The sequence below is a fragment of the Carica papaya genome, chromosome 4 (genome assembly GCF_054855325.1).
Source record: "Carica papaya isolate Zhongbai chromosome 4, ASM5485532v1, whole genome shotgun sequence".
Lineage (NCBI taxonomy): Eukaryota > Viridiplantae > Streptophyta > Magnoliopsida > Brassicales > Caricaceae > Carica > Carica papaya.
In genome coordinates, this window is record NC_142312.1 from 30,016,940 (window position 1) to 30,244,329 (window position 227,390).

The 227,390-nt window shown below is 33.8% G+C and overlaps 23 protein-coding genes, 2 non-coding genes and 2 pseudogenes across 44 annotated transcripts; 15 read left to right on the forward strand and 12 right to left on the reverse strand.

Moving 5' to 3' along the window:
• Nucleotides 1-3,984: 3,984 nt before the first annotated feature.
• Nucleotides 3,985-7,478, reverse strand: LOC110812307 (organic cation/carnitine transporter 4-like). Of its 2 annotated transcripts, XM_088218875.1 has the most exons (3): nucleotides 6,945-7,478; nucleotides 4,760-5,334; nucleotides 4,419-4,667 (listed from the first exon to the last, which is right to left on the reverse strand). In XM_088218875.1, exons 1-3 carry the CDS (start codon nucleotides 7,369-7,371, stop codon nucleotides 4,566-4,568), a joined length of 1,104 nt encoding a protein of 367 aa, XP_088075001.1. In that variant the 5' UTR covers nucleotides 7,372-7,478; the 3' UTR covers nucleotides 4,419-4,565. The 2 variants fall into 2 exon arrangements, with proteins under 2 accessions (XP_021894740.1, XP_088075001.1); XM_022039048.2 differs by having other exon boundaries at nucleotides 3,985-5,334; nucleotides 6,945-7,476.
• Nucleotides 7,479-12,256: 4,778 nt separating this feature from the next.
• On the reverse strand, nucleotides 12,257-15,179 carry LOC110812284 (uncharacterized). 2 transcript variants are annotated; one of them, XM_088218876.1, is made up of 5 exons: nucleotides 14,847-15,179; nucleotides 14,282-14,433; nucleotides 14,153-14,182; nucleotides 13,145-14,063; nucleotides 12,257-12,728 (listed from the first exon to the last, which is right to left on the reverse strand). In XM_088218876.1, the coding sequence occupies exons 2-5, from the start codon at nucleotides 14,350-14,352 to the stop codon at nucleotides 12,474-12,476; spliced, it is 1,275 nt and encodes a 424-aa protein (XP_088075002.1). In that variant the 5' UTR covers nucleotides 14,353-14,433; nucleotides 14,847-15,179; the 3' UTR covers nucleotides 12,257-12,473. The 2 variants fall into 2 exon arrangements, with proteins under 2 accessions (XP_088075002.1, XP_021894711.1); XM_022039019.2 differs by having other exon boundaries at nucleotides 14,282-14,346; nucleotides 14,847-15,178.
• Nucleotides 15,180-16,141: 962 nt separating this feature from the next.
• TRNAF-GAA (transfer RNA phenylalanine (anticodon GAA)) lies at nucleotides 16,142-16,214 on the forward strand. Its single transcript has one exon. It is a non-coding gene; the product is annotated as a tRNA-Phe (tRNA).
• A 314-nt stretch (nucleotides 16,215-16,528) lies between these two features.
• Nucleotides 16,529-17,874, forward strand: LHCB3 (light-harvesting chlorophyll B-binding protein 3). The gene is made up of 3 exons (XM_022039098.2): nucleotides 16,529-16,773; nucleotides 16,903-17,064; nucleotides 17,243-17,874. Exons 1-3 carry the CDS (start codon nucleotides 16,642-16,644, stop codon nucleotides 17,750-17,752), a joined length of 804 nt encoding a protein of 267 aa, XP_021894790.1. The 5' UTR covers nucleotides 16,529-16,641; the 3' UTR covers nucleotides 17,753-17,874.
• A 665-nt stretch (nucleotides 17,875-18,539) lies between these two features.
• ATM2 (myosin 2) lies at nucleotides 18,540-31,194 on the reverse strand. Of its 2 annotated transcripts, none has more exons than XM_088218879.1 (25): nucleotides 31,061-31,194; nucleotides 29,992-30,759; nucleotides 29,539-29,640; nucleotides 29,309-29,452; nucleotides 29,061-29,211; nucleotides 28,913-28,940; nucleotides 28,651-28,819; nucleotides 28,391-28,454; nucleotides 28,238-28,251; nucleotides 28,066-28,150; nucleotides 27,210-27,313; nucleotides 26,960-27,098; nucleotides 26,278-26,396; nucleotides 26,028-26,180; nucleotides 25,853-25,942; nucleotides 25,124-25,201; nucleotides 24,668-24,826; nucleotides 23,943-24,128; nucleotides 23,312-23,517; nucleotides 23,087-23,222; nucleotides 21,356-21,485; nucleotides 20,862-20,975; nucleotides 20,664-20,779; nucleotides 19,732-19,944; nucleotides 18,540-19,254 (listed from the first exon to the last, which is right to left on the reverse strand). In XM_088218879.1, exons 2-25 carry the CDS (start codon nucleotides 30,493-30,495, stop codon nucleotides 18,790-18,792), a joined length of 3,669 nt encoding a protein of 1,222 aa, XP_088075005.1. In that variant the 5' UTR covers nucleotides 30,496-30,759; nucleotides 31,061-31,194; the 3' UTR covers nucleotides 18,540-18,789. The 2 variants fall into 2 exon arrangements, with proteins under 2 accessions (XP_088075005.1, XP_088075004.1); XM_088218878.1 differs by having other exon boundaries at nucleotides 19,732-19,947.
• Nucleotides 31,195-39,390: 8,196 nt separating this feature from the next.
• LOC110824252 (uncharacterized) lies at nucleotides 39,391-42,342 on the reverse strand. The gene is made up of 3 exons (XM_022054833.2): nucleotides 42,185-42,342; nucleotides 41,952-42,006; nucleotides 39,391-39,567 (listed from the first exon to the last, which is right to left on the reverse strand). Exons 1-3 carry the CDS (start codon nucleotides 42,264-42,266, stop codon nucleotides 39,408-39,410), a joined length of 297 nt encoding a protein of 98 aa, XP_021910525.1. The 5' UTR covers nucleotides 42,267-42,342; the 3' UTR covers nucleotides 39,391-39,407.
• Nucleotides 42,343-44,363: 2,021 nt separating this feature from the next.
• On the forward strand, nucleotides 44,364-97,625 carry LOC110824262 (B3 domain-containing transcription repressor VAL2-like). 4 transcript variants are annotated; one of them, XM_088218880.1, is made up of 10 exons: nucleotides 45,612-46,092; nucleotides 51,254-51,706; nucleotides 52,389-52,470; nucleotides 52,579-52,677; nucleotides 72,997-73,087; nucleotides 92,729-92,972; nucleotides 93,192-93,291; nucleotides 95,726-95,900; nucleotides 96,231-96,309; nucleotides 97,315-97,625. In XM_088218880.1, the coding sequence occupies exons 2-9, from the start codon at nucleotides 51,681-51,683 to the stop codon at nucleotides 96,299-96,301; spliced, it is 888 nt and encodes a 295-aa protein (XP_088075006.1). In that variant the 5' UTR covers nucleotides 45,612-46,092; nucleotides 51,254-51,680; the 3' UTR covers nucleotides 96,302-96,309; nucleotides 97,315-97,625. The 4 variants fall into 4 exon arrangements, with proteins under 4 accessions (XP_088075009.1, XP_088075006.1, XP_088075008.1 ...); XM_088218882.1 differs by having other exon boundaries at nucleotides 51,254-51,684; XM_088218881.1 differs by lacking the exon at nucleotides 45,612-46,092 and adding an exon at nucleotides 49,700-49,715.
• Nucleotides 63,420-69,647, reverse strand: LOC148266542 (uncharacterized). Its single transcript, XM_088218877.1, has one exon. It carries the CDS (start codon nucleotides 64,885-64,887, stop codon nucleotides 63,817-63,819), a length of 1,071 nt encoding a protein of 356 aa, XP_088075003.1. The 5' UTR covers nucleotides 64,888-69,647; the 3' UTR covers nucleotides 63,420-63,816.
• Nucleotides 97,626-100,066: 2,441 nt separating the features above from the next.
• On the forward strand, nucleotides 100,067-106,288 carry CCDA (cytochrome c biogenesis protein family). 2 transcript variants are annotated; one of them, XM_022039036.2, is made up of 12 exons: nucleotides 100,067-100,279; nucleotides 100,504-100,641; nucleotides 101,356-101,411; nucleotides 101,681-101,832; nucleotides 101,930-102,015; nucleotides 102,129-102,160; nucleotides 102,736-102,897; nucleotides 102,997-103,069; nucleotides 103,171-103,271; nucleotides 105,343-105,435; nucleotides 105,643-105,689; nucleotides 105,903-106,288. In XM_022039036.2, exons 1-12 carry the CDS (start codon nucleotides 100,192-100,194, stop codon nucleotides 105,973-105,975), a joined length of 1,101 nt encoding a protein of 366 aa, XP_021894728.2. In that variant the 5' UTR covers nucleotides 100,067-100,191; the 3' UTR covers nucleotides 105,976-106,288. The 2 variants fall into 2 exon arrangements, with proteins under 2 accessions (XP_021894728.2, XP_021894729.2); XM_022039037.2 differs by having other exon boundaries at nucleotides 101,702-101,832.
• A 5,190-nt stretch (nucleotides 106,289-111,478) lies between these two features.
• On the reverse strand, nucleotides 111,479-113,062 carry LOC110812301 (cotton fiber-like protein (DUF761)). Its single transcript, XM_022039040.2, has 2 exons — nucleotides 112,483-113,062; nucleotides 111,479-112,405 (listed from the first exon to the last, which is right to left on the reverse strand). The coding sequence occupies exons 1-2, from the start codon at nucleotides 113,024-113,026 to the stop codon at nucleotides 111,996-111,998; spliced, it is 954 nt and encodes a 317-aa protein (XP_021894732.2). The 5' UTR covers nucleotides 113,027-113,062; the 3' UTR covers nucleotides 111,479-111,995.
• A 3,329-nt stretch (nucleotides 113,063-116,391) lies between these two features.
• On the reverse strand, nucleotides 116,392-123,919 carry AGD5 (ARF-GAP domain 5). The gene is made up of 11 exons (XM_022038994.2): nucleotides 123,681-123,919; nucleotides 122,654-122,712; nucleotides 122,393-122,483; nucleotides 120,530-120,584; nucleotides 120,333-120,423; nucleotides 119,961-120,195; nucleotides 119,354-119,570; nucleotides 117,833-118,011; nucleotides 117,298-117,543; nucleotides 117,142-117,200; nucleotides 116,392-116,825 (listed from the first exon to the last, which is right to left on the reverse strand). Exons 1-11 carry the CDS (start codon nucleotides 123,729-123,731, stop codon nucleotides 116,660-116,662), a joined length of 1,449 nt encoding a protein of 482 aa, XP_021894686.1. The 5' UTR covers nucleotides 123,732-123,919; the 3' UTR covers nucleotides 116,392-116,659.
• Nucleotides 123,920-124,815: 896 nt separating this feature from the next.
• Nucleotides 124,816-127,213, forward strand: LOC110812232 (uncharacterized). 2 transcript variants are annotated; one of them, XM_088218886.1, is made up of 4 exons: nucleotides 124,816-124,931; nucleotides 125,527-125,772; nucleotides 125,967-126,038; nucleotides 126,904-127,213. In XM_088218886.1, the coding sequence occupies exons 2-3, from the start codon at nucleotides 125,596-125,598 to the stop codon at nucleotides 126,021-126,023; spliced, it is 234 nt and encodes a 77-aa protein (XP_088075012.1). In that variant the 5' UTR covers nucleotides 124,816-124,931; nucleotides 125,527-125,595; the 3' UTR covers nucleotides 126,024-126,038; nucleotides 126,904-127,213. The 2 variants fall into 2 exon arrangements, with proteins under 2 accessions (XP_088075012.1, XP_021894649.1); XM_022038957.2 differs by having other exon boundaries at nucleotides 125,530-125,772.
• A 140-nt stretch (nucleotides 127,214-127,353) lies between these two features.
• LOC110812231 (uncharacterized) lies at nucleotides 127,354-133,140 on the forward strand. Of its 2 annotated transcripts, XM_022038955.2 has the most exons (3): nucleotides 127,354-128,744; nucleotides 128,864-131,307; nucleotides 132,496-133,140. In XM_022038955.2, exons 2-3 carry the CDS (start codon nucleotides 131,070-131,072, stop codon nucleotides 132,921-132,923), a joined length of 666 nt encoding a protein of 221 aa, XP_021894647.2. In that variant the 5' UTR covers nucleotides 127,354-128,744; nucleotides 128,864-131,069; the 3' UTR covers nucleotides 132,924-133,140. The 2 variants fall into 2 exon arrangements, with proteins under 2 accessions (XP_021894647.2, XP_088075011.1); XM_088218885.1 differs by lacking the exon at nucleotides 132,496-133,140 and having other exon boundaries at nucleotides 128,864-129,472.
• Nucleotides 133,141-133,930: 790 nt separating this feature from the next.
• LOC110812230 (uncharacterized) lies at nucleotides 133,931-136,083 on the forward strand. Its single transcript, XM_022038954.2, has 2 exons — nucleotides 133,931-134,232; nucleotides 135,613-136,083. Exons 1-2 carry the CDS (start codon nucleotides 134,082-134,084, stop codon nucleotides 135,900-135,902), a joined length of 441 nt encoding a protein of 146 aa, XP_021894646.2. The 5' UTR covers nucleotides 133,931-134,081; the 3' UTR covers nucleotides 135,903-136,083.
• A 360-nt stretch (nucleotides 136,084-136,443) lies between these two features.
• LOC110812316 (uncharacterized) lies at nucleotides 136,444-141,390 on the reverse strand. Of its 5 annotated transcripts, none has more exons than XR_015818722.1 (9): nucleotides 140,851-141,390; nucleotides 140,624-140,701; nucleotides 139,545-139,579; nucleotides 139,403-139,458; nucleotides 138,914-139,012; nucleotides 138,614-138,679; nucleotides 137,580-137,651; nucleotides 136,934-137,020; nucleotides 136,444-136,858 (listed from the first exon to the last, which is right to left on the reverse strand). XR_015818722.1 is itself a non-coding variant. In XM_022039068.2 (7 exons), the coding sequence occupies exons 1-6, from the start codon at nucleotides 141,256-141,258 to the stop codon at nucleotides 138,621-138,623; spliced, it is 735 nt and encodes a 244-aa protein (XP_021894760.1). In that variant the 5' UTR covers nucleotides 141,259-141,390; the 3' UTR covers nucleotides 137,982-138,308; nucleotides 138,614-138,620. The 5 variants fall into 5 exon arrangements, 1 of the variants encoding a protein (XP_021894760.1); XR_015818721.1 differs by having other exon boundaries at nucleotides 137,556-137,651; XR_015818720.1 differs by having other exon boundaries at nucleotides 136,444-137,020; nucleotides 137,556-137,651.
• On the forward strand, nucleotides 136,701-137,814 carry LOC110812318 (uncharacterized). Of its 2 annotated transcripts, XM_022039069.2 has the most exons (4): nucleotides 136,701-136,835; nucleotides 136,970-137,040; nucleotides 137,175-137,264; nucleotides 137,600-137,814. In XM_022039069.2, exons 1-4 carry the CDS (start codon nucleotides 136,706-136,708, stop codon nucleotides 137,615-137,617), a joined length of 309 nt encoding a protein of 102 aa, XP_021894761.1. In that variant the 5' UTR covers nucleotides 136,701-136,705; the 3' UTR covers nucleotides 137,618-137,814. The 2 variants fall into 2 exon arrangements, with proteins under 2 accessions (XP_021894761.1, XP_088075014.1); XM_088218888.1 differs by having other exon boundaries at nucleotides 137,175-137,814.
• A 123-nt stretch (nucleotides 141,391-141,513) lies between the features above and the next one.
• Nucleotides 141,514-141,586, forward strand: TRNAF-GAA (transfer RNA phenylalanine (anticodon GAA)). The gene has a single exon. It is a non-coding gene; the product is annotated as a tRNA-Phe (tRNA).
• Nucleotides 141,587-142,679: 1,093 nt separating this feature from the next.
• Nucleotides 142,680-148,409, reverse strand: LOC110812226 (uncharacterized). Of its 3 annotated transcripts, XM_022038947.2 has the most exons (13): nucleotides 148,196-148,408; nucleotides 146,349-146,462; nucleotides 146,014-146,124; nucleotides 145,866-145,928; nucleotides 145,630-145,743; nucleotides 145,408-145,557; nucleotides 144,920-144,997; nucleotides 144,634-144,855; nucleotides 144,464-144,550; nucleotides 144,156-144,275; nucleotides 143,564-143,656; nucleotides 143,046-143,193; nucleotides 142,680-142,876 (listed from the first exon to the last, which is right to left on the reverse strand). In XM_022038947.2, the coding sequence occupies exons 1-12, from the start codon at nucleotides 148,322-148,324 to the stop codon at nucleotides 143,134-143,136; spliced, it is 1,341 nt and encodes a 446-aa protein (XP_021894639.2). In that variant the 5' UTR covers nucleotides 148,325-148,408; the 3' UTR covers nucleotides 142,680-142,876; nucleotides 143,046-143,133. The 3 variants fall into 3 exon arrangements, with proteins under 3 accessions (XP_021894639.2, XP_021894641.2, XP_021894640.2); XM_022038949.2 differs by lacking the exon at nucleotides 142,680-142,876 and having other exon boundaries at nucleotides 143,047-143,193; nucleotides 144,182-144,275; nucleotides 148,196-148,409; XM_022038948.2 differs by lacking the exon at nucleotides 142,680-142,876 and having other exon boundaries at nucleotides 143,138-143,193; nucleotides 143,564-143,908; nucleotides 148,196-148,409.
• A 4,022-nt stretch (nucleotides 148,410-152,431) lies between these two features.
• LOC110812258 (protein ULTRAPETALA 2 pseudogene) lies at nucleotides 152,432-153,403 on the forward strand (annotated as a pseudogene).
• Nucleotides 153,404-170,813: 17,410 nt separating this feature from the next.
• Nucleotides 170,814-171,854, forward strand: LOC110812257 (protein ULTRAPETALA 2 pseudogene; annotated as a pseudogene).
• Nucleotides 171,855-172,381: 527 nt separating this feature from the next.
• LDL2 (LSD1-like2) lies at nucleotides 172,382-176,092 on the reverse strand. The gene is made up of 2 exons (XM_022039042.2): nucleotides 173,637-176,092; nucleotides 172,382-173,512 (listed from the first exon to the last, which is right to left on the reverse strand). The coding sequence occupies exons 1-2, from the start codon at nucleotides 175,168-175,170 to the stop codon at nucleotides 172,812-172,814; spliced, it is 2,235 nt and encodes a 744-aa protein (XP_021894734.1). The 5' UTR covers nucleotides 175,171-176,092; the 3' UTR covers nucleotides 172,382-172,811.
• A 2,280-nt stretch (nucleotides 176,093-178,372) lies between these two features.
• LOC110824793 (uncharacterized) lies at nucleotides 178,373-180,350 on the forward strand. The gene is made up of 2 exons (XM_088217030.1): nucleotides 178,373-178,728; nucleotides 179,423-180,350. Exons 1-2 carry the CDS (start codon nucleotides 178,491-178,493, stop codon nucleotides 180,214-180,216), a joined length of 1,032 nt encoding a protein of 343 aa, XP_088073156.1. The 5' UTR covers nucleotides 178,373-178,490; the 3' UTR covers nucleotides 180,217-180,350.
• A 1,791-nt stretch (nucleotides 180,351-182,141) lies between these two features.
• Nucleotides 182,142-184,115, forward strand: LOC148266543 (uncharacterized). Its single transcript, XM_088217031.1, has 2 exons — nucleotides 182,142-182,493; nucleotides 183,144-184,115. The coding sequence occupies exons 1-2, from the start codon at nucleotides 182,256-182,258 to the stop codon at nucleotides 183,935-183,937; spliced, it is 1,032 nt and encodes a 343-aa protein (XP_088073157.1). The 5' UTR covers nucleotides 182,142-182,255; the 3' UTR covers nucleotides 183,938-184,115.
• Nucleotides 184,116-184,983: 868 nt separating this feature from the next.
• THE1 (protein kinase family protein) lies at nucleotides 184,984-190,373 on the reverse strand. Of its 3 annotated transcripts, XM_088218890.1 has the most exons (3): nucleotides 187,037-190,373; nucleotides 186,013-186,403; nucleotides 184,984-185,888 (listed from the first exon to the last, which is right to left on the reverse strand). In XM_088218890.1, exon 1 carries the CDS (start codon nucleotides 189,677-189,679, stop codon nucleotides 187,148-187,150), a length of 2,532 nt encoding a protein of 843 aa, XP_088075016.1. In that variant the 5' UTR covers nucleotides 189,680-190,373; the 3' UTR covers nucleotides 184,984-185,888; nucleotides 186,013-186,403; nucleotides 187,037-187,147. The 3 variants fall into 3 exon arrangements, with proteins under 3 accessions (XP_088075016.1, XP_088075017.1, XP_088075015.1); XM_088218891.1 differs by having other exon boundaries at nucleotides 184,984-186,392; XM_088218889.1 differs by having other exon boundaries at nucleotides 184,984-186,403.
• LOC148266544 (uncharacterized) lies at nucleotides 185,211-186,323 on the forward strand. Its single transcript, XM_088218892.1, has 2 exons — nucleotides 185,211-185,436; nucleotides 185,533-186,323. Exons 1-2 carry the CDS (start codon nucleotides 185,211-185,213, stop codon nucleotides 186,321-186,323), a joined length of 1,017 nt encoding a protein of 338 aa, XP_088075018.1.
• A 21,798-nt stretch (nucleotides 190,374-212,171) lies between the features above and the next one.
• Nucleotides 212,172-212,745, reverse strand: LOC148266545 (uncharacterized). The gene has a single exon (XM_088218893.1). The coding sequence runs from the start codon at nucleotides 212,682-212,684 to the stop codon at nucleotides 212,478-212,480; it is 207 nt and encodes a 68-aa protein (XP_088075019.1). The 5' UTR covers nucleotides 212,685-212,745; the 3' UTR covers nucleotides 212,172-212,477.
• A 2,613-nt stretch (nucleotides 212,746-215,358) lies between these two features.
• HL (HAL2-like protein) lies at nucleotides 215,359-219,431 on the forward strand. 2 transcript variants are annotated; one of them, XR_002538395.2, is made up of 4 exons: nucleotides 215,360-215,838; nucleotides 216,774-217,458; nucleotides 218,094-218,455; nucleotides 219,191-219,431. XR_002538395.2 is itself a non-coding variant. In XM_022032078.2 (3 exons), exons 1-3 carry the CDS (start codon nucleotides 215,682-215,684, stop codon nucleotides 218,395-218,397), a joined length of 1,146 nt encoding a protein of 381 aa, XP_021887770.1. In that variant the 5' UTR covers nucleotides 215,359-215,681; the 3' UTR covers nucleotides 218,398-218,456. The 2 variants fall into 2 exon arrangements, 1 of the variants encoding a protein (XP_021887770.1); XM_022032078.2 differs by lacking the exon at nucleotides 219,191-219,431 and having other exon boundaries at nucleotides 215,359-215,838; nucleotides 218,094-218,456.
• Nucleotides 219,432-227,390: the final 7,959 nt, after the last annotated feature.

Below are 227,390 nucleotides of genomic sequence, written 5' to 3' on the forward strand. Positions count from 1 at the left end.
TGATCAAAATGTAGATCTTGATCCTCTTGATCTGAAATGGTTAATAAAAGAGTGAACTACACTAGCCCAATAAGAATATCACACTAATCACAGATACAGAAAACTGAATATTGATAAAAATCAGAAAAAAAAAAAAACTAATGGAGCCTTTATTTTATTTAAATACCTTTAAATTTAAAGATATTTGTTTGATACTTACCGTAACGAGTTTTTCAAAAATAACCTATGAAGGTCCATATCTATACCACTTTTTACTTTCACGTATAAGAGAACAAGAGATAATAACTTTTCTTCCTTATATATTTACTGGTACCACTGGGTGTCTATAGGAATGTTTTTCATACTCGTGAACTTAATATTTAATTTTACAATTAACCGATCATCCCCATACCTCATCTGATAATGAGCGTCAAATATTTCATCGTCTCGATACCTCATCCGATATGAGGGTGAACCATACCTCTCAAACCTTTTTGGTAAGGAACTTTTCAGCCTCGTTCGACTGAAATAACATTCACAGTAGGTCCCCTATGTACCGGACCCGTCTGCCATTTTCCTGGTAACCAGCAAGTCTTACATATACAAATTTTCATCAATAAACAACTAGCAATGCATACTGATATCTCATATCACATTCACATATCAATTAAATTACATTCATACTGACAGTATATAATCAAAATAACCAGATAAGTCGATAAAACCATTGAAATTATGAATTAAGAACATGTATTATACGAAAATCAAGCAAGTAGGACAGTACAAGAAAATAAACAAAAAATCAAGACAATTGTGAACTAACCGGTTCTGCCTCTACTAGTGACCTGTAATTATTTTCAAAATTTTTTAAATTTTTATAAAAATATAAAATTATATATCGTTAAATCTCAATTTACTATAACGGAGAATAGGGTGAGGGATCCTTATCTGAATCGGTATTTCGAGACGTCGAGCTGTCTACTACGCCTTCTAACGAGTACCGAATTTTTTGAATTTTTTCTGTGGAATCCAAAACACTCGTTACATACATAAAAATACCCCAAAAATCTAAAATCGGTGTCCAAAACTCATTCCGGCCAATTTTGGGGTTCCAGCACGGCAGCGGCATCGTGCTTCGGTGCTGGCTCCGCCGCCCACAACGGTAGTTCACCTCGGTCTAACTAGTTTTTGCCAATTTTGACCGGTTTTGCACGTATTCATGTAGAAAAACACATTAAAATGGCTCAATTGACCAAAAATCATAAAAATCGAACCTACCGGGGGAAACCTCCGGGTACGGCGATTCTACCAGTCGTCCTTTGCGGCTGAGATTCTTTATTCGGCTAACATGTACATAAAAGGACGCTGAACACAATGACCAAAAAATTGTGTAAAACGGGAAGTGGGAAGGGGTTAATCAGAGGTATTTTGTGGTTTTGGCTGCGGCGGCTCTACCAGGCTTTGCCCACAGTTTTCGGCTCACTTGTCGTCCCTCTTGCTCCGATTTGGCCACAGTAGTATTTGTAATCGAATTCTGAGTGGGTAGGGAAAATTTGTACATTTTTTGGCAGTCGGCGGTGGCTCTGGTGCCGAGGTGGTTGGCGGTCGACCTTCTTCTCTAGTATCCAGTTCTTCTTCTCCAGCGGGGCTGATGGTTAGGGTTTGGGTTCCCGTATGATATGAAGTATTTATACCCATCTCGCGTTGATATAGATCATCCATCGCGATCGATCTCGTCTGTCTGATTGCGTCTAAGGAGAAAACAAATCTGGATTTTTCATCGCGATTGATCTCAGCCGTCCAATCGCGCTTAAGGAGGAAACGAATCCAGACCGTCCACACGCGCAGGATTGATCCTGGGTCATTCGATCACGGGGCATGAGGATCGCTCTCATGGCCTCTCACGTGGCACCAACGTCAGGATGCTTTGCCATGCGGCATGCTCCAATTCGTCGAGGCTGCTGGTTGGACGGTCTTACATAGCCGAACTTTTTTTTTTCACTTTGATCCCCTGTTTTCAATTTTTCTTTCAAAAATACTCTCCGAACTCAAATTTTCACCTATTTTTTCTAAAATTATTTTCAATATCGTCCCTAATTTATTTTTTCTCAAAATTTTAATTAAATAAAAATAAACTAAATTAAATAATTTTTTTAATAAAATAATTTAATAATAAAAAATATCTCAAGCTATTTTTCGGGTCCAAGTACTACATCCTTCATGTCATCATTACAAACAAGTATAATTGGTCATCTGTTAAGTATGTAACCTAACAATCTGGTTGGAAGATAATGAACTCTACTAGAGTCAACCTCTCTAATGGTCTAAATGGGAATTTTGCCATCGTAGGTGATGATGAGGAAAATGAGCAAGAGATGGCAGGGACAACTATGAGCAATGAGTGAGAATAAGAAGTTTGGAGATGATAAAGATTAGTTTTGATTGGATGCATAGAAAGAGAAATCTAGATGAATTATTGAGAAGAAAGATGAGGTGAAATAAAAAAAAAGGTAAGAGGAGAATGGATAAGATAAGATGAGATTGTATAGTCATGGTTGTGGACATCTTTGGTTATGGTGACTTTGATGTGAAGTGTGTGTGCGTCCTCTCCCTCGAGGGGTTATGGGAAGGAAAGATGTGAAAAAGAATAAATAATGGATGGAATCGAAGAATTATTGACTTGAAAAAAAGGAGTTGAGTAGCCAATTGTACTTGTTTGTAATGGTGATGTGGAGGATGATGTTGAGGATTACGTGAAATTTCCACATCATCAACAGCTAACCAGCTAATGCCATCGGGTTTGTACATGTGGGGTTGACTAATAGTGAGTCAGTTTTTAAAACTATAAAGATTCACACGTAGTACAAATATTAATAGTACAAAGTTCTATTATTCAAACATTCAATTTGGTCATTTAAACATATATATTCTATTAAAGTATAGTAATCGTGCATTGTATTAATCAAATTCATAACTAAAATCAGAAAAAGAGTACCATACTCGATCTATTTTTTTTATTAAATTAAAATATTTTGTACATATTTGGAGTATCCATATGTTACATGTAAATTTATATAGATTCAATCTTATTTTATTACTTGTATTATTTATGTTCTACCCTTCCATCTAAACTAATTCATGAAATATATTGAAATATTTATTTATTTTAATAAATCTTGATAAGTTTTAAAATCAGTTATATAAATCTAAAAGATAAAAGTAATTAAATAATATATAAACACACCAACCATGATAGTATGCAATAAATTTTAAGAACAAAAGTTAATTGTTTGTTTGAAGTCGTGACTTTGGTCAGTAAGAATAAGAAATCTCAACTGAATATACATATATATATATATATATATTATACACACAGAGATATTTAAATATTAATTAAAAGTTTTAAAATAGATTATGAATAAATGTAGGATACAAAAATAATTAAATAATATATCGAATATCTGATTAAGACATTTTAATACGTAATAAATTCTAGGAACAAGTGTTAACACATAACTAAATCAATGAAACAGTTATAAATATATATATATATATATAACGTAAATTAATTGTGAAAAATAATTAAAAAATAAAGTATTAATTTTTTATTCTGTTTATATTATATTTTAGTTCTTATTTTATGAACCAGAATTTGAATAAACTTTAACGCCATAATTTATTTTTTTTTAAAAAGGACAAGTAATACATCAAAACGACATGCTTTATGCCCGTTTTCAATTGGGGGGCATTAATAATTTGCAAATCCTATATATAGGAGTTCTCCTATGGGCTCACACAACAAATCTAAATTCCAAAGTGGGTGTGTATATATATATATGTATATGTTATATCGCCCATAACCCATTTAAAGAATCACCAAAAGACCAAAACCCAAAATTTAAATGAAACCAAATTATTCTCTGAGTAAGCTAATAATTAGTGGGTAGATACAAAGATTGTATATATTAAAATGTCAAGAAATATTGGAATGAACTTGAACAATCGTTGACACAAATTCCATGGATAAGAAAGATATGATATTAGAACATGAAAAATGAGATTATTCCTTTTCTGTCTCCCTCTTGAACTCTCCATGACAAGTTTATTTAGAAGAGTGGAAGTGATGGTGGTAAAGACTGAAAACCCTAAATAACTCTCTTACATTCCTTCACACATTAACTCTCCAGTCACCTTCACCATACTCCATTCCACCCATGGTATCATACAACGGCCGGTTCAGTGTCTCTGGCAAGTAGTACGCCAGAAACCCTCCCAAAACCCCACAAACTCCGAACACGATAAACGGGAATCCGCCGCCCAAAACCACCACAAACGGTGCCAGTATCGCCCCCATTTGTGCTGCCTGCGTCGCGCAACCTAGCGCTGCGTTTCTCACCACCGTGGGAAACAACTCCGTTGTGTATATAAAAAGTAAGTTGTAAGTCCCTGCCATGCCGAATATCCCAAGAATTCCACACCCCATTCGTAATATCTTCCATATCCCGGAGCTCCCCAAGAAGCTTCCGACGAAACAGAATAGCCCGCTAAAGAGTTGAGTCCCGATCGCCATCGGTTTCCTTCCGAACTTATCTAACAAAATTGCGGTTATAGTGAATGCTGGCATCTCTGCTACGGCGTTGAGTAGCACGTTGAGGTAAAGGTTGGTTTCGAGGTTGACGACGTTTAAGCTGAGACCATAATATACAACCGAACACGTGAAGTTAATCCCTACAGTAAGAAATAAACGAAAACGAGTAATGGGTGATTGAATAACATCAACCAGAGAGCCCGTTATGGCTTCGTGCTTCATTGATTCTCCTTTAAAGGACTGTGTGAGATGTTCATCTGGAGTGTCGTTGGCCTCTTCGTCAAGTGCAAGGACAACTCCATCAGGAAGATTCAATCCGTTGTACTGGGCGATTTTTCGCATTATCTTCATGGCTTCATTGATCCGGCCACGAACAAGGTACCAGCGTGGAGACTCCGAGATGAAAGGGAGGACGATGAGGAGGAAGAGCAAGGAGGGGATGGAGGAGGCGATGTAAAGGGATCTCCATGAACGGAAAATGTAAGCGATGCCGGATAGAATTGCTATACCAGTAGAGAAGAAGTAGAAAGTGGACATGCCAGCAACACCGCGTTTGGTTGGGCCGACTGGTTCGGTGGCTAGAACGAAGGCGCAGAGGCCAACTCCGCCGGTACTAAAGCCAGTTAGGAAGCGAAGGAGGAGATAGATGAAGTAATCTGGGGAAAATGCAGTTAAGCAGCCAAAGATGGCGTTTAAGATGCAAACAACTGTTAGTGACCCTTTTCTTCCTAACCTGGAATCTGAGAGATGACCGAACGTCCCTGCACCTGCGAATCCAAAAATTATACCTTTGAATAAATGATAAAATTTGTTTGTTACTGGTTTAAACTCTAATATCATTTGAAATAAGTATATATTGATTAATTATTTCAAAAGTTCCAAACTTGTAAATTAATTGTTCATAATATGTCATTTAGACTTTTACATCAAGTTTAATAATTACATATATTTGATGTCTTAATATTCAAAAGTTCGATATTGTAGTTTTCCATGTCATGAATAGCGCAGAATCACATGAAAGAGTTGCAGAGGAGGAAGAAGACAGAAAGCAACCAGTAAAATTATGAGAAGACGAAACGACAAACATGGGAACAAAAAACGACACCCTTGTGATCCGCCAGGTGAAGACAAAAAGGCAGACGGATTTTTCTCTTCAATCACGCCAATTACACGTTTTGATTTGCTTTATAGTTTTCGTATTTGGACCTTTTCTTTTTCATTTTCTATCTTATCATGATTGAAACAGACTTCCTTGACCTAAAAAAGTAGAAAAAGAAACACAGTCCCATCAAACCCAGGTAAAAAGAAGAACTTGAATAGGAATCAGATTCCTTGTTGGAATTGCAGCATGACATATATCTATATATATATATATAAATATATATAAAAAGAACATACAGGGTAAGAGGTTCACATAAACAAGTTCATAAACTAGATACCCAACAACACATACGAGTACACCATTAAATTAACTAGAGAAAACCAAAGTGCGGTTGCTACTCAAGTTTGAAGATGCAATAATTACACATGCAAACACTTAATATCCGGTCGCTATGACAGACGTATGTTTATATGTATATGGCCCGTGAAGCTTTACTCCTACCTACCACTAAACTGGCCTTCACTCTTCATAATATTTGGCAGCTTATGCAGAAAGCAACAATCTCTTCCTAGCTGTGACACGAATCTACATAACTCTCACTCTATATATATATGTGTGTGTGTGTATGTAAATACAAACAAGTGTGCCTAACATTATCTTATATTTTAATTATATTATAAAATAATTAGTCACTTAAGATTATCACAGTAATCATAATACCATTAAATAATTAAGATTTAAACGTGACACATCTCGAACCAGTTGTCGGACCATGCAAAAAAGAATATTTCTTAAAAAAATATTCATATCATTCTATTCACAATTATCATTATTATTATTATTATAATTAATTCATTAACTAATTTTTCGTAATTATTATTACCATTTGAGTTAACCCATCAACTAAATATGGTAATATTATTTTAAATATAAAATTTTTCGAACGATAATTAAAATTTTAAATATCGAATAAATTTAATAGTTTAATTTAAATTATTTTGAATGTTATTATTACGTACACCCTAATTAATAATAATATCTTTTGACTAAAAAACTAATAAGTCCACCGTGCCTAATTTTACTTCCTACATTCCCGAGAAGTATATAGATTTTAATGTTATAAAAATAAATAAATTTAAATTCCATAACCATAACAAAATAAAAAATTAAAAAATTAAAATAGCGGAGGCAGGCTTTTTTTGTGCACCATAATTAATACCTAATATGACGTGAACGGCCGAGACACCGCTTAGAAAAGCAAAGAAAGAGACTGACCTATCATGCAGCCGGCGAAGAAAATAGCTTGAACCAGTCCGACCTTGAATTTCTCGCCGCAAACCAGGCCCCACTCCTCAACCGTCGAGCCGCCGGGACCGCCGACCCACTCCCACGATCCGGGTCTAAGCCCGCAAACGCTCTTCGCCGCCTCGTCGCAACCCGACCCCACGCAGCGCCAACCAGGTTCTCGGTCGGCGAAGATCATCACCATGGTGTGGAATGCCTCCAGGGCCCACGCTAAACTCGTCAACACAAAGTGGCGTAATTGCCACCACCCGAATTCCCCGCAGTACTTCTGGAGCATGTCGTCAATGCGGAGCCTCTCGGGTTTCGAAATCTGACCCGGGTCGGGCTTCGCCGCGGCGAGAAGCGGCGATCGGACCCCGGAGACCAGATCACTGACGTCCGTCGAGGGGGCAGACATGGCTTCGGATATTATAGTCGAGTGGATTTTATCGGCGGTTTGGTCACCGTCGGGGCTCCCGCATACCTCCCATAAGGTTGTAGAAGTAAGTATTTTTTTGTAATACGGAAAGCTCTGTCATTTATATAGGAGAAGTCTCGACCTTGGAAATTCTACTGCGAGGAAACTAGCTCATCTGAGTTGACGTGGACGAAATTTCCTGATGACGACACGTGGAGAAATATCAGCCGTTAAAAGTAGAGCGTCAGTGCCACGTGACTCACAAACTAGCCGTCGGATCTCTGAGTCAGGTGGATGAGAACGCCTACCTGGCAAGCTGTAAGCTGGTGTTTATCAAGGTGGGGTTTATTTTGGGAAAATTGAAAAATTAGTGGGCTGAATTTTTAATTCTTAAATAATTAATGTCCTTATTTGCAAAACATAAAAATAGGTGTAAAATAATCAAATAGAGTTGGAATTTGAGTCAAATTAGGGTAGCTTTGTATTTTATGAAATGGGTCAAAAATTGTATTGAAACTAATATATAATTAATATATATATATATTAAATGCTTTATATATGTAAATAAATTGAAAGACCTCGTTAAATATTTGTCAATTAATTATGTTTTTAGAATTATTATAATTATTTATTTATTTATTCCAAATATATCATAATTTGACAACTAATGAATATGTGTATATATATCCCTTTATTAGCAACTTTCTGAAAAGGGTCAAATAAGATGTGGGCTTATTATTATTAAGTAGTAGACTGAAGTGTATGTGGCAGATGAGGAGGATTACAGTCTTAAAGTCTTTTCTCTTTTCTAATAAAACAATTATCTTTTTTTAGAAGATAACTTTGTTGACTACACTTTTCCTATCATAGAAAAAGTGTAGTCACAATTACTAATTCCAAAAGAATAAAATTAATAATTATTTCTTATTAATTTATTATTAATTAACTTATTTAAACTTTCAATACAAAATACAAATAGGTAAAACGACAGAGATCTCTTTATATGATTACTCTTTATAATTTGTCTTTCTCAATCTACAATTGCCGTAAAACTTTTTTTTACCCCTCTTACCCTTTATCGTGTGAATTGTTTAGCGTACGATAATAATATTATCTATTATTTGTCGTCCCGGCACAAAACTTACTTGATTAATCTCAATGAATTTCTTATAATTTGTTTCAACATATCGTAATCAATAAAGAAATCTAAAAAGGGTTTTTTTTTTTGGTTAAAGTTACCACCTTTATCATTTACTATTCTAATATTTGTGGTTTCTTTAAAAACTTCTATCACAAATTTACTTTATACTCCATTCTTGATACACTTGTTCCTCCGAGCAATAACTTCACGAGATATGTCTGGTGATCCAAAATTCTTATTTATCAGTAAAAGTAACACTTGTCAAGAATGTTTAATACTTTTTTTTTTCCTTCATTTTATATTTGCTTTTTATGTTTTGAATTTTTTTCTTTTTTTAGGACCGATAGTGTTGGGGATTTGAACTACAAAAAATATATATATTCTGAAAGAAAGTTTATCTATTCGAATTTATTAAAAAAATAGATCATTTGAATTCTAATATACTTCAACGAGAATCTACAAAAAAAAAATTTAATAAATAACATTCTTCCAATTTTATAAATAAAATCCACATGTTAGAAACATTTTTAAAACTTTTTTTTTTAAGTTAATAACCTTAATATAAAGCTTTTTGCTAAATAATAGTTTTTTTTATTCTTCATTTTTTAAACCATAACTTAATTATTTATCCTTTTAATTGTCATTCTTAAACCCCGTAAAATAGATTTTGTTTTAGTTAACAATTCAACCAAGGTAAATTCACTAGACAAATAAATATTTTTTTAACGACAATACCACCTCTTGACGATGAGATATGAAAATACACAATTCAACTTGAATTCAGAATCTTTTATAGAAAGATAGTAAAGTACCGATTATACAATCAAGTAATGATTAGTAAACTAGGTTAGACGAACAATCCACTATAACAAACCTTCATAAAGTAATGAAAAAAAAAATCCCTATTAGATCAACACGCAATAGAAATCATAGTAAGACACTTTCTTATGATCCATCCAACTTGTAAATGTATATTAATTATATCAATATCTTAATATATATATATATATTATAATTATCTATGGAAAAAATCATATAGTATTTATGAATATACTTAATTTAATCTATATATTATTTTTATTTTTCTTCAATTATATCAATTTTGATTTCAGCATAATTTCTTATTTAACATTGAATATAATTTTAATTAAAATTTAATTTAAATTTTCTATTAGACAGTTAATAAAATTTTACTACGTGTAAATTTATTTAAATAATTAAAATAACTAAACTTTTAGCCTGCAAAATACATATGATTTTATAATAATTTTTTGTAGTTATATACAAATAACATAAATTTGAAAAATGCCCAAACACATACTTGAAGAGCTAAGAAGAAAACTTAAACCAAGAGAAATGCTGTTCTGCAACAACTCTGGTTTTAGTCCAGAGGATAATGTGTTTTGTAATGCTTATATCAGTTGACAAACCTTTGTTAGTATGCTTATGTTCATTGAAGTTTACTTAGTTCATGAAACAACTTTTCTTTTTTCTAGAATGTAAAAGTTGTCATGGACATTCAAGTTTCACATTTTTTCTTCTTCTTCTACACTTTCTGCTGCTCTCTGTCCTTTGTTTTTCTGCATTTCTCGGACCTCCATTCTCTGCAGATTTTCTATTTTCTGCTCCTCTAAACAAAAAACGCAGCCAACACCAAAACAATACATGAAGCCAACACATGTAACACTCACTCTGCTCTTGATTCACACACCACACTCTTAATTAACTCATGAGGAGATGTATAATAGGAACCAAATGCCAACACTAAATGGCAAAAGAATCTTTAGTGAAGGAACAAATTTTGTCTTGAATGTGAGACAAGTAATCATATATCTAGAGCATAAGCAAAGCATTTGTATGGGACAGGAACCAATCCTACATGACATAATCATAACAAGCTCCACTGTAACGAGAATCATAAAAACAGTAAGTGAAATTGGAACTTCTTTGTCACGCATCAACCTTATAACGCCTTCAAAAACTGACCAAACGTAAGCACATTGCCTGAACGTGACCCTAGCAATACATCCACAGAGTTCTCATCAATTTATAATTCCCCTATGCATCTCCACTGCATACAATTTCTTGAACAAAATGATTATGGACCTAAATGTGCTACTTTCATGGTACATGGTATTTTTTGACAGATGAATTGCACTTTGGCTATCTAGTTATACATCCTCAGCAATTCATCCACAGCGTTCCCCTATGCATATCCACTGCATACAATTTCTTGAACAAAATGATTAGGGACCAAAATGTGCTACTTTCATGGTACATCGTATTTCTTGACAGATGAATAGCACTTTGACTACCTAGTTATACATTCTCAGCAATACATCCACAGTGTTCTCAATTTATAATTCCTCTATGCATCTCCACACTGCATACAATTTCTTGAACAAAATGATTACGGACCTAAATGTGCTACTTTCATGGCACATGGTATTTTTGATAGCACTTTGGCTATCTAGTTATCACAAGTCACCACTTTCTATCTTGCTGTATCGTAAGACCATTAAGCTGAGAATCATAAGGTTTCTTATCACCTTCGTGATAAACAAGATAAACATAGATTGCACAATCATTCTCAATTAATGGAACACCTTAAAGATAATCTAACAACAATCTCCACTTTAATGAGTATGTAGAAAACAAAACTGAGATTAAGACTTCTTTGTCATGCATAAATTTGGCAGGGTTTTCAAACACCTCAAATACAAGCTTCCATGAACTTGACCCTAGTAATAATCAAGTTTTATCAGAAGCCAATCCAATATCTATTGTGCCACATAAATAATGGAGGATCCCCTTTACAGTCTACTGGTGTTTTTGGCAGGGTTTTCAAACACCTCAAATACAAGCTTCCATGAACTTGACCCTAGTAATAATCAAGTTTTATCAGAAGCCAATCCAATATCTATTGTGCCACATAAATAATGGAGGATCCCCTTTACAGTCTACTGGTGTTTTTGGCTTAGATTAGCCATATACCAACTAACCACTCTGATTATATGTGATGTGTCTCGCTAGGTAAAAATCATTGCGTTTATTAAACTCCCAACTAGATTTATATACGGGACACAGTAATATGGACACAATCCTTACACATCTCTTCCTTACTCTTGTCGTGATAACATAACTAAAAGCTCAAAATGTGCATTTAATTGAGGAGTCACAACTTTGGCTTTCTAAAACCAAAATACTTGAGCAATTTTTAATATAGTGCTTTTGAGACAACAATGATCCCTTGACCTCCCGATTTCGATAAATTTATTCCAAGAATTTTCTTGCAAAACCAAAGTCTTTCATCTCAAATGCACCATTAAGCTGCTTCTTCTAATCATTAACAATATGTGCTTTTAGTAGCAATGAGCATGTTGTCAATAAAGTAAAAAGTAAATCAAAAAGTCATCTGAAGGCTTTCTTTGGTATACACAACTATCATGACTCCTATGAGTGAACCCAACTTGTTTTAAGTAATTAAAACAACCATTCTATGTCACTGTTGAGGAGATTGGTTTAACTATATTTTCCTAGAGACAAGCATGATATTTTCTCTCCAGACAAATAGATCCTCCTTACCCGAACATACATACTTTTTCACGGTGCAAGAAATCCATATTCACATTGAGTTGTTCAAACTCATGATCATGTAAAGCAACTACAGTTAAGTAGAACACAGATACAACTAAGTTTTACCACAGAATTCAATACTTCCTAAAAAACCTTTAACAACCACCATAGAAAATCTTGCTTTCTCTGCCTTCCATTTGCATATGTGTAGATAAGTTCTACAAAGTGCTGCAAAGAATGTTCTTTAAATGCTCTTTATATTCAACGTACTAGAGGGAGAACAAATGCTAGGACTTAGCCGATAAGTTGATACACAGTTTCTAGCTTTTGTGGAGAAGGAAGAAAAACCGGAAAGAATGCAAAATCAGTCATACCTTCGGACCAATCAGCTTCCTCTGCCACCTTCTGGTAGCATGTTTTCTTTAGTCGTTTTCTGACCCCTGAACATGCCTTTAAAGACATCATCTCTACCATTGCCTTTCTTAGTAGTAGACGTTTTCCCTGTTTCATTTTCCTTTCCAGTCCCAACTAATGGATAGAACCTATTTCCTTGAACCTTCTCCCCGGCTTTCATAGCTCCAGTAGATAAGTTTTGTTCATTAACTCTGGGTTTTAGAAAAGGTCTTGCACGAATTCGAGCCTGAAAATTTTATGGAACATAAGATCTCTCATCTGTTCATAATAGTTTTATGATTATAAGGTTGAAAAGTAAAAACTCATTCATCCCAAATTGAATTTATGATGTGAGAATTAGTTACAAAAAAATAGAACAATGAAAGAAAATCATGAACAAATTTGTGTTAAGCCATGTATCTCCTTTTCCTCTCATTACTTTCATGATATCTTTTTCAGGACCGCAGGAGTGTCATGCAGCCATCAAAAAGTTACCTAATAGTTAAAATTTCATCAGGACGTCCAATATATTTTAAGATCTTTTACTACATGCAGGCAGCATGTATGTATGCGTGTTTAAGACCTTTAACTGCAGATATGCATGTTTTTAAGTCATACAAGTTGTTGTGCCACATTGATGTTTCACATTTTAAATCCTCTCACCTTCGGTTTTGCTGCTTGGAGATGGGCTGACTTCTCAAATTTTGATAAATCTGCACTTCTAAAATTATGAGTTCCTTCTTTTACTGGAGCAACAGAAGCCTTTGACCGGTTAGGAACCTTTACTTTATTCTTGGCAGCTTCAGTCAACCTTGCCAAATTTCTGCTTTCAAGATTTGGCTCTTTGCTTTGCATAAACATGAAGGTTGAGCTCTTAGTATTGTAACCAGAGTTTAAGGATGACCCAGTGCTAGATTTACTAGAACAAGAAGATTTACGATCTTTCGATTTCTTTCTATCATTACTAATATCCTCCACTGAACAGCTCCTATCACTACTAATTTCGACCCTCAATGCCTGTCTTGTGAGATAACTTTTCCTAAGACTAATCTTGATTGCTGGCAAGAGCCCAGTTGTGTGACTCAATGCTTGACTTGATACTTCCAGGGGCTTCTCCTGTTGTTGCTGATTACTCTCAAATGTAACAGTACTCAGCGTCTTTGAGACACCTGCCTGATCTGATGAACTCGAGCCATTTTCATAACCTGGAGAAGTAGATATGGTTTTGACATGGTTAGCTGCAAGATTTCTATCTAAGTTCCTTTCAGTAACTGAAACTTTCTTCGACAAAGTTCCTTTGGGATGTATAAAGCTCAGTTTGTGCTTTATTTCTTCACGAGATCCTAAACGCACCCATGAAGGCTTCCCTCTTAGAACCTTGGCAGGAAGCTGCTTATTTAATGAAGCATCACGAGTGACCCCCTCCCAATCTTTGCTCCTAAAGTCCTTGCCTCTTGATCTGGAAACTGAAGATGGAAGTTTTGGAGAAGCCACTCCAGGCAATTCTAACTCTGCAGTCTTTGTTTCCTCACCAGTACAAGAAAACATAGACTTTAACTGGCATGAAGAACATTGGTGAAACCTGAAAATAGTAAGAATATATAAAAAAATTAGCCAGGACACTTGGGCGAATTGTTAAAGCAGCACATTATATGATGGCAAGATACTTACTGGTGGCTTGTGTAGAACCAATCATCATTCCTGCCACATTACAAGAACATTCTTATCCAAATGACAGCAAATTTTTATTTGAAGTGCTTCAAATGAAGTTCTAACAAAAAAATTCTCATAGAGACTCACTTGTCTTGACTGTGGCAATTAGCCTCAAGAGTAAGATCTATCCACATGGGTGCTTCAATTTCTTCCTGCATTTCAATCAGGAAAGTGGAAAGCTAAGCAAAATGAGGGACCATATCAACTGTTCGTGGCACTCCAGGAGATGAAAAAAATACCTTGTAATTAATGTAAAATCAAATATCAGAACGTTTAATATCTTTCAGTGCTCACATTTTCTCTAACCAAATCTTTCGAAAATCAATCGGAAAAAATAAAGCAAACATACATTTCACTAATGTAGAAATGAAGACCACGGTTTCAATTTAGCAAAGATGAAAAATAATCAGAACTCGGAAATCAGTAAATCCCTGAAACTTAATTACAAATAACATCTATCTTCCAGATTATGAAGAAACAATCCATGGTCTCAAACCTCCGCTCCTCTCCTCTTCCCTCCCCCACCCCCGGTAAAAAGAAAAATAACAAATCAATAATACGAAAGAATAATCAAAAGGAACGAAAGAACCATCAAGACAGACCAAACAAACAGGAGGAAAATTAATCATAGAATCTGACTGTAATAATTTACCAGAAACGCCCAGTGATCTTTGTGTTTCTTGAGAACCATCATCTCTCCCTCTGAACTTCCCATATCGCGAAGAACAAGACGCCTTGAACCGAATCACATGGATTAAGAAAACTACTATCCTGTTCAAGGATGATTATGCCAAGAAAAGCCTTCCATTCTTGCTATTGTTAGCTTCTTCTCCATGAAAAAAGGGTATGTTCCTGTCGAGCGACGAGGTCAGTCCGGTTTTCGTGATGATGAATTAATAGCCGTTGATCTACTGACCTCTCAGCAATGAGAAGTCAAACCTGCAAAGCCCTCCAATTGGACGGCTGAGATTGAGGGAGAGCCGAAGACTATAAACAGAATTTTAAGCTGTTGTTTTACGTGAGCTGTGAATTAGTGGGCATAGGATGAATCGACCGTTGGGAAAATTCAAAAGGAATAATTATAAAATAAAACAGGAGATGAGATACTGTCACCGGTGGGTCACTTTGAGTTATGAACGCCAACAAGGCACGCAAGTGCTGGTCTAGTGAAAATTACAAAAAATTCTAATTAACTTAATTACGCTAATAAAAAAGTAAATTTGGTGTTAGTTTAATATATTTTAATTAACTTAATTACGTTCTTATTTTTAAAAAAAATTTATTTTCTCAGGTAATTTTTTTTTTTCATAAGATAAAATCTTAAATTTTTATCTAATTAAAACTTTTATTAATTACTTAATCATATAATAATTATCATAATCTATTATTAGTTATACAATAACTTGTGAGGATGCATGTAACCAATAAAAATTTATATTGCAAACTAATCGTAATAAAAAATAGGTTGTAAATATATAATAATTAAAATTTTATTTGATTTAATCTTTTAAATAGACATAATAAAGATTAATTGGCATTTTTAATAAAATTTTAATAAATACTAATTTTAGTATGCTTTTATTATAATTATAATTATAATGATTTTATCTACTTATTATAATTTTATTTATTATAGCTTATGTATGAGATAAATTTAATTAATATTTGAATATTTTTTTAAGAATGATTATGACTCTACTTCATCATATCTAAATATAAGATAGATTTTCTATTGTTTATAATTTATCAAAATTAACTAAATTTAATCATTGTATATTTAGAAATTATTTACTAATTATTTAAATTAAAAAATATATTTATATTTAATTCAAAATTTTACTAAATCTAAAATATTATCTTAAAGTTAAGATGTTGAAAAAGATTTAAACTATAGAACTATTCAAAAACTAGATATATACAAAATCGGTCTGATAGTTGAAGCATGTTGCGGGGATAGCTCAGTTGGGAGAGCGTCAGACTGAAGATCTGAAGGTCGCGTGTTCGATCCACGCTCACCGCATTTTATACTTTTTACCAGTTATCATTTTTTTCTCCGTCACATTCAAAACTCTCTGACATTATCACAACCGTTGGATGAGATGAATCACCACGCTTGCGGCATCACAACTCTTCGACTCTAGACATGCACCGCAGCGAATCTTTTCTCAAACAGACACAAACTATCTTCAACTCGGACAGTTTCTTGTGGATAGAAGGATATGAGTTGGAGATATCAAATCCCTTGCAGCAATGTGATTGGCTGCTTCAAACCTCAGGATCCCCACAAGAATTTTTCCCTCTTCTGCAATCTTAGCCACACAATGAATCTGTTCACTTCTTCATTTCAGCAAATTTATATACACTCCTCATTTCTTCTTCACACAATTCCAGGCCGTTCAAGAAGAAAGAATACCCAGTTTCCCAATTAACTAAGATCTGAGAAGAAAATGGCATCAATGGCGGCAACTGCAAGTTCGAGAACTGTTTTAAGCCCAACCCCTTTTCTTGGCCAGACTAAAGGGTCAAGCTCTAACCCTTTAAGAGATGCTGTCTCTTTGGGAACTGGGAAATTCACCATGGTAGCACCGCCTCTCTCTCTCTCTCTCTCTCTCTCTTTACTTAATGACCAGAAAGCGTAGAGCTTTTCTCTTCTCTTGGGGTTTGGTTAAGTGGGTGATTTTTCTTCTCTTGGGGAAATTTTGTTGCAGGGAAATGAGCTGTGGTATGGACCGGACAGAGTAAAGTACTTGGGACCCTTTTCGGCTCAGACTCCATCTTACCTGACTGGAGAGTTTCCAGGGGATTACGGATGGGATACTGCTGGTTTATCAGCTGACCCTGAGGCTTTTGCTAGGAACAGGGCTCTTGAGGTGATTTTTTCTTTTTCAACTACTAAATGTTCTTAAATTCTTCTTTTTGTGATTCGAGTCAGAAGATTTATTCATCAGGAACTTAAAACTATAGAAAATTTTATCTCGTAAAATCAAGAAATATTGGACAAATTCAAATGGTGATAATATTTTGATCATTATTATATAAAACATACAGGTGATTCATGGTAGGTGGGCAATGCTTGGAGCATTAGGCTGCATCACCCCGGAAGTCTTAGAGAAATGGGTAAAAGTAGACTTCAAGGAACCAGTGTGGTTCAAGGCTGGCGCACAGATTTTCTCAGAAGGTGGTTTGGACTACTTGGGCAATCCCAACCTTGTCCATGCCCAAAGCATCCTGGCGGTCTTGGGCTTCCAAGTCATTCTCATGGGTCTCGTCGAAGGTTTCCGCATCAATGGCCTGCCAGGAGTCGGAGAGGGCAATGACCTTTACCCCGGTGGCCAATACTTCGACCCTCTTGGCCTTGCAGATGATCCAGTTACATTTGCCGAGCTCAAGGTAAAGGAAATTAAGAATGGCAGGCTGGCAATGTTCTCCATGTTCGGATTCTTTGTTCAAGCCATTGTTACCGGCAAAGGACCACTTGAGAACCTCCTGGATCACCTTGACAACCCTGTTGCCAACAATGCTTGGGTCTATGCCACCAAGTTTGTTCCTGGATCATAGACTGATTTCTCAAAATCTTGTTTCATGTGTGCAGATTGAAATTGTTGTATGCTGTAGATTTTAGTAAAACAAGCACCCTGATTAAGATCTAATGTAACTTGTGACTTGGTGTTTTATGGTCATTGAGATGAAAGTGAACGTCATGATAGACAACATCTTGGAATCCACCTGATAACGGGTTTCAATCACTTGCATCAACAAGAAAACACTCGAGATATTTTGTTTACGAAAATTTTAGGGCCTTCCATGAGTTGCATTATAATCATTAGCACAAAAAATAACATAATCTTTTAAGTATGCGGTACTAGAGAGATATTACAATACATTGACAATGAGAGGATAGTATCACAAAAGATGTTCGTGCACTAAGAACAAAACAAATTAGAGACCTGTTTTAGTTAATTAATTAATCCACAAATGTATATCATGAATGTCATTGAGATTCCTGACAAATCCTGCTTATAGGCTAACTTGAGTCCTAGAACAACTTCAGAGTCTCATGAAAACACCTAGGTTCCAGGACCTGGATCATGCTGAGATCCTAAAGACGATGTTCAGTCTCGAGATTACTCACGAGTCCGGTGACAATACCAAAATCACCAAATGCTCCAGTCAATTTGGGATCCCAAGATTACACTGGATTGGAGCAGTATGCCATTACCAGGATTCAAGAGCACGTCTAGTTACAGGAAATTATGTTTTCTTTTTTTCCTCATGATCAACATAACAGGAAGGAAAATATAGGGAAAAAAAATAATATAACGAGGAAACCTAAAGGAGAAAAAGATTTTAGCAATATGAACATCTTTCATTCATATTTGGTGTCCTGACATTACATTTGATAGCAGAATATACACAACCTAGAGGACCTGGAATCTCTAACTAAGAATATCCCTATTTAGCTATGCACATGAGTCCACCCACCAAAAAGTGAAAAATGGTAGATACACAAGATAGATTTTCACCCACTTGACATTTCTCACATGATAGAAGCCCCATCTTTGTCTAACACAGAAATTATCAGCTATATGGAAACACTATGCTCTTGAGCTTATCTTCTCCCACCACTTCCTACGGCTTCTATCACCTTCTTGATGCCCGAGTTTATGGATTCTTGCCTTTGTCTCCCTCAATCTTGTCTTGTAATCTTTCTTCCATACCTCAAATCTCAGTTTCAACTTCCTAAGTTCTTCATCAGGGTTCATGATGGGCCCTGAATGTGCTGTTTTTACCCCACCTAGGGACTTTGCATCATCATCAAATATTTGTCTCCGCATATCAAATTCCTTTGCCAGATGGTTAACCGCATTCATACTACCATTACTCTCCCTCACTGCTCTAGCATCAAGAATGGCATTACAGAAGTTCTGTGGTGTGCTTCCCCCAGGAGTTGCCCCAAGATCTTCAGAATCGTAACAGTAAGGAGATGAGGTCTCTAGTTTTCCGGGTTGACCTGCAGTGTTGTCCGCAGCAAGACTCTTTCTGGCAGCAGCTAGACTCATCTGAATGAGAGTTTCAATTTAAGATATTAGATATCTGATGAGTATTAACTAATCAACTCAAGTCACTAAAGTCAAATTGATTGGTTAGAATATGGTCCTAAGAATCACTCTTAAGTTAGGTTTGCTCCAAATAGATACATTAAACTGACCAATAGAGCATTATAGAATGATATATTATGCCACTTATGAAGAATCAAAGGAAAGATAAGAATCCATTAACTCTATACAAGCTGTTCCACAAGGCATTAAGTTCCCCATAAAAATTATGTTGTAGTTCTCCATATTAACAATAATCTAAAATCTAAGAGGAATTAAGAAATTAATAGGAATTAAACGTACAACAAAGTCGACTGATCAACTTTACCCACAATCATATAATATATACTAAAACTAGAGTACTTTTTTATTAATCAACAACAATCATAAGTACGTAAATATATCATCAGTTATATTTGCATGTTGATACAAAAAACTCACTTGCAAAGATGACATCTGCTTTTGCCACATCTCCTCCATTGATTTCATCTTTGCCTCATATTCTGACCATCTTGTCTCAAATTGTTGCAGTTGCTCTCGCAACGCACAGTTTTCCTCTTCCTTTTCTCCCAAAGTTGCTTCCGCTTTAAGCACCCGCATTTGAAGCTCAGCTACAATTGAAGATGGAACCTTGTCCCGCTCTTGGGGTATGTCCTGCTTGAAAAGAGAAGGCAATATTAATTCTTTCTGCTTGCTCAAAATAAGGGCAAAAATACATCATTTGTTCATTCACAAATTCTAGCACAATCATACTTACATATAATGGCTGCTCCAAAGTTCAAAAGATTGTTTATATCTTATTATTATCATAATCACACTCATCCAGAAATTCATGCAAATATTTCTTACATCTGATGGCTGCTTCAAAGTCCAAAAGATTGTGTATAATCTTATTCTTGGACAGAAGGATCTATTTCATGTAGGTCTAATAGCCAGGGTTTCAGTTTCAACGTGAGTATTGACCAATTATTTCATTAAGAACCATGATCTTTACATTACCAAAACTGCCACTTTCTCTCGAGTGCCTAGAAGCTTCCCTACTATTGTAGAAGGAAAAAGTCTGGTAGGTTCCTCAATCCAATTTTAACACTATGACAAAGTATATATATCCTACCCAAGAATAACATTTATCAGAATAAACTGGGGCAGCGCAGGATTAAGCTGTTTAAGAAAGTGCAGCAATGAGGAAGAGAAAGCTGCAATGCCAATCAACTCACGTTGCCATGGGTGCAGGAGTAGCTCTATTTATAAAACTAGTGACTACAGTAAAATATGGAGCAACTGAGAACTAAGACTTTATAAAACTGCTGCTTAGCCTCTGTTAAGGTTCCACATTTTTTAGGCAAATGGCAACATGCCATTATAAGTAATACCTTGACATCTGATATCCTCCTGCCTGGCTTAGACTTTGGTTTTACATTCTCACTGATTAACTGCTTCGAATGATGCATCTTAGTTATATTTCTCCGAACCAACCAGCCACGAATAACTGCAAAAGGAAAACAAGCATACATAAAATGAATCCAATTTAGGAAGGCACAAGTGTACCGCGAGCAAGATCAGACTTTTACCAGACTGCAAAAATATGATTGCTGTCAGCTGTTCATCAAGCATTTGAGGGGAAGCAGCTGGAAGCATCTTGGCGTCAATTTTCCATTTTCTTCGGGCATTTTCACCTCGGATAACTGCATTATGGAATAATTTATCAAACAAGCGAATCATAAGTTTGAAATTTGCCAACTTAAATATCTCTCAAGAAATTGTTAAATCATTTAAGATAGGTTACAGAAAAATCAAAATATATAAAGAAATACTTGAAGGCATTAAGTTCTGTAAGGACTATAATCTTTCCAGTTTTCCTTTTTTTCTTTTTGGTGTGTGAAAAAAAAGAATCAGCCAGAAAAGACCTAAAGAACCTCTCAGAAGATGGGCCAAATTATAAGGAATAACACAAACAATGATCATAAAAAGAGGCAACAATAAGATTGAGCCAGAGAAGTATACTTTCTTTTTTGGAAAAGAAAAACAAGGTAATAAATATCTGGGGAGAAAAAGCATTCATTACATGATTGTAGTGTTGTTGCTCCTTTCTTGAGTTCATAGAAATAATTACGGGCATGGTGACCACGGAAGCATTTTTGAATCCCAACTATGCCATCCAGACCTTGTTTCCTCCTATACTCCAACGCACCAATCTACAAAGTCCAAGACATGACAGAGTCGCACATGAATTAAATGACAATGTTCTTTCATATAACAAACTAACTGCAAAAAGACATGATGCAAGGATATGAAATTATATTTCTTCCAGTCCAATTGATAAACTATGCTTTCATTTCCGAACATAAAATAAGTAGGACTACTCCAGTGACTTTGTGGTCAGCTAGTGCTTTGGTTCCAAAATGGCAACCACCTACTTCCTATAGAAGTATGGACCTAAATACAAAAACCTACCATTCAAACATATATAGAAATTACAGGCAAAAAATTAAATAGGATAACAACCGAAATGGTTGTTCTATCAATTTCTTTAAAATCTCTACTTTTTTCTTCATTTGCTTCGTGTTTTCTAAAACTCCTAGACCACACTCTTGGTAGCCCAAAAGCAACTATTTAGAAGAGCAAAGAACCATGAAGAGGAAAAGAATTAAGTTACCTGACCAAAAACTTAAAAGGGTCACCTTTGATGGGAGTTGATTCGGGCAAAGCACAATACCAAAGGCAAGTTTTTGGAGGGCACATGGACCTTTTTAGAGAAGATTGCTCGTCTGGTCCATTATCAAAGTAGTAGTTCAAGATAAAATTTTATACATCAATCTGCTCTCTCAAGATGGTAGACTTCGAAATTTTTGGAAATAGACTTGAACAAGGAAAGCACCTATCCATAGTGTTTTCTTCAATTGGGAAGCATCTTGGGAAGAATTCTCACTATATTCACAATCTTAGAAAGGGATAGGAGGCAAACTTATTGTAACTGGTTGCCCTTTGTGCCTCAAAGAGTATGAATCCCCCAATTATCTCCTTCTTGGGTACTTGGAGGCTAGAAGGTTTTGGGAAGTCTCCTAAATCTCGGGTTGTTTCTGGATTTGTGATGGATGAACTTTGCGCTTGCGACCAGGGGGGGGGTTAAAATTTTGAAATCCAGGAGAAAAGCTTGTAAGCTTATCCCTTCAACTATTCTCTGGGCTATCTGGAAAGAGAGGAACAAAAGGAGCTCTTAAAGGCGTTAGCTCTTATTTTGACAGAAGTAGATATATTTGGTTCCATTCTTTGAGCTTATTGTGAAGGAGCCCAATTTTATGATAAGGACTTGGGAATGTTTATTGATTTTTTGACATCTGACCTTTGTGAATATATTTGGGTGACACTCTCCTGGTGCCTTTCCTGTCATTCTCTTTTTATATCAGAGAAAGTCACTTATCAACAAACGCAGTGGTGTAGAGGCAAAGTTATTAGGTTCAGCTCTCAAAACCAGATATTCAGCTCCTTTTAGAATTTCTGGATTGTCACATATTTCTTGTTTTACATCTCTGCCATTTTAAATGAAAATATGATTAATGAGAATAACTTATTCCAAAATCAAAGGCATATTTCAGAGCGGGAGTGATCTCAATTGTTTACTGGCCTTCAATGAAGATCCTTTTGTGATTTCAGGAGACTTACTATTGGCAAATTTGCCATAAAACTTTAAGCAGCAGTTTTTACTTATAATAGAATGCAAAAGATCACATATAACAAGCATCAGTACATTACTACCATGCTGCTACAACTTCTAATGCTAATTGAAGAAACTTACCTGCCCTGTTCGGAGATACAACTTTGTATAACCAACTTGGTACATTTCAGGGGGGACATTAAATTCTTGCAGAATGGCAACTGACATACTTAAAGGATCCTGAGATACACTATTCTCCCCAAGTAGGAATCCGTACCTAATATGCAAGCAAGTACACATAAAGAATTAGATAAGAATTCCTAACGAATAAATAATAAGAATCAATACTGGGATTGCAATTGCTACCTTCCTGCAAACTCTTGGTGTGTCATTCTAGTAGGGTATCCTGATCTTGAGATTCTGACAACCTCCAGTATGCCGCAACATCTAAGCTGTTGTAAGACGAGGTCCTCTTCATACGTGTCAGGAAGCTGCTTGGTGTTTGGCTTTATACAGCGAATGAAGTGAGGAGTAGTGGTCTCCAACTGGTTCATTAACTTGAAGAGTTGGCCCTAAAAGCAAGCAGCAAATTAAAGTTTAGCAAAACATATTTTTCAAAGGTTTCTATCAGAAGAACATGTGATCATAAAGCACCATAGCAAGCTGCAGAATAAAGAGAAAACAGTAAACTTCCTATAAACAAACCAATCAGCAAGGCCTCAAAGAATTCACTCTAATCTTTGATGAGATAATAGTTTCAAGAAGAAAGGAAATATTGTATATATTTTATCAAATTATTAGACATTTGTCTGCCACAAGCAACATAAGGACTTCATCAAACAAAAGAAAATGCTACTAACATTGACCCAACAAGTAACTATTCAAACCCTTAATTAACTTTAGTGACATTCTAATCATCAATAAATCATATAACGTTAGTACATAATAAAACAAAATAGAAGCAAAACATGCAAATGAAAAGAATAACAGATGCTACCTTAAACTTTGTACCAACACTTCGATTTGGAGAGTCTGACATATTTGCTGGTTTCTGGGATTGCTTAAGCATTTTGCTGGCAAACAGTTGTGATAACTGGCAATTGCATGACGTTAGGAGACGGATGACGCCAGAGTTCAGTGGATCTCGGTTCTTCTCCAGAAAGCCATTTGTATCATACAGAACCTGTTAATAAATTGAGATATATAGAGTCAAAAGAAGTTCAAAACCCTACATGGTTAGAAGTCTTGAATATTGCAGATAATATACCATAATAACTCTACTAATACAGAAACGCAACATAACAGAACCATCTACTCAAGTCAATTTTTCAATCTTTCAGAAAATAAATCCCAGTGTTATGATCTAAAACTCGCCATTGCTTTTGATATGACAAAAATGCTGCAGATCTGACTTTGTTTCTAGAATTGTTTGGAAGTGAACCAGTTATCAGCATATAATTAAGAACTGATTCTTTTTTATAGAAGACAAACTTTTGATATTTGGTTAAACAAATTTCTATAAGGAAAGAATGTGAAAAATGATATATAAGTAGGTTACATATGATTTGTATTATCTCTGGCTCTTTCCACACATGTTTGGTTACTGGTGAAAATTGATCGCAAGAACTAAGGGTGGGGGAAACCAAATAAAAGACCGGGACATATTCTATGACACTGCATATTACGCCATCTAAAATGTCTGCTATTGCCTCAAAAACTAACCTCTCCAGCATAATGATGAATCCTGAAGGCCCTGCCTCTCTCTCCTTGAAAGCAAGGATTAGCGTTCAGGTGCTGCTTAAGTTTGTTGGCAAAAGTCAAATCAGTTGCCCTGGGGAAATTCGATTCTTCATCCAACAAGGAGAGTAGGCCTAAAGGTTTCTGCACAAACAACATGTGGTAAAGTACATGGCTGCATCAACCATAATAGAAACTGTGAAAGTTCTAGTTTCAATGATGATAGAAATTTAAAGAAAATGAGCATTGCATCTCCCCTTATCCCCTGTCCCACATTATATAAAAAAATATAATAGACTGAAACACCCTTGGTTGTCTTCAAAATCAACTTTGGTCCAATCAATTCCATCCAAGCACATAATTTTAAGGAACATATAACCTGTCAAAACAAATACAGAAAAGTATTGAGGAAGGCAGAGAAGAGTTAAACCACTGAATTACCTTCTCAAATAGATCCAAACACTCTTGATTGTCTTCAAAATCAACTTTGGTCCAATCAATTCCATCCAATTCATAATCCTGGAAAAAATGTGTAAATTGTGAAAATACCATAAAAGAAACAAAAATAATAACAATAAGTTCCACAAGCAGTCCAAGAAAAAACACATCCAGAGACCATGACGTTGATATCAATAAAAAAAATGGAGATCAACTCAGACTAGGATATCAGGGTCTCCCCTTTTATTTCCTTTTTAATAGGGAAACATGTCTCCAGCAAACTGATAAAAGAAAGAGTCAGCATAATAAATATTGTATAATGGATAAGAATACTATTTGGATCTTATATAAGAAGGTTCTCACCTCATAATAAATATTATAGAGTGGATAAGAATACTATTCGGATCTTATATAAGAGGGTCAGATATCCTAATTGGAGACATTCTAATTGGCGATGTATTCTTCATATTTGCAATTCTGCAGTTCAGGTTTTGCTAAATCGTTGGCATATTAATTCCACTAATATATGAGAAGAAGAATGGAAAGTTGCGTGACAGTGTAGAAGACACTAACTAAACGAACATTTAATTTTGATATAGTAAATGTGTCTGCATGTGCGTGTGCGTGTCCATGTGCATAAATTTCTTCAAGGCTCTTTTACATTGGAAAAGAAAAAAGTGGGGCCTGACTAAAGAACCAGAATATAATGCTACAAGAGACTTAATTGCTCACCTCCTGTTCAAGTTTAAATAAATGTCGATTGAAGTGCTGCTGCAGTCTCTCATTTGCATAATTTATACAAAACTGTTCGAAGCTATTTTTCTGCCAATGGAAGAAAATGTATAATCAAGGAATAAAATTAAACAGCTATGAAGAGTGTCTAAAGATATAAACAGAAATTGCATACCTTGAATGATTCAAACCCATAAATATCAAGGATGCTTATGGATCTCCCTGTACACTGTTTGCCCACTTCAAGTGACTTATTGATCTGTTCCACGAGCCAATCAAACAAGCTTGCATATATAAATTTAGCCAATGCATCCCTTGTGTCAACTGCCTGCAAAACACTCAGTAGTTTGAAAATCACAATGACTAAGTTAATATGAGTCACCTAAGATATTTGGGAAGAATAAGTTCTCAAGTATGAGGAAAACCTGCCGCAATGTCAAGGTCTTGGCAATACTATCTTTGCCAGCTTGGATGTAATGGGTAGATAAAGCTAGCATTAGCTCCTGAACACTGCAGCCCATCAACGTGGCAGAATTGGTTACAGCTGCCAAAAGAAACAATCAACAATCAGCAGTCATATAAGAATTTCTCTAATTTCATAATTTTTTAACAAGTTAACCTTGATACAAGTACACAGAGGACTTGAACAATTTAGCATGCTACACAGAAACAAATGATGACAATAGAGAAAAAAGATGGTCTTAATTTTTCTATATTTATTGCAAGAAATTGACACGAATCTACTGTTTTAGTATCTATGGCAAGAAGTTGACATAAATAGAATTGACGAAAACATATTGAACATAAAATCATTATTGTAACCTTATACCAAGTATTCCTTTTTATTTCCTTTTTTTCTTTTTTTTCTATTGATCGTCTATTTTTGAAGTGCAAACCCAGCCTCGTCCTACCAATGTTTTTTTTTTCATGAAATATTTGTCCTACCAAGCAGATCCACAAAAGTTACCAAAAGGTTGATTCCAAGTAACCACACTGATCTTGAGAATAAAAAGAAACAACTGGAATAAATAACATATCCCACTCTGATTAGGAACTTTCATGCTAATAGGTTGATTGACGCTTAAATTAGCTTATTATTGGTCTCACCTTCATCAGCTAACACCTCCACATGATTTTCATTGTCAATCACATTAAATGATATATTTCCGAGCCACAACACCGCAGCAAGCATCTCAAAAGCATGCTCTTGATCTTCTTTGCAAATTTGCACAATGTCAAAGGCTTCCTGTGAAATATAAAAAAAAAAATAAGTGAAAACCGATGAAACTTATACTTGAAGGCAGAAAACAAGTCAAGAGGGGAAAAGATGAAAATGCAATCTACTCCTTTGAATTACCATAAGCTTGTGAAATTTTTGAGCATCATCAACACCATCAATTGCCAAGCAATCACCCTGGTTAAGATAGTTGTACTCACTAGCCTTTTTAAGCTTCAATCTCTCTGCATTTTAAAGAAGCGAATTGATTTCCACTGTAGGAGAAATATTCTTCATAATTTTAGGGAAAAATGCCTACAACTATGTCATGTAGCTTGAATAAAAAAAATAATAGATCATTAATAAGGTATTACCATAACATATCAAGATTATCAGGAGAAACAATTAGAAAATCATTAAGAAGATATTACCATATCAAGATAATCGAAGAAACAATTAGAAATCCTAGAGAACTATGATCCCTGGTTCATCAGAAAGTGTGCCCTATTTCAACACATTAATATATCTTAACTTGTGGATTAGCAAGATAAATGGTTCCAGGTGTCGCGCAAATTTCATCAGTCATCTAATTTAACCTTACACCATGTCACCATATGAAACATATGACAGGTCAGTTCAGGGTTTAACATCAAACTGGCAGGTCGAATTATCTAATTTTGTGCACCAGTAGGCATGTAGTTGACTAGCTTTCAATAGCTTAGAGACTTTCAATGCTATGGAATGACAGAAGACTAAAAGTCCATATTTTGACGAGACTTGCTCGAGTGCATCCACACACACACCTTCACAGGCCAGAACCCTTGCCCCTCTCTACATTGTTGCTAATGGGATACCTTATGCTACTCCTCAGTAAGTTATCCTATTAGTTGTCACTACCATCCACGTTGAACATGGATCAGCATGCAGTCATCTTACATCATCCAAAACATTAAGAAACTTCAATGTTTTTTATTAATATTGTAAAGAAAAATTATACCTTTAAGAATTGATGAAGCACCAGCGCAAAGTTGATAGAAGATATGATATGATCTTTCACCATTTGACAGCTGAACCACTCTCGACTACTCAAAATCAGATATGACTAGTTTAGCAGCAGCAGTTGATATAACTGAGGTCTCAAACTAAAGTTTAGATGGGAAGAAAGTTACCTTCTCTAGCAGAACTATCCACAATCATATGGAGAATTGAGGTTGGACATAACCATGAATTCGTGAAAGAGAATCAAGTCAATTACTACAGTTAGAAAGACACCATGTAATAAAAGAGTTTAGCATAACTTGAATTAAAAGAAACAGCCTTACAGGTTTGGATTTGAGCACCACAAATCTTTCCCGATGTGCTAAAATGAATTTCAATCAATTTCCCCTGCACATATTTTAATAAATTTGTAAAGAATCACACAACTCAATAAAAAAACTTATTATATATTGGTAGGAAAGAAATGGAATCACTCGTCACTAAGAAAATTATGATGAACCCAAAAATATTGCTGGAGCTAGGAAATAAAGCAAACCTGGAACTAGCTTCCATTGGCAAGAGAAGGGTAAAATGAGAAACTTACAAATCGACTAGAGTTGTCATTTCTCGATGTCTTTGCATTTCCAAATGCTTCAAGTATACAATTTGTCATAAGAATTTCATATTCTATCCCACAACTACCACCACCCAGAGCAGCTAAATACTGCATAGCAAATTTAGCTGTCTCAGTTTTCCCTGCTCCACTTTCCCCACTGTAAACAGCAATTAAAAAATAGAGTGAAATTAGAAAAAAAGCTTAAACAATAATAAAAGAGAAATTTCTTAAAATTATAAGCGCAACAGACCTGATGATTATGGACTGATTCACTCCATCTGTAAAGTGATAATGACAGTAAAAAGAAAGAGTGTCAGGGAAGATAGTTAGGCACCAGGTAACCTAAGTATTTTATAAGTTCATGAAGTAGAATCGAAAGATAACAGGTTTCCATTCACCTCTCATCATTTCATTGTAAGCCGTGTCTGCTATAGCATAAACATGAGGGCTGTCAATGGCTTTCTGCCTATAAGCTGTAATAAAATCATTTCCATATATATGGACATTTTTGAACGGATTGACTGCAACCAAAACTGGGCCTGCTTTACTCTATACAGATAGACATAAGAACCAGTCAAGAAATAGCATAACAGAGGGATGCACCTGGCTAACAAATATAAGGGAAAAGTCTTTATGTAATACTTACATAAATCATATCCTGAGAATATCTTCTCTGAAGATTATGAAGAACAGATGGTTCATTCAGATAACTAAGCTGTATAAGATCTTCAACACCTTCAAGAATTTCTGGGTTTGCAGGTAAAAGCTCCCCGGCAGACACCTTCACAACCTATGGTAACAACACATCATAACTACTGGTACAACCAACAGCTTACCCACGACAAAATAACCAAGGCCCGAGTTTGTTGAACTTACAGTTCCATCGGACAGTGAAACAAAAGCTTCCTCCCCAGAAGTTGATTGTATTATTCCTGATTCCCACTGTCGGTTAGGAACCCGACACCAAACACGGAGTTTCTGGGAGCAGATACTACTAAAATCAGAGCTATTTCAGAAATAAAACACCCAGGTAGACCATGGTCAATGATGATAGAAATAAGGAAAGATAGTAAGTAGTCGTCTGTGTGAAATCAATTCCCCATTCCTAATTTCAATCAATACTAAGATCCAATTGTCCAGGCTACACAAGCTTAGAGAAGCATAAAGTCGTTAAATTAAAACCCTTAACCTCTCCGTAAAAATCAAATTAAGAAAATTTTCTTGTTCGCCACTTGAGAAATAAAAGAGACAATGGCGCTAAAACATTTCCCAGTCACTCAGAATACTACAATAAAGGAAAATAATAAGTAGTCGATTCCGCGTTATTACCTTCTTGATGAAATATCCAATGTTATCATTCCACTCTGATTCTCCAATTTTATCCGCCGTTGCCTTTGCTGAATTAACCACCGCAGCAGTTGCCAGACCCTCACTCTTCCTCTCCTCTACTGCCTCCGATGCTGCTGCATCCGCAACATACGGGCACTCCCCACTCTGCCCCGTCCTCATTTTCTTGCTTCCGAAGCTATTCCTCTTCCCTCCCAAAACCCTCTCTTTTCTTTTCCCCTCCTCCTTCAATTTCATTTCGGTCTCGACAGCAACGATATTGTTGCTGCCGTTTACCCCGGCGTTGTTGTCTATGTTATCTCCGAGCCCGAAGCCCGCCGGGAGCGAGCGGCGTGCCGAAGGAAGCCGCGCCTTCGACGTCGGCCGAGCTGGAAGCGCCGGCGGCAAGTCTTTCGGCTTCTCGCACTCATCTCGCCTCCGCAGCGAGTCCAGCATCTCCTCCAGCGAGCTCCTCGCCAGCGTTGTTGGTGATGCCGATAACATCATCGTTTAAAATCTAAGGGGAAAAAAAAAATGAAAACCAAAAACACCAGTACTTTTCACAATTACAACCGAAACCTGTTCAATCAAACTCAATTCCCTCTACCTTTTCAACGATAGCATTTCACAAAAACGGAGCTTCAAAGATACCCTAATTCAAACAAAAAGTTCCAAAACTCCAAAAAGAAAAATCTCCTCTTGAACTCAACTTCCTCTTCCCCCAAACTGAAACCCCCCCTCACCCTTGCCAACGCTTCATCTCATCGAACCCTGCGCATGAAGAAAACCCCTATGTAGATCAAAATTCCATAACTGAGCATCAGATTTTGAGGTCGAAATTCTTCGAATATCATAAAACGCATTCTGTTTTTTCCGTATTAAAAACAACTTCAATATCGAAAAAATTAAACCACGAACATTTAAACTGCATTTTCAACAAAAAGGACATTCGCCCGAGAATTCCCACCTACTGAAGCAAAAAACAGAACCAAAAAAACGAGCCCAAACAAAAAAAAATTAAAGCAGAAGTTACGAGGTTAATAAGTTTGTTGAGAAACAAACCATTACTTACAGGTAACAGAGAGAAAAGTGAAGGAAAAAAGCTGTCAAGGTTTCTCTTTTTAAAAACCTGTAAAACCTTACTATTTTCTCTTCTTCCAAAAACCAAAACTCATCAATTTATCTTCTGTAAAGGAAGAAGCTTACTTCGATAATATTGCTGTTGGCTGCCTTCTTTCCTTCTTTCTTTCCTTTTTTTTTTTTTTTTTTTTTTTTTTTTTTTTTTTTTTTTTTTTGCTTGCTGTTGCTTTAAGCTTTTATCAGAAATTCAAATTTAAATTTTAAAAAATAATTATTATTATTATTATTATTATTATCTGGTAGGGTTCTTCTGAGTTTTGTCTGTGCAGAGAAAGAAACGGTTTAAGATTTGTATCCGGTAAAAAGATACTTAAAGATTTTCGAAAAATAGAAATAATTTCTTTGCTGTCTGGTCTGATTATACAGGTAATGTTTGGACTCCCAACGTGTTTTAGCCCGGTGTTTTTGGGTTAAATTTACGCTTTTACCCCTTGACCCTGACGTCATTATAAATCCTTAATCATTAAATTTTCTAAATTTATACATTTTAATTAATTAATTAATTAATTAACTCTGATTTCCTCTTTTATTTTCTGTTGATTTTATTGAAAATTAATTTTGAAATTTACATCTGACAAATTAAGGTATATTATTTACTTCACATGATTGCTTTTTTCTTTTATTAGATTATAATTATAACTTCAAGATTTTCATAAAATCTATATTAGATTTTCATAAATTTTAGAATAAGTGTATGTTTATATATAAATTTTATATTTATTGGGTCATGGTTTTATGTCACCTTATAAAACGGTCCCTCTTAATAATGACGTCATATTAATTATTCAAATGTTTTTTTTTAATTATTATAGAAGAAAATTCGTAACATATATATATATATATATATGCTTGTGAATGACTTGAAAACTAAGGGTATATAATTGTCATTTTATTTTCATCATCAAAATATTGGTGGCTCTTGTAGCTTGATGCAACGTGTCGACGATGATTGATGAAATTTTTCTTGAATTAAATTTGACATTTGAAGCATATTTAAATTTGATATTGAAATTTAAATTTAGGTACATATTTTTTTATAAAAAAATATATATATATTAATAGTATGTTGTAAAATAAAATATTCTAAAGTCAAAAAATTTGTTGAATGTGACGTATGGGAGGGAAGTATAAGTAGAATAAAACTCACCCTTACCCACCAAATACCCTTTTAAAAAATTAATGTAACGATTCTGAAAATTTTTAAAAAAAATGATAATTTAAGTACAAAAACGAAATAAATGGTTATAATTTACATTTTTTACGTAATAACTTAAAGTATCAAATAATACTACGGGAATTACTTTTTTTAAAAAAAAAACAAAAAAAAAAGTAGAAAATAAATAAAATTAGCATCTTACTCGCATCCCTCTTGTGGATCGAGTTCTGGATCCTAATTCTCTTGATATGAAATTATTAAATAAGAAATAAGTTACATTACTTCATAAGAATATCACGTCAACTCACCGATACAAGAAAAAAAGTTAGTAGAAAATCAAAACAACTAATATAGAGCACTTAATTAAGCAAATTCATTTATCAATAATAAAACTATTTACCATCCACTTACCGCAGTGAGATTTATAAACAACATATGAAAATAATAACATTATACATATCATAATTTCATATATAATCGGCAACATAGCACGTATTATACTTTTATATTTAAATCATCAAAACAACAATTGCCTTTTTTTTATCAGCTTGCTGGTATCCATGGGGGTTCATAAGGATGTCTTAGCTACGCGTGAATCATTTCTTTTAACATTCTCAATTGCGGGTCGTCCCCATACCCCGTATGGTATGAGAGTCAAATTACCAAGTTTCGATACTCCGTCCGGTATGAGACAACGTTCACGGTAGAGTTCTCTATTATACCCGATCTGTCAACCATCTCTCAGGATATCCATTAAGGCTATTGTTTCATCCATTCACTTAATGACACAATTTTTCGTTTTTCTTTAGTCTCTATTTTTCAAATTCAATGGCAATCACATAAATCAAACAATATATGTATTTAAATCTATAAAATTAATCAATAAGATACTATCATGCATTTAAACTGTAAAAATAATTAACAAAATAACAGTAGATAATTTTCGATTCTGACTCCATTAGTAATTTTATAACAGAGAATATGGTAAGAGATTTCTACTCAATTTGATGCCAAAAAAGCTAAACTATTGACTGGACCACCAGTAGTTCCCTGAATTTTTTTTCGGAAATTAAAACGCATTATAAGTACCTACAAATGTCTCAAACAAACCCAAAATCATTCTCATTGCCCATTTTGGCCAATTTTAAAATTTCGGTACGACAGTGGTCTGCCTTGGATCGGTTGTTCTCAGTCGTTTTCAGCCGAATTCGGCTGATTTTGCATCAATCCTTGCGAGAAAATACGTTAAGGGTCGTCGGTTAGCAAAAAAAATACAAAAAATTGAAACTCACTAGCGGCAGGGCTCTCCGGTGCGACGGCTCATCCGGTTCACGTTGCGATTAGGTGTTTTACTCCGGTCAACCTGCAGAGAAAGAAACGGTGATCAAAATGGTGGAAAAATTTTGCCGAACGGAAATCCAGAAGGGTCTCATCGGAAGTGTTTTGTGAAATTCTCTGTGGCGGCACCACCGGGCTTTGTCCACAATTTTCAGCTAATCGGCTGGTCATTTTGCTCTGATTTGACCATGGGAGTGTTTAAAATTGAATTCCGAGCAAAACATTTTTTTTTTACCTCTTTTGGCAATCAGAAGTAGCTCCGGCGCGACGGCGGGTGGTGGCGGCTCTCTGTCCCGGCGACTGAGTCTTCTTTTCCGACGAGGGCGACTGGCAGGTAGGGTTAGAGTTTGGTGTGAAAAGAATTATTTATACTCATTCTCTTTTAATCTGGGCTGTCCATTGCGTTTGATATGGACAATCCGATCGCAATTAAATAGGAAGTGGATCTGAACTGTTTATTGCGATCTAATTTAGACCGTTCATCGCGATCTAATATGGGTCATCCGATCGTATTTAAATATGACTGTCCAATCGCATTTGAGGAGGGAGCGCATTCGGACTGTTCATGCACGCGGGAACGGATCTGAGCCGTTCGATTGCGGGCATGCGGATCGCCTGCATGGCTTCCTCCGCGTGGCACTGCATCAGCGTCCGCTGCCACACGGCGCGTCTGGTTCGTGGGGGCTGCTGACCGGGTATCCTATGTGGCAAGATTTTTTAAAATTATATTTTGACCCCTCCGATTTCTAATTTTTTCTTTCAAAAATATTCGCATAACCCGAATTTTCACTTTTTTTTTCAAAATTATTTTCAGTTTCATCATCTATCAAATTTCTTTCATTTTTACACTAAATTAAAATTAAAAAATTAAAAAATTATGTTTATAGGCATTACGATTAATTTTCTGTATAGTCTAAAGTTATATTTATGTATTAAAATTAAATTAATTTTTAAATTAATAATTCTTAATATTTATATTGTATAAAATTAGAAACACTTACAAAATCTCTTATAAAAAGATAGTCTTTTTTTGAATTTATAAAAAATAAACTCTTATTATAAAAAGATATAACTATTAGTATTTTAATTAAAAAAAGAATATAACATTCAGAAAAAAATATATATTATTATTATTTTTTCTCTTACGTTAAATTAAATTATAAATAAATTTAAATTTTAAAATATAAAAATTATCAAAAAATTTAATAGCATTTGAAAGAAAACATTTAAAAACGTCAATAATTAAGAATTGTTATCGGTTGGTAGAAAAATAAGTATATTTTACTATTATTTTTATATTAAGATTATTTCTAATTTTCTGATAATTTATAAAAAAATCATATATTATATATCTATATTTTTTTCGTCAATCTATTTATTTATTTTTTATTAAAATTTGTTAATTAAGATATGGGGGTTAACGAAATATTTTATTTAAATTACATTTATTTCCATTTAGCGTTATAAGGAAGGGCAAAAGAGTAATTTAAGTTTAATCCAATCATAATCCGGAGACTTATAAAATAAGTGGAGGGAGATTAATCATAACGGTAACGTGGCCCCCGCTTATTAAGGGGAAAAGCAAACGGGGCAGAATTGGAAAAGTCAACAAATAAAGTTGCAATTTTGAAATTTGTAAAAGTTGGAACAAATCTCATTACCTACCAAATCCTATTAGTTATTTAAGTTGTTAATTTTACAATAAAAACTTTATATTATTTGAATTAAATAATTTCGATACATTAACTTTTTTAATTATTTAAATTAATATATTTAGTTTTAAATTTAAAATATAAATTTATATTATAAATTATTGTGTATTAAATACTATCATATTAATTATGTACAGTTATAACAGATCCGATACGGTTAATGGTATACTAAATCTCAATATATTAAATTAATATATGAGTTTTATTTTATATTTAGAGATAAAATCTGTAATTTTTAATTTTGTGATTGGTCAAATTAAAAATATAATAAATTTACAAGTAAAATTTATTTATAAATAAATTATTATAGTCTTCAAATTATAGTATAATTTTTTTATTATGATATTTTATTACCGTAAATATAGAGAATGTAAGAAATTGAAAGGATAAGTATTAATTTAAAAAATTTATTACAGGACGTGTAGATTTATTACATTATAAATTTAAGTACGTTTATTAAATGTGATATTTATTTACGGTTTTATTTTCATATATAATTTAATTTAATTCTAACAATAAAATCTAAATCTAATGTTATGTGAAGAAAATAATGATGTAGATTAAATGTAAAGTTAGGGTAAAAGCATGCCTTTAAAATGAAGGTGAATGAAATTGATGGGTATCAAATATTTGCAGTCCTTTCACGTAAGGAAATGTATATAATTAACCTGAAATTATAATATGTATGTGTGTGTATATATACATATATATATATATGTGTGTGTGTGTGTGTGTATAGATGAATGGTTGACCAATTGACTATTTTATACTTCACGTATGTATGAAATTATTCATTTTCAAATGTCAATGTGATGTGCACTTCGTGCATTGATGTAACAACACCTTTTTTTTTAATTAAAAATATATAAAAAATTATTTTATTAAAATTAAAAATTATTTATATTTTATTACAATTAATATATATAAAAAATTAGTTATACTTTATTACAATTAATATATATTATTTAATTAATAAATATATGTATTTTTTACTAAAAAAATATTATATTATAATCCAATTCACTAAAAATTGAATAACAAATAATAAAAATAATAATTTAAAAAAATTACAAAGCTTTATACTCAATATCAATTATTTATAAATTTAAATATTAAATATTTTATATTAATCAAAATAATTTTATTTTTAATAAGATAACGTCTGTCTATTTAAATTAATAAAAATAAAATTATTTATAAAAATTTATTTAATAAATATTAATCTTTATAATAATTTTATCTATATTTAACACATAATATTAAGCTTACTATTAGATTAATAATATGTCATAAATGTTATAATTTTTTTCACTATATAAATTAAATTGCATAAATATTAACACATAAATAATCTCGAACTATATGATTTTCACCCACGACGATATGAATTTTTTTTTTTTAATTTACATTGTCTTTTGAAAAAATTAATCGAATACAATAATTTGGATGGATAAATATTTTTAGAAAGAAGGAAACTAAGTTTTCTCTCTCATGATCCCTTTTAATCTTTTTATGTAATTATATTTTTTATAATCTTTTACTTCACTCATTATATTAAACAATATTTTATATTTTTTTTATCAAAGTATGTGATTAAGATAATTGAATAATAAAAATTTAACGCATATTTAATAATTATTAAACATAATTATTATAACAAGTTAGCTTAAAACTTAAATTTAGCAACATTAAGTAACTAATAATTTTTACCGTTTATGAAATTGTTATAGTAATCATTAGTACTATAATAGTTTCTTATTGTTAGTGACACAAATTTTTTATAATTAAATATTTTTTTTATATTTTATTATTTAAATATATATATAATATTTTTATATATAGTAATAATATATTTATAGATTTTTTAATATTTAAAAATTAAATATCTATAAAAAAATTCTAAAATTTAATCTCATGTGATTGAAAAGCTTTTGAGATTGGCAAATTTACTTTCTTTTTAGTTTTTTAATCTGTCAATCACATTAACCCAAATAATTTTGTAACAAAAAGTGTATTATCCAATCAATGGAATTCCAAGTTTCAAAGAATTTTTTAAAATTATGGATTAGGAACAAATTAAAGCAACTTAGTAAACCATAATCAAGGTGTCTCCCAAATTGGAAACCCTTACATAACATGCACCCAAAGGGTTTGTCTTTGAATTACATAATTACTTCACCAGTTTTCATGAACGTAAGCAACACATACATATAATCTACATATATATATATACATATATATATTTATATATAGTTGAAGAATTAAGGATTTTTACAGTCAAATGATCATTGCATGTTGTGTTTCAAATTATTTTTAACATTCTCACATCATTAGCTTTGTGGGTGTCACATCATTATAATATGTATGTGTGTGTGTGTGTGTATATATATATATATATATATGCGTATAAGAGTTTTGTAAAGCTTTTTATAGGATATATTAAAAAATAATAATTATTTACCTGTCACTGTAAGTAACACTATTAATTAAACCTTAAGTGCTCTTTATTAGGATAATACAAAAATGTGGTTTGATAGTGAAAATGTGAAAAATGAATGCAAAGTCATGTGCTTAGGGACAACCTTTAATCATTGAACATCATGGAAACTGAGAAGAGTTTCTGACAAACTCCCTGGTATATGTCTCAAAAAAGATAATATATATATATATATATATATATATCTATGTGTGTGTGTGTGGGTGTATCTATTGGTTCTAAAGTGGCTAGAATACCAAGTTCACATCTCTAAATGTTTTAGCTTTGAGTATTTACCAAGTTAGAGAATCTTGGGCTTAAATTATTCTTAATTTTCTCATCCTTGTCTATTTGTTTATATTTGATTTTATTATAATTTAGAATTTTTATAATAACTTAAAAGCTATTTTTTAGTGTTTTATATAAAATTACTTGGTGGGCCAAAATCCTTAATTTTAGCTTAGAATTATAGTTAAAGAAATACCATAATTGAAATATATATATATATATATGTATATGTATATGTATAACTCAAAACCAGCCGTAATAGTTTTCCTTGTGACCCAATTTACTATACCTCAAATAGAAGAGAAAGAAAGTGATGATATGCACATAAACATATACATATACATATATATATATATATATAAAAGTATATATAGACACATTACACCTAACGGAGTGATTGAGGCCAATCTATAAGAAATGTAGTAGTTAATTGCCAAAAAGAAAGAACCCAACTTAGGTGTGTGGATTAATAATGTTGGGGAAAGCTGCTTTGGGTAAACAATAATTTGGGTAAGCTAATCCACTTTCTTGTTTGGCATTTACTTGATGCCTTACACGTCGAAAACTTATCAACATATTTCTTGGGTGTTAAAAACTTTGAAGCTTAATGATTTGGGTTCCAAGACCCCACCTTCCCCTCACCAGGACCTATTGGCTTTTTCAATTTGGTTCATGTAAACAGACAATTACATCCCTTTAAACACAACCAGCCGAAACTTTGGGTTTGATTTCTAGCTTTCCCACTTTCTAGATTGGCATATAATTGAACAAAAGTTTATTTGAGTCATAATTTAGATTTGTTTGTTTCAAATATGACCTACCTTAAATTCTTATAATCAAGGAGATCAAAGTGGGTTAGTATGAAACACAAGTAGAGCTTCACTGTGAGTTGAATGAGACTCGAACACAAACCCATCTTAAGAGTGTGTTTAATAATGTGGCAGTGATGAAGAGATGGAGAAGTTACGGCGGAGAAGAAAATATAGGGATCGCCAAGAATTACATCGACCCTACATTTGACTTGTCAAGAATTTGGCTCTGGGGAGCAAAGGTGTAACTCAGAAAGAAAAAGACTACAACTCTAACACAAAAGATTGCCAAGGTTGTGTTTGGAACACAAAAATTATGAGAAATTCATTAAAACTTGTATAAATCTTATGCGAAATTAAGATATATAGCAATCTAAATTCTACCAATTTTATCACATTTTAATGGAATTTGTATAATAATTTTAGTTAAACTGAATATAAATTTACAAATGAATTTTACTTGAATTCTAAATTTGTTTCAAACAAAGTCTCCTTGCCCTTCAGTCATACAGTAGCTTGGCAGCTTGAGTTCTCTCCCCTTTCTGAACAGTCTTTGAAAGTTTCTGAACAATCTTTTCATTCTGAGATATGGCTTTGGCTACGGCTTTCAACTTCCTAACATTCTTTGCTCTCTTCATCAGCCTTCCTTTCTTCTGAGTTCTGTTCCATAAATGTATTCAACATCCAAAATAAGTTGATGGCAGGAAAAAAAAAAAAAAAAAAAGGAATGCATGTACTTACAGAAAATAATGCAAGTGAATCCAGAAAGGAAAACACAACTAAGAATGAGTTTTGATTTAAATTTCAAATCTCATGAAATACGAGTCAAGATAAGAATACAAATAGAATATAAATGAAATAAAGATAACATTCTAATTCCAAGCCAATTCCATCAATTCAGGTATTATAAGTTTGTGATGTCTTACCTGACAGGTGAGAATATTTGTTCACCATTGTAGAATCGAATATTAGAACTAAGTTAACTAATTAGGTAGCAAATATGTAAACTATGATTGATGTGACATAATTACGATACAGAATTGAATAGAAATAGCAAAGTTTTGAATAAATGATACGAGATATGGATATACAAAAGCAGCTAGCTAAGCTTTAAGTTGGATGATCCTACGTAGGATGTTTTCATTGTCTACCGATTAAAATATAAGATTCTAAAATAAACAGATAAAAGAAGAAATTTCCGATTAATCAACAAAACTTTGACAATTTACTAGCATAAATATTGATTCAGCACATAAAACAGTAAGAAGAGACACAAATCATACTCAGAACAGGTTGAAGCAGTTCCAAGGATCAGTTAGTTACCCACTAAATCTAAAACGATGTTATGTCCTCTTAACTTGTTCAGGCACAACTAATTCACTGGACTTAAGTTTCCACTAAGTCTATAATTAGGGAAGGCTGCGAGCCAAGCCAGGTACCAATCAGTTTAGGTTCAGCTTGATCAAAGATTTCGAGTACAGTCAAAGTTATACTCAAGCTGAAGTTTTAAAAAAGTTTGTTTAAACATTGTGAGATATGGGTAGATAAGAACCTAACTTTAAGGTGAACAATCTAAAGTAAGATTTCTTTATTGTCTACTTTTTAAATCACAATGATATGTTTCCACAATAAACAGCTATAAGAAGAAATTTCCAATCAAAGGACAAATACTCAATCTATTTAATTGACAACAAAAAATGATTCAGCACACAAAACAGTGACGACAAGAGATGCAAGTAATACCCAGAAAGGGTTGAAGCAGTCGCAAAGAAATCTTTCATAACCACTTTTTTTAGTGAAAGGAAAAGAATTTGGACTATGTTCTGGAGAATGGATATTAAGACCTTCTAAAAAAAAATTTTTGAGATAAAAATATAGAAAATGTATTAATGTGTAGGCGCCGAGGAGGCATCACTCATGTACAAAAGATTTACAAAGAATTTACAGGTCAGATTTTCTTACAAAATTAAGAATTATGTTTCTAGCTAACCTACAAATCATTGTAATAGCAAGGCTAGATTACAACTTTATTATTATCGTAGTTTCATCTTATTAGGAATTTAATTGTGTGGGATTTAATTTATGATTTCCTTACTAGAACTAGTTCCTAAAAATATTACTAGCAATATTTCTTGATTTAATCCTATTTGGGAAAGGTTATTTAGACATTGCTATAAATATATTAGTTAACTTACTTTTGAAAGGAAAGTTCAGTTTATTCAATAAAGAGTTCTTGAGATTGAGAAATATTGGTAGTAGTAGTAAACCCTACGATACTTAGAATTTTTAGGTATAATGGAGGGACTAAGATCCTTCACTAGTGCTAGTTAAAAATAGTCAATGTAGGTCATTTGGGAATCAAATTTGTGATCAATTTCTTTTTTCTTACTTTACTTTTTTATCATTTAATTTTGCTTTTCCACTAATGTTCTTTGTGAACAAAATTTAAAAGTTCATTTTATATTTGATTTTTACTTGAGGGGCTAATCATTGTGCTAACACTTTTAATACAACATATGAAGTTTAAGGAAGAAAGTATAGTAGGAGTTACAAAGTTTAGATAGGTACAGTAGTAAAATATGGCTAGTAATCCAGCCCTTACCTGGGAGTCCAAATAATAAAGAAGATAAGGAAGAGCTTTTACCCCTATATTGTTTGGTTGAAAAGACTGAAGTCAGATTTTGCTAAATATGACAATATATCCCTTCATATGAGCCCTGTTATCAGACACTATACTTTATTATACCTTCACCTACTCAAAAATTTGGCTCCCAAACACAAGGGTTGGGAACAATAAGACATGGATATTCACCAATAATAATGACCAAAGAACAAAGGAGCAGAAATTATTCAAATTTGAATTATGATATAATTCTATTAAGATTGATACGATAAGTAAAAGAATAAATAATAAAATTGAACTGAACAAAATGAGACCTGATAGACCTTTTGCTAGCCACAAAAAGAGAGGCATTTGCGGTAATAAGTAAGAACAGAAAATAAAGATGAATAAATAAGAGTTACTCAGCTTTTTCGACACTGACCTGTTGAGAGCACTGGAATCTAACTTCGAAGCTCCAGACTCCGACGTGTCCATAGCTGCATACAGAACATATATGGTTAAACATAAGCTGCAACAAATCAATGAAAATAAGGGGATAATCAAAACTTCTTTTATTTTCTTCAATCTGCTTTCAACTCCCCGGCCAAACAGAGTCAGAACCGCAGAAGATAAAACAATTTCGACATGAATGAACACCAAAAGAGCTACGTGTACCTTGCTGAACATCCGAAACGGTGGGCTCGGTGAAATCCATGCGAACGGCACCATTGCTCTTCTTGTTTCGTTTCTTCGCCATGGCTGGAAGACACTCAGAACAGGGGGAGGAAAGAAGAATCCAATACTAAAACCCTAGTATTGGATTTTATACGAAGTGGGAGATCCGCTTTCGGCCTTTGGAATCTTAGTTTCAGCTTCAGAGCCCATATCAACCCAACTTCGATCAGCACCCCCTTTGGGCCTCTCTGTTGATTTGAGCATTGCTAAAAACGGTGTCGTTCTTACGATATAATCATATTTTTTTAATACTTTAATTAAATTCACAAATAATATTCTTAAACAAAACTCGAAACAAATCTTCACCCGACTATTGCACCATTTATAATCAGTAATTTCTCCAATACTACTTTGCTCTTTTATGTTGTTGTATTTTTAAGTATTGTTAAATTAAGCGATAGCATTTAAACGAATGTGGAAAAAATTAGATCGACATTGGCATGAATTTTTTTTTTAGAATTTTACATATTTTTTGTTAATTTTTTATAAATTTATAACTTTTTATAGATAACAAAAATAAATAGGAAAAAAAAAAGTTGTTGCTTGGCGACTTGATATTCGCATGGCTGCCGCACTATAATCAATTTTAAAACCTAATGTTTACATAAACATATTTTATATATGAGTGTTTGTTTAACGATGTTAGACATATCATTACTCGTAATGACTTATTCAAATAAAATATAAAAATTCGAGTTGTATTTGAATTGAAAAAATGTGCATGGATAAATTTGAATATTTTCTAATAATACATATATTTTTTATATATTATTTTTGTGATAATTTTATCGTTTGTTTTTCATAAATTATGATATAAACCATTCATTTAATTATTATAAATACTTTTTTTAAATACAGAAGAAACCTGAAATTGCTTTTGATAGATTGATAGTAGAGATTAAACAATAATAATAATGATTGATGCATTTGTTTAAAAAACAAAGTGGAATAATTTGTCAATATCTCTTGTATAGTCGAATTTTATATTACAACTTTGTGATCGTATGAGAATATTCCAAGTTTATATCGAGTTTAATATATTATACATAATGTAAAACATTATAGAAGTTTCTATTAAATGTCAGAAATTAATAACCCCTCACCATAAGTAACTAGTGATAATCAATAGTTGTCGATTTATAAATAATATATAACTCTTGTATTCACATATAGTCACGATATGATTTTATTATTTGTATGAAAATGTAGATTTATTTCTATAAAATTTTTTGCGATTATGATGTTTTAGGGTTTCATTTTCTCTCAAAACCTTATAAGGTTAAACTCATATAGTAATATACTCTAACACTTTATAGTATTAATTTAATCGTCATTGTAATATTTTTTAAAAATTTTAAATAATTTATTTACTTTTACATAAATACGAATAAAAACACAATCTAAATTTAACTTGAAAATTAAAAGAAGGTAACTTCCATACACACACACACGCACACTTATCACGTAGTTAATTACTATTACGTCATTCGCATGATTTAAGAATATAATTTAAATTTTTTTTTTTGGTTATAATTTTGTAATAATAAAATTAAAAATTTTGCTTAATTAATAATTAAATAGTCAGAGTAATTAATAGTTACATTAATATTTTTTAAAAATATTGAGTTCATATAATTACTATTGATTGAAGAGATTAATACTTCGATAAATAATAATTACGTATTAAATTTTTTTTTTATTACTACTAACTCGTACAATTTTTATGATATTCAATTCAAATTAATAAAATTATAAAAATACATGTAATAATGACCAGCTCAAATTCATTTAATCTATACTAACCATATAAACCTAATCACATAAGGAATGATAGCTCACAAATCTCTTAATGGCTAACCCTCCTTTTTCTTCTTGTCATTTTGAGATAAGATAGTGTTTATGAGTATGCAGAATAGCCACAGCCGTCGGATCGTATAGCCTCGTAATCTCAACCATTGGAATAATAGGGAAGTAATCTGTAGAACATCAAAAGTAATATGTGAGCAACAACATGTTATAATTCCTCGTATCTTCTTCATTCCGTGTGGCCGTACAAGCCTTTCACTATAAATTCTCGTATGATTGCCAAACGGACCTTCTTCTCACTTCGTCAAAAGCTGTTTTCTTCCTGCGCTCTCTCCCTTTCGATCGGCTTCTCGTTCTCTCTGTTCTCTCGCCAGTCTTCTTCTTCTTCCTCTTCGGGTCAATCACCAAAGGTTTTTTCCAATGGCCGATCGTTCAGATGTTTCATCCTCCGAAACCAAGCTTTCATCCGCCATGTCGTCCTCGGAGACAAAGTTCTGCGACTACTGCAAGTCTCTCGCTCCTCGCTTGTACCTGGGTTGGGAAATCCGGGATGGGAGCTTCTGTATGCTGTGCGCTGAATGCGCGTAAGCCTTCCTTTCGATCTCTCATTTTTTAACGTCGATCAATCATTTCTTTTAATCTGATCGCTCTTCGTGTTTTTTTTTTTTTTAATTTAAAGATCCATACGTTTTTCGTCATACACACACACACACACACACACATATATATATATATCTGCGTGCGTATATCAGATTCTTCATGATCAATACTGTTTGGTTGAAGGCTTTGTCATCAATGGATTTGATATCATAGTGTTTCAGTGTTTGTTTTTCGTCATGAACTCATGATACACACACACACACAGAGATACGTAGATATATACATATTCCTGATCTCTTTACGTGAGAAGAGGTGCTAAAATTCTGCTAGTGAGATACAGTAGACATGTCTGGTTTTTTAATGTGTGAAACGTTTCGATATTGGTAGATCTGTTTTTGTATACGTCCCCATTGTCTGAGACTTGCATGTCTTAATTTTTGGTCGTCTGATTAACAGGACTTGAACTTGAGATTTTCACTTTCAGTACTGCATCAGTTGGAAAGTTGAAGATGATTAGTTCTGTAGACTGATAATAATATTATTTTAACATAATTTATTAATAATTTAAAATAATATTTATGATTTTTGAAATATTAATAGTATTATAATAAAATAGTTTCTAGATAGTGATAGTATTATGTAAAAATAATATAATTATCCTAAACCTAGTACTAATAATATTATTAAAATTTTAATAGAATTAGTACATAACAAAATTATAAAATACTTATGAAAATAATAATAATATAGAATGATAAAACTAATATATTACTAATTTATTAATGTGAATTAAATTAACATAATTATCCTAAAGTAGTACTAATGTATTATAAATATATTAATATACTTATAAAATCAATTAATTAATAAGATAAAAAATACAATTATATAACATTATTTTATATATATATATATATTCATAATAGGAATATAAATAAAATAAAAATTTGACAATGCTTTATGTGGTCCCCGTCCCACTTCCTTCTGCTTTTGCAGATTCGGAGCTTCACTGCTCTCTTTCCCTCCTAATTCAAAGCCTGTCTTCTCTCGCACGTCCTTCTTCTTCCATCTACACCGTAATATTCCGGATTCGAGTTGAGTTAACTCAGCCTTATGCTTTACTTACACGAAAAGAAGAATGAAATTCAGCTTTCTTCTGGTGCAAAGTTTGCAGATGTTTTTTTTTTTTTTTTTCTTTTTTCGAAATTTGAAATATCACCTTTGGCTGGGTTGCGCAATTGCGGCATCATCCAGCCACGATGAGCGTGTCATTTCACCGCTGAGTTCTGCGGCGTTGAATAGCTGCATATCTTGCCGAGGTTTTAACGCTTAGTAGAGCTACTTCCCCTTTTAAAACCTATGACATCTCGCTTTTGCAATCCTAGTCGTTCGTGTTTCAGCTCTTGACGGTTTGAAGATGAACTCGTCGACTTAGCTTCAGGGTATGCCTTTCACTTATATGGATTAGGTTCTTAAATTTGGCTTTGATTTACGATTTCATAATTTAGAGAGAAAGAGGAGACGGAATTACTAATTTTCTCTGGAGGAAAGACTAGTTTACGGAAGAAGAAGGGTAGAATTTGGAGTCTATCTTTTCAATATGCTTAGAATTATAGGATGTCAATTTGTTCCAATTTTCTCTATAAATGAACTGATTTTCGTCCAAACATAAGCTTAAACTAGGAACAACATGGACTAATGAGTTTCATGAAGCCATTGTAAGTAACAAGAAGAAAAAGAATCATTAAGGAGCGTAATTAATTAATTTCACGAACTAATGACTTTCATAGACCATTGTAAGTAACAGAAAGAGAAAGACTCATTGATGTGATGCTCTTTCTTCTGTCTGCCAACGTATAGTTGGGGTCTTCCTCGATGGGTATACATATTGGTGCCTTCTTTATAATGTCTTAGTTTTTTTTTTTTCCTGAAAATATGAACTCATCATTTCTTTTAGCAAAAAAATTTTAAAATATAAAAAAATGAATACTCTTAATATAGAGAACATTAGATAACATAAGATATGCGAAGGATTGTTTAGCACTCAAAGAAACTAAATACTTTGAAATACCAGTTTCCTTTGGAAGCCACATTGAGGGGCAGAAAAGAAAAAATGTCAGTAAGCATATCTCTGATTCTATTGGCAATATGACAACTATGTGAATGGTCTCAAAATTTTAAATCGTACTATTGACAATGTTATAGTTTCATCCCCAAACATTACCCTTAAATATTTTTCTATATATAGTTTGCATTGAGATGATCTTGTTGCTTCTTAAAATAACAAAATGGGATCATTTTCATTCTAACTCTAGCAAACTGTATTATTTTAACTATCAAAATAATATTATTTCTTTGGGCTAAGACTCTTGTCTTCTATAAGGATATTTTTTTTATCTTTTCTGTCAAGATTGACCGGCTATTCTTTATTGAGTTGTTTGTTTCCCAGGTCTTTCTTTTTCCTTATTCTTTTAGTTTTTTTCTTCTTTTTGGGAGGACAACAATTCCTCAGCCGTTGTACATTTTTTCCACCCTAATGCTATTATATTTTTCTATATAAAAAAGTTACCACTTAAGACTTTTTAGCTTATTAGCTTTAAATTTTAGTAAGGCATACATGTGATTGAATGCTTTAGTATGGCTTATCTAGGTGTTAATGCATCTAGTTTAGATCTGCTAGGCTGATATGGACTATTTGTATTTTTATCAGTAGAAAACGTGATCTTGTTGTCCATTTATTGTTTTCCATTTATCGTTTTCCATTTATAGTTCTTTTTTTTTTTTGTGAGATGATCTATTGTCTCTTGCCATGTTAAAACAACATTTTCACTGCACTTGTAAATGAAACACAGTATTCTGCCATTTATAGTTTGCAGTGTGGTGATCTTTGTTGTGTCTGCATGTTAAAACGATTTCTACTTCTAGTGACAGTCTGTCTACTGTCTCAATCTGGGCCTCAATTTCAGTCTTGCATCACTAACTTCTTTGTGTCCCTAAAAATTCTTGCCTTCATGAAAAAGTTGGCAAAATCTTTTTTTTGAAAACCATATTCTGGTAAAATGTGGTTTTGCTGTTTATACTTTGTGGCAAGATGATCTTATTTTTTTCTGTTCCAATATCAAAACAGTATTGTTTTCATTCCACTCCTAATAATGCTTTATCAGTAATTAATGTTGGTTCCAGATTTGAGTACTAAATGAATGATTCTCCTAAACTTTCATGTATAGAATCTCTTCCTCTACAGTTTACACTCCCTTCAATAATTCGTTAAAGATAATAAACAGAATTTAGCAGAGTAGTAAAGAATACATAGTGAGGGGGTTTGGACAGTCTGGCTAATCATTTTTCCTCCTCTGGAATGCATGGGTTTGCTCATTGGATTCGGAGATCTTCATTTCCATTTATCTCTATGATTTCAGGAGCTGATTTAATATTTAGAGGTCATTTAGGTTGACTTTTTCTTTTAGTGATTTAAGCTCATATAGCTTTTAGTACTAATGAATTTAAGCTTATAGTGATTTAATCTTGAATTGTATTTAGGTCACCTTACTTATTCTCTTACCTTTTAGACTTAAGGAACTGTTAAATGATTGTTCTATAACGAGCTTTAAGCTGAAAGTCTAGTTAGATGACTAAAAAGGAAAAATAGTTATTCTTTTAGTTAAAACATTATTTAATGCTACCTGCCAAAAGCTCCAAAAGATAGCTGGTCTTAAGAGCTTCTTTTTTCAGCTGAAATCTCTAGAGCTTTTAGCGGTTTTTGGACATTCACTTTGTGGCTTCTTTTGTAGCTAAAATGTTCTAGCGGTAGTTAATGTCATGTTTAGTTCAATTCTATTCTTAGTTTTCCTTCTCTTGTTTGTCGATATTCCTGTAAATGAATATTCTAACAAGAAGAACAATCTTTATTCTTCTAGCATAGTGAAAGGATACCACGTAGATAGATATCAATAATTAATGAGAGGTGTGGACTACTGTCATCTGTATTACTTGATAAAATTGAAATTTATTGGTGGTCAGATGTGTTTAAGTTGTCCTATTTATGAATTCTGTATCACTTCTTGGATTGCAAAAAGAAAAAAGGCTGGACAATTAAGAATGGTTGAGTATGTGTTTTATTGAATATTACAGCCGTATTATATAGATTTTATAGAGTAGAAAAAAATAATCAATTAATTATATGAGGTGTATTTTACTTTAATGGCTTTTAACCTAATGTATATATAATACATTCTTTTTAACACTCTTCAAATTGGGAATAGATATTGTCTATCCCTAACTTACTAGTGATAGTCTGGAATGCTGAACTGTTTAAGCTTTTGACTAACACATCTGCTAGTTGTGAACTGGTAGACACGTATAGAGTGTATATTGGGGCTTTTTCGAGTTTCTCTTTAATGATAATATATGTTGACTTTGATATGTTTGGTCTAGGCATATTGTACTGGATTGTATTCAATGCATATTACTGATTTGCTGTCACAGTATAGACACATACGGCTCTCCCACTTGATTCTTAGATCTTCTAAACTTTTTTTTGTTGACGATAGTAATTCAGATACCCTTGGACCATTGTTTGAAACTCTGATTCTGTATTTGATCTTGCAATTATATTTGCTTCTTACTTCTCTAGATAATCAGGTTATCCCCAAAGAATATGTAATAATTTGTGGTAGATTTTCTGTCCACCACTAACCTGTCAGGCTCTTGGATCATTAGGATTTAGCCATGGGCCGAACGAAAGCTAAAGGGGAGAGAAGGGAGGTTGGGAGAAGAGACAAAAGGGGAAGAATGAGAGAATATGAGGAATGACTAGATTTTTCATTGATTCTTCCTGAATTCCTACGTACATATCTATAGTGCCAATTGTTGGCACAAGGACAGACCACCATAAGTGAGAGCATTACACTGCCAGCTGTCCTATGAGCTGGCTTGGATATTCCCAGCATAATTCTTACAGCAATATTCCTAAGTTACCCTACCTTTTTCTCTTTATTCTTGAAATTCCCACTCCTCAAGGTGGATGAGAGGGAATTGCCCCTTGAGGAAGTTCTAGTCTTCCCAGGTATGAGCCATTTTACTAGCACTTGCTTGACTTCTCTTCCCTTGTGGATAATGACCTGTTTCTGCAGAATTTATTCAGGCTCGACCTTAACTCCATGATTGGCAGGAAGCTACCTTCAGGATTGCTGTCTTCTTCATATTTCTTTAACTGGGACACATAGCATACATAGTGGATCCTGGCTTTTTGAGGCAGCTTCAGCTTGTAGTCTACTGTATTGATTTTCGGTATCACCTGAAAAGGCGCATAGAATTTAAGTGCCAGCTTGAAACACTTTTGAACTGAGATACTGGACTGACAATAGGGTTGCGAATTTAATAGCTTGCACTCCCCTTTCTTAAATTATCTCTCGATCCTCTTGTTATCCACAATAAACTTCATGCATTTCTACGAGTCCATGAGTTGTTCCCTAAGCATTCGATTCATTACTTGCCTGTCTTCCAGCCATTCCTCAAGCTTAGCCATCCTGGCGTCTCTGCTTTTGCTCTCGATGACTAGTGGAGGAGGGTATCTGTATGAGGCCATGAAAGGTGGCATTTTTAAGCTTGCTGGTAGGATTTATTATACTATCACTCAACAAGCCCTACTCATTTTGACCATGCCTTAGGCTTATTAGAAGCCATGCACCATAGATAGCCTTCAATACATTGGTTGATCCTCTCTGTCTACTCATCAGTTTGTGGGTGGTGGGCTTAGCTGTACTAGAGTCTAGTTCCCGTCATCTTCATCAATTCTTGCCAAAATTGACACATAAAGACCTTTTCTCTGTCGGTGACAGTGGACCTTGGTACTTTGTGGAGCTTATAGACATGATCTAGAAAAATCAGAGTGATGTTTTGAGTGGTGAAAAGGTGTGAAAAAGCTAGGAAGTGACCGTACTTGGTAAACCGATATACCACAATTAGAATGGTATTCTTGCTTTCTGACTTGGATAAGTGCTGTTTAAAATTATTATTATTTGAGTCCAAGCCTTATTGGGAATATTGAGAGGTTGAAGCAATCATGGGTAAGCTATATTCTCCTTTTTGTACCTTTAAAATACTCCAAACTTTCTTATTCGTTCTTTTACCTGTTGCTTCATTTTAGGCCAGTAGGATCCTTGCTTTAACTTGTTGTAGGTGCCTTTACTTCCGAATGCATTCTTAAGGGAGAGCATAATGGTGTCTAAGTAGCTGCTCTCTCAGTCGTTTTTTCTCCCCTATGAGTAGGTGACCCTTATACCTCAGTGCTCCTTGCTGGCATTTGAAAGGACCTTAGAAAGAAAGAGCCATTATCAGGTCGCATAGGAGGGTCTGAACCATTTGTCCCCTTGGTAGGATTGTTGAATTTCCTGCATCCAAACAGGGACAACTGCCGAGACAACCATGCACAGTTTCCCTCCTTCACTTGCATTTCTTCTGGATAGGGCATCTGCGGCTTTGTCTTTTGTTCCCTTTTTGTACACAATCTTGTACTTGAACCCCATCAATTTCACAATGCTGTTGACCTGCATAAAGGTTTGGACTCATTGCTCTAAGAGATGTTTGATACTTTGTTGGTAGGTCTTGATGATGAACTCACTCCCTTGAAGATAATGCCCCCACTTTGTGACTGCCATGAGGATTGCAAGCAATTCTTCTCATACATGGATAATACATGGTTTTTGGGGCTCAATGACTTGCTCGAAAAGGCTATTGGTTTCACTCGCTTTTGCAACAGGATTGCTCATATTATTGTCTTGCAAGCATCTGCCTCCACCACAAAGGTCTCTATGAAATGTGGTAGGGCGAGAAGAGGGGCACTGGTCATCGCTGTCTTGAGGTTTTGGAAGGCTTCCTTGCCTTGCTCATTCCATTAGAAGGCATCTTTCTTGAGCAACTCTGTCAGGATTGGCTGGTAGTTCCATAGTAATAGCGAGTAAATCCCAGAAAACCCTTAGTTCTTTAACTGTGGTTGGCCTCAGCCAGGAGGGAATGACTTCAATTTTTGATGGGTCTGTCTTCATACCTTCCCCGGTAATGATAGTTATTTGGTGGTTTTTAATGTTATGTGGTGTAATAATGTTTTTTCTCTTTCTTATTGGTTCCATTATTGCCCCACTAGAAAATAAGTTGGCAAGCCAATATGTCCGAAAAAAGTTTAAATGTAGATTATAACCACTATTTATGTCTTTTTGCTTTCTCTGATGTTTTCATCGTCAGTGCAAGAGGCTTGGGGCTGTTGATAATGCCTGACAATTTTTGTTATTAAAGACTTGTGATTCTGGTGCTTCTTGCTTGACATAGGGATTCAAGTATTAACTCTGTAGTTTTAGGTTACTTTCTTCTATTTTTCCCTTGAGTTGGGGGGTGTTAATGGTCTACTGTGTACTTCCTGCAGATTGTTGATAGGTTTTCTTATAAGAAATCTTCAAGGCATCTCATGAATTGTGGTTGAAATAGTCTTAGTTTAATTCAATAAAAGCTTATTTTATTTCTGGAGTGATCCTAACATCAAAAACATATATGAATAAGTTAAAATATTTTAGGTTTTCTTTTTGGAGGAGTTGCTGGGATTAAGAGCTAAAAGTACTCCTTTTTTTTTTAACTTATGCATATTGTGTTGCCTTCATAGTATATTGCATTTTAAGAAAGATTAAACCTTCATTCTTCTTTGGAGGTTTTATGATTAATTTACATGACTTTTTTGGGTGTCCAGTTGTGCTTATGATACGGGAAATTTCTGCAAAACTTTTCACAAAGATGCCAGTGGCTGGAGAGAATGTGCTTTTTGCAAGACGGTAAATGAACTTTTCTCTTATTGCACAGAACAAAAATTTCACAACTGTAGTAGTAGCTTCTAGCTCCTATTTATAGTTTATACACTGATGTTTCATTTTCCTCCCCAGCCGATTCACTGTGGATGTATTATGTCGGCATATATGTGTAATGTACTGGATTTTGGTGGTGTAGCTTGCATGAGTTGTGCACCACCTGAACCTGAGAAGGTAAGAGTGAATTATCTGGGACTTTTCTCTTAGTTGTCTGTTACTTGTATTATGTTAGTTGAATCACATGGTTGTTTTATATCCTTTTACATGGAATAGCTGCTTAAAGTGCCTATTATGTTTCCATATACGCGTGTGTATCTTTGCGACATCTATCCTTTGTAGTCACAGAGGATCTAGTTATGGGATAGATTAGTAGTAGGAGTTTGTTAAAAGAGAAACTCGACGATCTTTTAGAGTTTAAAGCACTTAAGAACCTTTTTGACAAATTTTTTCTAGTATATTTTTTTCAGATTAACTATTCTGTTATAAGAACAACAGCTTTCCTAGTTGGAAGTAATTTCCCCTACATTCTAGAAATTGGCTTCACATTTATCTCCCACAACCTAGAAACTATTTTTTGTTTTGAAATAAGAAGTGTAAAGTATATATTAATAAGGTACCAAAAAACGGGTACCGCCCATGTATAAATTTACAGTGTAGTTAGAGTTCCAATGCTATTATCAAAATCCTCATCATTAATAATATCATGACTTAACATATTAGTTTCAAAATAATGAATCCATCTTTCTCTTAATTTATACAAGTCTAAGGTTTTGCCTTCAAAGGCTCTAACATTTCTCTCTTTCCAAATAACCCAAAAAATGGTCAAAGGTATCAAATTAGCAACTTTCCTTTTGACACCTATCCCTTCCCAAGTCCATAATTCCCCACAAACAGTCCCTGAGATCACCCAATTAATTCCCAATAGTCCATAGATCGTGTTCCGAAGTTCGTATGTCATGGGACACCAAAGAAGTAAGTGATTACAAGACTCTTCCGCACTCAAACAGAGATAACAACAATTAACAATGATCTAGCCATTTTTCCTAAGCTTATCAATAGTGAGTATACTTTCTCTACAAGCTTTCCAAGCGAAAAAAACAATTCTCGAAGTCACTGTTGTTTTCCAAATATGTTTAGCAGGGAAATTATGTAAAACCTTCTCATTTTCACCAGCTAGCTGCCTGTAATACTATACTACCCCACAGAAAAATTGCGGCTCTTTTCCAGCTTCCATACCACCTTGTCCTCACAAGCTTTTATTTCATGAGTCTCAAAAAGTGCTAATAATTCAGCATACTCACTCACTTCCCAATCATTTAGGTTTCTTGAAACATTAACTGACCACTCAATACTGTTATTGTACCTTCGATAGGCTTCTTTAACAAGCATTTGTTTTGACTGGGAATCTCAAATATCCTTGGGAATCGCATCGTAAGAGGGTCCGTTTTAATCCATACCTCAAGCCAAAAACTAATTTTACATCCATTACCAAGTTGCCATTTTATGCATTGTCTGAATTTTTGGCCACTGCAGCAGGATTTTCTTCCAAGGACCTTTACCATGACAATCTGCTGATATGAATTCTGCCTCTGCCAGAAGGCAAATCTGCAGTTGACAAATCTCCCCATCTTGCTGCAACTATGCTCCTCCACAATCTGTTACCATCCACCAAAAATTTCCATAACCATTTCCCTTGTAGGGCAATATTCATGCTAGCAATGGGCCTTAATCCCAGTGTCACCTCTATCCATAGGTTTTTTAATTTCCTCCAATTTCACCAAATGGTACTTCTGATTATCTATCTCATTGCCTCATAGGAATCTACATTGAATTGCTTTCAGCTTCTTTGCAATGTTAATTGGAATTGTAAGAGTGGAGAGATAGTAGATAGGAAGATTGACCAATGTACTTTTAATTAGAGTAAGCCTTCTACCTTTTGACAAGAGATTACGTTTCCATCCTACAAGTCTTTTCTCAAATAGTTCAACAACCGGATCCCAAGTGAATTTTTCTTTATATTTAGCACCAAAAGGGACCCTTGGATATTTCAAAGGGAAATTAACAGCTTTACATCCCTCGGCTAGGGCATAAGGGGTATGATGACTTGATGTCATCCTCACATTCCTTCGGCTTATCACCGGCAGTCTGCTCAGAGTTCCAAACTCAATAGTGGTAGCTAAACACGAGTGTTGCGCTCGTTGCGGGATTTAACACAACACCTTACAGCACAAGCTGACGACAGTCATGCACTACTTGTGCTGGCGTTCCCGAAGGCACCCCTCTTTTTCAAGAGGATTCGCGGCATGTCAAGCCCTGGTAAGGTTCTTCGTTTTACATCAAATTAAACCACATGCTCCACCGCTTGTGCGGGCCCCCGTCAATTCTTTTAAGTTTCATTCTTGTGAACGTACTCCCCAAGCAGGATACTTAATGCATTAGCTATAGCACTGCACGGGTTGATACACACAATGCCTAGTATCCATCGTTTACGGCTATGACTACTAGGGTATCTAATCCCATTCGCCCTCCTAACTTTCGTCTCTCAGTGTCAGTATTAGCCCAACAGAATGCTTTCGCCGTTGGTGTTCTTTCCGATCTTTACGTATTTCGCCGCTCCATTTGAAATTCCTTTACCCCTACTGTACTCCAGCTTGGTAGTTTCCACTGTTTGTCCAGGATTGAGCTATGAGATGTGACGACGGAATTAAAAAGCCACCTACAGATGCTTTACATCCAATCATTCCGAATAACGTTTGTATCCTCTGTATTATCGCGGCTGCTGGCACAGAGTTAGCTGATGGTTATTCCCCGGATACCATCATTGCTTCTTCTTTGGGAAAAGAAGTTCATGACTGGTGGGCCTTCTACCTCCACACATCATTGCTCCGTCAAGCTTTTGCCCATTGCCGAAAATTCCCCACTGCGGCCTTCTGTAGGAGTCTGGGCCGTGTCTCAGTCCCAATGTGGCTGATCATCCTCTCAGACCAGTTACTGATCATCGTCTTGATAAGGTATTACCTCACCAACTAGCTAATCAGACGCGAGTCCCTCCTCGGACGGATTCCTCCTTTTGCTCCTCAGTCTACGGGGCATTTGCAGCCATTTCCAGCTTTGTGTTATTCATCTGTTCGCCACTGGAAACATCACTTCCCGTTCGATTTGCATGTGTTAAACATGCCGCCAACGTTCATCCTGAGCCAGGATCAAACTCTCTATGAGATTCATAGTTGCATTACTTATAGCTTTCTTGTTCGTAAAAACGGATTCGAAATTATTTTTCATTCCAATGCATAACTTATATCCATGCGTTTCATATTCACCTGACCTAGAAATATAGCCATCTCTACCCCTTCACGTTAATCCCATGAGACTCTTATCCATTATTATTCGATCACGGCGGGAGAGCAAGTCAAAATAAAAAAAATTCACATGCATTGGGTTTAGGGATAATCAGGCTCGAATTGATGACTTCCATCATGTTAAGGTGACACTTTACCGCTGAGTTATATCCCTTCCTTCGTCAAGAAATAGAACTGACTAATCCTAAGGTAAAAAGTCGAGAAACTCAAGGCTACTTTTCTTGAACAACTTGGAGCCGGACTTTTCTTTTACACTATTACGGATATGAAATGAAAATAATGAGAAAAGTTAGATTCAATTGTCAACTACTTCTAGTGGAAATATGATTGGCTACGAATTTGAGGAATAGCACATGGTTACCTCTGCAAACATACTGCTGTCTCCATCATCATCGATCCTGGCCGGCTTAGATTTTGCTATATTTCTCTTTAACCCCGACACAGCCTGAAAGCAGAGTAGTATACATCTCAAATCTAATAAATTTATGATGTCAGGTTGACAAAAAATCAGTTTGTCATCAGCTAAAAACAAATGAGAGACATCAATGGAATTATTTTTTTTGCCCACCGAAACACTCTTCAACAACCGTAACTCCTTAGTCTTACAAATTAGACCATTTAAAGCTTCCATGATAAAGATAAATAATAGAGAGGATAATGGGTCACCTTGTCTAAGTCCCCTGGAGGCAGTAAAAAATTCATAAGGTCTACCATTAACAAGAACCTGCAAATGTAGTGGACATACAATATTTCATTTCGAGCCAAAACCCATTCTGTTCAGTATGTGATCGACGAAATGCCAGTAGGCCTTTTCCATATCGAGTCTACAGAATAAACCATTTTTTTTTCCCTGAAATCAAGTCATCTGCCACCTCATTTGCAGCCATCACAATCTCCAAAATTTGATGCCCTTCTACAAATGCATGCTGACAATCCCCAATTACCTCTCCAAGAATCCTAGAGAGTTTTTTGGCCAAAACTTTAATAATGAGTTTGTAAATACTACCCACTAGACTTATTGGCCTCAAGTCATTAAACTCTTTAGCACCTTTCTTTCTCGGTATAAGAGACAGGAAAGTGGCGTTTAGAGATTTAACAAAATTTCCAGAATTGTGAGATTCGCTAAACAACTCGATTACATCATCTTTTATCAAATATCAAAATTCTTGCAAGAATTTCATTGTGAAACCATTCGAACCCGGTGCTTTATTGCCATCTCAGATTTTCAGGCAATCACTAACTTCCTCCTTTGTAAAAACAGCTTCTAATGACTGAGTGCTTGCTTTGAAAATTCTGTTAAACTGTAGACCCACAAGTTTAGACCTCAAATTAAATTCGTTTTGAGTGCAACTTGGAGAAGAAGCATTTGGCAGCCTTTCTCATTTTATCATTACCAGAATTTCAATTAACTTCCACCCAAATCTCATCCAAATAATTGCACCATCTTCTATGTGTAGCTAAGGCATGGAAATATTTTGTATTCCGATCCCCATCCTCAAGCCGTAACTCCGTCTTCTATCCTAGAAACTACCTTTATACTTATCTCGATTACATCATTAATATAGATAACTTTCTTTCAAGGAAAAAAAGAACTAGATAACTAATTAAAATGATAACAATTTTGTTATAGCAGCCACATGTCAATTTTTTTCAGTATAGATATGTGGCTCATAACAGTTCACACTCCCTCAAAAAGGTGCTTATCCTCAATCACCCAAGCTGTATAAGCAGCCACATAGTTGCAGTGAGGTATGGCGCGATCCAGTGAAGAGACAAGTTGGTGCAAATATCAAGAATTACTTATCTTGATAATTAATTACATCATTAATAAAACTAGATAACCAAAAAACTAGATAACCAAAAAACTAGATAACTAATGAAAATAATAACAATTTTCTTATAGCAGCCATGTGTCAGTTGTCTTCTGTAGCTATGTGGCTCATAACAATACATCGTCCCTAAAAGAGGTGCTTATCCTCAAGCACTGAAAGTGTATGTGCAGCCACGTAGTTGGAGCGAGGAACAGAGGCATCTAGTGAAGAGCGAAGTTGGTGCAAATAGCAAATCTTTTCTTTTAATCAATAAGTATTTTCCTCCAAATTTGGATCATTTTAATATAAAAGCAAATTGGTATTAACTACATAAGTTATATGCAGTTGTAAAGCCAATGTAAAGAAGTCATGGATACTTCTTGACTCAATGAAAACCAGAAGCATATTATTGGTAATCGGTCCTTTTGATTGCATTGTTCTATAAGTCTTTAGATTTGCGTAACATGCAACCAATTTTAAAATTCAAGTCTTCCAATGCATATCAAATTGAAAGACTCACCTGTCCATACAGCAAATATATGTATAACATAATTTAGAAGAAGGAATCAATTAAAAAGGTTAACAGAAGAGGGATCCAAAAGCCTAAAGCTGTTGCAGTAGTTTGCATTTTTCCTAGCACCACTAAATGAAAATTTGTAATTAAATTTTTTATTTGTTAAATTTTTATTTATAATATTTAATTTACAACATCTAAATATATAAGAGAAGATTAGCGAGAATTTTAATAGAAAACTATAAGATTTTAAAAAAATTCTAAAATTAGGACCTTAAAATAGTTTTATTTGGTTCTGATATCATGTTAATTTTTGAAAAAAAAAATAATTTTTGAAGAAATTAATGAGAAGAATTCTGATTTCTTAGTATGATTTAGAAAATAATTTACATCCTAATATATATACTGGAGTGGCTGGCATACCAGTCCACCAAAAAAGGAGAAAGAATCCCTGCAAATCAGGAATTCCAACAAAAGAGGAAAACCAGAAACCATAATATTTAATTAAGGAAAAACTGAAACTAGAAGAAAGAAATCAAAAACAGAAAGTAAATAACATCTTAACTAATTGCACAAGTGTCGCTAATTTCTATACTCCCCCTCAAGCTGGGTTGTATATGTTATACAAACCAAGCTTAGAGTTCAATTTATCGAAGCTGACCCTTGGTAATGCTTTGGTGAGAATGTCAGCAATTTGAAGTCTTGTTGACACATAGCTTAGCTGCACAATTCCATTGTTAACCTTCTCTGAAATGAAGTGTCAATCAATCTCGATGTGTTTTGTTTTGTCATGATGCACAAAATTTTTGGTTATGTTAATAGCTGTCTGACTGTCACTAAACATCTTGCCGGTGTCCTTCATCTCAACCTTAAGTTCCTTAATGGCCTTTGAAGCCACATTCCTTCACATATTCCTAGTGCAAGAATACGATATTCTGATTCTCCACTACTCCGAGAGACAACAACTTGCTTTTTTGCTTCTCCAAATGACGAGATTTCCCCAGATGTATGAACAGTAACCAGTGGTTGACCTCCTATCAGTTAATTCTCCTACCCAGCTAGCATCTGTGTATATCTCAACCTTACGTTTTTTTGATATTTTGAAGAGCAAATCATGTCCAGAAATCATCTTCAAATATCTTAAAATTCTATTCACTGCTTCCAAATGGTCCTTATTTGGATTATTCATGTGCTGGCTCGCTACACTGACTGAGTAGGCAATATCAGGTATTGTGTGTGATAGATAGATTAGTTTACCCATAAGTCTATGATATCTTCCCTTGTCAACTGGATTACTTTCTTCATGTCTGTTTGGCTTTTTGTTGGGATCCATGGGTGTATCAGCAGGTTTGCATCCAAGAAAGCCAGTTTTGCTTAACAAGTCCAAGATGTACTTTCTTTGGGAAATTAGAATTCCCTCCTTAGACCGAGCCACCTCCATTCCCAGAAAGTATCTTAGAGTCCCGAGATCCTTGATCTTAAATTCTGTTGCAAGCATCTTTTTGAGTCTAATAATTTGTTCTGAATCATCACTTGTTACGATGATATTGTCTACATATACTATAAGAATAGCTATCTTACCTTCATAATTAGATTTAACAAACAGTGTATGATCAGCTTAACACTGATGGTATCCATTTGTAATCACAGTTCTGGCAAACCTGTCAAACCAAGCATGAAGAGATTGTTTCAAGCCATATAAGGATTTTTCAACTTACAAACTAACCTGCAGTTTGAACTATTTTCCAAGCTCGGATGTATAGTTATGTAGACTTCTTCTTCAAGGTCCCCATTTAAAAAGACATTTTTAACATCAAGTTGATAGAGGCCAATCTTGATTCACTGCAAGAGAGAGTAGAACTCGAACAATATTGAGGTTGGCAATGGGTACAAAAGTTTCCTGATAGTCTATCCTATATGATTGCGTGAAGTCCTTTGCTACAAGTCTGGCTTTGAATCTTTTGATACTTCCATCTGCTTTGTATTTGACCGTGAATATCCACTTGCAGCCTATATGATTTTTTCCATGAGGCAATTTTGTTAGGGTCTATGTGCCTGAAGAAAATTGAGAGAAAATATTCTTCCTACTTTTGATGAATGATTTCCAGACATATATATACAAGTCTACTATCGTAACAACCTAATAAATTCTGGAGAGAAACCTAACAAAATTTTGTTTCTAAAGATAAATTTGTTGTAACAAATTTGTTGGTGATTCCCTCCATTTACAGCACATAATAGTTGTAAATGGTTCCTCCATTTACAGCACATAACAGTTGTAAATAATCATTTTTAATCCTAATTTATTCTTCTAATTATTATATTTTCTACACTCTCTCTCAATCTAGTTTACGTATATGTTGAGTAAACCTAGATTGGATATTATGTCATCAAAGGTTCTCTTAGGAAGAGCTTTAGTTTGAATATCTGCGTTCTGTTGATTGGTTGAAATATGCATCAGAGTTATAGTCCCATCTTCTAATTTTTCTCTAATGAAATGACGATCAATTTTCACATGTTTAGTTTTATCGTGATGTACTGGATTTTTGGCCATACTAATTGTTGATTGGTTGTCGCACCATACTTTCATAGGTATATTTTTGAGAACTTTTAATTTTTCAAGTATTCTCTTCAACCATACACCTTCACAAATACTATGAGCGAGCGTTCTAAATTCAGATTCTGCACTGCTGCGAGACACAACAGACTGTTTCTTGCTTCTCCAAGTAACCAGGTTACCCCAAACATAGGTACAATATCCTGATGTCGATCTCCTGTCGTTTGTAGAACCTGCCCAATCCGCATCCGTGTAAATTTTAACACCCCTTCTGTCTGTTTTTTGAAAGAATAAATCTTATCCTGGAGTTTTCTTGAGATACCTCAGAATCCGATACACAGCACTCATGTGATCTTCTGTTGACTGATGCATGAACTGACTTACTGTACTTACTGCAAAATTGATGTCTGGTCTTGTGTGAGCCAAGTAAATAAGTTTCCCAACAAGTTTTTGGTATCTCCATTTGTCAACCATTTTATTACTGATTCTGGATCCAAGTTTGATGACTGAGTCCATAGGGGTGTCAGCAAACTTGCTTCCTAGCATTCCAGTCTCCTTTAGGAGATCCAGAATGTACTTTCGTTGAGAAACTGAAATATCCTTTTTTGATCTAGCTATTTCCATACCGAGGAAGTACTTTAGTGCTCCAAGATATTTTATTTCAAATTCTTTGGATATGAATTCTTTAAGTTTCTAAATCTCTTCAAGATGATCTCCTGTAAAAATGATATCATCAACATATACAATCAAAATAGCCTTTTTACCTGATATGCAATGTTTGACGAACAATGTATGGTCGGATTGACATTGTTCATATACTTTATGTTTTACAGCTCTTGTGAATCTGTCAAACCATACTCTTGGAGATTGTTTTAGACCATAGAGTGATTTCTTCAATTTATACACTTTCTGAGAGTTGTCAATTAATTCGAACCCTGGTGGTATAGTCATATACACTTCTTCTTCCAAATCGCCATTAAGGAATGCATTCTTTACATCTAATTGATACAGTGGCCAGTCAAGGTTAGATGCAAGTGAGAGCAGTACCCGAATAGTATTGTGCTTGGCAACTGGTGCAAACGTCTCTTGATAATCTATACCATATGATTGTGTTTAGCCTTTGGCTATCAGGCGGGCCTTAAGCCTGTTCATACTCCCATCTAGATTATATTTAGTTGTAAAAACCCATTTGCATCCCACTTGACGCTTTCTTGGAGGAAGATCAGTTAGTTCCCATGTCTCATTCTTTTCAAGTGCCTTGATCTCATCTAGGACAACTAACTTCCATTCTAGAATTTCCAAGGCTTCATGTATTGTTTTGGGTTCAGGTGAACTGCTGTCTATCCTGCTCACAAAAGCATGATGTTCCGAGGATAATTTGTCCAATGAAACATAGTCCTGTATAGGATGTTTGGTGCATGTTCGAATGCCCTTCCTCAAAGCAATAGGAATATCAGAATCAACGGAATCAAAAGTTAGTACAGAGATTACGTTACCTGGATCAGTGGGGAATTCATGGCAGTGCTTGGATGATTCGGGTGCTTTTCCTTTATTTCTTCTTGTATAAACACGTAACTCACTCGTTGCAGGTAATGTGCTTTCTATAACAGGTTTTGGTTCTGATTTCTTTTGTGCGGTTTCGGGTTCAATCTCCAAGGAAGGTTTGTTTGGTGATGGATTTTGTGGGTAGAGAGGTGGTACACACACATCCCACAACTGATATTCCTGAGTGAATGTCTCCCCCTGAATATCAGTGGTGGGATAAAATAGTTGATTCTCAAAAAAGGCGACGTCCATGTTATTATAAAATCGGCGGGTTTCCGGAACTAGACATTTGTATCATTTTTGATTTGCTAAGTACCCAACAAAAATACACTTTATTGCTCTTGGGTCTAATTTTCCACGAATATGTTTATGAATGTGGACATATGCTAAACACCCAAATACTTTAAGTGGCAAAATGTTTAAAATGTGAGAATCAGGAAATATTTTTGAGAGGATAGTGTATGATGATTGAAACTGTAGAATACGGGAGGGCATCCGATTAATCAAATAGGTAGCTATAAGGACAGTCTCTCCTCAAAGATATTTTGGTACATGTGTGGTGAACATGAGAGATCTAGCAACCTCAAGAATATGTTTATTTTTTCTTTCGGTTATGCCGTTTTGCTGTGGAGTATGAACGCAGGAGGTTTGATGAATAATGCCATGTTCAGTAAAGTATTTTTCAAGAGCATTTTCAAAATATTCACAAGTATTGTCGGATTTCAATACTTGGATGGTAGCATGAAATTGGGTTCGAATCATTGTATGAAATTTTTTAAATAGGGATCCCACTTCAGATTTTTCCTTCATGAGAAATACCCAAGTAATTCTTGTATGGTCATTAATAAAATATACAAACCACCTAGTTCCATAAACGTTGGAAACCCTGGAAGGCTCTAAACATCACTGTGAATTAATGCAAATGGTTTAGATGGTAGACTATGGAATGAACTTCGAGTATGTTTAGAAAATTGGCAAACTTCACACTGTAATGAAACTGCATCTTTTCTTTTAAATAGTAGTGGAAACATCTTTTTTTAAGTACATGAAGTTTGGATGTCCTAGTTTATAGTGCCACAACATAATATCATGATCATTATTTTTGGAAATAGGAACAGAGTTTTCACATACTGCATTGTGAGCTTGTCTTTTAGAGGTGTTGACTTGAAGCAAATATAATCCCGAGCTCTTCCAAGCACTGCCAATCGTTCTTCCCGAGTCTAAATCCTAGAAATTACACATATTATAAACAAATTTCGCAGCACATTTCAAATCTTCACATAGCTTGCTGACAGACAACAAATTACAATCCAAATTCGGAACATGGAGAACTGAACAGAGAGTCAAATTTGGAGACAAATTTACAGAGCCCATTCCTGCCACTTTTGAGAGAGAACCATATGCAATTCTGATTGAAATATTTTTTTCACATCTTCTGTAATTTTGGAACATTGAGAAATCACCACTCATGTGATCAGATGCTCCAGAGTCTACCACCCACACATATCCTTTTTCTAAAAGAGAAGATCAACCACGAATATTACCTTTGTGTGCCACAGAGGCACTGATCGGGTGAGATTTCTTAGACAAGATTTGTTGGAGGGCTTCCAACTGTTCAGGGGTAAATGGATCTTTTCCCATCTCATCAAAAATTACTTCCTCAGCCGTCACGTGATTTCTTCGAACCTTGTTGGAGGTCTCTGCTTTCGACATTTTCCACTCACCTGAAGGTGGTTTCCAGTCACTTTGCTTGCCGTGAAGCTTCCAGCAACGTTCCCGAGTGTGCCCTAGCTTCCGACAGTGGTCGCACCAGGACCTTGTCTTCTTCGTTCGACTGTCAATCGCTCGGGTTGTGAGAGCTGAAGAATTTTCAGTCTGGTGAGGTTGGTCATTCTCTTCCATCATGATTTTCCGATGACTCTCCTCGCGTCGAACCTCAGAAAAAACTTCTTGAAGACTCGGCAAGGGTTTGGTGCTCAGAACACGTCCCCAAATCGCGTCGAAATTTTTGTTTAGCCCTAGCAGGAATTTGAAGACTCGCTTTTCTTCCACAAAGACTTTGAAGTTTTTCGTGTTCTCGAGGCAGTTCCAGTGACGCTCTTCGAAAACGTCCATCTGCTGCCAATTTCGACTAAGGATACCGTAATACTGGGTGACACTGAGTTCTCCTTGTCGAAAGTCATGAAGAGTTGACTTAATTTCGAATATTGCAGAGGTATTTTGCTTATTGGAGTAGAGTTCCTGTGCTGCCTTCCAGATTTCATGAGCAGTTTCGTAGAGAAGGAAATTCTCTCCGATTTCAGGAGTCATTGAGGTAATGGGCCAAGACATGACCATACTGTCTTCGATTTCCCAGATTTGTGCATTTGCATCGGACGTTGGAGGAGGCATGAGCTCGCCAGTGAGGTGCCCATAACGCCCCCTTCCGCGGATGAAGAGACGGACAGATGACGACCATTGAAGGAAGTTGCTGCCATCGAGTTTATGTCCTGTGATACAGGATGATGGTAGTTCACTCACAGCTCTGGTTGTTGCTGTGTGATGATAAGAACTAGAGGAAACTTCTGGTGGAGAGGATAGAAGCTCACCCGATGCCATTTTTGATTACGGCTCAGCATGGTTTGATATCAATTTCTTTTTGGATCAGGTATTGCTCTGATACCATGAAGAAAATTGAGAGAAAATATTCTTCCTACTTTTGATGAATGATTTCCACACATATATATACAAGTCTACTACCCTAACAACCTAACAAATTGTGGAGAGAAACCTAACAAAATTCTGTTTCTAAGGACAAATTTATTGTAACAAATTTGTTGGTGATTCCCTCCATTTACAGCACATAATAGCTGTAAATGGTTCCTCTATTTACAGCACATAACAGCTGTAAATGGTTCCTCCATTTACAGCACATAACAGTTGTAAATAACCATTTTTAATCCTAATTTATTCTTCTAATTATTATATTTTCTACAGTGCCACTATTTTCTAGAACTTGAATTTCTTCCTCAACTGTTTGTTTCCATGCTGGAACCTTTAGAGCCTCGTGGATAGAGTTAGGAACCTGCACACTATCGAGGTTGGACACAAAGGCTCTGTAAGATGGTATTAACTTCCCATAAGCTACATATCTTTCGATTGGATGACTAGTGCACCCTCGGACACCTTTCTTGTGAGTAACTGGCTGATTAGAGTCATCAACCAATGGCTCAAGGGTGTCGTGAGACAAGAGATCCATACCATTGTGATTATCGGATGGAGGAGGACTTGGTTTCGGTTCTTGGCAGTCATGAGTAGTCTGCATAGTGTCCTCTATATGCTCAGTTGGTCTTCTCCTTCTGGTATGGACACGAAGTTCATGATTATTAGTGTCTGGTTGAGGTGGAGTAGAGACAGTTTCAATGGCTGAGTTTGATTCTTCCAGTGGGGTCGGTTGAGTGGAAGTGTTTGGGGTGTTTGGAGCTGTTGAAGGAAAAATGGCCTGAGTGTCTTTGAGAAGATCCCAAATATGATATTCCTTCGAGTTTTCCCCCTGAATGTTGGATTTGGGAAAGTAAGATTGGTTCTAAAAAAAAGTGACATCCATGGAGTTGTATACTTTCTTAGTGATTGAAAAGTAACACTTTTATCCTTTTTAGTTAGAGGAGTAACCAAGGAAGATGTACTTGAGAGACTTGGGAACAAGTTTGGTGCGGTGTTGTTGGTGGATGTGAACAAAGGAAGAATAACCAAAAACCTTTAGTGGTATGTCGGAAAAAGAAGAGCGGATATGTGGATAGGTTTTCATGAGAGTATTACGGGGGAGTTTGGAATTTTAATACTAGATTAGGCATCCTATTGATGAGATATGTGGCTGTGAGTATGGCTTCCCTCCAAAAGTGTTTAGGCACATGATTAAAGAACATACTGGCACGGACCACCTCAAGCAAATGTCTATTTTTCTCTCAGTGGCGCTATTTTGTTGAAGAGTATTAACACAAGAGCTTATATGAATGATACCATGCTTGGCAAGATAAAGACCAAGAATGGAATTAAAATACTTCTTAGCATTATCTGTTTTAAGTACTTGAATGTTGCTTCGAAATTGAGTAGAGATCATGGAATGAAAGGATTGAAATATGGTGGCTGTTTCGCGGATTTTTCTTTAATAAGGAATGTCCAAGTTGTTCTCGTATGATCATCTATGAAAGACACAAACCATCGAGCCCCATTTATATTTTTTATTCGTGAAGGTCCCCAAATGTCATTGTAAATTGTAGAAAATGGATGTGGATGCGAAGGCATCGCATTGTAAACTAGAATAAACATGTCTAGTATATTTTGCAAGCTAGCAAATTTCACATTGGTAAAAATTAGATTTTTTATTGATAAAGAAATGTGGAAACAACTTTTCAATGTATGCAAAATTTGGATGACCAAGACAATAATGCCATAACATGACTTGACTCTCAACTAAACCAGAATTTGAAAGAGACAGAATTGGAAACAAGATTGACAAAGTTGGAACTAGATTGAAAAACATAACTTGACGAGTAAACTTATCTATCAAGAAGATTATTTTCTTTGAACAAATATAGACCACCATGCATCTCAGCACTGCCAATCACCTTTCCCGAATCCATTGCCTGAAATTCACAGAAATTGGAATAGAATTTAGTCACACATTTTTAGTCACAGTTAAGTTTGCTGATTGATAGTAGGTTATAGTCTAATTTAGGAACATAAAGGACAGAGTTAATGTGACAGTTCGAACTCCCATGCAGAGTCCTGACCGTACGCACATCATATCATGATAAAATAATCTATAAGAATATTTCGCACAACAAATTTTAAAACAATAATAAGTATATCTCTTGCATATTTAACTCAAAATATTCAGTATCTGTAAGATATGTCTGAACTTTAAAATAAATACTCATTAAAAAGGAAATGATTGACATTAAATATTGTTCAAATTAAAATAAAAATTGAACGATCTCTTTGCAAGTTTTTCACTATTCAAGAGCGGGATTCTGAATATCTTGATTTGGAAGAGATGAATAATAAATATGGTGAGCTTAATATGCTCAGTAAGCATGTAGTAACCAACAAATAATAAGATAATCTGTTTAAGTTGGTAGAAAACATAAAACTGCCAGCGGAGATGGTTCAAAATATTTTTCTCTTTACTTTAGAAAACACGTAATATCTATACCATAATTCCTTACAAATCAGTTTATTCAGTAAACATTCAGAATCCATCATCTCAGTATCATAGTTTAGTACATAAACAATTCAATAAATAGTATAATTCAGTATTCAATATCACGATTTAGACAATAAGCAGTTCAGTAGATATTAATTCAGTGTTTTAATATCATAAACGTTATACATGACTTCCTATTCATTCATATTAATTTATATTCTATTAAAATAGTTTTACCGTGCGATGCCATTTCCGCTGATATCAACGAGAGCAGTAAGAATCTCCTCTACCACGTGAATACGTTACAGTTCAGTTCATAGTTTACAGTTTGTAGTATACAGTATTTAGTTCACACTTCTTATTGCTTCACCTCGTCTGGCTAAAACCGTATCTACGGGTAGGGTTCACCATAATCATATGCCAAAAGACTACACACACACCCACCCATCGGTGAGACCGGTTAAATGAGTTTTTCAAATCTTTTATTGTTTATCTATTTATTTCATCTCACTAATAAATTTTTTAATTTTAATTATTTAATATATTTTATACCTACAACACGCATACTGTAACAATTCATTGCCCTACACTTTTTTACATATTCTTAATATACTCTCAATTACATAGCAATCAGTATATACACAAATTCAGTTATCAAAACATAGCAAAACAATTTATCAACATTTCAGTAGTGGACATAAATAAGAACACAACAATCAGTAGAAAAATTCTGTCGAAATCATGTGCCTAATTATCAATTATTAAACATTACGGTTTTAATATTTTAAAAAGATTAAACTACATTTGTAAGTATTTATGCACTTACCTAATTTTTGTTTAAATATCGTTCGTGAAATTATCTCCGATGTACGAGATCAACCTGTTACAGTGGTATCTGTATCGGGTTAGTAACGGGTTGGTTATTCTCTAATTTCAAATGCCATATCTGGATTTGTTACTAATTACAAACCAGATACGTAATTTATTGTATTAGAATTAAATATGATTAATAAATCCTAAATCTAAAACAGTAAATCATAAGGATTTTTGAACTCACCTACCCGAACTGGATCCTTAGAACTCACCGAGCACAGCCACCGGAAGTTCGTGCGCCTCCACACGCGCTACCACTAGACCACCATGCGCCATCGCTGCTCACTGTTGGTTACTGCCGCTCGACGTCAATCACCACTTCGGAATGGCCAAAATTCACTGCAGAATGCCCCGCACCCTCGGATCCAGCACAGCCTGATGGAATCACACTGGAGGCAGCCGCAGAACGGCCGAACACGCCTGGAATCGCTGCACAGACCGCCTCCTTCTCCCATGCACCACCGCACGGAACACCCCCGTTTCTTCTTCCTTTTTGCTCTTCTCCTTCCTCCTCTCCTCTCTCGATTGTTGACTGATGGTAGTTGCAACCTTCTCCCCCTGTTTTTTTCTCTCTCTCCCTCTTTCTCTTTCTTTCTAGTACCGATTGGCTCCCTTCATTTCGTTTTTATAAGGAGGGGCGGGAGGAGCCCTGCACGACTCTTCTTTCTCATCGTGCAGGTCTCCTTTCCGCGTTTCCCGGCTACACGCCTCTGCCTCTCCCCCTTCCTCGACTAGAGGTGAATGCCTCTATATTTTTTAATACCTAAAACGATGTTGTTTTGGGTCTGTTACAGTTAAGGTGAAGATCATTTGTTAATTGGATTGATCCGGTTCCTGCCACTGGAGAGAATGAACCATCAGCTATTCGGATTGCAATGTGACTAGTACATGGACTATAGTTTCTAAAAATGTTGATGGCTCCAGTCATTTGATCCGAAGCTCCCGAGTCAACTATCCAAGGTTTTGGTCTCCTGTTTTGTACAATATGAGCATAGGATAAAGTAACTTGGTGTGCTAGAAGACTGGTAGGCTGCTCAGCAGAGGATTGTGGTGCTTGTCCAGAACTGGAAACGTGACCAAACATTTTCTGCAGTGCCTCAATTTGCTCTTTGGTGAATGGACTGAATTTTGCATTGTTGTCTGTTGTGGCAACAACATTTGCACAGTTCTATCTGCCATATCTTCCACTGGATGGCTTCCAATATGAAAGTTTTTCATATATTTTCCAGCATGTCTCGTTCAGATGACCAAGTTTCTTACAATGGTCGCACCATGGTCATCCTTTCCTAGGCTTATTATTCTGAGAGGAACTGTGAGTGTACAAGACTGACCCTTCGACAGCGGGTGTATTGTGATTGTCTGTCATCATCAGTTTCTTTCTGCTCTCCTTTCTACGAACTTCTGCAAAGGCCTCCTGAATAGTTGGAAGAAGTTTAATCTCCATGATTCTCCCCCTGACTTCGTCTAGGTCTTTATTGAGGCCAAGAAGAAATCTAATGATCCAATTTTCCTATACAAGGCAGAATCATCAGGGCATTTCCAAGCAGCCAACTATGTGTGAGAGTGTTGAAATATTGAGTAACACTCAATTCTCCTTGTCGTAGATCATGTGATCTTGTCTCAATCTCAAATAATTTTGAGGAATTCTCAGTGCTAGAATACGTTTCACGAGCAACCTCTCATATCTCATTGGCTGTCTTAAAGAGCAGAAAGTTTTCTCCAACCTCTTTGGTCATGGAATTTATTAGCAAAGACATAACCAAGTGATCATCAGTTTTCCAGGCCCGGTATTTAGTATTTGTTGTTTCCGGAGCAGAAATTTCGTTTGTGAGATGTCCATCATTTCCTCTATCGTAAATGTACATGAAAACGTACTATGACCACTAAAGAAAATTGTAGCCATGAAGTTTGTGATTTGTGACAATATGAGAGGAAGAATCAAGAACGATAGTGGCTGAAGAATTAGATTCGGATCTAGAAGTGATTTATGAGAAAGAAGATTGTGAGGCCATGCAATATTTTGTTATGAGGAGAGTGCTGCGGAGAAATTTTTTTTTGGAACGGATTAGGATTTAGAGACCTGCTTTGATATCATGAAGAAATTAATGAGAAGAATTCTGATTTCTTATTATGATTCAAAAATAATTTACATCATAATATATATACTAGAGTGGCTGGCATACCAGTTCACCGAAAAAGGAGAAAAAATTCCAGCAAATTAGGAATTCCAACAAAATAGGAAAATCGGAAACTACAAAATCTAATTAAGAAAAACTTGAAACTAGAAGAAAGAAATCAAAAGCTATTCTAAGAAAATAAATAACATCCTAACTAATTGCACAAGTATCAACTATTTTTTACAATTTTATTTTTCATTCTTTATGTTATTATACTTAAGATAATTAAAGAATTTTTAATATACTGATAGAAAAATTTTTATTCTACTAAATTTTTAATTATATGAAATTATTATTCTCATAAAATTTTAATTACATAATACCAACTAATAAAATAAAATAATTAAATAATAAGTTACTGGCGCATTAAGATCATCCGCTAATGTCACCAGCATGTGAAGGTCATGCACCACTTGCTATCATCTCTGGCTTTCGTTTCCAGCATGTTCTAATTTGGCATGAAGCGGTCTTTCTTGTTTTCTGGTGCTTATGTGGTTTTTGTTAATTACTTGGGGAAATCTTGAAATGTTTTTTTGGAGATGATAGTGGTGTTTTATGTTCCTATAAGACTACGATTCACTAAGTTACAGTTAATGTGGTTCTTATATTACAGAAACAAAGGTTAATATTATTCTCAATATTGATGTTATGAATAATTTGATTGATAGGTTGTTTGGGTGAAAATATGCAAGGTATGGTATCTATTGAAAAAAGTTACGTGAATCCTAGAATTTTTGCTGGGGTGTGTAAGAACAAGTTCTCTGTCAAGAATGAGTTGCACAAGTAAGAAAATAAGTTGGGAAGTGGAAAATCACGAAGGGTGCACAAAGAAGATGGTGAAATTGACTGCATGGAATAAAAAACGGGGACAGAGTGCGAAAGATGCAACTGACCACAGGGAAGCAAAACCCATAAAGGTTTTAAGTGTCTGCCACGCAATTTTCCCGCCCAAAGGTAATTGAGGCACACGTGGCAGCATCTGTGGAAATCTGGAGGGATGTGTGTCACGATCGTGGACCGAGTAATTAGAACCTCGAATCATTCTGAACCGCTGGATCGTTTCTTCGTCCATTGGTGAACAGGGGACGACTTTTCGTCTTCCTTCTCCACGCAGCGAACCCGATAGGATGCATCCCTTCTGACCAATGGCTTCCACAGCGTTCCATGGCGACAATTGACAGTTCAGAAGGAAGATTCATGTAACATTTCTTGTATTTAAATAATGTCTTGTAAGCTCAAATAAGTCAAGGAATTTCAGACTAATTTTATACAACTTCAGTTCTTCCATCTCCAGTCTTTCTCTCTCTCTCTCTGTGTTACGTTCTCTCTCTCTCTCTGTTACTTTCTCTCCCGATCTCTCTCTCACTATTACTTTCTCTCTCATACTCTTCTCCCTCACTCAGTCTCCCTCTCTCTAGTATCTTTCTTCTCTCTCTATTATTTTCTTTTTTTTTCTTTCCAGATTTTACTCATATGTTCAATTTAATTTTAATTGTTTTATGGTTCCAGTAAAGTACATGTCAAGGCCGGTTGTCCCACAAAAAAAAAAATTATTGAAACCTTGTAGCTTTGCTCGAAGGAGTGTGGATGAGTTGTGGCCTCAGAGCATTACTCGAAAAGTGAGGATAAGTGTCCCACAAAAAGTTTATGAACCATTTGTAGCTGTAGTTTAGTGGAAATCGAGGATTGTTTCCCTACCTAAAGAAAACTAAAAAAATTGTTATTTTTTTTAATTATAGTTGTTGAAGATGCAGAAAAGTTGTTGCTAAGGCTTGAGGTTGTTGTTCATGGTAGTTGTTGGTGAAAACTATAAACTTGATACTTGGTTAAGCATGTCATTACACGATTGAGATGTTGTTCAAGCCTGTTCTTTGAGAAGCAAGTTGTTGGTTCAGCTTGTTCAGAAGATGGTTTATTAAAGTCATCAATTCTGATGCAAGATAGTTTGTAGCATTTGTCAAGCTACAATTTTTTGTAGTTTAGTTTAAAAGTTTTCTTTATGTTAGTTTATTTGTGACAAACTCGAACTTACGTTGGAAGGTCAATGTTGAGAATAGGAATGGAGAATAGTAAATCATTTCCCATATGGTCTTTTCCTATCTAGTTAAGTAGTTTCTGTTTGAGTTAATGTTCTATTTAGTTAAATTCTGTTCTTTGTTTTCTTTTTTGTTATTTATTTGTGGTAATCCCTATAATACATGTATGGTTGTGTTAAACTTAATCACAAGAACACTCATCGGTTTATTCTTTTTTAGCAGTAACAATCTTTTTGTTGCTAATGTGTTAAATTTTATTTCTATTGCTAAAACTTCAAACTTCTTGTGGTGATATTTATTAGTGAATTACCACCAGTACCATAATATAAATTACTGGTTATCTTAGTATCTCAATTCTGGTTTACCATTCTTCCTCAATCTTCAGAAGTTAGAATCATATTAATTTTAAATTTTTTTTGTATTTTCATAAATGCAGTATCATGACTTCATCAAGAATGTCCCAGAGACTCGGCAGCACTTGCAGAACCCCTCCCAAATTCCTCCCATCGTGGAGACAAGAACTAGTGGTTTGAAACCCATCCTAACCTTGAAAGAACAGGGAATTGGTGATTTAATTGTTTGACTGACAGCTTTAAGCTCTCTGAGTTAAGATTATATGCAAGTGAAATTACTAGTTTCCTGCTTGACTGGAAATGTCATGTATAAGGGTAGAAGAATAGTTAGACAGTTTTATTTCTTGGGCATAAATGAAGATTTGAAATTCTAATTCTATTTTTATATGCAATCAAGTGGAGGGATATTTGAAAGCATAGAGTTTCTGAGAGGAGTAAGGAAACTGTATCATATTCTTAGGTTTATAATTTCTACCTAAGTTGTCTTGAAATTCAGATTGTGAATGGAGACCCTTGGTGTGCAGAGTCTTACTTCTGACAGACCAAATAAGTTATAGATCTTTATATTTTTTCCTAATGTTCTCTCTAATAAAACGTATCGATTTTTTTTTTTATAGAAAAAGAAATATTATTAAAAGAAGAGAAGAATGATTGAAAATAACGGAGTATTACATTTCCTAACTAGAAGGAGGAAAAAAAAACAAAAACAGCTAGACATGGAAAAAGGGATTTTTCCAGCAAGCAACGCTTGAAGAACCAGCCAAGTGGCAGGAAAAAGTAGACGAAATGGTAGTTTTCTGTTAGTGTTTCTGTTAAGCATTTTGATTCTGTACTACTGTACTAGAAAGGACAAGGGATGCTGGTGATAATTGTTACTGTAACTGGGAATATTATTTTACTGCCAACCAATATCAGTTGCAGTAACCACATAAGTGTATAACCTAAATATGGTGATACTAGTGAAGAATTATTAGAAAGTTTCTATTTTTCCCTCTCTCATTCCGTCTGTTATTCTCTCTACTTTTCCCCCTATTCTTTCTATTCTTTCTTTTCTCTTTTCTTTTCCCTGTCTTTTTTTCTTTCTGTTTCCCCTCATGCTACCCTCATACTTGGCCTAATGTGCCAGTATCCTGACAAGCTGCTACTGGAGCTGATTAAAGCTGCAGAGATTGCTTCCTCCATTGTCAAACTGTCAAAGGAAAAGTGAAAGTCGACCATCTATTGATGTGAAATCGGAATCCAAACTAGAGGCTAAGCTGGCGGGAATAATGAAACTCCAAGCCATATTAGCTGACACCATGGTCCAATGCTTACCGCCCAACAATCCACCAGCCAAACTTAACTTCATCTCAAGCACTTGGATCCCCCTAATCTCAGAACTTCCCTTGGCCTTAGATGTCAAGAGAGTTACTGCCCACACCTCTCACGAAAGAACCCGGAGGAAGCAGCCATTCTCAAGCTTCCTTGTCAAACAAATTGGGCCCTAACAGCCCAATGATTGATATTCTCCTTTCTGAAGGGGTAAATCCTAGACCATGGGTGAGTAGGTGCAACAAATACTTCTCACTTTATGGGGTCCCAAATAATCAAAAGGTGGAGATAGCCACCCTATTTTTGGGTGTGAAGTCAGATTTCTCTTGACCTTTTTGTTATAGAGGCTAGTGTACGCCACAGCAGCACAGGTATTGTATTTGATGCAACAAGACAAGCCATATTTGAGTAAATCCTTGAGTACCAAGCACCGACTATTGTCTATCTATAAAAGGTAATTATTGCCTATCATCATGGCTGTCTCAAGATGGTGACGTCACCTAAAAGATCCTTCCTTGACCATTTAGAAGGACCAATGAAATATCAAACACATTTTGGAGCAAAGAATCCATAACTTCATCCAAATAAAGGGCATAATATGGACACTTTGTGGTTAAGCTATAAAATTTAGTATAAGAAAGATAAGAAGAAGAAAGTTGTAATGCATTATCAAAGAGTTGTCAAGAGGTAAATGGGGAGCTCACTTGAATGACAACACTGGTTTCAACATGGAGGCAAGAAGTTTATAGATCCTACCAAGGTGATGAAGAAGCCAACTTGTCACCATCCTGTCCATCACCCAAATGCCAGACCACTATATTCCAGTGACAAAGGGCTCTTGAGATACAAGGGAAGTGTCTTCATAAACCAAGGCACACGACTGAGACCAAATTGATCCAAATAAGATTCAGCAGTAGGAGGACATTTTGGAATCAAGGTGCATACAATCGCCTCAAGCAAGGTTTTCTCTTGCAAAGATGAAGCAGGAAGTCAGAGCACTGATCAAGAATTGTTATGTATGTTAGAGATGCAAGGCTGAGCATGTGAAGTATCTAGGGTTGCTGCAACCACTACTTGTTTCTAGGGAAACATGGTTTCATATCTCAATGGATTTGTTGAGCAACTCTAAAATCAAAAGGAAAAGACACTATCCTGGTTGTGGTTGATAGATATACCAAGTATGAAAATTTTCTGCACAAAATGTAGGTTAGCTCTTCCTGTACCAAGTTGACAAGCTATATGACATGTTGAGCTTCATTGTCTTGGGCAAGGACAAGATTTTCACTAGTAAGTAATTCCAGGAATTCATGAGGTCATGAAAGTTGATTTAAGACTAAATATGGGTAGTCAATTAATGCATTGAGATTTTACCTACTATGCATGGCATTCCCAAGACCAAACTCATGGGCAAAATGGCGCATGCTTGCAGAGTGGTAGTGCAAGACCACTTATTATTCCAACATTAAGGTGACTCTATTTGCAACCTTTTGCAGTCATCCTCCTCCCGCAATGATGGAGCAAAAAGAGTGGAGCCCGCCTTTTGCAGATCTAGAGGAATGGATGGAAATAAGGCAAGAGATGAACTGGGTGCTAAAGGATCAAATTCTGGAATCTCAAAACCGGATTAAACAAATTGCAGACACTAAAAAAACAGAGGAAGCGTTTCAAGAAGGTTATATGCTCTTGGTAAAGTTTCTGTACAAGAATCCCATGGTAGCAGTTCAGAGGTGTCTTCAGCTGACTCCTAATTCTATAGGCCATAAGGTGGAGAAGAGAGTCGAAAGGGTGGCATAAAGTAGCCCTTCCATCTAACTCTACAATTAACCCTATTTTCCTTGTTTTCTGAAGACAAATCAGCAAAATTCGCTGCTGTCCTAAACACTAAGCTATTTTTCTTCCTTCCAACTCTGTAAGAGCAAATGAGCGAAACCCTTAAGATTGGGGAAAAGAAATTCCAAAGTTTTTCCCTAGTCCAAGTTGGGGAAGAAGAAGAGGAAAAATGTTAGTATGAAAAGGGGATTGTTTAGTTGGCATCAGGGGATTCTTTGGCAGAAGAGGCCTATGATTTTGGCATTGAAAATTGAAATGAGGTGATAATAGGAGAAGCCGAAGAGGCTAGGTATATGAGTGAGAAGTTAGAAATCTCTTTCAATTATTGTAAGGAAGAGGCAGTTGAGAGACTCATAAAAACCTAGTTAAGGGACCTAGCGGATTTGAGCAGGCTGACCATTGAGGTACGCGGTCCTTTTATGTTATTTTTGTGATCCTGCAAATTTTTTCATTGTAAATTGTCACTTGCAACATTAGGGGGTTTGGTAGGAAGGAGAATATTAAAGTTGTCCAAATGCAACTCAATAGACTGAAACTTTCAGTTGTCATGCTCCAAGAAACCAAATTGGGTGACTATTGTAGTTATGGGCATAAACATATTCGGCACCGCAGAGATGTTGATCTGTGTTTTGTTGAGGTTGTTGGGTCGGCTAGCAGGCTCCTTTGTCTTTAGGACGAGAATTTTTAGGGTGAAATCTAAGGACTTGCACAGGCATTTTATTGTTCTTAAAGGAAATCTATTGCATTTTAATCTTCTATCAAGATCCTTAGATCCTGAATTTGGTCAGAGAAGAAATTTGGGGTTTACATTTAGGGTAGAGAAAGAAGAAGAGAAAGGTAGAAGAAGAGAAGAAGAAAAAGAGAAGGGAGTAGAGAAAAGATAGAGAATGGTTGCTGATTCTATTCTGAATTTAGGTAAATGGTTCTTGTTTTCTCATTTTGTCTTCCATTGCCTTTTCTACCATTCCTTACTCATATAAGACAAAACAGAATAAAAAACTATGACAGACAAGTAAAGCAAATCTGCAGAAAAGTAAATAAAAAAAAAAACAAATCTGCTAGAGGCAATACAACCCTAGGACCACATTCGTAACTAATCTAGGATTAACAAATTAACCATTAACTAAATTAATTGTGATTGGTTACTGTTGGGTTGTTGGTCCTGACAATCCCTTCCCCTTCAAAATCTTCTTTGTCTTTAAGGATGTATATTAGCCTCAACTGAAGAGCGACTGAAGATATGTTGAGTCATCCATATGAGAGATGCTGAGCAAACCACTACCATCCTGATCTACACACTTCATTATACCCCAATTAACAAGTTTGAGCAATAATAATTTATATATGTGATATTTAGCATATAACCAAACATTATTTGAAGAGTTCCATTGTTGTTGAAACTGGAACTTAATTGACTTTTTGAAAGACAATCACCATCCACAAATAGAGTCCGGATTCTAAATGAATTTTCAAAAGAGCTCAATGTCGGCAGGTTCATAAGATACTCTAGTGATGCTATCCCTTGATCTTGTTGCTGCTAATACATAGCTTTAGATGACATTGGAAAATATTGTGATTGAATTTTAACAAACAGTTGATGCTCATTCTTCAAATGCCCTTCTTTCGTAGCCAGTTTTCATGCTTGGTCCTTTCCTTAATTTCTGTTTAATCAAGCTTCTCAACAATCAAAGATTCTACAATCTCAACTCTTATCTCATCGTCAACTATAGGAGATATAGAATCCTTACTGTTTCCAACAAGAGAAAAATTTTCAGTATGATAGACGAATCTTCTATGTGGTAGGAGAGAAAATATTGCCGCACAACCTTTTCGTGCTTCATGGACTCTCTGTTCACACCGACAGAAACACGCCTGTAGAGCAGCATTGTGCTTTTGCCAGCGAAGTTCATTGTTTTCTTTGATTTTGTATAGATACATGCTGAACTCTTGGAGTATCTGTTCTAATTTGAGCATGTGGTGGTAATCGATCATGATGAACTTTAAAGTAGATTGCAGAGACAAGGAAGAATGGAGAAAGAGGGTTTTACTATTTGAAACTTAGAGGGAGGTACAAACAGGGAAAAAGGAGAGGAGAAAAAGAAAGTTACAGTAGAGAGAAGGAGAAAAGCAGAAAAGATTAGAGGAAGGAGCAGTAGCCACCAAAGATTGTTGGCTTTGATACCATTTATCAGGATCTTTAGATCTTGAATTTGGTCAAAAAAGAAGTTTACATTTTCGTTTAGGGTAGAGAAAGAAGAGGAGAAGAGTAGAAGAAGAGAAGAAGAAAAAAGGAGAAGAGATTAGAAAAAGTTAGAGAATGGTTGCTGATTCTATTATGAAATTTAGGTAAATGTTTTTTGTTTTCTCATTTTGTCTTCCATTGTGTTTTCTACCTCCCTTATTCATATAAGACAAAACACAACCAAAAGCTATAACCGAAAAGTAAAGCAAATGTGCAGAAAAATAGAGAAAAGAAAGAAAATTTCAGAGGCAGTATAACCCTAGGACCGCATTTGTAACTAATCTAGGATTAATTATTAACTACTAATTAAACTAATTGTGGATGGTTACTGCTAGGTTGCTGGTACTGACATTTTCTTTGCATCTTTATCAATGTATGACCCTTGTGACTAACAGGAGAAGGTGAGGGTTTAGGGCGATTTGATTGAGGCGTTGGGATTTGCTGGTGAGCCTGTCTGCATTGGGGGTGATTTTAATGTTATCCTGGCAGACTCTTGGCATAAACAACAACTTAGGCAAGGATGATGACTTTGCTGATATGGTTGACGTCTTGGACCTTATTGTGCAACTTGGGATTGACAATATCATCTCCTGGTCACTATCTTGTTGTCTTGAATTTGGTGAACGTGAATTGGGGTCCGAAACTCTTTCACATACTCATTGCTTTGTTGATGCTCCGGACTTTAGAAATTTTTTGTGATGAACAAATGAGCTGCTTATGAGGTTGATGGCCATGCTAGCTTTAAACTTGCTAGCAAGATGAAGTTGCTTAAGATGATGACGAGAGTTGGTGAAATGATAGATTTGGTTTCACCAATGAGAAGATTGTTTTCCTTTTCAGGGACATTAGTCATTTAAAGATGCGGAGGTCATGCTCCAATGATAGGAGAGGCATTTGAGGATATCAAGAGGAAAATGAATGAACTTTAGGACTTAGAATTTAGAAGACCAAGTGGAGACAAAGGTCTTGGATTACTCGGCTCAATAAAGGAGATAGAAATACACGTTTCTACCACCAAACAGTTCTTGGTAGGAAAAACTTAAAGGAGATGGCTTTGGTTAAGTGTGAGGACTCCCTATTCTCCAACCCAAGTAAAATCAAGGAGGAGATTTTATCCTTTTTCAATCTACATTTCTGAGAGAAAACCTCTTCTACAATGTGATCTAGATGACTTAAACGTGAAAAACCTCTCTTTAGCTCAAATGTCCATGCTTAAGGCTCATTTCAGGGAGGATGAAGGGTGGGAAGTTGTGTGCAATATTGATGGTAACAAAGCGCTTGGACTGGATGGTTTCAACATCAACTTTGTGAAGACTTGTTAGGCCTCCACCAAAGAGGATGTAGTGGAAGTCACGAACGAATCCACTTCACTAGTAAATTTGGTGAAGCACTTGAATGTTTCTTTTTTTATTCTGATTCCCAAAAAAGAACATTATGAAGTCTCCCACCAAATGCCTATTTAAGGTCATAAATGAGATCAACTCTGAAACCCAATTTGCTTTCATTGATGGGAGACAATTTTTTGATTGCATTCTTATTGCTGGTGAAATTGTGAACAACATAAAGAGAAATAATGCTTGACCTTTGTGTTCAAAGTTAATTATGAAAGGTTTTTGGTTTGATTAATTGACGGTACCTAGACAAGATGCTCCATAAAAGGGGGTTTGGGGAACGATGGAGAATCTAGATGAAATATTGTATCTCTACTGTTTCTCCCTTCGTTTTTGAAGAGGGGTCTTAGATAATGTGATCCTTTGTCTCCCCCTCTTTTTAATGTGGTTGTGAAGGGGTTCGCTGCTACGTTTAAAAAAAGAAGTTGCTGGGGGTATCTTGAAGGGTATTTAGATTGGTCAAGAGGGGTTAATGGCGAATCTTCTCTAATTAGCTGATGACATCCTGATTTTCTGTAAACTGGTCCTCGATGAAATCAAAACTGTCAAACGAGTTTTTAGATATTTCTAAGCAATTTTTGAGTTTTGAATTGAGTTCTGGAGGAGCTCCCTCATCTCGACCTTTGATAATGAGACTGAGTTGGTTGGTTGGGTTAGAGTTATTTGCTGTCGAGCTGGCACTTTACACCATTAGATTCCCTCTCGGTACTTGAAACCTATCCTTGATGAAGTGGAGTCCAGACTTGCAAGCTGGAAGAATATATTTGTTATGGTTCCGAGAATAAGATCGAATCACCGGACGATTGACAGGGAAATTACTAACAAATAGTGGGTCTTTGCCCTTGTTTCTAGTATGTGATTTACCTATGGTTTTTGGAGAATGCATTCTGTTGGAAGGAATTGCAATCTTTGGAATTCATTGAGCGAGAGAATTCCAAATCTCTATTGTTTGGGAAAATAAGACTTGATTTTATTTTATTCAATATGTCTCTTTAAAAAGAGATCTCTATTACAATAATAAGAAAGTTGTAATAGTAAAATCATACTTAAAATAGACTTTCCAAAATCTAAGAAACTATAAAAACAATAAAAATCACAATAGCTGACCAGAATTAAAGGCAATAAAAATAAAAAATAGTTGGCCACATTTAAAGGCAATCACAATCAAAATAGCTGGCCAAGAATTGCACACTAATTAGCTAATTAGCTGGCTGACACCTAGTATATTTCTTGCTTACAAAGGCATCTGTAACATTTATCCCGATCTGAAGAAAGAGTTTGTCCTCAAGCTCAAAGTTAGGATAAGCAAGACGAAAATGTTCCACCGCTTCCTAGGTGGCATCAGCTGGATCGAAACCCGCTCCAATGCACCAAAACTTCCCAAGAACCACAATTCAGTCCAGCATAGATTACTGCAATAGGTGGTAGAGTGGGTGGAATAGCTGGAGGAGCACCCTTAAGAGCCTTAAGGAGAGAGACGTGGAAGACATTGTGAATTTTAATATCAGATGGAAGCTGTAACTAATATGTGGCATTTCCAATTCGATATAACACTATGAAAGGACCATAAAACCGAGGAGAAAGCTTATGATGAAGCTGACCTGTAAGAGATTTTTGACATAAGGGTATAATCGAAGCCAGGCTAAGGAACTTGGTGCAAATTCCACATCTTGTTGATCCTTATCATAATGAGTTTTCATTCGGTGTTGTGCTTGCTGAAGTTTAGACCAAATTTTTTGCAAAGCTAAATCTCAGTGAATTAAAGCCTGATCAACTACATCCACGCGAGTCGAACCAACCTCATAGGACAATAAACAAGGTGGATCTCGACCATATACAACCTTGAAGGGAGTTGTTTGCAAAGCTGTATGAAAAGAAGTATTATAGCAGTACTTTGCCCATGGTAATTGCTCCACCCAATCTTTTGGATGATCACCCACAAACAGTAGAGATACATCTCAATGGTTCGGTTGACAATCTCTGTTTGGCCATCAGTTTGCGGGTGATAGACAAAGGAAAATGCTAACTTGGTACCACTTAAGCGAAACAATTCTTTCTAAAAATGATGGGTAAAAACAACATCGTGGTCACATGCTATAGTTTCTGGAAGTCTATGCAATCGCACAATGTTATGGAAAAAAATTTGAGCAACACTAGGAGTCGTGTATGGGTGTGCCATGGGGATGAAGTGAGCATATTTAGAAAAGTTGTCAACCACAATCAACAATATAGATTTGCTCCAGGCCTTGGGTAACCCATCAATGAAATCCATGTATACATCAGCCCAAACCTGCGTTGGAAGAGCAAGAGGCTGAAGCAAACCTGCTTGGGCTAAGATGTTGAGCCTTGTTCTGTTGACAAATAGGACAACTAGCCACATATTCTACAACAGCTGACTTCATCCCTTTTCAATAAAATCAGCACGTACACGCTGCAATATTTTTTGGTTCCCCTCATGAGCACTATCATCGTATAAGGATAACGCCATAGCAATTAAAGAAGAGGAGGGTAGTGAAAAAATTCGGTCATTGTAGAGAATAAGACCATCTCGTACAGACCAAAATGCATCCAGCTTGTTCTTTTTCATTGTCACATAGATCTTGAAGTTCTTTAGAATCTGCATTTTCCTTTCGTACCATATCAAATAAGGAACCAGAGGTTGACTAATTGCAAAGAATTGTTCCTCGGTAAATGACTGCCTTGATAACGTATCAGCCGCTCGGTTTAAAATGACCGACCTTGTATTCAACTTGGAAATCAAACCTCATTAATTTGCTCAACCAATTTTGCTAGGGAGATGTACTTAACCTTTGCTCCAGCAAATGTGTGTGAATTAAAAATGGCTTGCCCACAAATATGGTCTCCAATGCTGTACTGCTTTGACAACCCCAATCAGTTTTCGCTCGTATACTGCCAGCTTATGATGTCGAACAGCTAATTGGCGACTAAAAAAGGCAATAAGATGACTATTTTGCTGAAGAACAGCCCCAATACCCCCTCTAGATGCATCACATTCGATGATAAATTCTTCAACAAAGTTGGGCAGCTGTAACACTGTAGCTGAAGTAAGGGCTTGTTTAAGAGTTTGGAAGGAAGCCATTGTTGCATCAGTCCATCGAAAAGAATTGCGCTTCAGCATACTGGTTAATGGGATAGCCAACTGACCATATGCTTGAATAGATTTACAGTAGTAACCCGTCAATCCCAAGAATCCTTGCAAGGTAGTAATGAAATTTGGTTGCGGTAAGTCCATAATCGCCTTAAGTTTTCTCTTATTTACTTTCACACTTGTACCAGAAACCACATGGCCCAAATATGCCACTTGGATTTTCCCAAATGAGCACTTTGATTTCTTGAGATACATACGATGAGCATGCAATAATTCAAACACTATACGCATGTGCATTAAATGGTCTTCCCAAGTTTACTATAAATTCAAATATCATAAAAGAAGACTAGCACAAATTGACACAAGTATTGATGAAATACCCCATTCATAAGTGTTTGGAAGGTAAAGGCCGCATTGGGAAGGCCAAAGGGCATCACCAAAAACACAAAGTGACCATGATGTGTGCAAAATGTTGTTTTCTCAACATCCATAGGATTTATCCGCACTTGATGATAACCTGATTTTAAGTCCAATTTGGTGAAGTACTTGGACCCTTGTAGCTCATCTGGCAACTCATCCACCACTGGTATGAGAAATTTGTCTTTTACTATTTTAGCATTCAATTCTCGATAATCAACAGAAAACCTCCAAAACCCGTCTTGCTTACGAACTAAGAGCACCAGAGATGAAAATGGAGATGCTCTGTTGGATGATACCTTGTTTCAACATACCTGCACATTGTCGTTCTATTTCATCATTTTGCAAATGAGGGTATCGATATGGTCTAACAACCACCGGATTTGTCCCCGACAGCAAGTAAATACAATGGTCACAATATCTGATCGGCGACAACCCACAGGTTCTTGGAACAAATCTTTAAATTCTTCCAAAAGTGGCTTTCAGGTTTTGTTTGAATCTGTTGTCTCTTGCGAGGAATGAAAATGATCCTTGAGACCAGATTGCTGTCCGTGAAAAGTAATTTTCATTCCATCTGATTCAAAACTCATAGTTAGTGCGTCAGAGTCCCATAATATCGGTTCTAACCGATGTAACCATTTTACTCCTAAAACCATATTGAAACCATCTAAAGGAATGACAAGAAAATTAGCCAAGAGAGTATGTTGATCAACAATGAAGGAAAGTCTAGGACAATTCCCTTGCCTAAGAATCTTTTCTGCATTGGCCATAGAAACTCAAACATCTGATTGTGGATGAATTGCCAACCCAAGGCGACGAGCTATTGTCTAACTAATAAAGTTGTACATACTTCTCGAATCAACCAAACCCAGCAACCAGCAAAGGTTGACCTTGCATTATTGCTTTTACTTGTGTGGTGCGAGCATTTTGTTTGCCTGCAATTGCATGCAAGGAGATTTCTAGTTCGCCTTTCTCTTCAACATCTATGGTAATCTCCTCTGAATTGGTGACTTCCAGCAAGCATAATGTCTTGCATTGATATCCAGCTATATACAACTCGTTAGAATTGTAACACAATCATTTGGCCGTCTTTTTTGCCATTTCTACACAAGTCAGTCTTTTAACAAAAGGGGTTGCTTTTTTGCTGGAAGTTGATCTTGTACTGCCATTTTGCATCCTGACACACTTAGAAGTGTGCGTACCCATAGTTGTAGTAGAAGAGGGACTGTTTCGAGTGCTTGTCCAAGATCCCTTATGTACACGTGATTCTCATGATTTGCTGTTTCCACTTAAAACTTCTTTTAAGTTCATAGCTTGAACTAATGTAAGAGGTTGCTGCATCTCTACCTTAATTCAAATTGATTCATTCAGCCTTGCCATAAACATATCAACTTGTTAATTTGTCCTTACTGTTGTGGCACGTGTCAGCAATATTTGAAACTATCGTTGATATTCTTCTACTATGCCTGTTTGCTTCAGATTGATCAATTCTCCCAAAAGATTGCTTTGCATGAGTGGTCCAAACCGGAGGTTACAATAATCTTTAAACACAACCCATGGCAAATTTGGGTTTTCCTACTCTATTTAATGAAACCAGAATTGAGCCTTAGCTATCATATGGAAACCAGCCAGCCCAACTTTGTGTCCTTCATCTGTTTGCTGATTAGAGAAGAACTTCTCCCAGCGATGCACCCAAATCAAATAGTTTCATCAAAGGTTGGAAAATCTAATTTTGTAACGTGGTACCACGACATTCCCAATGGCCATATTATGGCGATTGTCCTGTTGAAGTGGTGGATTCCTTACTATTACTGCTGCAAGTTCCTGTATCAGCTTCTCTCCCTGGGGATGCGAGTAGGATCATGTAGAAGCTCCTGAATTTGCAGCGTGAACAGCTGGAACTGGGCCATCATACAAGACTCTGCTGCCATTGTTGCCTCTTCGATCGAGGCCTTCACTTCATCAACTATGTCCACTGCACTCATGGTGACATGCTTTGATACCAAATTGTGATGGTTTCGAGAATAAGATCGAGTCATTGGGTGATTGATTGGGAAATCACTAACAAATAACAGGTATTTGCCCTTGTTTCTGTTACGTGATTTTCCTGTGGTTGTTGGAGAATGCAATATGTTGGAAGGAATTGCAATCTCTGGAATTTGTTGAGTGAGAGAATTCCAAATCTCTATTGTTTGGGAAAATAAGACTTAATTTTATTTTATTCAATCTGTCTCTTTAAAAAGAGACCTCTATTACGATAATAGGAAAATTATAATGGTAGAATCATAGTAAAAATAGACTTCCCAAAATTTAGGAAACTATAAAGGCAATAAAAATTTAAAATAGCTGACTAGAATTAAAGACTATAAAAATAAAAAATAGCTGGCTAGACTTAAAGACAATCACAATCAAAATAGCGGGTCAGAATTACACACTAATTGGCTAATTAGTTGGCTGATGCCTAGCATATTTCTTGTCTATAAAGGCATCTGTGACAATATTCTTGTCGAGTGCTGATAGAATCACTATGATTATGTGGATAGCTATGACTGTTAAAAGTTGATTGTGGAGGATTTTTATGTGGGACTATTGAGGCGAGTTAGTTGAATGGTATGGCTGCCGCCAAAAGAGGAGGTGGGCTTGGTCTCCATAATCTTCATATATAAATTCTACCATTCTCATGAAAGGGATGTGGAAGTTGACAAAGGTAATGATCTTGTGGAAGAAGATTATTAAAGCTCTCTACTGTATCCCATGAAACTCTTGCCCTTCATGACCATTCCCATTCATGCTTCCAGCATTTGGAAGGGTATTTTGGAGACTGCCTTCCAACCTCAGAGGCAACTTGGTGGCCCTATGGATGGTTTCATTCGGGCAATTGATAATGGTAAAAGAGTGAAACTTTACTTTGATATTTGAGCTGGTGATGACACCATGTAGAACATGTTTCTTGGGTTGTTTGTTTCGACTCGCAAGAAAGACATGTGGTGGCCAAGGGAGGTGCTTCGCACAAGACTGTTTGGATATGGAATATTCCCCTTTGTAGAAGAACTTTTGACTGGAAACTTAGGAATGACATGACAAACCTTCTAAATGGTGATGTTTGATCTAGATATAAAAATAATCATCTCATTTGGAAATCAAATGAAATGGAAAATCTTCTGTCTAGTCTTTTAGGGAAGCTATCTCTTCTGCTAGAGATCATGATAATTTGTAGAAGCTCAGGTTTGCAAAGCACAAATTCCTCCAAAGGTTTAGGTCTTTGTTTGAGAGCTGGTGAGTGGTAGGCTACTTGTTCTGGAGTATTTTATCATTGTCGATGTCGTTTGCAAACCCCCATTGTTTGTATTTTATGCATAAGGAGGAAAATTTTTCACACATTGCAGAGTTGCATTGCTTGTATGGAGTATTTGTCTGTCTTGGTGGGACATTCATGGTAAACCTTCTTTGGCATCATTTTAACGACCCTCCTATATAGTTTGAAGATAATTGAGATTCTATTATTTGTTTTGAGCTAGTCTTTGTGCTCTAACTTCTTGCAGAAGTTTAATTTCTATGCAAATTAATATCTTTAGGAAAATTTTCCTATAAAGAAGAATTATAGTTGACTTTTATAACCAAGAGATCTTTTCCTTTTATGAGATTAATTTTTATTTTAGTTTCCTACTAAAATACTCTTTAATTTTTCTTTTATATGCATATAGATTTTGTAAATTAAGTATCATTAATAAAATTCAATAAATAAAAAATTTGGTTACAAATTTTCATGGTGTAGGGCATGATATCTGAATTTTAAAAATTGAAAATCTTTTTTTTCCTCTCTTGTCGATGACTAAGTACGGGATGACCATGCAAGAACCAGTAATCTCTATGAAATCACATCTTATTCAGATAGAATTATTTTTGTCAAAGTAGATTCGGAAACTACTCAAATTTTGATCACAAAACCACAAAATAAACATAAACAATTACATTCAATGGTCTCAATCGATCAAGATGTTTATCTGCAGAAGTGGGAGAGAAGAATATGTCATCGGATAAGTCATCCAACTGAGCATCGAAAACTTGAATTCCAAACTTGGAAGATTGAGAATAATCTGTTCGTGCCATGACTAATTAACTCTATTGTAAATGGTGTTAGTGAGAACTTTTTGTTTCACAAGATGACACATGAAATTTGGGAAGCCAAGAAGTGCTACTCGAGCAAAGAAAATACAAGTGAAATTTTTACCGTTGAATCTAGTCTTTATGACCTGCGATAAGGAGATCTATCTCTAACCCAATATTACGATATGTTTACTTGTCACTAACAAAAACTCAATGTTTTTTGGGAAATTTGTGTTGAGTTATCCAGATGACGCAAAACCGTAAAGAGAAATTTTGAAAAAAAAAATAATTTTCAAATTATTGAATAAAAATCTGATTAAGGTCCAAGGAATAATACTTAGAATGAAACCATTATTTAGTATTTGTAAGCTATTTTCCGAATTAAAGAGAGAAGAAAGAAGAAAAACAATAATGCTTGGAGATGTATTCAAAAGTCCTACTATTGAGCAAAACTCTGCCTTGGTTGTCTGGGTCCCTCATCCCAACTTAGATAACTGACAAAGAAAGGGAAGGTCTTGGTTTGATCGTCGCAGAAAACCAGTTGATTTGAAAACCACAAAAAAAAAAAAAGTAAGAGAAATCATGCCTCTATTGATAAAGGTGTCTCCAATAGGATATCTTGTCCATTCAAAAAAGAATAGGTAGAAGCCCTTTAAAAAATGTTCCTATATAAAAACCTAGAATTTGGGACAACATGCAAATAAGATACTTCCTTTAGTGCTCTTAATGCTGTTTAAGGAAGTAAAGATACTTGAATAATTGATTTAGGAGCATCTGACTACATAACAGAAAATAAAATATTATTGTAAGAATATAATATATGTCAAGAGAATTTCATCGTAAAAATAACAGATCAATCTCATTCAAAAGTGACCGGAATAGCTGATACCCTCATCTCAAAGAAGTTAAGCTTAAATTTCATCGTAAAAGTTTAGATTGCATCTTGTTATTAGTAAGCAAAATTATCCAAGATTATAACTCTATTGATAAACTTTCCTCAAACTAATGTGAATTTCATAATTTGGATTCGATGAGGACAATTGACAATGTTGAGGTGTACTTCAGACTATTTTTCTTTAAGGATAATAGATCTTTTAGGAGACAATCTTATAATGCAGTACGTGAATTTGTTAATACTATTTAAGGAAGTAAAGATACTTGAATCATTGATTTAGGGGCATTTGACCACATAACAGAAAATAAAATATTAGTGTAAGAATATAATCCATGTAAAGAGAATTTTGTCGTAAAAATAATAGATGAATCTCACTCAAAAGTGACCGGGATAGCTGATACCCTCATCTCAAAGAAATTAACCTTATAAGGAGTAATTCATGTATTTAATTTAGATTGCATCTTGTTATTAGTAAGCAAACTTATCCAAGATTATAACTCCATTGATAAATTTTTCTCAAACTAATGTGAATTTCATAATTTGGATTCGATGAGGACGATTGACAATGTTGAGGTGTACTTCAGACTATTTTTCTTTAAGAATAATAGATCTTTTAGGAGACAATCTTATTATGCAGTATGTGTTGAGATAAAACAATTCAATTTACTTAAATAATCGTAATACAATTATGTTATGACATTACCAATTGGGATACTCAAACTTTGTATACCTTTAAAATGTGTTCTCTTCTCTATTTAGAAACAAAAATTTAAAATTTTCATTGTGTAAATATATTTAGAAAATTAGACAATGCAAAAGAATACTTTAAAAAAGAGTTAGCTGTAGATCTCAAAAAAGAAGGGATTATTAATCAAAGTTCATATGTTGATACCCCTCAATAAAATGAGATAGCTGAAAGGAAAAATTGATATTTCTTGGAAGTTGTCCATTCCCTCATGTTCACAACTCAAATTCTAAATTTTTTTTGGTGAGAATCTATTCTAACTGCAACTTACTTTATCAATAGAATGCCTTCTCGAACTCTTGAGTTTCAAACACCCTACTAAGTTATATTCCAATCTTTTCCTACCACTCGACTTCTATCTATCCTACTTATCAAAGTCTTTGATTGTTCAGTTTTTATTTATTTTTTTCACATACACAACTATTACTGAAGTAAACTAGACCCGAAATTAATAAAATGCATGTTTGTTGAGTATTTATCAAAGTAAAGGGGATATAAGTGTTATTCACTAGTTATCTGAAAGTTTTATAACTCAATGAATGTCACATTTCATGAAAATTAACCATATTGCAAAATTGGTATTTAGGGAGAGAAGAATACACAAGAATCCCAATTCTGGAATTCTGCCATTGAATATCTTCATTCTCATCCAATTAAATCCGTTCGGTCTCCAAAATGCATAGATCGAGATGAGATACTTATACCTGAGCTTACTCACCACACTACAAAATTTGAATTTTAGGTGTATAATAGAAGGAACAAGGAAAAAAAAAAAAGTCACAACCTTTTTATTAGAGTCATGAATCCAACCTAGATCTAACTTTAGCATCACTGAATATTTCAGGTAATTCAAGTTCAGATATCTCCATTGATAATATGTATGATGATAGACCGATTGCGTTAAGAAAACAAAAAAAAAGTATGTACTGATAATTCAATTCTCAATTTTGTTTCATACAAAGGCCTTTCATCAATTAACATGGTATTTATTAGCAATATTGATAAAATATAGATACCAAGAGCGATACATGAAACAGTAAAAGTACTCCAATGGAAAATTGCAATCATGGAAGAAATTCATGTCTTTGAAAGGAATAAGATTTGAAAAATAATAGAAATTATCACTTGGAAAATACCCAATCGATAGTAAATGAGTGTTCACAGTTAAGTATAATTCTAATGGTACTATCAACAGGTATAAAGGATGGTTAGTAATTAAAAATTTTACTCAATCCTAGGAAATCGATTATCATGAGATATTTGCATTAGTAGCAAAGCTTAATATAGTCTGGATACTAATGTTTTTAGCTGCCAATCCTGATTGACTGCTATTCCAACTAAATGTGAAAATGTTTTTCTTAATGGAGAACTAGAGGAAAAAGCCTATATAGAGATACCACCAGGTTTTGAAAGTCAAATCTCTAACAGAGAGATCTGAGACTCAAAAAGTCCCTATACAGACTCAAACAATCTCCAAGAGCATAGTTCAAAAAATTCATTAAAGCAATAAAGATGTATGAATATAATTAATGCCAAATAGGTCATACTATGTTTATCAAGTATGATCCTTCAAGAAAGAGGGCAAACCTCATTGTATATACAAATGATATAATAATAAAAAAAATGACACATAAGAGATATTCAGATTAAAAAAAGTTTTAATTAAAGAATTTGAAATTAAAGATTTAGGAAATCTCAAATATTTTTTGGGAATGGAAATTGCTACATTAAAGAAAGAAATCTTAATTTCTCACCAAAAATATGTGTTAAATCTTTTAAAAGAAACTAAAATGTTTAGATGCAAACTCGCAGACACATCTATGAATCCCAATATTAAACTAGAAAGTAAAATTAATAATGCTCTAGTTGACAAAGAAAGATATCAACGTATAGTAGATAAATTGATTTATCTCTTACATATTAGACATGATATCAATTTTGCATTAATATGGTAAATCAATTCATGAACAACCCAATTGAAAAACTTATTGATGCAGTATTTTGAATTCTCAAGTACCTAAAAATGATAGTCGGATAAGGACTATTTTTTCAAAAGAAAAATAGAAGTAAAAAAATTTAAATATATACTAATGCAGACTAGGATGGTTCTATAATTGATATAAGATTCACCATTGGATATTGTACATATGTGTAGAGAAATCTAGTTATACAGAAAAGTAAAAAGCAATAAGTAATATCAAGTAGTACTGATGATGAGTTTGGAGATTTAACACATGGTATCTTTGAAGGAATGTGGCTACAAAGAGGTTTTTTGTGAATTGATAATTTCCTCTTCAAAGCTTATGAAAATGTTGTGACAATCAATCCACAATAAGTATAGCAAAAAATTCAGTTCATTATGATCAAACTAAGTATGTAGAGATTGATAGATACTTTATTAAGGATAAAATAGAGTTGGGTGCCCTCTTCTTGTGGCTCATTTAATCTTGCCAACGAACTGCGGATATTTTCGCCAAGGCATTACTTAGGAGGACTTTTAAAGAACTGAGTTCCAGACTTGGTTTGCTCAACATCTTCAATCCAGCTTGAGGGGAAATGTAGGAGTCCGACTTCTTGTAGAAGTCCAATTCCTATACGAATTAGTATCTTAAGAGAAATCTCTCTATTAATAAGAATCATAGTTAACTTCTATAACTAAGATATTTTTTTTTTATTTGACTAATTATATTTAGTTTTTTATTAAAACTCTCAAATTTTTTCCTATATATTCAGATATTGTAAATTAAGTATTAGAAATAAAAAGTTAATAAATAAAAAATTTAATTACAAATGTTTACTGTGCTTTGCTAGAAATTTATGAGATCTTCAACAATAAAACTCTTAGCACTATTGAAATCTCTGATCTGGTGAAAGTCAGGCTTGTTTGGTAAGTTAGGGCCTTTCAAAGAGTTTGGCAACATTTCCATTGATCAACTCTTGCCCTCTCTTGATGTGGGGCACGGCGAGAGTATGCACACCATTGGATACAAATCTAATGTTTGGCTTGCTCCATCTTTTGGTGAAATCAAGTTTAATATTGATGCCTCTGCTTTGGGGAAGCTGGGACTGACCATGGTTGGTGGTGTCTTAAGGAATGCCCAAGGTTTCATGAAATGTATGTTCTCCACGATTGTGGGGGTTATGGATCTTAATCAAGCCGAGCTGCTTGCGATCAATGAGCCATCACTATCTTGGCTGTTGACAACTGGGTTAGGGACCATATTATTACTGTGGAAAGTGACTCCTTTGTGGTTAGGTTGGATCAAGAATAATTCCATCCTGTGGAGACTCAACTCAGTTGCCAATTCGATTGTCAATGGATGTGGCCAAGTAGAATCAGGTCCATTTCATCCACACCAACCGTGAGAGGAATTTCTCGCTGACTCGTTGGCCAGACAAACAGAGCAAAAAGGACGCTCCTTTCCTTGATTGGCTCTGATATGCTCTTCTCCCTGCCTTCTCTGTTTCCGGGTGGTTTGCTGCTGGTTCTGCTGGCTTTCTGCTGCTTTATCTGTTTTGTGTTCTTGTTCTGTTGTTTTGCTTTTTTCCTGTGCTTCCTGTGCCTTTGGTTGTTCTGTGTCTTTGTGGTGTCTGGGTTTATCGCCCCCTTTTGTGTGGCCTCACTTTACTGGCTTTTCTATGTTGCTTGGTTTTCTGGTGTTTCTTGCAGATCTGTTTGGCTCCCTTGGGTCTTTGTTCTTCTGTTACTTCCCTTGTATCTAAAAAAAAAAGTACGAGATACATGCAATTTTATATTTGTTTCTGCAGATTCATATTCTATACTCAATGAGACAAACATTGGGATGATGGGTCCTGGAGCCCCAGCACATGCAGTAGGTCCTACACCTGAAATTGGAGAACAATTCCATGGGGCATCACTTTATGGAGCAGACTTATTTCATGAAGACGATATGTATTCACAAATTGAAGAGGAGACCTCTGGATGGAATCTTTTGTACCCTCATAACTTACCAGAGATAACCAGTGGACGATTACCAGAGATAAACATCAAGTATCCACCAACTTTTTGTTTTGTGATTATGGTCTATGTTAATCTTATAGTCTTGGTTATGTTTGTTCGAGTTTCTCTACTCTATTAAACCTTAATTTTAGTATTTTTCTTCTCAATTTATTATGATGATAATAAGCTTGGTAGTTTTTATGTGCAATTGCTTCCCGTATGCTAATATTCACTCTCAGAATCTAAACATCATCCTTGACAATGTCTAAGCTCGAAACCTGCCCTCATCCCTCTATTTGAGAAGGTCCTGGTTCCTAGCGATGCTGATCCTTGCAGAGGAATGTTGTTCCTACCCAAGCTATATTCGGAGGTGAGTTTTGTATGCTATTATATTCTGTGTCAAATGTGTAGTGTAACATAGGATTCCTTGACTGGAGGAGAAATTCTAGGCAGGTATTATGGTAAGGTTGTGTGCCTACATAGAGTATGTGTCTGGAGAGAACGTGCATGCAGGTTGAGCTTTTTCATGGTTTTTTGCTATGGCTAGCCCTGGCTGGCTGAAGCAACCATGCATATTTCTAGTGGTGGGAAATAAATTGTTTGGTAGAGCCTTAGAAGGAGGTTTTTGACATACTGTGCATCATGGAAAATGGTATCTGGAATAGGATCTCTGTCTACCTTTTCGATAAGGAGATTAGATGGTTTTGAAAGCTTTGAATTTTACTAGGTTACAGGTCATAATACATGGAGCAGAAAACTTGTTGGAGATGATCGAATCATTAGTCTTCATTTGAGAAATGTACTACTACTTCAACATAATCACAAGAGCAATATCTTTTAGTTTATTCCTTTAAGTGTCTTCTCTGTAGATAAGAAGGGTTAAATTCTCAGGAAGGTGTGAATGGAATAAAAGGAGGTAACTGGAGGAGGTTTTTTCTAGATTGATGGGTGGTGGAACTTGTTCGTAATTGTGAGTGTTGTCTATGTGCTGAGTATGACAGAGGCAAGAAAGGAGGCGGTAGATCAGCCAGCTTGATAAGATAACAGTAATCCCTAGAAACCCTTGCAGTCTGGAAAGATGTGCACTCAGCCACAGGTTATTTATTTGTGCTCCTGCCCAGCATGCTAGACGAGAATCATGGTCATAGTGCCCTTGGCTGTCCATCCACCCTTGTATACTAAGGTGCAACCCTATACTTTTGGTGAGGTTCCTACAAAACTTAGCCATAACCATTCAGAGGTGAGTCTTAATATCAGCTTGAGGTTTCAACTTCAAAGACTTGTTTGATTGGTCAAATCGTCCATAGGCAGCAAACACCATAAAATTTTGAGATCTGTTTCCAAATCCAAGTCAATGTCCAAGTTCTCTGAAGAGGAAAAATAGAAATGAGTTAATGGCTCCAATCCAAGTATGCATGAACAGGTCCTTCTCTGCCCAAAGGAGTATGAATAATGGAAATATCCTAAAAGAGAATGCTTCTTCCTCATACTCCTGATCTTCCCTCTCTTTCAACTCTGCATTTGCTGGTGCAAAGAGTTGTTTTGCTTTTGGAGAAATTGGTCGAAAAGGGTCCTGTGCATCTAAAGGTGAAGAACTACTTGCTTGCTTAGAGCCAAGGTCTAGAAAAGGTATATTCATGCTCCGGGCACCTCTTTTTCTCTTTTGCTGACTGTGCAGAGCTGCTGGGCCTTAGATGAACTGTAGTCATGTTTAAGCCACTGTTGAGCTCTTGGTGCCAGATAAAGGGATCTCTCAGTGGACACTGATAGTTGGTGGGGTGGACCACCAAAATAGGCACTATCCTTAGGAAGTGAGATCCAACTGGTGTTACTTGGTGTTAATCAATAGTTAGCAGATACTGATGTGTGCAAAGGAGAAAGAAACAGAGAGAATATAGGAGCAGAGATAGAAGAGTTAGCAGAGGGGGATCTCTGTTTGATTTCATTCATCAACACACACTTGCAATCACGCTGCTTAGGGACATGGCGGTCAATGTCCAGGACTAACAGCCTTCTCCTTGTGTTACTTTTTTTTGGCCTTGAAGGCTGCTTAGGAAGAATCCTCCTTTGTACAACTTAACGAGTAAGGTTGAACTCTGATGAAGTCCTGTATTTTTTTCCATAGAGTTGGAATGACACAACCATCTTTTTCTCCGGTGCCCTGAGACTGAAAGGTTTTTTGATATGGCTTTGCTATGCCTTAATTTCAAAGGATGGACTGTGGACGTTTTGCCAAGAAAGAGCTTTGAGCTTGGAGTCACAATGTCACCCCTAACAAGAGATCATTTCCCTATCCTTCTCTCTATCTTTCTGTTCACGTGGAAACAGAGGAATGCTTTTGGGAGTTTTGCTCTTCGTTAGCTGCTATATTTTGCTTAAGATCACCCTATAGTTGATGGGATTACTATTTTGAACCTATTTGGTAGTTTGTCCTTGAAATGTGTAATTCTTTACATGCTTTCTTCAGGAAGCACCACCTTGGTGCCTTTTTAATGAATTTTTTTTTTCTCTCAAAAAAAGAAAGATATCTTTTCACTTGTCATTAGATACAAATCATCTATTTCTAAAAATCATTTCCTGTTAGCTAATTCTATACGAAATGATGACTGTTACGATAAACCAAGAGTTACACCTATAAAGCAGGAATAAGGAAATAATTTCATTCTACAAGTTTCTGTTTTGTTTTATTGCTCTATATGGCTGTCAGCCAAGTTAATGGGCGATACATGATTTACAGTCTTGTTTTAGGGCCTAGTAGAAATTCAGTAAGTCGTTTGTGATAATATATTCTAAAAATTATGCAGATTTACTTTCCAGAGCTTCCTTTGGGCCAAAAGATGCCGCTTCTCGTGCAGGACATTACAGGAGTTAATTGGCAGTTCGTGTATGGGGTCTGGTGGATGAATGGCCGAAAGATATACGTGTTGGAAGGTTTTGATGGGTACATGACCTTAATGGGATTGAAACCAGGTGATAAAGGTAAGTGCATAATTCCAGATGCAGTAACGCTTAGATAAGCTTTCTTTTTGGTCATTCTTCATTTGAATAATTGCCATTTTTTGCATTTTTCTACACTTGCAATTAAGTGATTTTAGCCCTATTTGCAGCTGATGAGATTTTGTAAAAACATGTAGGGTTCACCACGTTGAGGAAAATAGTTTTCCTTTTCCAATTACTGTCTTCTTTAAACATTTTTATTTTGACTTTTCCTTGGGAAAAAAGAGTGTATGGTTGAAACCTTTTGACGTTTGGGACTTAGTACTTACTAATATATGAAGAGACATTGACTAAGAGTGGTGGAATGTTCAGTTACGTTTTATCGGACTGAACCGGAGAAAAAGCTGAAAATTCGATTGCAGAAGGCTCCAGATAATAAATGAAGTAGAAGGTATGCATCCTTAACATTAATCTCTTAGGTAACTCAAGCAAAATATTAGATTGAGCATACATCTTTTCCTGAAAAAGGAGTCACTAATTTCTTGGGGATGGATAAGTGTAATGGTGATGCATAATTCTGCCATGTGATTGCTATTGTGTTCAAGTCCCTGCTCGAAGAAGTCGCACCATTATCTACATGGGCTTCCAAATTCATCCTAGCATGGATTTTCTTGTTGTCTAGTGTTCATTGCGTTAATGAGTTCAGCTGTTTTGTTAAATCAAAAATGTTATAGGTACAAAAGAATATGACACCAGCTGGTAGAACTTGAGTATTCAAATTAACTGTACCAAATCAATTTCATTGCTTAATCGAAACAATAGAAGATAGGGATTTTTATGGCTCCTTGTTTTAAAGAGGATTTCTGTGCTATATTAGCACCAATCCCTTTATGGTATACAGCTTACCACTGCATCTTGTGTTTGTATTACTCACAAATAAGTTGCAATCCATTTTTTCATGGGTATCTTGGCAATCAAAATGCAATCAGAGTGGAAAAAGGAAAGGAAAATCGATTGGATCTATTAATGCTTGCATTTGTTCTATAAGTAAATTCGGTTGTTTCTTTAGATCATGTACTGTTTTCGCAATTCTTATCTAGGTTGTGCAATTTAGTGCTAGTAAATAAATTATATATTAGATGTAATTCTAATGTATGATATATCTTCTCTGTTCCGCTTTTTTAAGTATTTCAATGCCATAACCTTGTCTTTGATGCTATCCTGATTCTTTCAAAAGGAGTCTCGATACAGTAGAACAGACTATATAGGTCCTTTGATAGGGCAAGCATGCTATACAGAAGCCAATCCTGAGAAAAGTTTGTGCAGAAAGCATATTTTTAGCATATGCTTGTATTATAATATAATTATATGACTTTATTCTGTGAATCTATACTTGTACATATGAAAGTGCTTTATGCTAGTAAAGTTATTATGCTTTTTTTTTCCCCTTTCCCAGAGGGTGATGTGGTGCTGAGAATGTTGCCGTGGATGCTGCTGGAGCTCTTTGTGGATATTCTGTTCTTATCAGTTTGTGTTATTGAAGCCTGCTGCTCTGTGCCTCAGAATTTCTTTTTAATTTTCGGTTTTCTCTCATTTATTGGTCAAACTATAACGGTTAATTAATCTCTGAGTCCTGAAGTTCCCTGGGATTTCATGGATAATAATCAGTTGCGTTTTCCTTAAGGATAACCTTTGAGAAACAAAGGGATGATACTTGATTCCAATGTTGTTGCTGGATTCTTTCCATAAATCTTTCATTTTTAATAATTCTGCCCCAATTGGAAATAACTCCAGTCCTCAAGGACTTCGAGCGCATCTGCACGCACACCTCTATTTTGTGTGGTGGGCAGTTGGCAAATTTCGAGAGATCATCTTGTTAGGTGGAACTTCTGCTGTCTTCCAAGGAAGAATTGGGCCTTGATCTTGGGAATCTAGTGTCTAAATTCTGTCTTTGGTCAATCGGCTTGACTTTTTTTTTTTTGTAGAATTAACCTCTTTATAACCCATGGTAATAAAGATCAAATTTAGGTCTCTATATTGGGATCTTACAACGGACAGTTTGAAGGGAGATGAAGACCAAATAAGAGAGAACTATTCAATCTTTGCGAGAATTTATTAAGAGATTTAATATATCTGAATTCAGTGAGAAATTCATACTTTTTACAGACAAATTCTCATTATATTTTCTTCATCAAAATTGCTCATCTGTGCACTGTCCTGATAAGATCAGTTTATAAAGCTACTCTCCTAAGTAATTGGCAACCTCCAATATCTTTGTAGGTCTTTGGATTCTTTAGAGAGAGTTCTCTTATTGTACTTCGTAAAGATTGGATTATCATATATTCTTGGTTCTTAAATTTTCTTTGCTCTTTGTATGATATCTTTTTTGTATCTTTTGGGAGACTGACTTATCTCCTATAAGTTTCTTTCATCCAACCCTTTTAGACATTAGGATATATGTCATGTCTAATTGTTAACTAAGATCCAAATTAAAGTGAAGTTAGAGATAACTCTTTTCAAATGAATTAAAATATAAGGAAGAGTCATTTTTGAGAGAAATTTAGGTTATGTTTAGAATAAAGATGTCGAATACATCTAGAAATTTATGGTTAATTTAACTACGAAAATAAATTTTATTGGATGATGAAAATTGATGTCTTAGAGAACTTAATTTGAAGTTCTTTTTAGAGTTTAATTTTTATTTTTTAATAAAATTTTTATAATTTTTTAATTAAATAAGTGTAGTTTAGAAAAAAAAAAAAATTATTTGTATAAGCATAATCTTTGTGTCACAAGAACAAGAAATGAAAAGGTAAAGGTTCTAAAATACAGTCCTTGAAACATTTGAACTAAAGGTATATCTTACACCAAGCATGTGAGCCACTAATAAATTGGATGTTAAATAATTTTTCATAGATAATATATATTGACTACTAGTGTGAAGAATTTATCCTAGTCAATTATTTCAAAATTTTAGGTTAGTAGAGAAAATGCCGATTTATTATTTATATATAATAAATTCTTTTGTGTAAATATTTATATCTAAAATTATGAATTAAATATAAAACTCTAATATATTTTAGAAATTTACCGTTAATTTAACTACGAAAAAAATTATTGGAGGATGAAAATTTATCTCTTAGAGAATTTTATTCAAGACTTTAATTTCTTTCTTTTCAATGAGATTTTTATTACTTTTTAATTAAATAAGTATATATATTTTAAAAAATAAAAGTTACAAAAAGAGTTTATTTGTATAAACATAGCCTTATTTTTGTGTCACAAAAACAAGAAATGGAAAAGGAAAGGTTCTAAAGTATAATCCTCCAAATTTTTTAACTAAAGGTAAATCTTAGACCAATAATATGAATCACTAATAAATTGTGGATGTCAAATAGTTTTCTAAAGATAATATGTATTGAGCATTAGTGTGAAGAATTGATCTTAACCAACTTATCTAAAAATTTTAGGTTGGTGGAGAAAATGTCAATTTGTTATTTATATTTAATAAATCTTTTTATATCTAAAGTTATAAAGTTAAAATTACAAATTTAATATATTTTATACTAAATTTTAACGAATAAAACATGAGTAACAACTAAAAAAAATATTGAAATACTAGCATGTGTGGAGCTCACAAGGGATAGATGGTCCTTAGGTTATTCAAATATTATTTTATGTTGCATTTTATGCCTCCCCATTTATTAAAATCTTTTGAAGAGTATTAACAAATGCTATCATATCAAATGCATTAAAATATCAAATTTAGCTAAATATATAAACATATATATATATATATATTGATAAGATTTTTTTTACAATGCAGTAAAAAGGAAATTTTTAATTTAGACTGTTGAAGAAATTAATACATTTAAGATTTTAATTTTAAAGTATTATTTACAAAAACTTAATAATTATAATGCAATAACAGTACAAAATTATTTAGTTTAAAAATTAATTTAAGATTTTCCTTGCTTTAATTTGATAGTAAATATTTAAATACGATGCTTAATTCATTTTTTTTAATCAACATTTAAATTCGTCATTTTTTTAATAATAATAATAAAAAAATCCGTGGGTTTGAGCCGAATGGCTTCAGCAAGCTGATAATCGGGTGGCCCAAAATTCCACGTCACAATTTGGAAAAAATTTAAAAATAAAAAAAAAATCTGCCACTAACCGTTTAAACCATAAATAGTTTAGTTACTTCAAAACGCCACTCTTACCTCCATCATCACAATCTCTCTCTCCCTCTCTCTCTCTCTTACTTACTGTTCCTTCTCCTGTTTGGTTCCGGAGAAAATCGTGCGAAATTGACGAGGAAATTCTACAAATGAGTTTGCCAGCAAATCACTGCGGAAGCGCTTTCACTGATTTCTGCAGAATTTCGAGGTACAGAGTTAACGGGAGAAGCTGTCATGGTGAGTCCGTTTTTATATTTTAGTTTGCGTATTTCTATTTCTCTAGAAAACATGTTGAGATCTTATGAAGCCGGAAATGATTTCGCAACTGTTTGTTTTGTTACTATTGAACTATAACTAGTGCTCCTTGTATTCAATATCATAAATGCACGAGAATCGTTACTAATTCGGTCTTTCGGATGGTGAACTCTTACTACTTTTGAACTTAAACTCTCTGTAATTAGGCAAATACAGGGCGCCTATCGCCATGTGGTATGGACCTTCAGAAAATGAGGATGGTCTCCAGCAAGATTTTATTCTTTCGGGGAAGAATAACGGAAGCAAAAACCTAAAGTTAAAAACCATTGTAAATGCTGTGGCAGGTAATGTTTGTTTGGCATCTACTGCTCTATTTCCTTTTCCGTTTTGCTTTTTACAAAATGTAATGATTGGATATTACCATATTTCGCATGTTGTGAATGGATGATTTAGTAACGTACAGTCTACTTCCTGTATTGTTGATGGAAATTGTTCGGTAAAGCATGATGTTTGTGTAACACCCAAGTATTTTTTTAATTTTATTCTTATTATTTTTATTTTTCTTTTTTTGTATTTGAATTTTTTAGATTTTTATTTAATTTAATTTAATAAAAATAAAAATAATAATAATGATAAAATTGGGTAAAAATATTATTTGGATTTAATTAAAATTAATTTTGAGAAAAATGGGTGAAAATTTGGATCCTGAGAGTGTTTTTGAAAAGAAAATCGAAAACCGGAAGTAAAAATGTAATTTTGAAAAATTGTGCCACGTCAACAGCCCAGTCAGTAAATTCCTTATCTACAAGGATGTGAGCTTCCATAATACTGTGTATTTGCAATGTTATAGGATCAATTTGGCAAGAGCCAAGATCTGCTAGACTGTTGGAAACTATATCTAGGTTTGATTGAATTTGTATATTTTGATTTTCTTCTTTTCATGGTTTTGGATCTGTTCACGTTAACATTTTTCTTCTTTTTACAGTTTCAATGGTCTGTAGGTTGTGAATATTTTGTTGACTTTTTGTAACCATGAAAATCTTTTCAATCTTTTCCAGTGGCTAATTTGGCTGCAATTGACTCAGCAAAGGCTTTAAGTATGAAGAGTGCCTTGGTAAGTATTTGTCTTGTTTCTTGCATAGCCTCCTCTACTGCCAACTGCTTCATGTGGTTATACCCTTAGGATTTACAATGTGAAATTGATCAAACACTTTTTCAGTAATCTCCAACTGTTTTTGTAGGCTTGCTCTCAAATTTCATTGGCAGACACTCTATTTGGAAGCCTCTTTCTCTTTAAAATTTAATTTTCAAAATATTTTGAGTTCCTTATTTCCATGTGCTTTTTAATATCACCTAGCACTTGCATATAATCTCAGGAACTAGAATTATTTTCCTTCGAGTCAGGAAGGAGCTGCTTCTGTTTATACCTTGGCTGATGGAAGCCTGGGAGACCTGTTAGGAGGCTTCTTATTTTCAGCTGGGCAGCAAGCTAATGAAGCAGTTCAGGACCAGTTATCTGCTCTCAGTTTCACCAGGTTCTGTGCTTATCAGTCCAATATAGCAGTAGTTTAGAGGATTTGATTGGAGTGTTGCATCTATGCTCTGTGTTTAACTACCTATTTCTCTTTACAGTTTGGCAGTTATTTTTGGGGCAGGCTTGGTTACCAGCCTTTCTCCATGCACACTAAGTGTTTTACCATTGACCCTTGGTTACATTGGTAAGACTTTTTTCTAAGTTTAGTTTTGTGGAATTTGTGAAGTAACACTTAAGTCTTGTTTGGTATTTATTGAATGTTTAATGCTGATTCAAATCATGGTTGGAATCGTCCAGGTGCTTTTGGATCTGGTAAAGGCAGAGCTGAGGTTGTCATTACCTAATCAGATATTTCTTCCCTTACACCCACAACTACTACTTTTCATGTCACAAGATTTTCTGAGAAATATGTAGACTGTAATTAAAAACGGAATTAACCTGAAGATATAAGGATGATTTAACTCTATGTTGGATTTGTATAAATGGAAGAAGATAGTACAATAATTCTCAGAAAATGAAAAATTGATAATTTGATGGATTCAAATGGATGTAGAAACTGAAAGAAAGATGTAGAACCACCTTGTATAGAATCTAAAGATGTAGAACCACCTTGTATAGAATCTCAAGATGCTGTGCCCTCAAAAGATTTATAAAAGTAAGAAACCAAAATGTCTATTTTCTTCCACAAATTCACAACACCAAGAATGGGATGCCCTGTCAACAAAATAATTAGGTCTTGGAAACAGTGATCTGTCATGCTATTTTTGTAGTCATGTCATCATTGCACAGGCTTCCTAATGTTAACTACGTATCTGAGAAGCACACAATTCTCTTTATTCTCGAGCTCCATCGATCTCTTCCTGCTTATTCAGCATTCAAATTAGAATGATTTTGTGATGGACAGGTTATAGGTGATTCCATCGCATTTGCATTAGGACTGGCTACTACACTAGCACTCCTAGGCGTAGCGGCCTCCTTTGCTGGGAAAGCATATGGACAGATAGGACAGGGATTGCCTTTGGCCGCATCGGGTTTGGCTATTGTAATGGGTCTGAATCTCCTTGAGGTATTTATCCATTTAGGCATTTGTTTTGGGTTAGCATTTAGTAGCTTTTGTGCTTGTGCATTTTTTATCTAATTTTTCCTCTTCTTTTTATGGATTCAGATAATTGAATTACAACTTCCTTCCTTCTTTGACAACTTTGATGCTCGCGCTGCTGCTGCTAACTTTCCATCAAGTAATTGACCTATTTATTTCACTGTACTTAAAAAAGTCATGATTTAGGTGGACCTATTGTCAAAGCTTATAGATTCTAACTTTAAAAACTCGATGTGTTAGGTGTGCAAGCGTACCTAGCTGGACTTACATTTGCATTAGCTGCTTCACCTTGCAGTACCCCAGTGCTGGCCACCCTGCTGGGATATGTGGCTACTTCCAGGGTATTTTAATATCTGAAATCTGTTTTTCGTTTGAACAAATATAACTTGTACTTCTGTTAGTAATAAGATGACTCAATGGAGGGACTGCTCTCTCTCTCTCTCTCTCTCTCTCTCTCTCTCTCTCTCTCTCCCTCCCTCCCTCCCTCTGCATACGCACTGCAGACAGATAGAGAAGGAGCTACTTTGACTTCATATAGTGGTTTGCCTACTAATCAATTTTAATAATGCTATGTAGTTGGCAGATTTTTGTTTTCTTTTTCTTGTAAATATGTAACTAGTGGATTTAGATTGGAAGGATTCTACACATGGATTCGCTATCTCAAAGTCTTGGGTCTGTTAAAGGGTTGACAATTTTTGTTGTCAACCAAACCAGTGTTTTGTCCACAACTCTGGTTTTGATATAGAGAATGGAAGGATTCTACACATGGATCCGCTATCTCAAAGTCTTGGGTCTGTTAAAGGGTTGGCAATTTTTGCTGTCAACCAAAACAGTGTTGTGTCCACAACTCTGGTTTTGGTATAGAGAATAATGTGTTGTGTGATGCTTGTATCAGTGTACGAGCTCTTTTTTTGGTCTGTTTAACTAAAGGTTACTTAAGCTTGTTTACAGAACATCTTTTCTTTTTCTAGAATATAGAAGCTATCATGAATAGCATGGAAATAATTAAGTTTATTTTTCATTGAAAAATAAGAAAATTCAAACTTCCCATACATTTTATTCTTCTTCAACACTTTCTGCTGCTTTCTCTCCTTTGTTTTTCTACATTTCCAGACTTCTGTTCTCTCCAAATTTTTTATTTTCTACTCTTCAAAGGACACACAAAGCCAAGACCAAAAGGTACACAAATTTCAACAAGTGGTACAAGAGTTTATATACTCTTTGAGGGACCAAAAACTATAAACGTTTCTGCTGCAAAATCATCAAAACCAACCACCAGAGATCAAAACTTTCTGAACATGGCCTTGGGTAGTTCGGAAGCATTTCTCCTCCAGTTTTCAATGGAGAAAACTATCAGCTTTGAGCTGTTAGAATGAAAGCTGTTTTGAAGGGGATGGATCTATGGGAGACTGTTGAACTTGAAGAAGATCCTCCTTCCTTAAGAGAAAAACTCAACCATTAATCAAATGAAGAATCATGCAGAGAAAGTAGCAAAGAAGACAAAGGCATTTCTTTTTTCACTCAGTTGTATTTGAAGCAGAATTTGTGAGGATTATATCACGAAATGGGCAAAGAAGATTGGGATGGAATCAAAGAGGAGTTCCAAGGAAGTGAGAAGACAGAGCAAATGCAAATACTCAACCTAAGAAGAGAGTTTGAAGTCCTTAGGATGAATGATTCAGGATCTATGAATGATTTCATGGATAGGGTGATGAAGGTTGTAAACCGAGTGAGGTTGCTTGGAGAAGAGCTGACGGATAAAAGGGTGGTGGAGAAGTTGCTTATAAGTCTTCCGGAGAGGTTTAAAGCCAAACTTTCCTCTCTTGAAGACTTCTAGAGACTTCTCCAAGATCACTTTGGTGGAAATTGGTGAATGTATTGCAAGCAACCAAGTAAAAGAGATCATTAAGGATGAATGCGACTGTGGAAGGAGCTTTTGTGGTGAAAAACAAAGGAAATTTCAAGGAAGTATGGCTTGGGACAGAATTGGAGGAAAGAGAGAGATGCAACAAGGCAGCAAGGGAAAGGAAACTATTCTTAGCGATGAAAGTTCTTTTTGATCTTTTGAGGATAATGTATGTTGAATTATGGAAGGAAATGACGATTGCAGCTAGATTCCTCGACGCAAGAATTAAGCAACTTGTTAGATTGTAGCTCAAACAGAAGCTCTTACTGTTATCTTGCTTGGTTTAGTATAACAGTTTTTATGAAAAGTTATGGGTGAACCACATTGTAAAGAAGCAAAAAATAAGAGAAACCAGTGTGCATGCATGCATGCACATGCCAGTTGGAGAGGCAAATACTTCTGGTAAAAAAGATCGCCACTATTCAAAATAACAGGCAATACACCAAAAATCAATGGGAATATACTGTCATTCCACTACTAAATGACTTTTTTCTGTTTCTCATCAGGATCCAATCATAGGAGGCAGCTTGCTTTTGACATACACAACTGGCTATGTCGCCCCTCTACTTCTTGCTGCTTCTTTTGCTGGTGCACTGCAGGTACTTCTGTTTTTTTTTTTTCTTTTCTTTTTCCTGATAACTAGATAACTCATTTTTCTTGGAACAGAAGGAAAGTTGTGCAGATGATAACCAAATCACATTTTGATTAATTGCTGCTTTTCTGGTTTCTTTTGGATTACTGAAGAAATGGCTGCCCTCTTTAGATTTCTCTTACCATGTTCAGTTTTATATTTTAAAAAATTTCAGAGCTTGCTTTCATTCCGGAAGTTCTCAGCATGGATCAACCCAGCCAGGTATTCTTAATTAGTTGCTAGTTGAGCTTTTATCACAGGCTTTCTCATGAATGGGCTCTCTGTCCTTTTCATATTCATGATTGTTGATGTGTTGATAGGTCTATTAGTAATTAGAACCCTCATCCTATTTGTCACATAAGAATGCTTGTGTAACAATCATGAGTACACAAGGCAGTTGGTGTATCTCATTGTTTAATTTAATTGGTTTGACAGTGGTGCACTTCTTCTGGGAGGGGGAATCTATACGTTATTAGACAGGCTTTTCCCTGCTACAATGGCAATGTAGAAATATATTGTCTCTGAAAAGCCATTACCATACGATAGATAGAAAAAGAAACTGCGAAAGGTGACTAGAAGGGGACAAAGCGGAGCGCTATGACTCGATTTCTCTCTATATCCTATCATCTGGACGATCATGATACTGAAATTGCATTTGGTAGTCAGTAAACCATTCTGTTGTTGCCTTCTCATAACTTTGCTAAAAATTAAGCTTACTGTTGTAAAGTATTTTCTTAACATTATATAATCACAGAAATATTTTCTCTGGAAAAACAGTGATAGAATATATATTGCACTTCAAAAGAAAGTGGTTCTGGTTTTTTTTTTTGGCCTGCTGACGGTATATACCAGGCTTGATGATAGAATTGAACATCAGACCACTATCCTGTATCCAAGTTTCCAGATCCTTCTGGCAGTGAAACTGATGAAAAAGACGTGGCCAAAAGACTGGACAGCAGCTCAATTGCATGCTCTGGCCTATCCAGAGACTGCCACGTCGAGAACCAAGGTACTTACTTATTCAACTCATCCAGATCCTATAAAGTTTCTTGATCTACTCGGTTGCTTCACTGAGTTCATTGTATCCTCCTGACAAACATAACAACTCCCTTTTCTAAAAGGCCCTGACAGGCACACGCACACAGATCCAAGTGTAACTCGTTTGGCTGACGAGGGAAGCCCGTTATTTATTATCCATAGCTTTTTAAGAGCTTATCCCAAAAAAAACCGCTTTCGCAGCATTTGTTACCGGCAGTCATTGGACATGGAATCAGGTTAGGAAGGTCCTTTCCGGTGCATGAAAGTTATATTTTTATTTTAAAAAATATATTTATCATATTAATTTTATTTTAAAATATATATTTAAAAACTAATGATAAATTTAAAATTTTATATTTTAAGAATCAAACTAGGAATTTTAAACTTTTTTTTTTTTTTTTTTTTTTTTTTTGGAATGCAACATATTTCCGCAGTTGTGCTTGAACTTACAATTTTCTCATTGTACATAAAAATTTAAAGTAGTTGTTGCACACACACGCTTGAATTACTTTAAATTTTAGGTACGATGTGAACATTTACTCATTACATTATAGAATTTCCGAAGTTTAACCAAAAAAAACTTACCAACTGTTAAAAATTTAGTTCGATCCAAAACTTGGTTATTGTTCTCGATAAAAATTGAATTCAAACTATCAAAAAGATATCTAGCTAAATAAACTGAGTTTAGAGTTTAAGATACACTTAAATGTTTGAATACTTATTTCTTTTTAACTAGTAATAAATTTTAATATATACCATGTAGTTTATTAAAATAAATATATAATTTGTTCTTTGGAATATATCATGTAACAGCTCAGAAATTAGATTCTGAATTTTATTTGTGAAATTCGGGAAGAAATTAAAAATATATATATGTATAATTAATTGAATTTAAAAACAATTTATTTGGAAATTAGAATGTTACTTTGAAAATTAAAATAAAATGAAAAAATATCTTTAAATATGTATATTAAAATTCATAATGAGTAGAATAAATTAAAATTTAAAAATAATTAAAATTTATAATTTAATTAAATTAAAAATAAAAAATTACAATAATAAAAATGACCAATCCAAATAAGAGTAAGCGCATCCGAGGTTGAAACATGGAAAAGTTATAGAAATGGGATAGGCGTGGCCACATGGATGGAAAGATTCCCTCCCACCCCATTCTATTTATCCCTTCCTCCATTATCTAAATACCAAACAAAATATTTTTTTTCAATAAGAGAATTTAAAGAAGAATGGGGAGGAGAAGGAGAGAAGTGAGGAAGCATTGGGACGATCGGCATGGCGGAGGGAAGAAGAAGATTGAGAGAGGACGCCACAGGTGGCTTAACTACCGTGTAACCACCCCTCTCACGTAGGTTCTTCTGCCGAACGATTCAAACGTGAGTGTTTTTTTTTTTTACTTTTTTTATTACTGTCTTCCTAAATAATTTAAAATAAATACATTTTAGGATTGATTGATTTTAAATGAAAATTTTGAACTTAAATAGAGAGATGGTGAGAGTAATTTGGTATGGTAAAAGAATAATAAAAATTAAGTTATACCTATATATATATATATATATATATGTTTATCTAGGATCTAGGTAGTTTATAAATACGTATATATTTATGCATATGAGATATACATATATAAACTATTATGAATATGTGAAATATATTTATTTTCATGAATTTTGATGTAAATGTATGAAGGGAAACAAAAAAAAAAAAAAAATATATATATATATATATATATATATATAAATGTATATATATAGGTTATTGTGTATGTACATTTTTAATGTGTGTATATATAAATATATATATATATATATTCATATAACTATGTATGAATAAATGCATGTATGGGTATATATGATTAAAATAATATTTTGTATGCATGTGTAATCTTTATGTTATAATAAGTATTTATATATATAATAATAAAAAAAAATAATATTTTGATGACAATAATAAACTTTATAATTATAATCATAAATTTCTAATATAGTGTAAGTTAAGAGTAGAAAAATATGATAAGTGAATAAATTTAGAAAAAAAAAATGTGTACTATAAATATATATATATATATATAAGTATGAATGGTGTATTTGTGTTCAATATAACAATATATATATAGGTATAGTTTATATATATAGAAATGAGTTTTAATAAAGATAAGTATGATTAACACAATATATAAACATTATGTTATAAAAATAAATAGTAATGGAGGGAGATTTTACATATATATATATATTAAGTAATGTTTTAAGTTTTATAATTATAATTACATAATTGTATCTTATAATATAAATAAATAATAATAATAATAAGAGATATGTATATATATATATATATGTACATAATAAATGAGTGTGTGTATAAAAGTACAAGCATATGTGTGTGTGTGTGTGTGTGTGTATATATATATGGGAGAAGAATAAATAGATTAAATTCAATTAAGAATTAGGTAAATTATGATAGTTAGGAGAGTTGAATTTAATTGAATACAAATTTAAGGAGAATTGAATTTAATTAAATAAATAATTCATAAGAATTAAATTTGATTGGATAAGTAATTGATAAGTAAATTCATTTAGCCATAATCTATATAAAGGTAATTTAAAATACTAAAAGAAATAAATTTTGAAAATCATTTGATTTAATAAAAATGTAAAGAAAATAATAAATTTTATTTTGAATATAATAAATGATGTAAGAAAATAAATTTAAAAAATAGAAAAAAATTATTTGTAATGATTTCTTTTAAAATTGAATGAATAATAGAAAAAATAAATTAAAAAATTATTAATTAATTAAAGCAGGATTAATATAAAATGATAAATATTTATTAAATTATGTAATTAATCAAATAGACAAAATAAAAAAAAAAGTTAAATTGAATGATCGCTTTAGTAATTAGAATAGTTGTAGAAACAAGATAGACATGCAATATGATTACATGAAACTCTTGGGTTTATCGCTGATCCGAGAAAACTTAATTGTTGTGCATGTTTTTGTTAATATTCGAATGGTATTTAGAACTCAAATCTCTTTTAGCTCTCAAGTCTGTAAGTATATCTAGAAACTATCTCGAAACCATATTTGCATGTTTTCAAAAATATTTTTAAGCAAAAAACTAATTAAGTTTTGAGTAAGGTTTAGAAAATTAAGGAATCACGATTTGATAATCAAGTAAGTGCGAGAAATTAGAAAATGGTGATACGGAATGTTTTAATTTGTCATTTATTTGTTGTTTGATTGTTAAATGAAGGTTGTATATTTTAAATATTATATGATAATTGATGGTTGATTGTATGATGAGTTAAATAGTCTTACTAGAATATTAATAATAGTACATATTCACTAATAAGATCGTGAATATATAAAATAACTCTTATAAATAAAATAAGATCAACAAAAAGAAATATACATTTTTAAATAAAATTAGAGATTCTAAATAAAATTTAAAATTTAAAATAATACAAGCATTAAAATATAAATAATAAATAAAATAATAACTAAATAAATTACAATAAACAGGAAAGCGTAGGATTATGAGTTCTATAAAAATAGAAAAGAGACAAATTGAGATATTTAGAATAGTGTGAGATATAGGGCAAGTTTAACTAAAAAAGTGTATAAAGTTTATAGGGAATATAATTAATTTGTTATGAAAAATAAAAATATCAATCTTAATTAGAATATGAGAAAAAAAAAACAAAACAAAAACTTAGAAAAAATGAAAATTTAGAGTTAATCCGTTTAAAATTGGTATGACTGAAATTTAGCGATGTAGTGAATCCCATCCTTGAATGGAAACCTTTTCATATGTGGTTGGGATGTGTGTTATGTTTTGGGTCACTTGACGCGGACTATTGTGACCATTGTGTGTGTTTTGGCTGTATGTGTGTTATGTTGTGATAGTGAGAATCTTGATCACACAATAGTACCAATTGGATAACGGATTTATTCGTTCAATTTCAAAGAAAATATTAAAACTTTAATAACTTTAAACTGATGATTGTGTTAGGGTAAATTGAAAATCGAGGATACCTACTGAAGGGTTACAGATGTCTCAATTTAGTCGAAAATTTGTAAAAAATTCTAATATATAGATTTGTGGGATAAATATGGATTAGAGAGAAACTAACGAATGAGTACGGTTTTAGAACTATATGTGATGTGATAATAGTGTACGATATGAGTGGTTACAATTAAGAAATTGAGAAAGAATAAAATTAGAGGAATAGTGAGAAAATAATAAAAAAGAAAAATTTTAAAAGATAACTAGTAAAAAGGAATAATGAGTAGAAAGTTTAGATAGAAGGAAGTTAGGGGAGAACAATGAAAAATGAGATATAGAAGATGAAATATTTTTGTATTTTATGATTTTGAAAGATAAAGTGAAAGAAAAATTTAATATTTTTAATTGACTGTATGTTAGTATGTTACATGTTTAAAGTGTAATCTATTTAAAATACTTAATAAGTCTGTTTTACTTATTTTATTTAAATTCTAATTATTTTTTAGATCAGACCAAAAAAAATAATTTATAAAACCAAATCAAAAATTTTATATTTTAATTTTTTTCTTACAAAATTTTAATCCAATTGTCTCTACAAAATTTTGTAACTTCTTAATATAAATATATTACATGTTGGACGAATAATTTTTATTATAATTTAATTTAAATTTATATTATATTTTCTAATTCAATCATGTTTGACAATGTAGTTTCTCGTTAGAAAAATGCAGGCCCGTTACGATATAATACATTTATATTATAAATTAAATATGTATAAGATATTAGTTCAATTTACGCCAGCTAAATTCAATAAAAATTCAAGCTTTATATTTATTTAAGCAAGTCAAATTCTAGAATTTCAAATTAAACTTGAAGTTGATAATTATTCAATATAAAAAGAAAATTCAGACTCAAAACTTGCATTCCTCCATAGTGTTAGGCTATTGCGCAATGAAAAATGTTCAATCAATTCAACTTCTTGTTCCCTTGAGTAAAATTACACAGAGAAAAACAGGCCCTTGAACCTGGTTTAAAGTACAAAAACCAGAAAACTTTCCCTCGAAGCAAAAAGATAATGTTGCTTGGGAGAAGGGCGTAGAAAAATTTAGGAAGATATCGTCTTCAAAATCATCGAAAAAAGAAAAAATTCTTTCAGGGAAACCAAGAAACAAAAAAAAAGAGACAAGCAAACAAATATCGGACAGCCATGCCCTGAGCGCGAAGGCGATTTTTCCTTACCGCTTCTTAGCTCCGTTGGAAGAGAAGGAACGGAAATATTAATGCCGAGACTGACAATAAGAGAACCCCGACTTGCACCGAGATCATCAAGGTCGCTCTTGAGTTCTAGAAAGCTCGTCTCAGACTCTCGCTTGCCAAAGAACTCGGACAGTAGCAACAGATACGTTGAGGAACTATTGAGTTTTGAGCCCCATGAAGCAAATCTAAAATTTCTAACAACTTCCTCCTTCCTAATAAATCCGTCCATGAACCACCTGTCGGTATTTATCCAAAGACTTCTTCCTCTCCAACCTCATTTCCTCGTTAAACTTCTTTATAAACGCCTCAACTCGCTTATTCAACTCGTCCTGACTCGGAGACGGCTCCCTCCTGATCCGCCCAGTTGCCGGACTACGCCTCGGCGAAGATTTCACGGTAGCGGAAGTGGCGTCAATAAACGTGTCGGATTTCATCATCCTCCGCGGTGGAGGAGGAGGAGGAGAGTCTTTGCCCGTCGAGGGGTGCACGTGCGAGTCCCACGTGTCGGACTTCCTTAGATGCCTCGTTAACGGCATCGAACGTCCTTCCGTTATCGCCTTCCATGTGCTCTCCAACGTGTCCTGCCGTTTCTGCTTCGCCGTCACTCGTAACGCCTTCCCGCCTGAACAAAACACGAAAAACAAATAACGAATTTGGAACTGTCAAAACACTTCTACATGTTCCAATTCGTATACGTACCTTCGAGATTAGCTTTGACAGGTTTCCGTTGACCGAACCTCGAAGAAATCAGCGGTTTCTCTTCTCCGATAATCAGAGCAGAAAACTCCATGGAATCGCTCCTCAGTGGGGCCGCCACAGAGAATCTTCCTCCATCACCGTCTTCCTCCTCCTCCTCCTCCACCTCCTTCTGATAAAAAACTTTAGCTCCGAGCTCTTCCTCAATCCTCCCAGTCCGATCATCCAGCGCCTTCGAAACGCCCACATCAAAGTAATTCGTCCTCGCTGGAGTATTTCCCGGAGACGGCGAGCTGTAAGGATCGTTAACGAAAGATCTGGAGTGGAGCTTGGAGGAAGCGGCAATGGTGATAATGATACAGTTGATTACGATATAAAGATAAGGAGGCCTCAGCAAACAGGCCACGGTGCTATAAATGAGAGGAATATCAGAGACGACGAAGTCCAATATCACTGGAGCAGCGATATTTAGCAGCACAGCCACTGACAACACTCCAGTAAATATCAGCGCCGCTTTTATAGTGTAAGCAGACAGAGGAATCGCCATTTTCGGAAGTTCAGCTCTGTGTACGTGTTGTGTTTGTTACAGCTCTTCCGGAGAGTACAGCAAGGGAGGAGATGAGATAAATAAAATAAAATGGAAATGCTCATTGCAGAGAATGTGGCGGGTCCGTTGCTCGTGATGGTGACTGTTCAGGAAAAAGTTAGAGTGGGGCCCAGCAGGTCTGCCACGTAGGTGAAGGATGGTTCAGATGTTGACACGTGGACGGGTGTGGTGCTCTGGGTTTTTCCACGTAGCGGAGGCAGATGCAACTGACTGCGTCACATAAGGTGAGATTTACCATTTTAATTTCTCGCACGAATTTAGACAGTATAAATTAAATAATTAAATAAAATTTATTCATTATAAATTATTAAAAAATTACTGCAACGTATAACGGTAAAATTATATAATATGAGAGTTCTGTATAACAACATAATAATTACGTATGCATGTATCTCGGGTGTGCGTTTATGGAAAGTCGGCATGGGAATAATGACAATCAATACTACTCCATTACAAACCAAAATAACGTGGTACGTACGACGTAGCGTGTATTAATAAATATATACAACCTCACTAGCTGTCTTCATTGCCTCAAGCACAAAGATAAATATGTAGATATAATATATATATATATATATATGTATATACAAACATATATTGAGCTTACCAAATGTAGTAGATGTTTCAAGAAGAAGTTACTTAATTTATTGTCGATTCTAATTGCTGTTTTAGGTTTAATTTACATAACTAAAACATATTTTGTATTTAAATCATCAGTAATTTGAATCATTTGATTGCAAAATTTAATTTCTAGTGTTTAATATATTAATGATATAATATATATATATATATATATCGTAATGTATATACACACATATTCAATGTATAATTAGTTATATATTCTAATCAAAACAAGATTTTATTAAAATACATAATTTGGCTATAGGACTTTTAATAATTTTTCTACCAAAATTTGGCAACGATGAGGAGCTGATCAACTTTTTCTAAAGAGATGACATATTTACAGTTGTAATTTACGTCTAGTTGTGTATAATTGAGTCTCTAATCCGGTGTTGCTTATCCATATATGAACTTATTATGGATATACCCATATATATATATGTATTTATATGTATGAATATATATATATATATATATATAGTCCATTTTGATTTCAAGTTTTGCAAAATTGCGGCTTACATAGACTAAAACTAATTAAGTCATAAAACTCATTTAGCGAAAATTCCAAGTAATTTGGTAAGAGATGGATGGAGACGGCGTAGAAAAGTTGGAAGCTCGCACTTCAATGTAGTTTTTGATATATACAAGATAAATACATATATATGTTTTTGTGTGTGTGTGTGTGTGTGTATATATACACACACACACATATGTAAAGGAGGAGAACAAGATCAAAATATAAGGGAGTCAACGTGAAGATGAAGATGTAAACTAAAAGACGAGCTTCCTTACTTGTACTCATGCAGTGAAAGTCGAGAACCAATTTAAAGGTACCGCCCGATTCATATACGCCTGACACGTGTGAGCACCGCCTAGCACCAAGTTTCCCTTTCATATAATCTTTTACCCACATGCAACAAATGATTATAATTATATATATATATATATATATATAGATATAAAAGAAAGCTGCATGCATGGAAGATAGCAGGAGGACAATTGGGTTGGATTTCCTCTGTTCTTCAAAGTCCAACATTGTAGCTGCCTAAACCTAATTTCGGTATGGAAAAATCCAATGACCTCCTAAATGGTTGGTGGGGAAGCAGGAAACGTGGGGTAAGGACTGAACCTGTGATTACATGAAGAAGAAGATGATCATGACACCAATGAATTACCACATAGAAAATTTAATTTTGTATACAAAAACTGGCCTCTATATATATATATATATATGCAACTTATTTTAGATAAGGATCATTAAATTACAATAGAATATTACTAAATTTTCATTTGGAAAAGGACAGATTGTATGACAAATAGAGATGATAACCAGTTGCTTTTGGGATATATTTCACAAAATTCCAATCTTAGCCTGATTTTAAAATTTCATTATACAAATTCATATTTAAGTTGAGTGGATTTTTTTTTTTTTTAAATATTGTTTTTAGCTTGACTAATTTTTCACTGAAACTCAATTTAACTTGACCCAAATATATATATATATATATATTATATGTATGTAAGTTAGATTAAAACATATATTATATATATTAAAATATATATGATATAACGAATTTTTCAATACCAAACTCCAACAGAACTGCAGCGAATTTTTTTAAGAATTAATCAGGAGATCAGTTCCAATTTTGCCATTCATGTGGAACAATGAGCAGTGGCCTTTGCATATGCTGAGTCTACAGTCAATTTTATGCTTAAAAATAAACATCGTAAAAATAATTAATTCATACATTTCAATGAGTTTTGTTTAATTTTTGTGTTTTTATTTTTCTATAAAAATATACATCTTTTTTTTTTTTGTTGTCATAATCTTTTGATGTGTGTTCGACTTGATGAAATGATTAAATAATTTAATCTCGAATCGAAATGTATTCTTAGTTCAAGGGATGTACATGCTTGATCCCCATTAGAATTGAATTTCTACTTGTGTTTTTAGCCCTAAAGAATTAAATTTCAATTTGTGTTCTTGGCTTTTAAAGGCATACTCAATTGTCTAATCTCGAACAAAACTAAATTTTTTGTAGACAACAATGAGAAAACTGTCACAAAACCTGCTGTTTCTCGATCTTTGAGCTATCTTCCGATGGTTTTGGAATGAAAATCTTGATCTGCAGAGAATTTGAACTTTTAATGTCTCTTCAAAGGCTGCAGAGGTTGTTTGATTTCTTGAAAAATTTACTGTAAATTTTTTATTTGGATTATTTGGAGACTTGAGAGCAAGCTCATTAAATTATTATGTGATTAATTAATAAAAAAATCATAATTAAACACTAAATAATAAATAAATCTATTAATTAATTAGACTTTAGTACACATTTACAAGCTGTTAATATGTAATATTGCCAAATCACAGAGCAATGTTAAAAAATATATATATATACATATCCCTATAGCAATGGGGTTAAGTATGGTGTACTTGGACCACCACACTTCATATGGGGTACTCCTGTTTCTTAATTTTTGTCAGCAATAGGTTAAGAATGTCTTTGAGCCGGTAAGGGTTCAAGGTCAGGATTTTGACTCATTTAGTGGCAGTTCCATTTTTATATACATACATATCCCCTACGGATGTAAGTAGGGATCAACACTCACAACCACCAAGTAAAAAACAAGAATAGCAAAATGTTCACAATGGTATAAGAAAAAGTTTGATTAAAGAAATCAAATGCAATCAAGCTAAACTCATCTTTATTACTCTCGAATACATCTACTAAAACAAATGAAGGCATCACCGAAATAATATCAGGGAAAAAAAACTGGAAACTGCATCTACAAATGGTTTACATTTTTTCAGCACACGAGACAGCACGGCCAGAAGCAGAGAGAGAGAGAGACAGAGGAAAACAAAAACTCCCGAAGTGATAAGTTTTCCTGTAAACTTTAACATTTGGTGTTGTATGATGAACAGAAACATGATGAAACATGGGTCACTCACTATTTTGAGAACAGCCCTTTGGTTAATGAGGAGAAATCGTAATCCTTCCCCGACTGTGATGGAGTAGACTGGCTACTTGAAGAAACTGGGGAAGCTGACTGAGGTTTGTTGGTTGTGGGGGTTGCCACGCCATTAACTGGGGTAACTTGCTCCATTGTATAAAAGCTGAAAATAAGAGAAAAACGGAACTATTATTACATTATTATCAAAGGTTGTGTTTTAATGTTCACAGGAAAGAACTAATGGCAAGACCAGAAACATGACACTATAAACAGTAAAGGATTCGACTAACAGTTAAATTACTTGTTTCACAAGGGAAGAAATTCATATAGGGAGCAAACGAGGGTGATTCATGAACCTTACACACACATTGTTTAAAACAGAAAAAATTATTTGCTGTGCATTTACATTTCTTCCCCGAAAAAATCATATCCAGGAATATCATTATGAGAAATATGGAAAAAGTTGCATTTTTATTTACCTGGGTGCTGGGTATGGTACAGAGTTCCCTGCTTGATGTGTCAGTCCCATGTTCATATTCTGATCAAAAGGAAAATACAGCAACAATGAGAATCTCGCCAGATACGCAGTTATCAAACAGCTACGAAAACTATATTCAACTAATGTTATATCTTACCTGCATTAGTTTCTGCAAATCAGCAGGTCCACCCATCGGCATCATCATTCCAGGAACTTGGAGACCAACATTTGGCCAATTTGGTGTAGGAAAGTTGGCACCATTGGATGCTTGTTGGGGATTACTGGCAGAAAATTTTGGGTCTCCACCACCAGATTTTGCTGCAGCAGCCATGAGAAGGGACTGATGCTGTGCCAGCATCGCAAGTTGCTGCTGATGCACAAAAAATGGCGACACGATATTCGACTGTAATGCATCCGAAAAGTGACATTATAAACTCTATATAGCCCCTCCAGAAAAAATAAAATTTCCATATATTTCTGAACACGAAACCTACAATAGGACCTCATGGTATATCTTGACAAGATATGGAAACTGGGAAAAAAAGAGATATTCCCAAATGCAACACATCGATGATCAAATGCTTGTATTTGTAAGGAAAAAGATAGTAAAGGAGGTGTTGATAAACTAAGAAATAATCAATCTACTAGATTTTTGAATGAAGATCCCAAGACAAACAAGCTTCAACAAGTACCTTCTCAAAGAGGCTCATAATATCATTTTTTACGTCCTTTTGGGGCTTTTGTGGGGCTTGGGAATTTGCTAATGAAGGGGAATCTTTAAATAAATCTTCAATCCCAGTAGCAGCTAGAGTAATGGTCTCAGTTGATTTTGCTGAACCTGCTTTCTCAGTTGATGATGCTTCTCCAGCGGCTGCCAATATACTGAGTGTCAAAATCAACAGCAACAAAGATAAAAAGACCATAATCGCTAATCCTAAGTGATTCAAAAGACTGAGAAAATTACATCAAACTTAATCCAACCCGAAATATGCGAATTTGAGTTAACAAGGAAAATTATAAACATAACAATACTGTTTATATGCCCAAGTTTGCAGATTGAAAATGCAGAAAGATAAAGGTCAACAGATCTACTGATCATTCGAGAACCATATTAGATACTTTATTTAAAGAACTCTCGAGAAATAGAAGTTAATTTATGGCTTAAAAATGTTTTCTCCTTAACTCAGCATTATATAATTTTAGAATTCACCTTTCATAGTTCTACAGAACAAATAAATTCCGTCATTTTCGCCACTTACCTGTGCCCTTTACTTTAGATTAGGACAATTTATGATAGTTATTAATCATGATTAATATATATTCGATTAATACTCACAATTAAATATAGTAATAATCCCTTGTAATAAAGAGTAATTTAAAACCAAAAGATGAAAGCCTTTTTTCATATGGAGCTTTTGAAACCAAACAATTGAGGAATGGATTTTTATTTATACAAGAAAAAATAAGATCTGGAAATGTATCTGATACCTGCTGATCTTACATGCTACATGTCGTACATAGAAATATGTGTATTTACAAATATATCAATATATGGAAATATGCATGTATTTATGTGTATATGTCTTATATAGAAATATATATGTATTTACAAATATATGCATATATGCAAATATTTGCTAATGTATCTATGTATGCATTTATCCATTTAGATATATTTATGTGTATAGATGTGTATATATGGATGTGCATGACATGTATGTATATATACATAAAAGTATCTTACATGGAATACTATGCAATATTACCGTAAGAAAAAGCCGTAGGAAAAAAAGTCAGAGAACATTGGCTACTTGGTCAATGTAAAACTTATGGCCACATAAATTGATTTTGTAAGCTCATAATTAGCATATCTGATTCTTCTCTTTTAACTGGTGATAGGATCAGTTTCAGCACATGTTTAAAAAAGGATCGACACAAGTAACTGCCTCCAAAGAAAATATTGGCACATGTGGATAATGCTGTACAGAGTTAGATGATATTTCTGCATTTTCCGTTAAAAATTTGTCAGATGTTCCTTTCAAAAACAAAATTTGAACAGATTTTAACGGTTGGACCTTCTTGCAATGTTTAAAAAGGAAAACTACGGTTGGAGTATGAATGTTGGGACCAGGGTCAAAATCTGAACTAAAGCACAAGGGCTTTGATGTAGAAAACAGAAAATAATTGAGATCGAATTAAAAATTATGACGTACATTGGAAACCTGCCCAAGCATCATCATTTGAAGATGCCTCTGAGCCATTTTCACTAGGACTATCTACAGACAGCATGTTGAAAAGATCAGTGGCAAAATCAACTTTTGGAGGAGAGACAGCTGAAGCAACATCTGCAGCCTGTTTAGTTGTCTCAGCAGGCATTTCTTGTGATTCTGCTTTCTGAACAACCTGTTGTGGTTGCGGAAGAGGTGTCACCTGTATCAAAAAATTAAGCCTCAAACCTGTTTCTTAATATTTGAAAGAAAAAGGAAGAAAGAAGAAGGCCTAATAACAGTTCACTCTGAATATATTAATAGCTATTAGATTTTTGTTAGTTCTGTTTATCACATCACATTTCTTTTCTACTCCATGTACTACTATCCTCAACTTCTATTATCTTCAAATCATTCATATCTTCAAACCATTCACAATGAATACCAATAACAACACTAATGTCACATGGTACTTTCAAGAAATTCTTCACAAAAGTTCCTATAACGGATTTCCTAAGTCAAAATCCCTGCAGCTTATGCAAGAGATACTAAAGTTTAAGATAAGTTTCAGAAATAGAACTCAGATAAGTATCAAAAACGTCACTGGGAGTACCTGCTCAGGTCCTTTGGGAGGAACAGGAATACTGATTCTTGTAGCTGGTAAACTATTTTTTGTAGTCACTGCCTGAATGTGATTCCTTTCCTCAAATAAATTTTCAGAACTGCTGCTCAGTCTATGCCCACTTCTTTCTCCAGACCTCTGCCAGTGCGCGGATGGCTTTTCATCATGAACTCTAGAAGGTGATTGAGATTTTCCATCTTTGGGAGTCCATCGCTTCTCCTCGTACCTGAAAGAGTGGTAACAATTAGCCTAAAAGAAAATATGCAATGTTAAAGCTAAAATGTGATGCAAAGTAAATGATGCACTGGAATCGGATGAACAAAAGTTAGCACAAGTAAATCTCGGGAATTGTAAGGAACATACTTCGCACGAATAAAATTTTCGATCCCAACCCTGTCATAGTTAGGGGGCAGCTCTGCTTCCCAGAAACTATTTGCCTTCTCATTTCCCATTGCTGCATGAAATAAGAGCCATTGTTATAAATATCATTGTGACTTTCAATCTTAAACAAGTGTGTCAAATATGACAACTGCTAAATCATGACTCAAATGCACACTTACATTGAATAAATGCAACCTGCTCTGGAAGCCATGTATCAAGAGTTGCAGATCGAACCTGCAGCAAAACCAAATTTAAATCAGATATCATCCTGCATAACAACAGATGTTTGATTTAACATTATCATTGCATGTTAATGTGGACTAACTAACATCCAATAAGACACATGAAATCTTACAGCAGTGGAATTGAGATGACAACACTAATACTATCATGCAAATAAGATCCAGAAAACAAAAAGGAACCACAACAAGTGAAAGAAACACTTCACTTCTTAATGAAATAAATACTACACTAATGCTCAATTAAGCATTGGGAACTAGCAAGAGCAAGAGTAGGCATTACAAAATACATGTAACTCAACAAAGTGATAAAAACAAAAGCATGTCTAATGTAACAAAATAACATCAAAGAGAAAAAATGAAGTAATGATGCACCAATCCGTGAGCAATCAACCCTTAAAGAAACTATTTACTTGAGGTGTACTAAATACATGTATGAGCTACCTTGATCTGCAAGTAAAAATGCCAATGCCCTAAGGAAGTCTCTAAAGGACATTATATTTTTCAGTAATAAATTGATCAATCAAAAACTGATCTTTATAAAATATACATATTCCTCTCTATAAAGAATTATAAATGTCTCAGCACATAATCAAGAAGACTATTAATATGAAATAATGATGCAACTAATGCAACAAATAACTAATCCTCAAGAAAACCAATTTAGCTTGAGTGTATTAAATACACATACAAGCTACTTTAATTCGTAATTTAGAATGTAAATGCTATAAAGCCATTTCTAGCTACAAGACAAGAATAACACTCTCATCTTCCCAACAGGCAAATTTGTTGGAGTGTACTATAGCAAGAAGCCTAAGCTACAAATGTGCTCCCAATTCAGGCTACTTCTTTGTGAGGATGGAGAGCCCATTCAAAGACCTTGTTAGCTCACTCTTTAAGAGTTTAGAGGCAAGAGTGTTAGGTAATGATGCCTTGGCCTATGTGTACAAAATCCTTATGAGTCCTCTATGTGGTAGATTTAGCATTCCCCCAAAAACACAAGGAATACTCAAAAAGAACATCTTATGCAAATGGAACGGGAGGTTGCTCTGTCCTGATTTTTCTAAAGAAAGTAAAATATTAAAAAGACACCAAGGGCTACCCACGTTGAAAAAGAGGGACCTTTACAAATCAATCAAATATTAATAAGGTTCTCTAAATCTTCAGTAGAAGAAAGAGGAAATCTAGTGTCTCAAACCAATACCCTTAGCTCTACGAAAAGAACGAACCACATCCCCAAAAGCCATTCTATCCGTTTCCTTCCAAACAATCCACACAGTAGCCAAGAGGCAAGAGAGATAAGGTCCTGTACCTATTTTCTTTCCATTTCTTATTTCTTTTTCCTTTTGTCTTTTCCTATTCTTTTTTAGGAGGAGCTCCTATGAATTTTTCAACATCTATCCCTAACTATACTTTTCTCAGTTATAACATTACCAGTCAAATGATCCTTAAATACACATATCTTCCCCTACTAAAAAGTTATAAATATGTCCATGCTCAATCATGCAGGTTGCTCGAAATGAACTTGATGGAAGCCCCTGTTTACCCTTGACATGAATAACCAAAGCTGTCAATAAATTCATGAGAAAATCTGGCATGATTGATTTGGGTTCCTAAAAATTCTGCAGTTTATCACCTTTCAAATTGCATGATTTAAATTTGATATGCCTAAGCACTAGTGGCTTGTGTGAATAATCTATGCAATAAGAGATGCATGGAAATAAATGCAGCCAAGCCAAATTCATGAACCAATAAAAATAGCGCATAAAGAAAAAAAGCTGCATTGAGATGTCAAGAAATCACCTTTGATATGTGTACTCCAAGACTTCTGTGAATCCCAGAACATTGCATGCATATAAAGATGCCTAGATTTACACTAGCCCATCTTGGACCTCTGCACAATATTTGGATGATTATCACCAATCAAAATGAATAAAAACAACAATGAAACAACATTTCCTGATATTAGGCACAATATGTTAGTAAATGAATTTCCTTATTGCATAATAAATTTTTTATAAGAATGGTATGTATTTGGCTGTATTGATTCTTTTGGATGCATACTTGGATTTGCAGTCGGCGCATTCCCTATTTTCTGGAAGTTTAAGAAGTCCTTCAAGAATCTGCACATATAGAGGGAAAGAACCGTAAGAACTTGAAGAGGAAAAGAGAGTGGAATGGCCAAACTAAGGCAAATAGGCTTGAAACATAAATTATTTAAAGAGAGGGTGATGATTAACAGTGTGGACCAAGTACCAGCAGCAAGCAAACCAACCGACTGAAACAAAGCAACTAAAGTGAACCAAGTCAGTGAAATTACCAGTGAACTTAATGTGTCAAATCCTAATAGATCTCATAAAATTTTCACATCCAATGGACATCCAAGCAGGAGTTCAAAAATTAAGCAGACACCTCATTAAAACAATTAACCAGAACCAATAGACTTTCAAGCAGATATAAGTCAAATTGCCAGTCCCACTCAATAATCCCCTCACTCCACCTCACCTCCTTTTCCAAAGACAAAAAAGAAACAAAAAGTTAATGCTACTTCGTTGATCATACCAACTGTGAGCTTCATATGGAGATACAATAAAAAACAAGTGATGAAAATCAAGTGAATTTCAATATGATAGATGAAATCCCACACCCAATTTTAGGTATGTTTATGAAAACCATCATTTCAATAATTTTTTTTTTTAAAAAAAGAAAGATGCCATATCATCAAATTTCCCAGCACATGAAGAACTTACAAATAATTCCGACAAAGAAATTGGAGAATTGCGGCATAAATTTTATAAAGGGTAGCTAAGCTATATGCGAACAAGTAGCAGAACACCACATGAATCAACAAACCGCAGATCAAATCAATAGAAATATCAAAAAGAGTCGAGCATCCATAATCCGCTAATAATACGGTCCCGAGAACCCCGATTACGAAAAGATCATCAACTATTTGCCCCATCTCCCTCCCATTCCCAAGCAACCAAACACAACGTCAACTAACAAGATTGACATCGACGAGCAAGCTAGACATAAAATCGAAGAACAAAATTGAAATTTATGTCGAGGATCAACGAGACAGAGTGAAGACCTTTCTGTGCTTGGCATTTAGCTCCTTGGAAACGTTGGCCTTCTCGTTCATGGTGAGCGGACGGGTAATGAATCGGAATCTGAGAGAAGAGGAAATTGGATGAAACAAAAGGACAATTTGGTCTTTTAACGCCCTTTTCCCCCCCTCCTCTCTCTTCCTCTGTCGCTCCTCTTCCTCTTTATCTCTGTCTCTATTCTTTTACAACAATATACAGTCTCTGATTATCATGCGACCCGAAAGAGAAAGAGGAACAAAGAAAGAGAGACGAGACGAGTCTTGCATCTTGACTTTTAAAATTATCGAGGGCGTTTTTGTTTAGCACGTGTGGGGGACCTGTTTGTGTGGTTTTGCTCCTTAGCACGTGCGAAGAGATTTATAATTTTCCCATTAAAGATCGTATTAATTGTGTTCATGTAGAATGGGTGTGGGTAGCAGAGATCGGAAGAACTTATTGTCTGTCAAAGATCACCCACGAATTAGTTAAAGGTGAACATTGACGATGTTTATCGTGCTACAACCAATTTTGTCCGCCGGCAAATTTATTAGAAATAAAAATAATATTTATCTTAAAAGTTTCAGTAAAAAAATTGGTAGATGTTATATTTTTCGTCGCGAATTTTGGAATACTTTCGATAGTTTTTAATTCACTTGAAATGCCGAATTTTGTAGTATTATTCTACAAATGAATATCGTTCTGACAGTGCAGTTATTCACTAAGAAAGATTACGGTATTAATGCGTATGTCGTTATCGTTCGTACGATCAAACACTTACTGTTACAGAATTGATAAGTTCAGATTCAACATATCTATTACGAATGAAATAAATGAACTGACTAATTGATGAATGTTAATTTCTCTCTATCGGTAAGTCTTCATTCTCATATTTAAATGTCGAATGATCTTTAACAACTGTTTACTGATAATATTATAAATATCTTTTAATTCAAAACGTGCAGTACGATATCTTAATTTTCTTTTAATTTTTATCTCTCCGCGTAGCAAAAAAGAATGGGTGCGGGTGAATTCATGCAGTTTGTTTCTACTACTTAAAAAATTATAATTATTTTTTTTAAAGAAAGTATAATAATTTAAATTATTTTTATTTAATTAAAAATAAAAAAGAAATGAGACGGGTCAGCGGGCGGGTTTGGATACACCGGTTAGACTCGGAGAAAAACGCGGTGTTAAACCAGAGAAAAATCATTGATGCTTCCTCCTTTTATGCGTTCCAGGGAAAGACAGGGCAACTTGTGAGTCTCCCTCTTTCACTAACTTTCTTTTCAAAGTTGTTCATGATTAATCATTGTTATTCTTTGTGTTTTCGTTCGCGTCCTCTGATTGCTTGTTCCGAGAAAGTGCTCTAGAAGATTAAATGAAAATTAATGATGAATTTTGACATGTACCTGGCTGTTATAGCCCTGGGAAAGGAAGGACAAACAGTGTTTTACCAGGAAAACCCTAATTTGATTATTCCTTCAAGTTGGTAAATTCGGGTTTCTGCAATTGTTTTTCACTGGTGACTCGTTAATTTAGGGGGGGAATGCATTGCGAATCCCGAATCCCGACTATATGTTTCCGAATTAGCTTGAAGGATTCAGATACAGTTCCAGTTTAATTGTCTTTATCATTTGGATGAATTTGCAGTGAAATCATAAGTATATTAGCGGCTTTATTGATTTTTCCTTTTCCGTTAAAGAGGAAAGAAGGGTTTTCAATGGAATTACAAGTCCGAAAGACTCTTTTAGGAGTTGTACTGATTTTAATTTTGTTTTGGTCTGTTCAAGTTTTTTACGTAAATCTATGTGATTTTCATTTTAGTGGTGATTAATGTCTTAAAACTTCTAGTAGTTTGCTGTTTTGGAGGAGAAGCAGATTATTCAATTATCTGAAACAGTTGCCGCATCCTTTGAAACCATGGAGAGTAAAACTAGTGTTCAGTCCAAAGGTAGATGGAGGCAAATGGGATCTGAAGAGAGGAAGGCTGCAGTTCATGAAGAAATTATGAGAATGAACCAACTTCCTGCTAGTAGCAGTTATGCAGTTCATCGTCGGCGTGTTCTCAATAAAGTTCTCCAGCTATTATCCATTCAGGTACCCAAAAGATTCGCAAATTTAATTTCCCATTTGACAAAGAATATTGTAAATATCCGATCTCATGTATTCTGCTGAAATACAAGTTTGGTCTTGCACATGGAGTTGACTTATTTTTCACAAGATCCAGTGCTATACTGGTATCTTGTATGAATTTTGGGTTTGTTTAATTTGTCTTTTTTCTTTTATGCTAGAGAACTGTGTCGCAGGAAGAGGAGTTGGAGTTGCTTTTTGCTGGGCTATCTCTATGAACTGTACTGGCCATGGTGAGTTGAATTCAATAGCTCTTTTCGTATTTGCTTGAAGAGCAACTTTTAATTTATGCTTGAACAACTACTTTTGTAGACTTCCAAATTAACTTATTTGCAATAAACTTGAATAAAAAGATTCTGATGGATAAACTATACCTTAGTTGATCACTCTCCATGTCTTGGACTTAGTTCACAAGGTAAGAACATGAGGTGGACTACGATCCTGATAGGTTCATAGTGTCAACTTGAAGAAAAACTTAATTTTCTGTTGTTTACACTTTATTTTGCTTGTACTATTTCAACGATATCATATCTATTTGCTGTTGTTGCAACTCAACTTTGAAAAGGTTTTCCGTGACCCTTCATATAGAATAGATAAATATATTTCAACTTCTGAAGGAATAAAAATTTCCCGTAACTACAATGTAATTTTATTAATTGTAATTCCATAAGTTTTTTAAACGTATTGTTGCAAATCTAAATATTTTAAAGAACATCTCAACATTATTTTATCAAAAATTATTTATCAAAAACTATGATTACTTTTGATAACAACAAGCTTTTAATTACAACTAAAAGAAAACTTTTTAAAAAAGAACTCAGAGCAATCCAACGAAGCTTATGTAGAGCTGATAAGTACTTTGTATTGATGCGTAGTTGAATTTATTCTCTTAATTCTTTACAATACGATTTATAATTCTTAGCTAAATAGAATATTATCCTCATTCCTGCCTTACCTCATTTCTATAACATCTTGATTTCATTTTATAGGCAATTAACGTTTTTGGTTTGGAAGTGTCTTGAAGGTTCCCTATTTGATTGTTTGAATGTAAATCCAGTTGAAAACACTTTGTAATTTGTGATAAAACTCTTTTTGTAGGTCAACGGGTATCACAGCAACTGTGGAGTATGAGATCACAAATTTCTGTAACACTGGAGAAACATGGTTCAAACTTTTGTAGTTAATGTATAGAACAAAACGTCTCTCTCCCTAATGCTTGAAATGCCTGTGAATATTTTTGTCAGCTGTCCTTTTGACAGGTCTTCCTTCTCAGGTTTGATATGGGTGTTTCTTGGTTACTTTTGTTTAGACTAACCATCTTTAGAAACTAAAGACTTAAGGCTGAGGTTTGTGGTACTTTTTTGTCATATTTTAAACTGTGAATATCATTGTTAGTTTGTTCTGGAAATGCTTCGAGGATAAATGTTGTTGATTCATGTTTATGGCTGGTAGTGAGAGGAGTGAGCTGTGGTCGTGGGCGGGTTTGTGTAAAAAGAGAGGTCATCTATTTCTTATTTCCCTTCCTATTTTTTGGGTGGTTTGGAAGAAGAAGAATGTGAGAGCATTCGAGAGTATAGAGACTAATTTTACAAAAATTAGAGATAGATGAATTCATACTTTTAGTTCTATTTTGTTGGGTCGTGACATCGAAAATTTGAAAGATTTTAGTATGATCATGTACCTCTTTATAACTATTTTGTATACAGGTGATATTCTTTAGTATCCTATACATAATAATATATATTTTTTTAAAAAAGAGGGAAATAATAGATAGTAAGTATCATTAACTAGTTTAGCTGGTAAATTCAATGTCTGTGTTATGCGAAAATCTGAAACATAATCTCCTTTAAACCCTAAGTTATATAAAAAGGAAAATCTCAAATTGACTTATGCAATTTAGAGGTCCATGATCTAGAAATTAGGACTGCGGGACAATAGGAGAATTAAGAAAAATTGGAGGCAAAAGTTGTCTGGTTAAGAAATGGAGAGAAGGCAATCTTTACTTGTGCTTCTCTGTCATTCTTTCTCCATTTGAGTACCATAGTTAGTCATATCACAGAAGTTGATAGGCGACTAAGTCAAGTTTAGGTCGAGTTAAAGTAAAGACCGACTACCTCCCTCCCTCGTTGTACACTTTCTTTATATCTCCTTACAATTATGGGTTACATGCTAGCCATAAAACTGAATGGAATCTGTGCTTGGGAAGATTTTTTAAGGTCTCTTTCAAATTCAAAATTAGAGTTAATAATTAATTATTAGGGACACGGTATCGAATGTAACAGACGTACGTAGTTTCACGACTATTTTTTTTTTATAAGTAAAATATTTTTTTAATTTTATTTGACCGAATTTAGATAATTTTATTTGATTTTCTTTTTGTTAATGAAAAAAATATTTTTTTTAAATAATTTTTATGTTGTATATTCAATTTAATTGTTAAATAAAAAAAGAAATAAAATACTACCCAAAGAATGAAAATATAAATTTGAAAAATGAAAATTATAAAAATAAATGAGAAGCGTACTCTGGACAGTACCTAGTAGCTTCTTCAATGCCGATTTTCCAAGTTGTTTCCTTTGACCACTTTTTTGTACAGTTGCCCTTCAACACCAAGTATGCTCTTCTGGGGTAGACAGACAGATTGTGAGAGAGAGTCCTCTGTTCGAGGTAGACTCCGAGCAGGAGATCTGGAGGAGAGATGGGGGTTTGGGACTTCGTTTCTTCTGCTACTGATTATCTTAAAGACTGCGCACCCGATCCCACATCCGTCACCCGCGCCACTTCGATGATCGGCACCGCCGTCGGTGTTAACTGCTTCCAGAAGCTCACTGGGTACTTGACCGACGAAGAAACCCGGTCCAACATGACTGAGCTCGCCACCAAAGTAGCCAAAGGCGCCGTCACTTACGCCTGTCTTGAAGCCGTCAAGATCCTTCCTGGTTTTCTGTTTTTTTCCCCTTTTCATTTTAACTTTCTAATCAGTGCTTTGTTTAAACTAAAGTCGGTGCTCTAGATTACCGGCTTATGACATTCTCTGATCAGCTGTATGTATTTGCAGGTGGATTACCGGTTCACGATATTATTGCAAAGTCCCTTCACCATGACAGGAAACCTAAGGAAAATGAAGAGATGAAGCTATTGCTGGCTAAGGTAGATAAAATGGAGAAGGCATTGCTGGCTAAGGTAGACGGATCGGAGATGGCATTGCAAGCTAAGGTAGACAGATTGGAGAGGGCGTTGCAGGCCCGAGAAGAAGACAGAGTGGAGAAGGATCTCGGTGGTAGTAGCAGTTGTCCCGAGCAAGTTCAGGTACATAACTTCGGTGGAGAGTTAATAAAAGATCAGTATGTGTCATGTATGGAACAAAAACCTGAAGATGTGATTAAGGATTTCATGGCGAAGGAGTTCATGAACAGATATTTTATAAATGATCTTGTAGTTCCTGGGACTAGATTTAGGTCGAAATCTGGGCCATGATCATTGAGGTTTATAGGGTCATGGCTGTCACCGGTGCTGAATTTTCCTTGGGGTTCCTTTAATCTGTGGTTTGTTTATGTCCTTATCAGGGGCTTCTTGTTAGTCTATCAGTATGTATATTGGGGAAGATCTTTTTGCATGTATATCTTATTCATGTATAATGAAGTAATGCTTTGTTTCCCTTTGAAAATTCTCGTTCTATGATCTGTTTGGCTGTGTACGAGGAGGATATAGAAACACAGAACATAAGCATATAGAAAAATGGAGCTCGATTTCAATCAAAGGATTGTCTTGTTCATGGTGTAACAATATATATGTTCTTTACTCACAATGTGGTCGTTTCTTGAAGGAAAGATTGATGCTTTGGTGACTTTCAACCAATGAAGCCGCCCAAACTCTTTTGTCATCCTTGACTGTTTATTTTCTTCCAAATGGACTATTCCGGAGCATGCATATGGATTCTATCCTATATGATTACCATGAGAGAAATCTCCATGCTTAATTATATGGTTTACATGGTGGAGATGATGCATTTCTAACCTGCATCAGGTTATGTTTGACAGAGGCAGGATATGGAAATTTATGATGACTCTTTTCCTTATGGGGAATTGGTCATGGCGCTAAGAAAAGAAATTTCTATCCTGCAGGTCAGAATTCATAAGAGCTAATTATTTCAACATTCTATTCTGTCTTGTGACTTTTCTGTTGTGTGCGGTGGAACTGTGTGGGTAACCTCCCCAGCTTGAACTGAGTCATAGTATCAATTTGATGGTTTCACACTGAATGACAGCGCTTTCAAAAGAACCTTACCTTATGAGAAGTGAGACACTGAAGAGAGTTGGAAGAAAGATTTTGAGTAGCAGATAATCGATTATTGTGACAAACTTGTTCAAGCAATTGAGAGCAAGGAGAAACGGAACTCGATGTTTCAAATAAATTGTTTTCCGTGATTGTTCATGACTCGGCTTTTTACCCGAGAGATTGTTGCTTTCCATGAGCCTTATAATGCAAACAAAGGGATCAAACTAATGAAGGAAACATTGGCAATTTGGGTTTAGTACTCAATGCAAATAGAATGGTAGAGCAGCAAGCAGCAGTCGAGGATGATAGGGTTCGAGAAGTTGATATTTTTCGTTCTTACAACATTATTCAATACTGACCGGTCCTCGGCATTGTTTGTGTGTAGGCTGTTGCTGATACATGGCTACTTTGCATTGAAATTATATAAGGAAATGAGAGGAGATGAACATGTTGACTAGTAGAAGAATATGACTATCTGCCATTCTTCCATTCTTGTTCTTTTGATCTCTCCTAGCTGTTCTTTGGAGATACCAATCCAGAAAAATTAGTATGAATAAATTTAATTACAGAAGTACTAATTATAATAATTGATATTAAATTATCAGGAATAAAGAACATTTTTGTCAACTGAACTTGAAAGGTATACTCGTTTATACTTAACAAACACATATTGTACCGTACTGGCAGCCATTAAAATAAGTTTTTGCCGGGGTGTTTGATGGCAACCTCGTTCCATCTTCACCAATAAATAGTCATGGGTAGAAAATAAATCATATATTTAAATATTTCACGGGTTACCTATCAGGATCTGTACATGCCCCCATTGCCCATTTTCCTTCGGGTTTCACTATCGATTATATACGATTATAATATTTTCTAATGCCGAGAATATTTGTATATATATTAGTTGACTTCAACAGAATACACTACCGAGTCTTCGGTGTGCGATTAGGAACTCCGAGAAGAGGTGGAGAGCTGGATGAGAGATGGGGCTCTGGGACACCATTTCCGATTCCTTCAAAGACAAAACACGCGATGGACCTTCCTTCACGGACGCCGCTTCAAGGATCGGCACCGCCGTCGCTGTTCACTGCTTCGAGAAGCTGGTAACCTCGTATTTCTCCAGCGAAGAACTCCGATCAAACAAGACCGAGCTAGCCGCCAGTGTAGCCAAAGACGCTGCGTTTTACGCCTGCAAGGAGGCTATCAAGAACGTCTCAAGTGGTATTCTCTGTTTCTCCGTCGTCTTTTAAATTTACGCGTTAATTTAAACCCAATGATCTGGTTTTCTTTTCTTCGATTGGTCGACGGTGATTGCTTTGCTTCAGATTGAAACTGAATCGACGTCGTTTAATAGTTAGGAGTCCTGATGCCGTAGTATGGAATATGAATTAAATTCAAGTATAATATATAGTTTTGTTGATTTGTAAATGGTAGTTCATGTTTCATATATGATTATGAAAAATATGAGGAATTTTTATTTTTATTTTTATTTTTGTAAAATTTGGATTTTAAAGTAAAATTTATAGGGTTATTCAAAGTAAAAAGTTATTATATTGTTTAAATTTAAATTTTGAATTATCAATATTTACAAAATAAATTGCACAATTTTACTTTAAAATGAAACAATTACAATATATAAAACTGTAATTTCTTTTTTAGCCTCTATAAAACATTATCCCATAAGTCATCCATAAAATTATCTCAAATGATTTTTTTTTTTTAAATATTAAATAGAACTCTTTTAAAATTGTTTATTTGATATTCATGAGTAGTAATCGAGAGAAATTCGGAACGAAAGTTTTGTATTATGTGAAAATTTTAATTTGCACGATGAGGTATTAAAATAGAGTCCGAGTTTTTTTTTTTTTTCGGTTTAAATCCAACACTAAAGATACAAAATCTTTGACCATCGTCTAAATCTTCAACTTTTGACTTACGGAGATAAAAAAAAGTACCACCCGATTGGTGAAATGTTAAGAGTGTCGAACTTATATATGATATAAATGCGTTTCATTGTCGGTTTGAGTAGGAACATTATCAATACCCTCACTTTCCAAACTAATATAATCACAGAGGAAGGTTTTGGTGGTCTTTGAGCATCAATATCACTTCCCTCATGACACTCTTCTATGGTACCATTCTCTTCTTCTTCAATCTCTGGTTCTAAGTGATCATTGAATTTCTCTTCTTCAAGATGAGATGAGGGAGAGATTGAACATAAAACTCTTTCTGACCATCTGTCAAGATTAACCAAAGATTAGAGACTGTAGTGGGTGAGAATGAAATCTGAAAGTAAACCAATCTCATGCTTTAGTCTCCACTAAACATCAATTTATGATTCTATTTTAGCTTACTCTTCATGGTTACAATGAAGCAAAACTCCAGTTCTTTTGCTGTATATATTTGCAGGTGGATTACCATTTCATGGCATTCTTCCAAAATCCCTCCACCATGACAGTAAGCCTGATGAAAAAAATGAAGAGATGAAGGCATTGCTGGCTAAGCTAGAAACAATGGAGAAGGCGTTAATGCAAGTTAAGGCAAATGAAAAAGAGAAGGAATTGCAAGCTCAAGTAGACAGATTGGAGAAGGCATTGCAAGCCAGATCCAGTAAAAGAACTCTGGAGAAGAATCTTAGCTTCAACCGCAGGAGCATGCTTAATCAACTGCAGGTGCATAATTTGAGTGCAGGGTTAATAAAGGGTCAATATGCAGCACCACAGCTTGACCAAAAACCTGGAGATGTGATTAAGGATTTTGTGGAGAAGGATTTCATGAAGAATTATTTATCGAGTAATTTGAAATTTCCCGGAGCCAGGTTTAGATCAAAATCGTAGTAGAAGGGAGCCGAGTATTATGATGATCATTAAGGTTGGTGGAGTTATATATGGGTGTTATAAGTTTTTGAAGTTTACTTTGTGATCATTGTTCTCTGCCTTCTGTTAGGGTAATTACTAAGGCTCTTGTTGGGAGATTAGTATCGATGTTGGTAATGATCTAAGTTGCAGTTACTGTTAATTTATCTTATTTATGGATGACGACGAAATCTCTTAATTTGTTTTTCATAAAATATCATCAAGACTTTTATTCTTGTTTGTAATTTATGTGCGAATATGTAAAAAATGAATATCATCTTGTGTCTAATATAATCGCACGATGAGAGATTTTATTATTTAACGTACGTCAAACATTACTACGTAGTCGTCACATTACTCTACTTTATAATCATTGAGATAAACAGTCCAGTGTTAAACTTTTATGATTTATACTAAAAATCACTCTAATAGAATCATGCAAATTCAACATAAATGAGTTGACTGAAAAAGATCTAGAGAACGTAAGAGTCGATAAGTTTATTTGAAATAATTAGAGAAAACTTAAAGAGAAATAACTTATAAAAATATAAACTTACGATTCAGAAAGAGATACGGTAGATTTTTTAAATTATTATCGATATAATATACTGGATAAATTGATTCGAACCCATAATCTCTTAATAAAAAAAGATAAATATTAATAATTCACTCGAAAATTTTGCTGGTTATGTTTCTAATATTTAAATGTATTATATTATATAATTTCTTTTATTAATAAAATTTATGCAATATAGATGTAACAATATTAAATTTTTTTTTAACATGAAATAAATAAATTTTATATGCTTTAGACAGTTTTAAATTTATATTTATTTAATTTTATAAAAAATATGTGGTGTGTATACATTATGCAAACATATTTTAAAATTTATAATTCCTATCAATTTATATTTTTATAACAAAAATACATACATAAATGAAATATAACTTTTTCAGAAAAACATAATCACATATAAATTTAAAAACTAAAACATATCCATTTTCTGAAGGTCATCAACTAGGCTAGCAACCTGCCAAAAGAAGCTCACCTAGAAAAGATCAGCGTTCCTGTCACGAAAGCCCGGAGACATACTCTTCTGTAGGTTACGGGTGCTTGTTGTAGTCCGCACCGCTACCGGAATGGGCACCTCCGTTAGGACCGACGGAGTCCGTCGTCTTAAAGAACGCTCTCTCAGTCTTGACCTACGGGACAGGGTCGGACGGTTCCTTGGAACTGTGGGGAAATTTACCGTAGATTCTGCTGTGAATGAGTCCCGTAAGTTTGTCACAGGTCGGTGAATATGTACCTACGCAAAAATGTATTATGGATGTTACATATACGAATTGTTTGACCGTAATGCTTTATTCAATTGCTCTGTGTTTCTATCTCGTGATTTTAGATTTGTCTTCTGATTGGATTTTCTATTGCTGGGTATAGAGATTATTAATAAATGCACAATTCATTTTGTTTCTTTTACCCTTTCGACTCTGCATATGGACTTTGCTTATGTTCTGTTGTTCACAAATGATTTAAGATGCTTGAGTCTGTGAATTTTAATTGGTAGAAAGTTTAGATTGCAACCAGATATTGTTGATAATTATGGATTGTTCATGAAGCCAAATTGGCATCTTGGGAGTAAATACCATACAAGAAGGATTGAAGCTGCGTTTGGTTCCATTCAATTTTTAATCAATATGTATAATTAGAATATTAGTGTTTGAATACTTAATCCTTTGATTGTGAGAAATGGAATTCTAGTTCTTTGTGGAATTCAAGATGAAGTGTAATATAAAGACACGAAAGCATATTAACACGAAGGTAAAAGTAAATTGACTGGGCATTAAATGAGAATTAAACCAAAGACAACCTTGTAACTCTGACAGAAGCAATAAGTTTCAACCATATATTACCAGTTTACCACCCATCCATTGGTGTCATGGTTTGTTCCCAGTTATTCTATAAAGTGGATGGTTGGAAGGTCTCAGGCTCAGCTATGGTTGCAGTAGGCCTTTCTTCTAGTTTTTTGATTATATGTCTCTTGTAATGAGTCTTGAAGGAAAAACAAAACATGATCAGTGGGATACTAGGATTCAATTAAGCTTTTTGCGTAGAGGATTTGATTAGCAAGATAATCTAGCGATAAAAAACATTACAAGTGCCAATTTAATATAAACCTAACTTACTGTATATTTTTGCTAATATTTCTAGTATTGAGTAAAGAGATGAATGACTTAAGAAAAAAATCTTGGCTTTGCTTTGTCTAGGTACTTTTTGATCTGTAAAACTACTTTTCACAGTGCTCTTTTTTGGCAACAAAACCTATTCTTATGCGGATTGGACTGCTGGGTTCTCAGATTATTGAGTTACTGTGTCTTAGATATTGTTCTATATTTTATCATGGTAAATTACATGGGAGTTTGAGAATACTTATGATGTGGATATATTATATTTTAAGAATAATAACTTAGCCTTGCAACAAACCATTAAGACTTCATCTAACGGTAAGTTCCATACCATTTTGGTAAGAGGGTAGAGGTTCAAATGTTATAGCTCTGCAAGGGGAGAAACCTAGGATTGTAGGTACTCTAGTTGAATCAGACTTTATTTCCTCTCCTATATTGCTTTTAATTCATCTTAGGTAACTGCATATCTGGACCATGCGTATTTCAGGTGGGAAGAAAGTATATCAGATTGTGCAGGAAGGCTTAAAAGAGCGACCTCTTTTACACTCTTTGAGCAGGAAAAGAAAACAAAATGATATTAAATTGGTAGAAAAGATGCAAGCAAAGACAGATATAACAAATGAAGGAGACATGAATGAAGTGAAGCAGCAGATTAAGGCATCAGCCGAGGCTGCAGGCCAGGCTGATCCTCCGAAGAAGGTGCCAGAGGATGGCATTGAAGAAGCAGATCTTCCAATAGCTAAACAAAAGAGAATTTTTATTCGTTCCCGTCTGTAAGTTGCGACAACCACTTTGAAGCACAGAAAACCATGACGTTTTATACTCATCGGAAGACGCTAATCTTCAAATTTATGAATGTTAATATGGATATATTATACTGTCATGTAGTATCCTTGTACGAAATAGGAAGAATTCCTTCCTTCATGTATCTCAATGTTGATCTTCCTCTCTTTTTGCATCTTTTTTTTTCTGTGTTAGCTTTTAATCCTTTACAGCGAACATCTAGCAGCTTACTCGCTGTTAGAAATATCCAGGTTAGAGAGAGAGATATTGTCAATTAGTAACATCTTTTGCAGGGCCATAATACCTTTTTTAGATTGACAGTTAAATTGTGCGTAATCAGAACTTTCTGATAAGTAGGAAGGTCTTAAAAGTTAATATTTAGTGCTTGTAATTTTTAGATTAAATAAAAGATATATATATATATATTTTTTATTTTTATCAAAATTTTATAATTATATAAAAATTAAAATAATTTTATAAATTTAAAAATAAAATTACAATAAAAATTTTAAACACCTAATTATAACACAATATATAATAATGAAAAGCGTAGTATTCAGGCTACCAAATATAACTAACCGACCAGAACGAATAGTCCAAACGATGCCGTTTACGCAGAGAATAAAGAAAATGATGCAGTGACACGTTTAAACTAGTGATGATAGTTGTTAATTCCTCCATTTTGCTTCCGGTACCTTCTTCCAACTTCCGAACAGAAGCTCTGTTTTTCTCGGCCTCCCGCTTCTTCCAAACTACTTCTTAACTCCTGCTACTCAATAGAATAGAGAACTGGAATCATGGCAGCTTGGACGGCAGTGGCTCGTCAAGCCCCGAAGGATCATCTTCATCGACTCTGTTTCCCTAAATCACCTTCAACTACTCAAGCCGCTTCCCTTTTTCAACGGCGCGGTCTCGCTGGCGGTGCCGGTACTCTTCTCCTTCTTCGATGTCTATGTACTTGTTGTAATTATTTTTCGATACGCGTATATACAATAAGAAACAATTGTAGTGACACTGAGATTAACCTTTTTTGTGGTTATTTACTGTCTGTGATGTTTCAGATCACCATGGATCTCTGAAGGTGAACTTCTGGGAGGATCCTCTCCATCCATCTAAATGGAAACAGGAACAAGTGAGCTTCTTCTAATCATTCAGTAAACTTGGATGATAGTTATGAGGATACTTTCTTTTTGACTTCTGACTTATTTTATAGAAATGATTAAGTGTATAATGCTTATTGACTGTTACGAGTATTTTGCTTGTCAGTTTGTAACGGTGTCTTTAGCTGGATGGGGCTTGCTGGCTTATGGAGGTTACAAGTATTTCACTAAAAACACAAAGGATGAGGAAAAGGAGGTACTCTATTCTCCACATAAGCCTTTAATTTGGTCATTTCAATAACAAATATGCTTGGGAGGTATCATGTCCCACAGTAGTTTTATAACATTCATAGCAATCCAGAAACTCCCTTTGCATTAATTCACATTATATAACTATATAATGTTATGTAATTACTTCATATGGTTACTAAATTAACATGAAATGCTATAAAATTAATAAAGAGGTATAGTGCCTACCAGACATCAGAAAATTTTTCCCGTGCCTGGTTTTGAATAATCTTATTTAGTTAGGATATATCTTACTCACCTACTACTTGTTCAAATGACTCACTTGCATATTCCAATGTGCAGAAGGTTGGAGGGGGATAATTCCAGTAGCTTTTGTTAAGGTCTGTAGATGTATCTGAAGTAAATCAGCATAATAAGAATATTTTAATGTTCTGAAAAGCTCTGAATTTATCTACTGATATTGGCAGTTGTAACTTAGTGTTTTGTGTCTTGTCATGTCCAGAAACATAAATAAATCCACTAGTACAGTCAATTTTGATAATCCCAGATTTCTGTAATCTCGAAAGACTTACACATGTTATGTACAGTATTTGACCAAGGCTGCAAGAAACTTTTCTTTTGTAACTTTAATTTTGACAACATAGGAATTATTCGAGTGAAATGACTTTCATAAAAAACCAAACTCCAAGACTAAACAACCTAAATTATCAATAGTCAGAGAAGGTTCAACAATATTGGGCTCACAATTTCATAAAACAATCATCAAATTTTGACGCAATAGTACATATACAGCATAGTTAGTGTGGTCACATGCAAGAGATCAATATACTACTGAAGGAAGCCAATAATCATATCTGGATTTCACATGTTTCTTCCGAGAACATTTCAGATATACAAAGACCAAGGGACCATGTGAATAGACTGTATACAAAATATAATACTAATTCACATGGCTATCAAAATTTAGACATTTCTATAACTTGCTTTTCTTCACCCCGCGTGGTAAGTCCTCTTCTCCAAGTGTATCCCCACATTTTGGAATGAAAAGTTTCTGCACCAGCTCATTAGCAAATCAAGTGAATTCCATAAAAGACTGTAGGGTTCATTTAAACATTACATTTTTATTCACATTCTAAACACAAAAATACACATTTACAAATGAATTCCACCTTTTTCTTTGGCTAAATTCATTTGTTGCAAACATGGTGCAAGTGTAAGGCATCTGACAAGCATATCACTTCAAGATGGTAAAAAGCAGGTCCTCGAACAAGACAGACATCACATTTCAAAAATTTTGTTATCGTGTCTTAGCATGCAACTCAAGATTATCTTAAGTGACGTATATAAACCAAGTACCAGTGTCTCATTCTGCATCTTTAACTTCCGCTTCAACATCAACAACTGCAGTTGAATACTTCTTCTCTGCACAGATAATAATGATCAAGGATTAGTAATAACTCAACACTGGAAAACTAGAGGTTTAAATTTATGAACTATTAGTCCTTGGCTTTTTCAGGAAAAAAGGGGAAATGTGATTAGTGAAACCCAATTTCAAGACTTTGACCGTCAAATTCAAAATTTAATATTTGATATGAGAATTTACATAACAAATAATCAAGAATAGAGAAGCCATATCGAAAAGGGTGTTGAAAGAACCTTTCTTGGAACTGGGAGAGAAGTCACTAAATGCTTGCCCAAATGTTGTTGCTTGGTTGGAGAACTTTACAGAATCCCTAACAAACTTGTCATCTACCACTGCAGTTCAAGCAAATATCATCAACCATGGAAAGCACACGAAAGTAACATTCCATTTTTAATTTGTCAGATGTACTCAATTGCAATAGAGGCAAAAAAATCTAACTTCAACATATCAAGGAAACAGCTGTAAGATGACAATAGAAAGTAGATGAGAGCGAAGTGCTATTTGGGATTTCAGGCAAGACGCCAGTGGATATGACATTTTACAATGTTGGAGTGAAATTGGAAACTAAAAGGATTACATTTAAGAGAGGAGTGCAATGACAGAAGAGACCTAAAGACCACTACAGTGAGTTAAACCCTCATTAAAACTGGTAAGGGAGCCTAGGTCTTGATAGGATGATACTGTAGAATCCTAAAATACACAACTTTATACCAAGTCTTCACCTGAAAATGGCTGACTGCAGAAGGGACAAAGTTGCAATTCATCGTTCAAAGAAGATCTGCAATAGATCACATTCGCAACTCAAACTCTTTGGCAAGTGATGCAGAGGTTTTCATTAAAAGGTAATAGGTTAGTGTCTCTTACTTGAAAACTTGAAAATCATTTCCACAGTTCGGACACTGCACATACACCAGATAGTTTGAAGGAAAATTAATCAACAAAGACATCCATCGAGATATATAATACATAGATAGATCTAACGACAGACATAACATTTAAAGGAAACAATCAAAATAAAATAACGATATTTCTCTATTGTCCAAAGAAAGCAACTTGGGAATTTCCTAACTAAATCTGCACAAAACTCCGACAATCCTATGCATTTCACATTGGTTTTCTTAATACACAGTAAATCTACTGGATATTTAACCTCTTGCTTTCTAACAATGTCTTGGAGTGAAATCTCAACTAAAAGAAAAATATCCTCTAAATGTGAAGCTAGATTATGCAAGTTTTTCGTACTTTGTAAACAATATTTAGGGTCTGTTTAAGTGGACTGGAGCGAATAATAAAAGAAACAATATAAAAAATAAATCGGCATCTTCCGACTAATTTACCTTTTTGAGAAAATTAGCAACAACTTATTGACTTATGGTATCAAAACTTGAGATACCAATTTCGAGCCTCTCTTCGGCTAAAATGTTAGGTATTTTGATTATCTGCATGTGCAATTCTTCTTGAGCTTGATTCTGCTTGTGTTCGAAGGTAAGTCTTAAAATGTAACATGTTTAATAAATTGAGCTTCTAATACTAGTTTAAGCTTTTGGGCAGAAATGGTTATAACTTCTTATTTTAAGGGGCAAAGGAGAGAAGGGGTGGGGACAGGAGGAGGATAATTTAGTTTTTACAGGGACTTATTGATTTTTGCTGTTGAGTCTTTTGACTCACTTTAACAAGATATTCCTTCAATCCTCTTCCACCTCCCAAACTGACCTTATTACACCACACTAACTCACCCATTCACTCGGCTATCAGCAGCTACTGCATAAAAATGACTGCTTCTAGATCCATTATCCTATCTATATTTTTTCTTTTTTCTCAAGATTAGAATATCCATATGTGCATTCTCTAACTTCAAACTACCTATAACACTATAGACAGCCACCAAAGAAAATTTTTCAAAAGTGAAAGTTGAAAGCAAAAACTAGAGAAGCCTATCTTACACTGCTTTGAATAATATCTCTTCCTGCCCACCATAGAAAAGCTCCCAAACCCACAACAGGTACAATCAACAGGATGAGCTGAAACAATCAATCAGTGAGAACCCAGCATAAATCAATCAATCAGATAGATATTCAGTAGTATAAAATAGTGAAATACAGATTAGTTTAGCGAGCGTAAGTTAACTTCTACAGTAGTCTAAGGGGCCAGCAGAGAGTGAAAGAGATACCCAGATGGAAACGATAGCATCCAAAACCCAGCCAAGCTGACCAGTCATTGAAAGATAAGTCAAGCCAACAGCCAAAGCAAGATTACCCAGAATCCTCGCATTGTTACTATTATCTCTGCCACCCCCACCTCCGCCGCCGCCATTAAACCCAAAACCCTGGTTAAATCTCGCCAAAACCACCCTCTTCTTCTTCCTCATCATACGCCCTTCATCTTTCAGTAAGATTCCATCTTCGATTCTACCCATCATACACCATATCTGATGCTCCCCATGAGCCCTCACTCTGTACCTGTTTACCCATAAAGAACCAAGATTTACCCTTGACAGGGATGAAGAGTTGATAAATTCCTTGTCAAAACCATGGCGTAGTATGACGCTGCTAATGGAAATTTGTAAGATTGTTGTCATGGCGAAGATTAGACGAAAGGGTCGCTTGATTTTGGTTTCATTTCGCGGATTAAATAGGAACCAGAAATGGATTTTTCAAGCCAGTCTCACCCTATGTAGTTTGTAGTAATTAAACTCTCACTCTCCGGCTCCCCATCTCTGTTTTGCTCGAGATATTAATCCGTACTAGCCTGTGGAAAAACGCCACGCGTCTCCTGGATATCCATTCAGCGACGTTAAATCTTTCAAGTAATTGTTGGCAGGGTGATCACAAATGCGGGGATAGCTCAGTTGGGAGAGCGTCAGACTGAAGATCTGAAGGTCGCGTGTTCGATCCACGCTCACCGCATCTTTTTACTTTTTCTATTTCTGCACTGCAATGCGGACTAAACGCCGTCGTATCTTCACTTCTGCTGAATTTTTTAACTAAACGACATCGTTTTTTCCGTTTGGAAGCAACTTTACAAAGAAAATCAAGGGGTTGTTCTGTACCATAAAATTTAAATGAAAGGAAGTCACATTTACAAATTAAATGAACGATTTTAAAATTAAAAAAAAAAAATTACTTTGTTTCTTCATATTGAAGTACCATAAAATCAATAAAAAATTTATTTATACTTATATTTAAATACCATAAAATTAATAAAAATTTTATATACCATAAACAGAATACTAATATACATACCATAATAAAATATGAAGTCAAAAAATGTCCTTATTTTTTTTTTATTTAGAATGGTTTTCACTATTTTAAATTTCTTTTATATTCTTGCTTCATTTATATTTTTAAGAAGAAAGAGTAATTTTAAAATTTCTTAAATATAAATATATTACAATTTTTATCTTGTAATAATTTAATTACTATTTTGTGTAATAATTGAACTTTTATAATTTAATTTTCTATTATTTTATATAAAATATTTGCATATATCAAATATATACACTATTTTTCAATTCAACAAATTTACGCTTACAATATTAAAAATAAATAAATAAATAAAAAGTAAAATAATAAGATAGTTATCTTGAAAGTTACTCCTTTTATATATAAAAACATAAAACATTAATTATTCTTTTTTAAAATTTCAATATGTTATGATATTGTTTAGTATTTTAAAATTTTTATTTAATTGAATGATTTATTTGTTAACTGAATACTAAAATATTATAAAATAATTTCGTTGGTTAAAATATTTTATTGCAATTTTATAATTTTATGAAATCAAATAATGTGAATAAAAATTTCACTGTTATATACATAATTTTATTAATTAAAATAATTGTTTGAAATTGAACAATTTATTATTAATAATATAACAATTTAAATTTGTTAATATATATTTAATGTATTTTTAAAAAAAAATCTAATAAATAGAGCTATTATAATTATTTATAACTTTATTATTAGTTTTAATCTTTTAATATTTTCGAATCAAACTTCATTTTATCTCTAATGAATATCTATTTTTATTTTATTATATTTTATCAAGTACATCAAAAAATGCCTTTAATTTAAAAAATTAAAAAGGAAAATTAACGGATCAATTATCTTCTCTTCTGCAGCATCCAAAATTCTTCCAGTCTCTGCAACTTTTCAACAAGGAGCAACACCCTTCTTCAGCTCAGCTGAACAGTAAACCTAACAGAAATAGAATGACCATTTTCACCTTGCAGTCAGATGGAGGTGTACCATAAGTTCTTTGTAGTAAAATTTCCACTCTCTAACTAGGAAAACCCCGCAAACATAATCATGCATGCCGGTAGACAGTATAACAGACGAAAAGATTACTGTAAAACTGAGTTAATACCTCGAGTTCAAATTGTCGATAATCATTCTGTGCAGTTTCTGAATTAACTAGTTGGATCTCTGCTATTCTATCTTCACTGAAATGAATCTTATACTGATTTCAGGACTTCACCAAGAACTAATCCCCACTGAGTCCAGTGGGTGCCACCCTGCATTTAATGAGTTTTTAGCATACAAAAATCAGCCATCTCATCCAACACCACATTCCTTCATATGAGGCTGAAGATATTTCTAAGACTTGTCATTATGCATCATTGCCTAGTTCGCGAGGTATAATATCATAAATGACAAGAAGTTTTTTTAGAAGTTTAAGCTTGCATGAAAGATACTAACTTATTATTTTTTATATTCCATTTTTTACACTTATACTTGTCCGCAAGCAGAATTATGAAGATAATAAGTTACAATAAGTTTTCAAAAAGTTCAAACTAAATTACTATTTATAGTGCATTTTAGACAAGAAGCAATCAGTCACAAGCTTGGGTCAATGAATACAATAATACAGGATAAAGAACACACCTGACAGAACACGGCAAAAGGTTCTCTTAGAGGTCCATCACATGAGAGCTCACTTGTACTCCCATCAATGAAGGTTCCATCCGCAAAGATCACCTGTAGAGAAATACAACAGAAAGGAACCGCGTGCTCATAAAAGAAAAGAGTAAATTCCCCATTTTGAGAATTACTATAACTCCAACACAGTCCAACATAAACTTTTCGATGCTGCCACCATCTTAATCAATGCTTTGACCAAAAGATCAGGAAAAGTTCTTGGAACAGGAAACAAATCTGGATTTTTTATATTCAAGGATCATTCTTCTTTCTTTTATGAGGGAGAGATTCATGGATCTTTATATATGCCATCTTGAAAGTAGAAAAAACAAAAGTAAAAAGGTTATTGATAGTGAAAACTTCCATGAAATGCATAGGTATTCACTGCATGCATTTGTGTGCCACACAAAATAATGAAAACTTGTCTTTTACTTCCAAGGTATTTCTTGTATTTATTCCAAACTGCTAACAACATTTTGCAATATAAAATGATGGAAAAATTTAAAGACCAATGCTGAAAAGCCATAAGATTGAATCTGAAAGTTTAAGTATGGCCAACCTCTGACGCATATCCAGCAGTCGCACCTGCAACTGGTTTAGTGAATGAACCAACAGGGGAGCTCCTCTGTACAGCCTCACAGAAAGCAAGGAGAAGCTCACGGCTTCCCAGTTGTACAGCCTGAAAACCAATGCAAAGTAATTAAACTTTTTCCTTCTATTCTCCCCAAAGGATTGGTAATGAAAATCACCTGGTCATTAACCAGGGAAAAAGACCAAAAGGAGGAACCTATGCAGTCCAAACTAATGATTTATTGACTCCCAAGGTTTAACTGAAAATGGCATAGAATAATCTTGGAAAGAACAAACCTGTACTGTATCATGACGAGGGACACGAGGAAGTGGCTGCACCTTGTATCCTCTAGATGCCATGACTTCAGCTATGAGTAGGGTTCCCTTATATAACAAAAATGCAAATTTATGTAAATACCATATGAAGCAACACAAGAAGGTAAACTCAGAGCACGCAGAACCAATACCTTTATTGCCTCACCAACCATTTGAGATGAAAGGAATAATCCTTGAAAAAGAGCTCGCATAATGTCACCTGGGGTTGAACCACAATCAAGCCCAAGTCCTGGTGCAGAGAGACGGGCTGCAGCTGCTTCCACCCACTTTTTCCTTCCTGCAACATATCCCCCACAAGGTGCAATTGTTCCGCCAGGGTTTTTTATCAAACTGCCTGCAATCAAATCTGCACCCTGCCCCATCATTAACTAAAGCATGTCACCTGCCTTTTGAAACAATAAGAAATTTGTCACTTACCACCATTGGAGGTTCAATGTTTTCCACAAATTCACCATAGCAATTATCCACCATGACCAAGCAATTTGGATTTTGCTTCTGTACAAAAAATGTGGAGGGCATCAATTGGGGGAAGATAAAGAACACAAGAGTCTTGACATTGATTAACTCCAACTGTAATTAAATTGCAACAATATTTTGGGGAAAAAAAAACACTCGACATCCCGGGAACGTAAGAAGTTTTGTTGTGCTAATATCATTGTATTCAAGTTAGTTAAATTTAATCGAAACAATTGAAACTAAAAAGAAAAGTTAACTTAATACAACATTCCAATTGTCAGAGCATCCGATCAGGGTTTTAGTGCCGATGCAAAATGTAATAATTCAAGCCAAAAGAGAAGTGCTCAACCGAAAGGTTTCAAATCCTTTGTCTCAATGAAAGAACTTGAATTGCTAATAGGAACTGGATGAACTTAAAATAATAAACACTTCCACTGGGTATGCCTTACCTTGATCATCATTATTGCCCTTCCTATCTCATTTACACTTAAACTTTGCCGCCATGAATAACCACATGACCTCTGTATGAGAGCACATTTTGTATGAGGTTTCAAAGCACTACTAAGTGAATTCCAGTCAAGTCGTCCATCTTCAGCCAGCTGCAATAACATTAATCTTAGAAAATTAACTCCAAAAAGTCAAAGTTCCTTCATGAGTTATAAGTAACATACAGGAATTTCTCTGTACTCCACTCCAAAATCTTTCAGTGAACCTTGACCGTTAGAGTCTCTCTTTCCAATAACTTCTTCTAAAGTGTCATAGGGAGCACCAGCAACTGCCAAAAGCTGACAAACAAGTTAATTTTAAGCCATATTCTTACTGCTGAGTAGACAATGGAAGTCTAATGCTACTAAAGTGAAACCTGAAAAGAAACCATAGCACAGAAAGATGCAAATTCATAGCTCACCTCATCACCTGGTCTTAGGAGCGCAAACAACGCACAAGTGATAGCATGGGTACCTGAGAAAAACTGATGGGAGGAACAGACAATCAACAGATATTCCAAATGGTTTAAAATCTGAGAAATAAATATACAATCAACAACATATGTTAACCTGAGAGCGGACAATTGCAGATTCAGCTCCAAAGATTTCTGCAAAGGCTCGGTCAAGTGCTTCCCGTCCTCCAGCTTCATCATGACCATAGCCAGTGCACCCAGCAAAATGCTGATTATAAATGTAAAAATGATAAGAATTATTAAGACTACCATACAAAATTTTGAAATAAGATTCCTTCATATTAGAGTAAAAACATAATCAAGAAATTTATCAGTTTTTTCAGGATGCATTGAATATTACCAAAACCATGTGTTATTTAATGTTTGTTTTCACATGTGTGTGTGTGTGTGCATATTAACTGCAAAGTCCATAAGAGAAAAAAGATTACTCACATGAGATCCAACCCTTGCATTCTGAAAAGCTTTAAGAACACGGGAGTTATTGGCTGCTACCAAGTTATCCACTGTTCTGAATTCTGAATACAGGGAGTCCACTGCTTTCACCACCTCCATTAGAGAAAAAAGAATAAACTCACTCCATTAGCAGTAAGCATCAAAGTTTCAGCACCTAACAGCTGGGACAAACACTAGACTCTATATTTATAACAGCCAAGGGAGCATGGTATGCAAAAAACTGTTGTATGTGTGTCTGGCAATAGGGAAATGGACATAAATAAACTCATCATGCTATGTCCTAAGTTATTTTGGTTCACAAGATAACTATAAAATTACCCCAACTGAAAAATGCTGTTTTAGTTGATATATTTGATAGAAATTTTTTCTTTTTTATTCTAATCCAAAACTATTTCTTCAGAGTCCCGTCATTTCACATTTCCTCGAAATCCAAGAAAGCTTATGTATCACTACTGATTTTTAAGTTCAGCCAAAGGAGATAGAGGAAAACATAGTACAATTACCGATTTTCAATCATGCTTCAATCTGGATGTTCACCATAAGTTACATAGCCCTTATAGTTATTAAATACTTGAGAAAGATTTGTTCATTTGCTCTAGGCCTAACTTCTCATACTAATGGAAAGTGTTGTGAAGGTATACTGCTGAACATTGACAACATATATCTTCCAAGTTAATAATGGAGTAAGTTCGAAGAATGCATCATTCTAATGGCAAAGAACTAACTCTGAAATCACGTGGTTCAGAATACAGACAGCAGACCTAAGTGCCTCATTCACAAGAACTAATTTGTAGATTACCCTACGTCAATGTGGATACATCATATCTAGCAAAGTACAATTCCATTTTTCTGCAGCACGGTTCCATAAATATTCTTGGACCAATCAATGCAGAGAAAACCAAGTTCCCATTATTTAATTCTCAATCCTAGTAGAAAGTAAGAGATATCAAGGCCATTTTCAGTTCCCAATCCATTTACTAACAAAATACCACTTAGTTTTGGTAACAATCTTAATGTATAGAATTACAGCATGTTCTTTTTTTTAATATTAAGACAATTTTTTATATAAATCTAAAACTTTTGTTGAATGGACTTGTAAATCTATATTTATTTCAGCTAGAAAAATAATGAAAGTTCTCCCTAAAATAAGAAATAAATACTAAAAATTAAATTCATATAAAATTTATGTAGAACCGGGATGATGCATTTTAAATTTCATCGAACTTTGATGAAATTTGAAATGCCTCATTCTAATACCACCTAAAATTGTTTTCATGTGAACTCTATATTTATCATTTCCGAATAGGATTTATACTTCTCCCCCTAAAATAAAAATGAATTTATAAAGGAATACCATATAACTTTGGGTACTCTCACTCTTCTTTGAATTAAAATCCAAGATTGCTATCCAAGATTCATACCATCAAGCAATTCAAGGAGCTATAAGAAGTGAGATAAAATTAGAGAACTAGTCGATCAAAGGTTGCTCGACATAAAAAAAGTGAATCTATTTTGACATATAAAAGTCTCTATGAGTTACAGAGAACGAAATCATTTGGAATCAAACAGGGCATACATAATCAGTGAAAGCAAAGAAATATGAGGCGCCATGCCGCACCAAACATAATAGTGTTCAGACAACTGAGCTGGGTATTATAAAAAAAAACTAGAAGGAATGGGGATCTTAGCTTTCAGCTAAGAAGACAAAAAGCAAAAATGCAATTGTCTAGCTGCAGTTTTGAACTTCCCTACCAGGTCTTTTGCAGTTTCTCTGTAACCAAACATAGCGCTAGGCCAAGTTTCAAGTTTTCATTTTTGAGTTTTACCTCTGGGACAAAAATATGTTCATGGTGGTGAACCGAAACTCCAGAGCTTGAACGGACCCTGAATTTCGACATTGAAGCTGTACGAGAGTATGCAGGAAAAGAAGGGATGGCGCCGGATAAAACCCACATCTTCCTCTGAACTCTTGCGGTAGCTTACTCGCGTAGGCGCTTTTGCCAATGCTTTGTATTCTTTTCTCTGATCTTTGAGGTCCATGTTAATAAATAACAGAGCAATTTTTATTTTTTTTAAAAAGGCTTTTTTATGAGGTGAAGTTTTATAATTTTACTTTTTTTTTTTTTTCCAAACTCAATTTATAAATCATTTAAGAATATTTTAAATTATTGAATATATAATTTTTACTATACAAAAAACTTTTTTTAAAAAAATTGATAGATGCATAAAATATATTTTTCACCCACATGGATAAATTATCTTTGACAAAACATAACTAATCTTGTTATAAAAAAAAATTAGTCCAAAAATATATTTATCTTTAAAAAAGAGTTGCGTGTTAAATAGTTAGTGTTTAAATAAATATTTCTTAATACATAAATCTCGTATAGTTATGAAAGTATGAGACTTTTTAAAAATAATATATCATCTAATTGTAATTAGATTGTAAATTGATCTAAATGATCTAACCAAAAATTATTTTTTAATTGATCACATATATTTAGCTAAAAATTTCATGTATCAAATACTTTAGTCACATGAAATAAAGTTTCACTTGAGAACAAAAACTATGTACGTCCGTACCATGAATTAGTAGTTTAAAGTAATATTAAATATTTAAAATGTAATTATTAATATCTTAAGTTTAACAGTTTAAAAACTGGTCAACAACAATATCGTAATGAATCTCTTTACTTAACAAACTACTAAATTTTCGTACAGTTAGAGATTTATATGGACTACTTGAATGAACTTATTCCCTAATCAATATTTGTATATTTACTATTGTGTGAACTATACACAATCATAGAGTTATATTTGGCATGCTTTCGTGCTTAATAAGAAGAACATTATAATTATCCAAACTATTAATCATAAATCCTCAAAGTCTTTTGGGTCAAAAGGTTACATTTTTACCTTGAAATCACAACATATTATATAGATGTATAAAAGTAGTCTTGGTTTACTTTTCTTATTTCATAATAAAAATATCAAACAAGAAGTTGTTATAATTAATTTTTAAAAAAGCCTAAATTATTGAGAAAAAATATGTTTACTTCATCAATTAAATATGATAATATGAAATATGACTCTTTAAATATATTGTAAGACTAATTGTTTGTTACAATATAACACGTGGCTACACATTCAATATCATTATATTCATGATTTTCAAGTGGTGATCAAATGGTATAACAAGTTGATCTTTAATTTTAATTCGTTGAACAACGGTGATAGGATTGCTAATTGGGCAGTCTAGTGTTTGAAAAACTCTAATATAAGCTAGTAATGTTTTAGCTGCACAAGACAAACTTTACGAATAATCGACATTAAACGTTAGAATGATACGAGATTTTTATTTAATTATCATTGACAGGTGAAAAAACTTCAAGACTCAACGTAACTAACTTTTATAGAGGGACTTTTTAAAGTTTTAAATAATGATACCATGTCATAATAAAAGCAAAAAAAATAAGAGAACAACTTTTTGTATCATTATTAGATTTTTGAAATATACAAGAAATTGTGGAAGGTTTAGTCACGATCAACATGTTATACATAGATCTTGCATGATAAGTTTATATCGTTCTATGAAGCATGCTAATAAAAGTTCCTAAAATCATATTTGATGTTGCACATGATTTTGAAAAAAAAAACTATTGTGATTTTCGATTTTGTTATTCATTTTATACTCTTTTAATCAGTTAAAAAAATACCTAATTACCTTACTAGTTACTTTTACTTTTAGTGCTATTTGTGTCTTTTAGCAAATAGGTTTTTTAGTATGAAACAAGTATTGATTTATAGAAAAATTTCAAACTTGAGATAAAACTCATACTTAACTTCTTTTTTCTTTTTTCCATTAATACTTATATTAGTTGTAAAAATATTTGTAGGCACAAAAACAACTTTAATTAATATGTTGTGTGTAACAAAATAAATTTGAAAAAAAAAAAAGATAATCTCAAAATTCTATCATTAACGATAAAGAATTTTTTTCTCATGTGACTATTGACTCTTGTACATAATTTGTTAGTCATTATTGTTGTCAACTATTAATATTTTTTTTAGTTATATCTTAAAGAGTAATTCTCATCTACCTGTTATATACGCTCTAACAAATCACTTGCAAGAATTAGTTCCTAAATTAAGTTTTACTCAACAACGTAATTTAGAATTTGAATGGAATATCAACATGATTTCGAGCTAATATGGTTTTAGAAATTCACTAGCATGCTTTTATAGTATGGCATAACATGTAAGATTACGTATAGCATACTAATCTTGATAAAATCTTCAACCATTTTATTATAGACAGAATTTTGTGTGTATAGATAATAGTATAACATAATATTTTCTTATATCTTATCTTTTTGTTCTATGTTAAGTCGACAGAGAATGACGAAACTTATTTTTTATGTTGTAATTTCATATTCTTTCTCAATACACAAAAAATTGCATGTTGATTATGGCTAATTATGAGCCACATAATGCAAATAGTGAAATGGATATAGATAAACAAAATAATTAGTCTAAAAAGTTAAAGGGTAATGAAGCTCAAATTTCAAAACCTCAAGCTTTAATATCATATTAAATAATAAATTAGATGAGCTTTTAGAAGTTTAAGACAATAGAAAGTATTATTAGAAGTTATCATTTTTATTATATTTTAGTACAATGTATATACACGTCAGTTTAATTATTATTTTATTTCTCTTCTCATTACTGAGAGACAGGTCACTTTTAATTTTAGATAACGTATAGCTGTTTTTTTTTTCTTGGATGAAAGTTGTCAAAAGGGGCATATACATATAAAGAGAAGCAAATTTGTAATTTTCGATGTCCTTCACGTGTTTTGTCTGATAGAGTATTAGGTGACCCATTAATTTAGCAAATATAAATCGGTCACGTGTCAAACATTCGTATTTTCTTCAATTTTTTATTTAGAATTTAATGTTATATTCGGTAGTATAATTAATGCTGCTATATCTGGCCAGTGTTAAGAGGATACTATACTCAGACATGTGAAGATTCATTCATAAATAAGATTGAATTCTAGTTCTCTTTAAAAGGCTCAGTTCTTTTTAATTTACAAAGTTGAAACTGAGATTTGTGATAAGCCAATTTCAAAACTCTAGCATTGAGAGAAAGAAAAGAAAATGAAGCGCAATAAGAATCAAGTATGCAAGAAAAACGCTGACAAAATGGTTGCTAAAACAAAGCACAATTCTCTGAAAATTGCACGAGGTATGTTTTACTTCTAAGTAATCCCTTTTCATCTTTTTGTCGTGCTATGGAGGAGATCTTTTTCGTCAATTTGCTTGAAGATCAAACAATAATTGATTGGTTGAATGATGTTCTTGAAGCGCATGTCCTAAATTGATGACTATATTTGACTTCATAATATTAATGAAAGATTTCAGGAGATTTCTTTTTAAAATTAGAGAAAATAAAAATCTGACATTTGATTTTCTAACTTTAGTTAGATGTATACTTTGTTATGTCTGGATAATAATCTCTGTTCTTTCATCTTTTTATAACAGTATCTAATTTTCTGGTATTGGCGAGATTCGACATAAACAGATTTAGGTTAATTTAAAATAATATACTTATAATCTTTAATTTATCTTTCTTCTACTGAATTTTGTATTCTATGGCTTTTATAAATGTCAATTTCAATGACCAAACTAGGGAAACTATAAGTTTTATGTTTGTATAGAGTTTTCTGTTAGTTTATTTTATTTGCATATAACAATGTATTGTACAAAAGCTATACATCACTATTCATTAGTTCCTAGCATTCATTTTTCATTTCATATTATTTATTTTATTTATTATTATAAAATTAGTAATCAATCAGATGAATAAACATTGCATACTTATAAGATTTTCACTGGATATTACAAGAAAATAAAAACTGATTTTGAAAAAGTTGAAGCAATTGATATGTAAAAGGGTTTTTCTAAGAAGTCAAATTCCGCCATATCTCATCAAAATCAAAATTTTCTTTTTGTTACTTCTCTTCTTTTGCATCAAACACACAGAAACACACATATATGTATATGACTGCAAATGTGTTGTTAGTAACATCAGGAAAAAGTAGAGAGAAAAAAGGTTCATCATCAAGTGCAAGTGCTTCTGAAAAGATGTTTAGCGAAGAAAATTTGAAGAAGATGGAAGGATACCAAACAGGGCCTGACTACATTGAGGTTTTATGTGGGTGCACAAGCAAATCTTCGGACACTATGGGCAGACTAAGAATTGATTCTGCAGGCAACTTCAAAGTCTCCTGTGAATGCTCTGCCTGTTTACCAGAAAGAAGCAAGTCTCTCTATCTATCTTGTTAATTGCCACGTTTTTTTCTTTCAGAATTTTTCTTCATGCATGTTTTCTCTATGTATATACAGTGAGTATTACACCAAATCAGTTTGAGAAACATGGGAATAAAGGAGCTGGTAGAAAGTGGAAGAAGAGCATCTGGGTTAAAATCAATGAAAAGAAAGTTGCGCTATGGAGGAGTGGTTTACTCAAGTACCACAAATATGGAAGAAAAAAGGTAGAGAAAAGGTCCAATATGGTGAAACATGATGAAAACAACCACCAGTTCCATCGTGATGAGTTCATTACTTGTACAAGATGCAAGAAAGAACGCCGCTTTCGTCTCAGAAACATACGTGATTTCAAGGCCTACCATGATGCCTTGGCTTCTAAAAGATGGAAGTGCCCTAAATGGCCTTATGAGAAGTGAGTTTACTTAAAACCCTCCATTGTTTTTTCATGAATGTATAATCATATATACACTTCTTGGGTACATATATATAGAGCTAAATTGCCTTATAGTTAACTTTTGTGGTTTTAGAATAAACTGTGATGCCGAAGAAGAGCGAACAAGTCGCAGATTGTGCAGAGGGTGTCCAATGTATCCGAAATGCGAGGGCTGCACCACATGTGTCTGCTTTGGGTGCAACCAGTGCCGCTTCAAGGACTGCGTATGTCGGACTTGCACTGATTTCATCCAGAATGCAGGGACTTAGATGGTATTATCTGATTTACCCTACAAACCCAAGAAGAAGAAGAAGAAGAAGATTTGAAGTGGGTTATGATCATTAAGTTCGTAGTAGTTTCTTTTTCTGCACCGAACTAGTGCTTCTATTTTAGTTGCTTTGTGAAGTTAAGAAAACTGTCTTCGCCCTTTGGAACCTAACCATTGCCAAACTTATATTCCATGGGTTAATCCTACTCTATATGGATAACTTGTGCGAGATCTAGTTTATCTGGTACTATGGTTCAATCTTATGTTTCCTGTTTGTGCTCAAGGTTTTGGAGTTGAAATATCAGACTGTGTTACTATCTTGCCTATGTTTATGAGAAATTTAAATTAGCCTTATAATTATGAGATATATGAAGTACATCAATAGTTTATTTGGGTTGCTAACTGTCATGTGAAGTTGCCCTAGATCTAGCAGTTGGCAACTTGTGATATTGAATTGGAACTTATTTGGTTGTTGATAATGTAAAGAAGTTTTGCAAACTCTATTTTTCTATTGAGTTCAAAAGTTTATATTTGTGCATGCCCGCCCTAGTTGGCTATTCTTCTATTCAAGTGGGTTAATAGAGTTCTCTTACTGCTCATTCTATAGTTGCATGGTAATTGCGATCTCTATCTCGGCTTCGTTTCTTGAAGGAACACTAAGGCTGGTTCATATTTGATTAATCCGTTTGCATATTACTCTCTTCGTCTTAACTCTATCGAGACATCTTACGTTCCGAAAACTAATTAACATGGTTGAAAGAAATGGAAACACACAATACTTGAAGGGAATCCACGGCACCTATATACCACACTAGTTAGGGTTCATTCTTGTCCAATCTCTTGATTCAAGTTCCTTTAATCCTCTGATGATTTCTTTCCTTGGACCATAAAAAACTACTTCTATCTTATATGCTACTTCCAAAACCTTCTCTGTCTCATTCTCTTCCTTGTCCTTACTGCAAAATTCATCCTTGTCTAGAAAGCCTGAAAAAGGCCCAGCCCGGATGCCTAAACATGAAGTTTTAACCATTTCAATGGGAGCCAAGATCAAATGAAGACCGAAAAACAACGTCATTTACCTGAATCCCCATTTATCTCAAAGCGACGCCGTTTGGGATGAGCTTTAAAGGCAGCTCCTAAGGTTTCATTTTCGGGCTCCTTCTTCTGCCACCATGTCGTAGATGATGGCTAAGGGGAGAAGCGCAGCATGCTTCACGTTTCCTGGAGCCCAAAACCAGCGGAGGAGAGGGGAATCCTTCCTCAATAGAGAGAGGAGATTTGGCCGGAGATTTTTTTTTCTCTGTAGTGAACAAATTATCATTTGGTGTTCATTGTACTTCGACTTGGGAATTTGATTTAAGTTTATAATTAGTATACAATAAGAATGTTACTTATTTTCATCTTACCATTAGGGTGTAATTATTCATAGTAAATATAGCCAAATATGATAAAGATGAATTGATTGAGAAATTGGTAATTAGGTTTTTAGTTTTTAGTTTTTTTTTTTAAATTGTAATGTATTTCAAAGCTTCATTTTCTTTTGATTTATAAATACTATAACAAAATCAAATATAGATGTATAGATTACAATCACACACATCTCTATGGTAAGTATATCAGTAATGAATAATAAATAAATAATAATAATAATAGTAATTGTTATAACAGTAATAAAAAAATAAGACATATTAATTACAACTTATTAAATTATATCGAGAGAAGGGTATCTAACAAATTTTCAACTTGTAAAACTTTTCGTATTAGAATCTATAAGAAAATTTAATTAGTGAACTATTCTTTATGCAGCACCTGGTCGTGCTTTTAATAGAATAGGTGATGATTTCAAGCTTTTAATTTTATAATTTTTGTGAAGCTTAGACTCCAATGGTTTTAAGAATAGTGTAGTGTTCTCTTATATAGCTTCACATTAGAAGCCATAGGACTGAAACACTAGTTAACAACTACCCACTTTTATTTGGTCAATAAGTTAAGAAAATATTGGTATCGATACATAACGAAGCTATGGCTATGACATGCTTGGATTGTTACAAGAGAGACCCATGTCTTGTTGACACTATTGATATTTCTCTTCAAGTATTTTGGCAACATTTGGATTATATTATTTGCCATATAGGCCTTTAACTTTCAATCTATTGTTTTGTTAATAGTTTTTTTGAAAAAATCTTAAAGAAACATGATGAAAACTCAAAAGAATTAATTCCAACAAATCCCCATCTCAAAATTATGAATCTCAAGGACAAAATAAACCTTAATATCTTAGAATATATACTATATAAGATAATTTAGCATTTTTCCACATTGGTTTTTAGATTGTGTTATTATATATGTTACATAATGTTGGAAAAAATTAATATCTAAAGCATGCACAATCATACCAAAGTAAAAGCATAAAGAAAAGAACACAAATATTTTATATGGTTCGGTAGTGTGCATACATCTACAGGCAAGACCGACAATAAAGAATTTCACTATGTAAGCTGAAAGTATATGACCAATAGGTTAACAAACCTATTTATAGAGAAACTAACAGAGTTCTTCACAATTAAAAATTTTATAGGATATACATCAAATATTTTCTAAAATAAATACAAAGAAAATCCAAATAAATTATCTCCATAATATAGATAAATATCGCTAAAATTCAAGACACATCAACAAATCTTCTTCTTGGCTTGAATTTCCTCTATCATCAAAGCAGCTAATCATCTTGTTGCACCGTCTTTCCAACATGCCCCCACTAGGGCACTATTGAGTATCACATACTCCAATCAAGTTTAGGCCGCACCTAAACTTGTTATCTGATATCTAAACATAGTGACATCTGACATCAAGTTCTTCACACACAACACCAATCATCTTATCAGCATCTGAACTACCTAGTTCCTGCAAATCAACTGATCCCACAACTAACAAGTTATATGTAACCAGATTCTCATACCTCTGTAGTTGTCTGATCTGTCATCTCTCCTTGTCTGTTGCTATGCTATATGGTTGTTATTGATCAGGTGGACTATCACATTCTTGATTAAGATCATGTACTTCATTCTCTAGATCATTGGACTAAACTTTTTATTTTGCTTGTTCTCTGACACCATGATTTTATTCTACTATTGTCTTTCCCTTCTGACTGTTTAATGAAGCAAATTCATTAAATGTCGTATCTCTGCTGATAATCAACCCAAGGGACTTGGGTTCACTACACCAAACCTTTAGCCTTTCACTCCATATGCATACCCCAAAAATATGCATTTCTTTGCCCTTGACTCAAGTTTATCATTCCTAACATGAGCATAAGCAGGACAACCAAATACTCTCAACTGAGAGTAATCAGCATGTGACCTAGACCATATCTTAAAAGGAGTCTTACTCTCAATAGTTGTGGATGGAGATCTACTAACTAATAAACTAATAATATTCATAGCTTCAGCCCAAAATTCCTGTCTCACACCTAAATGAGACATGCTTCGTGCCTTATTACAAAGCGTCTTATTCATGTGTTCTACAATACCATTCTGTTGTAGTGTTCCAACACAAGTGTGGTGTCTCACTATACCTTCAGTACTGCAGAAGTCATCAAACTCATGATTGTAAAATTCTAACTCATTGTCAGTCCTAAGGTACTTGATCATCCTCTCTGTCTGCTTCTCAATCATGGTCTTCCATTTGACAAATGTTAAAAATACCTCTTCCTTGGATTTCAGAAAAATACACTAATACATTTCTAGAGTAATCATCAATCGATGTTATAAAGTTCCTGGCACCACCCTTAGAGGAAACTCTATGTGGACCCCATAAGTCAGAATGAACATAATTTAACTTATTTCTTGTCTTGTGCACTGTCTTTTTGTTGAACTTCACTCTAGTCTACCTGCAAAACACATAATATTCACAAAAACCCAAAGCTCCTTCTTTATACCCATTCAACAAACTTTATCTGCTCAAAACACATAACCCTTTGTCACTCATATGATCCAAACGTAAATTCCACAATTGATTTTGATTACTTCTCCCTAATACTACAATAGCTTCCCCTGAAACTATATTTCCCTGAAGAATATACAATCTAGATTTTAAATTGCTTCTCATAAGTACTTCAAAGCTTTTACACACTTAAAGAGTATCATTTTCTGTATGATATTTGTAACCCTGAGTCACCAATGTAGAAAGAGAAATCACATTTCTCTTTGTCTGAGGAACATGCCAACATGCAATAGTTCTAATGATACCATCAAACATTTTTAATATGATATTACTAATCTCAGCTACAGATAACGAACTGTCATCTCCCATATACACGGTACCACTCATTTGCTTGTAAGTAGTAAACCAATACCTATGTGGACCATGTGCAATATAGCACTAGAATCAAGAATCTAGGAGTTCTTTCTATGATCCGAATTCAATAGAACTACCCCAACACTGTTGTTATTACTATCATCATAATTATCTCTGTCGACTATATTAGTTGAACTCTCCTACTCCTTTTTTCTTTTCAACATAAGATAATTTCTCATAAAGTGACCTTTCTCCCCCCACTCAAAACAGTTTTCCTTTTTACCTCCATATTTTGATTTGCCCTTTCTCTGTGTCCTTCCCCTACTTACCAAACCTTCCCCTTCTATTCTATACTCAGTAAAAAAAATTTATAACTCTTTGGATTTTAGTGCATTACTAACATCATCTAGTAAAATACTAGTTTTTTCATACAGTAGAGTATCAACAAAAGTCTCATAAGAAAATGGTAATGAACACAAAACAATCAATGCCTAATCTTCATTTTTAATCTTAATATCTATGTTATTCAGGTCCATAATTAAAAAATTAAACTCATCAAGGTATTGTTTAATGGGCGTACCTTCACTCATTCTGAAATTATACAGCCTTTTCTTCATATAGAGGCGGTTCGTTAGTGATTTTACAGAGTACAAATTTTTTAATTTCTTCTACGCAGCTGAAACTAAAATTTTTTCAGCAACCTCTCGTATAACATTGTCATTGACACTCATAAAAATCGCACATAAGGCTCTATCTTGCATATTTACCTTTTCTGACTCTCTCATACCCTCAATATATCTTTCTTTAATTACCCCCCACAAACTTTGTAGTACCAGGGACAATCTCATTCGAATCTTCCACATATTGAAACTTGTACCATCATTAAACTTTTCTATATTATATTTTGTAAATATCATTTCGAATTCTTAGACTGTGCACTAAAAAAATTAAATAGAGAAAAAAAAACACTGAAAAATGAAAAAACACTCATAGGGACTCACCACTTCACAAAAAATCATTGAACGCAACCATCGAAACATAGAGCGCCTTCACGCGCCTCCACGATCTGTCAGGCACCGCCACGGGCTCCTCCACACACTATCACACACGCGGCCACTAGAGATGTCATGCGTGGCCACCGTCGAAAGACACCAAAAAACACACAGAAATGTGCGACTCCATGGATCCGGCACAAATCTGGTGAAAATGCACCGAAAACACACCGGCAACACCGTAAATTGGGCCTCATATGAACCGGGGGCCGTCGCACTGGTCATCTTCTCTGACACACATTCTATTTCTCCAGCTCTGGTACCGTGCACAAACAGCGCCCGACGTCGCGAATCTGCCTTCGGTTTCTCTTATTTGGCCCTCCTCTTCGAGCAGTTAGTTTTCTTCATGTAAGCCGCCGCACATCCGAGCTTCTCCATTTCATGTCTGATTTCGCTGGTCGCCACTCGCACAACCCAGGTTTCTCCCTCATCGATCTGGTCGAACAGATCTGAGCATGGACCATTTCATCCGTTTAAGCTGCATCATTCGTCGTTTCGGCCTCTCTGTATGGTTCACCTTTTTCAGGTAACAAGAAAAAGACTAGATTTAATTTAATTTTTTTTCTCTCTAATGCAGCTGAAACCAGAGCTCTGATACCACTTGTTGAAAAAAATTAATCCCTAAAGCATTCACAATCACACCATAGTAAAAGCATAAAGAAAATAACACAAGTATTTCATGTGGTTCAACAGTGTATCTACTTCCTAAAGCAAGACTGGCAAGAAAGAATTCCACTATGTAATTTGAGAGTACATCACCAATAGGTTAGCAAATCTATTTATATATAAACTAGCAGAATTTTTCACGAATAAAAACTTTATACGATATTACATCAAATATTTTTCAGGATAAATACAAAGAAAATTCAAATAAATTATCCCCAAAATATAGATAAATATCACTAAAATTCAAAACACATCAACACATAATTTAAATGGCATCATAATTGTGTTCAAAAAGATTTATGTGGTAATATGTGCTAAAAAGACACCATTACTTATAAAACTAAATGAAGAGTTTTCACTCGTGTATCTATATAAATTGAAACCTCTTCCATCCTACTAAATTATACTCAATGCTTCTAGTAGCCACACTCGAACAGAGGCTCTTATTTCATTATCCTCTCACAAGAATGGATCCCTTATTTCTAATATTTGTAAACCATTCCCAACACCAAGGTTACTTTAACAATTTTCTTTTAAGTATGTGGTAAACAAAGTCATACTGCATAGTTGATGCACATGACTCCCCTTAACTAGTGAACTTTATTGTTTCCCATCATCTAATTACTAATGTTGGCAACCTTATAGTCTATATCAAATACGTTGGCCATACTGATAAGATATTTCTTACAGATAAACATGGCTTGTACATCACTTCTATTAAAGGATAAATAAATGATTGTATTGTTTCATGTTAGCTTAAACTTTTGATATAATTGGATTAATATATTATTTAAATGGTACTAAAATTAGAGGTATAGTATTTAAATCATGACGCCTCATTTTTAGTAAATATAAATCTAACACAAGAGTAAGGGGTTTGTCTTTAATTTACGTTTATGCATCAAACTTATGCATCAAATAATAGGTGAACTTATGCATCAAACTTATGCTTGAGAATGTCTATTAAATTATAAATAATTGATTGAGTTTTTTCTATTAGCTTAAGTTTTTGGGTAATTGATCCAATCTATTATTTGAAAAAAATATATATATATGTATTTTCATCTTTCAACTATGTCTTTTATAAAGTTTTTCTTGAATATTTTCTTTTTTATTATGTTGTAAAGGACACAGCTACCAAAATGATTTTGCTGCAATGAATAAACAAGTGAGACCTTTATGAATGGTAAAAGAATTGTGCATGTTTTGGTTGTTTCAATAGGGTGGAACTTAAGCTACCATTATGAATTTTGTGTTACGTCAAATGCAAGCAAAATTTTACGTGGAATGTAACTAATTATGAACTACAATTGTAAGCGACAAAAGTACAAAGATACATATAAATTGAAGAACTATTCAAGAAAAAAGGAAGATGAAGTTCAAACCCAAAATTTGAAACTCTTATGCCATGTTAAATACTAAGTTACAATTTCGTACTTTTTATAAGTTAAATTTAAAATTATCGGCAGATGAAAATGTCACTCATAGCTTTTGTAAATGCTTTTATTAGCGACAATAGTGTATTGGTTTAATATTTATCGAAAATATTTTTACAGTAAAAAACGCTGCTACAAGCCAATTTTTTTACTACTAAAATGAGTTTATAAGTTTAACTAAATTAGTAGAAAATTATAAAAAATTGTTACCTATATTGTATGTTTTAACATTATATATGTGTGTATATGATAATTTAATTACTCTTTTCCTTTTAACTAGTGACAAAAAAACCACTTTTGGTCTTTGATAATGTATTCATAGTTGGATTATTTTCATGAACCTATCCATGGATAGATGCAAACTTTACATTTAAAGAAAAGCAAATCCTTATCTTCCTTGTATTGACGTGTTTTATTCAGTAAAATGTTAGGCGGTCAATTATTTCAGCGAATAACATTCAGCCGCGTATAACACATTTATCTTTTATAATTTCTGATTTAGACTTAGTTTTTATATTAAGCAAGTAAATAAATGTTACTCTATCTCTACTTTGAGAAAATATACCTACTCAGACCAATAAAGATTTACTCATAAATGTGAATCAAGCTACAATCCTCCTTAAAAGCTTTCAATTATTTTTTAATCTATAAAGTGAGATTTGTGAAAAACTAAATTTCATAAATCTAGCATTGGAAGAAAGAAAAGATGAAATGCAATAAGAATCAAGTGAGCAAGAGCTTCAAGAATAATCAAATAAACAAGAGCTTCAAGAATAATTAAATGAGCAAGAGCTTCAACAAGAATCAAGTGAGCAAGAGCTTCAATAAGAATCAAACGAGCAAGAAAACAACTTAATGAAAGATCTCCAATACCAATCTTGACCAGTCGAAAATGGCACAAGGTAAAGTTTTTTTCCCTTGTAATTTTTTTTTCTTCTCTACATTGTGTTGTGCGATGATATTTTGTCTATATCATGTTAAGATTATAGACCATTAGATTAGTTTCGCCTCTTTATAACAGTTATATGAATACCTAATTTTTGCTTCTTTTAAAAGATTATTTCAAATTGGGCATAATTGGATCTAGATTGCCTGTGGGAGAAAACACTTTTAATTTTAATTTTTCATTTTGAATTTAGATTCTATTGGATCTATAGATATTGATTGTATTTGTCACGCTAGGCAAACATTTAGATTTGTATGTTTTTATATATAGTTATAACTTATTTATAGACCAACAAATTACTTATGACTCTTTATAATAATCATATGAATATCAAATTTTTGTGTCTTAAAAAGTTTGTTTCAGAATTGGGGATAATTGAATTTGGATTGAGTATGGAAGAAAACACTTTTAATCTTTAATTTCTATCATAATGAATTTAGATTCTAAAGGATTTATAAATGTCGATTGTATTTATCATGTGTAAAAGCCCTAAACTCCTATTAGGAATTTTGAGAATATAACCCAAAAATAGTGTAATAAAATAATACTGAAATTTATAAATTAGCGAAAGCAATTTAGAGTCTAGGATTATATTTCTTGCATAGTTTGCTAAAAACACCTAACAGAACTATGAGAATGCCCTTAAAAAACATAAATGAAAAAGAGTGATAAAGAAAACAAATGTGATCAACCTCTACTCGAAACTAGAAAAATCGAGAGGCGATCTTCTAACTAGTTTTATTGTTGTTCAGGATTCGGGTCTTGATCGTCCTGATCTGAAATGGTTAATAATAAAATGGTGAGATATATTAGCTCAATAAGAATATCACATTTGTAGAAATTGTAAAACGACCAATAGAGCTTATTTTTAAATAAAACTCGTTTAACTGAAAAACATTAATTCTCTTAACTAACCTGTAAGTTCTTAAACATCATTTATGAGGATAAGAACCAGAATAGTAATCTACAATACGTATTCTAAAAGACATATAATCATTAACCTTTCATTATTCCCCAAGTTGGATTCCTATCTCATTCACCTTTATTATTTTAACTTGCCTACCGATGCTGCTTGGGGTCCGTAGGGGTCCCCACTACACATGGATACGAGCATTCATTCAATAATCAAGCGATTGTCCCCATACTCTGTCTGGTAATTGGCGTTAAAATACAAAATCGCCTCAATACTCTGTCCGGTATGAACGTATCTAAAATAATTCTCAACCCCTCTTGGTAAGGGATTTATCAGTCCTGTTTAATTGAGGGTAACGTTTACGGTAGGGTTTACCCTATGCACCAAGTTCGTACACACTTTTTTGACAAATCCAGTAAAGCTTTTTATTTGACACAATTAATTCATGCATATGCTCTTTTTTATTACTATTTAGCCCTACAAGACTCGTATATTTGTATCCTAACCACATGAGTTCACATTTTAGGATAAGTACATTAAATAAACATGCATTACACTGATAACAATCAATTAAATGCACAATTAAATAACATGATAAAATGTATAGAGAAGTCTTACCATGTTCACCATAAAATTTAGACAAACACATTAAAGTAAATAATACAGTGAATGAAATAGCATAACAACAACTGTAGAGGCATTTACTATAATTAAGAACTCCAACAGACGCAAACTGACCGGTTACTTGCTTCATTAACAACCTGTACTTTAATTAATTAGATGATCGTAAATTAACTAAATTTTTTGTTTATTTATTAATTTAACTTCAATTTTATCGAATATAAAAAAGAGATGAGGGATTCTTACCCTGGGTCGGTGTTCGGAACACTGTCTTTTTTATCACACTTCTCAACAATTTTTAGTTCTTGGATTTCTTTGATTTTTCTACTAAAATCAAAACTTATATCAAAATAACATGAAAATACGCAAAAACAATTGCCAAAAAGGACAAAAAACTCTCACTGGGAGGTCGATTTAGGGTTTCGATGTGGTGATGCTGTCGTGCTCCGCCGCTGGTTCCTCTTCCTCTTGGTCACGCTATTTTTAACTGGTTCTTGATAAAAAAAATTAAAATCATGATTAGGGGGTGTCTTTTGGTGGAAAAAGGGGAAAATTGAGGCTTACTAGTGTTTTTCGATCTCCAGCGCAGCGGCTCAGCTGGGCTCTGCCGCTCCTCCTTCGTTGCTCATGGCTTTTTCGGTCACCCTACATCAAAAATAGGTTTTAGGGTTAAGGCGCAGGGAAAACGGAGTGAACAGGAAGAGGATTCAACTTCTTAAAGTATTTTTCAGTTTCTGGTGCAGCGGCTCAGCTGAACTCTGCCCTCAGCTTTCTTGAGTTACGGCCTTTCGTTGGGTTTTTCTATATTAAAAAGGGTTTTAGTTAGCTTAGAATGGAAAAACAGGATGAACGAGAGAAAATCGCATTACCAGCATCGATTTGGGTCTCCGGTACGGTGGCGCCGGTGGCTGGGATTCTCCTCCGGCCGGCCTTTTTCTTCTTCTCTGACGAGCAAACATATGGATAGGGTTAGGGTTTTGGTAGAAAAGGAGTTTAAATACTCCTCTTCCCTCGATCTGGGTCGTGCATTTGGGTCCGCATAGTGCCTCCTCAATCGTTTAATCGCGCCTAATATTGGAACGGATCTGATTCGTTCGATCGAACGCATGTGGACTGCCTGATAGCGCCTAATAGAAAAATAGATCTGAGTCGTTCATGCGCGCGGGAGTGAGCACGGGTCATTGAATCGCCCAGGCACATGGATCACCTGTGTGGCTCCCGCGTGGGGCCCATGCCATCATGTCTGCCACACGGCACGTTCTGACTCGACGTGCTGTTGAAGTGGCCGTCCTAAGTGGTAGCATTTATTTTTTTCGATTTAACCCTATTTTCAAACTTTCCTTTCAAATACGCCCTCCTTTTATTTACAATTTTTCCTTGTTTTTCAAAATTATTTTCAAACTCATCCAAAATCTATATTTTTCAAAAAATTCTAAAAAAAATTAAAATTAACTATTTTTATTATTATTATTAAAATTAAATTATGTCATCCCAAGCCTAATTATGGGCTTGGGATGTTACATCATGCTAGGTAAACATTTACGTTTTTATATATAGCTATAACTTTTCTGTAAATCGATAGATTAATTATGTCTCTTTATAACAATCAATACCTAATTTTTGTGTCTAAAAAATTTATTTCAAAATTGGGAATAATTGGATTTGGATTGAGTATGAAAGAAAACACTTAATTTTTAATTTCTTTCATGGTGAGCTTAGATTCTATTGGATCTGGGATTGTATGTAATTGATTTATTTCATTTGTTCTTTTATAAGAGAAATCAATTATTATAGTTCATTCACTTGTTAGATATGGATATGAAAATCAAGTTTTTAATGATTTTTAAATTATGTTCTTATTTATCCGGTTAACATAAATGACTTTTTTCTTTGTTTTGATTCATCTATATACATGTGTATGTGTGTATATGAATTTATACTTAAGCACATTTGTTTTATACTTAAAGATTAATATTTACTTAGTTGATTAGTTACGTATATATATTAGAATCTTTATAAACAAGTTTTCAAGTTTTAATAAATTGCTACACAACTTCTATCTATCCTCATAGATTTGTTTGGCCGGATAAGAAAGAGAAAAATCTATATATTGATCTCTCTTTTATATACATATACTCTCAAGATATTTTATTTAATCCATTAGAATTATAGCCACCATAAATTTAGGTTGTTTTATATAATGGTGTAGATATATAGATAATATAGCATATGTATATGTATTAATGAACCATCATCATTATAATAATCTATGTTTTTAGACAAAAATATACATATACATATGTTATTCAATATAGTTATTTAGAATATGGTTCAATGATTACTTGATACGTATGCATATCAAGAGAGAAATCATTAATGTGGTCCATTCATATCTGTTTAATAAAAGCCTATTTACACAAAGCCATACACGCACAAAAAGATATATGTGCATGTATGCATGCATGTCTACTACATACATAGATATAATGTCCAATATAATTACATATTTGGTGTATGTATGTATATGTATCTACAATTATTTAAAGAAAAAGAGATCAAAGAGAAAATCAAGAGCATTATCATTATCATCAAGGGCTCTTAAGTGTGTGTCGGTTGATGGTGGTCAAAGGATGTTGCCTAAAGAAATACTGAATAACATTGAGGGAGACAAGAGGGAAGCTGACCACATTGAGGTTTTATGTGGTTGCATAAAGAGAAGACCCAGTGATTTGATTGGCAGACTAAACATTTATTTTAATGGAACCTTCTTAGTCTCATATGAATATCATTTATACTACCCACAAAAAATGCAAATCCCCTTCTAATACTTTTCTTTTCATATATATATATATACAAACATATATGACTCTGTTTGACTAATAAATAAGTGTACATTAGTGATGATTTCACCATGAGTTTGAGAAGTATACAGATAGAAAAGGGATAAGGAACTAGAAGAGTCACATATGGGTGACGATCAATGGGGAAAAAGTGCATTTATGCAAGTTTAGGTTGTTGGTATACTACAAGCATGCTGCAAACTTAAACAACATATCAATGCTCGTCCATGGAAAACATCAATTCCACCAAGACGAGTTTATTAACTGCACAAAGTGTAAAAAAGGACGTTGTTTCTGCGTCCGCACTATTGAAGAATACAGACACTACCATAATGTTTCGGCTAATAAAAGGTAGAGATGCCCCAATTAGCCTCATGATAGGTAAATCTTTATCATTATTTTGGTTATATATGTATATTCATGTACAAATCTATTACATCTTATATTGAGTAATGTCTATATATGTGTTTTTAAGATAAACTGTGATGTTGATGAAGAAAGGGCAAGTCGCAAAGTTTATAAAAGGTATACAAGAGATCCAAAATGCTAGGGTTACACCACTTGTGTCTGTTTTGGTTACTACAAGTGTTGCTTTGGGGATTGTCCCTGCCACAGCTGCATTGATTACATGCAAAATGGACAACTCTAATCTCTCCTAGTCATCACTCTAGGTTGATCATTACCATTATTTAAAGTTTCATCTTCAGACTTTATGCATTTAAGTATTGTGGAGATTGGTTTGTTCTTAAATTTTTGCATTTTAGTATCATGCTGCTTGAATTTCTTTTCAGACTTTATGGGTTTTCGTATTATGGTTCTTGAATTTATATTTGAATTTGATATATTTACCCAGTTTTATTTGGTTTAAACTTGGATTTACATTTGGATGTTTCATATATTCATTGTTCTTATCTGTGAAAAAAGCCTTTATACATCTCTTGATTTTGTTCTTCAACAAGTGCTTTGAACCTTTGTAAGTTTTCAAAAGTTTCTGGTTTGAATTTCAAGAAGTTTACCTAACTCATGTGGCTAAAATCATCAATAAATAGTAAAAATTATTTACTACCACTTAGAGATTTTGCATTCACATGTCAACACAAATCTGCATGAACTGAATTAAGAAAACACTTAGCTCTCAAGAATTTTCGTATAGGAAATAACTTTCTACTTTGTTTTCTATAAATACAACATTCACATACTTTTATAAATTCAATTTTAAGCAACCCACTAACAATTTCTTTTCTACTCAACAATTTTATCACTTGGACATTTAAATTCTTATACCATAAATGACATAATATGGACTCATTTTTCGAACTATTGGCAACAAGAACATGATTTTCTATTGTAGGGATAGTTAAAGGAAGCATCTTATTTAACAGTGTAGAGATTGAAGTTTCACTATATTTATCTTCGTTGAGCTTTGAAATTCCTTCTTTAATATCTTTTATGCTTCCTTTGTTATAGTTGCAATTGAAATCTTTGAAAAAATCATGTCATGAATAACTTGTTAAATGAAAAACAATGCCTTTGAGTCTTTTCTATTTTTCCTCAACCGATTCTTTTCATTTGGGTCAAGATACTCGCTCTCCACAAGGTCCCAAAGGTTTGAGACTTAAACGACATCATTATTTAATGGGTTTGTGTTTAATTTACTTTTTCAGGTGAGCTTATGCATGAGAGTGCATGTTAAAGCATAAATAATTGATTAAGTTTTTTTTCTATTAGTTTAAGCTTTTGTGTAATTGATCCAATCTATTATTTTAAGTAAAAAAATTGTATTTATATCTACCAAATGTGTCTTATAAAGTTTTTGTTGAATTTTTTTTTTTTTGGTTATATTGTAAAGAACATGGCTATAGGGACGATTTTGCTGCAAGGACGAAATAAGTAAGACCTTTATAAATGGTAGAAGAATTTTGTGTGTTTTAGTTGCTTCAATAGGGTGGAATTCAAGTGACCATTATGAATTTTGTGCTTTATTACGAGCAAAATTTCACATGAGATATAAATAATTATATACCACAATTATAAGAGACAAAACTACTAAGATACATAAAAATTGAAGAGCTATTTCAAGAAAAATAGAAGAGGAAGCTCAAACCCAAAATTGGACTCATGTGCCATGTTAAATAATAAGTTACAATTACATACTTTTTTATAAGTTTAAATTAAATTTAGCGGTAAATAGAAAACGTCATTTATGGCTTTTATCAATGGTTCTATTAGCGACGATAGTGCACTGGTTCAGCAAATGTTGCTAAAGGCCAAATTTTTCGCTATTAAAACTCTTCTTTTATAGTGCTATTTTTTATAAGTTTAAGTTAATTAATAGAAAATGAGCGAACTTGTTATCTATATTATATGTTTTAACATTGTATTTGTGTATATATGTTAGTTTAATGATTCTTTTCCTTTTAACTAGTGACAGAAAGGCCACTTCTGGTATAGTTGAATTTTGTTCATGAACTTATTCTGATAGAGATATAAAACTTTACATTTAAAGATAAGCAAATTCACAACTTCCTTGCATTCACATGTTTTGTTCAATCAAATAGTAAGTAGGCGGTTACTTATTTAAGTGAATAAGATTCAGCCACGTATATCGCATTTATTGTTGTAATTCCAGATTTAGAGTTGAATATTATATTAAGCAATTAAATAAATGCTGCTCTATCTCTAATTTTGAGAATATATATATGCTTAGACTAATGCAGATTTATTCATAAATACGAATTAAGTTATAATCTCCTTTAAAATCTCTCAGTTGTTTTTCAATCTGTAAAGTGCGATTTGTGAAATCTAACATTGAGAGAAAGAAAAGATGAAGCACAACAAGGATCAAGTGAGCAAGAGTTTCAAGAAGAATCGAGTGAGCAAGAGTTTCAAGAAGAATCGAGTGAGCAAGAGCTTCAATAAGAATCAAGTGAGTAAAAAACGAACTGATCGAAAGATCTCTGAAACCATTTATGATTGGTTGAAAATGGTACAAGGTAAAATTTTTTTTCCCTTGTAATTCCTTTTTTTCCCTACATTTTATTATGCGAAGATCTTCTGTCCATTTTTATTATGTGAAAATTATAGATGGATAGATTAGTGATGTCATATGAATGCCTAATTTTTGTTTTTTTTTTTAAATTATTGGGTGTAATTGGATTTGGATTATGAGGGAAAACACTTTTAACCTTCAATTTTGTTAGTAGTGAATTTAGATTTTATTGGATCTACAAATTGTATATACCGCGCTAGGTAAATATTTATTTTTTATACATAGTTTTAACTTGTCTATACACTGATAGATTAGTTATGTCTCTTCGTAACGATCATACGAATACCTAATTTTTTTTTGTTTAAAAAAATTATCTCAAAATTGGGCATAATTAGACTTGAATTGACTGTAGAAGAAAACACTTTTAATCTTTAATTTCTTTCACAATAAATTTAGATTCCAATGGATCTATAGATGTCAATTGTATTTATCAAAATAGATAAACATTTATAATTTTGTATATAGTTATAACTTGTCTGTAGATTGCTTTATGCATCTTTATATGAATATCTAATTTTTTACAAAAAAAAAAATACTTGAAAATTGGCTAAATTGAATTTGAATTGACTATGGGAGAAAACACTTATAAGTCTTTAATTTTTTTACTAATGAATTTAGATTCTGTTGAATTTATAGATGTCGATTGTATTTATTGAGATAAGTAAACTTTTATATCTTTTATATATAGTTATAACTTGTTTTTTATTATATTCGAAAAATCTTAAATTTATTAATTCACCCTATTTACTTCAAGACTTTTAATTTTGATTTTTCTATTTTATATTTTCTCTTATGAGATAAATCAATTATTAGAATTCATTCACTTCGTAGTCATAGATATGAAAAATTTAGTTTCTAATGATTTTTAAACTATATATTTATTTATTTAGTTAACATAGAGGACTTTTTTTGTGTTTTGATTCATCTATATATATGTGTGTGTGTGTATGGATACCAATTTGTGCTCAAACACATTTTTATTATATTTATATGTTAGAAATTGAGTAGTTACATGTACATACATATATATATATATATATACATAAGATTTAAGGAACTAAGCATTTGATTTTTGCATTTACTTTAAATTGGAATTTCACTCATTTTCTCATCTTTATATGTTAGAATCTATACAAACAAGTTTTTATAAGTTGCTGTACTCTTTATAAATCTATCTTGTATATATATATACACATATACTCCCAAAATACTTTAATTAATTCATTATAATTATAGCCCATAATAAAATGTGTATATATATATATATATATATATTTGTATAATATAGCAAATGCAGTGTATTAATGAACTACAGCTCTCATAATAATCTATGTTATTAGACAAATATATACACATATATGTATATTATTTAGTGTAGTTATTTAAAATATGCTTCAATGATTATTTGATACATATACATATCAAGAGAGAGATTATTAATATGGTCGATTCATATCTGTTTAATAAAAGCATATTTACACAAGACACACAGAGAGACACGTGCGTGTATACATGCATGTCTACTGCATACATACATACATACATATAATGTCCCATATAATTATTTATTTGGTGTATGTATATATATATACATGACAGTTCCAAAGAAAAAGAGATCGAAGAGAAAACCAAGAGCATCATTATTACCATCATGGGCTCCTGAGCGTGTACCTGAGCGTGTACCTGAGCACGAACCTGAGCGTGTACCTGAGCACGAACCTGAGCACCTACCTGAGCATGTACCTGAGCGTGTGCCGGTCGGTGGTAATCAAAAGATGTTGCCTGAAGAAAAGTTGAAGGAGATTTATGGATACGAGAGGGAAGAAGACCACATTGAGGTCTTATGTGGTTGCACGAACAGTAGACTCGGTGACTTGAGTGGCAAACTAAACATTTATTTTGATGGAACCTTCTTGGTTGCATGTGAATGTCCTTCCTGCTACCCAGAAAAATGTAAAGTCTCCCTCTAATACCTTTCTTTCTTTACATATATATATGACTTTGTTGGACTGACAAATATGTATGTATTAGTGACGATGTCACCGTATGAGTTTGAGAAGCATGCTGATCGAGAAGGGACAAGGAACTGGAAGAGTCACGTATGGGTGACGATCAATGGGGAAAAAGTGCCGCTATCGAAATCTGGGCTGCTGGTGTACTACAAGAATGCTTCAAACCTAAACAATAGATCAAAGCTCGTCCGTGGGAAGCAGCAGTTCCACCGGGACGAGTTCATTACCTGCACATTGTGTAGAAAAGACCGTCGCTTCCGCGTCCGCACTGCTGAGGAATACAGGCGCTTCCATGATGCTTTAGCTAATAAAAAGTGGAGCTGCCCCAACTGGCCTTATGAAAAGTAAATTTTTATCATTATTTTTGTTGTATATATATATATATATATATTCAATTACAAATCCCTACATTTTGTGCTGAGTAGTGTGTATATATGTCCTTTTAGGATAAACTGTGATTTTGATGAAGAAAGGGCAAGTCGAAAAGTTTACAGAGGATGTACACGAGATCCAAAATGCCAGGGCTGCACCACTTGTATCTGCTTTGGTTGCTACAAGTGTCGCTTTAAGGACTGTTCCTGCTGCACCTGCGTTGATTATATGCAAAATGGACAGTCCTAATCATCACTCGGGCTTGATGATTACCCAGATTCGAAGTTTCATCTTCAGACTTTTTGCATTTTAGTATTATGGAGCTTGGATTTGTTCTCAGACTTTCTGCATTTTCATATTACAGTGCTTGGATTTGTATTTGCATAGTTTATATTTACCCAGTTTGACTTGGTGTGAGCTTGGATTTGCATTTAGATTGAATATATTTATCCAGTTTGACTTAGTTTCTCATAACTTATGTTTCATTCTCTCCTGCAAATTTTAAAATGAAATTTTCATTATCATGACTCTCTTTGTCTTGTGGATAAGAGAAACTTTTATTTATATCAATTCTTAATCTTAATTATTTGATATATACATATACATAATATATTAATAACTTATAGATTTGATGCATAATTGGACCATCTTCACTCTTATCCTTACTTCTACAACTATAAATTTGTACTATCATCATGTCAATAAAAGAGAGTTATCTACCATATGCCTAGGAATGCAGACATGTCATCTGACACTGGTAAATATCACAGAACCAGTTAAAAGAAGTATTACCTCTGAAGAAGCATTTCAAATGAATATGTAGTGTACACATAAACAATCTCGGAGCCACAAGGTCTCCCAAAAAAAAAAAAGGAAAGATAATGAATCTTCTCGAACGGGTCTGACTATATGGGCAACTACTGGTTCATCCTCAGTTCAGGATAGCTGCCCTTACAAACACAACTGACCTGGTTCTTTGAGAAAAAAATTTCTAGGTTTCAATCTTTTGAGGGTGTAAATGGCTTCCAGTACAACAAACTACAAGAAACTTTAGCTGCTTGGAATTGATGAATAAATCCCCAAGTGCAGCACTTGCGACGGAAATGACAACTTCAAGGAAGCACGAGTTGCATTAACAGACCCCAAGCTAAATCTGAAGGCCTGAAAGTTGTATACTGATAGTGATGGCACATGTCTATCTAACTCTTATTGAGCAGAAGTTGCACTCCTCCTAAACCTTCCTCTTCGAATGGTAGTGATTGAGGAGTTAGCAATGTTTACCAGAGCAATTGTTCCCATTAGCTTCAATCCAAGATTTTTATTCAAATATGATAGTTTACCTTTGTCCCCTCCAGTAACCTGTTGGAGCTCCTGTGCTTGTTCACGAGATAATACAGTATAAAGCTGCAAAGGTAAATTCACAGGGGATTCACAGCTGTCCTTTGAAACCTTTCTAGAATCATCTCCAGAAAAGTCAAGAGTTACTCTCATAAAACCCTTCGATTTTGGGTCATCTGTTAACGGATTGAAAACAAACAAAAAATTTCCAATTTCTAAATCGGGCCTCCTAAACAGATTTACAAGTATATCACAGTTTGTTCTAATATTTCTTGGTACAGACTTCCGTGAAAAATTATGATTACCGCTCGTGGCTTGAAGAATGTTTGAAGCTTCTCTTAAGCCACTTAAATAGGCACCATGCATGGTGGCTGGGTATTGCCTAGTTGTCGCCTCACCAGCAAAGAATAATCGGCTTCCTACACTTTCAGCTAGTATATCATAATCATCACCAGATGATCGTACCATAACATGAGAATACGAACCACAGGAAAAGGGATCACTACCCCATCTTGTACAAATTGTTTGTGTGGGATCAGGCACGTCTATGCCTTTCTGACCATATATACCTGCAAGGAAGAATCAAAAGATTAATAAGAACCAAGGAAGTTTCGTAGGAAAAACTAACAACATCACGCACATGATAAAAATTATATGAAAACTAGGTGACTTCACATTAATCAACAATTATACCTCTAAGTTTGGTTAGCACACGATGAAGCAAAGTGGACGGGTCTGTACATTCAAACCTTTCTGCAGCTTCTCCAGCCACCAGTGCAATTAGTACTGGACCTCCAGACACTGTATGATAACTGTAAAATAAAAAGAATTCTCCGCGCTGATTGCTATCTTCGCTGAGGCATCCAAATGTGTCCAAGTCTTCCCCCCAAAATACATGAGAAAATACCATCGCAACTTTATTCAGGAGACCAAAACCCAATCTCTCTATTGCCGCAAGCTTTCTCTCAGGTAACTCTGGTTCAAACTTGAGGCTCCTCTTTTTTAAAACTCCAAGAGGCACGGTGCAAAGAACGATGTCTGCTTGAAACACTTGGCCATCAAAAATCACATCCACTCCTTCATTCCCATATCGAATACCAGTAACAGTCTTCCCATACAATATTGGAACTCCTTCACACAATGCGTTTATCAGTCTCCAATTTCCCCCAGCAAGAAAGCAGTGATCCCCACCCATTTCATAAGGATCATCCTGATCCCAATATGCGGCTGACAGATCTGAAAGACATCCAGCATTTGCATATTCTAAATTTGCAAGATGCCAGTCAAGAAGTTGTCTCTCTTCACGACTACTAGCCACAGCATATAACTGGCTTAGTGTCTCAAGAACTGAACCAAGAGAAATATTGTTCGCACATCTGCCCATTATTTGTCTCAGTTCACTGACTTTGTCAAGCAACTTATTAAAAATGAACTCAACCTTTGAGTCAATTTCTTTATCAACAGGTGCACCACCCGGTGTGTATAAAGGGCACTTATCTCTAACCTTATGTAGTGGAATAGAGAGTTGCCTAGCAAGAACTCCTAGTGGGTTAGCATGGATACCGGTGATTACACTGCCACCAAGATCCACAGCGGCAGCTTTGCCTTTCATACCCATCTTTTGGGTATGAACTCTTCCACCAGGACGATTCCTTCCTTCCAAAACAATAACCTTGAAACCAAATGACAAGAGCTGCCTTGCTGCTGCCAACCCAGAGAGTCCAGCCCCAACTATTATAACAGAAGCTTCAGTTGCCTCTTCAGACGAAAAAGATGTAAAAGATGGGGAAACCCCAAAATTAATATATCCATTATGCAAAAGAAAGTCATAGGAAGAAGAAATCAAATGTTCACACTCACTGCTCACAGTTTCTCTAATCTGTCCTTTTGTTAGCCACACCTGCACATTACTCCTCCATCTAGCAAGAATATGATTCCTCACAACAATATAATCATTCTGCTCCTTCCCACCCAATTCTCTCACCACACCTGCTTGAATTTCTTCCTCGAGCAATGCATCTATCGGAAATCCTAGAGAAAATGCTATCATAGCCTCTGTTTCAGTCTCTTTTTCTAACTCTTCCCTGGTTCTATTCCTCTTCCTCAGAGCACCACCCAAATGGTTCTCTATCAACTCATCCATCAAATTTTCATCATAATTCCTTATACACGCTTTCTTCCTAGATGTCCTCCTCAAACCCAATCCATTTGAAACAGAGGTCTCCATTCTTCTGAATATCCCAGGTTTCTTCACTAGCCTGTCAAATTCTCTTCAAATCCATCAAGCTTGCACAACCAACCAAGAAAGGAATTAAATTCTCCTCCTCAGCACCACCTAGACATCGTCTTGAATGCAGTAACATCAAACGGGTTTCTCCTTTCCACCAAGAACATAAAACCACGCATTTCTCCACAACGCTACCCATATATCGTCTAGAAACAAAAAGAATTAGATAGGAATTTCTTTTGCTAAAATTCAACGGATATCCATCAAAAATCTTTACATAGGTTCCCCATATATACACTCCATAAACTTCAAATGTCCCCAAGCGAAGCGAATTGGTAAAGATTCAAGGCGAATCACATAACCAAGATACCCATGACAAGGTTACATAAGAAGAACGTAAGCGTAAGCCCTGATTTAAGTCTTTTTCTCTGGAAGTTCGATTATTAACTTTGATATGCGAAAGACGGAGAAGCTCATGCAGGACAGTTGAAAGGAAAAGCAAGGTGACTCACCTGTTAGAACTCCGAGTTAATTTGCGGATTGAAGATTTTCATTCGAAGGAAAGAGTAGTAGCTTAGGGTTTCCTCTTCCGTTAACGCGAGAACAGTGGGAATATTAACCCCGCGAATTAGAATTTGGAATGGAGGGAAGTGGAAAACACAGACGGACCGAGCCCGGGTACAGCAAAATCAAGGGGCCGATAACCGTGCCCTAGTCCAACAATCAAAGAGAAAAGAAATTTATTCTCGGCTCTCATGCCTTCTCTTCTCTTCCCTTCCAAGACATGATCCCCTAATATTTCTCTGAATCTTTATCATCACATCCCTTCTTTGCTTTTTGTTTTCGATTTTAACGTTACATCGACTTTTTTTTTAACTCTTTTTTTTATTATCTTTTTTATCGATCTTCATTCTCATCATTCACTGACATATTGTATCGATCGAACAAATATGATATTTCCGAAATCACAATCTTTTATTTTAAAAGTTACGAGAAAGTAGTCTTTGTACCTTCGTTGATTAATGAAGCTGAAGAAAATCTAAAGAGGAATCTCAAAGCGGGGGTTTTTGTATCACTGGCCACGAACATAACTTCTTTAATAAGTCAAGCTTGCATATACAATTGTGTTTGAGATAAAAAGTTGCGGGGTTTGTTTTAAGTAATCGTAAGGTTGGATTTCGTTTTTGAGCTAAGTACGAATTCAAATTATGTGATGTTTTGATCATACCAAACTAAAACGTAGTGAAAATTAATAATTATTGAAATTAATACGATTAATCTATAAACCGTACACAATTCACCCTAATTTTTAAATCAACAATAAAATATTAACATTATATTATATTATATAAAGTCCATCATTCTAAAATATTAATTATACATTAAGTAACGTTTTCAAAAATATTAATTATTGCTAAAAATTAACCTTAGTGCATGAATATAAATTAATTGTTTTCAAAAACTAACCTAAATACATGTATGTAATTAATCATTTCTAAAATCAATCTAAATAAATTGGATACATGCATGTAAATATATTATGTCTTAGAATTAATTTTTAAAATTATTTTAATACATGCATGTAATTAATTATTTCCAAAATTTATTAATATATACATGCATGTAAATTAATTGTTTTTTCCTTCTCAAAAAATTATTTATCTTTTGAAGATTATGTATTTATTGGATTATGCTTTGTCGTTCATCCAAATTATCTCAAAAAAGAAAACCAAGAAGCATGTTCCTTACCATTCAAGAGTTAATATATATATATATATATATATATATACATATATATACACACAAAGCCAATACATAATGAGTACACATCATCATATATACACACACACACAAAGAACACATGTATGCAAACACAAATACATACACACACATACACAAATATACATACAAAGTTATTTAAACTATATTGAACGAAAATAACTTATATATAAAAGTAATTGCATAATGAGCTAGTTAGATATATTATTTCAAAAGTTTAAACTGTCTTAAACAAGATTACTAAAATTATTATATATAGTATTATAGCCAATTAATGAAGGAACTATCTATATATCTATTTTATAAATATATATATATATATTTTTAAAAATGAATTTTTAAAAGAAAATATCTTTCCTTAACCCCTCATGAACAGGAAGATGGCGAAGCAATCAACCATTATTATGCACAGAATATTAGCATGATAATGGATCCAGACCCATTATTCATGAATTTCATATATATATATATATATATATATATATATTAGTTACGAATTACGCTCTGAAGAAAGCATCTTCTCCCGTTTAAAGAATTAAAGGTATATATACATATACAGATATTTATATATATATATATATATATGTATGACCTAGGAAATCTCCTTCACAGAAAAGAGGTAGCTAGCGAGCAAATGCATCCTGAATTACTCCCACCCTGAAGCATTCAAAAGAGCTTCCCCATGTTCATGCTTGTACTAGTTTTTGGCGTTGAATCAAATCGTAAAGTTGATTATATCACAAGCAATAATTGAATATACAAAACAGAAAAAAAAAATCAAAAAGAAGATATATATATATATATATATATATATATATATATATTGGAAGTAAACATTATATATAGATCTGTAATTAATTCAGTTTTATCATCATTATTCGATACTCAACTAGTCATAATCTTAGCCAGCCATTGATTATTTATTACATATCTAATTAAAACAATATGGAAAAATGGTCTCAAGAAGGTCGTTTATGTTACTCATGGCAATGGTGTTTGTTCACCATTATAAAAAAATGGGATATTTCAAAATCTACCTCTGGTTTTCGTAAATTTTAAAAATAAATTTCTTAAACCTAGATCTTCCTTAACCCTCCATGAAAGATGGCCAAGCAATCTACCATTATTACATATACAATATTAGCCCGACACTTAGTTACAGACTTACATGGTCATGAATCTCATACAATTCTCAACTCCCTGCCTCTAAAGAAAGCATCTTTTGCTCTTTCAAGAAACCATACGTGCAGCTTGAAGCATCCAAAACCGCCCTTCCATGTTCATGCTCGTATTAGTTTCAGACGTTATGTACATATATATATATATATATATATATATATATAATACAGATTATGATTGCTTATCTCACAAGTAATGATTAAATTTTATAAAAATTAAACTAGTACATACATCAGAAGTAAACACTGACATCTTGAAGACTATAAATAGACCACCGATACACCCTGTTTCATCATCAATATTCAACACTGTACTAGTCACAATCATAGCCTTAGCCATTGTTGATATTTAATTCGAGCAACATGGAGACATGGTCAAGAAGGTCTCTTTTATTTGCCATGGCAATGGTGTTTGTTGCAGGTCTGATATTTATCCAAGAAACAGAAGCTGCATCTGTGTACTGCAATAACCCAGGAAGCCGATGTTATGGAAAGCGTATAGAATGCCCTTACCAATGTCCTTCAACTTATTCCGAAAACCCTAAAGCTAAAGTTTGTCACGTCGACTGTGATTCGCCGATTTGCAAGTCTCACTGCAAGCGTAAGATTTTTATTTTTCTATTTGTTTTGTTGTATAATTATTATCTTATTAATTATTTATTACTATTTAATTTCAATTCTTCAAAATTACATAAATCAACTGCTAATAATTAATAATTAAGACGGTAAATAAATGATAGTTAAAATAATAATGAAATCTATCGAATAGAAAGATATATACAGTTAAATACTCAATTTTCAGCACCTCCGGATAACTACAGTTGCTAAAAATATTTATAACAACATACATATATATAAAGATATGATATATATTGAGAAGTATAACAAAGTTAGAAATTGATTTTTCCAAAGATATATATGTGTGTATAGAGAAGTATAACATCTTAGATATCGAATTATTTTTAATAACATTAAGTTGTGTTTGGTTCAAATCTAATATTTAGTATGTACTAATTGATTATAATTTACATATTGTGTATATAATTAAATTAATTTAACTCATATTTTAACTTTCAACTATAATCTTATATCTGTTACCTATTAAAATAATAACAATGATATTTAATCTGAATTTACATGAAATTAACTTGAGAGAATCATGATATTTTTATTTTCATTTTATCTATAACTTATAGTGTATCATTCACATTTCTATTTAAAGGAATTGAAATTTAAATCATACTTTTGATATTGAATTGAAAGTATATATAACCATAACCTTATGAAATTTTCAGACCGTAAACCAAATTGTGATGGACCTGGCTCAGCATGTTATGACCCTCGTTTCATTGGTGGTGATGGCATTGTCTTCTACTTCCATGGCAAGAGTAATGAGCATTTTAGCCTAGTCTCTGACAAAAATCTCCAAATCAATGGCCACTTCATTGGCCACCGCCCAACTGGCCGATCTAGAGACTTCACATGGATTCAAGCACTAGGAATCATGTTCAACTCTCACACATTTTCTCTCGAAGCCATCAAGACACCAACATGGGACAATGAAATCGACCATCTTAAATTCACTTTTAACAAACAGGATATGTTTGTACCAGAAGGCATTCTCTCTATTTGGTACTCGCCAGAAAAAGATGTAAAAATTGAACGAATAGCAAACAAGAACAATGTTATTATTACCCTCAAGGACACAGCAGAAATTTTAATAAATGTAGTGCCTGTGACAAAAGAAGATGACAGAATTCACAACTACCAAGTACCTTCTGATAATTGTTTTGCTCACTTTGAGGTGCAATTCAGGTTCTTCAATCTATCACCAAAAGTTGATGGGGTTCTTGGCAGAACTTATAGACCTGATTTTGAGAATTCGGCAAAACCTGGTGTGGCAATGCCAGTTGTTGGTGGTGAAGACAAGTATAAAACAAAGTCACTTCTATCTTCTGAGTGCCATACTTGTATTTTTTCATCAATAATTAAGTCAAATCAAAAGATCAACTCTATAATTAAAGAATTCGAGACTCTAGATTGTACTCGTGGGTCATCCACAGGATATGGAATTGTTTGTAAGAAATAAGTAATGAATGATTCCTCTAGAAGAATAAGAAAAGCTTTTAGCATCTGGCATAATCACTATTATTTACAAGATAAATAATATTGATATATAATATCATTGTTACCCAAACTTATCAACTTGGTCAATCTTTTAATAGTCTATTTGTAATATTTGCTCATTCCACAATACTATTACTAAATAATGTTAAGGTTTGCTTCTAAACTATTCTTGATCAATTTAAAATTACTTTTTCTTATTAACATCATATAAGTCTTACAAAATTGTGTTTATTAATTCAAAGGAAACATTGTTGTTAACATGTTCTCCAGTTCCATTTTATAGTCCTTTTCAAAGCATCATTCATCTTCATACATGTTATTTTTTCATAAATTTAAAAATCTTTACTTTTTTCACTATCATTATGTAATTAATGTCAAATGGATTGTCGAATATGTTGTTACAGCTTTTTTAAATTATAATATCATAAACAATTATTCATAATTTTGCAGGCCATTTTTTGTAAACTATGGTGTTATTATCTTTTTAATATCATTAAAAAAAGTTCACAAAGTTAACTAGATTCAAGTAAAAAATCAATATGAATGGACTTCTAAATATCATGAACTATATTTATCCATCTAATCATAGTTGCGTCTCATAAATTTAAAATTACAGTTTTTAAAATGTCATCGAGTAACTATTGTCGATTTATGTGGATTCAGAAGAAATTCATTTTTATTAAATGGAATTGCATTTTTAGCTATAATTCATGGTGTTGTAGGAAATTTGTCATTAATTTTAATATTATAGTGTCTTTGTTATGATCTTGCAGATATCACAAATTTATACACGCTCAAAAGAAAATTTTGTCTAATCAAATCTTTACATTCAATTTTATAGTTTTTTTTTGAAATTATAAACATCATGAGTTAATCTTTTATTTTTAAGCTATTTTTGATAAAAATTCAAAGTTTTATTTCTCTAATATAATCGAATAAATTTCTCCACTAATACGAATTCAATACATAAATTTAAAACAAATATCGAGTTAAATTTCGTAGTCGTTCAAAATTTACACATTATGAACTCAGTTATTATCAATCGTATTTTATGTCATTTTTCATAATTTATTAAATTATAATTTTTTAAGTAAATTTAAAAAAAAAATCATTCAAATATACTTGTAAATTCAATGTCATCGTCTTCAAAAGTTTTAAGCATCATGATATAATCTATAGTTTATATAGGCTTATCTTTTTATTAATTTTAAAATCATTATTTTTTATTATCATTTTGTGGATTTCATAAACTTGCCTTTATTCGAAAGCAAATATTGTGAATATATGGTTTTGTATGTCACTTTCTATAAATTTTAAAAATCATAATTTTTTAATATAATTTCATAAATCTTGTAAGTAAATTCAATCCGATTCTTGAATTAAATTTACTGTTACAAACTTTTTTCAAAAAAATATATATATATGTACCTGTTCTAATAAATTGTACTATATTATATATATATATATATATATTTAAACATTATAAAAAAATGGAATATTTCAAAATCTACCTCTGGTTTTCGTAAATTTTAAAAATAAATTTCTTAAACCTAGATCTTTCTTAACCCTCCATGAAAGATGGCCAAGCAATCTACCATTATTACATATACAATATTAGCCCGACACTTAGTTACAGACTTACATGGTCATGAATCTCATACAATTCTCAACTCCCAGCCTCTAAAGAAAGCATCTTTTGCTCTTTCAAGAAACCATACGTGCACCTTGAAGCATCCAAAACCGCCCTTCCATGTTCATGCTCGTATTAGTTTCAGACGTTATGTACATATATATATATATATAATACAGATTATGATTGCTTATCTCACAAGTAATGATAAAATTTTATAAAAATTAAACTAATATATACATCAGAAGTAAACACTGACATCTTGAAGACTATAAATAGACCACCGATACACCCTGTTTCATCATCAATATTCAACACTGTACTAGTCACAATCATAGCCTTAGCCATTGTTGATATTTAATTCGAGCAACATGGAGACATGGTCAAGAAGGTCGCTTTTATTTGCCATGGCAATGGTGTTTGTTGCAGGTCTGATATTTATCCAAGAAACAGAAGCTGCATCTGTGTACTGCAATAACCCAGGAAGCCGATGTTATGGAAAGCGTATAGAATGCCCTTACCAATGTCCTTCAACTTATTCCGAAAACCCTAAAGCTAAAGTTTGTCACGTCGACTGTAATTCGCCGATTTGCAAGTCTCACTGCAAGCGTAAGATTTTTATTTTTCTATTTGTTTTATCATATATATATATATATATATATATATGTATGTATATATAATTAAATTAGTTTTAAATTTTAGACATCCCAACGGCTAGTAACTAATAATTAAGATGGTAATAGATAATAGTTAAAATAATAATGAAATATATCAAATATAATGATGTATACAGTTAAATATTGTGAGCTTTCGGCAACTTTAGTAACTACAGTTGTCAAAAATATTTACATTAAAAATATGTATATGTATGTATATGAATAGATATATGTATGTATAGAAAAGTATAACAATTGGATTTTGTTTGGTTCAAATCTATATATTTTTATTTATTTCTTAAATATTAATTATTTGGGACGTAACAGTTTATTATAATTTATATATTTTGTGAACAATAAAAATTAACTTTATTTGTATCTTTAATTTTATAACTATAATCTTGTATTTGTCACCTATTAAAAATAATAATAAACTTAAAGTTATATAAAATTGACTTTGAGATCACCATGTTATTTTTATTTAAGTTTATCGATATGTTATATTGTATAATTTACATTCTTATTTTGTAGAATTAAAATCTAAGTCATACTTTTGATGTTAAATTGAAAGAATATATAAAAATATTCTTATGAAATTTTCAGACCGCAAACCAAATTGTGATGGCCCGGGCTCAGCATGTTATGACCCTCGTTTTATTGGTGGTGATGGCATTGTCTTCTACTTCCATGGCAAGAGTAACGAGCATTTTAGCCTAGTCTCCGACAACAATCTCCAAATCAATGGCCGTTTCATTGGCCACCGTCCAACTGGGCGAGCTAGAGACTTCACATGGATTCAAGCGCTAGGAATCCTTTTTAACTCTCACACATTTTCTCTCGAGGCCATCAAGACACCAACATGGGATAATGAAATCGACCACCTTAAATTCACCTTTAACGGACAAGATCTGTTTGTACCAGAAGGCACTCTCTCAATTTGGTACTCGCCAGAAAAAGAAGTAAAAATTGAGCGAATAGCAAGTAAGAACAGTGTTATTATCACCCTCAAGGATACCGCAGAAATTTTAGTAAATGCAGTGCCTGTGACAAAGGAAGATGACAGAGTCCACAATTATCAAGTACCTTCTGATAATTGTTTTGCTCATTTTGAGGTGCAATTCAGGTTCTTTAATCTATCACCAAAAATTGATGGGGTTCTCGGCAGAACTTATAAACCTGATTTTGAGAATCCAGCAAAGCCTGGTGTGGCAATGCCAGTTGTTGGTGGTGAAGAAAAGTATAAAACAAAATCACTTTTGTCTGCTGACTGCAGTACTTGCATTTTCTTATCAGAAATCAAGTTAAGTCAAGAAATCAACTCTATAAATAAAGAATTCGAGACTTTAGATTGTACTCGTGGGTCATCCACAGGATATGGAATTGTTTGCAAGAAATAAGTAAGGGGTGATTTCTCTAGGAGAATAAGAGAAGTCTTTTGCTTCTCGTATAATTACCATTACTTCTACGTAAACAATGCTACTATTTGACATCTATGTTTACCTAAGCTTGTCGACCTTACCAACTTTTTTACAATTTGTTTGTAACACTTGCTCATTCTAAAATAATATTACTAAATAATGTTATCATTTACGAAATTAGTAAAATCGTTGTTGAATCACTTCTCTATTAATTGTCAATCCCTATTTCAATTATAGATCTCAAAATTGAGAAGGTAATAATATCTTAAAAGATTTAGATTTTACCTTGTGTTTCTAATAATTCTATATCTAACATTTTGGTGAAAGTGTAAATAATTAGAACACTCAGAAAAAGTAAAATTAATTCGACTCAAACCAAATATCCTACAATAAAAAAGTCTATTTCAACTATTACTCATACAATTGTGAATTTCTTTGTATTTTTCATGTAACTTAAGGTGTAAACTACGTCCTTATGCTACGACATAAGAAGGTGCTTAGTGGGGATGGCCAACTTGCCTTGAGTTGGCCAAGATTCTTGCCAAAGTGAAATATTTGACAAATAGTTTCCAAGAAATAGAATCTATTGATCAAAGTTTCCTTAGATAATTGTAGAATTTCTCAGTTAGGATCTCCTTTTCTGCGATGAGATTCATTAAAGATTCCCGATCAGCGAGATGAAGTTGCTGCATAATTAGATCAAGTATGAATACAGATGAGCTCTGTGAAATTTAAGTAATGTTGAAGAATGCCACAACAGGTAAAGCGTTATTTACGTCCTGTAAGTAAATGCTAGGAACAAAAGCAAAGAGCATGGAGCAAGAGATGTTTCACCAGCTCAAAACTCTGTCTCCGTCACATGTCATGTCTCCTTCAATCTGCAATTTCCATGCCTTTAGCCACCATTTTTGGAAACCAGAGATGAAACTCAAGCCTTATTATCAAGGCCCTGATAGAAGGAAAGAAATGGTATCAACTGGAAAATTTTTAAATCGGAGTTGTAAATACCAAAGCATTGACCAAGATTGTTAGTCCAGCAAACTCTCTAATGAAATCCAAATCCAACAAACCATATTCTTAATCCAAGGTTGGAATAGAGAATAACCTTGGAAAAGATTACTTCTAATAAAATAGTGGTGCAAAATTCCCACTTGCCGGATTCTATATAAAGAGTAGGGAAGAGAGAGATCTTTATCTCGTTCAATTCTAGGCAGTCTTTATCATATTCTTCAGCTACAGAAAAGGAAAGAAAATGAAGTTATCAAGCTGCAATGGTGTATCGATCATTTTGCTTTTTTGTTTGTCAGCTGTGGTTGAAATCCATGGAGAAACTAGGACTTGTACCAACCGCAAAAGCCCATGTTTTCTGAAGCGATTGACTTGCCCAGCTGAATGTCCTACCTCTTCACCACGAAACCCCAAATCAAAAGTTTGCTTCATCAACTGTAATTCACCAATTTGCAAAGCTGAATGCAAAAGTAAGCCACCTCCTCTGCAATAATCATACTTTTTGAGTCTGCTTATCATGTCCTTGAATTCTACAAACTAACTGGATTTTTTTTTGGTAATTGCAGATCGCAAACCAAACTGCAATGCTCCTGGTGCAGCCTGCTTGGATCCTCGATTCATTGGTGGAGATGGCATTGTGTTCTACTTCCATGGCAAGAGGAATGAGCACTTCAGCTTAGTCTCTGATTTGAACCTGCAAGTCAATGCTCGCTTCATTGGCCTCAGGCCTGCAGGCAGAACCAGAGACTACACTTGGGTTCAGTCCCTTGGCATCCTCTTCAACACCCACACCTTCTCTCTCGAGGCTTCTCAAGCGGAAATATGGGATGATGAGATTGACCACCTGAAGTTCTCTCACAATGGGAGAGAAATAGTCATACAAGAAGGTTATATGTCTTCATGGACATCACCAGTAAGTGATCTGAAGGTAGAAAGAACATCACGAAAAAACAGTGTCTTAGTCACTCTCCCAGAACTCGCAGAGATTTCAGTCAACGTGGTGCCAGTAACAAAGGAGGATAATAGGATTCATAACTACCAAATACCTGCTAACGACTGTTTAGCTCACTTAGAAGTACAATTCAGATTCTACAGCTTGTCATCAACAGTCGAGGGTGTTCTTGGCAGGACATACCAGCCAGATTTCAAGAATCCTGCAAAGCCTGGTGTTGCTATGCCTGTATTGGGAGGAGAAGAAAAGTATAAAACCACATCACTTCTCTCTGCAGATTGCAGATCTTGTGTTTTCTCTCCTGCCAGAGTTTTGGACCAGACAGATCCTTTGGCGAGGGACTTCGGTACTCTTGATTGTTCCAGCAAAGCCAATAGTGGTAATGGAATACTTTGCCGAAGATGAGTAAGAAACTTCAGCACATGGTAGAGAATGTTGAAGGACTCTCTCACTCAACAATAACTCAAAATTTTCCTGTTGAATATCTGCATCATGTCACCTCTAAACAATCATTCTGGTTACAGTTTCAGTTTCTTCTTAATAAGTCTTAAAAATAATATATCATTCATTTGTTTGTATTTTCTCCTCCTCTGGAGAAAACTTGAAGTTTATCAAAAAAGTTACAGCACAAATTCACATGGTATGATCAGTAGACCATATTTACAGAGAGTTAATAGATACCTTATAATTTGCCATTGTTAGTGTACAATAAGATATTGTTCCTGCCTAAAAAGCAAGTAAGAATTCACATTTTAAACCAGCATTATTGATTATCAACAAGGCCATCAATCAGTCCCAATTGCATGTTTTAGAAGCCTAGAAGCTCCCAGCATTTTGTGCTGTTACCTTGAAACAGAAAACTTCATGCAGTAAAATAGATAGAAGTAGAACCAATAGATATCAAACATGGGAAAACACTTCCCCATTATATTTTTTCTTTCAATGAACAGAATTGTGGAAATAGAATCAAAATAACAATGGAATATTTATAGTAGCTTACATGCCATTTCTGATGGACTAATTAGCACCCATCAAGTAACTATATCACAAACTAAATATATAATGATTGATAGTTTGATAAAAGAAAAAAGGAACAGGATGGTGTAATAAGAAATGACCTCGTGAATTCACTTGAAATACTTCAAAGTAATCTCCAGAACCAAGACAATCAATCTTTAGCAAGGTGTCCAATGAAAAAAAAATCACTGTCAGGCAGAAGTTTCTACCCCTTATCTTCCACGAGGATTTACTAGCTGTGAGAATACAGCACTTGTGGCTGCATCTTCTGCATCATCATCAGTCCCGGAGTTCCCCCCATCAATCATACTTACACTGTTATCAAATGGTTCAATTGGTGTTAACGGTATGCCTGGAATATGGTTTGTACTGTTATCTTCAGGTTCCAAGAGAGCTGATGATGTCTCCTCTAATTGAAGAGCATATTCAAGATTCCACAAGACATCACCCATTGATGGCCTGTCAACTCCATGCTCAGCCAGACATTTCTCAGCTGTCTCCCCATATTTCTTAAGAGAAGCTGGATTCACCTTCCCCACCAGATTTGAATCCATGATTTGATCCAACATGCCTTTCTTTTGCCAAGTCATTGCCCATTCTGCTATATTAACTTGCTCCCTGGGAAGAACAGGATTTAAAGCTGGTCTAGTACAGAGTACTTCCATTAGAACCACCCCAAAAGAATATACGTCTGATTTCTCAGTGAGCTGTTGCCTTCGAAAGTATTCAGGATCCAGGTAGCCAAAACTACCCTTAACAGCAGTACTGACATGTGTCTGATCAAGAGATGGACCTGTTTTTGATAAGCCAAAATCAGCAACTTTAGCCACGAAGTTCTCATCCAAGAGAATGTTTGTTGTCTTCACATCTCGATGAATAATACTTTGTGCTGCACCAGTGTGAAGATAATGAAGTCCCCTTGCAGCTCCGATGCATATTTCAAGCCGCTGCTTCCATGACAGAGGTGGCAGATCTGTTCCATAAAGGTGACTTCTGAGAGGTCCATTGGCCATGTATTCATAAACAAGAATCATTTCTGATCTTTCATCACAGTAGCCAATAAGAGAGACAAGGTGGCGGTGACGGAGCTTAGATAACATTTCAATCTCAGTTCGGAATTCAGCAAGGCCTTGTTCAGACCTGGGATTTCCTCTCTTGACAGCTACCTTGGTTCCATCTTCAAGTGTTCCCTTGTATACCCTACCAAAACCACCAACCCCTAGCAATAGGCTCTCATCAAATTTGTTGGTTGCATCCAGGATTTCTTGGAACATGAAAAACCTGCCAAGGTTGGAGGAAGCTAATGAGATGCAGCTTGCTGTTGCACTCTTTTGTGAAGTTGTTGACATTTTTGTCATGGTTAGAGAATTTCCATATAATGGCAAAGGTAACCATGAATTTCCTTGGCTAGTATCTTTCGACTTGCGTGCCACTAAGAAGCAATAACAGATTCCAATTAACATCACTGCAGCTGCAGCTCCAACAGCAGAACCAATTATTATAGCTAATTTATTCTTCTTTGAAGGACTTTTAGGAAGGAGACTTCCAACAGAAGAAAGCCCATTCAAGCTTTTAGCTTCATTGCTGATCTTCATAATCTCCAACCCACTCATAGTTGCATTGGTCAAATCTGCTGCCATATCTGGGCCAATACTAACAGTCAAACTATCGGAATCTGCTGAAGCATTTGAGATGAAGTCTTTGTAATAAGGAACATTGAGATCAGCAGTTAATGTTGAGAGGTCAAGACTCCCCACAGCAATATCATCATTTATGTAAAGATTGAAGACAAGAGTGTTAAGAGCCTGACTGATTATATCACAGAAATGTACCCGAACAAAGTACCGGAAGCTTGGATCGACGGGGAAGACCCAAGTTATGTTGAAGTTTGCATTGGCTACATTAGGATCTTCCATGGTTTCAGCAGTGGCATAGACCAGATTCGGTGCTATTTCAGGCGTGATGGAATCTGTATATTTTATGGAAGCAGGATTAACTGATATTCTCAAAGCAGAGCTGTTCACATGGAGGTATTTTGCATCATTTTCCCAAGTTCTTCCAAGGGTGTCATTTTGACCGGTGAGCAATGGACCCCCCATATTCAATCGGTAAACAGTTTCAAGGGCAAGTTCAGAAAGACCAGTAAAAGGTGCAAATGGAGTCAAAGCTAATGCTTGGTCAGGGAAAAGAGCATCTGGGATAGAGACAACCTCAATTGCATTAACAAAAACAACTGAATTATTTGAAGGAATGAAGGTAACTGTCAAAGTATTGGATGTCACATTGATTGCATACTCCTTGAACAAATAAGAACCGTTATAGCTTTTGAAAGTGAAGTTGTTCAAGAGTACAAAATCATCAGCAACTACTGTAATTGGCGCAGAAGTCAAGTTCTGGGTTGAGTTTGTAGGAGGACAAAAGTAAAGCCGGATCCAATGCCTGCCTTCTTCCTGAATTTCAAAGTTGTAGGAACCTATGCCCGAGAAAATCCGAGCAGACTGATAAATTGAAGAGGGAGCATGGGTATTGGAACTAGAAACAGAGTTTCCAGATTTCAATACAAGGGATGTATGCCGAGTATCAGGAACAAATGTTCTACCTTGAAAGGTGACATTTTGTGAAGAACCACAAGCAATTAAGTAATTATCAACAGGTGAGTATGAAGCACATGATCTATTACACATGAACAGAACAACAGCTACCACAACTAAATCCACCCACTTTCCTACTTTCATTTTCACCATCTTCACTAACTCAAATCTCCAAATTTTCTGACAAAACCCAGAAAATGCTCAACCCCAAATCAACAAAATGCTATGTCTCAAAATTCCAAAACACCTGCAACTCCAGAGGAGACCATATTTACCGTAAAGAATCTTAAGAGAATCCCAAGCGTTTCAAATCAGTGAACTCAAAAGGGTGCCCCCAGATCTATCCACAGACCAATGCAAGTAAGCTAATCTCAATACACAACAGCATGGAAGAATCTCATAACAAACAACAGCACAAACTTAGGGCTAACAAGCACCAGAAAGAAATAATTAACTGGAGCTCCTCGACATGAACAGCGAGACAAGAGAGTTTACTTCAATGCTCTTACCTCCTGAAACGAATAAGCTGAAATGAGAACAAAATCAGCTACAACTTGAACTGGGTCTGCGTCAAATGATAAGAACCCAGTTGAGATAAACATGAAATCACCATGAAAATCCACCCAGAAATTCTCGCTCTTTAGTGCAGCTTGCAACAACTACTCTTTCCAGGCTGGTGATTAGGCTGTCACTCACACAGAAGAGAGAAAATAAGGGGGGGGCGGACCCAGCAGAGAAGATGAAAAGGGATATGAAGCTTCAATTTCTTAAAGATAAATAATTATTTTAAAAAATAAAAAGAACAGTTTAATATGAAAATTATAATCAAACTCCTATAAAATCCCAGCTGTTAAAAGCTTTTCTTTTTATGCTCAGTACCTTTCTATACGTACATTGTAATATATATATATATATATATCAGCAAACGCCATGGGAATCCTGGGAACTGAAAGAGCGTTATGGTTAGATATTATTAATATTTTTTAAAAATATTAATTTTATGATTTAAAAAATAAATTATAAAATATAATGTAATGGATTAGGAGCAAATGGTTGCTGCGCTGGGACCAACGGCTAAGTGGGACCCGCTTTTACGCGGCTTAGAGATACGGAGCAGACAATATCTGACGCCGGTTGTTCACGGTATTGGCATCGTTGTAGGGACTGTTTAGCGCGTATCTTTAGCTTGACGTCAATGAAGCGGCGTTAACCAGTTTGCAAAATCTTAAAACTCAATTTTGAATAGATTTTATTTTCTTTATTATTTTCATTATTGGTGAGTAACTTATATATTGTTATTTAAAAAATAAAAATTAAAAAATACATTCATTTACTAAAGGGCAATTAATTTTTTTAAAAAATAAATTTTAATAATTATAATATTTGTACTTTTTCGAAAACGAGAAATATTAAAAAAAAAATTTAAAAAAAATATTATATAAATTGATGTGATAATTACCGTCTAAAAAGCATTAAACTAATATAACTTGTGTAAACTATAAATTTTATTATTTTATCAATTTATAAATGATTTTTTTTTAAAAGTTTTTATATTTGGTATTACTCTTAAAATATATAGATAAATTATTTCTGTAGCACCCGGAAAGGAGGAAAAAAAAAAAAAAAAAAAAAAAAAAGGGGCCACGTCAGCAGCCACGTCAGCAGGCCCGGTCAGCAGTCCCGGCCAACCGGGGCCTGCCACGTGGCAAGACCGCGTCACTCCGAAAGGAGCCACGTTGGCGATCCGCGTGGGTGCGATCCGACGGCCCAGATCAATCGCGCGATCGGACGGCCCAGATTCAAACGCACGGACGGCCCAGATTCAATCAAAAACGAACGGCCCAGATTAAAACGAAATGAACGGCTGTGATCAAAAGGCAAGGGGTTATAAATAGAACCCCCACACCAGACCACAAACCCTAGCCGCCCGCCGCTCGTCGGAGAAGACGAACCAGAGGCCGACCGCCGCCACCCGCCGCCGCACCGGGGAAATTTCCGACCGCCGATCGAGGTAAATTTCATACCCCCGACTCGTTTTTCTCCGCTGATTCCTCCTATGGCCAAATTGAGGCCGAAATCCCGGCCAAACGGCCGGAATAAGCAGCCGAAACCCAGCGGCGCCGCCGCGCCCCTCTCGGTTTTTGCCTCCGACGAGGTCCTTCCCGGCCTCCGTTCGATGCAATTTTTATATCACCGTGATCACCATTCTTTTCTCTACAGGTTGACCGAAGCCGAATCACCAAAACACGAACCTCGCCGGAGAGCCGCCGTACCCGAGAGCGCCGCCGCCGGTAAGCTCCGCTTTTCCGTGATTTTTGGCCCCCCGGGGGCCCTAGGGTTGTTTTCTGACAAGGACCAATGCGAGTGTGGCCGAATTCGGTCGAAAACGGCCGAAAACAGCCAACCCGAGGCGACTCGCCGCCGTGCCGGAGTTGCAATTTGGTCCGAAAGGGGCCCTGGGCCTAATTTGGATTTTTTTTTGGAACACGTGCAGGTACTGTTAGTGTGTTTCAGTTCCCCGGGAAAAAAATTCAGGGAAAATTAGGGACGGCCTGCAGGCGCACTGTGAATCGTATTCGGATCCCGAAAACAAGTAAGGACCCCTCACCCTATTTCCTATCACGGTATTAAAGTTCAAAATGATAAAAACGGTATTTCTTGAATTAACGCATGTGTGAAATTGCTTAAGGTTGCTGATGGAGCCCGAGTCTAGTGTGATTGATGATTTACTGTTATTTGGCCTGTTTTACACTGTTTTACAGCTTTAAATGCATTATGGGGTTTGATGTGTTCATTTTATAGTTTCGAATGCATATATTACTGTTTTATTAATTATGGGTTGAATGACTGAAGAACTGATACTGTATGTTGTCTGTTCGGCATGAATTACGATTTGCTTGTTCAAATGTGAATTGATGATGCTTATTGAGGAAAAAGGGAAATGAAACATTGTATAGACTGATAATTGTATGATGGGGTCAGCCTGACTAGATATCCTGGGAGATGGTGGACGGACCGGGTCCGTAGGGAACCCTACCGGGATTGTGGTCTCACATGCCGGACGGGGTATGGAGATCTTATGGTTTTGGCGCCCATACCGGACGGGGTATGGGGACGGCCCGTTTCACCCTCATACCGGACGGGGTATTGAGGTTTATGGTTTTGGCGCCCATACCGGACGGGGTATGGGGACGGCCCTGGAAACTGATTATGAATGTTAAAGGTTAACGGGTAGCGGGACCCCTAGGGACCCCCATGGATACTAGTAGGCTGGTAAATGAGAAAAGGATATGTTGTATAATGATTGAATTACAAAAGGCGTGATAAGTGCTATGTTGTACAGCTTATATTATTCCATGATTGTGATAATGTTATTATTTTCTTATATTGTTTTCATAAATTCCACCGAGGTAAGTGGATGGTAAAGGTTTTCATGTTAATAAACGAGTTTATTATAAATTATGCTCCATTGGTCTTTTTGTGTTTTTCTACCCACCTTTACCTCCGTGACGGTGAGATATCGTGATGTTCTTACTGGGCTAGTGTAGCTCACTCCTTATTTAACCATTTCAGATCAGGAAGACATGGTTCCCGAGCCCGTTCCGCAGGAGGACGACGAAGGGGATGCCTAGAGACTCTGTAGTCATACTCATAGTTTTATTTTCGAGTTTCTCTCTTAGTTAGTTTAATCTTTTATATTTTAAGTACGTTTTTGGTTTTTCGTGTAAGGGATGTTAACTGAAATTTTGATCTCGCTTCCGCATTTGATATATTTAAATACTCATTTCATTTTAATATTTCCGGAGCCGTTACAATTTCTCTGAGACACGTTGTGAAATCAAAATTAATGATACCACAATAAAAATATAATTGATCCATTTACCCTTATAATAAAAATACAAAAAAAAAACTTTATAAGATTTGACCAAATAGTACAAATATTTGTCAAATATTAATTATAAAGACATTTTTATCTACGGGCACTTTTCTTAAAAGATTTCTCGAAATTAAACGCTACACAATACTGGAGAATAAGTAATGAGTCGAATTGAATGTTATATGTAAGGATTAGATTGAAAGAGTAACTTTCACTAACATAAGGCGTATCTCCTTCCTATTATGACGTAGATATTGTTGACTCTATAACATTATGATTTGAACTTGAAATGGCACGAGAGCAAGGTATATAGAAAATTACTATTGAAGATGATATCCAAGGGTTGTTTTACTCTCTTTCCTCAAACCATCACAAAGTTAGTTAAGTTAGTTTATTAGTAGATGATATTCTTGAATTTTTTAAATATTTTTAGTTTTTATCTATTTGAGTCCCTAAAATATGTAATTATATACTAAATATATTAATCAATGAAACAATATATATTTCTAAGGATCAGTCGATTTCGCAGATAGTATTTTTATTTTTAATTTTCTTATTTTATCATAACGATTATTAATATTTCATTTGTAACACCCGATCCCAAAATTTTGGTCCAGGATAATTTAATATTAACAAAATAATAAATTAAAATAGTTTAATTTTTAATTTTTTTGTTAATCTTTGAAGAAATATGGATTTTGGATGAAATTGAAATTAATTTTGAAGAACATAGTGAAATTGTGAATAAAGGGGTATGTATTTGGAAAAAAAGTTGAAAACATGAGGTCAAATCACAAAAAGAAGAAATGCAAGCAACGTGGGACGGCCACGTCAGCGACATGGTGAGTTAGAAGGTGCCGCGTAGCGGACATGCTGGCACAGGTTCCACACGGGAGCCACGCAGGCGATCCGCGTGCCGGGGTAATCCAACAATTGAGGAGTAGTCACGTCTCTTCGAATGGACAGTCCAAATTTAATGAAGATGCGTATTTAAACTTCTCTTCACAGGGAACCTTAACCCTAGCCCCCAGAGAGGAGATTGAAGAAAAAGAAGATGGGCGGCCAAAAAGTGAACCAGTCGCCAAAAAAGGAGATCGGCCATCCTCACCACCACACCAGAGCCACCGTTGACACCGAAAAGGTAAAATTTTATCTCCTTTCGCTCATAATTGGATTTCACAACTCCCAACACCCATATCGGAGCAAAAAGGCTAGAGGATGAGTTAGAAATTGTGAGCAGAGCTCGACCAAGCCGTCGCGACCGCAACCCAAAAATTCCTCTGATAAGCCCTTTTCTAGTTCTCGTTTCCTTCGATTCTTTAACAAATGTTTTCCTCGTCTCTTTTTGGTGCAGGTTAATTGAAGAGAAACCCCTACCATAAGAGAGGAACGGTGGAGCCCTCGCACCAAAAAAACCCATAGGGTCTCAGTTTTTCCCTTTTTCGGCCGACAGATACCCCATAACCCTATTTTTTGTAGGTTTCCATTTAAAACTGACCAAAACTTGCCAAAACTGGTTGAAAACGACAAGGTTAAGAGGAAGTGCCGCTGTGGGTGCCGGAGCACAGCGGTGCCACCGTGCCGAAACCCTAAATCGGCCAAAAAAATTTAAAAATGCTTATTTTGGCATTTTATGGTATTTTGGAATATGTAACGCATGTTTTTGATTTTCACAAAAAAAAATTAAAAAATCCAAGAACCAATAGGAGGTGTAGTGAAAAAGACAGTATTTCAAATACCAATCCAGGGTAAAAATTCCTCACTTTTTTATCCCGTTATGGTAAATTAAAATCTAATAACTAATAATGGTGTGTTTTATCAAAATTAAAAATTCCTAAAATTCTTACTATTGCATCATGTGTTGTAATTTATGGATTTTAATTGCTTTCACCTTATTAGTTTATCTATCCATTTTGTCCCTCTCTGTTGATTGATTTGTATATTGTCTATTGCATGACTTACTATTGATCTATAAATATAGAATGTTGGTGTGCAATTGTGATTGGTTAATAATATGGATATATGTATGAAATGCTCATCGGGTACCCTGAGAAAGGTTGTACGGATCTGGTGCATAGAGAAAACTCTACCGTGGATATTACCTCAGTCAAACGAGGATGAAAATTCTCATACCATAAGGGGTTAAGAGGTATAGATCACCCTCATACTGGACGGGGTATTGAGGCGATGGTATATTTGACGTCCATTATCGGACGGGGTATGGAGACGGTCAGTTAATTGATAAATTGGGTATTGAGCCCACACGTATAGGGTATCCTTATGGACCCCCAGAGATAACAGTAAACAGGTAAAAATATAAGTTAATGTTATTGTTCACTTAAATATGTAATAAAATTATATTTTTGTTACTGTCTTCATTGTTGGTTTTGAAAACTCATAAGGATAAGTATGAAAATAACAGTTTTTATGTTAAACAAATTTATTTAAAAAGAGATGATAGCTTCACTGGTTATTTTACGATTTTTACCAACATTTGATTTTTCGTATCAGTATGAAGCGTGATATTCTTGCTTGGCTAGTATAGCTCATCCCCCTTATTTAATAATTTCATATCAAGAAGATCAAGACCTAGATCCAGAGTAGCAAGAATTGTGCGAATAAAAATTGTCTCCTACATCCCATCAGAGTTGCCCAGCAGAGATTATCTCTATAGAAATTTTAGTTGTGTTTTCTTTTATTTATTTATTTTGTTATTTAGAACTTCCTTAAAGGGACGTTTCATTGCTCTAATGGACATCTCGAATCATTGTGTAAGGAATATAAACCCTAAATTCTTAATTATTTTTGCTTATATTTTCTTAATTCAATATTTTCATTTCCTTAAGTTTTTGGTCTTTACAGTTGGTATCAAAGTCGCGTTCCTTGAAATCATTCATTACACAAAGATTTGAATAATTTAAATATAATCCAACACTCAATCATTTCTTACGAAATATGTACAATGATATGAGGAGAGGAAGGTCCTCACTAAACAGAGTAGATCGGGATGGATCTTTTCGAAAGGATGTCGATCGACTCTTCAAGATACTAGAGAGACTCATCTCTACCCAGCAGGTCTGGGAAGAGAGGAGGGAGCTTTCTGACCTTCTACCACTACTATGATATGAGCCACCCCTGCAACGAGAAGATCCATTGTCACCCAGATACAGCCTTATTCCTCCACTATATCATTCGACACCGCCACAGTATAATCTGATGCCCTCACCATATAACCAGGTGTCGCCACAAGGCCACCCAACCCTTTCCCAACATAATCCAGTCTCTCTTAAACAGGACCCAGTTTCGTTCATGATGGACCCAGGGTACATTGAGAGGTATAAGAAACTTAACTCATCTATATTTGTAATGGCATCCACTTTTGAAGAGACCGAGTACTAGTTAGTAGAGATGGAGAAGGCTTTTGCAACTTTTCAGATAGTTCCAGAATAAAAGGTCACACTTGTTACTTACATGCTCGTGGGTGAGGCAGGTCGTTGGTGGCAACTGAAGTAGGCCACCCTGCTCATTCTGGTCACTTAGGAATAGTTCATGCTAACTTTCAAACCAAAGTACCTCCCAGAGCATCTTTGGCATTTGAAAGAGATGGAGTTTGCACTCATGGTCTAGTGTGAGATGAGTGTGTTTGAGTATGTCCGAAAATTCCTGAAGTTGGACCAATATTCTCTTGAGAGCATAATGAACGAAGGTAGAAAAATAAGGAAGTTTGAGTGGGGCCTCCATCCTGAGATCAAACAACAACTGTATGTATTTGAGCTTAGTAACTACTCAGCAGTTCTGGCCAAGGCACAACTAATAGAGAGGAACCTTCGCATATTTTCTCTAGCAGTTGGCAATTCCAGACCCTCGATTCCACACTACAAGTCAACACTTACTGCATCGATTCAACAGAATAAGATATCTAGGCTCGTGACTCAAGCTCTATCTCAGGTCCAAGCAACAAGACGCGGTAGGATTTGCTAGCACTGTGACAATGATCATGAGGATCAACCCTGCTATCACTTCAACAATACATGTCGCATATGTGGAAGTGCTCAAAACTATGCGAGAGAGTGCATACAAAATCAGAATCAGGCCAAATCTCATATCTAGGGCAGAGCCTACACCCTCACCCAACAAGATGCCAAAACCAACCCGAACATGATACAGAGTACGTACACTATCTGTAATCACCTTGCACATATTTTAATTAATATTGGTGGTTCACATTCTTTTGTTTTATATGCCTTTGTAAAAAATTTAAATGTGCTACCTGAAAATCTAGATTCTATGTTGTTTGTGTCTACTTTTAGGAATGAAACACTATTAGGAGATGTTATATACAAATTTTGTATTGTAGAAATAGTAGATAAAAAATTGAGTGTATATTTGATAGCACTAGACACGGAGAATTTTAAAGTAATTATGGAGATGAATTGATTAGCGGCGTATCACGCCACCATAGATTTTTTTTATAAGAAACTCGTATTCAATCTTCCTAACGAATAGTCCTTCATAAATTAATACAAGTTTTATATATTGTTTCCTCATGGTAAATACATTGTTTATATGATGTTTTAACCCAGTTATTCTCTTTTATATTAGACAAGCCTAAGAAAAAAATTTACATTCAAGAGATTCCTATGGTTTAAAAATTTTCGGACCTATTTTTTGATGAACTACCAAGACTACCGGCGGATAAGAAAATTAAATTAGTTATAAATCTTTAGTATGACTCCCAGCCCATTTTAGTCGCCCTTTATCATATGAGTCGTGTTGAGATGAAAGAATTGAGGACACAGATCAAAGAATTACAGACTAGTGAATTCATCCAACACTGTATATTGCTTTGGGGTACTGGAGTCACGTTTGCAAAAAAAGAGGATGGGTCTCGACGATTGTGTATTGACTATAGGGGATTGAATGTGGTCACAATCAAGAACAAATATCCTATCTATAGGATCAATGATCTTTTCAATTAGTAACAAGGTGTTTAGATTTTCTCAAAGATTGACATGTGTTCGGGTTACCATAAGGTAAAAATCAAGGTAGAAGACATCCCCAAGACGGCCTTCAGAACTCAGTACGGGCACTATGAATTTTTAGTCATGCCATTTGGATTAACCAATGTACCACCCATTTTTATGGACTTAATGAACATGATTTTCATACAGTTTTTAGATTAGTTCGTCATAGTGTTTATTTATAACATCTTGGTCAATTCAAAAAGCAGAGAAAAACACACTCAACACATAACTCAGATTTTACAAGTTCTCAGGGAAAAGAAATCATATGCAAGACTAAGTAAGTGGGGATTTTAGCTCAAACAGACTACTTTCTTATGGCGCATAATATCAAATGATCGAGCGATAGTGAATCCCGAGAAGGTTGAGGTAGTAATGGGTTAGGAGAAATTGACTTTGGTTAAGGAGAGTCGTAGTTTTTTGGGGATGATAGGTTATTACCGCCTCTTTGACCCAGCTTACTTAGAAGAGCGTCAAGTTTAAGTAGAATGATGACTATGAAAAGAGATTTATAGAACTCAAAAAATGGTTAACTATCGCACCAATTTTAGCTATGCTGAGTGGAATAGGTGGATACACAGTGTATAGTGACATTTTCTACCTAGAATTAGGCTGTGTTCTGATGCAGCACAGAAATGTCATAATCTATAGGTCCAGACAGTTAAAAAGTCATAAAAAGAATTACCCCACCCATGACTTAAAACTTGTCGCTATTATCCATGTCTTGAAGACCTGACGACACTACTTGTATAGACAGACTTTTAAGATTTATACAGACCATAACAGCTTGAAGCATATATTCACTCAGAATGATCTCAAAATGCGTAAAAGGCATTGGATAGAACTCTTCAAGGACTACAATTGTAAGATCTTGTATCACCCAAGCAAGAACAATGTAGTAGCTGACATGCTTAGCAGATATATTGGCTCACATAATGATTTCTAAATGCAGGGTAATAAGGGCTACGCAACATATACAGTTTTAAGATTTGAAAAGGGCCACATGTCTGACCCATCTGGCTATTTAACCTAAATTGATTCAGAGATTAAAGAAAGTCCAACTGACTGATTCCACTCTAGTAGCTCCCAGAAAGGGTACAGAATAGGGCGTAAATCTAAAATTTTTAGTCTTTACCGATGGATTGCTTAGGTTCTAGTATAGGATGTGTGTTCCAAATGATAGTATACTCAAAAGAGATGTCATAACAGAGGCTCACAGTTCAAAGTTCACCATGCAACCTGATTTTGGTGGAGCGAGATTAAAAGAAAAATTATCGATTTTGTCTCAAAGTGCCTTGTATGTCAGTAGGTTAAGGCAGCACATCAACGTCCAGACATACTACTTTAATCATTACCAATATCATAGTGAAAATGAGAACATATCACTATGGATTTTATAATAGGGTTGCTTAAGGCACGCTCATGGCATGATGCAATCTAGGTAATCGTTGACTGACTTACCAAGTTCTCTCACTTCTTGACCATCAGAATGATTGACTCTTTAGACAAACTAACAAGGATCTATATCCGGGAAATAATCAGACTACATGGAGTTTTGGTGACAGTGGTATCAGACAGGAACTCTAGGTTCACCTCTCAATTTTGGCCAAGTTTTCAGCAAATATTAGAAACGAAATTGTCTCTTAGTACATTATTTCATTCTCAAACAGATGGACAATCAGAATGAATCATTCGTATACTGAAGGATATGCTTAGAGCTAGTGTTCTAGACTTTGGATTACATTGGGACGATCACCTACATTTGATAAAGTTTGCATATAAAATAATTATTAAGTATTGGCACGATTCCGTATGAGACATTGTACAACCGACCCTATAGATCATTGATCTATTGGGAAGAGATGGGTGATAGAAAATTAATTGGCTCAGACCTTGTAGATGAGACCACAACGAAGATAGCTAAAATCAGGAAGAACATCCAGACAGTGCAGAGTAACTAGAAGAGTTATGTGGACACCCGAATAAGAGATTTGAAATTTGAGAAGAGCGAGCAAGTATTTCTTAAGGTCACTCCCTTAAAGGGTATCAACAAGTTTGAAAAGATAAGAAAGTTAAGCCTCTTATTCATCGGACCGTTTGAGATATTGGACATGATTGATATATCTGCCTACAGACTAGCACTACCTTCAGAGCTATCCAAAGTTTACAATGTATTCCACTTGCTTATACTAAGCAAGTACAACTCAAACCTCTCTCATATCTTGTCTCATGAGTCATTTCTACTCCATGAGAATCTATCCTATAAAGAGGTACCGGTAGGTATTTTGGACCGGAAGAGTAAAGTACTTCGCAATAGAAAAATTTCTTTCATCAAGGTCTTATGATAGAATTACTCGAATGATGAAGCCACTTGGGAGATAGAATCAGACTTCAGGACCCAGTACCCTCAACTATTTAACTAGTGAGGGAGCAACAAATTTGAGGGACCAAATTTTTTTTTAAGGGAAGAAGAGTTGTAATACTCGGGCCCAAAAATTTTTCCCGGAATAATTTAATATTAACGAAATAAATTAAAATAATTTAATTTTCAATTTTTTTGTTAATTTTTGAATAAATATGGATTTGGATGAAATTGAAATTAATTTTGGAAAACAAGGTAAAACTGTGAATAAAAAAGGGTGTATTTGAAAAGAAACGTTGAAAACAGGGGGTCAAATCATAAAAAGAAAAAATGCAGGCCACGTGGGACGGTCACGTCAGTAGCACGACGAGTCAGAATGCACCGTATAGTGGACACGCTGGCATGGGTTCCACGCAGGAGCCACACAGGCGATCCGCGTGCCTGAACTATCCAACGGCTAAGGAGGGGCCACATCTCCTCGAACAAACTACCCAGATTTAATGAAGAAGAGTATTTAAACTCCTCTTCATAGGGAACCCTAACCCTAGCCACCAGAGAGGAGATCAGAGAAGAAGAAGAGGGGCAGACGAAAAGTAAACCAGTCGTCAGAGAAGGAGACCAACCACCATCGCCACTGCACCGGAGCTACCATCGACGCCAAAAAGGTAAACTTTTCTTCCTTTCCACTCAAAATTTGATTTTGCACTTTCTTACATCCATATCGGATCAAAAAGACCAAAGAGTGAGCCAAAAATCGTGAGTGGAGCTCAGTTGAGCTACCGTAGCCATAACCCCAAAATCCCTCTAATGAGCCCTTTACCGGTTTTCGTTTCTTACGATTTTTTAACCAATGTGTTTCTCGTCTCTTTCTAGTGCAAGTTAGCCAAAGAGAAACCCTGACCGCAATAGAGGAACAACAGAATTGTCGCACCGAAAAACTCCTCCGCCAATAGGGTATCGGTTTTCCCTTTTTTTGGTCGACAGAGGCCTCTAACCCTATTTTTTGCAAGTTTTGATGTAAAATAGGCCAGAAACAGCCAGTTTGAGAGGAAGCGCCACCGTGGGCAGTGGAGATAGCGATGGAGCACTGCTGTTCCGCCCTGCCAAATCCCTAAATTGGCCACAAAATTTTAAAAATTCTTATTTTGGTCTTTTTGGGGTATTTTTAAATACATAACGCGTGTTTTGTTTCCACATAAAAAATTCAGAAAATCCAAGAACCATCAGAAAGTGCAGTGAAAAAGACGGTCAGTGTATAATTGCCCTAGCTTTATTGTTTATTTTCTCTTATACTGCCTAAAATATTTACTGTTGCATCATGTGTTATAATTTATGGATTTTAATTGCTTTCTCGTTATTAGTTTATCTACCCATTTTGTCCATATCTATTGATTGATTTGCATATTATCTATTGCATGACTTGTTGTTGATCTATAAATATAGAATAATGGTATGTGGTTAATAATGTGGATATATGTATGAAAGGCTCATCGGGTACCTTAAGAAAGGGTGTACGGACTGTCCCGGTGCATAAGAAAAATTCTACCGTGGACATTATCTCAGTTGAACAGGGCTGAAAAGTTCCATACCGGAAGGGGTTGAGAGGTATAAATCACCCTCATACCGAACGGGGTATTGAGACAGTAGTATGTTTGGTGCTCAATACCGAACAGGGTATGAGGATGGTCAGTTAATTAATAAATTGGGTATTGAGTCCACGCATATGGGGTATTCCTATGGATCCTCAGAGGTAACGATAAGTAGGTAAAAATGTAAGTTTACTGTTATTATTCACGTAAATGTAAATTTACTATTATTATTCACTTAAATGTGTAATAAAATATTATTTTGGTTATTGTCTTCATTGTCGGTTTTGAAAACTCATAAGGATAAGTATGGAATAACGATTTTTATATTAAACTAATTTATTTAAAAAGAGATAATGACTCCATTAGTTATTTTACGATTTTTGCCAATATTTAGTTTTCCGTACCGGTATTAAGTGTGATATTTTTATTGGGATAGTGTAGCTCATTTCCCTTATTTAATAATTTCATATCAGAAAGATTAAGATTCAGATCCCAAGCAATAAGAAACCTACAAATAAAGGTTGTCTATCACATCACATCAGAGTTGTCCAGCAGAGATTAACTATATAGGAATTTTAGTTGTATTTTCTTTTATTTATTTATTCCGTTATTGATAACTTCCTTAAAGAGACGTTCTCATAACCCTATTGGGCATTCCGAATCATTGTGTAAGGAATATAAATCTTAAACTCTTAATTACTTCTGCTTATATTTTCTTAATTCAATATTTTTATTTCCTTGAATTTCGGGCATTTACATCATTAATCTAGTGAAAATTATTTTAAAAAAAACTTTCGAACTATAATTTTGATTTTTTAATTATTACAATCTTATTATTTATTTGAAAAAAAGAAAATAAAAACTCGCCAACTATAATTTTTTAATTATTACAATGTCATTATTTATTTTAAAATAATTTTTTTCAAATTAATAAATCAAGAACTATTAATTGAAAAAGAATCACATGAAAAACAATATGTTACCAACTTCAACTTATACATCAAAGTAATCATGATGACCACTACTAGTTTTTAAGCTTCATCCATACATTTGTAAATTTATTTTAAGAAAAATTATGTAAGTGAGAAAATTATTTTCTTATATAATTAGTTAATTAGCTTAATAAATTTAGGGCATGTATTATATATAAAATATTAATTTTTATTAAAAAAATTTATATTTTTAAGTCATTACGTAGTATTTAATCAATAATAATAATATTATCAACTTTATAATAAGAAAATAATATAATTAATATTTTAATAATAACACATACAAAATATAGAATTCTTTTTGAATTTATAATCTCGTAAAAATGAATAAAATAATCAATTATCTAGTTAAATAATAACTGATATATCAAGATTCAAATTCTCACAATTTTATATATCATTTGTATTATTATGTAGTTTCGATTTTTATAAATATTAATTTTTTTATTTAATAACTAAAATATTTTAGAGCCACCTCTATATACCGATATTAGTGTTTTAAATATAAATATTTTTAAAACAAAATATTTACAATAGAAAAAAAAAAAAGAAAATCCAAATTTAAACCCTAACGGCGTTAACTCATCATTCCCCAACCTATAAAACATGTTGTAATGCAAACGTAAACCTGGTGACAGAATCTACAAACCGTTACAACGGGCGTCAAAAATCGCCGTCAAAAGTTTTTTTAACTTTTTTTCCCTAGCACCGCAGCATTAGGGCACATGGCCACGTCCACTGAGGTCCCTATCAAATTTACTTGTTAAATTAATTATTTTTTCATATCAAATTTAATTTTTTTAATGAAAACCAAATTTAATTTATATGTTGTGTTAAATTTAAATTTTTTTATTTTATTCAATTTTTAAATATTAATTATTTAATATGCAAAATTTATTTAATTCAATTTACGTATTTCACGGATTATTAAACCAATTCTACTCACCGTAAATTCTTGTTTCTATATGCTAATAAATAATTTAAATTAAATCAGATATAAATTAACTTGAAGCTAAAATATTTTTAACGTGAAAATAGAGTTATATTTTTATTTTCCAAAATTTTAAACTATTTATATTTTTATTATAAAATTAAAATTTATGTATAATTAATTTACTTACTTAGAAAATGATGGGTGGACTTATTAGTGTCACCCAATATCTAAGAACTTTAAAAAAAAATTATAATTTATTCTTAAATATAAGTTGTTGATTTTATTTATATATATATATATATATCTTTATTTAAATATTATAAGGAATATCCCGTCCTTCACGGGTCAAAATTAGGAAATCTTGAAGTTTAAATATATAATACAACTATATATAATAATTTTTTTAAAAAATTATTAAGTTACCGCTACGTCACAGCTGATGTAGCGTGACGTGGCAACAAAATTTCTCTGACATGAGATCCACGTGGATTCCACGTCAGACTAGCATTTACTGTTCCCTTAATTAATATTTTTTCAGTCACTTTTTGAACCAATTAATTTGGAGAGCGTAATACTAGTGTGACGTGGATGCCACGTCAAAACAATCTGCCAACTATAATCCTGCTACTGTACCACGTCATCTGACACGTGGCATAACTTTACGGAAAATTTAATATTTTTTCATGCTTTAAAGAGTCATTTGGAAAGTTTTCGAAAGTAAAAATTTAAATAAAAAAAAAAAAGAATATTATAAGGGTTGTATTATATATTTAAGCCAAAAAAAAAAGTCAGACCTAACTACTTTGACTTTTGTCATGATTTTTCTTGTTCTTTAGAAGTTTTTTCCTCTGTACAGAGCTGGGGGAGTTGGTAAGAAGTACTGCAGAGAAAGTGCCACGTTGCACGTCTGTGTACACGTGTCGGCAACCCATTGGGAGAGAGAGTCATAGAAACTGGAGTGTTGAATTATAAGCGTCAATCACGCAGAGCCCGTATGAACTGCCAAACGGCGCATTTTTGACGGATTATTATTATTATTATTATTTTGTAATTTTACGGATAATTAAATATATAATATTGTACATTTATTAAAAAAAAAAAAAATTGTATTTAAAGATTATAGAGTGCACAATTTATATATATGTATGTATGTATGTATATATACAAATTTATCGTAGTGGTGGTGGGGCGAGAAAAGATAATTATGAATATTTTAAAAGCTTATGTACAAGTTGATAAAGGCGGCATGAACTGTCATGCAAAATGCCACGTGGGTGACGTCACTCGTTTTAATCCCATGCATTCCTTCTTTTTTTGGGGGGGGGAGGGGGTTAATCATGCAATATTTCTCTACCTATTATTAACACATGACGTCAAAATTAATCACACATTTAAATATATTTTATTATAATTGGAACAATTACATACATACATATATATAAATAAACTTTTTATATGGAATTTTCCAAAAAAAATTATGTGGGTTCGATGCGAAAATAATTTCCTCGGTTGATAGTATTTGTTGCATGATTGTTGGGTAAATTCATATCGTTGATATGGTTTATCTAATCTTTACATATATGGTGACGTGATTATATATATATATATATATATATATGGGTTAATTAATATTTTCAGTCATATTAATCTAATTAAACGCAATTTGCATTAGATTATTTTTTAAAAAATAATAAAATTGTTCTACCTAATGTATCTACCTCTTACTTGACATTTTCAGTCAAATATCAACTCACAAGGATAGATTTGGTTGCTAATACGTAAGACTCTTGATGTTCGCACGACGTCGTTTTATAGCCACATCCATTCGAGTTCATCACTGTCGCGTCTTTTCCCTTTAGCTAAGCACATCGTGATATTTGAAATATAAACGGCGTCGTTTGTCAAACACTTAATCAAATGTTACATTATCTGGGCTTTGATCATTAGACATAAATGGTTTGATGGATTCATAATTTCTATGGGCTTTAAATTTATATTTGTTCAATTGTTACACTCTTGATTTAGATACGTAAGACATATGAAATTTATTGAATACTAGTAATGTTATGGTATCTGGGCCTCCCTGTATGCGAGCAGCCACCTCCTATATATATAACTTTATTATAGTTACACACACATCCTATATATATACATATATATATATATAACTTTAATCTTTTTTAAAAAAAACCCAAAAATGGATTCTACCATGTTGAGATTCGTTGGATCTGCTGTGGTTTTTACACAGCTCTCCTGTTTGTGTGTATAGAACTTTTAAAAAGAGGAGATATATATATATATATATATTAACACTCGACATGGGTAACATTTACGAAGGAATGGAGAAGAAAGTAACTGGTCCAATTTTGTGGCACCAACCAGTTGTCTGTATTAATATGTCCAATGACATAACTTTAGTTTTACCTATAAGCGAGCATTTATTTACTTGCTCAGAAAATAAATTGAAGTTGGGTATTTATTTATCTATTTTTTTTATAATTATTAGAGTTGGTTAATTAATTGCTTAACTAACTTAATATTTTTCCGTTATTCATTATGATGTTAAGGTCAATATTTTTTATTTTTACTTATAATCCCCGAGTCAATGTTAGTGTCTCAACAAATAATTGGAGACAATATTGTATCATAGAGTCCTGATATGACAATCGTGCTCGCTTAGAATTATTGATGGATCGATTCGAGGCAAAGCAACAAGGAAGCGTATCTCTTGATTGCGTGGACGAGAAACAATAATATTTTTGCTTCTTTGTTGTTAAATTTAGTGTCAAAACAAAATCTTTGCATGTGTAATTTTCTCTTACTCAGCATTAGAAATCTAGAAAGATCTTCGTGATAGATTTCAATAGAGCGAAGGACCCAGAATCTTTTAGCTCAGGCTTGAATTGATGAATTATACTCAGGGGTGTATAATTTAGTGTCAGAAAAAATCTTAGCATGTGTAATTTTCTTTTACTCAGCATTAGAAATTTGGAAAGATCTCTGTGATAGATTTCAATAGAGTGAATGGACTCAGAATTTTTGGCTCATACGTGAATTGATTAATTATACTCAATGGTGGATAATTTAGTGTCAAAAAAAAATCTTAACATGTGTAATTTTCTTTTACTCAGCATTAGAAATCTGGAGAGATCTCTGTGATGGATTTCAATAGAGTAAATGACCCAGAATCTTTCAGCACATACGTGAATTGATTAATTATACTTAATGGTATAATCCTGCAAGTGCCTAATTCACTAAACTTATATCATTATGGGAAGAGTTAATAATTTTAAGCCATTTTATTCTTGTGGTTGTTGTACATGTGGGGTAAATGAATTAAGCATGTATTCAAATGAATAAGTTATATCACTTCTTATGAGGTTAAATGAGTCATATTTTCAAATTAAGGGTCCATTGTTGTTAACAAACCAAACTCTCTCATTCAACAACGTTTTCTCATTGGTGTCCCAATAGAAAAGTAGAGAAGTGTTACTCCTAGAATCATAAAACCTAAAATTGGAGTTACAAGCTTTATGGCTAAAAATGTGAATATAGACCAGAGAAAGAATGAAGTTGGAAAATTTAATTAAAAAAAATAAATTGTATTATACACATAGCAATATGTAAGGGCCTACAGTAGATAAGTGTTAACTTATCTGGAATTCCTCTCGATACAAGTAGAAGGAGAAGTTTCAAGCTTCTTGTCATAGTGCTTCTTTGGTATCAAGTCAAATCTAGTTAATTCTTTGGTGTCAAACACCACTAAAAGTTCAATTGGTTCTTTACCCATAACCTAAGTATTAGTAAGTATCAATAGCCCATATTTGCTCTTTTAAGTCACTTTACAATTTGCAGTTAATAGCAAACCAATTGTTTTTTCATATATAACTATTTGCCTATCAATTGCCTAGAATCCAATCTTGTCTCCAAGTAGTGTCTGAATAATATATTAGCACTATCAGGTATATTTATTCTTATGTGGGCAATTTCATCAATTTAAGTCATTGAAGAATACAATTATTATATTCCCTTGTAACGCTCCGATGCTCGATATGAGATACAATTTCTACTCATATCATTTTCATGCAGTGGACCCGTAAAATATACACATGTATAGATCAAAAAAATATAATATAACTTAGCATCCCATGTTATATGTACAGTAACTATATATACAAAATATAATGTCAGAATTTAGAATTTAATAGAACAAAATAAAACTTCTTGAATATGCACAAAATATACAAAAACAAGAACTTTTTTATAGGTTCTACTCATTAGTCAGCGTTTCTGACTCTTCATTCTCCTTTGAAAAATATCAAGGTAAAATTTAATGAGTTTCATCAACTCAATAAGTTTCTCTCAATCCAGATAAAATTTCATGCAAAACACACGGTAAGAGACAAAAGCAATACAAATGTTTCAGTGCAAAAACTTATTTTCTTATTTTTATTATTTTACATGTTTTTTTATCGATCATCTGAATTCTCTCGAATATCATATACAAACCTCAAATGTATATTTTCATACTCTCGAAAGTCATAAATACACTCGAATATCAATCGTCATTTCGAAACATAATCACACACACACAAAAGATCATAAACACACTCGAAATATCATTTTTATGGTTTTATCGTGCGATGCCGTTTATGTTATCATCAAGGAAAGACAAAATCGATCCCCTATCGCATGAATAGCACACACACACAAATCTTACAATGGTCACAACAGGTACGTTTGCTAGGTGACCCACACTCACAAATACTCATCCACGTCTAGATTATATTTCAGACTCTATCCATGTGCAGGTTCACCATGCCCGCTGAATTTCAGCCACATACACACATTCTCCTCCTCGATTCAGACTAAACGAAAAGGTATTCAAGGTCTCTACCCTATTCACTTCTACCATCTCTTTCCAAAATTTTTAATTTTTTTAAATGATCATTTTATAATCTCAATTATTTCTTTTTCTTTCTATTTTTACCTTTTTATTTTATTTCTTTTTTCTTTTCAATTTTTCCGTAATTAGGAATTTTTCTTTTTAATTTAGTATTTTATCAATTTAAATCACTCTCAGTTAATTGGGTCTGCTTTCTGGTTTTGTCTCCTCATAGGGTGCCAGTTACTTAGGTTTACTGATCATAATTTGGGTTCTGTTTTTCATCGAAATTTAGGTCAACGTTCGTTCAAATTTTAAAATTCATAATTTAATTAAATGAATGTACTTTTCAAAATTCGAACCCGATTGAGATTTAGAAATACTTAATCTCCTATGCATCTTTGCGGATTCGCCTGAATGTCTAAATTTTTCTATACACTCGATATAAATTAATTAAAATATTTTAAACTAGTAAAAATTAATTTAATCAGATTACGAGTTCCAATGACCACCCAACGAAATATGCAAAATTATTGAGATCCGTACCTGAAAAACCTTTCAACTTCTCGTTCGGCGAATTGGATTCTCGTTTTTCAAGAAGACTTTTCAGCTTCCTGGACGGTAAATTGTATTTTCGTTTTTTGATGAAGACTTTTCAACTTCTCGAACGGCGAATCAGAACTCCAAAATGATGGATCGAGTTTCCATGCTCGGAGAAGACCCTTCAACTTCCCGAATGGGTCGGCTTCCCCACACCCGAAGAAGGCCCCTCAGTTCCTGAGCGGGTGAGTGGCCTGGCCGAGCCCGCGTAACTAGCCTGACACCGGCCCTGTTCCACCAACGTCTAAACCATCACCCAAACCTCATAAACAAATGATTTTTCCTTCGATACAAGTGGTTCGGCCTCGGCTTGGCTCCTGATGGTCTTCTCTCGGCCACTCGGCGACTCCCTAGCTTGCTTGAGGTTCGAATGGTGATTTCACAAACCTACAAACTAATTAGTAAGTAAAATAAAAAGAATCTAACAAAATATGAAGAGAAGAACAAAAAAAAGATGAAACTTACCTTTGCTCGCGTCGATCTCTGCCTTTGCACGACGTCTTAGTCGTTTTCCTTCTCTTTTTCTTCTTTTTGGCTTCAAACACCACCACTCACCGCCTCCGCCACTCTCTCTTTTCTATTCTTTCCCTTACGACGGTCGTTCTCGGCTCTCCTTGTTCCTGCTCGGCCACCTCTTCTTCTTCTCTCTTTTCTTCTTTCTTTTCCCTTCCCCTTTTTCTTCCGGCCTCTCTCTTCTTTCCTCTCTCTTTTCTATCTCTCGTCTTTTCCTCTCAAAATGAAGAAAAACCTTAATCTTTTTTCTTATATACCCATCTCCTTAGCTGTTGGATCTCACCATACTCAATCTGAGCCGTTCATTCTTCGTTAAATCTCAGCCATCTGATCTCCTCAAACGGTCCGATCTGGGCCGTCCATTTCCCTGATTTCATTTGCCTCCTTCTAATTTTCCTTATTTATGTTTTTGTCCCTTTTTTCTCATATGTTTTCATTTAAATCCTAATTCTAATTTTTTTTTACTTACATTTCTTCTCTTTTTTTTTTCTTTAGGTGGATATTACATACCAAATAATACAGTGGATTATTATGGGATGTCAAACTTTTGAGTTTGCCTATGGATCCTAAACTTTGTTTAAGTGGAAATAATGGAGAACCATTAGTAGATGCATCTTGGTGCAAAAGATTAATTGAGAGATCATTATATGTAGTACTTCATAAACCAAAGATTGCATTCATAGTTCAGAAGCTCAATCCATTTATTTCATCTCCACGAGAACCTCATCTCAACACAATGCATAATTTACAAGTCTAGGGCAAGGACTTTTTTTACTTATATATTCTGCAGTCAATATTCATGCTTTCTCATATGCAAGTTGGGCAACATATATCTACTCTGGAAAGTTAATGACTAGTTTTTTTGTGTTTCTAGTTAGTCGCTAGTGTCTTAGAAGACCAAGAAGCAAACAATCATCTTACATTCCTCTGTACAGGTAACTGCAGTTACAAGTGAGGTAACTCGATTTCAACAGCTATTAAGTGATTTTAGTATTTCTACTACAACTTCAGCCTGCTGTTTTATGATGATCAGACAACCATTCATATTGTAAAATCTAACGTTTTATTAAATGATAAAGTACATGCAGATGGATTGTCACTTTGTCCAAGATCATTCAAACAAAAGAACTATCAAGTTGTTGCCTGTTAAGTCTCAACATCGATTGACCTATTTTTTTCACCAAAGTTCTTATTTCTAAATTTTTTGGTCGATTATCATTAAAGATATTTGTAATTGACATGCACAGTCCACCTCGAGGGGGAGTTTTAAAGTTGGTTAATTAAATGGTTAACTAACTCAACATTTTCCATTATTCATTAAATTGTTTTAGTGCTTTACTTTTTATCTTGGGTATGTATATGCAATCTTGTATACACTTACAAACATTCTTGAACAGAAATAGAAAGCATTCTTTCTTCTTCAGCTTGCCTGTCATCTTTCTCTCTCTCTCTCTCTCTCTCCCTCAAATCTCAAGATCATGACAATAATGAAGATCCTTCTTTAAATTGCTTGGTGGAAAAATAGGACAAAAAATTTCAAACTTCAACACTTCATCAATTGCCTATGGAACACTAGGAATCATTGAAGGTTCTTTAAAAAGCAGGCAATAAGTAAACTCATTATTTTTATGTTAAATTAAATTAATTAAATATCACCTATTACTAATTTATATTATTTATTAACTATTTTTTAATTAAATGTTTAATACTTTTTCCTTTATGAAATACTAATTTTTAGTCTGACTAAGATTGTGTTATAATTAATATATATTATATATGTGACGTCATATTTGTAAAAACGTACGAATTTGTATTTTTAAAAAATTTACATGATCTAATGGTGCACGATATTTAATTCGGAACTTCACCGAAGAAATCAACTGTAGCTGAGGCTCTCATATCAGTAAAACACATACATCACAACTTTCACAGATTCATATGAATAATTAGTGCAAATTACTTCTACATCACAAATGTCTTATCTATCCTTAGACGTGTGTGTATATTTATTTTGGTATATTGATATATACATATATGAATATATATATATATATATTTATTCGACTATCAATGCCTGTAAAAGAAGCTATACGATGATAGCAGCGGTCAGAAGAGAGAAATCGACCTTGTCAGTTCTGCTGAAAAAAATTGCAGAGAGCCTCAAAACTAAAAAGACGATCACCGATATGATTTAAGAATAGCTCCACAGAAAGTACAGATTATAGCTCTCCAAGACTTCCAGTAAAACGGAACGCAACAGAATCTCGTCGCCGTTTTCATTTCGGCGACGCTAGCCCCGCCGCCGCATCTCGAACAAGTTCCGGCCGCCGGCTTGCTGCTCCTCACTTTCCTCGTCTGGTCCACCAAAAAGCAGAAGCAAACCATTTTTTGAAATGTCGATTCAGAGCTCAACACGTTTTGTACCGGTTATGAATTATATTGACGGAAGGGAAACGGTTATTTATATTCTTCTGGATGCGATAAATGTCGAGCAAGTTTAGGAGATGATCGTCGTAGAATCACCGTTGGATGCATTACACGTGTAATGATGTGTATGATCAAATTTTTTTGTTCACGTCAATTTAGAGGGAAACCTGCTCGGTGGATCATGGTTATCGTGTGGATGACTGCCACGTGGAAATTACAGTTAGAGGTGTGTTGTCAAGGGGCTGATCTATTTAATGAAGCTGCAAAACGGATCGTTTTATTGACAATGTCGTAGCGCTGCTTTTCTTCCATTTTAAGTTTCCATTTCACATATAAAAATACTGTTTTTTTTTTTTTATTTTTTAAAATTTTAAGTTTACATATATATATATATATATGATGGTATATGCGCATATACTACATTTATATGAATAAAAAGAATATAAAATAGATACTTTATTTTAATGTATCATTTTTATTATTTTTATTTGAGAAATGTATAATAAAATAATATATGCTTTTTACAAATATAAAAAATAAAATTTATTATTTCTTTCCCAAGTGTAAATAAGTTTAAAAAATTTATAAATGTAACTAGTTTATTTTAATTTTTTTCATAATTTTTAATAAATATTTAAAATAAATTTATATTTATATTTAGAGTATGAAAATTTATTTATCTTTCTAAAATATTTAATAATTTTCTAAACAAAATAATATCTTAATTTGATGATAACATATATGTATTATGAATATATGTATAACAGATAGATAGTTGTAAGAGGTTGACGTTATCTTATTGCTCGTCAGTGATATGATCACTACCACATGTAAAATATGAAAAAGACAACTTTTACATAACATGCATGCATACAATATTTGATAAATAAGAGAAAAATCAATGACAAAAAAAAAAGAAATTAAAGAGATAAAATAAAATAAAATTTTATTACATTTTAGAATGAAAATTTAATGCTCTTAGTTTACGAAATAACTAGAGAGAATGTCGCGAGTATCTTCATTTTTTTTACTGTAGTAAAAAATGAAAAATAAAGAATTGAGATTATTTTTACTAGAAAATTACGTACTCAAGAGATAAAAGATATATAAAAAAATTAATAAATTATTATAATTCAAATTCAATATTATAAATATTAACTACCAGAAATATAATATTATGAAAATATATTTCTCTTATAAAAACTTACAAGATTATTAAAAAAAATATCTCGAATGTCACTCTCATTATATGTATCTCATTTTCTCTATCTTAATTATAGTGTTTGAAAATATTTCTTACTTATCTCACTCTCGTAATCATTTTTTGTGTTTTCTATTTTTCGCTTAACTCGTAGAAAAATACATATAATAATACACAAGAGAGAAAGTCTTGTAAAAAATAAAAGAAGAAATTTGAATTCCTTCTCTGACAATTATAAGAATTCGAGTTTTTCTTCTATTAGAACTTCGAGCCATCCTACTCTTTTTTTTTTTTTGGGTAGATCGACGAATTTTCAAACTTAACAATTAGTACGTTATCGTTGTTGGTGATTAAGCGTTCGTGATTTCATTGGCGGCAAAGAAAAAATATCATGTACCGTACATGACTAGTTAAGTTGGTGGTAGATATAAATACGAATAATTAATTATAAGTATGAGTCATAAGACTTAGTCTAATTTGCAAAAATAATTGTACTTCCCAAACTTTTTATGTGCGACAATATTGTAACATTTATACTCTTATACCTTAATAATTTGGTGATATAAATTTCTTATACCAAAAATAAAAAAAAAACATTATAAATATATAGTATTATAAGTATATGACATTTGAAAAACTCTTTTCACACACAATGCATTAAATAATTAAAGAAAATAAAACAATTCTCAAGAAATTTCAAAACGGGACCGGTCTATCATAAATTAGCACCGGACAAAACTAATTTTATATGATATAAATAAACACATAACATGAATTTAATAAAAATTTTAAAAATAATTAAATTAAATCGGTATAATATTATTAATTATATACTAATTAAAAATATATATGTATGTCAATTTAAATTAATTATATAACATTAATTTATTTATATTAGTTGAAACATATTGTTCTTTCGGGATATTGAATCATATTAGTTAAATATATAATTTGAAGCACGTAAAAAAAAAATTAAAGAATAATATACCATGTATATATTAATTAAATGTATACAACATATATATAATGAAATTAATTAATAGTATTTAATGATTTGGTTTAATATGATGTTAACTTTGTGTATCTATATATACATATATATATATGTATAATTCTAAAATAAAAATTTTATCAAATTATAAAATTCTACAACAAACAACCAAACACTAAATATACACACAGTGCAAAAAGTCAAGACCCAAGTATCATATTCACAAGATAGGCCGGTGGCATCAGCGGTCAAATTCGAATATTGAAAACTTAGAATTGCAAAGGTTTAAAAAAGGCCAAAGCACGATACGATGTCGTTTCGTCTTATCTTAATTATAAATTCACCCCGAACCACATGCTGTCCGTATCGGCTGGACCTTCTGTTGACGCTCTGAGGGGTGCTTTTATTTTTTTTCTTTATTCTGTAGAATGTACATGTCCAGCATTTGGGAACTTTTCATTTTCGATGGACAAACAGGCGCCACATATAATTTTTTACATCAAAATTCCCCATGTGAATCACACTTCCAACCAACACAACCCACTGCACAAGAGCCAAGGAGGCGAGATTCTCTTTCACGCTTCTTCTTCTTCTTCTTCTTCTTCTTCTTCTTCTTCCTATTTCCGAGGGCCTTTTATGGTGGTTTACGGTGAATAAGGACATTCGAGGATGTGAGGCTACGGTTTGGGGCGAATCTGGAGGTGGGTATCTAGTAAATTGAGATTTCTCCATCGGAGATTTGTTTTGGTTGAAGGCGGTAGAAATGGAGGATAAGGACATTTACGCCAAGGAACTGGATGTCGCTGTAAGAGTTGTGCACATGGCGTGTTCTCTGTGCCGGAGAGTGCAAGAGAGGGTGGTTTCAACGCGTGGTGATCAGGTGAAGTCTAAGGATGATGACTCTCCTGTTACCGTTGCAGGTACTTAGAAATTTTTGAGTGTTGAGTTCTTTTTTGTGTTCAATTTAGGAGTCATTTGTTGATTTTGGACGGCGTGCATTGGGAATATGGTGTCTGATTAGCATGAAAAATTTTGTTTGTTTGTTTGTTTGTTTGTTTAAGGGAAAAAAAAACGAAGTTGTCTAGGACTTGAATGTTTTGAAGATATAGACATTCATTTGATCAACCTCTGTTTTTAATTCAAACATGGAAGGAATGTGAGATTAGATTCATGCTCCTTCACTTTTTATTATTATGATTTTGTTGGGTGGCGGGGGGACTTGATTTGTGTCGCTGCCAATTGGTTTTGCCTTTTTTTGTAGTGAATGAATTTATGCTCCTTTGTTTCTATGTTGGGTGGGTTCGGTGATTGAATTCATCCTTCTAAAGAATTTATTCTTAGGAGAATCATGGATATAAGATGTTACATTGTAGCTTATAATGGAGTTGCAGTACATATTTGATTCTTATCATCCACAGGCATTATAAAAATAATATGGAGAAGAGATAGACTTAGATTTTAATTCGATTTCATTAGTCCATTATTTTGTCTTATGAAGTTGAGAATCAGATTATATCATTATCTTCTACCCTGCCTCAGGAAAACTAGACATTTTAGATTATCAACTATTGTGTGAAAAAAAAAAAGGGTATCAATTTGATTATTCAAAAATGTAATATTTGATTGTGGAGGAGGAACTCTAAACAGCTTGGTGTTTCCATGTTGTAGTGTTTAGGGTAATTTTACAGAAAAGAGTACGGTTTCATCTTGAACTGAAATAATCAGTTTCAAAAGGATATTTGTGATACTATTCTTCGGAACAAATTTACCTATTGATTTTATTATGGATCGTGTGCATGCCATGTCTTCACCAACTAGATTGGTTAATATGATCTTGATATTGCCTCATTAACAGATTGGAGCGTTCAAGCAGCTGTTAGCTGGATATTGTCAACAAACTTTGGATGTGAAAATGTCTCCATTGTTGCCGAGGAAGATGTTCAGACTCTCTCCAATTCTGAGTCATCTGGTTTGCTGGCAGCCGTTGTCAATACCGTGAATGAATGCTTGGGTGAAGCACCAAAGTATGGACTTCAGAGTCCAAAGAGAGCACTGAATACCCAAGAAATTCTGGAGGCCATCAGCCGATGCAACTCAACTGGTGGCCGCACTGGAAGGCATTGGGTACTTGACCCTGTTGATGGAACATTGGGATTTGTGCGAGGGGATCAGTATGCTGTAGCTTTATCATTGCTTGAAGAGGGAAAAGTTGTTATTGGAGTCCTTGGGTGCCCTAATTACCCAATGAAAAAAGAATGGCTGAAGTATCATCATCGATACTATGAAACCATGTCAAAGCTTTCTCCAACTTCTGATACATGGGAAAAGGGATGCGTGATGTATGCAAGGAGAGGCACTGGCAAGGCATGGATGCAGCCATTGATCTATGGAGACCAGAAACTTGAATGGCCAAATTCTGCAAGACTGCTTCAGGTTTCTTCAATTAATGATCCAGCACTGGCAACATTCTGTGAACCAGTGGAGAAGGCAAACTCTAATCATTCCTTCACAGCAGGACTTGCTAACAGCATGGGGCTTAAGTGTGTTATATTTCCTTTCATACACTGTTCAATTTTTAATGTTTAATATAGCTATTTCCCTTGAATGGTTAAAATGCTTGCTTGAAACATCTTATCTGTGATTCTGAAAATGCATTGGTAGCATTATACTGAGGCTGAGGGAGGAATAGAAGGAAAACAAAATAGATAAATATAATAAATGGAAAAGAAGACTTAGTTTACTAATATGACTGCTATCTGTTAGGACTGCCAGTACCAGAAAAGTGAGGGATTTGAGAAATGAAGGAGATGTGCTTGATTTCGGTTTGATTTATGTCTATCAAAAAGTTCAGTTGCTTTTGCTATGTTTCAATGGAGAAAAATTTGATTTTGTTTAAGCCAACTTGCTTAGACTTTGTTTTTTCTCATGCAGGCTATAATGTAGTTCATATAAATTAGGTTAAGTTTTGATGAGAGTGATAGCAGGTATTGGGCTACATCCTTTTGTCTTTTCGGGTTAATCCCTTTTTTTTTTTATCTCTTTTTGGGTCCAGGAGTAACGGTAAACCTTTTAAGCTCCTGCCCTTTTGAATGTCTTTTTCCATTGCTTTTGGCCATTCAGTTTTCTTTAGTCATCTTCGGGTTTGTTCTCATTTCTTCCTATGGTCTAATGGCAGAAAGAAGCCTCTAAGGGTCTATAGCATGGTCAAATATGCAGCCATAGCTCGGGGAGATGCTGAGATCTTTATGAAGTTTGCAAGGGCAGGCTACAAAGAGAAAATATGGGATCATGCTGCTGGTGTTGTGATTGTAGAAGAGGCTGGTGGTGTGGTTACTGATGCAGGAGGGAGACCTCTGGACTTCTCAAAAGGAGTATACTTGGAAGGCCTTGACCGTGGCATAATTGTTTGTTCTGGTCCCAGTTTGCATGAGAAAATCGTAGGGGCTGTTTATGCTAGTTGGGACTCTTCCAATCTTTGAGGCATTCGCATTTTGGCAAGTACATTAATTTTGACTTAATGTGGGGCCTAATAACATGGTAAGATTATATCTTAGAAATAACTTATGTTTACTGAACTTTTTGTTTTGATCCGTGCCTTTTAATTGCATTATATACAAATGAAATTTATAAATAAGGCTGTCGTCAAGCATGACTTTATTGTTTAGCAAGGGCAGTTTCTTATTGGTTAAGTAGGGTGTTGCAATTTCTTGAAATAGCCAAAGAAGTAGTTGGAGAATCCTTTTTCCAGAATGAACAATTCACTCTGGTAACTGTGGTGATTCTTTACTTGGTGGGATGACAATAAATCCTTATTACAGGACTAAGTTGACTGATAATTGTAGTGATTTTGCAAGTTCTGAGGAATCTGCTTCCTATTTCTTAATAGGTCTAACAATATGGTCATTGAATGCAATTAAACTGATTAGTAGCGGAATTTGCATCTCATTTTCCTAAAATTTCATCGAAATTTGAATATGCAAGCTCTTTTTTTTTTTTGAGGAACCATGCTGATACTGTCTAAAGCCAAAATTTAGTGGGAAATTCTTCATTAAGCTTTGACTTTTAGGGATTTTATTGTTCTGATATCGTAGTCTCATATGTTTCTTTCTAAATCTGGAACGAAGATCTCATTGTGGTGACCTTTTGCGATACTAAGATATCATAGCCTGTATTCTTTTTACACCTAGATTTCATTATAAAACAGAATCGAACAATAAAAACAGAACAAGTCGAGATCAGGGAATAACTTTGACCTCTTTTAAACCATTGCAGGGCAAGAAAACAGCTGAAGCACTCGCTGTCAAAAGCCTCGCCGACAGATTTTGACTACACTTCTGTTTATTTATGCTACGTGTTTGTGAAGTCAATCTTGCAGCAGTTTTTACCCTGCCGTCACATTATTTTTTGCAGATTGGATCAGGGAAGAAATTGCTTGCTTGGGTAATGTGTTTGGTCCTTTTTTGTACCCCAGACAATCCTATTCATGTTTTCAAATGGAAATATACTTAAACAAGGTCTTTCTTCCTTTTTTTTCCTGTTCCCTCGAGATGGATTGCGCCATTGAATTTAGCCTAAAAAGAAGGCAGAGTCTAGTAAATTCTGTCTGACCATGTTAAGCCAGAATTAAAAGCTTTGTATTAACTTATTCCAGGTTCTGTGAGTGAATGGGAATTATGGGCAAGCCCATTACAGCCCGTATATCACTTCCAGCTTTTGATGACCTTGAGAAATTCAACAGTCTCCCAGTCTTCCCTGGAAGGTGCCACTGTTTCTATTTTTCTTTTTCTAATTTCCTTTTCATGTTTTTTTTGGGAAGAAACAAATAATAAATGAAGAGGAAAAGTATGAGTAAATCATAAAATTTACTTCTTCTGCTATGTTTAAATAAACTTTGTGGTCGGTAATTAACGTACGGTAATGACAAAATTATACTATATTTAAAAAAATTGTGTATTAACATATGATAATGACATCTGTTTTATTTGAATTGATAGAATATTACGGTTATATATTCAGTCAAATTATTAATTTATTATATTTAATATTAAATAAAAAATAATAAATTAATATTTATATTATTATATTAATTTTAATAATATATTATTATATAAATATAAAATTATTTTTAAAAATTAAAAATTAAAAAATATTTTAAATAATTATTTATTGTGTGTTAATTTTTAAAATATATTTATTCATTACTCCAACAATTAAAAGAAATGAGGAGTTTATAATAATTAAAAAAATAACGATTATTTTAAGATAAAACAAAATTTAATGAAGATATAACCGAAAACAAAATATGCGCTGATAAAAAAAAAAAAAAAAAAAACTATCGAATCGGTAATTTTAAAAATTCGTTCGAAAATTTATTTTTCGAATATCGCGGAACACCTTCGAATAATCATATTATTAAAAAACAAATAAAATTTTATCAGTCTAATATCATATTTCTACATTAATTAATCACCGAAATACTGCTATGCAAATGGATGAATTATTGTGGGTTTAAATGAGTTATTATTATCTTTCACCTGAATTCTCTGCTCGTTATTAATTAAATCAAAAATATAAATTACTAATAAAACACGGGATATATCTACCTGGATCTGACTAATTTCTGTTGAAATCCTAATCGATGTGGGATTGCGAAAGCAAAGCCGGCTCGGACATTTCTCCATTAAACATATTTTTAAGACACCCTTGTTTGACAATCTCTCAATGTTAACTTAAAATCTTAATCTTAATTGAAAATCGTATTAGATTTTGAAATGGGTAGGCAGGCACCCATCACACATAGAATTATAAATATAATCCAAAATTATATATACGTAATTTGGATTTTGAAATTGGTAGGCAGGCACCCATCACCCATAGAATTTTAAATATAATTTACACAAGTCAATGTTAGGTTTGATTCCATAGAGGCAATGGTTACGAATTGTGACTGGGCAAGCTGTTTTAAGACCAAGTACACAGTGAGGCAAATGGCCCTCTTTGAAAATTCACGTAGAGGACAAGACTTTGGAATTATCAAGTCAAGCAATTGGAATTATTAATTTCAAATGTTTTGTTAATTAATTTTTCTTCTTTTTGATTTTATATTTCTACACATTAATTTAAACTTAATATATTATGCCTCAATTTGTACGTATTGGAGTATAAATATATAAAATTAAATAATTTATTATCACTTGAGAGTAATAACAAATCACTCTTTTAAAAATTTATTACATATTTGATTTCTCCATCAACTTAGATTTATTTAATTGAAAATTTTTGTAAGAGACGCACTTAACTAGTTTCTTTAGTGTGTTTTGTCTTTATTGTTTTATAATATATAATGAAACTTTAACTTATTTGCCAAAAAAAAATAATAATAATAATAATAATAACAAAAAAAAATTGACAAAAATTACGTGTATCTGTATGTATCAAATTTATTAATACGTAATACTTTTTTTATTAGTTCGAATATTAGTTAAATAAATATCGCGAGACATCTGATATGATATTAAAAAATTGAATGTGGATTCAAGTTAAGTTTAGAAAATTGACAAAAATTTATAAAAACTATCGATTATTTGTTTTTCCATTACAAACTTATCATTACGTTCTTATTATTCTCTCATTTACACCTACTGCCCATCTCTTTCCTCTCGATCCCTTCCTTTTTTCTCTCTACGACTTCCGCTACCTTTCTCTCCCCCAAGATGCCCCACAACCAAATCTTATCCTTCACTATCCTAACCTAATGTCAAGATAGATTCATTCGCGCAGCTCTCTCTTTTCTTCTTCTCACAAAGCTTTTTTCATATAAAATGAAGACAAACCCTAAATAATTCCTTTGAACAACATCTTTTATTAGGAAAAAAAAAATGATTTATTAGATTCGGCCGAGAAAGACACTATCTTGATAATAAAACAATCGAAAAGGGATCGATGGAAAACAGGCAAGTTTGTGGCTAAAGCTTGACAATGATTTAGAGTGTTGCGTAGCCTAAATGAGAAATGAGTCTAGAGGATGGATCGACAAAGAACCAGTGAGAAGAAGATGAGAAGGCCAAAAAATAGAAATTATAGATTTTTTTTTCTTTTATTCATAGATTGGTTCAGATCAATTAGTATATAATTTTTTAAATATCATATTATATGTTACGTGACATCTGATGTGATATTCAACTAATATCTAAATGAATCAGAAAGTATTATGTATTAATAAATTTAATATGTAATATCAAAGTTAATAATGTTAATTTCTACTAACGAGAATGATTAAGTTAAATTTTTTAATATATATATATAAATTAATTTAATAAAAAATTAAGTAATTTAAATAAAAAGGCACGTGTCATAAAATCATAATTGGACTATTCTCTTTGTATCTATAATTTCTCAAATATTTGGAAGTATAGGGTTTTTCACCCATCATATATTATAATAATGTAGCCCCCAAAAAGTCCAAGTAGATTTAAATGTGCAGACGTGGAATGACGTACCAAATGACCTATTGGAAACAAGTCAGCTTTGAAAATAAATATAATATATAGTCAGCGTTCACTGATTTTATAATTAAATCATTATTCATTTAATCCGTAACATTATATAATTAAAATTATTAATATATTTATAAATCAAGATTCTTTTAAATAATTACGGTACTAATATTTATTGAATCAAATTATAAGAACATGAAAAAACTATAACATATAATTTTAATTAATACTCTGACGACCTTTGTCCAGTTAAGAACATGATGGAGTCAATTAAACCTATGTGTATGTGTACATATTAATTTGAGATGGATGCTGACACATATATACATATATATATATATATACACACAATGTCCGGTTAAGGAAAAAAGGGTTTTGATCTGCTCACCTGCTAGTCACCGGCATTTATTTTCCTTGCTATATATTTAATTAAGTATATTTAAATTAGATATTATTACTATATATAATTGACTTAATTGCATATAATTGAAAGATTAGCGGCTTAATTTATTGCGGTCTTGTCTGTTTTTTTTTTTAAATTAAAAAATTAGACATAGTTTATATTAGTTTAATTGCATACCGTACGGAGTATGGGAACGACTCGTTTTACGCTCGTACCGGACGGGGTATGGGGACTACTCGTTTTACGCTCGTACTGGACGGGGTATGGGGACTGTCCGTAATTGAGATTGTTAAAGAAAAAGAGTTTGCGTGTAACGAGAATATCCCTATGAATTTCTATAGATACTAGTAGGTTAGTGAAAAAAATGACAGTTATCGTTTGGTTTATTGACGGTGTACATAGACTTGTGATATGTGCTATGTTCCTAATTTTACATGAAATTATGATCTGTACGATATTAGTTATCTGCATAGTTTATTTTTATAAATTCTACTACAGTAAGTGAACGGTAAATAGTTTTATTCATGATAAACGAATTTATTTAAATTAAGTGCTCTGTTAGTATTTTAATTTTTCTAACAACCTTCATTTCTGTGTCGGTGATATATAGTGCGATATTCTTACTGAGTTAGTGTACCTCATCTCTTATTTAACCATTTCAGATCAAAACGATCAGGTTTCAGAGCTCGATCCGCAAGAATATTGCGAGTAGATGCTAGATTTCTTTATTTTTCATTTATTTCCTTATTATTGTGTTTCTTTCAAAAGAGTGAATTTTGTAACGCTGTTTAGTACTTTAAGTTATTTGTGTAAGAAATGTAAATCCTGAACATTTATTACATTTTCGTACTTAATTATCTTTTAATTTTTTTAGATGTTTCTGAAATATTTACGCTACGATTATATATTTTCTATTTAAATTTTTTTTTTGCTATTTCTGTAAATGTCCCAACAAACTCTGCATTAATTATTTTTCTATTACTCATGCTCTTCCAAATTTTAATAAATGAACATTTTGTTCATGTATATATTTGACACAATTCTAATCCTTAAGATTTGTCCTCTTGTGCAAATTAGTTTAATCTTTTTCTTTAGTATATATACATACACACATACATACACACATATATATGTATACATTATGTTATTCTTAAAATTAGTGCCCTTTTCTAGACTCATGCTCGGAATTGTCACCATGTAATTTATTTCAAACAATACCCATGAACTTATTTGGCATGATCACCTATTAATATCTTAACTTACGTCTTAAATTGATACACACATACATACATACATATATATATATATATATGTATGTGTATAATTTACATATGGATGTACATATATATTGACTAAGCAATTCAAAATCTCACGGCATATATAGGAAATTTTTGTTGATAATAACCAATTTTCTTTGAGAAAAATAATTATACTAACAATGGAGGAGTGCTCTAATAGTGATGTTCACGAATTAATTCATATGGTTTTAAATAAAATTAAAATATATTTAATAATTTGACAATGTTGACATTTTGTCACATTATTTAATTAAGGTAATGATTTTTTCTTATGATGAATTTACATTTTTTTAATTTTATATTATTTTAGAAAGAAACATTCTCTATACGATAAAAGTATGTTTGGGAATTTAGGAAATAAGTCAAAAAAAAAAAAACTATATGATTAAATTAAAATAAATATTATTAATAAAGTAATTATGCAATTAATATTATTTTGGACTAATTATAATAAATTATTGGGTGTGGTAAAATGAGGGTAGAATTGTAATTTTACACATCCTCTTACTTTACAAATAGTCAACAAAAGACGCTTTGGGTTCGCACCTTCCCTCATCCGGAGTCGGTCGTTTTACTCTGTTCAGTCCAGCGTTTTGGAATCCCTTGCACTTTGCTTTGGCTGTGTGGGTCCCGCCTCTTTATGACCTTGACGCGTCATTATTTCCTTTTCTTTTGTAAGATAAAGAATATATATATATATATCTCTAAAGTCTCTCCATTTGTGGGCGTCGGTGTGATTTAACATATATGCGTTGGTATAATATGTTGTATGCACTTAAAGATATTCATTGAGACCATTTGGGTTGAAAATTAAAATTAACATATTAAATTCACATAACATTTTGTTAAGAAATCTAGGAAATTCATTCAACAAAATAAGAAAATTCGTTTAATATAAACTTCCGATAAAATATATATCAGAATTTAACAGATAAAAGTACATTACACCGTTTATTTTAGGGGATTGACGGGTTATCCATTCAGTAATTTTAGTACTAGACATTCTAAAAAAAAAAATTTGATACTACCGATTCGTGTGAATTTAATAATAGACGTCTAATGATATTTCAATATTTCTTATCATTCCAGCATGTATTCGAAAAAGAATTCAGTATTTTTTTATCATGAATATCTAAATATGATAAAATTGGTACTACCAATTCGTGTGAATTCAATAATAAACGTCTGGTGACATTTCAACATTTCTTATCCTCTCAGCATCTATTCGAAAGAGAATACAGTGCTTTTTGATCGTGAATATTTGAATAGGACGAACCGTCCTGTAAATATTTTTGCTTCATAACAGAATAATTAGAATTAGGATTGATCAACTAAAATGTGTATTATTCATATGGGAAATCGGTAAAAATTTGAACAATCAAATTATAATCTTAAAAAAAATACTAAATTACTTTAGTATTAGTGAATTTATATGTTATTAACAAAAATAATTTATTAATTTATATATTTTTAGTCATATAAAAATTTAGAAAAATTAGTAGAGCACGGTATCTCTCATTCTATCTTTATATACATATAAATTATAATATTTATCTTTTATCTTTTTAAAATTTATATAACGTAATTACTGTTAATTTACTAAAAAGATAATAATAAAATAAAATATATACCTATTTAACTTTACAATTTTATTTATTTTTAACTATAATGCTACTATTTATTGATCACCCAATAGAATCGGCTTTCTTTTTTTTAAAAAAAAAAATAAGCTCCATTTGTTGTTAAGATTACAATATGAGTATATACATGCATGTACCATGTATGTATTTATATGTGATGATCAAAGAAAACATATTTGATAATGCTCAAACATTGATCATAACCATTGATTCTTTTCATCTCGTTTCACTCATTTGATCGAGAGCCATTGATTTTCCTTAACTTTCAAGTGAGATGTAAGTAAACTAGTAAAAAATTTAATAACAAGATCTAAATTAAATGATAGCTAATTATAAGGCATAATATATACAAAATCTTTAGTTATGAAAGGTTCGTGTAATTTTAAACATTCATTTTCTTATATACATATATTATTTTCATAAGTTTTGGAATGAATGTTAAAAAAAATCTAATCAACTATTAAACCACTTGAATTAATAGTTTACTTATATTTAATATTTATATTATTTGACTATGTGACACAAATATGAGGGACATGAATGTCTTTTGAATTCTAAACGCGTAGGCAAAAAGTGGGTATCTTGTAAGCTTATATATTATTTTTTAATATATGGGTATTATTAAAACTAAGGTATATGGTAGTGGGTATAATGAAATATATATTTTTTGAGGAGGGTAAAATTGGAAATTCAGTAATGACTACAAGCCAAGGAAATATTCAAATATAAGTGTGATTGGTCAAAAAAATAAAAGTACTAACAAAATAGAGGACTTGGATCGCAAAGACAAAGAGTAATTTAATCGTACGGTCTTAACTAATTCCAATTCCATGATTTGCGGAGCCATTTGGCCTCCTCCTTCCGCCATTTTCTTTTTCTTAGTTTATTTATTTATTTTTTCTAATTCAATTAATTTCGATATTTAACAGGTTTTAATTTTTTTTAAATTCCATCGTAAAATTAATTTTTAATTTTTTAAAAAAATTATTGAGTCGAACTGTTATAATTTTTTTTTTTTACTTACGAAATTTAGTATTCTAAAATTTTATATGTAAGGATCGTGAAACAATCATTCATGTACTCTATTCGTATATTCGTCAACAGATTGGAGTGGTTATGACGTGTTCTTTAAGAGAATCATTTTAGGTCGTGTATCATTTTTTGTTAAATTTTACTTGTAAAGGTATGTTTGTTTAAACGCGTGTTTGATACTTAATTATTTTTAAAAAAAATTTCTTAATTTTTTTAAATAAATAAATTTTATTAATTTACGAATAATATTTTAATTTTCTAAATATCTTAGTTTTATTAATTCATACGTTATAATACTTCTTAAATAATTTTAGTTTAATTAATTTTGTTAAATCATGTTTTAATTTTTTTAAAAATTTTGTCATAAATTTTATTTTTAAATTTTAATTTTCTTCCCCAAATTTTAATAATAAAATTAGAGATTCTTGGATCGTACTGTTACATTGATCACGATAAAAAAAAATTATTAAATTTTATAATGTGACATAATTTTGAATTCGAGTTAATTATATTTAAAATTAATGAATAATAAAGTTTATTCAAGTTAATAAACTTATTTTTTAGTCAAGTATTTATTTATTTTTTTAATGTATCGAAGCTAAT

What these genes read in the sequence shown, in the direction of transcription:
- LOC148266545 (XM_088218893.1), bottom strand. Translation starts at nt 212,684, where the DNA reads ATGGTTTGCTTCTGCTTTTTGGTGGACCAGACGAGGAAAGTGAGGAGC.
- AGD5 (XM_022038994.2), bottom strand. Translation starts at nt 123,731, where the DNA reads ATGAACGAGAAGGCCAACGTTTCCAAGGAGCTAAATGCCAAGCACAGA. An exon ending in TAAATGCCAAGCACAGAAAG is followed by an intron (nt 122,713 to 123,680) that starts GTCTTCACTCTG and finishes CTATATGTGCAG; the next exon opens with ATTCTTGAAGGACTTCTTAA. An exon ending in TTATGAGCCTCTTTGAGAAG is followed by an intron (nt 117,544 to 117,832) that starts GTACTTGTTGAA and finishes GATGCATTACAG; the next exon opens with TCGAATATCGTGTCGCCATT.
- LOC110812226 (XM_022038947.2), bottom strand. Translation starts at nt 148,324, where the DNA reads ATGTGGGTTTTATCCGGCGCCATCCCTTCTTTTCCTGCATACTCTCGT. An exon ending in TCCTAAGACCAGGTGATGAG is followed by an intron (nt 145,744 to 145,865) that starts GTGAGCTATGAA and finishes CTTGTTTGTCAG; the next exon opens with CTTTTGGCAGTTGCTGGTGC. An exon ending in CTGCTGGATATGCGTCAGAG is followed by an intron (nt 143,657 to 144,155) that starts GTTGGCCATACT and finishes ATTTCTCTACAG; the next exon opens with GTGATCTTTGCGGATGGAAC.
- LOC148266542 (XM_088218877.1), bottom strand. Translation starts at nt 64,887, where the DNA reads ATGGCATCGGGTGAGCTTCTATCCTCTCCACCAGAAGTTTCCTCTAGT.
- LOC110824793 (XM_088217030.1), top strand. Translation starts at nt 178,491, where the DNA reads ATGGAGACATGGTCAAGAAGGTCTCTTTTATTTGCCATGGCAATGGTG. An exon ending in TTGCAAGTCTCACTGCAAGC is followed by an intron (nt 178,729 to 179,422) that starts GTAAGATTTTTA and finishes TGAAATTTTCAG; the next exon opens with ACCGTAAACCAAATTGTGAT.
- LOC110812301 (XM_022039040.2), bottom strand. Translation starts at nt 113,026, where the DNA reads ATGGCGATTCCTCTGTCTGCTTACACTATAAAAGCGGCGCTGATATTT. An exon ending in TGTCAAAGCTAATCTCGAAG is followed by an intron (nt 112,406 to 112,482) that starts GTACGTATACGA and finishes TGTTTTGTTCAG; the next exon opens with GCGGGAAGGCGTTACGAGTG.
- LHCB3 (XM_022039098.2), top strand. Translation starts at nt 16,642, where the DNA reads ATGGCATCAATGGCGGCAACTGCAAGTTCGAGAACTGTTTTAAGCCCA. An exon ending in GAACTGGGAAATTCACCATG is followed by an intron (nt 16,774 to 16,902) that starts GTAGCACCGCCT and finishes ATTTTGTTGCAG; the next exon opens with GGAAATGAGCTGTGGTATGG. An exon ending in CTAGGAACAGGGCTCTTGAG is followed by an intron (nt 17,065 to 17,242) that starts GTGATTTTTTCT and finishes TAAAACATACAG; the next exon opens with GTGATTCATGGTAGGTGGGC.
- LOC110812284 (XM_022039019.2), bottom strand. Translation starts at nt 14,909, where the DNA reads ATGGGAAGTTCAGAGGGAGAGATGATGGTTCTCAAGAAACACAAAGAT. An exon ending in TGGTTCTACACAAGCCACCA is followed by an intron (nt 14,064 to 14,152) that starts GTAAGTATCTTG and finishes TACTATTTTCAG; the next exon opens with GTTTCACCAATGTTCTTCAT. An exon ending in TCCAAGCAGCAAAACCGAAG is followed by an intron (nt 12,729 to 13,144) that starts GTGAGAGGATTT and finishes TAAAATTTTCAG; the next exon opens with GCTCGAATTCGTGCAAGACC.
- LOC110812307 (XM_022039048.2), bottom strand. Translation starts at nt 7,371, where the DNA reads ATGTCTGCCCCCTCGACGGACGTCAGTGATCTGGTCTCCGGGGTCCGA. An exon ending in CTTCGCCGGCTGCATGATAG is followed by an intron (nt 5,335 to 6,944) that starts GTCAGTCTCTTT and finishes TTGGATTCGCAG; the next exon opens with GTGCAGGGACGTTCGGTCAT.
- LOC148266543 (XM_088217031.1), top strand. Translation starts at nt 182,256, where the DNA reads ATGGAGACATGGTCAAGAAGGTCGCTTTTATTTGCCATGGCAATGGTG. An exon ending in TTGCAAGTCTCACTGCAAGC is followed by an intron (nt 182,494 to 183,143) that starts GTAAGATTTTTA and finishes TGAAATTTTCAG; the next exon opens with ACCGCAAACCAAATTGTGAT.
- LOC110812231 (XM_022038955.2), top strand. Translation starts at nt 131,070, where the DNA reads ATGGGGCTCTGGGACACCATTTCCGATTCCTTCAAAGACAAAACACGC. An exon ending in TATCAAGAACGTCTCAAGTG is followed by an intron (nt 131,308 to 132,495) that starts GTATTCTCTGTT and finishes ATATATTTGCAG; the next exon opens with GTGGATTACCATTTCATGGC.
- HL (XM_022032078.2), top strand. Translation starts at nt 215,682, where the DNA reads ATGGAGGATAAGGACATTTACGCCAAGGAACTGGATGTCGCTGTAAGA. An exon ending in CTCTCCTGTTACCGTTGCAG is followed by an intron (nt 215,839 to 216,773) that starts GTACTTAGAAAT and finishes CCTCATTAACAG; the next exon opens with ATTGGAGCGTTCAAGCAGCT. An exon ending in GCTAACAGCATGGGGCTTAA is followed by an intron (nt 217,459 to 218,093) that starts GTGTGTTATATT and finishes GTCTAATGGCAG; the next exon opens with AAAGAAGCCTCTAAGGGTCT.
- LOC110812316 (XM_022039068.2), bottom strand. Translation starts at nt 141,258, where the DNA reads ATGACAACAATCTTACAAATTTCCATTAGCAGCGTCATACTACGCCAT. An exon ending in CTGCAGTCAGCCATTTTCAG is followed by an intron (nt 139,013 to 139,402) that starts GTGAAGACTTGG and finishes CTTGAACTGCAG; the next exon opens with TGGTAGATGACAAGTTTGTT. An exon ending in CTCTCCCAGTTCCAAGAAAG is followed by an intron (nt 138,680 to 138,913) that starts GTTCTTTCAACA and finishes TTATCTGTGCAG; the next exon opens with AGAAGAAGTATTCAACTGCA.
- LOC110824252 (XM_022054833.2), bottom strand. Translation starts at nt 42,266, where the DNA reads ATGGCGAAGAAACGAAACAAGAAGAGCAATGGTGCCGTTCGCATGGAT. An exon ending in CGTTTCGGATGTTCAGCAAG is followed by an intron (nt 42,007 to 42,184) that starts GTACACGTAGCT and finishes TTCTGTATGCAG; the next exon opens with CTATGGACACGTCGGAGTCT. An exon ending in GATTCCAGTGCTCTCAACAG is followed by an intron (nt 39,568 to 41,951) that starts GTCAGTGTCGAA and finishes TTTATGGAACAG; the next exon opens with AACTCAGAAGAAAGGAAGGC.
- LOC148266544 (XM_088218892.1), top strand. Translation starts at nt 185,211, where the DNA reads ATGAAGTTATCAAGCTGCAATGGTGTATCGATCATTTTGCTTTTTTGT. An exon ending in TTGCAAAGCTGAATGCAAAA is followed by an intron (nt 185,437 to 185,532) that starts GTAAGCCACCTC and finishes TGGTAATTGCAG; the next exon opens with ATCGCAAACCAAACTGCAAT.
- LOC110824262 (XM_088218883.1), top strand. Translation starts at nt 44,471, where the DNA reads ATGGCCGATCGTTCAGATGTTTCATCCTCCGAAACCAAGCTTTCATCC. An exon ending in CGTGGAGACAAGAACTAGTG is followed by an intron (nt 73,088 to 92,728) that starts GTTTGAAACCCA and finishes TTGTTTCTGCAG; the next exon opens with ATTCATATTCTATACTCAAT. An exon ending in TACCCAAGCTATATTCGGAG is followed by an intron (nt 93,292 to 95,725) that starts GTGAGTTTTGTA and finishes AAAATTATGCAG; the next exon opens with ATTTACTTTCCAGAGCTTCC.
- LOC110812232 (XM_088218886.1), top strand. Translation starts at nt 125,596, where the DNA reads ATGGAGAGTAAAACTAGTGTTCAGTCCAAAGGTAGATGGAGGCAAATG. An exon ending in TCCAGCTATTATCCATTCAG is followed by an intron (nt 125,773 to 125,966) that starts GTACCCAAAAGA and finishes CTTTTATGCTAG; the next exon opens with AGAACTGTGTCGCAGGAAGA.
- LOC110812230 (XM_022038954.2), top strand. Translation starts at nt 134,082, where the DNA reads ATGGGCACCTCCGTTAGGACCGACGGAGTCCGTCGTCTTAAAGAACGC. An exon ending in GTCCCGTAAGTTTGTCACAG is followed by an intron (nt 134,233 to 135,612) that starts GTCGGTGAATAT and finishes TGCGTATTTCAG; the next exon opens with GTGGGAAGAAAGTATATCAG.
- LDL2 (XM_022039042.2), bottom strand. Translation starts at nt 175,170, where the DNA reads ATGGAGACCTCTGTTTCAAATGGATTGGGTTTGAGGAGGACATCTAGG. An exon ending in TGTGCTAACCAAACTTAGAG is followed by an intron (nt 173,513 to 173,636) that starts GTATAATTGTTG and finishes TCTTCCTTGCAG; the next exon opens with GTATATATGGTCAGAAAGGC.
- THE1 (XM_088218891.1), bottom strand. Translation starts at nt 189,679, where the DNA reads ATGGTGAAAATGAAAGTAGGAAAGTGGGTGGATTTAGTTGTGGTAGCT.
- ATM2 (XM_088218878.1), bottom strand. Translation starts at nt 30,495, where the DNA reads ATGATGTTATCGGCATCACCAACAACGCTGGCGAGGAGCTCGCTGGAG. An exon ending in TTACAATGAAATGATGAGAG is followed by an intron (nt 28,941 to 29,060) that starts GTGAATGGAAAC and finishes ATCACTTTACAG; the next exon opens with ATGGAGTGAATCAGTCCATA. An exon ending in GTTTGGATCTATTTGAGAAG is followed by an intron (nt 24,827 to 25,123) that starts GTAATTCAGTGG and finishes TTGTTTGTGCAG; the next exon opens with AAACCTTTAGGCCTACTCTC.
- CCDA (XM_022039036.2), top strand. Translation starts at nt 100,192, where the DNA reads ATGAGTTTGCCAGCAAATCACTGCGGAAGCGCTTTCACTGATTTCTGC. An exon ending in CATTGTAAATGCTGTGGCAG is followed by an intron (nt 100,642 to 101,355) that starts GTAATGTTTGTT and finishes AATCTTTTCCAG; the next exon opens with TGGCTAATTTGGCTGCAATT. An exon ending in TAAGTATGAAGAGTGCCTTG is followed by an intron (nt 101,412 to 101,680) that starts GTAAGTATTTGT and finishes CTCAGGAACTAG; the next exon opens with AATTATTTTCCTTCGAGTCA.
- LOC110812318 (XM_088218888.1), top strand. Translation starts at nt 136,706, where the DNA reads ATGGCAGCTTGGACGGCAGTGGCTCGTCAAGCCCCGAAGGATCATCTT. An exon ending in CGGTCTCGCTGGCGGTGCCG is followed by an intron (nt 136,836 to 136,969) that starts GTACTCTTCTCC and finishes GTGATGTTTCAG; the next exon opens with ATCACCATGGATCTCTGAAG. An exon ending in CTAAATGGAAACAGGAACAA is followed by an intron (nt 137,041 to 137,174) that starts GTGAGCTTCTTC and finishes TTTGCTTGTCAG; the next exon opens with TTTGTAACGGTGTCTTTAGC.